At 57.6% G+C, this 254,857-nt stretch overlaps 18 protein-coding genes, 1 long non-coding RNA gene and 4 other non-coding genes across 64 annotated transcripts in view; 11 read left to right on the top strand and 12 right to left on the bottom strand.

Annotated features, from left to right (window-relative positions):
• Window positions 1–18,500: 18,500 nt before the first annotated feature.
• On the top strand, window positions 18,501–25,426 carry Slc2a6 (solute carrier family 2 member 6). 3 transcript variants are annotated; one of them, XM_047524895.1, is made up of 10 exons: window positions 18,506–19,361; window positions 19,837–19,999; window positions 20,882–21,088; window positions 21,652–21,751; window positions 22,392–22,444; window positions 22,645–22,797; window positions 23,359–23,467; window positions 23,782–23,967; window positions 24,125–24,270; window positions 24,811–25,426. In XM_047524895.1, the coding sequence occupies exons 1-10, from the start codon at window positions 19,270–19,272 to the stop codon at window positions 24,964–24,966; spliced, it is 1,365 nt and encodes a 454-aa protein (XP_047380851.1). In that variant the 5' UTR covers window positions 18,506–19,269; the 3' UTR covers window positions 24,967–25,426. The 3 variants fall into 3 exon arrangements, with proteins under 3 accessions (XP_047380852.1, XP_047380851.1, XP_047380850.1); XM_047524894.1 differs by having other exon boundaries at window positions 18,508–19,361; window positions 22,233–22,444; XM_047524896.1 differs by lacking the exon at window positions 23,782–23,967 and having other exon boundaries at window positions 18,501–19,361; window positions 22,233–22,444.
• Cacfd1 (calcium channel flower domain containing 1) lies at window positions 22,946–34,184 on the bottom strand. Of its 2 annotated transcripts, XM_047524898.1 has the most exons (6): window positions 34,004–34,184; window positions 31,063–31,135; window positions 29,585–29,710; window positions 27,982–28,089; window positions 27,420–27,546; window positions 22,946–26,709 (listed from the first exon to the last, which is right to left on the bottom strand). In XM_047524898.1, exons 1-5 carry the CDS (start codon window positions 34,119–34,121, stop codon window positions 27,456–27,458), a joined length of 516 nt encoding a protein of 171 aa, XP_047380854.1. In that variant the 5' UTR covers window positions 34,122–34,184; the 3' UTR covers window positions 22,946–26,709; window positions 27,420–27,455. The 2 variants fall into 2 exon arrangements, with proteins under 2 accessions (XP_047380854.1, XP_047380853.1); XM_047524897.1 differs by having other exon boundaries at window positions 22,946–27,546.
• A 761-nt stretch (window positions 34,185–34,945) lies between these two features.
• Window positions 34,946–64,314, bottom strand: Adamts13 (ADAM metallopeptidase with thrombospondin type 1 motif 13). Of its 25 annotated transcripts, none has more exons than XM_047524378.1 (31): window positions 64,213–64,314; window positions 61,334–61,465; window positions 58,568–58,703; window positions 57,710–57,852; window positions 57,207–57,290; window positions 56,808–56,914; window positions 56,559–56,705; window positions 55,299–55,439; window positions 54,588–54,753; window positions 53,762–53,866; window positions 53,013–53,164; window positions 52,853–52,916; window positions 50,466–50,592; window positions 49,818–49,966; window positions 49,380–49,500; window positions 48,735–48,831; window positions 47,984–48,165; window positions 46,834–46,907; window positions 46,629–46,764; window positions 46,421–46,550; window positions 45,684–45,869; window positions 44,549–44,738; window positions 43,904–44,024; window positions 42,123–42,252; window positions 41,864–42,043; window positions 39,093–39,297; window positions 38,118–38,391; window positions 37,540–37,686; window positions 37,070–37,243; window positions 35,982–36,166; window positions 34,946–35,405 (listed from the first exon to the last, which is right to left on the bottom strand). In XM_047524378.1, exons 2-31 carry the CDS (start codon window positions 61,448–61,450, stop codon window positions 35,202–35,204), a joined length of 4,374 nt encoding a protein of 1,457 aa, XP_047380334.1. In that variant the 5' UTR covers window positions 61,451–61,465; window positions 64,213–64,314; the 3' UTR covers window positions 34,946–35,201. The 25 variants fall into 25 exon arrangements, 22 of the variants coding, with proteins under 22 accessions (XP_047380334.1, XP_047380327.1, XP_047380328.1 ...); XM_047524377.1 differs by lacking the exon at window positions 64,213–64,314 and adding an exon at window positions 62,357–63,862 and having other exon boundaries at window positions 34,947–35,405; window positions 61,334–61,484; XM_047524376.1 differs by lacking the exon at window positions 64,213–64,314 and adding an exon at window positions 62,835–63,862 and having other exon boundaries at window positions 34,947–35,405; window positions 61,334–62,494.
• A 48-nt stretch (window positions 64,315–64,362) lies between these two features.
• Window positions 64,363–83,389, top strand: Rexo4 (REX4 homolog, 3'-5' exonuclease). The gene is given in 9 exon segments (XM_047524403.1): window positions 64,363–64,723; window positions 65,820–66,169; window positions 67,367–67,504; window positions 67,754–67,947; window positions 69,241–69,329; window positions 71,183–71,257; window positions 72,093–72,167; window positions 73,155–73,238; window positions 73,240–83,389. Coding segments are annotated over 9 exon segments (1,260 nt in total). The 5' UTR covers window positions 64,363–64,504; the 3' UTR covers window positions 73,276–83,389.
• Window positions 74,302–92,786, bottom strand: Stkld1 (serine/threonine kinase like domain containing 1). Of its 8 annotated transcripts, none has more exons than XM_047524401.1 (19): window positions 92,405–92,786; window positions 91,003–91,089; window positions 89,416–89,460; window positions 88,047–88,121; window positions 86,754–86,855; window positions 85,170–85,240; window positions 84,366–84,481; window positions 83,170–83,288; window positions 82,078–82,241; window positions 81,336–81,466; window positions 80,699–80,782; window positions 79,292–79,408; window positions 78,336–78,476; window positions 77,415–77,543; window positions 76,653–76,781; window positions 76,447–76,575; window positions 75,172–75,312; window positions 74,824–74,903; window positions 74,302–74,576 (listed from the first exon to the last, which is right to left on the bottom strand). In XM_047524401.1, exons 1-19 carry the CDS (start codon window positions 92,417–92,419, stop codon window positions 74,427–74,429), a joined length of 2,025 nt encoding a protein of 674 aa, XP_047380357.1. In that variant the 5' UTR covers window positions 92,420–92,786; the 3' UTR covers window positions 74,302–74,426. The 8 variants fall into 8 exon arrangements, with proteins under 8 accessions (XP_047380357.1, XP_047380351.1, XP_047380356.1 ...); XM_047524395.1 differs by adding an exon at window positions 88,830–88,865 and having other exon boundaries at window positions 74,355–74,576; window positions 74,824–75,312; window positions 92,405–92,785; XM_047524400.1 differs by lacking the exon at window positions 78,336–78,476 and adding an exon at window positions 88,830–88,865 and having other exon boundaries at window positions 74,355–74,576; window positions 74,824–75,312.
• A 497-nt stretch (window positions 92,787–93,283) lies between these two features.
• Surf4 (surfeit 4) lies at window positions 93,284–104,830 on the top strand. The gene is given in 7 exon segments (XM_047524716.1): window positions 93,284–93,467; window positions 99,553–99,691; window positions 99,694–99,738; window positions 100,603–100,679; window positions 101,408–101,451; window positions 101,908–102,094; window positions 102,708–104,830. Coding segments are annotated over 7 exon segments (807 nt in total). The 5' UTR covers window positions 93,284–93,419; the 3' UTR covers window positions 102,975–104,830.
• A 238-nt stretch (window positions 104,831–105,068) lies between these two features.
• Surf2 (surfeit 2) lies at window positions 105,069–108,019 on the bottom strand. 2 transcript variants are annotated; one of them, XM_047524718.1, is made up of 6 exons: window positions 107,878–108,019; window positions 107,640–107,794; window positions 107,206–107,309; window positions 105,889–106,071; window positions 105,548–105,714; window positions 105,069–105,187 (listed from the first exon to the last, which is right to left on the bottom strand). In XM_047524718.1, exons 1-6 carry the CDS (start codon window positions 107,953–107,955, stop codon window positions 105,104–105,106), a joined length of 771 nt encoding a protein of 256 aa, XP_047380674.1. In that variant the 5' UTR covers window positions 107,956–108,019; the 3' UTR covers window positions 105,069–105,103. The 2 variants fall into 2 exon arrangements, with proteins under 2 accessions (XP_047380674.1, XP_047380675.1); XM_047524719.1 differs by having other exon boundaries at window positions 105,548–105,645.
• Window positions 108,020–108,052: 33 nt separating this feature from the next.
• Window positions 108,053–112,114, top strand: LOC124964425 (surfeit locus protein 1). Of its 2 annotated transcripts, none has more exons than XM_047524714.1 (8): window positions 108,053–108,246; window positions 109,065–109,198; window positions 109,280–109,362; window positions 110,215–110,406; window positions 111,263–111,335; window positions 111,416–111,578; window positions 111,776–111,857; window positions 111,933–112,114. In XM_047524714.1, exons 1-8 carry the CDS (start codon window positions 108,078–108,080, stop codon window positions 112,000–112,002), a joined length of 966 nt encoding a protein of 321 aa, XP_047380670.1. In that variant the 5' UTR covers window positions 108,053–108,077; the 3' UTR covers window positions 112,003–112,114. The 2 variants fall into 2 exon arrangements, with proteins under 2 accessions (XP_047380670.1, XP_047380671.1); XM_047524715.1 differs by having other exon boundaries at window positions 111,754–111,857.
• A 177-nt stretch (window positions 112,115–112,291) lies between these two features.
• Rpl7a (ribosomal protein L7a) lies at window positions 112,292–114,867 on the bottom strand. The gene is made up of 8 exons (XM_047524717.1): window positions 114,834–114,867; window positions 114,402–114,522; window positions 113,925–114,074; window positions 113,615–113,755; window positions 113,351–113,430; window positions 112,924–113,054; window positions 112,630–112,699; window positions 112,292–112,449 (listed from the first exon to the last, which is right to left on the bottom strand). The coding sequence occupies exons 1-8, from the start codon at window positions 114,834–114,836 to the stop codon at window positions 112,345–112,347; spliced, it is 801 nt and encodes a 266-aa protein (XP_047380673.1). The 5' UTR covers window positions 114,837–114,867; the 3' UTR covers window positions 112,292–112,344.
• Window positions 112,782–112,848, bottom strand: LOC124965112 (small nucleolar RNA SNORD36). The gene has a single exon (XR_007105113.1). It is a non-coding gene; the product is annotated as a small nucleolar RNA SNORD36 (small nucleolar RNA).
• On the bottom strand, window positions 113,124–113,196 carry LOC124965110 (small nucleolar RNA SNORD36). Its single transcript, XR_007105111.1, has one exon. It is a non-coding gene; the product is annotated as a small nucleolar RNA SNORD36 (small nucleolar RNA).
• LOC124965111 (small nucleolar RNA SNORD36) lies at window positions 113,499–113,571 on the bottom strand. Its single transcript, XR_007105112.1, has one exon. It is a non-coding gene; the product is annotated as a small nucleolar RNA SNORD36 (small nucleolar RNA).
• LOC124965113 (small nucleolar RNA SNORD24) lies at window positions 114,152–114,226 on the bottom strand. The gene has a single exon (XR_007105114.1). It is a non-coding gene; the product is annotated as a small nucleolar RNA SNORD24 (small nucleolar RNA).
• Window positions 114,868–114,977: 110 nt separating the features above from the next.
• On the top strand, window positions 114,978–121,228 carry Med22 (mediator complex subunit 22). 2 transcript variants are annotated; one of them, XM_047524722.1, is made up of 5 exons: window positions 114,978–115,204; window positions 115,476–115,626; window positions 117,296–117,376; window positions 118,149–118,357; window positions 120,299–121,228. In XM_047524722.1, exons 2-5 carry the CDS (start codon window positions 115,504–115,506, stop codon window positions 120,486–120,488), a joined length of 603 nt encoding a protein of 200 aa, XP_047380678.1. In that variant the 5' UTR covers window positions 114,978–115,204; window positions 115,476–115,503; the 3' UTR covers window positions 120,489–121,228. The 2 variants fall into 2 exon arrangements, with proteins under 2 accessions (XP_047380678.1, XP_047380676.1); XM_047524720.1 differs by having other exon boundaries at window positions 114,980–115,193; window positions 120,299–121,224.
• Window positions 121,229–122,238: 1,010 nt separating this feature from the next.
• Window positions 122,239–129,663, top strand: Surf6 (surfeit 6). Its single transcript, XM_047524713.1, has 5 exons — window positions 122,239–122,394; window positions 123,219–123,422; window positions 123,912–124,000; window positions 124,882–125,085; window positions 125,256–129,663. The coding sequence occupies exons 1-5, from the start codon at window positions 122,301–122,303 to the stop codon at window positions 125,733–125,735; spliced, it is 1,071 nt and encodes a 356-aa protein (XP_047380669.1). The 5' UTR covers window positions 122,239–122,300; the 3' UTR covers window positions 125,736–129,663.
• Window positions 129,664–146,688: 17,025 nt separating this feature from the next.
• Window positions 146,689–150,122, top strand: LOC124964621 (von Ebner gland protein 1-like). Its single transcript, XM_047525144.1, has 6 exons — window positions 146,689–146,917; window positions 147,285–147,421; window positions 147,764–147,834; window positions 148,384–148,494; window positions 149,323–149,424; window positions 149,615–150,122. The coding sequence occupies exons 1-6, from the start codon at window positions 146,828–146,830 to the stop codon at window positions 149,638–149,640; spliced, it is 537 nt and encodes a 178-aa protein (XP_047381100.1). The 5' UTR covers window positions 146,689–146,827; the 3' UTR covers window positions 149,641–150,122.
• Window positions 150,123–163,066: 12,944 nt separating this feature from the next.
• LOC124964775 (odorant-binding protein 2b-like) lies at window positions 163,067–165,536 on the top strand. The gene is made up of 6 exons (XM_047525438.1): window positions 163,067–163,159; window positions 163,675–163,811; window positions 164,058–164,128; window positions 164,569–164,679; window positions 165,179–165,280; window positions 165,511–165,536. The coding sequence occupies exons 1-6, from the start codon at window positions 163,067–163,069 to the stop codon at window positions 165,534–165,536; spliced, it is 540 nt and encodes a 179-aa protein (XP_047381394.1).
• A 23,597-nt stretch (window positions 165,537–189,133) lies between these two features.
• On the bottom strand, window positions 189,134–194,459 carry LOC124963982 (uncharacterized). Its single transcript, XR_007104860.1, has 3 exons — window positions 193,713–194,459; window positions 193,481–193,611; window positions 189,134–189,709 (listed from the first exon to the last, which is right to left on the bottom strand). It is a non-coding gene; the product is annotated as an uncharacterized LOC124963982 (long non-coding RNA).
• Window positions 194,460–208,709: 14,250 nt separating this feature from the next.
• Window positions 208,710–212,488, top strand: LOC124963916 (lipocalin Can f 6.0101-like). Of its 3 annotated transcripts, none has more exons than XM_047523642.1 (7): window positions 208,710–208,831; window positions 209,569–209,705; window positions 210,133–210,206; window positions 210,863–210,970; window positions 211,185–211,286; window positions 211,429–211,454; window positions 212,383–212,488. In XM_047523642.1, exons 1-6 carry the CDS (start codon window positions 208,736–208,738, stop codon window positions 211,452–211,454), a joined length of 543 nt encoding a protein of 180 aa, XP_047379598.1. In that variant the 5' UTR covers window positions 208,710–208,735; the 3' UTR covers window positions 212,383–212,488. The 3 variants fall into 3 exon arrangements, with proteins under 3 accessions (XP_047379598.1, XP_047379599.1, XP_047379600.1); XM_047523643.1 differs by having other exon boundaries at window positions 210,863–210,974; window positions 211,189–211,286; XM_047523644.1 differs by having other exon boundaries at window positions 212,305–212,478.
• A 1,085-nt stretch (window positions 212,489–213,573) lies between these two features.
• Window positions 213,574–224,979, top strand: LOC124963914 (lipocalin). 2 transcript variants are annotated; one of them, XM_047523641.1, is made up of 7 exons: window positions 213,597–213,694; window positions 213,931–214,349; window positions 215,034–215,170; window positions 216,174–216,247; window positions 216,467–216,574; window positions 217,315–217,410; window positions 224,842–224,979. In XM_047523641.1, the coding sequence occupies exons 2-7, from the start codon at window positions 213,960–213,962 to the stop codon at window positions 224,910–224,912; spliced, it is 876 nt and encodes a 291-aa protein (XP_047379597.1). In that variant the 5' UTR covers window positions 213,597–213,694; window positions 213,931–213,959; the 3' UTR covers window positions 224,913–224,979. The 2 variants fall into 2 exon arrangements, with proteins under 2 accessions (XP_047379596.1, XP_047379597.1); XM_047523640.1 differs by having other exon boundaries at window positions 213,574–214,349; window positions 216,048–216,247.
• Glt6d1 (glycosyltransferase 6 domain containing 1) lies at window positions 220,451–229,245 on the bottom strand. Its single transcript, XM_047523645.1, has 3 exons — window positions 229,172–229,245; window positions 221,686–221,823; window positions 220,451–221,262 (listed from the first exon to the last, which is right to left on the bottom strand). The coding sequence occupies exons 1-3, from the start codon at window positions 229,243–229,245 to the stop codon at window positions 220,596–220,598; spliced, it is 879 nt and encodes a 292-aa protein (XP_047379601.1). The 3' UTR covers window positions 220,451–220,595.
• Window positions 229,246–234,126: 4,881 nt separating this feature from the next.
• On the top strand, window positions 234,127–236,676 carry Lcn9 (lipocalin 9). Its single transcript, XM_047523655.1, has 6 exons — window positions 234,127–234,222; window positions 235,278–235,414; window positions 235,647–235,720; window positions 236,110–236,220; window positions 236,415–236,516; window positions 236,654–236,676. The coding sequence occupies exons 1-6, from the start codon at window positions 234,127–234,129 to the stop codon at window positions 236,674–236,676; spliced, it is 543 nt and encodes a 180-aa protein (XP_047379611.1).
• Window positions 236,677–252,217: 15,541 nt separating this feature from the next.
• Sohlh1 (spermatogenesis and oogenesis specific basic helix-loop-helix 1) overlaps window positions 252,218–254,857 on the bottom strand; it is a 5,107-nt gene continuing 2,467 nt past the window's right edge. For both annotated transcript variants that reach the window (XM_047525732.1, XM_047525733.1), the window contains exons 6-8: window positions 253,868–254,048; window positions 253,285–253,355; window positions 252,218–252,577 (exon numbers count right to left, since the gene is read on the bottom strand). In XM_047525732.1, the coding sequence (XP_047381688.1) occupies window positions 252,360–252,577; window positions 253,285–253,355; window positions 253,868–254,048 (470 nt within the window). In that variant the 3' untranslated portion in view covers window positions 252,218–252,359. The remainder of the gene's footprint in view (window positions 252,578–253,284; window positions 253,356–253,867; window positions 254,049–254,857) is intronic.

Genomic DNA, 254,857 nt, shown 5'->3' with positions numbered 1-254,857 from the left:
GGGAGGTCCTGTCTGCAGCTGCTGGGGTTCCGGTGGTGGCAGCAGTGGCTCCCAGACATCACCTCACAAACCTGAGTCCCCCAGCACCCAGCCCGCCAGCTCCCCTGGTGACCTGAGGCCCATCCGTTGGCAGGAAGTTACCTACACCTGTCTGGGGCCTGTTTGTGTTTCCAGACAGGCCACTGAGAGGGGGCAGTCACCACACCCACTCCCGCCAGTGGGGCAGCCAGTCGTCTGTCCTAAAGTCACCTCTTACAAGCCCAGGCTGGGAGGAAGCTCCTCAGCACCTGGTGAGGATCAGTGGATCTCCAGCCCTCCCAGACTCCTCAGCCTGGCCTCCCCTTCTGCTGACCTCCAGACGTCTCAGGAGGGCCTGGCCTGCCCCTCCTGGCCCTGGTGGCAGGCAGAGGTTACCCGGGCCTCCGCTTTTCTCTGGCCCCAGAGCCTTCAAATGACAGAGCAGCCCACAGCGCTTGCAGCGCACTGCAGAATGTTCAGACCCGGCCTCGGGGCTCACCAGGCCCCGGGGCTAGGACGGCACCCATCAGATGAGGCGTTGAGGCCCACGGCCTGGGCTCCGAGGCCGCCCACCCAGAAGGGGAGCCCCAGGATGTCCTCTGTGTCCCCATCGTAGGACAGAGGACAAGGAGACACAGGGGCCACCCCACCAACCAGCTGGGCGCACACAGCTGTGCCACGACACATGATGCACACACGGCACAGGACACCCGCGTGCACGCCACCATGAGACAAGTGTCCAAGAACCCGGGTCCCCCCACCCACAGGCAGGCGGCTGACTGGGCTGGGCAGCAGGGGTGCAGCCCCACGGGCATCAGGACCTTCCCGAGGCAGGCGCCTGCAGGGCCGCCCACCGTGCCTCCCTGCCTTCCATGCACCAGCTCGCTGGGGCCTCCCACTCCCCCGCAGCACGTGGAAAGTTGGAGCAGCGGGTGCTCCTGAGCAGGGGGAGGCTGGGCTGCCAGGCCAGGAGGCCACCCGACAGGCTCTCCAGTGTGGCAGTGCTGATTTATGAAGGCCGTCCGGGAGGCCGGCCAAGTCTGTAAGTCACGGACAATTAGGAGGCGCGCGGCGGCCCTCAGCCACGCACAGACCTGTGCCTGGCCTCTCCAGCTCCTGCTCCACAGCTCCTGCTCCACCTGGGCCTCCGAGCAGGTTGGCCCCATGGCCACCCTCAGGGGGCCAGGGCAGGTCCCCAGCCCAGCTTGCAGATGAAACTCTGAAGGCCAGGGACATGGTCAGCTTTGCACACAGGCTGCTGAGCTGGTGACACTGCCCAAGATGGCTCCAGTCACTCCAGCCGTGTCCTCCTCCAGGGGCCTCAGGCACTAAGGCCTGCTTTGACATCTTGGGGCTCTAACAAGGGCTGGGGGCCAGGGAAGGGAGGGGACCATCTTCTCCCTTGCCACTGAGAATGGTCACTGGCCCTTCAAGACTACAGGAAGGAGCTGCTGTGGCCGCTAGAGGCCAAGACCACAGACCTGTCCAGCCTGGGGTCCGGTCTCCCTGAGAACTGTGACTCCCAGACCCACAGCCCGGTCGGGCTGCCTGCAGGACTCCCTCTCCCACCCAGCCCCTGCGGCACGTGCTCGGGTGCCCCTGGAGGACTGAGAGCAGCAGCACCTGAGAGAACTCACAGCACCGCCCACGGCAGCCCCTGGTGCCCCCGGCAAAGGAGCATTTAAAATGTGGCCAAGGCACTGCCTCTTTAGAGGTGGGCAGCTTTAACCAGTTAAGCTTAAAGAGCCTCTCGCAGGCAGGGCGGCAGGAGAAGGTCAGGCTTCCTGGCGTATCTCGAGGTCGGACGCACCGCAGCCGATCAGATAGCACAAGCGTGTCTCGGGCAGTCGCGGGGTCACACTTGCCTGGAACACGCCAGCAAGGAGCGGGTGCACATTTGAAGCTCAGGTCTAATCAGCTTCCCATATTTCACTGATAGCCCTGTCCCTGTGGCTCCTGGCTCCTGGACTGCACAGCTGGGAACACATGGATTTGAGAAGTCCTACGTTAAATCAAGGGACAGAGCAGAGGCTGCCACACCTGGCCCTCTGCATCCCTGCTGCCAGGACATGGGTGATGACGAGACAGTCCTCTCAGCCCACTGGATGGCCTCTACATCAGGGGACAGGTGGGCACAGACCCCCACAGGCCCCAGGCCTGGGCATGCTCCCAGGGAGCAGGACCCAGGATCAGCTCCTCCTGGCCCTGGCCCGGCCCTGGCCCGACCACACGTGTGCCCAGCCTTCCTGACACAGTTCCTCAGAGCCAGGCTCAGGGAAGAGGCAGCAGGAAGGCGACTCCCGGGACGGGGACACAGCAAGTCGCTGCCGGTGGGGCACCCGAGGGTGCTCGGCCACCAGAGCCCCTCCCCGAGCACCAGAGGTGTTCTTGTCCAAGGCAGTCCCGTGCCACAGCCTTTGTCGCGTCTGCTACTGAAATTTCCTGTCTGTTATTCTCTTCTCCAGGAAGAGATCTGAAACCCAAGACTTTTATTGCGCCTTTTAAAAGGCTTTACAGCTCCCCACCGACCTCATGGACTGTCCAGCTCTGCGGGGCTGGGATCTTAGTCAGGGGCAGTTGTGCTGGGTACCCGAGGGGAATTCACCCTGGTCCCACTCGGCCGGCCGCAGGGTCTTGGTTAGGGAAGACCTGGAGGGGGAGGAAGGCAGGAGCAGGAGGTGGGGTGCAGGCCCTGACGCGGGGCCCCCGGCGCCCATCTCCCTGGCCAGTAGCTGGTTAGAGGCATCAGAGTGGAGAGCCACCCGGGAGGTCAGGGGCCTCAGCCCCTCTCTCCCACCCCTGCACCCCCTGTTTCCTCTCCTTTGAGTGGGAACAGCAGCCTTGCCCAGCAGCCCCTGGGGCCCTTTAGGGAATTACCAAGGCGGACAGGATCGGGAAGTGTCAGGAAAGGTCACGTGCAGAGGCAGCAGGAGGCAAGGGCCATGAGCTGCAGCCAGGGAACAGGCGGGAGCCACAGGTTGGTTTGGCTGTCCTCCACCCCAGGCGAGCCCCGTGCCCCCAGCCTCGGCTTCCCCTTCTACAGTGTGCCCAGCTGCCGTGGGCATCGTCGAGATTCCTTGAGGCTGCTTCGTACAAAGTCCTTAAAGTGCAATTTTTTGAAAGACATTTTAAAAATAGTTATCACTACTATTTTCATGATCATTGGTCAAGGGCCAGAAAAGGGATTTCTAGAATTTAATGAAGGATCCTTACCACGGGGAGATATCACCCCAGTTAGGGCACCAGACATCCAAGTGCCAGGGGGAAAAAAAAGCTCCAAATCAAGTGCCCAAGAATTCTGGGTTAAGGAAGTAGGCCAGGAAGGCTGCCTGGAAGAGGCAGGCTTGAGGATGAAACTGGAGAAGCAAAGTAGACCAAGCTGTGCCAGCACTTGGGCCGTGTCTGTGATGGCTTCACAGTTCCGCAGTTCTGGCTCTGGCCAGGCCCCTGTGCCCTCAGCCACCTGACCTCCTCCTGCACCTTTCCCAGGGCAGCAAGAAAATCTCCACTGTCCCTGGGGGCAGAATGGCTCCAGCAGCAGCTCCCCTAGCTGCCATCACTGGCCTCACTGGACTGGCCCTGCTCGGATCCGTCCGTTGCTCGTGGTCACCAGTGGCCAAGGTGCAGGCTCAGGGCCGGGCTCCTCTCCTGCCCTCCCAGGGAGAGCACCTGAACGGGGCCAGGCGCAGGAGCAGGAGCTCGGGTCTCGGCCTGGCTCACTGAAGCACCAGCAGGTGACTTCCCTCCACGTCCCCGTCACATCTCCAGCTCTGCCGCAGGGCTTCCTGTCCCTCCGGAGGGCCTGACCTGCAACAGCAGGAAGCAAAGTTCTCTCCTGTCCAGGCCCAGAAACATCCCCTTTCCCACCCTCTGGGCTGGACAACCTTGGACAAGGCCATTTGGCTCCTGTAGCTCTGACACCTGCTGATGCCGCTGGGTGGTCCAAAGGGATGGAGACCCTACCCTGCTCACCAGGGGGCTCCTTTCACAGGGAGTCTGGGGTGGCCACAGCAGTCACCAACAGAGAGCCGTAAGCTCCCGCGTTTGGGGCCAGGCAGGGGGCTGCAGGGGAGGAGGCCGAGGCCAGCATGGGGCTGGCCTGGCCTGGCCACGGTCCTGCCAGCTCGCCCCCCTTCCCTCCCGGGAAGCTGGCCTCCCAGGCCCTCACTGGGCTCTGTTTACCCAACAGCCCTGCGGACGGGAGCCTGCTGGCCCAGAGCCCAGCCAAAGCCGCCACATCAAGTAGATGTCTGGGCAGAGACGGCCCCTGCACAGAAGCCATGGTCCCAGAGCCACAGCTGATGAGCCCCTGCTGGTACCCCGGGACGCGGGAAGCTGTGGCCTTCAGCCACCAGGCCACTGCAGAGCCCCCGGGCGGGGCAGGGCAGAGAGAGCTGGGGCCTCCTCTGGCCTCCAGGCAGCAGCCGCTCCCAGAGGGCAGAGGAGGGCAGGACGAAAGACCCAGCAAGACAGTCAGAGGACTGCAGGGTTGCTGCTCCATCCTGTGGGCACTTGCCCCTGCCGGCACAGTGACCGGCTCTGTGAGGGACGTGGAGACCACATCCTCGGGGTCACACACCTTAGCCATCTTGCTGTCCCAGTTTTGCAGGTTGAAAAGCTGAGGATTCGTGACGCGTCTGCCAGGGTCTCCCCCCAGCAGGGCCACGGCGTGCCTGGCGTGGGCCTCTAGGCCTGTGTCTGTGTTGCCCATCCAGGGCACGTGCCGGGTTGGCTGTGGGCCGGCTCATCGCCAACCTTCATTCCACCTTCCCTGCCTTCTTTTAGATGGTTGAGATTTGAATTCTGCTTTCCTCTGTTGAGCGAGAACACATGCACTGTTCCCATCCCCCTGTGACTGCAGATCACATCTTACCCCCGGAGCACTGTATGGACCCCAGGACCTTTGCATTCCTATGGCTCCTGCCCTGACTTCCAGACCACCACTAACCTGCATTCTTGCTCTGTCTTCATCCAAAGGCCCCGTGACACTTGACCGTGTGTTTGTGCCCATCCCTTCATACACCCCTCTTCCTAACTGAACTTTCCTTCCTTCTGCCTCAGGCATCCTCTAAGGCTTTGGCGGGGAGACTGTGGGAGACCCCCCTGGTTTCTAACTGCCTTGGATGGACATTACATTTCCGCTGGGCATTGAATCCAAAGCTGACATTCATTGGCCCTCAGTGTTTTGAAGATGCTGCTTCCGTGCTTCCTGGGTCCCATTGCTGTGACTGAGAAGTCAAGCTTCCCTGGTGGGGATGTGAGCCTGGCAGACAGGAGACCCTCTGTTCCATCCCAGCACCCAACAAAACAGAGGAAGGGCGGTAGGCAGGCAGGTGGGCTCTCCAGGTGAATTATTTTTCGGGTGATCTTCATTTTCCTCTGGCTCTTTTTTAAGACTTCTTTTGGTCTTCAGTGTTCTGCATTTTATCCTGATATGAACAGTGTGGAATCCTTCTCCGTCTTGCTTGGCTTCTTCGATGTGGGTTGCTGTCCTTCACTAGATCTAAAATGGTTTTGACTACGACCCTTTTCTCAGTTTCCCCTTCCCAGAACCCCAGAGGGCAGCAGTGCATTTCTGTGCATCCATTCTCCAGGCTTGTATTTTCCCCTTCTGTATCTTTTAGGAGAGTCCTTTCCCTGACTTTTTTTTTTCCAGGAGAAAATCACTGTATTCTAATAAACTCAAAGAACATCAGAACTGCTTGCTTACGGAGGGCACACAAACATTTGACCAGCCCCAAATTCTGACCCAACTCAGTGAACTTCCATACAGTTAGAACTCTCTTTTGCTGCCATTCAGAAACATGAAGCTATTAGGTGAGGCTTTACACTGCAGTTGTACATTGCATACTTTCACTGTCGATTATATTTTCATGCTAAAGTAACTTGGTCATCAAGTTTTCCACTTCTTCAGTTTGAGCCTCTCGATCAGACTAACCCGTTAGTAATTCTGCACTGCTTCAGCACCTCCTGGAAACCTCACAGAGCTTGACATCAGCCTGGTTCTGGGCACACTCCAAAGTGTTTTATTTCATAAAAGCAAGGGCCACCAAGCTGCTGCTGCTGTGCTGGCTGGGTTCCCCGAGGCTCCTGGTGGGTAATATTGGGCACTTCCTCCACTGAAGCCCCCCCACCATGGCATGGCCCGGCGTGTGCCCCACAGCAGAGCCCACAGCCACACCCACCGCAGTGGTCGCCACCTGGGCCACCAGACCTGACTGCCACGGAGCTGCAGCAGGTGAGCCCACTGCAGCTGGCGGGCTGCAGCTGGTGGCTGAGCTGCTGGTGTCGGCCCGGGCACAGCTCTCCTCTGAGGAGCCCGGCTGGCCGGGGCACCATGTACGAGGTGCGGCTCCGGCTTCCATGTAGCATGCTAACTGTGCGTCAGCCTGGCGTCCAGAAAGCGAAAGTGCGAGGTGCAGGCTAGCCCTTTTCCTAACTTTTTTTAATCTTATCCTTCAGTTCACTAATTCCCTCTGTAATTGTATCTAAACTTGTCAAACTGCCTTTGAGTTTTTCTAGGGTCGTGCTTTTTATTTCTAGGAGTATTTTGTTCCTTTCAAGCAGGTTCATTCTTTGTTTATGTACTCCAACCTCTTTTATTTTTTGTATGAAACATTCCTTTTACTCTCTGGTTCTGATAGTTCCAGTATCTGAATTTTTTGGCTGACCTGATTCTACCACCTCCCATTTCTGTTGGCTTCCACTCACAGTGCCTCGTTGCCTTGTGTTAGGAACAAAAATCTTTTGCTCTTATTTTACAGATGAGAAACGGAGAACAGGGACAATGCCTAACTCACTTATAACCAGTAAATCACAGATTCAAACCTTGGCAGTCAGGCAGCTGACTCTAAGGTCCATGATCTTAACCTCTATGATTCTCAACACCGGATGGTAATTAGTGAATTCCTTCATTCATTTTTCCTTCATCAGCTACTCACTGAGCTCCTTCTGTGTGTCAGACACTGTTCAAGACCTGGAGACGCAGCAGGGCAGGAGAAAGACATCCCCACCCTCAGAGCTGGCACGCCTGCAGGAGCGGGCCCAGGGTGAGTGGAGGGCCCTCGGGAGCCTGCCAGCGTGAGCAGAGTCCTTCCTGCAGAGGCGCCACAAGGAGGCAGCGGCAGGGCCCACCGCTGTGGTCAGAGGAACCCGTGCCCACACTGACCACTCAGGCTGAGTCTCATGGCGGCGGGTCCCTCTGCTGAGTCCCTGAGACAGAGCCCAGGCCTCTGCGGAGGTAGCAGCAGGAACAAGTCCCCTAAACCAGGGGAACACAGAGGCACAGAGAAGGCCTGCCGCTTTCTGGAGGTCTGTGAGCCAGCTGACATTTGAACACTGCTGTTTCCAGTCTTCTCCTTGAAGGCAAATGCTCCGACAGGGACTCAGCGCTGGATTCAGGGAGGGCAAAGGTCCCTGTGGCTTCTCCCTGCTGGTCACACTGGAGGGCATCAGGAGGAGATGGCAGGCACTGGCTGGAAGGCCGGTTCTGCCCTAACCTGGCAGGCCTCACCAGAGGCACCATGGAGCTAAGTACCTGAGAGGCTTTGGGAAATGAACACATTTCCCCAAATTCTGCAAGCCAAGAGGTCTTGACCTCTGTCCTGTCACCTGGAGGACCACAGGTCCCCTGAAGCACCCTGACACCTTTGAGAAGTGGACCTTGGTCAGCGGAGCTCCTGGGGAGGGGTGGACTTTCCTCAGCGTGTTGTCCAGGGAGCAGCTGGGCACAGCTGCATCTTGAGGACACCCCCCAGCCCCGCCTGGAACACAGGGTCAGACACCATTCCCAGCACGGGCCCCGCTCCAGCAGGCCAGGCACGGGGACGGCATGTCCTGGGGCTTAGCTGGCCCCGTCCCAGCGCAACAAAGCAGTCCCTCTGCAGCCTGCAGCCCTGCGGGTGAGGGGATGTCTCCAGCCCCGAGACAGAGGAACGTGCGAGCTTTGGCTGAGGCCTTCCCGAGCGGGTGCTGTCCACAGCAGGGACAGGGTTCCGGTGTCTCCCAGAGCGTGGCAGAGAGCTGGAGAGGGCTTGAAAATGTCAAGAATCTCGCCACAGCTCCCGTGACTGTTGAGGAGCCACTGTGGTTAAAGCTGTCCCCAGATCCTGCACACACACCAGGGTAGCCAAGACTCCCCTCCAGCGGACAAGCCTGGTGCGGGGAAGCTGCCCTCCTCCCACACCTCTCAGCACACGGTCACGTCCCCACTCACCTGGCTTGTGATTCTTGCTCAAAAAATTCCCACAGCATCAGCTGTCAGTGTGTCACACAGGTGGCCTCCCCTGCTGGTAGCCTGCCTCTGTTCTGCCTCAAGTTCCCTCCAGGCATGCAGTTCAGGCCTCTGTGTGTGTACGTGTGCACATGTGCATGGGTGTGCGTGTGTATGTGTGCGCGTATGCACCATTGACATCTTTTTTTTTTTTTTTTTTGGTACCAGATATTGAACCCAGAAATGCTTAACCACAGAGCCTCATCCCCAGCCCTATTTTATATTTTATTTAGAGGCAGGTCTCACTGAGTTTCTTGGGGACTCACTAAATTGCTGAGGCTGGCTTTGAACTCACATTCCTCCTGCCTCGGCCTCCCAAGCTCTGGGATCACAGGCATGTGCCACCATGCCCAGCCACCATTGAGATCTTTTGGGCTTCAACTCAGCCTCTCCCACAGCCCCCTTGCCAGCCCTCCCTGCACGGACCCCCTCTGCAAATCACTCATTGTGGGGGTGTCTGCCTACCTGGCAGATGCCCAGGGAGCTAGGACCCAGCACACTCCTCACCCCTGCCGTCAGCCATGGTCAGGGGCTTGTAGGGCCTCCTTCATTTTAGACTTTTACTGCACCAGCAACACATAAGTCAGCAACGATTCCAAGTTGGGTTGGTTCAAAGCAGCCATCCGACTTTTTCACAAATGTCCCCAGTCACTCACACGTGTACAGATAAACAAAAAGACCACCAGAATCACCTGGGCCACAGATGTTGGTCTCTGGGTCATTCCTGTGGGGCTACCATTCCCAATTCACTCCTCGTAGCAAGTGGTCCAACCCTTGCCCACTCCAGTGCAGAGGAGTCAGGCAGCACGCCCAAAGCCAGGAGCGGCTGGAGAGAAGGGAGCCCGGCTGGGCGGGGCGCCATGGACGCCCTTCCCCGCGCACACAGACACCGGCATTGCAGGGTCGGGATCCGTGGGGTCTTCAGAGCCTGCCTGTCAGCCTCCCAGTCCTTGTCACTCCACATCTTCCTGGCAGGCGCTCCCGGGAGGGGAGCTGGGAGGGCTGCCTACCCGCCTCAGCCAGCCAGGCCCCAGGAGCTTCCCAGGGCCTGGCTGCTGCCCCTCCCCGACTGGCCTGGCAGGAGCCAGGCAGCTCAGCTCCGGGTGCGGGGAGTCCAAGTCGGCTGCGGTCTCCCTCCCAGAGGCCAGGGCCCGTCCAGGTTGTAGTCTGCACTTCAGGCCAGCCATCTCGGGGAAGCGAGGGGCCCGTGGCAGTGAGAACACAGTCCTGGACCTTCTGACACACGAGGTTCCTAACCACGGGAGCCCCGAGGGCCAGGGCCCCGAGCGCCTGGCAGAGAAAGCACTATGTCCTTGAGCAGGGGACCTGGCGTCAGAGACAGTGCCGCCAGACTGCACGTGGCCACGGGGGTGGGGATGGCCCAAGGTATCAGTGCCAGGGAAGAGTGCGGTGTCCCCGCCCAGAAGGAGGGAAGCCTGGACAGCAGCACAGGGACCCTGGACACTCACCTTTTATTCTGACAAATGCGATTCCTGTGGGAAAAGGCGAGGGAGCTGAGGACTGAGGCCTGAGGCCTCGGCCCTCCTGCCCTGGGTGCTCGGAAGCACAGTTCTGTGCTCTGGGGAAACAGTGGGGTCTAGCATCAAGCCCACGAGCTGCCAGACCTCTGAGCTCCAAACCCCACAACCGCAGGGGCTCAGGGGGCTGGGCTGTGCGGCCCGCGTGGGGCTCCAGGGCTGCAGAGCCCCTGTGAGCACGCATGCTCGCCAGCCTGGTACTCTGGGAGCCCCTCACTTGGCAAGGCCTGTCCAACAAACCAGGTGGCAGTCAAAGGCCTTCCCTGGACTCAGGAGAGTCCCTCAGCTCGGAGGGGCCTCTGGGCCATCACCTGTGAAGTGCACAAGGCCACCCCTAACAGGACCCAAGAGCCTGTGGCCAGGGGCTAGGAGGAGAAGACACCATGTGTGGAGGTGCTAGCCTGGTGATTCACGGCTGAGCGGTGTCCAGCTTGGGGACAGAGCCCACATCACGCCAGCCAGCCCCCTGACCCCACCCACAGCAAGGCCTCTGCCTGGACAGAGGAGGCCTCCTTGGCCCCATCCCCACACTGCTCCCCGGAATGTCCACGTCCTCCCTGCGTCCAGACCTGCCAGCCAGTCCCTCTACAGACATCGGGAACCTGGAATCCATCCTACAGGCTGAGAAAGCAAACGCTGCTCCTTATCAGCGCATTTCCTGACAGTGGGTCCCCCAGCCGCAGAGGCCTCTGCACAGGAGCGTGCTGGACAACAAGGACAGGGTGGGACTCAGTGGCTCAAGCTCAGGGCCCCAGGGTGGGTGTGGGCCAAGCACCTCAGACAGACGCTCCGCTTCTTCCAGGATAAAGCCTTCAAATGTGGGGGACAGGTAGGCGCACCATCCACTTCTTCACCTGGGATTGTGATATAATTACAAACACATGGCCATCCAGGTAGCGGAATCAACTAGAAGCCAGACCCTGGCCCTGAGGCACACAGCTGAACGCCCACAGGGCACCTCCACGTGGTGCCCACGCCCAGGCGGACACTGAGTGTCCAAGGCTGGGCTGCCTGCCATCTCCATGCTCCCCCAGGCTCACCTGCCACCTGCAGTCCTTTCTCCACAACCAGCACCAAGCTGCCACCCAGGCGGGGGTCAGGGACAGCCATACCTCGGTCACCCAGTGGGCCCACCTAGCCTTTGCTCTGGGCTCAGGTGTGGCCCCCTCCTCTGGCAGCCTGTCCCCACTCCCGGCTGACTTCAGCTCCCCTGGAGCCTCGGCCATCTGCACTGGTCTTCTGTGCTCTGCCTGCTGCCCGTGGCTCTGGGGTTCTCCTCTCCCCACCACGGCTGGAGTTCCTCAGGGCAGTGTCCACCAAAAGCACTTGACTGATGAGTGGACGTTCCAAGAGGGCAGCGGGAACAAGGAGGCCTCTGCCAGGCAGGAAGGGGAAAGCTCACCGCGCCGCACTCCCATCCCAGGGGCCCGGGGGCCCAAGGGCCAGGGTGCAAACCCCAGGGCTGCCCCTTCGTCCCCATCCACAGAGCTGCAGGAAGTTCCCAGCCTCGTGCCCAGGGTTCAGCCTCCCTGCCTCAAGGGTGGGGTCTGCTCCAGGAGGCCGGGTGGGTGGGATCTAGGCACATCCTACCAGGTGCTCAGGATGGGAGCCCCCAGGGCAGCTCCCACGGCCACCAGCTAGCCAGGACCTGCCACCCTCCACAACCTGGAGCCCACCTGGCCAGCACCTGGGCAGTTTTCAGTGAGGTGAGTGGAGCCCATAAAGCCAGCAGCAGAGTGGACATGTGAAAGGAAACCATTAGACCCACTGCCTCCTGGTTCTGCTGGGAAGGCCCAGAGGTGGGGAGGAGAGCCGTGTGGGCAGATCCATGGGTCGCCCCAGCCCCCAGCGAATCCTCCTCGGAGAGGAGCCTGGGCAGCCCACTGGGCCTCTCCCCAGGACTGGGACAGACATCTCTGGGCCTCAGTTTCCTCTCCTGTAAAATGGGAGGCCACGCTCCTTTGCTATTACCGATGAAGTGGGAGAAGGGTCACTGTGTTCAGCCGCGGCTATTGTCAGACCCCCTCCGTCTCCCAGCAACCCCAGAGGCTCACCCCCAGGGCGCCGGCCACAGCTGGGCTCCCCAGCTCCCACTTCCCTGGTCCTGAAGTGCCCCCAGGCCTCCCAGCAGAACATTTTTGACATACTCTAAATCCTCAGCAAAACAAGATGAGAATTCAGTGATTGCTTTTGGCGAGGAGTCCACGGGCCAGCTCAAGGGCCAAAAATAACCCAGGGGAAGTGTCCCAGGCCACCTGCGGTTTGAGGGGCTCCATCTGGGCTCTGTCTGAACACAGGGCCAAAGTGGTCCTGGCCTGACCTTGCCGCCAGCCAGCCAGAACAAGCTGGGAGACAGCCGGGGCCGTGGGCAAGGGAGGACGGCGGGACAGAGCAAGCCCGTCACTCAGCACACTTCAAGCCAGGAAGTGTCCAGCCATCCGGAAAAGTGTAATGTCATACTTTAGCAAGAAAAGCAGCTGTTATGCTACTTACCGGCCACAGATAGTTGGCAGTGTCCCGGGAGAGAGTGTTGGCGGGCCGTGAGGAGGCAGGGATGCCAGGCTGGCAGGCAGGCATCCATCCGGCCCCTTGCCCCTCAGCTCCCCAAGGCCTGGCCAGCCCTGCACTGAGGCAAGGAACAGAGGCTCCCGGGCCGAAGTCACACAGCGAGGACTCGAGCTCAGACCACCCGGCAAACACCCCAGGCAGAGTGGGCAGGGACCCTAAGCAGGACACACCTGAAGCACAAGGAGCCTCGGGCTGGGGAGGAAGCAGGGGTCCCCCAGGGCCCAGCTCCCACCCGCAGACATCTCCCCACAGAGCTCCTGTGGCCACCCCTCACCACCTGCCCACCTGCCCATCTGCTGTCCCTGTGTGGAGAAGAGGGTCTCCTGCCTGCCACCCAGTCCCACCTCCCCGAGGCCTGGGAGCTGCGTACTCCGGGCCGTTTTCCATTCCCGCCTGCAGAGGAGGTGGGGCCGTGCCAGGCACAGCCCTGGCTCCAGGCTGCACTTGTTCTCGGACCGGTGCCTGACTCAGGCTGCCCGGGTCAAGGAGCCCGGCGTCCTCCCACCCGGCTGCCCTCCTCCTCCCGTTGTGCTTCTCTGAGCTGACCACTGGCCCCAAGAGAGTCAGCCAGGCAGCAGCAGCCAGACCACTGGCCTCCAAGGGTGATTCCGTGGAGGGGCCCAGTTCCGGAGCACTGTGCTCCACAGCCCAGGAAGCAGCCCGCACAGCCCTACCGGAGGGGGCAGAGGACCCCACTCCTGCGCTGCAACTAGAGAGGGACAGGAGGCTGCCCAGCCCCTCTCCTAACCACATGGAGCAGCCTCTTCCCTGAGGGGAGGCCTGCCTTACCCTCTGGGTCGCTGGCAGAGAGGGGGCCAGCTTCACTGCGTGCCAGCTCCCAGAGTTAAACACGCACACACACAGGCACAGACACAGGGTCACACACTCGCACACACACCCTGGAGGCGGCCGATCCCAGTGCCTCCTTGCCAACAGCTCAAGGAGTGCCCTGCCAGCCCCGCCGGGACTCCGACGTGCCCAGACCATCACCAGGCCCATCCGGCGACCTCCAACCCCACAAAAGCACACGTTTTCCTAACCTCACAGGCAGCCCCCGGAGAAGCGGCAATGGAGGCAGGAGACAGGCAGCGAGAGCCCAGGCACACCCTCAGTGTTTATTAAACGGGTCACTGAATCCTACAGGACAACATCTTCCTTGCAGATGCGATTCCTCCTGGCCAGGCTGTGCACAGAATGCTGAGCTTGCCCCTGGGACTGGTGGACAGGGCCTGGCACGTGAGCCCCCAGGAGCCGAGCAGAGGGAACGCTGGCCACAGGAAACATGTCGGAAGCCACGGGCATTTTCACAGGCCCCGGTCAGAATGCTCGCACATGGGCCTGGGCACACACCGCCTTGTCTGCCTGGTCCTCTCGTGAGCGCTGGCCCGCAGGCAGGGCCCAGACCCGAGGTGGCCAGGTTGAGAGAGGCTTCCCCCACCTGCCTATCTCCGAGGGTGCTGCTCCTTGGCTTCCTTCATTCCCCAGGTCTTGACAGCCCTGGCCAAGGCCAAGGCCACCACAGCAGGGCAGACTCCTACAGTCCTCTCTCCTGGCCCTAGAGCAGGAGGGGCAGGGGCCAGAGGCTTGGCTCTGCCTCTGGCTGCCTCTAAGACAGGGCAAAGAGGGACCGCGGGCTGGGGTCCCCACGGGCCCAGCCCACCGACAGACTCTAACAGATCTTGCTGTGAGTCACCAAGGCCACCCCAACCCCAGAAGCTCGGCCACAGCTGACAAGGCTCAGCAAGCAAGGCAAGAGTGGAAAGCCACAGCGAGCAGGAGCTCAGGCCTATCCCCACATCCCTTCCTGCTGAACCGTGCAGAAGCTGTGGTAGCCCTGGGCCTTCACCCCTGCAGTGCTCCCACTTGAAGGGCCCATTCCCAAATCTCAGGGCTCCACCTGCGTCCCCTTCCCCCAGCAAGCCTCTGAGACCTCCCGCAGCCCTGCCCACTTGCCAGTGTCCTGCCCCAGGGCAGGCAGGGCCAGGTGCTTGACTAGAGACTGTCTGTAGGCAGGACAGAGGGCCCTACCCCAGCCCAGACACACAGGCATGTGCTTTGGCTTCCAAAACTGGAGGAGGAGGAAGCAGCACCCTCCACCAGGACCCTGGGATAGGCAAAGGGCCTCACTGTGGCCCTCCCCTCCCCATCTGTTCCTGGGGGACCCCAGAGACCCTCAGCTCCCCCAAAGGAAAGCCAGCAGCCGAGGAAGGACAGGCTTCCAGTCTCTGACCTCCCATGGTCTGATCCTCTGCCTGGGACAGCACCCTGGGACTCCTGGGTACCCACACCCTCACCCCAGCCCACCCGCCCCTCCCTGACCACAGGCCACTGCAGCCTGGCTTACCTGGCAGCCTCCACACCCTGTGGCCAGCCTGGGCCTTGCTTTCTGGATAGGCCCGTGCACCTGCGGCTTCTGGCTCCCTGTTTCCACAGAGTCTGCACATAGTACGCTCTGGAGAGCGGTTTGCTCCTGAGAGACAGTCTTGGAGCCTTGGGGTCCAGTGCACAGGTCCCCCACATCTGGGAGTGCAGTCAGAGACGGGGCTGTTGAGGGGCAGGGGTCTCAGTGCCCAGGCGAGGACCCTGGCAGCTCCCGCTGCCCTCCAGCTGCTGCCCGTCCCTTCTTTCCCATGAGTCTGGTAGGGAAGCTAAGGTGCACAGATGGGGCAAGACGGTAATCAGTAAATGATAAGAACAGTTCTTGCTACGACAGGGGCTTGTGCTTCTCTACAGTCTCAATTTCTTCCACCTTAAAAAATGAAAACGACTTTGGATGCACCCTGACCTAGGCCACCTCAAGGGGCCATGAAACAGATGGTGCAGTTCTACCCTCAGCCACCAGGTGGCGGCCAAGACCAGCACACCCTCCCTCTGCCCTCCTCCAGCTCCCTCCAGGGGCTCCCCGGGTCTCTGTGGTAGCGGGAGCCCACCATGCCCAGATGGCCAAGGAAGGCCTGCTCACTGCGGGGCCCTCCCACTAGTGCCCAGAAGTGGATATTGCCATCTCACCTGAGGACTGGGAAAACCAGCCCCCAGAGGGAGAAGGGACCTGTGAACCAGCGTGTCCCCAGTCACTGACTGACTTCACAAACGGCTGCAGTCACTCAGCTTTATCTGCAGTACCCAGAACGGCCTTGCAAAGATGAGGACCCAGCCAAGACCCCAGAGCAACCTGGGGAAGGAGGCCAGTTGAGCCTGGCCTGGCTGAGGGCCTTCGGGGGCCTGGGCCCTCAGACCAGCCCCAGATGACTGCGGAGCCACAGGGGACTCCCGGGGGCAGAGGCTGAGTGGGCTGGGTGCTGGTGGGGACCGGAAGGCCAGCCGTGCCGCCAACCCCACCTGGGAAGCCACGATAGCAGGCGGCTTGGCAGGGCTGCTCCACACCAGCCAGGAGGACAGCAGGAGGAACAGCAGGACCAGGGCCACCGCCAGGGCCACTGAGGGCAGCAGGTCAGAGTCCTCAGGACCAGGCGCGGCATCGCCGGGGGCGTCCCTCAGGGCCTCGGGGGCCCCGGACAGCTGGGTGTCAGAGACCTTCTCCCCTGGGGGCCCTGGGCGGCCCATCTGTGGAAAGGAGGGTGGAGAGGCAGGTCCCTCTAGATGACCCCGCCCGCCTCTGCCGGCCCTACTCAGGGAGCCCTGTAAGGTGGGATGGCGGCCACAGGGAGATGGCAAGGACCAGCTGAGGCCCACTGGCTTCACTCCCACCGCCCCACTGTCCCCTGAGATGACGGAGCTGGAAGGTTAGACGCGGCCCGCGGCCGCCTGCGGAGCCTGGCCCCCTGCCAGGGGTCGTGGAATGCAGCTGGGCAGTCAGACTGGTCTGAAGAGACCTTTGTAGAGCCTGAGAGCCGCCTGCAACCAGTGCCCTCTGCCCAGACAGCACCGCCGGCCGCCAGGCCACAGCCCAGCAGGAAGGAGGTGCCTCAGAAGCCCTGGAGTTGGGCAGGGGCATAGTGACAGCCCAAGACCACCAAAGTGGCAGGACCCTCCTCTGGACAGGGACAGAGTTCAAACTGGGTCATCTGTTAAGAACCAGCAATCAGGGTGGCCTCTGTGCAGGACTGGACCCTCAGGTTGGACCCCAGGCCTCTCCAGCCACCCTGGGTATGCTGTTCGTTCACAAGCCTGGAAGTTCTGCAGGGAGTTACCTTCCAGCCCCAGGGGTCCCACATCCTGGAGGCCCCTCCCCAGGGACACCGTGGCAGGCAGCATCCTTCTTTCCTCTGTGGAACCCACCTCCTGGGGCCTCCCTCCGGGGGGCTGGAGCCAAGCTGCAGGGAAGGAGGGACCCAGCCAGGAGTTGTTCCTCCACCTCACTGTGGGTGTGTCCAGGGGAGTGGGGCAGCAGACGTCCCAGGTCACAAAGAAGAGCAAGGGCCCCCTCCTAGGCCAGCCTCTAAATTGAGGCTTCCCACAAGGGGGAGCAGTCGCTCAGGGAGGGGAGAGGCTCAACTTCAAGTCAGCAAGGGCTTCCAGGTGTCCCGCTGCCCGGCCCCGAGCTGAAGCAGAGGAGGAGAGACACCTTCCCAGAGGCCAGGTCCCCAAGCACCCTCCGAGGACAGTCCCAGAAGAAAACAGGTGCCATGCCCAGCAGGGGAGGGCAAGGCCCACAAATGTCCTTGTAGAAGGAAACTATCCTTGGAGGACAAGGCGTCCATCTCAGGGTTCATCTCAAAAGCAGAGATGCTAGCAACAGCCTTAATCCTGCAACAGGTTCACCAGTGTCAAGGGCCATCTGCCCGCAGCCTCACAGTTGTCCATCAAAGGGTGGAAGGACAAACTGCTGCTCCCCCATCTGTGTGGCACTGTGCGGCAAGGACAGGCACCAGCCTGGGACCACCACCGGGAGGAGCCTGTGGGAAAGGAGCTCTGCCTGCCACTCCCTCCCAGGCCCCGACCCAGGGACCTGCCCCAGGGGCAGGTGGACTCCGAGGGCCCAGAGGACGCTCCAGGGTGGCCGCCACTTAGCCGTCAAACCCATCAGCAGGTACACAAGATGAGCTCATTTTCTCATCGGTAAAGCCCACCTTAAGAAAGTTGATTTCCTTCATTTTTTAGACAAATAGAGTTGATTTTAAAAAATACATTCAAAAGAACCGGAAACAAGAGAACCGTTCCATTTCTACGAGGTGCAAGAGCAGGACTCTGGCCCACGGTGCGGAAGCCGGGGAAGGGTGCCTGGAGGGGAACAAGGGCTCTTCCTAGAGCGTTGGAACCGCTCCTGACGGACGGGCACTTGGACCACTCACTGAGCCGCATCTGGGGGTCGAGATCTCCCTTTTGAGAGGTGGGAGTGAGCCCCAGGGAAGGCCATCAGGAAGTCATCCTGCGCCAGGGCTCCCGGGCCAGAGAGCACGTTCTTGGAGAAAACGCACATTTCTGTGAAGTGGAGACTTCTGTGCAGGGCCACTTGGGAGACAGGGGAAGGAGGGACCGGCGTGCCCGGGGACCCGTGTGCGAGAGGGCTGTGGCTGCCCTTCGCTACTTTCCCTACTCTCCTGCTACAGTTCTGACGCTACTTTAAGAAAAGGGAATTGAGACTTTTTTTTTTTTTTTCCTTTTTCTGGTACCTTAACCACTGAGGTATCCCCCGGCCCCCTGCTTTTTAAAAATTATCATTTTGAGACAAGTTTGGTTTCTTTACTAGTTTTTTTTTAGTTGCTGATGGATCTTTATTTTACTCATTTATTTATACGTGGTGCTGAGGGTCAAATCCAGTGCCTCACACATGCCAGGCAAGCGCTCCCCCACGGAGCCACAGCCGGCCCACTGCCCGCTTCTTGACAAGTTCTTGCTAAGTCCTTAGTGACTCAGGACATGCTGAGACTGGCTTTGAACTTGTGGCAGGGATTACAGGTGTGTGCTGTTGGCAGGAATTGAAATAAACAAACAAACAAAAAAGCTCTACCATTTTGATAGCTGAAATTTGGAAATAACCCAACTGTTTAAGAACAAAGGATCATTTTTAAAACATGTGTGGTCATTCACCCAGCAGGCCAGGAAGTGATTTGCCCTTCCGCAGAAAAAGTCCAAGGGGAACTGGACGCATCGTTGCAACTTACTCACTTTCGTTTTTACTTTTTGAGAACAGCCTCCCATGAAGTTTCCGATTCCGTTTTTATTTTTACATTTTATATGATCACTAGGATGATTTGGGACACGCCCAGATTATGTTCGGCTCCCTTTCTTCCTCGACATAAAGACACTTGCATTTTCCTTCTGTTTCTTCCATGGCTTTTCTTGCCTCTGGGTCCTTCTTGGGCCTGGGCTGCGCGCCCCCCGCCCCGGGCTGGCGCCTGTCCCTGCGCTCCCGAGAGCCATACTGCCTCTGCCCAGTCCTCTTCCCTGCCTTCACCCCACGCACCCGCTGGCTGTCCTGGAAGCTCCGCCTGATCCACTTGGTCACCCAAGCGGGGAGGAAGCCGGGGACGGAGGCGACGACGGGACGCGTACGGCCGGTGGGAGCGGAGAGCAGTCGGAGCGAGAGCGGCGTTCGCTGTGTGACCTCGGCGAGCGTCTTCGCCTCTCTGGGCTTCGGTCTCCTCCTCTGCAGGACTCGGCACACCTCGGGGCGGGTCCCGGACGGCTCCGCCAGGCGCCCCACCTCCCACTCCACCCGCGCCGCCGCGGGCGCGCGTTTCCGCCGCAGAGCGGCGACCCGGGGGCGCGGGCGGCGGCCGCGCCCGGCGGGGACCGGCATCCCAGCCTCCGCGGCGCGCGGCTCTCCATTGGCCGGCGAGGCTCTGCAGGGCCGCCCCGCAGCCAGGCGAGGCTGAGGGGCGGGGCCTGGCGCGCCGGCCGCGAGCTGCGGGCCCCGCGGATGCTCAGCGCTGGCCGCGTCCCGCTGGCCGGAGCGTGCTCGCGCCGGCCATGCAGGAGCCCCTGCTGGGCGCTGAGGGCCTGGACTATGACACCTTCCCCGAGAAGCCGCCCCCGTCGCCGGGAGAGAGGGCGCGGGTCGGGTGAGTGTCGCTGGGCGTGGGGGGCCGGCGGGGGCTGGGCCAGCCCGCTCCGGCGGGCGCTGGCTCCGCCCTGGGCCTCTCTACCTTTCCTGAGGAGCCACCTGGGACCATCTTGCTCCCTTCTGCCACCTGTACCTAACCCTGCTTAAGAAGCTGGTCCGCCTTAGGGAAGGGACCACCCCAGAGTGACAGGCTCAGCTGTCATAGATAGGGGACTGAGGCCCAGAGAGGGTGAGGGACTTGCCTAAGGTCACACAGAAAGCTATCAGCAGCAGAGCTGGAAGCAGAACCCAAGCCTCTTCAGGGGAAAAGGGCCACAGCCATGGGCTAACGCCCTGGGAATTTCCCAGGATGGCAGCATTCAGGCCCTGGGGAGGTGCCGATCTGACTAGCCCGGCACCACTGGACTCAGGAGAGTCAGCAGCTCAGGGAATAGAGACTCAGAGCTGACTCTTTTGTCTACTCCCACCACCAGGGCCCTGCAGAACAAAAGGGTGTTCCTGGCCACCTTCGCAGCCGTGCTGGGCAACTTCAGTTTTGGGTACGCCCTGGTCTACACGTCCCCTGTCATCCCGGCCCTTGAGCAGTCCACAGACCCAGATCTGCATCTGACCAAAACTCAGGCATCCTGGTTTGGGGTAAGGGCCATGCTTGGAGCTGGAAGGGGTGGGGCAGGGGAGCACAGACCCTCTGAGCTTTGCCCGCCCCTAGGGGCCCCAAGGGCTCAACCTTGGGGCCCCCTCCAGGGCCCCAGTGCACCCCCTCCCTCAGCCACTCCTGGCTGGAGGCTGGTGGGGGAGGCCAGATGGTTGCAATGAAGGAGGAAGTGAAAGCCAGTGCAGAATCTGGGGACGGAGCAGGTAGAGGGCCGCAAGGTCTCCACCTGGGGAGAGTTGCCATGTCCACAGCCAGGCTGCCACAGCAGACAGCCCCTGGAGGGAGGGCAGGGGTAGCAGGGGCCCTGGATGAGGCACAGCAGGGAAGGAGGAAGGGCCAATGGAGAGGAAGAGTCCCTGGATTCTAGAATTAAAATCTGAGTGGCCTCCGATTCCACATCACAGCTTGGTGGCTAAGAAAAGAGCCAGTGCCAGCTGTGTGCAGACCCTCGCCCTACCTGTGAGGGGGGTTCTGTGCCCTCCCACAACATAGCTGAAGAAACTGAGGCAGGCACCAGCTAAGCCTCGGGCCCACAGCCCACTGCAAATGAGGAGTAGCATTGAGACTGGGCCCCAGCCCATCCACAGGGCATCCAGGGCCCTCCCAGGGCCTTGGGTCACAGGCCCGTGTGTCACGACATCAGATGCAGAACCATTGCAGATGGGTGGCCCCACCTCCCCCCTAGAGCAAGACTCCCCTGGAAAGTGGCTACGCACAGGCTACCGCACGCCTCTGGAGACTGGAGGCCACCATAGTGGGTCTGGGTCCTGGGCTCACTCCTGGGGTTCGCTGGGGAAGAAGCCGCCTGGGGCTCTGACGGGTAAGGTGCTGGGCCCCGACGTGCCTGTGCCCTGCCTCTGCAGTCCGTGTTCACCTTGGGAGCTGCTGCCGGGGGCCTCAGTGCCATGGTCCTCAGTGACCTCCTGGGCCGGAAGCTCAGCATCATGTTCTCGGCCATCCCCTCGGCGGCGGGGTATGCGCTCATGGCAGGCGCCCACGGCCTCTGGATGCTGCTGCTGGGGAGGACGCTCACAGGCTTCGCCGGAGGGCTCACAGCTGCCTGCATCCCGGTAAGGCCAGGCCCTGCCCCACCGCCTCCGCAGGGCACCATTTGTCAGGTCTCCTGGTGCCTCTGGTCAGTGACAGTGTACTTGCTGTCCCCTGCAGCCACCCAGGGAGCCTCTGCTCACCCCACACCCAGGTCCCTGATTTCCGGGAAACTGTCCCCATGACATGGGTGTCAGCGTCCCCACCCTGGACTCCCATACTTCCTACCCTGTTTCTTGACCGCATTCAGATGCTTTCTCAACTGGAGAGGACCCCATTGAGCAATGGGTGAGAGAGGGAAGTTCCTGCCCCACGCCCGCCTGGCATCTGCTCATCTCATCCACACACACCCAGTCAGCTGGGCTGTGGGGCCAGGGAGGGGACGACGGTCACACCTGCTCAGCCCCCAAGTCTGGGCACCCCCCAGGCCTCATTAGTGCCCAGCTGCAGACCCCATTTCAGAGCTGAGGCCGGAGGGTGTGCTGCAAGTCGTGATAGGACCAGACCACCCCAGCTGCCCATCTCCCAGGGCCCACAGGGGCACCTGCAAGCTGGCCAGAGCTGGAGCGGGCGGGGTGTCTTGCAGGTGTACGTGTCCGAGATCGCACCCCCTGGAGTTCGTGGGGCCCTGGGGGCCACACCGCAGCTCATGGCAGTGTTTGGATCACTGTCCCTCTACGCTCTCGGCAAGTGTCCTTCATCTTGTAGGCTGGGGAGCACAGCAGGTGGGCGGAAAGGGAATGGAAATGCCCAGAAGGAACCCAGGCTGGGAGGCAAGAGACCTGGTTCCCAGCGCCACTGGGCCACCACCCACCCCATCCCCGCTATTCGAGACCCAGTTCCTGGCTGGGCAGTGAGGGCATCCGGACCAGCAGTCTGGGTCGCCTTCCAACAGGGGGAGGCCTCAGTCACAAAGAGCTGAGCTGGGACGCAGTGCAGGGGAGAGCCAGTGCAGCGGGCTGGGCAGGCGGGGTGGGTACTTGGGGCAGCGGCCTGGGCCTGCCCTCCCTGCCCCTCCCCCCCCCGGCCCTTCAGACCTTCCCTCTCGCTATGTGCCAGGGGCCAGACCATCCCACAGCCCCCACCTCCATCTCAGGCCAGGGCCATCAGATGAGGCAGCCCGCAGCGGTGGTGCAGGGGCCATGTCTGTGGGCTCCTCTCCTCCAGGCCTCCTGCTGCCCTGGCGCTGGCTGGCTGTGGCCGGGGAGGGGCCGGTGCTGGTCATGGTCCTGCTGCTCAGCTTCATGCCCAACTCGCCGCGGTTCCTGCTGTCCCGCGGCAGGGACGAGGAGGCGCTGCAGGCACTGACCTGGTTGCGCCCAGCAGATGCTGACGTCCACTGGGAGTTCGAGCAGATCCAGGACAATGTCCGGAGACAGGTGCGTTTAGGGGTGGGGCTCTGGCGGACCCACCCCAGGCACCTGTGGTTCCGCGTGGCCTTAGCCAGTCCCTGGGCCTCTCGAGCCCAGGTTCTTTTCCTGGAATAAGGTGGCTACTGCTGGTCCTGGAGCCGGGGCCGTCTCCATCGGCAGGCGTCGCTGGCCTGCGCAGCCCGCTCAGCAGCGGCCTTGTGTTCCAGAGCAGCCGAGTGTCGTGGGCGGAGGCCCGGGACCCCCACACGCACCGGCCAGTCCTCATCGCCCTGCTGATGCGCTTCCTGCAGCAGCTGACGGGCATCACACCCATCCTGGTCTACCTGCAGCCCATCTTCGACAGCACAGCCGTGCTGCTGGTGAGCACCTGCCCAAGTCCACACGGGCTAGTGAACCCACAGCACCCACCCTCGGCCAGAGGCCCAGCATGCAGACCCCGGTGTGTGGAGACTAAGGGTTCTTCCCCGGCTCTGGGACACGCACCTGCTCTCAGAATTTAAGTGAAGTTTAAACAACTTTATAAGTAAATTATACAGGATGACAGAGGAAACATTTAATGGAAGTACAGCCCCCTTGGAACCGGACTCTGTTCAGCCCAACTGGCTCCTTAGCAAGTGGTGCCACTTCCCCTGGGACACCAGCCACGCCCCGTGGGAGGGAGATGGCAGCAAGGCTGCCAAGGCCCCTGTCCAGATGCAGCAGAGGACTTGAGAACAGCAGGTTCCACAGGGCAGCCGGCTCAGTGGTGGGCACGGCAGATGTGTCCTGCTGGGCCCCAGGGTGGTGTGCAGAGAAGTGCTTGGCACACAGCTCCAGTGCAGCTGTGACTAGCTTTGGGTCTGAGCACCCTGCAGGGCCTTAGGAGACAGGGACAGAAGCAGCAGGCCAGGCCTCTCAGCCCCAGGGTCCCCTCCCCACAGCCCCCCAAGGATGATGCCGCCATCGTGGGAGCTGTGAGGCTCCTGTCCGTGCTGATCGCTGCCTTCGCCATGGACCTGGCTGGCCGCAAAGTTTTGCTCTTCGTGTCAGGTAAGGCTCCCCTGAGTTCACTGCCCACTGGTGTCTCCAGCCACTGCTGCCTGTGCCTAGGCTAGGGTGCAGCCACCAGGCCTCCCCAGCACCTGGCACGGGCCCACTGCTCCAGAACACCTGCTGCAGCTGGTGTGAGCGGACGCACCAACTGCAACACACCATGGGTGTGGGGAGCCCAGACCAGGGCTGGCGGGAGCACGCTGCCCTGCGGGAGATCTGTCCCAGGCCAGCCGTGCTGCCCGGCTTAGGGTGCCTCCGGGAGAGCCGTGGCTCAGAGGGTCCTGGCCCCCGAGGGCCACCTGTGTCCACAGCAACCATCATGTTTGCTGCCAACCTGACGCTGGGGCTGTATGTCCACTTTGGTCCAAGGCCTCTGACCCCCAACAGCACTGTGGGCCTCGAGACCCTGTCCTTGGCAGGCACAGAGCAGCCCCCAGCCACACCCACCAGCTACCTCACTCTGGTGCCCCTCCTGGCCACCATGTTCTTCATCATGGGTAGGTCTGGGGTGCCCTGGGGTGGGGCCATGGCCTGAGTGAGGGGCTCTCGGGTGTGAGGTAGGGGCCCTACCGCTACCCTGGTGTGTCTGCAGAGGGGGGAGGCTGGAAAGACGGAGACAGACGGGTCCCCACCCCGCTCCCCCTCTCCTGGTAGGCTACGCCATGGGCTGGGGGCCCATCACCTGGCTCCTCATGTCTGAGATCCTGCCCCTGCGTGCCCGTGGCGTGGCCTCAGGGCTCTGTGTGCTGGTCAGCTGGCTCACCGCCTTCGTCCTCACCAAGTCCTTCCTACTCGTGGTGGTAAGTGCTTGTCCCAGGGCCCTGAGGCCCTCTCCTGCTAAGCAGGGGCCCTGCATGGTGCCCTGCACTGTGAAGTGACCCGACCCTCATTGTGATCCTGGGAGACAAGCTGGTGCCCCCCTTACCGGTTGGGGTGCAGCACAGCCAAGGCCCCTTTGTCATAAGACACAGGAATGAGTTGGGGAACTGTCCTGAGAAGTCAGATCACCTCCAGGCTAGGACACAGTCTGGAGTTCTGCCAGCAGCCCAGAGAGCCACATCCACACTCCACCTTGCCCTCCAGGGAGCTGCACCTGCCCACGGCGGCACCAGAATCAGCCCCGTTCCAAAGTCCCATGAGGAGAGCTGAGTGGGGCAGCCTGGGTCAGGTCCCCACCTGGTCCACTGATGCAGGGCGGGGCACACACTGCTGCCACACAGTGCAGAGCAGAGCCTTCAAGGACACCTGGAGCCAGCCCCAGGGAGAGTCCAGGGCAGACTGGAAGCAGCAGGGAGCCCCCGGTGCCTCCTGTGTGACCCGCCTTCTTCTCCACCCCACAGAGAGCCTTTGGCCTCCAGGTGCCCTTCTTCTTCTTCGCCGCCATCTGTCTGGTGAGCCTGGTGTTCACTGGCTGCTGTGTGCCTGAGACCAAGGGCCGCTCGCTGGAGCAGATCGAGTCCTTCTTCGGCAGCAGGAGGAGGGCCTTCCTGCACTAGGCCAGGGATCTACCCACCAGGGGCCGAACCACCGTGGCCAGGCCTCCACGGTGGTCACAAACTCATGCCCTGTGGCCAGGAGGCGGGGGCCATCCCTCACATGGGCTGGAGCACAGGGTCAACCAGGACCTGCTTCTGATGGGACAGACGGCGTGCTCCAGCTCAGGCAGCCACGGGGAGGCGGTGCAGGCCTGCGGGCCCTCAGGCTGGTCGCTGGCTCGTGCAAGGCCGTGTGGAAGACAGAACAGTACTGGAGGTGGCAGTGGCTCAGCACAGGGACATCATTGCTCAGCCTCCATCAGGCGTCTTGGAGTGGACAGGAGGGTCTTGTGGACTTCACGGGGAACATGTCCTACTTCCAGAGGCCAGGGCACAGGACCCATACAGCTCAACCTCGGGGACAGGGGCAACTGTCTGCAAAGTGTGTTTACTATTTACAAAAATAAATGAGTCAGATCTGCAGCCCTCTGGAGGAAGGAGTGGGCCTTTAGCCAGACCAGATTCCCGGCCAGGGCCCCAGCGCCTCCTGCCCTGGTGGGGCCCTAAATCTACGGCGACTCTGGACGTGAGCACAGTGCAGCAGAGGAGCAGGAGGGGCAGCATGGTGGGTCCACCCTGGGGCCTGGCTCTTCCTGGTGGGTGACTTGCAGCCCCTTTCCCCCTCTGAGCAGGCTCAGGCTGTCATGGCCCAGGGTGTCCCTACCACTGGCAGGCGCCAGAGACAGAAGGTGACAGCAGAGAGCGAGTGGGAACTGCAGCCCTGCTTTACTGTTCAAAATGCAGCCACATGGGAGAGCACACCAGGGGTGGGCACAGAGGAGCCGCGGGGCTGGAGCCCAGGGCCTGAGGGTACCCCACCCCCAAGGGACGCCTCCAAAATGACTGCAGGCCAGCGGGGGATCTCCTGCAAGTCACACCCCACTCTGGCCTGTGACCAAGGCCCTCCTGCCTCTGACCCACCCTGTGCCCTGCCCAGCAATGGATTTCCCTCAGGGTGGGTGCCACCTTCCTAGACAGCACAGCCAGCCCCTCCGAGCCCCAGCTCCGAGTGAGAGGAGGAGGCAGGCTGCTCCTCCTGGAGGTAGACAGGTGTCATTCACTGCACACACAAGCACAGCCCTTTGAGCCCAGCACTGGCCTGAGGACAGTGGCTCTAGAGGAATCCTGAAGGCTCATGTCCCACCAAGCGAGCCACACTGCAATGACCTGCCAACCTGGGACTGAACCTGGCCAGGATCCCTGGAGGGCCGCTGCCGACTCCAGAGCCCACTGACCTGTCCTGGTCGCATTGCTGGGCAGAGGCCCTGCTCCTAGCCCCACATGCTGCAGGCCTGCAGGCTCGGCCCTGGGGCTACTTAACTGGTAACAAGAGCCAGTCCCTGAGTTCTGGGGGCCCACCACAGGTCCACCTGGGTGTCTGCGGAGGGAGGGGGACAGGGAGCTGGGCACAGAAGCAGCGTGTTCCACAGCAGCCTACTGCCCAGGCCTGCCTGGGCATGGCCAGGCCTCATCAGACACATGCCTAGCGGCCAAGAACCAAACTGATGATGGACGAGGCCCAGGGCCTCGGGCAGGAGGAAGAGACGGCAGTGCCGGAAGGAGGAGCCACCGCTTCCCCTGCTCTTCATGCAGGCTTGCTCCGGGTGGCCTGGCCTGGGCAGGGCACAGCTGTCAGGAGATGGCTCTGGCTCCTGCCTGGCTCTCCAAAGGCAGGAAGTCCCATAGGCAGGCTGGCAGGCATACCTGAGATGGAGCAAGCTCAGTCCCTGCTGCCAGCACCAGCAGGACCACAGCAGAGGAGTGGGTGGGACGGGGCCTCACCCAACTCCCTTAGCACCAAGGCCTGAGGTGGGGGTGAAAGGCAGAGCAGCTAGGTGTCCTGGAGTGGTCTGTCCAACATGCCAGGGAAAGGGGAGGGAGTCCACCTGAGCAGCCAGCCACTGCCAGGCCTGCTGTGTGGGCAGGGTATGTCTTGGGGGCACTTTCCAGAAGAATGGCCATGTCCCTGGGCAGTAGCAGTTGGCCTACGGACACAGTTCTGCCCAACCTCTGCCCTGAGAACAGGGAGATGGAGCAGGTTTGAACTCCACCTGTCAGGAAAGTTGGGGGACACTGCCTATGCTTCAAGGCTTGGGCCTGAGGGACCTGGCTGGGGAGTCAAGAGCCCAGGTGACGTACCCCCCACTCCCAGCCAGGCCAGCGTATCCAGGGGAAGCTGCTCCTAGGCCTGGGGTGGACCCTATTATGTGGGGCCTGCAGATCCACCAGCGACTCACTCCACTAAGCCAGCCTGGCAGGAGTGGACCGGTGGCCACCCACACTGCACTGTGATGGGCCCTGAGCACCAGTGAGTTGGGGGTTCCAGGCTCAGAGAACAGGGGGCACATGTGGGGTCCTCTCCCAGGCCGTCCCACAGGGCTGGTGCTCTGCCTCCTGCAGAGAGGCTCACGGACCTGCTGCGGGCAGGGAGGGAGGCTCCCCTGGACTCGTCACAGCTCCCCCTCCAGGGTCTCTGCCAGCTTCTCCTCATCTGCCTGCTGCCTCTGCTGCTGGATCCGGGCATAGGAGATGGCATCGCCCCTGGGGAGAGAGCAGTGGAGTCCACCAGGGCTCAGCCTCCTGGCCTCCCCGATCCAGGCACGACTGCAGGCAGAGCCTCCTGGGCCTCTGGCTCCCCAGAGGCTACTGCTAGGGGGACACTTCTGAAAGTGGCACAGGCTGCCTGGAGGCTGGACTGAGGAGGAGTTGCTCAGTCTGGGCGCCACAGGCAACAGGCTGTGAGGAGTCTGCACACCTGGATAGGCAGCGGCCAAGCAGGGCAATGTGCCACCCAAGGAGCCTGGACCACCAAAAGGCCACCCAGTGGTTGCGCCTGCATTCCCTAGAGGACCGATGAGCCACTGGCAACCACTGTGCCCCAGCATCCACAGCTGGACAAAAGGGGCCACTCTCGGTCCTTCCCCCTGTGACGCCAGGAAGCAGGAGAGCCCCCAGGGGCCAGACCTACAGACTCACTTTTTGCCCAAGGCAGAGAGTCCATACAGCACCCCGGTGGCAAAGGCGATGGCGTTGCCCAGCAGTGTGGTCAGGCTCAGGCTCATGATGATGGGGACGACGGCCATCCTAGGGGTGAGACAGAGATCAAGGGGCACTGCCACCCATGCCACCACCTCCTTCCAGGCTTCTCAGATTTGCCCTTCTCAGAAAACAGGGGGCAAGAAGGATCCTCAGAAATCAACAGGGACACAGGTTCACGCGGGTCTCAGAAGCCCTGAACGAGCTGCCACCCTGCCTGGTCTAGGGCAAGGATGGCAAGCTTTTCTCAGATTCCTGACAGGTCTGACCCACAGAGGGCCAGATGGCACCAGGGTAGGCACACCTCCTGCCATGCTGATGGGGCCTGAGTCACGCGGCACTGCACAAGCGCTCTTTCTGGGACAGCAAAACCAGCTAGAGCTCAACAGGCAGGATCCCCACATCAGACCCCCGGACACAGGCAGGGCACCTGTCACCACGCCCGGGTGGGCAGCCGCAGGGCTCTGAGCTGAGCAGTGGCATCTGGTGTGGTGTAGCAAGTACACGCCTGACTTGCAGGGGGTTTGTGGGGACAAGACCCTGTCATAAGTCAAGGCGCCTCTGCAGCAAAGTAGTAACAGAGGACACCAGGAAGGAGGCAGTCAGGGGAGACCTTTGAAATAAAATTAAAGGCAAACAACAGGCCAGAGAACATGTGAAGGAACTGTAACAAGAGGTATGGGGTCTTGAATAAAGGAACACACAAAACCTGCTAAGGGAGACACTAACACTAACCACAAAGTCCTCAAATAAGAAAATGCAGCTGGGCACGCTGGTGCACGCCTGTAACTCCAGCAGCTCAGGAGGCTGAGGCAGGAGGATGGCAGGTTCGAGGCCAGCCCCAGCAACTTAGCAAGGCTATAAGCAACTTAGTGAGACCCTGACTCAAAATAAAACACAAAAAGGGCTGAGGCTACAGCTCAGTGGTTAAGTACCCCTGAGTTCAATTCCTAGTATCAAACAAAAAAAGTGCTCTGTGACCCGCCATCCTTCACTGCTCAGACACAGGAGGCCTGCAGAACCCAGGCACGCTGTGCTCTTCTGCGGCAGGCGGTCAGGCGGCGCTGGTCTCAGAGCTCCTGTCCTCTCTGGTGGCTCTGGGGTGAAGAGCCACACACTGAACTTGTCAGACATGGGAAATAAGCAAAGTGCATTTAGAGGGCCATGACATTTTCCGCTCCCCGTCCTGCGTTTCCCGTTCTCGCTGGGACACTAGGCCGACCCTGCTGCTTTGAGAGGCCACACAGCCAGGCCCCTGCAGATCCATGTCTGCTAACTCCCCACCGAGGGCCCCACCCTCCAGAGCCTCCCACCTTCTCCACTGCACACAGAGCCACAGGAACTTCAGTCCCAGCCACCTCTGAATTCTCGCAGACTAAGCGCCTGGATGTGGCATCGCTGGCCACACTCCTCAGCAGCCATCGTGCAGTCACTCAGCTGAGGTCACCAACTCCCAACCCAGAGAGGAAGTCCATGCGTCCACGCCTGCCCCATCCACCCTCACCAGCACCTGCCCTTCGGGTTGGGGGAAGCAGTCCCTCACCCGCAGTAGAAGAGAGCCTTCTGCCAGGAGCGCAGCCGGTCCACCTTCTCAGCCACTGTGTTTGCAAACTCCACGAACTGGCAGCAGAAGGGTGCCTCGCACAGCAACAGCACAAAGGCGTTCATGCTAGGGCAGGAGAGAGGGACAGCTGGTGACAACCCAGGGGCGGGGCGGCCCAGTACCATGAGGAAGACCACCCTCCTCCTGATCCAGGCAGTGCCCAGCGGCTCCGGGGCACCTGTTTCTTCCCAGCACCTCACCCCCCGCTGTGCCTGCACACCGGGGACCCTGTCTGAACTGAGCATGAAGGAGGAGGATGGGCATTCAGCTCCTTCCTCCTTCTTGGCTGTGACAGAGAAAGGAGACCCTCTCATGTGGCACTGCTGAGCCCGCAGCAAGTTCAGCCACGCAGAGCACCTGGCGGCTCTACCAGCTGGCAGCACTATCACCACCATTACCTACATCATCGTCCCAAGGAGAGCGACAGTACAGTCAGCAGGCCACCCACAGTCAGGGAGGCCTGACAGGTGCCCGTCCACCACAGGGCCCTGGGCCTGGGGACAGGGAGGCCAGACAGACGCTGGGGAGGAAGGTGCTCAGAAGGTCTTCCACCCCAGCCCATTTGCTCAAAGCAGCTAAGCCCTAGTGGGTAACGGTCGCTACCAGGCACTGGGCCCTGATATGCCAGGCTGTCTGCCCAAGCCTGAAAAGAAAGTGACATCAACACCCTCTGACAAAGACGTAGCCTCAGCCCCGAGCCCTGGTGGGAATCGTCTTTTAACTCTTAGCCACTGCCCTGGCCTCTGAGACAGCTCCATACCCACCCAGGCCTGTGCCCAGCCCACCCTCCCACCCCCGTCACCAGCCTCTACTCCCTCCATCAAGGCCCACCCCTGCTGTTTCAGGCCAGCACAGGACTCTGTGCCCCCCACACCAGTTCTGAGTCTCCCTGGGGCCAGAGGTCTGCCTCTCATGCCCGGTGCACCCCTCATGGCCCCTGGTGGACACCAGCAAGCAGGCAGTGCACTGCCACTTCCTGTGTGCCATGGCAGCCCTGCTCCCTTGCCGCCTGCGCCTTCCCCTGGGAGGGGCTGCCCTGTCAGGAGCACCGCCGGCTCCTGCATCACACAGGGTTCCTTCTCTCAGCCCGTCCATCTCTGGTACTGCTCACCCACCTCGCAGCCCAGGCCATCTCCTCCCCGGCCACCCTGACCATGGCCCTTCCTTACTACAGCCTGGGAACTCCCAGAGGACAGGATCGTCACGCTGGAAGAGGGGTGTGCAGAGTCCAACTCAGTGGACGCTCAGGGACTGTTTGCAGCCTCAATTCTGCACCCAGGAAAGGCACAGGTGGGCATCGCCCAACCGCTCACTAAGAAACCTGAACAAGAGTGGGTGGGAAGGAGGACAGGACCCGCATAGGACCTGAAGTCCACGGACCCCAAACCCGCCAGGCACAACAGCCACACACTACTCACATCATCCACACGCCAGCCGCAATTTTCAGAGGGTAGATGGTGATGCAGCTGAAGAGTCCAGAGATGGCGCAAGCTTGAAAGAAGCAGCACAAGCAGGAGTCAGCAGGGAGGGTGGCAGAGCTGCGGGGAGGGCTACCTGGTGCTAGAGCAGCCAGGAGAACTCTGCCCGTGCCCGTGCTCCATAAGCCAGCGGGTGGAGGTGCAGCAGCCACCCAGGACCTGCCGTGAGGCAGCAGCAAGGCTGCCCCAGACCCCAGCGCTGGCCAGCACCTGGCACTCTGGGACCTGGAGGGGCCTGTCCTCTGACCCCAGCCACCTTGCAGTGGTTAGGATTAAAGAATAATGTCTCTCAAAGGCTCAGGCAGAGCCTGAGTAAGGGCCGCCTGTCCCCACTTACAGGGCTGGCCATTCAGGGAGTCCTCGGCTTGGACTTTGGGACAAGGGGCTCCTCCTGTGTAACAGACTTCAGGACCAGGAAAGACACAAGTCAGTTCCAGCCCTAATCACCAGCTGAGTGGCAGGTCTGTTTCCTTCCCCGTATGCAGCCCACCTACCCAATGCTAGAACACTATGGGGCCAGGAGGGGATGGCATATCCTCCCCTACCCCAGAATGTGGTTCACTGACACCCCACCCCTCCCATCTGCTCCTCAGGACATGGGCTGTCACACCTGCTCACTCCTCCACCTGCAGCCCAGCAGTCTTTACCAGGAGCTTCAGGAGCCTGCCAGGCCATTCCAGGGAGCTGGGAGCTGGGCAGGAAGCAAGCCCAAGCTGTGGCCAGGACAGGATAGGAAGGGACGCTGGCCCTCTGAGGCAGCAGTCAGCAACCAGCTCATTAAACTTGCAGCAGTTCCTCTGCACCTGATCCCTCCACTTGGCCCTGGAATTCTGCCGTTTTCCATTTTCCCATGTAACCCTATGCAGACGGTAGGCGATGCAGGAGGAAACAAGATAAGCGACCAGAACTGAGTGGGACTGCCTCACATGGCCCAAGGTCTCCTCCCACAGAGAGAACTCAAAGGTGGCCCTCATCCTCGGCATTCTTAGCAACACGCCTCAGGAAGCAAGGCTCCCCTAGGTCACAGATGCAGGGGAATGTCTGCCCCTTCAGAAAGCCCAAAAGATGGCATGGCTTCTGCCCAGGAGGGCTGGGCCTGGCCTCACCTGAGTTGCTTGCACTTCCTGCTACAGTCAGCATCCCTGCCTGCAGCCCTGATGCTGCCCCAACTGCCCTTCCAGGCTTTGAGGAGGACCAGGTCCAAGACAGACAAACAGTTCCAGTCAGGAGTCCTTCAACAATGCAGAACTTGAGGGCGTCCACTCAGAATCAGGAATGCCGGTGTCTTCCCATGAAGGGGATATCAGCATGCAACCCTCTCTCCTCCCGGGTAGTCCCAGGATGGGCTTCAGACCTGGGGTCAAGGCCCCTCAACTCAGGGAGAGCAATTCTACCCCAAAGTGACCAGCCAGGTGCACAGCCCATGTAGGAACCTGTTACATCTCTAAAGCAATACCTGTCGTGCCTCTCTCCTCTCTCCCTCCTCCCTCATCTCTCTCTCTATGTGCTCTCTCTCCTGGGGAGTTACTGGGACATTGAACACAGGGGTGCTCTATTACTGAGCCACGTCCCTATTCCTTTCTTAATTTTTTGAGATAGGGTCTCCTAAGTTGCAGAGGTTGGCCCAAACTTGTGATCCTCCTGCCTCAGTGCCCTGAGCAGCAGGCAGCACAGGCATGCAACCCTGCTCCACCACAACGTCTGCGCATGTGCATTCTGCCCCTGCTCTACCACTTGCCCCCTCGAAGTGCAGCAGACTCTTCAGGGTGGTCCCAGTGCAGCACCTGCACTCCTGGGGCAGCTCCACTTTGAGAAGCACAGGCCTGGATGGGACGCCAGGGTCAACCTGGGAGTCAGCGAGGCCACACTGACCAAGTTGGAAGGAGGCCATAGTCAGAACCTTTCCTCTCTCCACCACTGACCACTGCCATCCTCAACAACGCCCACCTGATCTGCCAGGAAACAGTTAACTGCCCTTGAGAGAATCTGACCTCCACTCCACCAGCTTCTTCCTAACAGATAGGAGTTACGCCTTTGGATAGGAGCTACCTTGCCAGCAACAGGCTCCTAACCCTGCCTCATCCTGCCTGAACTTCCACCTCACTCACCTGGTAAGGCTGGGACTTGAAGGTGCCCAGGTGCTCCTTCTGGCAGGAGAGCAGAAGAGTCTGCCCTGCAAGCCCCAAGTCTTCTGTGTCAGGCAGACACTGGAATCCCTGCAAACTCCTAAGACTTGCCTGGCCCTGAGGCTCCAAGAAGTGACAGTTTTGACAGTAGACATGCCAATGGACTCCTATTTGCTTTGGAAGGCTGGCAACATGATCTGCACCTGTGTGGCCCATCTATGTCCCCTTTTTGTCCTCACTGGGCCTGTGTTAAGACAGCCTGTTCCCCTGGTTACCTGAGGTTGGGGTGTGTGCCTGCACAGTCTGGGGGGTAGGAGGGCCAGTGAGAGGCAGAGAGGACAGCACGAGCAAAGAGGACCACAGACAGGTGGACAGTGGGGCTCTAAAGGAGAGGCTGCCTCCCTCTGCCCACTGTCCAGCCGCCCTCAGGGGCTACCTGTTCCCTGGTACGACCTGACCCTCAGCAAACTTCCTGCCTCAAGTCTGACCAGATCTGCTCCCGCCCCACTTATGAACGAGCTTTGCTCAAAGGCTGGGAATCGTGGTCCCACCTCGCCCAGGTGGGAAGGGGCAGGTAGCCCTCAGGGAGTCTCTGCTTGCCTTTCTATGGCCCAGAACCGCCAACTCGGCCCCACGGGGCGAGCCCAGGTCAGAGGCCGGGAAGCACCGCAAGCCGGAGGGCGCCGGCCCCCAGCGGCTCCGGCGAGTCCCTCGGAAACCAGACCCGCGCGGGCTCCTCCCCGGCCGGTACTCACAGATAGCCCCCAGCACGCCCGACAGGCGACACAGCCAACGGTACCACCACGTCATGCCCTCCTCCTGCGCGGGCGGCGCGGGGCTGCCCGACGCCCCCGCAGCGCCTGAGCCGCTCATGCTGCCGCGGCTCCTCGGTGGAGCCCCGCGCCGGCACAAAGGCCGCGTCGGTCCGCGCGCTGCCTTGTGGGGAGAGGCGAAATTAGCATACAAGGCGGGCCTGCCCACTAAGTAGAGGGTTGGTGGATATTAGCATAGGGGGCGGGCCCGCCAGCGAAGTAGTGGGATGGTGAATATTAGCATAGGGGGCGAGCCATCAGAGGTAGGGTTGTTGATATTTGCATAGGGGGCGGAGCCCGCCGGGAGGTAGGAGGTTGATGAACACCGGCATAGAGGGCGGGCCTCGCGGGCCGCGAAGAGGGATGGGTGCTCATTAGAATAGGGGGCGGAGCCCTCCGGCGAGACGGGGGAGTGGAGATTGATGAATATTAGCATAAGGGGTGGGCCCGCAGGTGAGGTAGGCAGTTGATGAATATTAGCATAGAGGGCGGGGCTCGCAGGTACGCCGGAGGGTCGGGGCGTTCATTACATGGGGGCGGAGCTTGGCAGCGGTGGCACCTAAACCACCAAATCCGCCCACCTGAACTGGCCTGGTGGGTCTTTGCAGAGAGTTGGCGGGTGAACCAGCCTCAGGGCACAGTCCAGACTCCATGCTCCCTGGCCTCTCGTGTTCCCTGGGTAGGAGGAAAACAACTACAGGTGACGAATGCTTTGCTCTGGCCAGATAAGTCGACAGCGGCCAGGGAATTCCCACCTTGCCATACAGTGGGATTTTCAAACCAGGTTTAGACATGAAGAAAATGCAGGGCTGGGGAGATAGCTCAGCTGGTAGAGTGCTTGCCTCACAAGCACAAGGTCCTGAGTTCGATTCCCCAGTACCAAAAAAAGAAAATGCAGGTCAGACCTTCCATTTCCTTTATTGGAATCTGAGGGGCTGGGAGCTGCCTTCCCAGAGAGTCTCCACCTCCCACACCTAAACCTTGCGTACATTGGCGAAGACCCTAAAGGAGAATCCCCAAGATTGACGGAAGTCCTAGGGAAGGCACTCTGAGACCAGAATTAAACCCTACAGGGAGACATCTAACAGTGTTCAATAGGTGTCAGGTTCCTTCTCCTCCCTTCCAATGCTTGGAGAGAAATCTAGGGCAGGGCCTGGCTGTGCTCCAGCTCTTGGTCCTCTTCTGGCATTCTGGAACGAAGGGTCCAGTACTGGCCCTGCAGGCTGGCATGTGCCTCCAGGAAACCCTGGCTAAACTCCACCTCAGCCTCGCTGCCCTCTGACTCCCAGTAGAGTTCCTGCTGCCCGTGGAATGTTGTGGTCCTCAGGTTGTGGGTGTCCCGAATCTGGAGGAAAGGGGGCAAGCAGAAGGACCAGTCAGGAGGGATAAGCCAGTATGCATAAAGGCCTGCATATGCAAGGTACCACACAAACAGGAGCACGTTCAGTCCTCACAAGAGCCCCGTCAGAGGAATGCTCCTGTTCTATCCAGGAGAATGAGGCTGAGAGAAGTTATGCCACTTCCCAAGGACACACAGCCAGGGCACCAAAGCTGGGATAGGGGCCAGGCCTGTCTGATTCAGAAGCAAGGCTGCCTCCTCTAGTGGAGCTGATGCCTTCCAGAGAACAGTTCTCCCCCAAATGCCAAAAGCCTCCACCCTAACCCATCCAGGGTTGACTAGCAGTCTACACCAGAAGAGGTCCTTTCTACTTCCTTCTTGTAGGTAGTGCAATCAGCACTTGTTGGTAAATAAATGGAGGAGATTCTTTTTACCATTCTTTCACTAATGATTGAGGTTTTAGATCTGAAGTAAATGGAAGAGGTCCCCTAAGCTCAGCAACCCCATCCTCAACCCAAAGGATTGCTGTCCAGAATCATAGCAAATGTTCACCCACTTCTGTTTCCATCCAAGTGGTCTCACCAAGACATAGCTGGCACTGGTTCCCTTGGTTCCAGGGCCCATGCGGGTGACTAGAGCATGGATGGCAATGCGGGCCTGTGGAGCCACACTGATGAAGACCCGGCAGCCTCCTACACCCATCCCCTCTGAACTCAGTGGGGGGCTCACGATTTCTCCCTGGGCTCCAAAGAGCTGCCTGTCGCATTCTGCAGGGGAGAGCAGGTGGGTAGACTGGGTGTGACTTTCAGGGACTCAGGAACCAGACAGACTGCTGATGTCAGGCAGCTTGCAGCTGGGAAGCAGTGAAGGGAGGGGCAGCACTGTGGCTACGATCAGGCAAGGTGAGTGCTTTCCATCCCCAGCTCCCACCCCTCCTCTCCAGTGCAGACAGCGGCTCACCCTGCATGGGGCACTCGTCAGGAGGGCTTGATGCAGTCACGCTAAACAAGTGCTCACCATTGAAACTGGCACAAGAGGGCCTGATATGGCAGCCACTCATGCCCCACCTGCTGCCCCTCCCGAGCCTCCCTGAGACTCAGGTGCTGGTGTAGGGAAGGCCAAGAAGTGAGCAGTGACCGTGACACCAGCAAGCTCACTGCTGAGGGCAGGGAGGGACCTGAAGCTCTTCACAACACTTTCACATGTGGTAGGGGGACCAGCAATCTCTGGAGCCAGCTGGGAACCAGCTTCAGCAACCTTGGGCTGCTGGAAGACAGCAAGCCTCTGAGGCAACCAAGGGCATTAGCAGAGGGTCCCACTGGGGCCACAGGCAAGGCAGGGGTTCCTGAGATGCCATCCTGTCTGAGAGGTGTGTGGTGATGTGCATTTATGCACAAGAAGACAGGTGCATGGGAAGAGGACCAGGGGCAAGTGGCTCACAGGACCTTGAAGAAGTTGAGTGTCCAGTGAAAGGCATGGGGCAACAGCCTGAGGAATTGGGCAAGGATGTGGACCAAGTCCCGTGTCTCCCATCTGGCTGCATGGCCCAGAGAGGAAGGGCCTGTTCATGCAGACCGACACTGGCTGCCCTGGGTTCCTTCCTGGTGGGCTCCCCCTGTGTCTTGCCCCTGGGCCCAGTCGCCTTATGAGGAGACGGCACCTTGCTGTACCTCTGTAGGTCCCATGGGCAGGCTGGCTCCCGTACCGCAGCAGCACTCCACCTCCTGGCCACACAAGGTGCAGCCTCACCACCAGAGTGTTGGTCCTGGAGGTGAAAGTCATGCCAGAGAGCTTCCCACACAGCTTCCTCCATGTGAACTGGCCCCAGAGCAGCAACATCTCCCCTGGAAAGTGGCAGGCAGTGAGGGCCCAGCACCCCTACTCCAGGTTGGCAGCTGTGGTTCCTGGTGGGCGGAGCTGAGTTCAAGCCCCGGCTCTTACTGACTGTGTGACTCTAAGTGGACATGTTACTCCATCTCTCCTAGCCTCAGGCTCCTCCTCCTCCAACTCATGAGATGAACCCCGAGAATGAAAAGCAGACATGCAGATGGAGCACCCCACCAGCACAAGAGCGCTTGAATCATGCCTGCCCCTGGCAGGCCCGTAACTGGCAGCAACTGTCCACATGGCCCAGAGGTACCTGCACTGCAGTTGAGGGTGCTCTCGAGGACTTGGAGTGTTACCACTTCACCCAGGGGCCGCCCGATGGCCACCACACAGTCCACCTGACCTGGGTCTCGCATGTCAATGGTTCCTGTGGGCTCCAGGTGCTGCCTGCCACAGGCACCTGTAGAGGGAGAAGCATGGTGCACAGCCACCGGGGGCCCCAGCAGCACAGGGCCTGGCTCTCCCTACTGTGCAAGGAGCCAGGACAGGGTGGCCCAGCAAGGAGTCTCCTCAGGTCAGGGAAAGGGCTGCATGGGTCAGAGGCTCTAAGGGGCTCTAAGGCCTGAGTTGCTTCCAGCTATTCTGAGAGGGAGGCAATGCAGGGAACTGGCTTTGTGTCATAGGGACCTGGGCTCCGGACTGCACCCAGCAAGTTATGAGACAGGGAGTTGTAAAAGTGAGGTTTCCCTTTGCCAACCAGGAAGAGAATCTGTCCTGGGCCCAGTGGCATGTGGCCCAGAGGACTGTGCTTGTCCCAGCTTTCCCGGATGGAGATGGCTTTACCCACCCCTGCAGCCAGCCTCCCACAGAGAAAGCAGGAAGGAACCTAACTGGACTCCACCAGGCTTTCCTTGGGCCACAGAGGCTGGAGCTGGGGCCACTCCAGAGAAGCACCACCAGCTGTGGTCTGGTCGGGGTCAGTGGCTTCTTTGTGGGGTGCTGGGTGGAGGGTCCCCTGCCCCACACAGGGCCCAGCCTGGCAGCTGCGTACAGTTGATGGCTTGGGTAAGTGCCGGCAGAGGCTGGCTGGCACAGGCGCCTGGGCCTGGGGTCCATGGCAGGTGCCACGCCGGCGCTGGATGCCATCCCCACAGGAGACGGAGCACTGCCAGGAGAGGGGGCAGGAGTCACAGCTGGCCATGAGGACAGCAGTGCCACCGCCAGATGTGATCTGATATGGTCCGCACACAACCTGGGAGTGGCAAGTGTCCGCACGCTACGTTAGGAGACCAAGGCCCAGCAAAGGCGCTGGAGTGGCGGGTGTATGTGGCAAGAACTAGCATTCAAGCCTGGTCTCCACCCATCCCTCTCATGGCCTCTGCCCCTCAAAGTCGAGAGCAGGGACTAGGCACTCCTGGGGCGACCTCCTCCAAATTCCATCAGACCCTGCAGCCCCCACCTCTGCCCAGCCCAGATGCCCAGGGTCCTTCCGGCCAAGATGGGAAGTGGCCGTGGAGCAGCCCCAAAGGGCTGCGGATCGTCTCATCTGTTCTAGCCCTGGGCCCCCACGGAACCAGATTCTGAGTTCTCTTTGCCTTTGTTTCTGGGGCTTGGCACAAGGTGGTACTGGCTATCTGTGAGACTGAGCTGTCTGCCCTTGGCCCAGTGTCTCCATCCTTGGCCTCCTAGGGCCCAGCTGCCCCCAGATCAGGCCTGCTGTGCCTTCTATCTCTAGGACCCCTTCCCCAGGAGATCTCCCCTCATTTCAAGGACCATAGTGAATCAGTGCCCACAAGGCTCCTCATGTGTGAGGATGCACAGCTGATGCCTCCCCAGTCCCAGTGGGAAGTTTCACTTCCCACTGACCTCTGTCCAGGTGCCAACATGCCACTGGTAGGTGCAGTCAGTGAGGAGGCAGGGGATGCTGGTCTGTGGCCGCACCAGAGCCGCACAGGATGCCTCATCCACCTCAGTGTCCTGGCCTCGGTCAAGCTGCATGCAGGCCACTGTACGGGTGGCAGTGCCAAGGCCACAACTGGTTGAGCATGGACCAAGGGACATCACCTTCCACCTGCAGGAAGAGAAAACCCAGAGAGAGCTGGCCCCTGCAAAGATGGTGCTGCCCATGCAGGCTCTGCTCCACCTGTGTCCTTGGGCAGTCTCCTGGACAGGTTCCAGGGCTGGTGGGGGGGATGCAGCTGCTAAGTCTCCAGCCTAGTCACAGGACTCCCTAGAACAGAAAGGTTCTGAAAGGCTCTGCAGAAAGAACCCTCTTGTGCCCTTTATCACATAACCCCCCAAACCCACAGAACTGCCGACTGCCCAAGTGTCAGGCACAAGAAGTGATGCCAGAATAACAGAAGACAGATCTCCATGTGCCACCTCCTGCAAGGAGAGATGGGTGTCGGAGGGCCCACACTCAACCCTGCCCATGTTAATTTGGAATCATTCAACAAATAAGAACAGCCGCGTTTTTTAGAACTGGGACGAGAACCCAGGCGGCCTGTGTGGGAACGTGGGGTCCTAACCACCCTGCCCACTGGCCTTACAACCTGTCACTCTGCCTTCAGACACCTGCTTCTGTGGGATGAGACGTGGCAGTGAAGACACAAGCCAGACTGGGGTGGACAGTCTCCACCTCAGCACCACTGGCACTGGAGCTGCATGACCCTTTGTCCTGGAGACTGTCCTGTGCGTGGCAGGATGAGTAACTTCACCCCCACTCTGCCCACAGGGCCAGTGGAAGATCCCCCTCCCCAGCTGTGACCTATTGAGAAGCCCCAGCCCTAGGAGGGAGGGAGCCCATGAGCAGAACCATGAGCAGAGGCACAAAAGCTCAGTGGTGGGGACGCTGACAAGTCCTCGCAGCAGCAGGGGTGGCTGGGTGAGCCACCTGGACAGTGCCTGGGAGAATGCCCTGCTGTTGGCAGAGTCTGGGTCCCCAGGCCCCCAGGGATCCAGATAAGAGCTGGGGCAGCAGGGAGCTAGGTGCAGAAGCAGACAGTGAGGAGGCCCGACTGGCTGCAGCAACACCCCACGGGCAGCCCGAGCTTGCATGTACACACAACTCCCATGGAAACCCCACCCACTCCTAGACGCCACCTGGAACAATAAAATGGGACTTCAGCTGGGAAGGAAGCGAGGCACCAGAACTGTGGGGCTTGGTAGACGGGAACTTCAGGCTGGGGAAGGAAGCGAGGCACCAGAACTCTGGGGCTTGGTAGACGGAGTTTTTGTTTTTGTTTTGGCAGGTAGGGGATTGAAGCTAGGCAAGCACTCGACCACTGAGTTACACCCTCGCTCTTTTTTATTTTGTGACAGGGTCTTGTTAAGTTGCGGAGGCTGGCCTTGAACTTGCAATTCTCCTGCCTCAGCCTCCTGAGTCACTGAGATTATAGGCGTGCGCCACTGTACCCTGCTTCTAAAGGGATTTTAAAGCTATAAACATAACAATGGGATATGGGTTAGGGAAGGGCTAGGAAAAATCAAACCAAACCTGGTAGAAAGCCCAGACACAGACTCCAGCACACAAGAATTTAGGATAAGGGGAAGTGCCGTTTGGGAAAACATGCCACTCAGTGGCTCTGTGGTCCCTGCTGGGCCTCCCCATCTGTGGATGGTGTCACACCCTCAGGTTCCTACAAACACCACCCCTGGGACCTTCCCACAGCTGACATAGGATGATTGCCTGCCTCCCTGCACTTGAATCTCACCTCCACCTTCAGCATAGCTGGCCTCGCAGCCCTGTTTCCTCAGGACTGTCTATGTGCCACTGCACTGGCCTGTAATCCCCAGGGTGCCTGTCTGGGGTCTGCCAACAGACATGTCCCAGCCTGTCCCGTCCTCTCACCTGGATGGACAGGGCTCACGACTCTGGGTGAGGTAGCCCCTGGCACGGGATGCTGGGCAGGATCTCGTTGTCATCATCCTCCCGTCAACCCGGGCACAATACAGGACCCTCTGCACAACCCCCTCCCCCGACACACAGCTCACACTGCAAGCCACCAGCTGGTGCCACCACCTGTGACACTGAATCAGGGGGCCAAAGCTCCCCATGGCCAGGAACCCAAGAAGTCCCCCTCATCCCTCCAGACTGGGTAGAAAGAGGAGGCTGGGAGGGACCTGGGGAGGTTCTCTCCCTGGGCGTCCCCTGAGGTCCCCACCAAGAAGCTCAGTACCAAGGACAGAGCATTCAAACCAACTGTCTTCACAAGAGGAAGCTGAGGATGAACAACAGATGTGTCCATGAGGACATGGGGGGTCCTCACAGGTAAAGGTATCCACTCTAACACAAGGCCCAGCACCAGCCCACCCTGAGCCTGCCCACCAGCCCACCGTGTTGCCCTGTCACACCCAACACTGCCCATCAGACTGCAGGTCCCACTGTCCATCATCCATTGTCCCCAGTGTCAGCTCCAGAAGGGCAGGGACACTCATCTGCCTTGTTCACTACCATGTCCCTGGCTCCAGAGCAGCAGCAAGCAGAGCAGGTACTCAGTAAAGAGCATGTGCTAGCTAGAAGGACTGTCCACATGTGCTCCTGCCTGCATCCAGACCCAGGCAACACACAGAAGGGCCTCAGACGCCCCAGCCTGGGAGGACACCAACAGCTGCCAGTCTCTGGGGAAAGGGCTCACCTGGCTGGACAGGCTTCTGGGCTGCAGTCCTCAAAGGGGCCAGGCTGGGGCACTGGCCAGCACTTGGAGTGGGGCAGAGGGACAGGGCGGCCGTGCTCCAACCTTACGCAGCGCACAGCCAGGGGCACTCGACCCCCTCCACAGGTCACTGGGCATGGTGCCAAGGCTCGGGTCTCCCACCTGCAGGAGGAAAGCCAGCACTCCACAGGAGACCACCTCCAAGTCGACTCCTTCCCTGCAGCTTCCCTCCCCCACTCACCGAGCAGGGCACGAGCCAGCCTGGCAGACCTCCTGCCGGCTCCCAGGCTTGCCCGCCACTCCACAGAGCTCTTCCTGGACAGGTGTCCCCAGGGCAGAGTCCATGCACAGGAAACGCAGCTCCATCAGACCTGCAGCAGGAAGCAGGGTCCCCCTCACCTGAGAGGCAGGCTCAGCAAGGACCTGGGTCATAAGGAAGCTCTAGCAGATAAGGCCCACAGGTTTTGGGTCCTGGCTCTGCCCCTTACCAGCTGTGTAACTTGGACAAATGACTTAACCTCTCTAAGCCTCACGTTTTTCATATAATGCATCTACCTTGCAGAGACATTTATAAAGACGTGAAAGGGGAGCTGCCAAGTGCCTGGTGCCCAGTAAGTACAAGTGGCTACTGTTCACCCAAAGACGTGGTCAGCACCGGGCAGCGCGTCTCCCATGGTGCTCATTGTCAGTCAGCTATTAAGGTGATCACTTCCTTGGGATCCTCAAAAGCAACTGCTGGCTGGCCTTAGTGCTTAGCACACTGGTACTGGACTGTGGTTAGGAGTGGTGTATGGGAACACTGCTTATAAACTCACACCCTCTATTTACTTATTGGTACCAGGCATTGAACCGAGGGCACTTAACCACTGCATCACATCTCTACCCTTTTTACTTTTTATTTTGAGACAGGGTCTTGCTAAGTTGCCAAGGCTGGCCTCGATCCTCCTGCCTTAGCCTCCTGAGTCATCAGGATTATAGGAGTGCACCACTCCACTGGCTTCCTTCCCACACCCTTTAGGGAAGAAATAAAATTCTTTTAATACCAGGAAATAAGGTTGATGAGCATGTGGAGAAACTGGACCCCTTGTGAATGGTCAGTGGGAATGCAGACTTCCACCATGGAGAACAGTACAGTGCTTCCTCAAAAAAAAAAAAAAAAAAAAAAAAAAAAAAAAAAAAAAGCCTAGGACGTGACCCTGTGACCCAGCACTTCCACTGTAGGGGCACAATGCAAATAGCTGAGAGCAAGTCTCAGCACCCCACGCACAGCACAGCAGCCCTCACTGCGGCCAGGCAGAGGTAAGTCACATGGCCGTCCACGGGGACCGCATGAACATTGTCCTCTAGTCCTGCTACAGAACAGTGTTTAGCCTTAAGAAGAAAAGTGTGACAACTGCTACCACATGGAGGGACACTGGGGATGTTACGCCAAGTCAAAGAAACCAGTTATAAAAGGATGAACCTGTGAGACACACAGATCTGGGATCCCAGAGGAGCAAACCATAGGGACCAGAGGGAGACTGCAGGCAGCAGGGCCTGGAGGTGGAGAACTGGTGTTGGGCAGGGCAGGTGGGAGAGATGGAGAGCCCTGGAGAGGCCCCAGTGGTAGGGCAATGTGGACGCACTTAATGTCCTGAACTGGACACCAAAGAGTGGTCACCATGCTGAGTTTTATGACAGGGTACGTTTCACACACACACAAAAAAAAATCGGAAAAACAAAGCACCACTATTTTTTAGGAGTAACTTTGCGTCTCTGCTTTGGCCACTTTGGGCCTGCCTCTTGCAGCTCTGCAGGACTGTGACAGGCAGGCTCTCTGTGCCAACCCTGTTGGGAGCTATCATCCTCCCTGTTTTCAGCCACTCAGTGAACATGGGTGGAGCAGGCACCAGGCACTCCACTCTGCTCTCCCGGCTGTGTCCTGCTCCATGCGGGTCAGGTCCTCTCTAAGCCACCTCAATTTGCTCCTTGGCATCACAACACAAGGAAGGAAGAGAGCTCGGGCATGTCCTGGGGCCTCACCTCGCCCACAGGAGACGGAGCATGGCCCTGCTAGAGAAGTCCACACGTGTGCAGCCTGAGCCTCCAGCCTGACACTGCCCAGTGGCAATGGGGCCTCCTTCCCAGGAGATGTGGTGTCCAGCTGTACGACAAGAGTACCAAGCAGGTGCGTCTGGCATTCCCACCTCCACCCTGGGTGCCCAGCACCCGGCCCATCCTGACCTCTTGAGGAGAGAGCAAGGAGAGCAGGAAGCAGCAAGCTCCTGCTGCCCCCCCTGCTGCCTCTCAGCCCCTCATGGTGCCCTGCGTACCCCACTTTGGTCTTTGTGTCTCATGGTGGGAGTGTTCACTGGGGTGGGCTAAGAGCGGGCCTGCAACCCCCAGCTGCAAGGGCCCAGTTTGGTTGGTTCCTGAGAGCAAGGCCACTCAGCCCAGAACCTCTGGATGCCAGGTGGGAGCAGCAGCCAAGCTCAGCCCTCCTTGGATGCCCACAACAGGTCTCTACCATCAGAGCCTGGCTTGCCCCTTCCCAGGGGCCCTCCCGGTCCATCCTCTGGCCATGGTAGCCCTCACCCTGCCAGGTGCTGGTGACCAGTACCCGTTACTCTTTCTCCTAGCCAGGTAAGAACCAGGAGCTTCAGCCACCCTCCTGCCCTGGTCACCCACCTGACTCCAGCCTGGAGGACAGGCCCTCTGGAAACATGGCTCGAGAGTAGGCAACTTCCCGTCCGTGCAGCAGGGCCCTGCAATCCCTGGGGCTTCCAGGCCACCCGATCCCAGCATACGTGTTACATTCCGTGAGGCCACGTGTGTTCCACAGGCCGCTGTGCAGGGGCCAGGGTCCGACACCTCCCACCTGAGGACCACCCGGGGCCCTCATCAGGCCCTGCTCTGCCACCTCACTGCTGGCATGGCCCAACTTGGGGGCAGGCAAGCAGCAAATCTGACTCCCACAACATTCGGAGCCCAGAATCTTTGCCCCACAAAGAAGCAAAGCTCAGGAGTCATTCCGTGAGGCTCTGAACCAAGAGACCTTCAAGGCACTTTCAGGTTCTCCCTCACAAGACCTCCTGCCTGGTGGCCAGGCACCCCACCTGGCACCATGTGGGGGAAGGCAGAGCCACCCCTCCTGCCCTCCAGGGGCCAGGGCAGATCCCCAACCTGACAATGACATGCTCCATGCACCACTGCAGGGGCCAAGAACAGGTGCCAAATGGGATTCCAGCACCAGGTTCGGGGGGGTGGGGGTCAGGCGAGTGGGTTTCAGCTGCACGCCTGGCCGTAGCTGCTCAGTGCTGTGTGAGAAGGATGCTGAGGTTGGATCAGAGTTGGCTGTGTAAGAGCAGTGGCTGGCTGCAGTCTGACGTGCATGAGGGGAAGAGCCAGAACCACAGGCAGGCCGGCCCTGGACAGACAGGACTGGGGCCCAGAGAGGGAGGGGACTCGCCCCAGCCGCCCAGCCAGCCACTGGCAAGGCAGAGTAAGGAGCCACGGTCAACCTGGACGTTGAGGGATAACAGGCAGTGTGGGGGCTGCGTGGGGAAGATGACAGCGAGGGTTCCACCACCCTCAGCCCCTCCATGAGCAGGGCCTAATCCTCACACTACAGCAGGGGCTGGAAGTTCAGCCAGGGAAGTCAGCGGCCAGGGCACCAGAACTGTGGGGAACTCTGAGGGGGCATGCTTAGGCACCAGGTGTCTCCAGGATGGGGACCAGCCAGAAGTCTTGGGAAGAGGGGACGTGGGAGGGTGGGCTCCACATAGGGATGAGCTACCAAGGACCCACCCCCTTCCGTGCTTGCCTGGCTGGGCAGGGCTGGGAGTTGCAGGTTTCCACCTCCACCGCCGGCTGTGGGGCCACGGCTCTGCACCGGGCAGGGGACAACATCCTCAGGAGGCCTCCCTGAGCCTCAACGCAGCGCACCAGTCGCTCCCGGAGGCCTCCCCCACAGGAAGCACTGCACGGGCTGAAGTCGCTAGCCACCCAGCTGAGGAACAGAAGGAGGTATCCAGGCTGGCTCAGGGGGCAGGGGATGAGGCAGCAGCTCCACAGGGCATGCTCTGGCCAACATGCTTCCCCTGTTCCTGGCCAGGCCCTCCAACTCCAGAAGTCCTAAACTGCCCTTCCAAGAGGACCAGCCCTGCAGAGCTGCCTTGCATTCCCAAGCCAGAGGACAGGTGTACAATGGTGTAGGCAGGCAGCAAGGGTGGCCTCATTCCTAACAGTACACTGCTGCCCAACTCTCCTGCCGGGAACAGTGAGGAGCATGGCTTCCACCTGCCCTCCCTGCACCGCCCACCCTTCTCTCAGGTTTCCTTTGTCTTGCAATGAGCACCTGAGCTCACAGCAGCCTCAGGCAAGGCTGACGCCACCACCCTACCTGTCCCAAGTTTCAGTGTCCCCATCTGCACAATGGGGTCACTGACAGTCTGCCCCACAGGACTGACATTAGTACTACACAAGAACATGCACAGAAGCTGCCCAGCCCAGGCCACCTGGGCCCCAGCAGCCAGGGTGATGGCCCAGTGCAGCACTTACTATGGGGGGCATGGTGCAAGGTTGCAGGACTCTGTCCACGAGGGTGGCTGGGGGCTCTCTTGGCACTGGGCCATTTCCACCCACTCCTCCCTAGCCTGGTCCAGGCAGCTGTAGGACACCAAGCGCAGTCCTAGGAGAGCAGAGCAAGGGTTCGACCACCTCCACACAGGGACAGCAGGGCAGAGGCCAGCCCCAGTCTGGGCCTCACCTGCCCCACAGCTCACCGAGCAGGGCCCGCGCACAGCGGCCCACGCCCAGGCTGCGGGTCGCCTAGGCTGGAAGTAGGTGAAGGTGATGTCGGGGTGGGCAAGGTGGCCGTGCTCCTCACTGTGCCGCCTGTACACCTGTGTTAGCAGAGGGGAGCTCAGGGACTGTCCAATGGGCTCCTAGGGTCACCATCATGGCCAACTGACCTGGAAAGTCTCTCCACACTTCAGTCCCTGAGCCCCAGGCAGGACAGTGCAGCAGATGGGAGCTCCAGTTAGCTCTGGGGGTGGGAGTTATTTATCAAGGATCGGGAGGATTTGGACAGGGAACTGCGGGAACATGGAGCAGGGTCCCCCAGGTTGATGTGGGGCAGACTGCGGTGGAGTTCAGGAGCAGCAGCAGAGCAAGGGGCACTTTAGCAGGGGACCCAGACAAGGATCACAGGAGACCAGTCCAGCATGTGCCTCCAGAGCGGGAGCCAAGGCCCATGGCCAGCTGGAAGGACCCAGTCCCAGGGCCTTATGGCTGCCCAGTGGCCTAGCTTGACCCTTAAAAAGAGTTGGGAAAGGCTTTAGGAGGTTGGTTCCTGGGCCTGTTTGTACTTTAGGAAGGGGCTGGGCCCAAGAAAGGGGCCAGGCAGGAGGCCAGGGCCCAGAGGAGGTGACATGCTGCACCTGCCGTGTCTGGCTGCCTATCACAGCAGCCCCACCCAGTACGTCCTGACCCGCTGCACCTGGAGAGGGGCCCATGCTGCAGAGGATGTGGGCGGAGCTGCCTGGCGGCCAGTGCTGGGGTCAGTGCTCCAAGGCAGGGGAAGGTGGGCAAGCTGAGCCACGTGGGGAGGCAGGAAAGGGACAAACAGTTCATGAGGACCTGCTCTGGCCTGGGCCCTGTGGGAGCCCTGATGACTCTCCAGCAAGAGTTGCTGCAACTGGGCCCCTCTTCAAATGCCCTCCAGGGCACGTTGCACTGCACTGATTTCAGTCAACCCCCAAACAGCAGCAGGATCCAATGGCCGTGAGCTCCCTCCACACCAGGGGCACTCCCTGCTGCACACCCCAGGAGTGGGACGCCAGCCCTTCACTCCCCTGCAGAGCCCTAACCTGTCCGGGCCCCCTCTCACCCACTACCAGAGCTCCAGGGGTCCCTCTCCTGGGCGCCAGGCACAGGCACCGTATTGTGTTCGTGAGATGTTAAGCCTGGAGCTGTTTTGTGCTTACATTTGGCCAAGCACAGGGCCTACTACCAGTAGGCCCCCAAGTGGCCACTCAGTGAGTGAGCAAGCAGGTGGACAAATGAACCCGGCTGGAGCCACTGAAAGAAACCCCACTGGCTTCCCTCAGCCCTCCTGGGGACCTGAATCTCCATGTCTTCCTGGGTGGGTCCCCAGATGCGGATTTCCTCCAGGTAGGGCAGCCGGTCCTCGGTGAGGGCCACTCTGTACTCCACACGGCTGTCCTCCAGGAGGGAGGGGTAGGTGGTGCTGGGGGAGATGCTGCCCTTCCCAGCCACGATGTAGTGCTCGCCGATCCTCACCGCTGTGAAAATGAGGCCACTGGCATTGAGGAACAGGCGCTGCCCCATGCAAGTAGAGCTGCTCTCCAGGCAGATGCCTGAACAGTGGCAGCTCTGGGCTAGGGACAGGGTGGAGGTGACAGCAGGGCAAGGGGGCAGGTGGGGCCTTCTGCTAACAGGGCACAATCCCCATGGCCCTCTCTCTCTCTCCCCAGAGTTGCTGCCCTTGCCTAAGGAGCTGTCCCCGTGGTGTCTCAGTCTGTGTGCCTCTCTGCCACGGGCACTTGCAAGCTGCTGAAGGCTTCCCCACAGCAGTGACCATGCCTGGTTCCAGAACCTGGCTAGGGCCATGGCCTCTGCCCACCAGGTGCACTTGTGTACAGAACACACGTGGTTTGGCACTCAAGGACTCCAGGACAAGCACCTAGTGGCAAGGGCTCAAAGGTCAGGAGGAGGCATGCTCAGGAAACAAAGCCCATTTTGGCACTGAAGAGTTCACGAGTTGGCCTTGCCCAGAGCCTGGCCTTTGCCAGGGAGGCCCTGGAACAGAGACATCTAGCCAAGCACAGTGGGCCTCCTCTGCTCGACTCACCCAGGTGTGTGAAGAGCGGCCTGCGGTTGACTACGTGCACATGGGTCATGTTGGGTGTGACGGTCAGGAACGTGACGTACTCTAGGGAGAAGCAGAGCTGGGGTCCATGTGGCCTCACGTCACCTATGTTACTGCAGGAGCCACCAGGGCCAGACTGAGAAATCTAACAGTGCCCCAGGCTGCTTCCAGAGGCAGCGAGGCCTCCTCGTGTCCTGGGGGCCATCAACACCATGCTGGAGGGCCCCCTGGCTAGGAAGGATGGCAGGCTCCTAGGTCCTCCAGCCCAGGGGGCACAGCAGTGGGGCAGGGCCCAAGCCCTCCACTGGCCACCCAACGCTGATGTTAGCAAATTATTTTTGACTTCTTTAATAAACAGATCAAAGTTGAAGATCACCCAGCTCAGCTTGACACCCCGTCTGTCCCCTCACACTCCTGATGGGACTTCCAAAGTGGTGGAAGAGGCTGGCCTGCTACAGGCTACACAATGATCTATTTCTCCACATCACAGCCAGTGAGTGACTGTTACTGAGATGCCACAACCCTGGTGGCCACATCGTCACCAAGGGAGGGTGGCAAAATGGGGGAAGGCAGGCCTGGGACCTGGGAAGGTCTGGGGCTGAGGAGCCCTCCCCAGGGCGACCCTACCTTGGGCTCTACCAGCCGTGAAGGAGCCTTTCTGGGGGCTGCACGTGCTGTTGTCTCCTCCACACACGTGGCACACGTCCCACGCCAGCTGGGAGTCCATCCTGCCATCACAGCCAAATGTCTGCACAAAGGGACCAGCAGAAGGTCAGTGTGGTGGGAGATTCTACTCTCCTGGACTCAGCCCTGCGGCTCCAGCATGGGGGTCCATACAACCCTCAATCGACACAGGAAGCGAGCTTAGAGGGCTCAAGCAAACGGCCCGAGGCCCTGTGCCCAGACTGACCCCAAGTTCCTGGTGCCCCACGCCCTCCCCTGCAGACTGTAGGGCAGCTCCACCGCTGCTAGCACCCTCAGGCTGCCCATGGAGTCCTCCCCAGGCACAGGCAGGCCTCAGGCCACAGGGGACACAGGGCACCTGAGCTGCCCACACACACTCACCCGACAGCTGCCAGACACACACAGGCCCAGGGCCCCGTCCTCCCGAGGTCCACTCGGCACACACCGGGTCCCATCCAGGAAACTCTCTCCACGCCTCATGATGAAGCTCTTGCCAATGGCCTGGCACATGTGTCTGCATAGAGCATCCCCTGGGAGGACAGAGGGACAAGGAGCCTGATGAAGGAGGAGCGAGGGAGGGCAGTGAGCTGGGCTGGGAAGCCTGGCAGGGACGGGTGCTGCTGGCTCCCACACCAGCCCTGTCTAGCTACATCCTTTGCATCTGGGCCAAGGGTGTCTGTCCCATCCCTGTCCTGTCTCCTAGGGCAACAAGATCATTCTCTGGTAACTGCTGCTCCTGAATTATGAACCCAGGGGCACACTTGGCATTTCTCCTACATGATTTCCCTCAATCCTTCCACAGAGGAAGACACTGCTATGTCTCCATTTCACAGACAGGAAAACTGAGACTCAGATGAAACCTCACTGTTCACCAGCTGGGGAGGGAAGCCCAGGCCAGGGTGGGGTACCAGGTCTGCAGGACACCATAGGCTCAGCATAGGTCCTGCTCCAAACAGCAGAGTGATGGTGGTCCACCCTACTACCTGGCCCAGGGTCTGCAGGCCCAGCACTCTGCGCTTCACAGCCCACCTTGACTGTACTGAGCTGCAGCACCCCAGTGGTAGAAGGAGGGACTGCCTGGGGAGAGGTGCAGAGGCCGGCTGTCAGTCTGGGCACATTGCTCGGACATGAACTGCAGCTGAGTCTTCTCGCAGGCCTGGTCAGAGGAAGGAGAGGACAGGCACTGGTCACAGGAGGCAGCAGGCACCTTCATGGGGGAAACGTGGGGAAGCCCAGCCCAGTTGTGTTTCAACTCCTTCTCTGAAGAGTGGGGCGACAAGAGCACGTCCTCTCTGCTGATGAGAAAATTCCAGAGAAACTGTAAGAGACACGGAAGCAATGAGAAAAGAACAGGGGACAGCACTGCTCTTGGGACCGCTCTCAAAGCCTGAGCCTGAGAAAAGAGGGCTGGTGGTGTTCATTCCCTACCACATCCACATGCATCAGGAGCAGGTACCAGAAAAACAAGTAGTCAGGAGCAGAGGCCTCACCACCGAGTCCCAGTGCCCAGCAGGCACTAGAGAGAAAAGAACTGTTATGGACCCTCTGGGCAGAGGCACTGAGGTGCTGCCTGGCCAGCAGGGCTGCTGCCTGAGCTCTGCAAAGACCCTCCTCCCCAGACCTGGGGAGGCCTGGGGCGTCTGCCTGAGCAGGCCGGAGGGAGCTGCCATCACATGCAGAGCTGTCAGGCAGCCAGGGCCAAACCCAACGCCAGCCATCCAAAGCGGCAGGCAGCTTTCAACCAATGTGAAAAGAATCATGCTACCATTCCCACCACCAGGATGGTGAGGATAAAAAGCCAATGGACCAACAGAACAGAGTAGGTGCTGGAGGGAATGTGGGGCATCTGGAGCCCTCACTGAGACATTGCTGGGGGGGTGCCAAAGGGACAGGGTGCTGTGGCACTCCTAGAAGGTCACACCCAGACACACAGGACCCAGTGATTCACTCTAAGGTATTTGCTACAGTCTGGATGTTGAGTGTCCCCTAGACCTTGGTCCCCAGATGGTGCTAGGAGAGGTGGTGGAGCCTTTAGGAGCTGGGGCCTGGTGAGGGGGGTCCTCAGGTCATTGGGGCATGGCCTAGAAGATGTGGGACCTTGGTCCCTTCCTCTCTCTATCATTACTTCCTGAAGCCAGGAGGCCAGCAGCTCTGCTCTGCCACATGTTCCCCGTGGTGTTCTGCCTTGCCACTGGTTTAGAGCCAGAGGGTCAAGCAAATATGGATTGCAACCTCTGAGCCACAATAAATCCTACCTCCTTATGATTTATCTCAAGTATTTTTGTACAGTAATGGAAGGTTAAACAACAGTATTGCTATAGTTTGGTGATGGTGTCGCTTCCAAAATTCATCTTGAAACTGAATTGCCAAAGCACCAGTATTAAAGAGGTGATGGGATCATAATGGCTTGACCTTCGAGAATAAAGTGGCACCCTTGTGCAAGGGCCCAGTGAACCCTTTGGACCCTCTTCCCCTTCCTTTACTTCTGCCATGTGAAGGCCCAGTGACTCGCCCTGGAGGCCGCAGCAACTAAGTGCCATCAAGTAAGCAGAGGGCAGTCCTCACCAGACACCAAATAGCTGGGCCTTGATCTTGGACTTCCTAGCCTCCAGGAGCATGGAGTCTGTGCTATTTTGTTATAGTAGCACATATTGACCAGGACAGGTAAGTAGAGTCAAAAGAATGGACAGTAGAGACTCCAATAAGCATGTGTGCAAGCTCACTCATAGCAGCACGATCCACAGCAACCAAAAGGGAGAACGAACCCCAGTGTCCATCAACAGACAGCAGATGAACAAAAGGTTCTATCTAGGCAACGCTACCCAGCCTCAGAAGGGAAAGAAGTACTGACACAATATATGAGGTAGGCGAGCCCTGAAAACACACTAAGAGGAGAAAGGCAGGCACAAAAGACCCCGTCACATACAGAGGCACTCGCACGGGATGTCAAGAACAGCTAGATCCACAGAGGCAGAAAGTAGATCTGAGGTTGCCAGGGAGGCAGAGAGGAGGAGAGAGACTGCTCACTGGAGCAGAGTGAGCTCTAGAGTGATGGAAATGCTTGGAACTTGACAGAGGTGGTGGCCCCTCACACCGAGGGTGCCAGATGCCGTATTGTGCGCCTTAGCACCGCTGACTGTGCAGTGCGATTTGCCCCCATGCAGACACAGAAGAGTCCTGTGATTGAGGCGGAAGGCCATGTTCCCTGGGCAGCTCTCCTGCTCCGGAGGGCAAACACCCTGGAGCAGGAGGGCAAAGTTCTGGGTCCCTGCTGGACACTGTAGGCCTGTCCTGTGTCTCACACTGTGCTCCCAGTGTTCCTCTCCAGAGTGCGGTGTGGACCCGAGGTCAGTCACGGCAGCACACACCCAGGCCTGTGCCCCACCCTGCCCCCTGGTCCCAGCAGGCAGGCCTACCTGGGTGTTGCATATCTCGGCCTGGAGGTCAGCACCGACACATGCATGCCCTCCAAAGGCAGGTCTGAAAGTGCCCAGGAGACACGGAGGGTGAGAGGTGACCACTGCCCCAAGCAGGGAACACGATGCAGGAAAGAGAGCCAGCCCCTTCCCACAGTACCTGGGGTTATTGCACTGCCGCCTCCTGGTGACCACACCTCCTCCACAGGAGCGGGAGCAAGGGCTGCGGGGACCCCAGCTGGACCACTGCCCGTGCACCACTGCCACGGGGGTCAGCTCTGCCAGTGAGCGGCAGTGACCCTTGGAACACCACTGAAAGACAGGGCAGCTCCATCTCCCACCCCTCACATGGGGACCCCAGTCCCACAGGCACCCCACCCACACCTCACTCTGCTTGGGACTAAATGCAGGCCAGGAGCCCGAGGAGAGGATGGGTCTGTCCATCCAGTGAGAAGGCTAGGGAGCCCTGGGGGAGATAGTGTGACAAAAAATGGGCATCAGGGCAGGAAACTCAGGCTGCACTGTCCCTGGGCAGATCTCCTCTGACACTGAAGACACCGGGCTTCCCTGTCCAGAACTGCAAAGAGGTGGGCTGTGGCATGGTGCCTGGGAGCAGGGGTCCAGTAAGCGCCACATTTGGACAAATGCGGCCAGGGCAAGGCTCTAGATTCAACAGACCCCACCCCTCAGCAGACACAGAGCAACCTCCCACCAGGTATTGACCCCACAAATCTGGAAACCCACCCACCTTTCAGGCCCCCGGCAGGCTGGGCTGGGCCACAGCCAGGCGACAGTCCCAGCACTCATGAGGCACTAAGCTCCTACCTCCTGCCCCAGGAGGCGCCCTGTGAGAACACACTCACACACGCACGCTCGCGTACAGCTTGGCCTTTCACTCCTTGCTCTGACCTTCTCCACGCCACATTCTGTCCCATCGAGCAGGGGAACAAGGAGGCGGCTGCAGCTGCCTTGGTCCAGAGGGTCTGTGTGGCAGGAGAGAGCCTGGCACATGTCCTAAGTGGGAGTCAAGGCAGCCAGCTCAGGGATGGCCTGGTCATCATCCCTCCCAGATCACAAGGTACACTGACACAACCAGCATTACTCCATGGCTACTTGTGGGTGGTCTGGGAGGACAAGGGAACCTGGCCAGGGCCAACCATGCCTCTTGGGGCCCACAAACAAGTTTTAATTTATTTTAAAATTAGATTAGAAATAAATGGTCTAAAAGTTGTATTAATACACTTGTACTTAAAATAACAAAAGTTTATATATTTTATAAAAATACTAGAACATAAGTTTTAACAATTTTATGAAGAAAGGGACCCACCAGGGCAAAAGGGCCTGGGGTCCCTGAATGTCCTAGGCAGCCCTGGGAGGATGTCCATCTTTGGGGGTGTTTGTCCCCTTTGTCTCTCTACCCCATGCCCGGGACATCTGGCATGGATTCTGTTAGGAGGCCACTCCCTCCAGGAAGACCTCTGTGCTCAGCAGCAGGTTGAAAGCCCTTGGTGGTCATCTGGGGCCATGATAGGACCAGCTACATAATTGTGGGGGCCCAGCCAAACACAAGGGTGGGGACTTTTGTTCACAAAATTTTAAGGATTTCAAGAGGCATCTGACAGCATTAAACCAAAGGGACCAGGGAACTGCCCCTCTGTGGTGCCACCATGCAAGGACACAGTGCACCTGGCAGAGGTGAGCTGGGTGGGGCTGGGCCCTGGACAGGTGGACTCACCAGGCCCTCCCTGGTGAAGGTACAGGCAAAAGCCCCTGGGCCGAAGGCCACCCGGCACTGCTCGTCCACGCCATAGTAGAGGCCTGGCTGTGCGTCCGGTAAGTGGCCCTTGGATCCAGACGGTGACTGTGGTGGGTCCCACATGCAGGGCACCCGTCCCAAGCTGCTGCAACAGGCTCTGCTTAGGCCCTGGCTTAGTGCCAGGGTGGACACTAGCTGGGGCTGGGATGGAGAAGGTGGGAATGGGGCTTTGGCTGGGGTGTGGCCTGGCAAGCAACGGGTGGAGGTGGGTGCAAAGTAGATGGGGGTGCCAGGGAGGAAGGAGGAGGGGCAATGTGACAGACTGACCAGCACAGGGACCGAGGGGAGCTGCAGGCTGTGGGGGAGGCTGGAGGGATGGGAGGGTGGGAGGAGATGGGGGCAGAGGAAGGTGTGCACAAGGGGTGGGTGCAGGAATTGGGTGGGATGGAGAAGTAGGACAAGTAGGGAAGTGGGAGTAAATGAGGGAGTGGGGCCTGCTTGGGAGTGAAAGGGGGGTGGGTGCAGGGGGGATGGATGTGGGGGCAGGAAGGACGGAGCAGGTCCCAGGACAGGCAGTAAGGGTGCTCACAGTGTGCTGATGGGGTGAGCCTGATGGGCGTGGCAGCCCAACCCTGATTGGTGGAGGGCGGAGCCCCAACTTGGTGGTGTGGGGTGATAAGGAGGCCGTACCTGAGCAGGTGCCGCAGCTGCCGGCGGCTGCAGGCTGACCACTCCAGGCCCCCGTGTGCTGGCACTGCACTGTCGGATGCCATCACGTGGCCACTGGACTCGCAGTCGCTGCCTGGTGCACCATCGTGGTCAAGGCCAAAGCTGGGGGATGAGTCAGGGAGGGGGATTGCTGTACTGGGGGCAGCAGGCAAGGTCCGGGCCTTGGGGCTGAAAGCCACCGGTTGCGAACCACCTCTCTCCCTCTGGTCCAGGGAGTTTTTGAACCTGGGTTGACCCTGGGTCCTGCCACCTGATAACTGGGCATGACTGAATGAGTCTTGCCCTGCCTCAGTTGCCCTCCTAGGCAGTGAGGAAGTGCTGGCCCAGCAAGGTGTCTTGCACCTCTTTTGGCTAACAAATACCAAAAGTAACCACGTGTGGGGGGGCTGATCCACATGTTACAGATCTGCAGAGAGCAGATGGGAACTTGGGCGGGTCTTGGGGGTGTGTGGGTGCCAGGGGCTTCCTTCCTTGGGACTGGCTGCAGAGTGTGTTCAGCCTGTGGAAATGCACAGCATGAAGTAGAGCTAAGAGTTCAAGAAGACATAACTGTCCCTTCCCTTCCTGGGCAGGGGGCTTCCAAGTACAGCACTTTAGAAGTCTCTGTACTATTCCATATAATTTTTTTTTAAACCCAAAAGAAAGAAACCCACTATCCTAGGTAAACACTAATAGGAATAAGATTTGCCCACAAGAATGTATAATGTGCCTAACAAGAAAAATTCCAAAACACCCTAGATATCCAACAAGAGGGGATTATTTAAATAACTTGTGGTACATACAAAAAATATGTAAGAAACCTAGAAGAAACATTTAGGCTGTATTCCACATTGAAAAGCAGAGTAACAAAGCAATGTATAGCATGATCCCAATGCAGCCAACACAGATCATGTGTGCCTGCCTGTGTGAGGGCCTGGGTTTGATCTGTAAGTAAGGGACTTGTAATAATTTTTACAGCCTGTTTTTTTTTTTTAAAACTGAATTTCCGAGAAAACTTATTTTCTAATTGCTAAGTTTGTTTTGCTTTTGGGGAGGGGGTTCTTTTAATCATTCAGTAATCAAGAAGTAACATATGTTCCCGTCTCACCTCTACCCTTTCTACTCCAGTGGGTCAGCAGAGTTGGCGCCTGCTGGCAGGCTCTGCCCCGCCCAGTGCCCTCATGACCACACCCTCCATGTGGGGGGGCAAACCAGCTCCCTGGCCAGCCAGTGGGCACATACCTGTGCCCAATCTCATGGGCAATGGTAACACCCAGGTCAAAGCCAGTGTCCTCTGTGATGAGGCAGCTCCAGGAGGGGGAACAGGCACCCCCCAGCTGGGTGACCCCCCGAACTTGCCGATTGCCATTAGGCAACTCCAAGTCAAACCTGGGCAAGAAAAGAGAGTCCAGGTGGGCTATGGTGCTCACTGCAGCCAGGCCATCTGCGAAGAGGGCAGGCAGAAGGCACGGCTCCGAGGAACCCAGCTACCTGGTGACGTAGAGGACCAGGTCGGCATGCCCAGGGTTGATGGTCTGGCTCCACTCACAGACATTCAGCAGCGATGAGGTGATGTTGGCTGTGATGTTGGGAGCGTCCTGGGGTCAACAACACAACCAGCTTTTTAAAGGATGGAGCAGGCTGTGGATACCCCTCCCAGCTGGTCTTCCCAAAGGCCCATTGCTGTCCCACATTACAGGTGAGAAGGTGAGGCTCCAGGAAGCACAGGTGCACACCACAGCTGAGTGCTGGGACAGCCAGAGAGGGACCAGGTCTGTCTGGCTGACAGTCCTGCACCACAGTCCAGGGCATCCACAGGAAGACAGAAGACAGGGCCATGCTACTGCACTTCAGGCTCAGCCTGGGGCAGAAAGCCACTTTGGTGCCTACCTTGGCCTCTGTGAGAACAATCAGCTTCACCAGGTGCACACGGAACTGAGCCCCCAGGGATGGGTCCCTTAGCAATTCCGACCCCTGTTGGAGGACAAACAAGAGAGGTGGGAAGAGCAGGCTCCAGGGGCCCTGTAGAGAGGGCAGGTGAGGGTGATCTATCGGCACAAGCCAGTCCAGTGAGTCGGTCAGATGCTCTTACGGGAAGGCCAGTTAACACAAAGAAAACCACATGTTGGGAGGAAATAAATGCTGAGAGGGGTTCTCAGACCTCCCACTTCTGCTGCTGGGGAGGGGGAGAGAGGAGGAGGAAGGCAGCAGCATGCCTCTCCCTGCCCCAGGCCCCCAGCTGACCCAGCCTCAGGTCTAAGCCTGCATTGAACCCACTGAGTTCAGCATTGGGGCACTGTGCAGAGGCTCATAGTCCGGGACATCCCAGAGCCCCACCAGAGGGCTTGAGCCCATATCCCACCAGGCCAGTGCCACCTCCACTGAGGACTCACAATGTTGAGGTTGGTGAGCACGTAGCGCTCCGTATCCTCCTGGTGAGCCTGGTGGACGTCAGGGCCCACAGCCACCAGCAGCTCCAGGTGCAGCGGGCCCACTGCAGCCCGTTTATGTCTCTGGAGGTGAGGGGAAGGACGGCCTAGAGTGGAGGGAAGGCCGAAGGTGAAGCTTTGGAGAGCAGGTGCTGAGGAGCAGACAGGAGAGGGGCTGGCAGCTTGGAGAGCATGGCTCTCAGGAGCTGGAGGCCACTTTTCAGACCACCACCCTGTGACCGGGCCTTCTGGGGCACACAGGGGGGGTGAGGCCCCAGGAGGAAATGTCCATGGTCATCTTGTCTACTGAGTCACCCATCCAGGTACCCTCCCCCCACTCAGGTTCCATCCAAAGCCCAAAGCCCTACTCTGCCTCTTGGACCCCACTTTGGGCACAGATTGGAGAATAGGGTCACCCCAAGAGGGTGAAAGCCCAACTCCATCCTACTTGAACCCAGATACAAATGGTACCCCCATCCTGGTCTGGTGGGTACCAGACCCTGGCTCTCCTGGGGCCATCATGTGGCCACACCACATTCCACCTCTGAACCACCAGGTGGGAAATCTCAGTCCGACATTCCCAGGGGGTGGGCATGTACTTTGTAATTGGGAGGAGTGACTCAAGGCGGGCAGTCTGCCAAACAGACAGCTGGTGGCCACATGCTCTCAGCACCGTCTCCCACACTGGGTGCTCCCCTGAATCCTAAAGATGCCTCTGTGATAGATGGACATTTTTCTTCAGAGCCTCCATGGTGTTGGGAGAGCCAGTCCCTCCCCTAAGCGATCTTTGGTGATGTCCAAACCTCACTTTCCCAGCTGTACCTTGTACAGACTCTGAGACTGCAGGCCTATGGATCGGGTGGGGCTGGGCACTGCTCCAGCGGGGCACTAGCCCCCATTGCTGCCGCTTCACTGGCTGGACATACAGTCTGCCTGCAGCCACCAAGTTGTCAACCTCCTGCAGAAGAGAAAGCAACCTCCAGCACAGAGCACCCCTTGTCCTGGGAGGATCACCATGTCCCCTGCAGGAGAAGGCTTCTGGGCATGCATTGGTTAAGTCCTCTCCAAGTCCAGATCCACAAGCCCATACATGGAAGGTAGGAAGCCATGCTCTCCCAGACCAGGTTTGTCCACCACATGCTGCCACTGCCCCCCTGCCCACACTTGAACCTCTGCTCATGCACATGACCCATAAAAGACCCAGATGAGGTCCCAGACATGAGGAGGGAAGCATCTCAAGGGACCAGGAGAGTCTGTCAACAGGCTGACCCTGAGTGGCATCTGTCCTGGCTCTGGCTGGGGCTCCCAACTCAGGGACTAGGGTACATAATGTATAAACGGTGCTGGTATATGGACAGATTACGATTCTGACACGTGGGACACAGCCCTCATAACAAACCAGGCAGGTGCCAAGGCACCATGCTCAGGTGGAGTGGCTGAGGCCCAACTGCAGGAGTAAGGAGTGGTGGGGCTTTTAGCTGCACTCAGAGCCCAGGTTCTTGTCTTTCTCAGTAACCTGGGCATTGACAAAGCAGGGTTTGCATCTGACTGACACTGGCTAAATGGGTGGCCCATTTTCTGAGCCTGTCTCCCTCCCTGGGGTTTGACATTAGCCAAAGATGGGATGCAGTGTCCTATCAGGACATTCAGCCTCACGGCAGGGAATTTAGGGATGGCCCTTTGCACGCTGGGGTCCACCAGCCACACCCTGAGCACACCCTGTCCCCAATGCTCTCCCAAGCTCCTACTCACCAAGTGGGCCCAGCAGTATGTGACCCTGGCCACTGTGTCCTGGGGCAGAAGGGCATGGCCTCCCATGAAGCAGTGGCTGGGGGTCTCCTCAGTAGCCACAGGGAGGCATTCACCACATACTCACTGATGAAGGAGGGGGCCAGGAGGCCCCGCTCAGGCCAGAAGGAGAAGGTGAAGAACTCTCCAGGGCCTCAGAGAGCAGAGCATGGCCCTGCAGGGCAGCCCCCTGAGCCTATCCCCACAGCCACAGGTGAGTGAGGCTACTGTGAACAGGGGCACTGTGGAGACAGGAGCTGCTTCACCAATTCCTGCTCACCCATCCAGGTCCTCCAGCTTTGGTGAGGGTGAGTCAGAAGGCACACAGGCCTGAAGGCCGGGCCTGGGTGTGAGTCCTGCCCTCCCCATTTAAAGGACCGGTGGACAAGTTGCTTCCCCTCACAGGGCTCCCCTGGGGCTGAACCAGTACCCAGCAAACTGGTCTTGGCCTTGAAACAGATGTTTCATGAGCAATGTCGTGAGCCTTACCAAGAGGACCACCCTTAGAGTCTGGGGGAACAAACGTGTCTGTCACCTTCACTGGGAGAGACCAATTCCCTCTTCAGTGAGCCCCTTTCACCCGTCAAACACCAAGCTCGGGTTCCTCCACCCAGTGCACCCCTGAAGCGGACACCAAGAGGAAGGAGATGCCATGTGGAGCCTCCAGCCTCCCTGAAAAGCAGGAGGTCAGACCAGCCTCACTGTCCCCCACCAAGACAGACCAGACCCAAGGCAATAGTATTCTGGCCCAGAAGGGGCAGATCTGGGGCAGACCCTCTGCCCCAGTAATCCTCCAGCTGGACCCAAGGCAAACCACAGGGAAGCCAGGGCACAATTAGGCTGTCCTAATTGCTCCACCCTGACCACTAGCCCACCCACATCTGGCCCACACCAGCCTTTAGATTGAAGTCATCAATGGTCCTACCGGGAAAGAGGACAGAGGACTGGTACCCTGAGACATGAGGCTGCTAGACAGGGGAAAGACCTCAGCATGAGGAGGTGGCAGGCGGGCTCTGGAGGAAGTTGGTCCAGTGCCTGCCTTGTTTCCCACAAACGGAATAAATATTTACATCCATGGCCAGAAACCAAAGTTCCCGAAAATGAGCCAGCCCATCAGGGGCAACTGGGTGGAAGGGACTGGCCCGCTAATGACCATTTCCTTGGGATGTTTAACAGAAGCCTGGGGTCAGAACCCCAACTCATCCAGAACACCCAGAGCAGTTTTTATCAAGTTGGCAGGAAGTAACAGTTAATGAACAGGGGAGATGCAGCTTCTCTGCCTGCCTCCCTCCTGCACCATCAAAAGCCCTGGAAAAACTGACTTAGTGGGGAGGTACCCCACCCAGGTCCTGAGAAACTCCTCTGGCTAAGAGGACACCAGGGCAGGAAACTTCAAAGGTAGCACTGGGGCCAAAGTAGGAAGCCAGGTCCTCCGGCTCCAGAGCCTGAAGAAAATTCTGCAAGACAGAAAGAGGAAGAAGGGGCAAGGAGGACCGACCGAGAAGAGGACAAATCAGAGGCAAGGTGAGGGAAAGCAGGGGCTGGCTGGGTGGAGAGAGGCAGAGAAGGGCCACCCTTAGAGTCTGGGGGAACAAACGTGTCTGTCACCTTCACTGGGAGAGACCAATTCCCTCTTCAGTGAGCCCCTTTCACCCGTCAAACACCAAGCTCGGGTTCCTCCACCCAGTGCACCCCTGAAGCGGACACAGTCAGCTGAAAGACCATGTCTACACAGTCTCAGAGTTGTTTGGCAGTCCCCTCCCCTAGGTGACTGAACACCCAGCTCCTGCCATGACCCACCTGCTGGAAATCGGAGAGTCCCCAGCAGCCCAGGACGAAGAAGACGCCAGCAAGGACTCCCCTGGTGCTGGCTGTGTACAGAGGCTGGCATCTCACCCGGGGATGGAGCTGGCTCATCCTCAGGAAAGTCTCCTGTGGCAGGAGAGGGCCCCTGGTGACGGAATCTGGTCAGTATGGACTTGTCAGGCTCCTCTGGCTGGCTGGCTGGCTGGGCGGGACTCTAGGGAGCTTCCTCCCAGGCAGGGCAGTGGGATGGGCAACCTGCAGCTCCTCCTGCTGCAACCTGGCCTTGCTCTGGGACAGACCCCAACCTGGTTCTGCACCAGAACCACCCAGATATGCCCATCTGGCCACCTGGGAGGGGGCTGGCTCCATGGTCCAGTCTGGAGAGGGAGCTCTGGTCCAGGGCACTGGAAACGGGGGCTCATGCAGAATGCCGGGCCTTGGATGGTTCCCTGGAGGTCACCTCCCAGCTGACCAGAGGCTGCACCAAAGGCATCTCAGCTCTGGCCCTGGTAGCTGGTCTCTCCCACCCACACCTGTTTCCCACACTCCCTCCCAAGTGCCTGTCCTCTTTACCCAGGAAAGACTGTGGCCTTCCCTGCACTGCTCCTTTATGGATATCTACACCCTTGTGCCCCAACTCCCTGCCTAGTCTGCACTTGTGCCCCATGGGGAGAGTCACAGAGCAGGTTCTTGGCCAGGTACATGGCCCCATGTCTCTGCAGTCACCCTTGCAAACCAACCTAGCAGCCCCACTGCACCTCCTGGGAAGGTCTTGTAACATGCTCAGAAACATTCTTCATGCCCCTCACCCCTCCAGCCCTCCATTATGGTCTGGATCTTGAATGTCCCCTAAGGTCAAGGTAAGGCACGGTCCCCAGCCCATGGCACTACGGGGAGGTGGTGAAGCCTTTGGGAGGTGGAGTCTAGTGGGGAGAATTAGATCATTGGACGTGTGTCCAGGAAGGCGGTATTGAGATCCTGGGGTCCCTTTCCCACCAAGTGAGCAGCCTCCTCTACCATGTGTTCCTGCTGTTCGCCCATGGTTTAAAAGTTCAGACTTAAATGCTTCTTCCATGTACTTTGATCACAAATAATACTATTAAGTGGTCAGCCCTTATCCACAGATCCATTAGTAACCTCTCTCCTGACTTGGACCTAAAGAAAAAACAGATCCTACGTTATATACAAGTATGTCACAATGAATCCATTATTATGTATGTTTATCATGCACCCTTAATACAGGGAGAAAGAAAAACAGGTCCCGAATACTTCTACTCAGCAAGTAGATATTTCTGTGATTTATACTACTAGAATCTGATGTCTTCATTCACATGTTATGCTCTCAATTAGCTCTGAATGTTACACCAACGCAGTGCTGTTTAAATTCACAAGATAGAACGATGAATGCCCTCTAGGAAAATGAGCACAGATTTTTCATCAAAAACAGAAGAAAACGATCCCTAGTAGGTAATGAAACTGAATTTAGGACTCCCACCTGAAATTGAGAATGGCTTCCTCGTGCTGAGAGTGGAGGGTGCACCCCTCCACCCAGTCCAGAGAGGTGGGAGTGGGGATGGCCACCAGGCCTAAGGTTGGCTGACTGACCTACATATATGTCCTGCCTTTTAGCACTTCCCTGCCTCTTTTCCCTTAAAAGTTCTAATTTTCAGGGACTTCGAAGATAGAACCTTTGAAACTAATTTTTTCTTCTTTCTTCAAAGATGGTTTTGAATAAAACCTATTTTCCTATCAATTTGACTCTGAATATTTCTGGAGCAGAAAGCATTATGGCTTCTCCTCTTCCCTCTTGGGTGGTATTAGCACCCAATTAACAGCAATAATTAATATGCAGCTACCAAACACAAAGGAGGACTGCAGATACCTTCTTAGGTTGTCTGCATAGATGTCACATGTATAACACGCCCCGCTCAGATGAGGCTAGCTAGCCCTGCTTCTCTCCAAAACTGGTACTCTTACCATCTGGGTGTGTACTTCTTGCTGTCTCACAATAAAATCACTGTATGCCTCACTTTGACCTGTCCTTAAATCCTTTTCTGGAACAGTGTCAAGGACTCACATGGCCTGAATCAGGGTCCACCTCCCTCTGGGGACACCACAGCTGGGTTGGGGCCTGCCTCCCTCTGGGGTTCCCCCAAAAACAGCAGTGGTCCTTTTTATGCTTTGAATAAAGCCCTTGCTGCTCCGCCACTGAGACTTATCCTTAAATGAACGTTTCTGTCCCTTCCCGAAACTCGGGGTGGGGGGCAGGGCCACCCTTTTCGCGCTTTCTAGGCAGTTATCTGTTCCTGGTACAGCCCCACCACGGGAACGGGGCCACTCCGACTCGGGGATGGCATCTCAGAGACGGCTGCCTCCCAAGTCGACGCGAGGAGTACAGGGGCAGCCGGGACACGGAGTGTGCGCGCGGAACCGCGGCCTCCGGGGCGGCAGTCCCGCTCCTCCTTGCTAGCACAGGAACACAACACTGACCGGCCGGCCGGCCGCAGCACCCGCCCCTCCCGACCTCTCCCCGGCCGCGGCGGCAGCTCCGCGGGGCCCGTCCCCCGGAGCCCCGGAGTCGAGCTGCGCAGGCACCGCCAGGGCCGAGCCGGCGTGCTGGCGACGTCGTGCTCGCCACCGTAGTCCTCTCGCGCTGTTAAGATGACCGGGCCCGCGGGCCGCGCCCGCAGCCCCAGGTCTGGGGTACGCGTGAGCTCGGACCCGCGCGCCTCAGTCTCCCCACGCCCGTGCGGCACTCGCTCGCCCGCTTCCGGCCGCTCCGAGGCGGTGTTACGCCAAAGGCGGTCCCCCATCCCTTCCCGCGCCCGCGTTTCTCATCCCCGCCCAGGACCTCAGAGGAACCCCAGGCTCACCCTAACCCGATCCTAGGTCCCCGACCCGGGGCGCCGCTTGCCAGGGCGCCGGCCCTGTTTCCGGGCAAGAGAATGGTCCCGCCCGCTGCCGGCCGTGCGGAACCAAAGGCGCACACCCGGTTTCGAGCGAGTCGCTAAGGGAAGAGCACTTCCGGGCGCTAGAGCGCGCTGTGGAGGCCTGCGGGCCGTGCGGCGTCGCTTCCGGGGTCGCTCGCGGGGCCTTTTCCCCGCGGGTCCCGCGCTCGTCAGCCTGTAGGTCGCTGCGCCGCTGCAGCGCGCTGGTCGCTCCGGGATGAAGGCGAAGGCGACCGCCTCCAAGCGCGCGGCGAGCGTCCTCGCCGCTCAGCCGGGACCTGGCGAGAAGCCCGCGCGGAAGAGAAGCAAGAAGAGGTTTTGGAAGAGCAAGGCGCGAGAAGGGAGCAGCGCGCCGGGAGGCGCCCGCAGAGTGGCCGCGGGGCGGCCGCCCACGGCCCCCGAAGACTACTCTCAAAACTGGAAGGCGCTGAGGGAGGTGAGGCGGGCCGGGGCGGCGGGAGCTGGGCGCTGGGCCTCACCCGGGCAGGCCGACCGACGGACTGTGAGGGTTGCCCTTGCTCCACTTAAAGTCCCGTACCCCACTTAGAGTTAGCCGCTGCCCAGTGCCTTCTCCCAGGCGGGGAAGTGGAGGCACACAGAGCTGAAGGAACTTGGCCTGAGGTCACACGGCTAGTAAATGGCAGGGCTGGGAGGCAGTCACCCATTCTTACCTGAGTTTGAGCTCTTCGCTGCAGCCAACCTTCAGTTTTCTGGCTTATATGTCATGGAGGCTCAGTGAACAAGAGGGAAAGGACAAAGAACTTCTTGAACCCCCAAACTCTGCCTGGTATCTTAACATGAGTGTCCCGAATCGTTTTTCTCTTGCCACTAAGGACCAGTCAGTTACAGGCTGGTGGGCAACCCCAGGGTTCTGTATAGTTTCCTGAGCACAGGTTTCTGAAGAGAACAGCCCAGCAGGGATTTGAGTACAAGAGGAAATTAGGCTCCAAGTCCTCAGAGCACCTCCACCAAAATAAGATCAGAGGTGTGGATCTCAGCAATCATCAGCTGTCCTCTGTCTGACAGGACCTTTTCTTTTCATTGAATGTGGCCTCTGTTTTCCTGAGGCCCTGAGCGGTAGCAAACCCAGAGATGGTGTAAGGGAAGTGTTGACCAGAGCCACACAGGAAGTAACCCTAAAATCAACTCCAAATTAATTCAAGTGAAAAAAACTGCCTGTCTCCTCTCCCTAGACTCAGTGAAACGTTCCGTAGTGGTTAGTTGCTCAGCAGGTTCTTAAAATATAGACTGTTAGCTTGAAGTTTTGTAGGACTGAAGGAGGAGGTATAAAATTATGCATTATCATAAGAGAAGCAAAGAAAGAGGCAGTCCTCCCCTAGTGACTTAGGCAAGGATGGAAAAAGGCTTTTCCAAACCATTCAAAGAGCCAGATCAGTGATGCTGACTACAGCATGTATAGATATAATGGACATGCGTTTATATGTGCATGTACACATGAACACATTTTTCAATATGGTGTATGTAATTTCCAAATTCAAATGTGGCTTCTATTTTATTTTGGGTCCTATTAGCTACTGAAGCAAACATCACAAGCTCCAGGAAAGCCTGTTGTGTCTCAGACGGATCCCAAAAAGCAGCCCCACATTAACCAACAGAACAGAAAAGAGACCTCATCGAAAATAAAGGGAGATGAGATGCCAACAAAAAAAGACCAGGAGTCCCCATGGGCCTCTGTTCCCTCTGGATCTAGGAGGGACAGGATGATGCCAGTACCTCCCACCAAGGCCTACAGAGCAGAGCATAAGAAAGGAGCCAAGAAAAGGACAAATGGTGACATTTCTTTGAAACAAGAGGACATCAAGCATAAGAAGTGGAAAACTAAGGAAGCAGCTCTGGCCTTGGCTCCAGCCCTGCCCACTGAGTAAGGACTGGCGTGCTGTGTGCTATTGTGGTGCAGGCCCTCTGCCCTCATGCTGCAAGCATGCCTGGCTCTGTCTACTGAGGACAGGGGTGCTGAGGCCCCTCTCCTTAGGGACAGAGGCCACGGGCCAGGTGCCCCCACCGCCCCCACCACCTTAATCTGATGCCTGCATTGTTTCCTGTTTACCTGCTTCTTACCTCTTCCCCAGAGTAGGTGTTAGGAAGGCAGAACTTGTTTCAGGGTCACCTCCATGTCTCTAGGGTCTAGGATGGAGCTCTGTGCTTAGTAAACACCAGCAAAGACCTGTAGTGGGAGGGAGTATGGAGCCAGGCAGACCTGCCTACAAAGCCCATTCCTACTTCTCGCCTGTAGGATGGCATGGGCGGACTCCTGGCCTCCCCTTGCCTCTGTGTGGCCATCTGTGGAGTCCAAGGAGACTAAGGTGCAGCATGTTTGGCTCATTGCCTGGTGACCACTCAGTAAGCACTGTGGTGGTCAATGGAGGGGTCATGTTTGTGAGTCAGAGGCTGGCTTGGTGTTTTCTGAGTGCTGAGCGTCAAAGGAAGGCAGGGTGGGGTGCTTCTGTGTTGCCCTACAGTGGAGGCTGCCTTCAGTGGAGGGTCAGCAAGGCCCTTCCCCCTGGAGGTGGATAGTAAGCAGAGGACACAGGCCCTTTAGTAACTAGAGTATGCTCAGGGTGGACCAAGTAAGGGAGAAGGGGACGGGCACACAGGAAGAGGAGCAGGTGTCCAGTGGAGTCAGTAGGAGCCTTTCTAAGGGATGGTGTTGAAGCAGAGCCCGTGGACTGGAGTGCAGCAGGCAGACACATGGGGAGACCTCGGTGGTGGTCTAAGTGCACTCTGTCCTGGTGCCCATCTGTGTGTCCTGGTCATTTGATGGTGAGCCTCTTGTGTAATTAGAAAGAAAACAGCAGCCATCATCCTGCTACTGGGGCACTGCATGTTTCTGTGTGATGTTTCTTGGGTTATCCGCTTCCTGAATCCTGGGTAGTGAGCATATTTGCTCATTAAAAGAAAAGTACTGGAAGGAAAGTGTCAAGATGATTTAAACAGCAGTCATAGCCAGGAGCTCGTGGGAGGAACAGTCCCCATGGTGCTTCAGCCCGCCTGCGCCCTGAGTCTTGCCCTGACAGCCAGACCCTTCTGGTGGTCAGCTGCTCTTGTCTTTGCCTTTTAGGGAAGACATCTGGTTTGATGATGTTGACCCAGCAGATATCGAAGCTGCCATAGGTCCAGAGGCAGCCAGAATAGCAAGGAGACAGCTGGGCCAGAGCGAGAGTGGCACTACCCTGGTGAAGGAGCAGGCCTTCAATGGGTATGCGGGGCTCCGGGCCGGGCAGTTGGGGATTTCCAGCCTTCTGGGGCACAGGCTCTTCAGGGAAGAGGGTCCCCTCCTCTGGTTGAATGGGGCAGGCGCCACCCAGGACCCTGCTGAGAACCGGCAGGGCACGGCATGTCCCGTAGGTGCGCAGCAGCAACACAGGGCCTAACCAGGCTCCCTCGGGGTCTGACCTGCATTGTGGGCCTGCAGGGCCTATTACACTTGAGCCTCTGGTTCCCTCAGCCTGACGAGAGCCTTGGCCCTGGATTGTGAGATGGTGGGCGTGGGCCCCAAGGGGGAGGAGAGCATCGTGGCCCGCGTGTCCCTCGTGAACCAGTATGGGAAGTGCGTTTATGACAAGTACGTGAAGCCCACCGAGCCCGTGACAGACTACAGGACAGCGGTCAGTGGGATTCGGCCTGAGAAGCTCAAGCAGGGTATGGCATCCGCAGTGCAGGAGCATTGGGGAATAGCACCTGCATTGTCCTCTTTGCCTCTGCCCTTCTCTGTCCAGGAATGCTCAGCACCCTGTGTCCTGTGCTTCTGGGCAGTTGCGTTTCCACTAGAAGCAGTGTGTTCCTGCCGCTTCCCTGACCTTTATTCCTTGTGCTTTCGGTGTCTCCACCCTTGGGTTGAAGAACAGGACGGCTCTTGAATCGCTTTGTGCTATGTGCAGTGGGGACTGAGATGAAGTGTTGGGGACCAGGAAGGAGGCCATTGGGAGCTTTGGGGATAGGCTCAGGGGGCCAGATCAGAGGGACCCTTTGGGAAACCCTGGGAAGGTTATGAGCAGTGAGAGGCCTGGTCTGTCATGTATTCTAGTAGGTTCCCTATAACTGTTCCCTGTTGAGAATGGGGTAGAAATAGGAAGGTTTGTTAGGGGTCATGAGCTGGTGGTGAGCAGGGAGCAGGAAGGCTGGAAGGCAACCAGAAGCACTCCAACCCCGAATATAGCTGCGGACAGTCTGCATGTGATGTGGTAGAAGGCATTACCTGGGAGGCTGAGGCTTGCCACCTGGAGGGACCCTGACGGTCATCATTGACCTGGGCTGTGTGGCCTTTCTGCACACTACCTGTCTGCTTCTCCTGGTGCACATGGCCAACAAGATGGCCCTACCACTGCTCAGAACCCTAGACTGACCAGCATCTCTTGGTTTCAGTTCCTGGTCTGGTCAGCTCCAACCAGGGTTGGGCAGTCAGATGATGCATGGTTCCATGACACTTCTGGTGGGACTGGAGGTGAGGGTGGGAGAGGGCTCTGGTGAGTGGAGTGGGAGTAGGGTGGTCCCCAAAGGGGTGTCTGCAAAGAGAGAGCTGGTGGAGCTGCCTCCTGAGCCCAGGGTCTAGGGCAGCAAACCTTCTGCTGACCATGGTACAGACTTGCTTTTTTTCACCTGGAAAATCACAGCACTGGAGCCCTGACACCTGGTTACCAGATCAAGCTGAAACGGTGCTGTGAGGTGTCTCTTAGAGCATCTTGGTGCCTATGCACTTCTGTGGACTGAGACAGGAGCCTGCAGACTGTGGGGAGGGCAGCAGGTAGAGGGAGCCCAAGGTGATTGCTCACATCAGTCCCTCATGGCCTCCTCAGGCCCACCAGTACTTCTGGGACCCCCAGTTGCATGGCATTGGTGACCTGGCCTGTTGACTTCATCTGGTCAGGGGTGGCAGGGGGCACCCCTGGCGATGGTTTGTATTGCCAAAACTCACTTGTCTGTTTTGATTTTCAGGAGAAGAGCTTGAGGTTGTGCAGAGGGAAGTAGCAGAAATGCTCAAGGGCAGAATCCTGGTGGGGCACGCACTTCACAATGATTTAAAGGTGCTGGGCTCAGACCTCCTAGGGACATTGGGCCCACTCTCTCGTGTATGCAGCACTTATATTTTCATGTCTGTCTCCAGAAGCATTGTTACGGGACTTGTTTTGAAATTTGTTTCATGACCCCATGTTGGGAATACTCGTGGCACATGCTACTTGTGTAGTTCTTACAGTGTCAGGAGCTGTTGGGCACTTGTTTTGATAACCCCCAGCTACAGTGGGGCTCTAGTGCCTGAGGGACTGGCAGCCCTGCCCTAAGGGAAAGAAGGGGCTCTGGCCACAGGCCACACAGGGTACCTTTCGAGAGAAACCTGACTTACCTGGAGGAAGGCCTGATGACTGCTTGTGTACCTGTGACCAGGGTCTCTTGCACAGGAAACTTGTTTATACAGCAGGCACCCTTGGCTGTCTTCTGACGTGTCCGTTTATACCCACCAAGCATCTCTGACACTAGAAGTCTAGCCTTGAGTTTTCCCCAGAATCCTGGGCGTAGGGCATGCATTGGTGGGCAAACGCCCCAATGGTCCATTCAAAGGAAGCAGAGGGAGTTAGGTGTAGTGGCACATGCCTGTATTCTCAGCAGCTTGAGAGGCTGAGGCAGGAGGGTTGCAAGTTCAAAGCCAGACTCAGCAACTTAGCAAGACCCTCTCTCAAAAAATAGAGAGTTGGGGATGTGGCTCAGTGGTTAAGTGCTCCTGGATTCAATCCCCTGTGCTAAAAAACTGGAAGCAAAGGGAAAACAAGAGCACGGGCTGCCTAGCAGGAGAGATGCCTCTGAGCACAGGCATCCAGTGTGGTGTTCCGAGGTCCAGGCAGCAGCTTCCTGGTGTCATCTCTACACTCTTTGTGAGGGGGTTTAATTTAACCCTTTACAGAACAGCTGAGGCTTGTGCTGCTGAGCCTCAGTAAGCCCAAGTACTTTCCCAGGTGTGACACCTGTTGCAGACCCAGATGCCCTGTCCCTTTCCTGCTGTGTCTTCAGCTGCCCCAGGAAAGGAAGGGATGGGGGCTTCCTCCAGCAGTCATTCCAGCTGGATTCACCTCCTTCCCAGGTGGCCAGCATTGGGCCAACTCAGTGGAAATGGGTGGTACCTTAAGGCATGTGGCCTCAGCCTCCGTTCCTTAGGGTCCTGCAGTTTAGAACTCTGGGCAGAGAGAATGGACGTTGTCCTTCCTGGGTGCAGTGCTGCAGCTGATCAGTGTCCCATGGATATCTAGCAGCCTCAGGCTTTATAGGAATCTTAGTAGTGGTTTAAATTTTCTCTTGAATTTTTGGGGCTCGGGGAGAGGTCAGTGGTAGAGCACATGCTTAGGAATACAAGGGCTGGGTTCAATCCCCAGCACCAAAACACTAAAAAAATAAATGTTTTTAACTGTTGAAAGCTAAGAAAAGAGCTGGGTGCAATGGAGCATCCCATAATGCCAGTGACTTGGGAGGCTGAGGCAGAAGGATTGCAAGTTGGAGGCCAGTTCCGGTAACTTAGTGAGACTTTATCTTAAATAAAGAGTAAATAAAAGGACTGGGGATGTGGCTCAGTGGTTGAGTGCTTGAACATCCCCAGCATCAAAAAAAAAAAAAAAAGATCATTTTCCCACTTGTGTGTGGAATCAACTTCAGAGACTACCACAGGTGATGTGAGGGTCACTAGTGGGGAACACTGGGCCGAGGTCATGAGATGAGCTGTTGAAATCTCATTTCTAGTTTCCTGGTGTGTAGAACCAACTCAAATGTAGGAATTGGTTCCTGGTTTCCTCTCTTTCTCCTGCTTCCTTCATTCTTGGATTTTTGTTAAGGTGGTGGGAAAAAGGGGTTCCATCACTGCATCTTGAAACTGCTCATCACTGTTTTCTTCTAGGTGCTGTTTCTTGATCATCCAAAAAAAAAGATCCGGGACACCCAGAAATACAGACCTTTCAAGAGTCAAGTAAAGGTACTTAAAATGAGTGTGGCTTCTGTCAGATGCTTTCACTCTGCTCCCTGGTAGCTGACTTACTGGTTAAAATTGTTTTTGTTTTTTAATTTTAACCTTTGAAAAGAATCTTAAAAGAATAAGCAGGACTAGGTGAGGTGGCAGGAGAATTGCAAGTTCACAAGTTCAAGGCCAGCTTCAGGAACTTAGTGAGGCCCTGTCTCTAAATAAAAAAGGGCTGTGGTGTGTTTCAGTGATTAAGTGCCTCTGGGTTCAATCCCCCTTACCCCCCAAAAAAGAACAAGTGGGGCTGGGGCATGGCTCGGTAGCAGAGCTTGTCCAGCCTGTGCATGACCCTTGCTCTGTCCCCAGCACTAAAAGAAAAGGTATAGTGTTCATTGCTAGCCTTGAAAACAAGTGAGAGAGAGTTTGGGTCCTCTGCACGATGATCTCCATGGCAGGCCCCTGGGTAGGAGCACATGGCCCCACAGGGTGTCAGGGGAGACTTGGCGTCCCCCAGGAAAGCAGCAGGGGCTTAGGATGGAAATGAACATGTTGACTCCTTTCTTCCCCCAGTGCCGGGGATGGAACCCCAGGCCTTACACATGCTAGGAAAGTGCTCTGCCACTGAGCCATACCCCAGGTTGGCACCTCCTTTATTGCCTTGTGGGGGTGGCAGGTCACCAGCCTGTCCTGGCTGGTGACTGCAGCCCTTGATGCCTGTGGCACTCCCAGTGAAGGGCAGGCTATAGGCTGCTTGGGTGAGCTCAGCAGCCACCTCCTTCCTAGTGGTGACACGCCCTCCTGGGCAGAGGCACCCACCCTGCCCACTGTGCCCTCTCCTTTTCCTTTGCAGAGTGGAAGACCATCTCTGAAATTACTTTCTGAGAAAATCCTGGGCATCAGGGTCCAGCAGGCAGAGCACTGTTCGGTAAGTGTGTTCCTAGGTGACAGTCCTTGGGTTTAGGGGCTATCCCTGACTTTGAAACTCAAGCATGCATCACCTGACAGCAGACATAGGAGAGGCAGGGCTAATTAACACTTAAAGATGCTTTAGGTAGAACAAATTTTTAAAAAATTAATTTTAAAAAGATGCTATATGTAATTATTTGGAAAAAAAAATTCACCAGTCTCTTGAAGGTGGTGTTAATGCATTTTCTGTTAGTGTAATGGAATTCCCAAGGCTGGGTATTTTATGAAGAAAAGGAATAGCTCATGGGTCTATAGCTCAAGGGCAATGGTGCTGGCATCAGCTCTGGCAAAGGCCTCACGGCAGATGATACCTCAGTGGCAGGAGCCTGTAGCAGAGGTCACATCCAGTACAGGAAACTGAAGGGGGTCTCTTGCTAGCAACACTCTGGCAACAGTTAACTGAGACCCAAGAACTGCTTCATGCCTTCCAAGGGCTCTCCCCAGTGACCCCACTGGTTCATTCTCAACCAGCCTGCTACCTGCACACTGCCACATTGAGGACCTTGGGGACAAGGTACTTCCCAACTGTAGTCGGTGGCCCAGGCCCCCAGCCCTCCGACCAGCCTTGCTGACCCAGCGACTCTAACTACGCAGGACAGGTCTTCACCTTCAGTGTGACCTGCAGCTCTCTAGGCTCTTGGGCCCCAGGGACAAGCCACCGGCCCACTGTTATTCTACATCCCTGGTGTCCACTGAACCTGAAGGGCAGCGTGCTTAGCCCCGTCCCTCTGGGGCTCCTTTCTTCTGTAGATGGGTCACAGAACTGCAGGGTGGGTGGGTGACCACTCCATGTTTTCTCCTTCCCCGTCCTGCAGAGGTTTCCTGTGAGGTGTGTGCTTTGCTGGGCTGCACATCCCCAGCACAGTGACTGACCTGCAAGGCTCACTGATGGTGGGTGGCCCTGTGTGTCACACCGTCACCACTGGGCATGTCGTGTTCCTTCCAGATCCAGGACGCCCAGGCAGCAATGAGGCTGTACGTCATGGTGAGGAGGGAGTGGGAGCACACTGCAGGAGACGGGCGCCCCCCTGGCCGCTGCCCCTCACGGTTGCAATGAGAACTCCTAGGCCACCGCCGCCCCACCTCCATCCTGTAAGGCACCTCCATCCAGTGGCAATGGGGACCAGATCACAGGACCAGTGGAGTCACTCCAAAGTGGGACTGGGGCGGACTGTTTTCAAAGCCAAGGCCGCAAGCTTCCTTCTCCCCCTGTCCTCTGCTCTTCTGCTGCAGCTGGGTCTTTGGCCAGGATGAGCTGGAGTGTGCCAGGGCAGGAAGTCAATTATGTGTCCTAGGCATAGCCAGGAGGTGGCGGCAACTTGGGCATGCCTGGTGGCTCCACTGTCTGCTGACCACCAGAGGAGGGCTGGGACATCTGGGCTGCCCCTGCAGATCCGACTGGCCTGCGTGCTCAGCTTCTTCCTCTGAGGAGGCCACTATTCCTCTGTTATTGTGGGTAACGTAATACACTCTACTGGACCCAGGTCAAACCCTGTCTGTAGGTAGCTGCTGACAGCAGCTGCCCCACCGGGACTTGCTCATGGTCGTTGGACACAGAGAGGGGCTTCCTGAGGGTGGGACCCATTTCTCACATGCTTACCTCAGTTGGCCAGTACCCAGCAGAGGCTTCTCCCCACAGCCAGTCACGTGAGACCCAGGACCACACTCTTCCTGAAGCTCCCTGCCTCTGGTCTAACACCCCTGCTAACCTGGGGCAGCCTAAGCTGGAATGTCTGGGAGTACCCACAGGCCAGCCCGCAGCCTTCTGGCCAGGCTCACATCTAAGGATCTCTGGGACCTGGTCAGGAGTCAGCCAAACCCAGGGCTTTATCAGGCCACCTGACAGCTGTGCAGACAGCAGGTACCACAGAGGATGTTGCTGGGTGCAAAGGCAGATGCTGGCCTCACGTGGTGCTTGTGGGGCTGGGTTGGGGGCATTCGCCTTCCCTGCACGGGGCCAGGCTCCCCACAGCACCACGTGACAATAAACAAGTGAAGCTTATGGAGGGCAGTTCCTTCCTCAGCTAGAAATCTCAAGCCCTGCAGGACTGTGCCACCAAGCACTACCATGAACAGCCACACCTGCACCAGCACTGACTTGGGTATGCCAGGAACCAGCCTTGGGCCTCTTTATTAGCTACTGAGCATAGAGGGAGATGCATATATGGTCCCTGTGGCCCTCCTCCCCCCCCGCACCCAGGACAGGAAGACGGGCGCTTCAGGGTAGATGTGGTTGGCCTTCCAGGAGGATGGGGACCTCGGGGGCAGCTGCCTCCCCTTCAGCAGCTCCAAGCAACTCCCTCTCCTGCGGGCTGGGCAGTGCGGCCTCCAGGCTCAGGAACACTTTCTCTGCGTAAGAGACCAGCTCCTGGAAGGGATAGGCAGGTTCCTGTTACCAGGATTTGGGGGCTAGAGCCATTAACTGTGAAACCAAACCCTCTTTGAAAGTTTCCGGCCACTTTTCCCCCGCAGGATTGACTGACCCAGACCCAGAGATGGAGTAATAGGCGGGGAAATGTTGCTGAAGACTGCCTGCAGCATTCAAGGCCTGGGCCCACTGTGTCCCCAGATGTGGGGGCTTGCCCTGGCTATCTGGAGGCCCTCCCGTCACTCACCAGGCTGGAGGTGAAACGCCCCTGGATCTCCTGGACCAGAGCCCTGATGCCGTTGGACTCCAGCTCTGGCAGGATTTCCTCTGTGATGGAGCAGAAAAATGGTACTGAGGGCCAGAGCCCAGCCAGCCAGAGGACAAAGCAGGTCCCAGTGCCACTTAGTCTGGCATGGGCAGAGTGCGGCCCTGGGTTCTGAGGTCCTTGTGTCATCCTGGGCTGCAGCAGTGCTTGGTGCAGGGGTGCCAGGGGAAGTTTGGCGCCATCTCTGTTGGGCTCCTTCCCTCCCCTTCAGCCACGGCTGGGAGTAGGGCCCCCAATCATCGCTTCCAGGTAAGGCAAGGGGGTCCTCACTGTAGAAGGTAAGGTGGGCCAGCAACATGCAGAGGTTCTCCACCACCTCAGGGTCATCCTTGTGCAGCTGGTAGGTCTCCTGCAGGAGATTGAGGCCACTGCCGCCCTCCTGTGGCACCACCATGTGGAAGGCTGCCAGCTCTGGGGAAGAGGAGGTGATGGGGTTCCCACCCTGGTGCTGACACTGCGCATCTGGTCTTAGGCCAGTTCCTCAGCCCCCAGGTCCCCTGAGAGGTGGGCAGTGATACTGGTTTCATAGGGTTGCTGGGAGAACTCAGAGCATTGGTCCTGAGCCCCTACCTCAAGCTCTGGGCTCTGCTGGCTCCATTTCCCCACCATGTGGCTTTGCCCCTGCAGCAGAGGCCCTGCTCCTGCCAGCACATCTACTCCATTCCCAGGGGAGGCAGTCCCAGAGGCATGTGGTGGCGTGAGTTTCACTCACCCAGCCTAGCTCAGGTCCTGCTCCCTTGGTGGACACCCTGCCCCTCCTGAGACCTGTTCCCTTTTGCCTTCAGGGCCTCAGCCTCCCCTGCTGTCTCTAGAGGAAGTTGACTACTAACCTCTGATAGGCCTGCTGGTGGAACCAAAAGCCCCTACATTGCTGTGACCGGGAGGAACCTGCCCAGGAGGAAAGGCTGCTCCACCTCTAGACCCAAGGCTGAGAGGCAAACTGGAGCCTGGCCAGCTCTGCTCCCTGTCCAGGTGGCCCACCCATACTTGACATGGGACCTCAGAGGGGCTGAACCTTTCCCACATAGTTGCTGAGCATGGGGTGTCAGGGACAGGACAGGAGACAGCCCCAGCTGCCCCTAGGAGGCCCCAACATCTTGGGTAGGTCAGGAGCCAGAGGCCTTCCACAAGTCATGGTTACTGCTCTGAGGAAGGCCCTGCAGTGCAGAGGTTGAGACCAAGAGCAGGGGCTTCACCTTGCCATGCACCTCTGGGGACTGGTCAGTTCCCAGACCCCAAGATCCCTCTGCAGGTAATAACCACTGGGCTCATCATGGGGCCTGGCACAAGGCACTGAGGAGCCAGGGTTTGTGCTCAGGATTTATAGATAAGACTTGTGTGCTGAGAGCCTGCACTGATCAGTGGTATGTGGACAGGGAAGGGAGCTGACCAGGGAGCACTGAGCAAAAGGCAGGCTGTACCATGTATGCAGCCTGGGTGACACCTCAGTGACGTGACTGAGTCATTTTGTTCTTCCTGTTTTGGTTTGTGAGCTTCTGTGGATATTACTGATGGGGCTGATTTTTGCCCTAACCCTGGGCTTACCTGACACCTTGGCGAGGCTGGCCAGTCCCCGGTAGGCATTGTTCACCAGCAGGACTCTCTCCTGGCTCAGCCGGATGCTTTGCAGGAACAACATCACCGCCTTCTCAAACTGCCACTCACTCATGCAGCCTGCAGAGGGCAGGGGCTTGGTTACCTGTGTTCAGGGCTGTCCTCCCTGCTCACTCCCAAGGCCCTGAGCTCCTCACCCAGCAAGGACAGCAGCCAGAGCACCGCACAGCCTGCCTCTGCCATTTCTGCATCTGCGGGGTGGGTGTCTAGCACCTGCATGACTAGGGCCGTGATCTTCACCACAGGGGCTTTGTTCACAATGGCAACTGGACCCAAGACAAGGGTGGGGGACACCTTGTCTCCTGGGCATGTGCAGGAGGTCCCACTGTATATACACCCCCACCTACTGCTCCCTCCTGCCAAGCACGACAGAGCAGAAACCTGAGGACAGATGGAAACCTTGCCCATGAGGCTGGAGGGGACTCTGGCACCTTGGGGGTGATGGGATCTCAGCTTGCCACAGCTTGCCACAGCTTGGAGCTCTGTTCTGTGGGCAAGACAGATCCCTGGCACTGAAGTATCAAGGTAGGGCCTAAGAGAGGATCAGCACAGGCCCAGGGGCCCCTATTCTGCATTGAAAATCAGGATAAGGCATCCAACTTTTTTGTTTTGTTTTTTTGTGTGTGGTGGGGTGTGCTGGGGATTGAGCCCAGGGCCTTGTGCTTGCAAGGCAGGCACTCTACCAACTGAGTGATATCCCCAGCCCCAGGTATCCCACTCTTGATGGATCCCTGGTGCCAGGGACTGCCCACTGGACAGGACAGACTGCTCCTTCCTCCCCCCTCCCCCCCAATTCCTGCATGTGTCTTGCTTCAGTGGCCATGGTCATGCTCACATGCTCAAGAGACAGAAGGCAGAGTGGGACTCAGGCACTGGGAGCCACAGAGGGAGGGCCTTACCATCCACCAGGAGGGACCAGAGCAGGCCCAAGGCACTGAGGCAGATGTCCCTGTCCTTGGAGAATCTGTCCAGGTGCTCCAGGATGAGCTCAAACAGCCCAGGCTTCTGTAGCTCCTCTGAAGCCATCTCTGTGGGAGCAGAAGGAGGGGCCCTTCTAGGAAGCCTTCCAGCAGCACCCGTCCCTCTGTTGGCTTTTGAAACTACTAACACTTCTGACCTGTGTTGCTGGGTGCCTGGCCCTGTAGAGGCTGTCCATCTCCTGGGCCACCACTTGGCACCTCCCACCCATTACTAAGCAAGAGTCCAGTCACTATAGCTTCTTAGCCAAGGGCCCAGCCTGCTTTCCTAGAACAACTGTGGCCTTTCCCAACCCCCAGCTCGCCTGGCCATTGTGTGAAGGATGGTAGGTCATCAGGTGTGGAGTACAGGGCACATGCTGGGTCTCAGCCCTGCCCCACAAGCAACCATGGGACTTGACGGGTATCCTTGAGCACTTGGGAACCCTGGCTTCCTCTTGGGGGTGGGGGGGACAGTGTGCACTGTGAGTGGACTAGGAGGAGGAAAGGGTGTTACCCAATCCCAGGTGAGCTTGATGAGGACCTCTCATCCACCGGGGTCCCCAGCCTGGTTGCCTGCTGCCCACCTGGCCATGGGCAGAGAGCATGTGAATGTGAAACGCATCCATGTAAGGCCTGGGGCATGTGGTCGGTGCCCTGAAAGTGGGGTCCTGGCCCTGAGAGCACAGAAAAGCTACCCATGTGGGAGCAGAGCCTCTGGGTCATGCAGCTGTGCCATCTCAGCAACAGGCCCTGCACCACCCTGTCCAAGCAGCCTGTGCCCCAAACCGGCCCTCTACAGCTGCTCTGCAGCCCAGCTTCCTAGATTGTGGGGAGGCAGGGCAGGAAGGGCCACACACCCACCCTGGCTGGAGATGATGGTGAGCAGGCTGTAGCCTTGGATGATGAGCTGATCCGAGTCAGAGTGACTCCGCATGATGCTTAGCAGGGTGGAGATCATGGAGCTGTCCCATGGCACCTGGGCTTCTGCATCCTGCACCAGCACTGCTTAGGCCACAGAAAGAATCTGCGTTAACCCCCACAGCAAAGGTGCAGGGGACAGCAAGGCACACAGGTATCCTCCCTGCCTGGTGCGGACAGCACTTCCACTTTGTATTCAGGAAATTGAGGTCTGCCTTATTCTCCAAGCATGGTGCAGGTCTCTGTAAATAGAAGGACCTTGCACTGCCAGATTGTGGCACCTTAGGCTGGTGGTGGTCCACAAGAGCCTGCTGAGCCTGCGATGACAGGCCAAAGTAAACCAATGACAGTTCAGGGCTGGGTCTGCAGCTCAGGTAGAGTGCTTGCCACCGCAACAGGCAGGCAAAAGGAGGCACAGTCTGAGTGGTGCCTGGAGTGAGACCCTCAATATTAAGACCAGAGGGATAGCTAGGCAGGCATAGCAACTGAAGGTAGTTGAACCTGTTCATGACCCAGAGGGCTGGCAGGCAGAGGCAGGCAGCTCCCCACTTCTACTTGGGCAGTGCTGTCCCCTGCTGACTGTGCCACCACCTCAGCTGCCCTCCTACAAGCCTCTCCTGGGACATGACCCACCCTCCTGGGGTCAGCCCAGAGGACCCCATCCTGTCCAGCACCTCATGCTTAACTGGGAAACCAGTAAGAGGGTCAGCTGCTTGTCCAGGACTGCGACAGCCTGAGTGTAGCCCACATCTCCAAATTTCTGACCTGGGGCCTACTGTCCACCAGGAGGGGGTCAGATGGGCAAGTAGGGCTTGAACTGTTGAGAGAGCCCCACACCCAGGGGTAACTGGTGTGGGCTAGAAGCACAAGGAGGTTCCCCCAGCTGGGCCTGCACCCACCTTGGCCCAGGACGCGCAGTAGCAGGGAGCAGGCGCACAGCTGCAGATCCAGGATCCTCTCGTGCTGCTTCATGATGTTGACCACCAACTCCACCAGCTCCATGGGCCATGGCAGCCCTGGTGGGGTGAGAGGCACAGGTGAGGCATGTGGGAGCAGACCTTCCATCCAGAGGTTACTGGGAGTCTGCAGGGCATGAGAGAGGCCCCAGGTGGGTGTAGAAAAGGGCAAAGATGACCTGTTGGCATGTCATGAGTCCTTCCAGGGACTCCTGCCAGAGACTGAACCCAGGGCCTGCGTGCTGCATCCTGTGTTTGTTGTTTTGTTGAGGTGGGGTCTCACTATGATGCCCAGGCTGATGTCAAACTGAGTTCAAGCGATCCTCCTGCCTCAGCCTCTGAGCACCAGTACCCAGGTGTGTACCACCTTGTACTTCCGGCACCCCAGGCCCTCCCAGCGCTTTCCTTGTTAGAAGACTGTAGGTGACTTTGGTGAGGATGCAAGGACAGACGTGGGGCACCCAGGACACAAAGCCATGGTAGACCCTTCAGAAGCTCGCTGAGGTAGGTGTGGCTTGGTGGTGGGAAGGGCCCAACTGCCTCCATTTCACAGGAAGGCAAAATCTCCCCCTGTACTTTATCCCGGTCACCACTTAGCAGCAGAAGGGATCCGGATGTGGGGGCAATGGCCAATAAGAACTGCCTGCTGTCTCGCCAGGCAACCACCGCTTGCCTCCATGATCCCCAGAGCTTTAGCCACTGGGACAGTCCTCAGAGGGCTCTTAGTGCATGTTTTGTGGATACATGATGGATGGAGAGCTGAGTGTGTGAGTGGATGCAGGAAAGGACAGAAGGAGAATAGATGGACAATGAACAGATGGGTGGGTTGGGGGGAAGGAGGGATGATAGCCAAATAGCTGGAGGGAAGTGGGATGCGTGGGCATATGAGTGTTGTATTCAAGCAGGAGAGACGGGTCAGGTGGGTTTTATGAAAGCTTGTTTTGGCAAAACAACAAAGTCACAGAGAAAGAGGTGTCCTTGGGCATGCAGGCAGGTGGAATGTGGTGTGCCCGAGGTGGGTGTCAGCAGCACGCACTCCCTGACACCCAGAGTTCACGTGCACACAGGTGGTGGCCCATCAGGTGCCACTCATGGGAGTGGGATCTAAGAAAACTCCAATGCCCCTCAGAGGGTGGCTGGAGAGATGGGTGTCTTATTGTGGACCCCTTAAAATAGGTGAGAAGCCACCCATCCCCCACCCTCCTCTGCATGGCAGGAGAGACACGGACTCCAGGCTGCCTGCTGTCCAAGCGGATAGTGAGGCAGTGGACCCTTTGGGGAATGAGAACAGGATTCCCAGGTGTAAGAAGCACCTGCTGGCAGCCGGGGAGGGGAGGGGCAGGGCTCTACCTAGCTGATTCTCAGGTATCTGCAAAAGCCTCTTTATGGCCTTGAGCTGAACTTCAGGACGGCTGGGGAATTTCTCCATGGCCTCTGCAGGGGACAGGAAGAACATGGGGACCCTGCTGAGGGCCAGGCCAGGAGGTGGTGTTCTTATTCGTTTCCCAGATGAGGCCGCTGGGGCCAGGTGATTGGTTCAGAATCAAGCCCAAGTCTCTGGGAACCAGCCTCTGAGCCTCAGTGTGTGCTGCCCTCACCCTGGCACACAGGAGGCACATTGGCTGAGTGAGGAGGACACCCAGGGACCACCGTGTGCCAGGGTGTGGACCCACAAAGGCAGGGACTCTAGGGAGTGGGTAGCGAGGAGCCCTCATAGAGGATTTGTGTAGGAGAAACAAAGGGGACTACATGGGGCCAGGCTGTGGAGGTGGACTTTGTGCCCTAGGGACTGGGAGCTTTGGAGGGCATCTGAGCGGCGCAGTCTTGGGGTGGGGTGGGGTGGAGGTGGAGAGCCTGGAACTGTTCCTGTCCCCTGGCCATGCATGAGGAGCAGGTCCACTGGACTGGGTTGGGGGAAGGCACCAGCCCAACAATGGTCTGCGAAGGCTGATGGCAGCTCCCACCACACCTCGTGTCCCACCATCACCTAAGATGCTAGCGACGTTGCCTTCTAACAGCATGCTGGTGATGAGCTCAGGCACCACCTGCTGGTGCAGGGTCATGGCCACGCATGAGGACTTGAAGGAGCCGCTCACGAAGGTCATATGAACCACAGCCCTAGCAGAGGGGGAGAGCCAGCTGTACCCAGCTGCTTTGCCTGCAGCACCCGTGCAGCACCCCTCTGCCTTGGTCAGTGGCTGAGCACTGGACACTGGCCTTCCTGTTCAGAGTCAGCTTGGCCAAATCTCTCACCATGTGCTGTGTCCAGCCAGTTCCCAGCAATCCCACTTCCAAGCACCCTCCCTGCAAAGGCTCAGGCCTGGAGGACCGTCTTGAGCCCAGGTGCCTTCTGGGTCCCTTCCCTCATAAAGACAGAGCATCAGATCTGATGACTGCTGGTGTGGAGATCAACACAACCCACGCAGGCTTCACTCTTTTCTTCTGATTTTGAATTAGAATGAACCTTTTCTCCTGGACCCTGGAAAGTGCCAGAGGTCCTGGGGCTGAGCCTCTATGCCTGCTGGAGCCAGGCCTACTGTGCCAGGGTACAGAGATGTGTGTGTTAAGGGGTTGGCTGCCAAGCAGTTTGGGACAGCCGTGCCATGGGAAAAGCCCAATTATGCAGGGATTAATAGGGTGGAGCCAGCACCGTTTGTGTTGGGGTGGAGGGATGCTGAAATAGACTGCTAGGTTGAAATAAAGCCCCAAAGCCCCAACCCTGAGCTCACCTGATTGTTATTCTATCTGAGGGACTGATCTGCAGCATCAAGGGTAGAAGGGAAGAGAAGGTTTCCACATCTGGGATCTGTTTCTCCTCCATGGTCTTCAGGACAGCCTTCAGGCCACTAGAGCTCTGGCGGAGGGACTTCCGCAGGTGCATGGCTTCTGTTGCCTACCAGAAGACAGAACACAGTTTCTGTGACTAAGTGAAAGCCAGAGCTGTGCTGTAGGCAGAGGAGACACTATGACCAAGGAGAGCCAGAGGTCTGGAGCTCCTCCATGAGGAAACAGGTTCAAAGGGCAGGAGGGCCATCTCGTTGGGTGGGGAGGCAGGTAGGGGACCACACGCCTTGTCCAGTTCTTCCCAGAAGGCCCTGATCTGGACCCACTGACAAAAGGCTCCTCGCATCCATTAACGGAAGGTGAGTGCCCAAGATCCCCCAGTGCCAGGAGGGCCCTGAAGCCCAGACCCTCCAGTAGGTCATGGCCTGGAGCAGGAGGGCCCTCATTCCCCTGGGCCTGTGGGAAGGAGCAGCAGGGTGCTTTCAGGCTGCTGGACTACCTGGGGCACAGCCAGCCACCTGCGCTCTCAGTTCCTTGTGCTTGGTGGTGGGGCTGGGAGGCCAGGGGTGTGCCCTTGCTCTCAGGGTACAGCAAGCACTGGGCCTGGCACATCATCCCCACTTTCTCTTGTGTGTAGGTATGATGTGGCAAGGCTCAGCTCCCCAGCCTCCCTGGGTCAGGGTGCCCTGGCCCTTTGCCTTTCCCCTCCTTTCTGCCCACAGGCTGTGTCCCTGCGGCAAGGCCTAGCTTGGGTGAGAGCAGGAGCCACATGCTAGGACATGCGGAACAGAGAAGTGCCATGCAACCCGGCTCGTGTGATAGACAGCCCTGTGTGTCCACTCCCGGTCTCCTGAGCTGTGACCACAGGCATCCCTGACTCCACCAAGGGTGCCTGGACTGGGGTTTCCTTGCTGCCAGGGGCAGGGCTGAGGGCCCACGGCCACCAAGGGAGCATGAGCCCTGCCGCCTCAAGGGCTCCCCATGCACTGCGTGACGGAGGCAGGGCGAGGGCCAGCCTCTCCCTGGAAGCAGCTCACATCCAGGAAGGAGCAGCTGGCCATGTCGAGCATGATGCAGCCCAGGGACCAGACGTCAGACATCTGGCTGAAGGTGAAGTCAAGGGCTTCAGGCGCCATCCAGGACTTCTGAAAGGGGTCTGTTGACAGAACAAGGCGGGGATCCATTGAGTCCTATGTCCCCTGAGAGGGCAGAAGGGTAGAGCCACCCTGCCTAACACTGTCTCCTTTTTGGTGTCCACTTGCAAGCAGCTGTAAACATGAGCCCTTTGGTGGCCCTTCTTGGGTAAAGTTAGAAGTGCAGCCATGGGCAGTGAGGAGTCCCTGCTCAGTAGACCTTTGCCTTGACCTTGAGCCAGGGAAGCAGTCCATCCTGACGGGTGTCTCTGCCAGGCTGGCCAGGTTAGCCCACCTGCATGTGTGTCTGTGCCCACAACCATCACAGCAGGAGCTGGAAGAGGCACAGGCCAAGCGGCTAGATGTATCCCTCTTCCAACGCCTTTCCCTCTGGAGGTCAGGACCCTGGGGCACAGTCCCAGTCGCCTTGCCCAGGTTCTCAGCCTAGACCCCAGAGAAGGAGCCCAGAGAGCAGGGTCCGCAGGCCAGTCTCTCAGTCCTTTTAGCTTCAGGCAGCCCTTCCCTCTCTGCAGCCCGATGTCCCAGCCAAACAGCAAAGGTCTGGACTCTAAAGACCTGCACCATGGACACCTCCAACCAGTCCACCCTCCACATAGTCACCTCCACCGTCCATGCACCATCCATCCACCAATCCATCCCCTGTATACCAAGGACAGAGTCACCAACCACAGCCACCCAGCACTTGGATTCTGCACCAGGCTGTTACAGGCTTGAGGCCCGCTCCCTTCACAGTTGTCTTTCTAAAGGAAGAGAATTTGCCCCCTGCAGCTGCCCCCCAATCTCCTGGGCTGTTTTAGGACCACACACACAGCCAGCACCTGGGTCCACAGGCCTTCCTCCCTCCACAGTCCAGTCTCCTTCCTTCTGTGGCTTACTCCCCAGTGAGGTAACCCTTTCAGGCACCAACGCAACTGCTCTTTCCTGTGGTGTCTCCCCATGTGGGACTCTTGCTCAGGCACAACCAGCCAAAGGGGGACCTGTGGGGACCTTCTAAGCAGCAGGTTCGGTGCCCAGGGGCCAATGCCTTCCTCGCTGCCCATCCCCAGCACCCCCCAGTCTCCCAGGAGGACCCCAGCCACCTTCCTCTGCACGGACACTCCACTTGGCTCTGTGGGTCATAAGCGAGTTGGCGCTCAGGTCCTGAAGTCTGCAGTGGTTCTTACTGACCAGGCTGATGTTAGAAGGCTTGAGATTCCTGCAACCAAGAGACGGGGGCCTGGTGCCCATGGGCTGCTGGGCAACCCCTCCCTGGGGTGGGCAGCACCTGCCCTGAGCCCGACTCCCCATCCCCGCCTCCAGAAAACGCCCCTCCCTCTACCTGCTTAGCAAATAATTATTTCCCATTTGCATAAAATCTCCTGAGTTGTTTTAAACTGAGGGAAAACCCCAAGCACAATGGGCACACCCGCTATGGAGGCCCCAGTTAACCTGGTGTCCCTCCTCACAGGTCCTGGCACCCACAAGTCTGAGAACTGATTGTCCACCATTCCCTCGGGCCCCGCGAGGTGGCCGAGGGCACACGTGCATTCCCTTTGTACGCACAGCCCACCTGGTTCTCTCTCCAGGGCCTTTCCACAGTGGCCTTGGAGCCTGAAGCTGCACCGCTGGCAGCTTGAAGGCTGGACCCGAGGTGTGGCAGCCCTTGCTGGCTGTCCAGAGGCAGTGCCATGGCAGGCAGCCTCGCCTGTCCTCCTGCTGTCTTATCTGCTTCTTCCCTTGCACTTTAGAGCCACCCTGCCTAGGTCACGGCACCTTGTGCAGCTGTGTGCCGTGGGTGAGTCACTCGGGGCTGCAGGGAGGGGCCCTGCTCCCCACCCTCAGCTGGGGAGGTGCGGTCCTACAGGCCCAGATCCTGCCCAAGGGGTCCCCAGGAGGACTGTCACCTGTGGATGATGTTCAGCCCGTGCAGGTACTCCAGAGCATCCAACACCTGGCCCAGTATCTCCTGCACCCACTGGAGAAGTGGAGACACCAGCAAGGGGAAGGCCGTGGACTGCCTGAGTGGGGGTCCACACAGGTGCTGCTCCACAGGCGCCAGCTCAAAGCAGCCAGCAGGGTCGGGCACCCTGGAGGCCCCGAGTGGCCAGGGGCTGTGGCGCATGCCCTGCTTCCAGCAGCCACTCTGGCCCACGTTGCCTAACACCTGCTCCAGCTCCTGGCACACGGCCCTTGTGGGTATCAGACATGTTAAAGCCTACAGTTCCTACTTGGGGCTTGCCCCTTCATGTTCCATTAGAGTGAAGAGCCGTGAGAACATTCTGGAAGCATGCTGTGTGAGAAACAAGATCCATCTAGTGTCCAGGGCAGTGACTTTCAAATTGTGTTCCCAGGACCCTTGGCTTCCACACCCATGCTTCAGAGTCACCCCAGGGTGTCAAGTGCCTGGGCTGCACGGCCCTGGGTTTCCTCCCAGCCCTGGCAGAGTGGGGCCATCTGTGTTTCAAGGGGCCCCGCTGCCCACATGGACAAAACCCATTGCAGTCTGCCTCTGAGGCCAGGTCACAGAGCAGCTTGAGCCTGAGCCCGGGGAGACGGCACCAGGCAGGGGAGCACTTAGAGAAAAGCAGGGTGTGCTCAGCTAGTCCTAGACCCGGGCCAGCGGGAAGAGCCACCAGGCTTCTGGAAGGAAGCAGATCTTCATGATCGTGGGGTAGGAAGGCTGCCTCAGTCAGGCTCAAGAGACACTGGCCATAAGGGACGACGCTGACCCACTAGACTTCATTACGGTGAAGACCTGCTGGCCACAGGGCGCTGCTAAAAAGGGGGTTGGCAAGCCATGGCCTGGGAGGAGACCTCTGGATACCCTGTCCAGACTGAAGAACATCTGCAGGTCATTAGGAAAGACCCAGTGTGTGCTGAACTGGGCAAAGCACCTGAATAGATACAGAAGAGGTTCCATGCCCAGACTGTCCTCACAAGGACCCTGCAGGCCAGGCCAGGCCAGCCATAATACAGCCTCTCTCCCAGCCTCCACAGCAACAGAGACGCCTGGGAAGCCTCACAGCTGTGGCCGTGGCAGAGCCTCCCCTGGGAACCACCTGCACCACCTCCTGGCGGCACACACCTGCTCTCCAGCCCAATCCCACTCCTCCCGTGGCTGCCTGATTTAAAATAGCCCAAGCCAGGAACCACCAAAGGCCATCACCACCCCGAAGGTGACTGGAGGAGCACTGGAGGTGCGGGCAGACCCGGAGGCTGAGGAGGGATGAGCAAGACTGGCCAAGCCCTTTGGGGTGATCTTGAGGAACCGCACGACAGTCCCTGGAGGCAGGTGGTAGCTGTGGACACTGGTTTTGGGAATGGCTCAGGCCTCCTCTGGAGGCTGGAGGTAGGCGTGTATGAAGTGTGTCAAGATGTGGACTTGAGGTTTGCCTACGCTGGGCACCCACCCTGCCTCTGAGCACCTGCTCTCCCCTCTGCCCCGGCCGCCCCTTGGGGTCCCAGGCCTCTGGCCGGGTCTGTCTTACCTCTGGATCCATGACTGCCTGTTTCTCCCTCTTACTCTGAATGACCTTCTGGAGGCTGCCCTGGCTGTACTCCATCACCAGACAGAGGGACAGAGAGGAGACCTGCCCGGACACAAGGCCCCTCACCAGCTGCCCCCGCTCAGGCTGGGTGCTCTGTGGTATCACCACTGCAGGAGCTTTGGTCGCACTGCCTCTCATCTCCCCGTTCCCAGGCCCCACCACCCCAGGTTCCATCTGCTTCAAGTTGCTTGGACTTTCCTGAAAGCTGCAGCCATGGCAGGTATGGACTCCTCTGCTGGGACCACCTCACCCCTTCACAGGTGGCTGCCTCCTGGGGGCTCAGCAGAGACACATTGCTCTGAGGACCCTGGCTTGCTCAGGGATGGCTCTGTGCTCCCTCCACAGTGACCTGTATTCTTGGTTTTTCTGCCCCTTCCCTGATGGTGCCAGAGGGTACTCGGGAAATACATGTGGGAGCATGCAGGGGGCTCCCCTGCTTCCCCAGGGATCAGCTGCCGGGGCGGGACCCACTGGCCCTGTTCAGTCCCTGGGCTGTTACTCCCAGGTGGGAACACTGACATGGAGATGTAAGGAGGGCAGCAGAGACCTGCCAGCCGCACTTGTCCTTGCTCAATGTCCCTCCCTCCCCCTAGTCCCATCTGGAGTGCTGGAAAGCTCCAGTTCCCTCCAGTCATATTACTGAAGGAACCTGGGGCATGGGCAAGAGACCTGGACTTGAACCCCACTCAGTTCTTTATTAGCTGTGTGGCTTTGGGGAGCCCAGCCCATTAGGAAAGTGAGGACAGTGCACCCAGCCCTTCAGATCCCCTAGGATGTGAGCACGGACACAGAGCCAGCTGGTCAACTGTGCTGGAACACAGCTGGGGTGAGGGCCGGGGGGCCGGGGTCACTGGGTGGCAGATGGCAGCGGGAGGCTGGAACCAGCTTCCTCTCCAGGAACACGGGCTCCACAACAGCCATGCAGACCCACGCGGCTGGGGCTGCAGATGGGGAGCTGTGTCAGGGGCGCACGGGGTGCTGGAGTGGGGCCACCAGGCAGGGCCCCTGCTTGCCAGGAAGCCTGGAGGGACGTTACCCTCCACTAGCACTTCTCCTAGGAGGAGGCCCTTGAGGTTCACCTGGAATCGCGCACAGGAAGCCCCTGGCGTGGTTCCCACCCCTACCAGTGCGGAGTGGAAGCAGCTACGCTCAGTCACCAGCAGTGCCTGGCGGGTGCTGTGTGCTTGGTGGACTTGGTGCTGCGGCCCAGCTGCAGGTGCCAGCCAGACCCACCTCACTGTTCCACGTGATGAACAGCTCCCGGTACAGTGAGATGTGGGTGTGCTGAAGCTTCAGCAGAGGCATGAGCTGTAGGGACCAGAGCGGAGGACAGAGTGGTCAGAGAAGCACAGTGCTCAGTTGGTGCTCTTCTGTCACATAACCCAACAAAAGTGCAAGCTGCTGGCTCTGGCAGCACTGGGAGGCTGTGCAGCCTTGTGGCCAGCAGCCAGAAGGTCTGATGTGAGGCCAGTCCCAGCACGCACTGCTGTGCTGTGTGACTGACAGGCCCTCAGCACCTCTGGGCTCATGTGCTCATCTGAAGTGGCAGTGGGCTGGGGTGGCTTGCTTAGCATGCATGCAGCCCTGCATTCTATCCCCAGCTCTGCAAAAACAAAACTGAAATTGAAAATGACGGTTGCCGTGGAACCTGCCTCACAGGGAGGCGCCGCAGGTAAGGGCATGGTATGCAGGAGATGACGCAGCTGGGGCTGGCTGCAGAGGAGGTGGCCCAGCAGTGGGCCACTTGGAACTCCCTGACCAGCAGAGAGCTTTGAAAACAAACCACGCTGGGCAACAGGACACTCAACCTGGAGAACATGGCTGGCGGTGACTGCTCAGATGCAGGCGGGGCGTGAGCAGCTTGCCTACTGGCACGGCAGGGACGGCAACGTGACAGAGTTCCTGTGTCAGAACACACCCAGGCCCACCCTGCGCTTCAGCCACACTGTGGACCCAAGAGGTGCTGCCGACAGGGCAGGAGGGTTGGCAATTCCACGAAGAAGATCAGACACTGACCGTGAGGGAGGAAACACGTTTCACCCCATGTGAATTCTAGAAAGGCAAAGAAAAGTTACTCAGAGCCTGTGTTCGCCGATTTGGTAACTGCCATTATTGTAAATCAGGCTGCTGCTACTGGTTCATTCTGGATGGTAGGATCAAGGGTAATTTCCATTTTAATTATTAAATAATTCTGTATTTCCAAAAATTTCTACTGTAACTAATACTTTAATAGTTGAAGAAAAAAATTTTTTTCTTTTGCAGTGCTGGGGATGAACCCAGGGCCAAGCACTCTACCACTGAGCTTCACCCTAGCCCCAAAGAAAATCATCTTTTTGAAAGACAGTTATTGGTGGATTAGCCTAGGGACTGAATCAACAGTGAAACTTCATCCCCTCTGGGAATGTGTGTTCTCAGTGGCCAGCACCTGCCTTTAGAAGTGGGTGTTTGGGGTAAGGACTCCCTTTAGGACCTGGGCAAGAATTAGTCATGACCCTCCATCCAGGCTTCCCTTCACCATGTCACTCAACAAGAGGGTGCAGAACAGTCTCTATGGGTATGCTGCATCCTGCGCCTCTAGAGAGGACACTGTCCAGGGAGTTACCTCCTCCAGGGCCTCGTTGGCCTGATGCTCATCGAGGCACTCCACCTGGAGGGACACAGGAGCACCAGGTCAGTGAACCTCTTGAAGCACCACCCGGTCACTAGCCCCCATCATCCCACCCCCACCTCTGCATTACCTACCTCACCGTGACCACCCCTATCATCCTACGCCCACCCCTACTATCTATCACTAAAACCACCACTGCTGCCACCCCACTGCCACCCCCATCATCCCACCACATCCCTCACAAACATCACGGCCACCAGTACCATCACAAGTAGGGGTAGTCAGCCAAGTTACTCTGATAGCCTTAAAAAGGCCCCAAAATTCCACTCCTGAGATCTTCCCTAAGGAAATCATGGATGCTCAAAAATATTCTCGAGGATGTCTATCAGACTTATTTATACTACAGAAAAACTAAGAATGGCCTGAACGCTCATCCCACATGAGGGGACAGTAGGTCAACTACAGCACATTGAGCAGGAAAGGAGGCTCCCTGGCCACTAGGTCAGGAGAGGAGGAAGCTGTGGTGCTGCAATGAGACAGTATCTGCAATTTATTAGGTGGACAAAGGCTGTTGCCAGCTTCAACAAGGCCACTCTTGTAAAAACAGAGTTTATAAATGCTTAGAAAAATGACTGGAAGAACACACACTCCTATGTACGTTCCCTCGTATATACTCTTATTCAGAAAGAACTGGCCTTATTTGCTGATTATTTATTTATTTATTTGCAGTGCTGGGGATGGAACCCAGGGCTTGGTGCATGTTGGCAAGTGCTCTACTGCTGAGCCACATCCCCAGACCACTGGCTGGGTTTTTAGAAAGGACTTCTGGCTCACTGATCTATGAGGTGAGGGGGCTGACCACACAGCCAGCCAGCAAAAGAGCAGAAGGTGGATAAGGACTCCAGGGCCAGCTACCTGGGGATGAGGCTGCTGGGCTGCATAGACACAGGCCTGACAGACCTGTGGTTGCTAATGGGGTTCCTCTATCTGCAAGGTCAGTTCCTGCTCCTGTATCCCTGCCACAGCTCCAGAGAAGGGTGTGCCTGTGACTCTTATAGCAGCTCTCTTCCCCTGGATGCTCTTTTGAGTCCAAGAAGGGGTGTACCTCTACCCTGCTGCATTAGCCTGGTGAAGAAGTCCCATGTCCTGTCCTTACCCTCGTGTGACCCTGAGCCAGTCCCTGCCCTCTCTGGTCTGGTTCCCTTTTGGTAAGACTGGCAAATTGTACTGAGTAGCCCTGTGCCCACAGAAGTCAAATCCTCCTGGAAACTGTGTGACCTGGTCAGTGTGGGACTGCCCCAGGTCAGTCTCTGACTGCAAAATGGGGTCACCATTCCCGTTTAGCAGGGTTGCAGGGAGATTCAGTGGGTTGATGCCTGGCGCACAGTGTGGACGAGTGAACGGTGGACGTGGGTGGTGGAACAGAAATGAGCATTTCTTTCCCATCAAGGTGAGGGGAGCTCCACACCACCCATGTCTACCGCAGCCAGGTCTGTCTCCTGCCTGCTGTTGACAGGGGTCCTGGAAACCTCCTCTGAGGGGTGATGTGCCCCACTTGGTTCTTAGGCCTCTGCCTCTTACCTGCTTTATCACGAGCTTGGCTTCAGTGGCCAGTTCTTCCACCACCAGGTTTACTCCTAAGGTCCCCGGAGACAGCTCGTACAAAATCTAGCAGCAAGGGAAAGAAACTTTGAGGAATATATCACTTTGTGCTTTTTAGTACATGCCCAACTCCCACACCCTGGCTGGTGCTCCCCACTGCCCCTGTGGGGTTGGCACTGTCTCCTCTCATTCTGCAGTAGAGGACAAGGCCCAAGGAATCTGAGAAGCCCTCTGATGTGTAGTCTGATCCTCTCTCTCCAAGGCCAATTCTGAAGCTTTCTATGACTTCATGCTCCTTCTCCAACCTATAGAGAGGATTGCTGGGAGTCCAGGAGCAAGGCCTGACCTGGGGCAGGGGGCTTATTCACTCTTTTAGACCCTTATGACCCCAACTTCCAACATCCACCTTCAAATTGAGTGTCTGAAGAAGGCAATTTATCCTGTGACTGGAGCTGTCAGTCACAGCCTTCCCGGGGCCATTTCGGGCACTTCTTAGCTACTGTATTGGGAGCAGAAAGCAGAACTCAGAGGAGGTGATATGGGATGGAACACAGAACCAGGGAAATTTTGGGGTGCAAAGTCAGGATTCTGTAATCCAGCCTCTGTGGGTGGCCTGGACTCTGCTCAGGGAATTGCATCCAGATCAGCATAAGCCAACAGGGCCAGAGGGCAGATGCAAAGAATGCTCAGGTGCAAGAACGCTCATCTTAGTGCATCAGACAGTAAAATACACCCACAGCTCAAATCAAGACTTTTTTTTTCCCCCTGAAAAGTAACCTTAAAAATTCTCTGACCACTAGAAATCCACATGCTTTACTACTGGCCAAGCCCTAGGTACTTCTCTCCCATAAAGAGAATCTCCCAACCTGAAAAAAAAATCTAATCTTTAAGTGGTTTCCAAATTAGTGAGATTTTTACAAATACTGAATCTAACATTTAATGAAAATTATATATTAAGTACAGAAGCATTTGATTAAACAACCATTAATTTTTATTTAGCAGTTTTCCTCTGTGTTTTAAAATTGCTCAGGTCTGTGTATTTTCGCAGACACAGGCTGAGGGGTGTTTGGAGACTGGAGCTCCCGCCATGTGCTCTGGGCGTTCCAAGGTTACTTTTGCCGCTAAAGCCCCCTATGGCCAGGAGGACGGAGGAGCTACCCCACCCTCAAATGGTCAGTGATGGAAGTCCTTACTGTTCATCATTTTGGAGGGGGAAGGAGGCCCAGAGAGGTGGCCTTCTAGCTGGAGGGTGACTCTACTGGGACACGGGCCCCGCCTCCCTAGTTGGACCTGCCGCTGGCCGGGTTGTGACCGTTGCCCCGCGGCGCGCAGACCTTGGGCCCCGGGCAGCCTTCCTCCCCGTAAGGGGACATCTCGGCACCTGGTATTTTTCCATGGTAGCTCGAACGGAACTCCAGCTCACTCTCTCCGTTGGCCGCCGATGTCCTCGCCTGGAGTCAGCGCGGGCAGCCGGACCCTCGAAGGAAGGTGCTCCGCTGTGTCGGCTCCAGTGCCCATCCCCCCGCACCTCGCCCCCACCCCCGAGGCGACCCTCAACCTGGGTGTGTCTTCCTGACCCTGGGCACCCAAACGTCCCCTGGCGGCGCGCCCTGGGCTACCGGCCTCTTAAAGGAGCGGAGGACTAGAGCGAGGAGGCGGGGCCTCGAGCACGAGGGGAGGGCCCAAAGAGCGGTGGGCGAAGGTTGTGGACAGTGGGCGTGATCGGAGCAAGGGGCGGAGCCACGAGAGTAGAGGGCGAGGAGGCAGAGGTAGGCGGGAGAGGTCTGAGCGAGGGGGCGGGCCTGGAGCGTGAAGAGCAGTGGGCGGTGCACTAAAATGCTTCGCGCACGGCGGGCGGGACCTCAAGCGCGGTGGGCGGGGAGATGTGGGAGGGCGGGACCCGGAGAGTGATGAGAGGCTGACTGCGAGTGATGAGCGGAGTCTCCAAGATGTAGAACCGCAAGCGGAGGGCGGGACCTCGAAGTGTGGGGCGGGGCGGCAGGCCATGGTGGGCGGGGCCTCGATTGTGAAGGATGGGAGGGCGGCGCGCGGCGGGTGTGGTCTCTAGAGCGCCAGGCGGGGCATGGCGTGAGAAGGGCGGAGCCAGAGCGTGAGGGAGCACGGAGGGTGGGGCGGAGCGCGAGGGCGCGCGGAGGGCAGGGCGGAGCTCCAGGGCGCGCGGCGGGCGGGGCGGAGCGTGGTTGCGCGGCCAGAGGCGGGCGGGCGGGACGCGGAGGCGTGGCGGCGGCGCGCACGCGGCCCCTTTAAGGCTTGGCCTACGTGGCAGCCGCTGGAGCCGCGCCGCGGAGCGAGGCCGGCCGCCGGGCACTTCCTGTGGAGGCCGCAGCGGGCCGAGCGCGAGCGCCGAGCAGCAGCCAGCCGAGCCTCCTGCCGCCATGGGCCAGAACGACCTGATGGGCACGGCCGAGGACTTCGCCGACCAGGTGCGGCCCGCCGCCCCGCCGCCGCCCTACCCGCCGGCGTGGCCCGGCCTCCCCGCCGCCCCGGGCCCAACCCAAGGGGGCGCGGGCGGCGGCCCGCACGGCCCCTCGGCGGGGGACCCGGGAAAGCGGCGCGTTGCCCTCGGGCCGCTGCCCGCGCTCTCCCTGCCGCGGACTCTGCCCCGGCCGCGGGCGGGCGGGCCGGCGGCGAGCGCGGCGGCTCTGAGGCCCGCGGCCTGCGCGCGCGGGCGCCGGTCCCGGAGGAGCGGCCCGTTAGGCGCAGCCCGCGGCGCGGGCAGCCGGCCGAGCGGGCTCGGAGCCGGGCTGCGGGTCGGGCGAGGGTGGCGCCTGCCGGGGCGGCTGCGGGTGCCCGGCGCCGGCGAGCGAGCCCGCCGGCCCAGCGCGGCCCCTTCCCCGGCCCTCGCCGTCGGTGCGGTGGTGCTGCTCTCCTGGGAGCCGGTTTTGAAAACCAGCTGGGTGGGGGCGAGTGTATCAGCTTGAAATCTCTTTTCCTAAGGTCATGATTTTGTGCCTAATGACCAATTTAAAAATGGTACCCGTTAAAAACAATTCGTAACAAACTTGTCAAGAATGAAGTAGGCATTTCCTCTTGTCACTTTTCATTGACATGCTTTTTAGTGACCCAGTTTTGCTTCACTAAGTAACAACTCTTTAAGAAGATGGCTCCTGTAGCTCGGGAGGTAGGACAGCTCCGTACACTCGCTCTTCAGGCTGGAAAACCCTGGGTTTTGCAAGTGAATTTCATAACCAAACCCAGATAAAATGTCTCCAGCCGAGCTGCTGCCAACTACCAAATGATAAATTTGCTACTAAAAAAAAAGAGCTTAAATTTCTTTTGTAATTCTTTCTCTTATTCCTCCATTTTATTTTTCTTTAAGTTAAAGAAGCTGAATCTTGGGACTGGAAAGGCCCTGGCAGGAGACACAGGGTCCATCTCCTCCAAGTTGCAGAGGGGAAGGCCAGGCCCACTCAGGCTCCAGGACTTGTAGTAGCCACAGCCAGGAATAAAACCCAGGTTTCCAACCCCTAGGCAGTGTGCTTACAGGCCCTGGAGTTATCTTCTGGCACACATTGGGGGAAGGCATAGCCAATAAAAAGACCTGCTGCTTAAAAAAAGAATCCCAAGTGCAGAAAGCCTCCCACAGTCAGCCATTGGCACTGGAGTCTTCTGGGTGGTGGTGGGAGATGTTGAAGGAGCTTCAGTGCTCCTGTGTGGCCACTGGGGAGGTGTGGGACTCTCCTGTCCTGAACCAGGGTCAGGACCCTCTGTGCTGCAGGCAAGGAATAGGGTACAAAGCCACAAAGATGGCTTCCTCTGGCCAAAATTTGACCTGCCTGAGGGGAAGAGAGCTATTTTTTGAGTATTCATTTGTAATGGTTAAAACAAAGCCGACCATGAGGAAGGAGTCCAGGCTTCTAAGTGAGAAGGATCTAATTGTAGATGGCGCAGAAGTCTCACTGAGGTCACTGTTAGGTGTGATAGGTGCCCTTCTGTTCTAACCTCGTCTTCAGAAAACAAAAGCAAAACTTAAGAGATGGGATTTGCCCAGGAAGTCTGGGGCTGCTGAGACAGGCCTTGCCAATGATAGCAATGCCAAGCCTTTAACTGGCCTCCATCCTCACAGGGAGTTTTCCTGGGTCTGCCCTGTTGTGCTTTTACTCCAGGGCCAGCGACCTTCTGGCTTGGTGGAACTGCCTCTTTTCTTTTGGTCTGTGGAGGCCTGTCTGGGGGAAATGTGCTGCTTGGCCTGTGCTGGCAAGCTCCTGCAAGCTGCATCATCAGGCTCCTTGCCCTTGGCAGCTGGGACAGTGTCCCCTTGCTCCCAGGAAGCCAGGCTCTGGAGAAAGTGCTGAGACGGACTCTGCAAGGGAGCTGGGCGATCGAAAGCCACTGGAGCCCAGGTGGGAAGGGACCAGAAATTCATGAACTCAGCAACCTGAAGTAATGTCCATGCACTGAGGCCACTCCTTACTGCCTGGACAGGTGACAGTGTTGCTTCTGAGCACGGATTCTGCCTGATGGCTGTTACCAGGGTGACAGGAGAGCTACAGGGGTGCCTACACTCCAGTGTAGCCTTTGGTGCCCCTTATGGGTGACAGAGCCAGTCCTGGGGGCTAGGAGATGGCCTGGGCCTTTGTTGAATGATGGGTCCCTGGACCCCACATGTAGCATTAGTTGGCCTGCAATAATGTCATGACTGTGGCAGTGTGGTGTGGGTAGGTCCTGATGGTAGTGGTGGCTCTCCAAGCATTGTCCTTGTGCTCTGTCACACCCTCTATACCATAACTGGGAAACTGACTTTCCTGCTAGCTGGTTGTAACAGGAGGTTAAAACAGTTCCCCCCTCTGGAGAGGGGCAGAGTCAGGGAAGACAGGTACTTTTTACTACACAGGTTAAGCACAGATTTTGAATGAAGCAAGCAGGTGGGCCTTTGGCACTAAGTCCTGCACCTTGAGTTACAGTGGGACGCTTCAGAGCGACTCAGGGACACGTCCTGGGCAGACCTGCTTGCTGCCAGACCTGGCCTGATGCAGGGACAGTCATTTATTTGAAATGGGTTTGCTGAGTTGCTGAGGCTGCCATCAAACTTGCCATCCTCCTGCCTCAGTCTACTGCTTGGGGAGCACTGTGTCACTGCCCAACTAAGCTAATTGCTTAAGTCACTCACATGCGGCTGCTGCCTGACAGCCCCGACTGCTTGACTGAGAGGCTGTCACGGGAAGCCTGCCATCATGGTGGCTGACCATCCTTGGCTCTTCCTGCAAGCTGTCCTGCTTAGTGTCCCCTGTTGGCTCTCCTGCCCAGTTCTGTGCTGAGGCTCCAGCCGTGGGCTTTGTGGGCTAGCAGTGCTCTCATCAGATGGGGCCATGACAGGTGGGTGGGATGCTGGTGGTAACACGGCAGCTCTTGTCCTGCCATGCAGTCCTGCCTGAGTCAGAGCTACTCTCTGCTGTGCTGAGGTTGTGGTGGACTCTGGATGCTTTCTAGAGCAGCAGGAGAGGGCCCATGGGTCAGTCTGAATGGTTGGGGTCCACAGATGTGTAAGATAGGGTCTGCCCCAGCATTAAACCTGGCCTTTCTTCTGTACTCAGATGCACCCACCTGCCTGGCCACAAAAGTCAGACCAGCCTGCCTTGAGCCTGCCAGCAGCCAGGCACAGCTCACTTTCTCCCCAAAGCAAAGCCCCGCAGGGAGGCACAGCCTCCCCTCACCCCCTCACCATCTTCACTCTTCTGCTCTTTAATCCTCTTGATCCAGACACTCCAATTAAGATCAGCAGACACATCAGGAGGTTTTAAGCACGGCCTCAGTCTCAGGCACTGTGCTGGTGGCAAATGAGCAGCTCCATAGGATTCTCTAGCCCAGGGAGTGTCTGACCGCAGCCTCGGGCAGGCAGGTCTGCTCATCTCTGGAGGGTGTAGGCCCAGGTAATCATGCCAGGGATGGCTGACCACTCATTTGGAAGCAAGTCCAGACACCTCCATGGTCTGCCTCCCAGGCCTGGGGTATCCACACCCCCTGGATCCCACTGGAATCTGCCCAGCCTCTTCAAGTGCTTCTTCCTGGCAGTTGCTTTTCCCAAGGTATAGACAAGCTGAAGACCCCTGTCATTGCCGGGGCCTTTCAGCAGGGTCATGATGCAGTCACTCCTCAGCAGTGCTTAATTGGGAGCTACAGTGATGTACTCTACCTCTTCCACAGAGTGTGGGCAGTCACACTTGCTGGGTGTTTCGTGAGCATTAGGGCCATGAGGCAGAAGTCGGGAGGATGTTCATGGCATCTGCTATCCGGCACTCCTGGTGGGACATAGTATGTTGTTATTCTGCTAGGCATATTTGGGACCTCATTTTCCTTTTTATTTATTTTTGAGATAGGGTCTTGCTGTGTTCTTCAGGCTGATCTCAAAACTCAGGTTCAAATGATCCTCTTGCCTCAGCCTCCCCAGTAGCTGGGACTCCAAGCCTGGCTGTTTTTTAAATAAGTCCTTCTTCCTTCTTCCATATAGATTTTTAGTCTAAGTTGGAAGAATCTTAGCAGCCACACTTTGTACAAGGGGAGCAGAGACCGCCCCCCCAACACCCCAGGAAGTAATTAAGCCTGCCCATGGTCATTGAGCATGCCTGGTCATCTGTCAGGACAGGATTAGAGCATGGGGTCTACTGGGGCTGCATCTCCTAAAGCTACTGGGCTGCTGTCTCTGGATATCTGTCCATCACTGAGATTTCTGCTCTCTCTTCACGGGGGTTAAGGGCTGAGCAAGCCAGCTCAGATCCACATCAGGGGCTCAGGCTCAGTTTATCTGGAGGGAACCGCCACCTGTGCCAACCATCCCCTGTATCCCTGCCCCAATCAAGGGCATCCCCTCCTGGGCTGAAGGTTGATCCAAGCACCAGTGCTCCACAGTTTAGATGGCAGCTTTAGCGGCATCTTAGGCTTTGAAGCAACTTCAAAAATGCCAAGAATTGGGCTGGGGTTGTGGCTCAGTGGTGGAGCGCTTACCTAGCACGTGTGAGGCAGGAGGTTCGATCCTCAGTACCACATAAAAATAAATAAAGGCATTGTGTCCATCTACAACTAAAAAGAAATATTTTTTAAAATGCAGAGAATTCAGGAACACTCTTACGTGCATCTTCATTATTCTAGCAATAGGCATAGTCAGCCCTAAGAGGGCCGGTGCAGCCAGCACTCCCTCAGCTGCCCCTGGAGGGGTCAGACTCTGCCCTTTAGACTCTTAAGGACACGTCACTCCTGTGGGTGAGTCCCCTGATCTTTCTCCCGAGGGCCTGCTGTGTTATCATTGGATTTCTTGTCACCTATGGCTTAGCTTTGAAGGGCAGTAAGAGAAAAGTGCGTGGCGTACAGCTGCATGACATTTTCACCCAGCTTGCACGGGACATACTGGCCTCTGGCTCCAGCCATCACAAGTGGCTTTGCTCACAAAGGACAGAAGGAAGCATGTTTCCTCTGATATTTGCCAGCAATCTTACACACTTGTATTCATTTTTGTCCATGCAGTTGTCGATCTCATTTGTTAGGCTGGGTTGAGTTTGCTTTGGGTTACACAGGCTTTAAAAAAATCTCTCAGTGCGTCCCCCACCAGCCACAGTTCGTCCTGCTCACAGTTTTGCACTATGCCCCTGGTCCTGAGCTCTAGAAGGAGCTTGCTGGGTGAGGAAGGCCAGCCTTCCCCTGTGACCACACAGTACCACCCAGGCATGGCCTTCCTCTTGCTGCTCTAGCTGTAGACATTGGAGCTTATGGTCTGGTTGACCATGTGGCCTCCAGATCTGGGACCCTGGCCATCTCCTCGGTGGACCCTTGTCCTGTCTAGAGGGACCCCGAGCATCAAAAGGAAGGCTGGCAAGCCCAGGCCTCAGCACTTGGCTGAGTATCACGAGTCCCAGCATCGCACTGAGTCCATACAGCCCTAGGAAACCCCTTGTCCCCTCTGGGCTTCAGTGTGCTCATCTGTAATATGAGGGGCTGGATGTGTGGCAGGCAGTGAAGGGGGCATTTTAGTGCCCCAGTTAGGGGTGCTGCTAATGGCATCTAGTGGGTGAAGGTCAGGGATCCTGTGCTGCTCATCATGTAGTGCCCTGGACAGCCTGAGGGTGCAGGAAGCCCTCAGGGCCTTTCCAGATGTTCTGTGACTCCCTTTTTAACGCCCTTGACTGAGCAAGGAAGCGATGCATCTCATGGCCATCCCTCTGTTGATGAGAGCTGCCACCTGGATGTGGCTGTGGAGGTGACAGGGAGAGTCATAGTGAAGGGTGCTGGGGACCTTGTCTGATGGGGTCCGTGTCCACTTGCCTGGCATGGAGCCTTTTCTTTCTGGGGTTGATGCTTGTGGTCATATGTGTGCAGACTTGCAAGCAGTGCCTGGAGCACAGGTTGAGTCCCCCAGGGTGCCCTGAGAGGTGCCAGGGCTCAGAGCTGTGCCTCGCGCCATGTTGGCTGCTGTCCCTGCCCTTTTACTCATGAGCCCTGCCTCAGGAAGTGCCTGGCTCTGGCCTGGTGCTCCAGGTTAGCTACAGCCACCTCACCTGCAGGCCTCTGTGCCCACAGTTTCTGCGAGTCACCAAGCAGTACCTCCCCCACGTGGCCCGCCTCTGCCTGATTAGCACCTTCTTGGAGGACGGCATCCGCATGTGGTTCCAGTGGAGCGAGCAGCGTGACTACATCGACACCACCTGGAGCTGTGGCTACTGCTGGCCTCGTCCTTCGTGTTCCTCAACTTGCTCGGACAGTTGAGTGAGTGGCTCTGGAGCCTGTTCCCTCACTGATACCACACCCAAAACTTGTCATGGCTCTTGGGAGACTGTGAACCCAGGGGCTCCAGCACGAGCCTACCAGCCTGGGTTTGGTTCTGTGAGTGTTGGGGTGGGTGCTCTGTACCCAGTCTTGGACCCACCCCTTTGTGGCTTGCTAAAAGCATTGGACTCAGTCCCCATTTGTTTTTAAATGCCTGAGGCAGGAGGCACTAGAGACTAGGTGGCTGAGGCTGGGGCTGTAGGTCTTCCTCGCACTCCTGATGGACTGTCTTCTTGGTGGCAGCCCTCCCTCCTTGGCACGTTATGGGCTCATCAAATGGCTTTTTGGCCCATTTGAAGCTCTCCACAGTAGAGAAGTCAAAGACCTGTCTCTGCAGGGTGGTGGCCATGCCTATGCTCTCAGCTACTCAGGAGGCTGAGGCAGGAGGATTGCAAGTTCCAGGCCAGCCTGGGCAGCATACCAAGGCCCTGCTCAAAATAAAGGAGAAAGGTCTGGGAGTATAACTCAGTGGTAGAGTGCTTGCCTAGCATGTGTAGCACCTCAGATTCAATCCCAGTACTGGTGGGAAAAAGAAAGATGTGTCTTTAATGGGCCTTTCACACTGGAAAATGTTCTCTGGTACAGCAGGGGATCCATATTCCAGATGAGTGCTGTCCATGAGTCCAGGTAGCTTGTGTGTGGGCCTGCCTGTCATCATTAACTCTCCCAGGAGTTAGTTGCTTTTGGCTTAGGGAGGTAATTCAGCTGCAGTTGGACCAAAGTCTGGTAGGTGCGGTGTACCATGACAGTGTCTCCTCACCAGGACCCACTTGTGGTCCCCCTAAATCTGACTTGTCTTTCCAGCTGGCTGTGTCCTGGTGTTGAGCAGGAACTTCGTGCAGTATGCCTGCTTTGGGCTCTTCGGAATCATAGCACTGCAGGTACATGAAGCATGTGGTGGGGTCTCACTTGGGAATCAGTGCTGCAGGTACATGGCAGGGTCTCACTTCTTTACACTGGTGGAACTGCATGTCGGGTGCAGCATCCCTCCCCTTAGCCCTTATGTCTGGCTGCCCAGACCTGCTTTTCTCTTCTAGAAGTGGCTGGCATTTCCTCCTAAGGACAGGCTTAGGAGCACCTGGTCTAAGCATGCTGCAGAGGCTGGTCCCTAGATCAGGTGTCAGCTCTGGGCACGGGGCCATCTTTTGCCACTTTTCTGAGGGTGGTGTGATGGGGATAGTGTACACAGTTGCCTGCAGCCAGATGCTGACTGGTTCTGATGACTCCTAAGCAGAACCTGGTGTCCAGGATGCAGTGCATCAAGTGGGGTGTTTCAGTCTAGGCCAGTGGTTTCAGGAAGTCATGGGCACAGCCCTGAGATTGAACAGGCTCAAGGGCCATACCACGGTTGTTTTTTTTTGTGTGTGTGTGTGGTGCTGGGGATCGAACCCAGGGCCTTGTGCTTGCAAGGCAAGCACTCTGCCAACTGAGCTATCTCCCCAGCCCCCATACCACGGTTTTTAAGAAACACCAAACCCAACTGTTGAAGTTGACTGTGCCTTTGGTGTCCTAACGCAGTCTCCTGTCTTTTTGTAATCTCACTCTGCTGCATAAATCGCCTGGTGCTGTTACTGAATCTATAGATTGCATTTCTGTCTGTCCCCCACAGACGATCGCCTACAGCATTTTGTGGGACTTGAAGTTCTTGATGAGGTAGGTGCATGCTGGGCTCTAAGCTGGGTGTTCTCTGTTCATTTCTCCCACCTGCGTGCTGTGGGTGGGGGTGAGCTCGTCTGGGTCTGCACTGTGCTCCAAGAAGCAGATCTTGTGGGGGCTGTTGAGAGCCTCCACAAGCATGGCAGAGAGAACCAGGTCCTCTGGCTTATCAACCATAGGCACAGGCCTGGGGACTGGAGGTATGAAGGACACCTTGCAGGATGGAGACCAGGGTTCCCAGGCCCAGCATGTCCAGGGATCCTTGATGTCACTTCTGCTCTAGAGGCCAGTCCCATGCATTCAGGCCTGCCTGGCCCTGCTGCTCAGTCTCTCTGCCTGGAGGACAGGAAGGAAAGCTTTGCTATGCTCACACCAAGTTCTCCCTTGCTCTGGTTTGGGGACAGACCAGATGGTGATGAGTGTCAGCTTCCAGCCAACATTTCTGTTCCTCAGGAACCTGGCCCTTGGAGGAGGCTTGTTGCTGCTCTTAGCAGAGTCCCGTTCGGAAGGGAAGAGCATGTTTGCAGGCGTCCCCACCATGCGTGAGAGCTCTCCCAAACAGTACATGCAACTCGGAGGCAGGGTTTTGCTGGTCTTGATGTTCATGACCCTCCTTCACTTTGATGCCAGCTTCTTTTCTGTGAGTATCCAGCCTGCTTAGAAGGCCTGCTCGGGTTATCTGAGTGCAGCATGGGAAGACAAGCAGATGATCTTTTGGTCCTATTCTGATAAATGAACCCATCTATCTCCTATGTGCCAGGGAACTGCCCCCTGGCAAGATCCAGTCCAGGTCTCCTGACCTTGCTGGAGAGGCCCAGTGCTTTCTCTGCAGACTCCTCTGAGTTCTCTTTCTCATAGTTCACACCTTTGCCAAGTATGTTTTGCATGTAGTGTTGGGGCACAGCTGACTGGGAGGTACAAGAACCAGGAAAGGCGCTGGCACTGTGGGGATGGAGTTCCCAGCCTGATGGAGTTCCCAGCCTGGTGAGCTGGGGTACCCTGGGGATAAAGATCCACCTGGCTAGCACTGGAGTTCATGGTACATCAGCCTGCTATCATCCAGAGGCTTTCTTTAAATCCCCGAGCCTTTATCTACTCTCCCTGGTGGTGATTTCTAACTTCCTGCTGTCTTAGTAGCTGTATCCACCTGGCACAGGTACTTGGATGACATGGGCAGCTTGGTTTGTTTGTAGTGCACAGAACAGCTGTTCCTGGCATTTGACTTTGAACGTCATCCCTCTTATCCTGTGCAGATCATCCAGAACATCGTGGGCACAGCTCTGATGATCTTAGTGGCCATTGGCTTTAAAACCAAACTGGCGGCTTTGACTCTTGTCGTTTGGCTGTTTGCTATCAACGTGTATTTCAACGCCTTCTGGACCATTCCAGTCTATAAGCCCATGCATGACTTCCTGAAGTACGACTTCTTCCAGACCATGTCGGTGATTGGAGGCTTGCTCCTGGTGGTGGCCCTGGGCCCTGGGGGTGTCTCCATGGATGAAAAGAAGAAAGAGTGGTAATGAGCAGATCCCTACCCTATCTGGCCAAGACCTGTGCCCTTGTGGACTGGTTCAGGGTGGAGTCAACAAACTGCCAGCATTTCCATGTCCTCTTCCCTCCCCTCCCTTGGTAAAGGCACCCATGTTTGAGAACTTTACTTGCAGACACCTGAAAATTGGGGGCAAAACCTGCTCTGGAACCACAGGCTGATATCTGACCATTGAGTGCTGATCTGTGTGGCCAGTCCCCTGGCCATCCCCTGGTGTAATCAGCTCAGTGGCTTATGGCCTCAGTCCTGTTTTTGAGTCCTTTTAGGGGTGAGGGACTTCACACTGTACCGTGAGCAGACACCTGTATCATTCAGAGCAGCCCCCCTGTTGTTTTTTAAGTTTACATTCTTAGCTCAAACTACTAAATGGTTTTGGATGATGCAGCCAGACTTCACATGCAAAGCTCCCTGGTTGAAACGGCATCAGTGGCTTGGACGTTGTTTCTGCCCCTGCATTGTAATACCTTAGAGTCAGGCTATTTAGAGGCACCCCAGCCCCACATGCTGCGGTACTGGCGGGGAGACCAGGGCTGCTGCTGGAGCTAGAAGTCATTAACACCATCAGCTCAGATGGGCACCATTCACTGGGATAGACACCCTCCCAGAGCTTTCCTGGCTCAAGGCAGGGACTGAGGGGTAGACAGCCTTGGGAAGCTGCACACAGGGTGGCCAGCCTCTCCACCGAATGGCTTGGGGAGGAGCAGTAGCAGGGGACCCAGCAGTGACAGGAGCTCCCAGATTGGAGACCCACAGGCTCAACCCAGTTACCTCAACTTGCCCTTCACAGAGCAAGGCCCGGCTGCCCTAGGCTGCGCTGTTCCCAGCGTGGCAGCATGGTTCCAGACTGTACCTGCCCTGTGGGTGGCCCCGAGTCACCTGTTCCCAAGGTTTCGCTTGCTCAGTTTGTCCATTTGCTATGCCAATGCAGCCAAGATTACTTTCTACAATTGTGATGCCTTACCAATTTGATCTTGATCCTGTATTTAAAGTTTTCTAACATTGCCTTATACCGTGTTCCTCTTTTTGGTGGGGTGGGGGTATGCTGCTGTGGTGCCCTGCTCATCTGCATGGTAGTGCCAGAAGGGTAGTTGGAAAACACCCCCTCCCACCAGATAGATCCTAGGGTGGACTGAGGCGTCTGATGGGAGGGAAGATGGCCACTTATCCCATGCTGGGTATAGCTCCTGGAGCCCTTCCTAGGCACGTGGGGCTGAGGTGTGCCCTGGGGCTGCTGCAGGCTAGCCAAGCCTGCACTTCAAGCCTGCCTCCTCTCCCCTGGCCCTACCTACCACAAGGGCATGATGGCACACCTTTTCCACACTACCTTGTGTTCTACCTGCCACTGGGGCTCTGCCTGAGGCCTGCTCCCTCAGCGTGTGAAGATCCCAGCAGTGGCTTCAGACCACGGGGTTATTCCTGCTTATGGTGTCCTGCTTACAACACGCAGGACCCGTTAGCTGCAGCTACCTTGGCACGCATCCCTCCTGATTATACAGTGTGATGGCCCCATCAGGTGACCCTGGGCCACACCAGTGCCTGTGGTGCCACTATTGGCTGGTTTGTGGTGTAGGGCTGACCCAGGAAGGGTACAAGGGTCAGCAGGGGTGGCCTCCACCCTGGGTGCCCAGTCTGCTGCCTGAGTGAGCTGGACCAGAAGAGGAAGACACAATCTACCCGTGGATTTCAGCAAAACAGTCTCTGAAAATGCTTTTGCTTTATGTGGGAATAGGTATAAATCTGATTTTTATGCTGTATTTTATATCTTAGTTGTGTTTGAAAACGTTTTGATTTTGGAAACACATCAAATAAACAATGGCATTTGTGGTATGCAGTGTGATCCTGTGGCGGTGGCAGCAGGGCTGGCCAGGGCCCTCAGGATGCTGCAGTGGTCTGGGCTTTGCTGAGGACCACTGAAAGGCCATGCTGGGGAGCAGTCTTGGAGTCCCTGCTGCCTCTTGGGTGTGGGACCCCACCAAGTGCTGAGCAGGTTCCTCAGCCCTCTTTTAGGGGTGGCGAAGCCAGGAGACCAGGATGAATGGACAGAAGATGCTGGAGATGCCCAGAGTTCCAAGGACACCGAAAGCTTTCCCCACAGCTTTATTAACCCAACTGCTTGACAGAGCCAAAGCTCTTGGGCTTGTGGTGATGGTTCTTGAGCTTCTTGGTCAGTGAGTGCAGCTGCTTCTGTGGTACAGCAGAGCATTTGGTTATGGAAGCTTTCTGATCCCACAGGGAGGGCTCCACACCCCAGCCAGCCTGAGCCACCAGCCTTCCTGCGTGCCTTACAGCACTGCACGGAACCACGGAAAGGGCAGCACACGCAGTCCACTCTCATGGCTTCTCCCATAACAGGAGAGGGTGTGTGGCAGCTAGGCCCCATCCCCCAGGTTCCTGTGCCACAACACACGGGCAAAACCGCTAGGGCTCCAGTGGCTCCGGCCCCCGCCTTACTTACATGTCATTAGCTTGAGATTTCAAACAAACCAAAAACACAACTGGAGGAAGCTGCTTCTGGTGCAAACTGGCAGCCAGAATAACACTCACCTTTCTGTGCTTACAGACACACTTGAAATCCACTGTAGCTTCTTTCTTATCCCCATTGCCCTTTGCTCCTTGGGGCTTCTGCTCCTCATCCTCTTGGTCTGTCAGAAAGGAATCAGTACCGCCCAGGTCCTCGGGCCCTGCTGGGTCCTTTCTGGTGAAGAGCTCCGCTGGGATGAACAGGCATTTGGCTGAGCCCACTGCAGGTGGAGCTCCCCCTTCCACAGGGGACGAGGGTGGGCGCCGCAGCCAGGATCATGGGGGATGTCTGCTTAGGGTAGGGGGGTCAGGCCAGGCAGCCATGGAGCTACAAGGCCAGAGTAAGGGACAGCAGTGCCACTTACTTGGATATAGGTCTGTCATGCTGTCATCACTCAGTGCTCCACCTTCATCACTGGACAAAGGCTCCCAGAAGGCTTCTCTCAGGCCCGGTGGCTGGTTCCCATCCACCTGGCTTTCCACCATCCTCTTCTTGTGCAGCAGGCAGGCAGGAACATATTCCACACCTTGCTTCTGACAGTCCTCATCTGGGACACAAGCCAGCTTACCCAAGTACCCTCCCCAGTCCCAGTCCTCTGGGCACAGGACTACTGTGTGTGCCCCAGCTCAGGCCCAACCAGCTGTGGAGGGGAAGTGGCCCAAAGACTACGGCATTGTGCAGGTCTACCAGACCTTGGTCACTTACCCTGCAGGCCCCAGGCGAGCCCCAGTGAGGACAGCACAGCAGCAACCTGGTCTGTTACCAGCACTAAAGTCCTCCCTCTTGGCAACACACGGGCCCCACCCTGGCAGGACTTAAAGGACCTGGCCCTTGCTGCCCTGGGCCTGGAGCTGAGGTGCTGGGATGAGGTCCTATGGATGAACCCTGTGCTGGGGTTGCCACTACTGACCCCTTGTGTATGGAGAGGACCAAGGACCCACTGTCCCCTGCTACAATGTCACTGCTCGCTTCTGCCATCTCCAGAGTCTTCATCTACTTCTTCTCTGCCACCAGTTCCAGTGGCCACAGCGGCATGGCCTCATCACCTCAGGCCAGGTCCTGGTTCCAAGATGACTGCCTTGAAGTGGCCACATTGCATCCTGATCCTGACTCAGCTCCATCATCCATCCCCTCAACAACTTACTCACAGGAACCCCATGTCCCAGTAGCTGGCACAGCTGACTAGACAAAGTCCAGGACCTGGCTGGCGACCCTCTCTGAACCTGGCTTCTACAATGCGCCTGCTCCAAGAAAACTGTGGACTCTTCTTCCTCACCTTCCCTTTCCATCCCAGACAGGACAAGGGTAGCAGAGCCCCCTGAAGTCCCCTCCCTGTCTCTGCTCCACAGCTGTGCTCCAGAGACCCACCTGCATCCGTCACAGTACTGCCTGCAGTACTGCTCCTGCTTCAGCAGGAGGGCCTCCTGGGCCTCAGCAGTTTGCTCCACATTATCTGATTTCTTTCCAGCCTCCTCCTGGCTTTGCATCAGTCTACCCGGGGGGTGGGGGCCTGCGAGATCAGGGGCTGTCCCTCTCCTGTGCCAGGACCACGCAGGTGCATCATCTAAGGATCACCAAAGGGTGACTGACACACTGCTTCCACCCAGAAGGTGCACTCTGTTGCAGGGGAGGCGGGCAGCACCAAAGGCTGAACCTGTGATGCAGACCCCTGGTGACTTACATCTCTTCAGGGCTCTCTGGTACCTCCGTCCTTGGGTATGCCTCAGCACGTGTGCAGGGGACTTGTTGATGTGACGCAGGGTGAGTTTGCAGAACAACTGGTGCCTATGGGCAAGAAGACTCGTTTGCGGGGACAGTTCACAGCATGGACTGAAACCAACGCAGTTCCACTGTGGTCGCATACTAGAATTGCCGCTGACCCACTGACTGACCTATTCCTCTCACCAAAGGGAGGCACAACAACCTCACTCTGCTCCAGCGCGGGTGCAGCCGGAGACTGCCTGGCAGGGTGCTCCTGGAGCGGGACCCTCCCGTGACGACTGTCTCGGTCACACAGTGCAGCAGCATCTAGCAACCCCCACCCCGCGGCAAGAGCAGGGCTGCCGAGTCAGACCCCTCGGGGCCCGCGCTCGAGAGCTCTGGGCGGCCACCTACGGGTGCTTGCTGCTGGGCACGACGTGCGGCTCGAACTCGGCGTAGTCGAAGGCCGCGGGGGCACTTGCCAGCCGCTGGTACTTCTTGCCGCGGGTGTAGACCTGCAGCTCCGGCAGGCGGCAGGGCAGCTCGTGGCCCGTTAGGGCGCAGCGCACCTGGGGCGGGCGGAGGAGTCAGCAAGGCGGGCTCCCCTCGCGCCGTCCCTCCCTCCTTCCCCGGTCCTTGCCTCCCCGCGGACCCTGTCGGCGCCGGGCAGCAGCCGCAGACTCGGGTGCTGAAGCAGGAACGCCTGCACCTCCGCGGACGGCTCGCCCATGGCCGGAACTGCTGCGGACGCCGCGGCACCACGTGGGCGAGAACGGGCGACGCCCCGGAAGCGGACGCTGCGCCCGGGAAGCCGACGCTCCCGACCCGGAAGCGCTCGCGGCGGCCGGAGCGATGGCGGCGGCGGCGCGGCGGCTTGGGCTGCGCGCGGTGTGCGTGGGGCCCGGCCCCGCGGGGTCGGAGAGTCGGGGGTGGGCGCGGAGCGCCGCCGTCCGGTGCGCGCCGTCCCCGCCGGCCCTGGCCCGCGCCGCCTGGACGCGCGTCGCGGTCGCCCCGCGCCCGGGTGAGCAGGGACGCGGTGGGCCGCACCGGGCCTGCGGGGCTTCCGGGAGCTGGACGGTGCTCCAGGCAGCGCGGCCGGGCGGGCCGGGCGGGCCGGGCGGGCAGGGCGGGGGCGGCCGGACAGCGCCTCGGGCCTCCGCGGTCGCCCGCTTGAAGGCTGACGGTCCCTTCCGTGCGCGTTGCGTCTTTACACTTACAGGCAGTGCAGGCGAAAAGCTGCTAGGACGACACTGTTGCACAGCTGTCCGGCTCCTGCCGTTTCTCTGTGTGGCACGAAGCCAGTAGCGCCTGGCTAAGCGTTTTGAATCAGTGTGTACCAGTGCAAGTTAGTGCGACAGGATACGTCTTAAACGTGGCTGAATACAGAGGTACGAGGTGAGCCGGGTGCAGCGGCGCACACCTGTGCCCGGCCAGGATCGTAAAGTCCAGGCCAGCCTCAGCGACTTAGGGAAACTCTGCCTCAAAATAAAAAATAAAAGGATTAGAGATGTAGCTCAGCGGTACAGCGCCCCAGGTTCAGTCCTTAGTATCGTAAAACCTGAGGTGGTTACATGGTCACAGTTGGTGGCGGAACCAGCATGGAGCCCTAGACCACGTTTATTCTGCCAACAGACATCCTCTGAGTGTGTGCAATGTGCAGGCACTGGGTTAGGAGTTGGACTGGACAAGGGGCCACTACTTGGCTCCTTATAGCAGTTTGTTCACTCCTGTGCTGCATCTCCTGGCGGTACTGGGGGGTCTTCTTGAGGAATTGGCTGCTCCAGTTCTGTTTGTTTTAGGGCTTCTGACCCCATGCCAGTGTTGTAAAACTCCCTCCAGGGGTGGCCTGGGGGCCCAGCAGGTGTGGCAGTTCTGTGGCAGAAGCACCTGCCACAAAAGCAGAAGACGACTCCTTTCTCCAGTGGTTTCTGCTTCTCATTCCTGCGACTGCTTTTGGCCTGGGCACTTGGCAGGTAAAGACTGGCATGCAGTTAGGATGGCCCTGAGCCCTTGACCCTGCTGCCTTCTGCTTGGCTTATGCTCTCTTTCTGTAGGTCCAGCGTCGGAAATGGAAGCTGAAACTGATTGCAGAATTAGAGTCTAGAGTTACGGCTGAGCCTGTCCCGCTGCCAGCAGAGTGAGTGTGGCAGCCCATCCAGTGATCTCACTGAGGTCAGCGTCAGTCACTCCCAGACCTCAGACAGGAGCCCTCAAGATCAGGTGTCCTGGGGCTGGGCTGGGGCTCAGTGGTAGAGCACTTGCCTGGCATGTGTGAGGCACTGGGTTCGATTCTGAGTATCACATGGAAATAAATAAATAATATAAAGGTCTATCAACAACTAAAAGAAAGAAAAAACAGATCAGTTGTCCTACTGTGCTTGCTGTTGACAAGACGACTATCCCTGTGAAGCTGTCTGAGGCCACCAGACATAGAAAAGTCTTACTTTTGGTGCTGCATTTCATCTTTTTAGGTCCTTAGGGATTCCCCACAGTGCTGACAGCCCCCTTTAGCAATGATTCTTAGCTGGTGAGTGAAGGCAGATAATGTAGGCCTCAACATGAGGATGATATTTTGAAACGTACCTAAATAATTCTACTGCCCTTTACCCATCATTTGAAAACACTAACCTGGAGGGATGGATACATTCAGTAAAGTTGAAATCGAGGTAGATCCAGTATGCTGTATTTCACTTGCAGATGGCATTGAACCTGCATGTAAAATATTCCTACAGGAGTTCACACTTTCAGCTTCTCTTGAAAACTCTTACTCTGGTGGCACAGATTCACATTCCCACATAGCACCAAAGAGCTGGCTGGAGCTGAGGACCAGACCCCACAGAGGGCATGGACCTAGCAGTCCCCACTGACTGTGCCCTGTACCTTTCTGTCGTCTGGCCCTGATGGGCTTGGTAGTTTGCAACCCACTTCAGAGGATTTATTTTTCTGTCAAAACTTGGGTGGCCATAGCTCTTCTCCCCTCTTCCTGTAGCCCAATGGAACTGAAAAATATGGAGTATAGGCCGGTGAAGGTCAGGGGGCACTTTGACCACTCCAGGGAGCTGTACATGATGCCCCGGACCATGGTGGATCCTGCCCGGGAGGCCCGGGAAGCTGGTCGGATCTCCTCCTCAACCGAGAGTGGGGCCTATGTAGTCACCCCCTTCCACTGCACTGACCTGGGGTGAGTAGGCCATGTGGGGTGCTGACTGGCCTGGTGGGTGCAGTCCAAGCATACCAGTTTTCATCACCATCCCCTTCCCAGCTTCCACCCTAGATATAACCCTGTGAAATCCAAGATACTCTGAGTGTCAATTCCCTGCTATGTTTGAAATCCCTGACATGACCTTAGCCAATTCATTTTGTTACTGAGTAAGTTCTGTAAGTTAAGCTTTGAAGGGGAAGGAGAGGTTGCCGAGGTGGGCTCCGAGAATGGAGCAGCAGCCAACGCTGGTGTGGCATGAGGACAGCACAACAGGAGGGGCAGGCAGAGATTTGGTTGAAATCCCCCAAATGCTCAGAGGGAGCTGAGGGAAGGTTCCTCAGGGGCTGTTTGGTCCAACACTTAACAAATGGGAAAAACTTCCAGGAGAAGTGCACTTGAAGTTACCTGGGGCTTATTTAGTTTCATGTTCCTGGTCTGGGGTGGCACCCAAAAGCTGCATGACCAGCATGCCAGGGCTGCTCCTGTGGCCACTCTGGTTAGGAGGGGACTATAGGGGGAGAGGTGGGTCACTGACGACACTGCTGGGGTGGAGCACAAGGAAGGTAAGCAGCAGAGAGCCAGCAGTGCACCAGGAACCTGGCAATCAGGCTGGTGGGAGACCTGTCCATCAAGAAAGGCACAGGGGATCCTGGAGTGCAACTGTGGTAGGGCACACTGGCCTAGCTGCAGTCCTCAACTGGAGCCCCAGTGCTACAGAAAGAACCTCCAAAGACACACAAGATCCTTTCCAGAGCTGTGCTGTAGAGCCTGTGTGACCAAGTGATGATCCTATGCAAAAACCTTTCTGTGCCTTAAAGTCTTTTTATTACCCTAGAGTCACTATTCTTGTAAACAGAGGGTTTGTCCCCAAGAAGAAAGTGAATCCGGAAACTCGGCAGAAAGGACAGGTAAGGGGTGTGGGTCTGCCAAGTCATCATTTCCCTGTTGCAGGGTCCTGTGAGGACCAATCTCACGTCTTCCCTTTTAGGTTGAGGGAGAAGTTGACCTAGTTGGGATGGTGAGGCTTACAGAAACCAGGAAGCCCTTTGTTCCTGAGAATAATCCAGAAAGGAACCACTGGCATTACCGGGACCTGGAGGCCATGGCTAGGATCACAGGCGCAGACCCCGTTTTCATTGATGCCGACTTCCGTATGTTGAGAACCCTCTCCTGAACAAGCAGTTCTACCTTCTCTTGGCTCAGTTCTAGGGTGTGTGTTGGGGGTGGGGGGTGAGCCACCAAGAAACACCTTGAAGAAAGGAGGCACTTGAGGGGTAGTGGTGTTACGGGTAAAGAACCAACTTGAAGCTGGCTGTGCCAAGACAGCTAGACAACCCACTGTCTGCAGAGAGCACAGTCCCCGGAGGACCCATCGGAGGGCAGACCAGAGTCACTTTGCGGAATGAACACATGCAGTACATCGTTACCTGGTCAGTTGCACTATCCCTGGCCCCTGCTTTTGGTGTACTTCACAGCCTGACAGCTTCATTTTCTTTCAAACTAAGGTATGGCCTGTGCGCAGCTACATCGTACCTGTGGTTTAAGAAATTCTTGCGCCGGACACCTGGCATGTGAAGTCAGTGGTCCCTGAATAATCAGAAGGTCCCTGCATAGATGCCATTTCAAGAGGCTGACTTTACTGGATCATGTATTATCAGTATAAATAAAAGCTTTGCAGACACACTTATCACTACCTTAAATAAGGCAACGTGACTGGTCAATCACAAAATCCTGACCCAGTTTCCGAGATTTTACTGATATATATAGCTTTTTCATGCAAGTTACACAATGTTCCTAAAGCTCCCACACTGTGGGGCATGTACTTGGTACTGCCCCAGACAAGTTTACTGCCTTTAGTCAGACACTGGATGAAGGACAATTTATTATTTTTATGTACAGAAACCCAAGCATGTACGTTCATCCCAGTTTCGTGGCGAGTTCTTTAGCCTTTGCCTTTTCTAGCTTGGCGATTCGAGCCACAGATTTTGGACCCAGGACGTTGCCTCCCCAGTGGCGACGGATCTGAAATGACAGTAGAGGCGGTCAGCTCAGCCTGCCATCTCCCAGGTCCCAAGGGTCAACAAGTGGGGCAGGGGCAGTTTGCTTTGGTTGTTCCAAATAGACAATGGCTTGAGTGCTGAGAGTTAGCCAGTCCCTTAAAAGCTTCGTTCACCCCAGACTAGTATTTGTGTAGTTTCTTACCTCATCATATCTGTCATTGTAGTTGGTTCTGATAGCTTCCACCAGCTTAGCCAGAGCTCCTTTGTCTTCCCTGGAGAAGGCAAAGGAAGAAGAAGTGGGCTTTCTGCCTGTGACCTTTTAGAAAACTTCATTTTTAGTTCCAAATAAGCCTTTTTGCCTCAGATGTAATATAACCACATGATTCATTCAGGTGAAGAAATTCTTAACCATCATAGGCAAAAGATTAACTGTGTTAGTCTTAAAATATCTTAAGGGAGCAAATGGACTGGGTGGTGGCTGGGGTTACACACTTACGAGTTAACCTGTGTGAAGGCAACCGTGGTGCACGTCTTCCTGTGAACCAGACGTCCCAACCTGGCCTTCCCCTTGATGATGCAGTAAGGGACTCCCATCTTGCGACACAGGGCAGGCAGGAAGACAACCAGCTGGAAAAGAGCGCTGGCTGGAAGGTGTGTTCTGACCAAGGCAGTTCCTTAAGAGCTAGGTTAGCAACCATTGCTCAGAGTTAAAAAGCTCATGTGTATGCACTTCAAGATCTAATTCAGCAAGATGCTTGCATTATTGCAAAAGCCACGCATGAGCAGGACCACTTGTCAGGGCTGTCTTCAAGTTAGGGTGGCTACCCTTGCCACCTACTTTGGTCTTACCATGGTCTTACTCATCATTAAGCCCGTTCTACCCTGGGTTCTGTGATCAATGCTTAAAAACACGCCAAACCTACCTCGATGGGATCCACGTCATGTGCAATCACCACCAGCTGAGCCTTCTTGTTCTCTACCAAGGTGGTGACAGTATTGACTCCTAGGAAACAAAACCACTATGTGAGCAGCTGGTTGCTGCTCTGGTCACAGAAAGCAGCCGTGACTAGCTGTGACTCAGTGTTAAAAAGCTCGGATTCCAACCCTCACAGTGATTTCGGGTAAAACTCATGCATCATTGCACAGCCCACTCCACTTTTTCCCCCTCTACAGAAAGGCCCATTCACCTGCTCGAAGGACTGGTGGTCTCTTTGTGGGGACATCCCCTTTGCCAGCAGCCTTCTTCTCAGCCCGGGCCAACAGCCTCTGCTTCTTCTCCTGCTTCGTCTCTGGTCTGTACTTGTGGGCCAGCTTGAGCAGCTGGGTGGCTGGGAAAGCATTCTTCGGTTAGGATCAGCTAAAATAAATGCCGTTTTAACTTAACGGCGGTGCCACAACAACTGAGCACAAAAACTCTGAAGCCATGCATGCCACCTTTTCGGTTTGACCAACAACTCCGTGTTCTGATGTGACCACTGGTGCGTCCCAGAGCCCCACCTGTTTGGCGGTCCAAGGCCTGGGTGAACTGGTTAATCGCAGGAGGCACTTTGAGCCGCTTATAGAGAATGGCCCTCTGCCGCTGCAGCCGGATGTAGCGGGGCCACTTTACAAAGCGAGTAAGGTCCCTTTTGGGCTGGATGTCCTGTCCTGGAAAGTAAAGGGTCACACTGTCAGTAAGGCTCCAAGTCGGTGTCAGGTTTTCGTTTGGAGTCAAAGGGTGGCGGTGCATCAGCGATCTTGGTGGTTTAAAATGTCGTCACCATCTCTCAGATAGCAAATATTCTTTCACATCACCTGCACGCAAACCCCTCAGACCAGGGACAAACGACCCTTCCCGCCCCTAACGAGATGCCAGCGCCCGCCTTGGGGGGAGCCGCCCCGGCCCTGCGCCGGTGCGCGCGGCGGATCGGCCCGCTTGCTGGGGGCGGCGGGCCGAACCCACCCCGGGGCCGCCTGCGCGCCCGGCCTGCTCACCGATGCCGAAGTTTTTCGGCCTCTTCTCGAACAGCGGGTTCACCACCTTCTTGGCTTCCTGCTTCTTGACCACGGCGGGGGCCGGGGCCACCTTCTTCCCCTTGGCCTTCTTTCCTTTCGGCTGCGCAGAGAAAGAATCAGTTAGCCGGCGCCGATCTGGCGGCCCCGGGCAACCGCACGGTCGGGCTGCTCCGCAGTGCGGCTGAAAGGCGGAGTCGGAGACAGCAACCGTGGCTGGCCCAAGCCTCGGCCCACCCGAGCCCCGCACTGCGGGGCGGCGCTCCCCGCTGGCTCAACTTCTCCGTGTCGGGCCCAGCAGGGCTCCGCTAGCGCAGGGCGGAGCCGGGGACGCGCGCAGCCGTATCCGGAGGCGGATGACGGCGGATAAAACTTGGGCCGGGATGCGGTGCCACAAGACGCACTAGGACTCACCATCTTGGGCGGCTGGAGGAGAAAGAAAGGATGAGGAATTGTGGGTAATAAGTAAGCGGCCTCGGTTATCGCGAGAGCCGGCGCCTGCGCGGGATTTCGAATTTAAAGCGACAGGACTCCTTAGGGCCTACCGTCGGGGGCGGAGCCTAGAGTTGCGCTTGCGCGGCTGGTGGTCCTCAGGTCCTGGAGGTTGGGCTGCTGCGCCTGTGATCGCGGGCGGGCTTTCCTGCGGGTTTCACAGTGGCTGCGCTCCTTCGCGGCCCGCGGGCCAGGCCCGAGTCCGCGGGGTGCGCACGAGCTGGGCTGCGTGCCCGGAGCTTCGAGCCAGGCCTCGCAGGCCTTTTTCGGCGGACGCCCGTGGTGAGGGCGGGGTGAGGCGGCCGGAAGAGGGGCGCAGGGTCAGAGGGACCCGGGCGGGGGCCTGTCCGGGCAGGGGCGCAGAAGTCGAGCCCCGGACGGCGTGGTCTGCGCGGCCCGGAGCCAGGCGGTGGGCTCCTCGGGAGCCGGGCCCGCTCGTGCGTGGAGAGGGGTGCGCGCGCCTTGGGAGGGGTGCGTTACGGCCGGACTCAGCAGCCTGTTCTGCTGGGCGAGGGTGGCAAAGCTTGGCTCGCCCATACCCAGTTCTGTATTCTCTGGTGCCAGGCTCCCCCTGCGCTGCCCGAGGCCCGCCATGGCCCAGCAGAGAGCCCTGCCCCAGAGCAAGGAGACGCTGCTGCAGTCTTACAACAAGCGGCTCAAGGATGACGTCAAGTCCATCATGGACAACTTCACCGAGATCATCAAGACCGCCAAGGTGGGGATGCTGTCCTGGCCTCCAGAGAGCGAGGGAGAGCCGTGACTGAGCCGCCCTGCTTAATGGTCTTTGACCAGCATCCGTGTCTGTGGGGCCTGCACTCTGTGACGGGGTGGGGATGCAGCGGGAACAGGTTCTCGTCCCTGTGAGGAAAAGGTTTTGGGCGTGGGGGGGGTGCCATGCTGTAGTAGCAAACATGTCAACAGATAAATAAATAAGCCAAATACTCACAAGCCTTGGTAGAGTAGGAGGGAATTTTTGGCCTAGTTGCTGTGGTTCTAAGGCCAGCGCTTTCTAGTCACGTGGGTTCGATGGCGACTCTGCCTCTGTGGTGTGGGTCCTTAAGATGAATTTATCTGTGTAAAGCAGTTACCACAAGGCCTGGCACAGAGCAAGTGATCCAAACCCTGTAGCTGTTGCTAGTGAGTGTGAACAGGAGAGAGACAGATAGGCAAGGAGCTGGAGGACCTCTCCAGGCAGGCAAAGCAGTCAGTGTCTTGGTCAGGGTCAGGCAAAGGCAAGTCCACTGACCACCACAGTAACACCATATGGAGTCGGATCTTTCCAGACCTCTGCAAACTTGGCTGGCTAGGCCAGTAATAGTAATGATGAGAGCTGGTGTTTATTTAGCACTGTGTCAGGCCATGCTGAGGGCTTTTTATGCTGTCCTGTTCAATCTTTGTAAGAACTCTGTGAGGCAGAGGCCATGTCCTTTCCGCGTTCAGAGGAGGAAGCTGACATCCGGAGGTCTCAGCAGTTTGTCCAGAGTCACCTGGCCAATAACAGCAGAGCCAGGATTGTGTCTCAGGAGGTCTGGCTCTTACTGTTGAGGGCCCCTGACACCCAAGCCCCGCCCTGCCCCGCCCCTCACAAGGCCTGTCTGAAGCCCTGCCCAGGTTGACAGCCAGGACCTTAGAGCCAGAAATGCTGGGCTGGTCTTCTGGCTCCTTTATTTCTGAGACAGCTGGAGCTCGGTGAGGTCTATCCCAGCCTCAAGATGTCCTGTCTATAAGCCAGGAACAGCAGCGTGGCTCCTGTGAGGTTTCGTCAGCCAGTGGTGCTTACTGTGATGCCAGGCACCCAGAAGATGGTCACTTAAAAACATTCTTCATCCTTTATTCTGTAGTTCAATAGTTTACTTAGTGCCATCAAATGACATCCAATTTCTGCCAAACGTGGTTCTACATCCCAAAAAAGTTCTGGCCAAGGCTGGGCATAGTGGCGCTTGCCTGTAATCCCAGATATTCAGGAGGCTGAGGCAGGAGGATTGAAAGTTTGAGGCCAGCCTGGACAACTTAGTGGGACTCTGTCTCAAAACAAAAAGTAAAAGGGGTGGGGACATAGCTCAGTGATAGTTCGATCCCCATTACAGCGGTGAGGGGGAGAAAGACTTGGCCAAGTTAGTTAAGATGCATCCCTGCACCTGGCAGTCAGTGGGATTAAGTGTCCTTTTGTCCTGGTGCCTTTTGTCTTCCATAGAAAAGAACAAGGGGGTTCAGCTGAATCTGGGGAGCAGAGCACCAGTACCAAGTTGGTAGAAGGCAGGATATACTGTAGCAATGTGGGTGTGCGGGGCATCTGGCTGGTTCCTGTGGCTGAGCCCGGTCAGGCCAGCAGTGGGGACTCCATGACTGGCCAGCTGAGCTGATTCTTTTTTGTTTGCCCCCAGATCGAGGATGAGACACAGGTGTCTCGGGCTACTCAGGGTGAACAGGACAATTACGAGATGCACGTCCGGGCTGCTAACATTGTGAGTTATGTGGAGGGCGTGACTGGGACTCCAGAGGGTCACGGGTTTGTGGTTGGAGTACAGGTCTTCTGCCCCTCTTCCTACCAGCAACAGAAGAAAAAGCAGGGGGTGCTCAGTTTCATCTGTTGGCAGCTTTTGAGAATGGGGTTGGGGGTAAATTACTTCTCAGGAGATTGTCCCCAAGAGAGGCACTGGGAAGAGGCCAGGTGGGTAGCCTACTTAGTCCATCCTGTGACTGTCGTGGCCAGGAACAGGGAGACACTGCTGATGTGAAAGTTGTTGGAGAGCCAGAGTGAAAAGGCAGATTGCTGAATGAACCCACTCTCTGTGCAGTGTGGTCCCTCCTGAAGTTGCAGGAAAACCCAGCAAGCCAGAATTTCTGCAGGTGTGCCCATGGATGAAAGTGTGGGAGAAGGACCCCTGGAATCCTGCCCAACCAGCGCTGTGGAAGCGTGGGCAGGAGGCAGACAGGGTGTAGTCTTCCCTGTGGGGTTTGAGTTGGGTAAGCAGATGTGCTTGTGCCTACCTGGTCAGATTGGAGATGGGTCCTGTAGGGGTGAAAACCAGAGGCTGCGGGGAGGGCTTGGGGAACAAGCTTATCTCCTGCTGGTCGAGGCGGGTGCTGGGGTCCTAGCGTACTCACTTCAGCCCCACAGGTAGCCCTGCGCAGTTGGGTCTGTCCTCCCTGTCTTGCAAATAAGGAAGCTGAGTCTCCCGGGGAGGCATTATTGGTCCAGAGTCAACCACAAGATCCTGTTCCCTCATCCTGCAGGTACGGGCTGGAGAGTCCCTGATGAAGCTGGTGTCTGACCTCAAGCAGTTCCTGATCCTCAACGACTTCCCGTCAGTGAATGAGGCCATTGACCAGCGCACCCAGCAGCTGCGTGCCCTGCAGGAAGAGTGTGACCGCAAGCTGGTCACCTTGAGGGACGAGGTCTCCATCGACCTGTACGAGCTGGAGGAGGAATACTATTCGTCCAGGTACAAATAGGGCTGGACTCCGTGCAGGACAGAGCCTGCCTACTTGGGCCTGGCCCAGCCTGGAAGGTCTTTGTTTTTTGACAAACCCTGCCTGGTCCTGGCCCTGCTGCCTATGCTCCAGAGCAGAGTCTGTGGCCAGCATGTTTGATCAACAGGCAGTTCACAGCCACCTGCCAGGGCCCTGGTCTCCCTCAGTGAGTGCAGTGCGGTGAGAACCACAGGACATCTGGTGCTGGGGAGGCTGAGTCTGGAGAACAGTGTCCCAGGGGCTGGAGCAGAGCCCTTCTGGGTAGTGTTGTCTGAGCCTAGCAGCTTTTGGTTCTTGAATCCATCTGTAGACACATCAGCCAAACCTGGGCTGGCCCCTCAGTGTCCCCCAGGCCCATACCCATGTCCAGGATGCCATTACTCACCCCACGATGTCGCTGCAGATGAATGTTGCTGAACCCCATGGTGTGGAAGTGGGGCAGCCCGGCAGGAAGGAGCCCAGCAGAATGCCTTGGCAGCCAGGCCAGTGCTTGGGTGCCTGGTATCTGGTCTGCTCAGTCTTAATTCATGGAGCTGGAGACTCCTTCATGGCAGGTCTCAGCATAGGGCCACTAGAATCCTGACACCTGAGACTGTATGAGCCTGAGGGGCCCCACAGAAATCAAGAGTTCAGTGTGAACTGGGGGGAAGCTGAGGCTGGACATGGGGGAGCCTTGCACCTCTACCCCGTTAGCTTGGAAAGTCAAGATTCAGTCCAGCAGTCACAAAGTCCTTGCTACCTTGTGCCCTCTTCCTAGACAAATCCCCTCTTTGCCTGCATATGGATTTAAAATGTTCTGGCATAGTGGCGCACTCCTGTAATTCCATAACTTGGGAGGCGGAGGCAGGAGGATCGAAAGTTTGAGGTCAGTGCTGGCAATTTAGTGAGACTGTCTCAAAAAGGGCTGGGGATATTGCTCAGTGGTAGAGCACCCCTGCGTTCCACCCCCAGTACCATGAAAAAAAAATAATAAATAAAAAATAAAATGCTCCTTTCTGCCCCATGGAGGCCATGCTAGGGAGCCACATGGTCTGGGGGGCCAGTCTGTGTCCTTTCCACAGGCACCCTGTCCTCTCCAGCCAGCCCTCCCATCCCACGTCCCTTGTGGTGAAGCTGTGGCCTTTGCCTGGGGGTTCACTTCAGCTACTAGGGCTCTACCACGCCAGGGCCATTGGGTTTCGTCCTCACCTCCTTTGTCTGTGCCTGGTGACCCTCTGGCCGCTCTGCCCTCCCACTGCGTGGGTTGCTCTTGCCTACACTCTTGTCTGCTCATTGCTTGCTCTTTCTGGCTCTACTTCCTTCTCCACTCCTGGGGATGCCACTCTGTGCCCTGGGTGGTTCTGAGCCTGAGTGCTGAGGGCAGATGCGGGAGGCTGGAGCCACTGTGTGCATGTTAGACAGCTGTGGGAACAGCCTTGCTCTGAGTGGCCCCTGCCAGGACTGACAGTCACACTCCTTGCCTCCAGTGTTCCCTGTAAGGTGGGAAACTAGAGTCCAGTGAGTCGAGGCTGGAACAGTGGTGTCTTCCTGCTTATCACCCTGCTTAGGTAAACTCTAGGCAGGGACCCCCAAAATAAGGCAGGGTCTCTGCTGTCAGGAGCTCCTTGCAGTCTGATGCCCGCCCTGATGGGCGGCCAGACTGGGAGCAAGACTGCAGGGCTACAAGGGGCCCGCGTGGAGTGCACAGGAAGTTGGAAGTTGGGGGGCCTGCCGAGCCTCTCAGGATGCAAGGGTGGTCCCCGTGGCCCCTCTCAGCCAAGCCTGCTTACAGAGGGGCAGCCACAGATAGAAGGGAAGGCAAGTCAGGGTGGTGGTCATGTTTTCTTAACTCTGCTTCTATCTTGCTTTCCCCCTCCCCTGGCTTTCCTCTTGCCTGCTCCTGTCCCTCCCTGGGGTTTCTGGTGGTGGAAAAGCTCAAGTCTTTGCGAAGCTAATGACCTGCCTCTATGCGAAGCTTACTGGAGGCTGGACCTCGACACAGACTCCGCTGATGGCCTCTCAGCCCCTCTGCTGGCGTCCCCGGAGCCCAGTGCTGGCCCTCTGCAGGCTGCAGCCCCTGCTCACTCGCACACTGGTGGCTCTGGCCCCACAGAGCATGCCTGAGTCTCCCAGGGTCATTCTTCCCAGGCCCCTGATTTATCAGGAACAAAGCCAAGGGTTTGCTTCTCTCAGCCCCTGCTCCCCATTGAGTACTCTAGGACCCACTGTGGCCTTCTTGAGAGCCTAGCCAGGCCTAGGTCAGTGCCCGGGACAGTTGGGAAAGGTTGTTCAGGGTGGTCCATCATGTGTAGCCACGACCTTCCTGACTGACCAGGTCGGAGAAAGTGTGTCCTGTTGAAGACCTGGACTTTGGGGGTAGCGATGATGGCTGATATCAGGAAGACAACCTGAGAATATTATTTAAAATTGGGAGGGGCGCTGTAATTTCAGCAACTCAGGAGCCTGAAGCAGGAGGATTACAAGTTCAAAGCCAGCCTGGGCAAAAAAAAAGACCAGGGATGTAGCTCAGCTTAGTGGTAAAGCACCCCTGGGTCCAATCCCCAGTACCAAACAAAACAAGTAAACAAAAAGGGAGGGGGTCAGTGGATAGCCTTAGCCAAGCCCTTAAGCCTTGGCTCCTGTGCAGAGGAGACCTGCTTCGTGCATCTTGCCCTGTGTGCCTGCCGCAGACTGACTGCCTTAGGGAGGCTGTGTGACAGGGTGGCCCACTCCCAAGGCAGCCTGTGGTACTTCTTCCTGAATTCTGCTGTCATGTCCGTTTTGGTACTTTTGTAATGAAACAAATTAAAATACTACCCTTGTGTGTTGGCTCCTCTCTTTCTCACTTCTGGTCAGTTCAGGACTGCCCTTGGATTCCAGCAGCTTCTGCACAACAACTCCTTGCTCTGCTCTGATGGCTTTGGGCTCCAGCCTCCAGGGTGCTCCCAGTAGGTCCTCCACGTTTGGTGAATGAATAAGAAAAGTGCTATTGCACATCACATGGCTCTGGCATCAGTACTCGGGTGTCACTGCCACTGAGGCAGTGCTGTTAACGTGCACTTCGGAGGGAATGAAGACAGGCTTGGAGGGGGCCTACAGCCAGAGCTGGGAAGTGAAGAGGCAGAAACAGTTTGAACCCTGGAGGAGCCAGACCCAGTACTCTCCGTACCAGGCTTACCTTTGATATGCAGGAGCCACAATGCTAAAGTGGCAAAGGCAGCCATGGTGGTGGTAAACCAAAGACAGGACTATGCCCAGTGGCTCTCCACCTGCCTTAACTCCTTCCCATAAGGAAGATGGCAGCCCAGGATCCAGCCTTGGGGAACTGCAAAATGCCAGCTGACCTGTCACCAGGGAGCCCCCAGACCTCAGGAGCAGGCAGGTGGGAGGAGGCGGGCAGAACTGGCTCTGGCCCTGGCTTCTTGGGTGGTCAGAACTGCCCCCCCCAGGGTGCTTTCCATTGATAAGATGTGGGATGGTCTCCTGCAGTATTGTGTGGGAAAAGCTTGTCACGGCCACTAAGGAGAAAGTTCACAAGACGGGGAAGCATGAGTGTTGGGAGGAAGTCTGGAAGGTCTTGGAAACCTAAAAAAGTCCTTCGAATCATGGATTTAATTTTCTTCTTCGATTCTATCTTTCCCATTAAAAAGTGAAGATTTCTTCTGTCCTTGGGCCCCTTGGCGGGGCTCGTCCCTCGCGTGGTCTCCACGATCTCCGCAAAGCTACGCGTGTTAGGGTCGCCCGGCCGCCACGTGGCTCAACCCCCTAGACGCGGGGTCCCAGCGCGACCGAGGCGGCCGCCCGCCCCTTCCGGCGCGGCCAGGCCTGGCAGGTCGAGCGCGCGGGCTCGGGGCTCGGCGCTCCGCTGGCGGTGCCTGGCGCGCGGCTGGACTGAGGTCGCCTCAGTAGCCGCCCTCGGCCCACGCGGGCGCCGCCATGGCCTCCCTGCGCGCCAAGGACGCCTACCTGCAGGACCTGGCCCGGAAGATCTGCGCCCCGCACGGCCCCGAGCCTCCGCGGCGCGGGCGAGGTAGGCGGGCGGGCGGCGGAGCTCGGAGGACCGGGGCAGGGCGCGGGTGTCGGCCCAGGAGAAGGGGCAGGTTGCAGACCGGGCGCGCCGCGCTCGGCGGGACCGGGGCGGGCCTGTCCCCCCGGCCCGTCTGGGGAAGGTCGGGAACTCTTTCCAGGGTCCCCCTGGGGGCCGTCCAGTCCAGGGGAGGGTGCGCTGGGATCAGGGCCGCGGCGCGCAGGGAGCCCGCACGTGGACCAGAGGCCGAAGGGCCAGGCGAAGTGTAAGCTGCCTTACCTCTGAGCACCGGCCTGAAGCCTGGCCCTGGCGTGGAGGGTGCACTCCTTGCCCTCAGCAAGCCCCCCGTCCTGGCCCAGGAGGACCCCCGCCAGCTGCTGGGGCCGGCCGGCATCTCCAGCTACCCACCTGGGGTCGAAGGAAGGAGGAAGCGGCTCCTTTCCTGAGACAGGAGTGCAGTCTCCCTGGCCAGAGACTCCCCAGGCTGGAAATGGGCCCGACCCCACGCTCAGTCACAGGATTTTGTTGGGAGCGGGGCCAGCCTTGCTGCTGGACGTGTATGTGTAGGTCTCCCTAGCTCAGGTGAGGAGGTGGTGCACATCCTAGTCCTCAGAACAGAATTGCTGGGTCCGGCGTGTGACTGTGTGCTAGATTTTGGGGTGTGGCTGGTCTGTTTTCAGAGTTTGTGGTTCTGTGGATGAGTGTTGTTGACTCCTCTGCCCTGATTTCCTTTGTGCATCCTTGTGGGATCAAAACCTTTGTGAGACCTTGTTGCTTCATGGGACACAGAGATTGGAACAGCAGCTCTTTGTCATTTTGTATCTCAGCTAGCAAAATTCAAGGTTCAGAAACTTCTGGACCCCCCAAAAAGAAAAGAAAGAAAACACAAAAGAAATTCCGAGAACAGGAACAGAAAGCTTCTGAACACAAGGCCAAGACCCTTGGAGAGAAGTTTCCAGTGGCTCCTGGAACCAAGAAGCGAGCAGTGGCCAAAGGGGAGGAGGCTTCCATCTCCACAGGGGCCCCTGCAGGTAAGGGGCTCCAGGGCACTGGGGTGGGGCTTAGATGCAAATGTGGTCCCCTCTGCTTTTAAGAAAAGGCACCTTTAGGTACTGTGTATGTCAGAGCTTTCCAGAGAGTGAAGGTCACAGGAGTGCAGCAGGTGGGTGGCCTGTGGGAGGAGTATGGTGATCTAGGCCATGTGTGCCAAGACCACGAAGGACAAAGCCAGGACTCCCTCAGCACCTGGAGCAGTGAGATTAACGGGAAGCATTTTCCTCATAGCACAGTGACTTATGAGACAGTCGGTGACTGTCAGTTTCAGGAGGCTGTAGGAACCAATCCACATTGAAGAGGCGGGTGGAGTGGAATTTAGTGGATTGGCCTGCAGATCTGTAAGTGGCAATGAGAGAGAGGTAGGGAGGGCAGTGAGTACTGGCTGAGGCTTAGGTCCTGTACCCTGGGGAAGGAGAGGAGATGCTAAAGGGGGCCTCCTTTCAGCCCTCTCTCTCTCCCTGCAGATGGCCAGGCTGCAGCACCTGACTCTGTCTTTGCTCTGGATGTCCTGCGCCAGCGGCTGCATGAGAAGATCCAGCAGGCCCGTGGCCAGGTAGGTGGGAAGACCTCTGGAGCACCCATCAGCATGTTTGTGGAGTGGTTTCCCCACCCAGCTCTGTGCTTCCAGGTGGGGGAATGGCTGTTAGCAGGGAGTGGTGGGTATGCCCTGGGAAGCAGGTGTGCTTCCCTGTTTCCTGGGGAACCTCAGTCCCAGGGCCTCTGGCCTTTTGCTCATTCCCCTCTCCTGTGGGTCTCGGAACCCCAGCCACCTCCTCTGGGAAGCTGCCTTTACTGACACCACAATGGCTGGTGTGGCTTAGCTGTCCCTCTAAAGGTCACGCTGAGATGAGGCGACTGACTGCCTAGCATACAGACTGGCCAGCCTCCATCTTTGTGCTGAATGGTGCCATTTATCCTCTGACCTGGCCACACATCGTTCTCCTCCGCGGGCCTCTGCTGTGTAGGGGGCAGTGCTCTAGCTTCTCTCACCCTCCTTGTTCAAGACCTCTGGCCCTTCCCTGGTTCTAAGGGCCCTGGGCCCTCGTTCCTGCAGTGCAGGTCTGGGTACTCTGGTGCAGAGCTCTCTTGTCGGCTGTGGAGCAGAAAGGCCATGGGGAGAGAGCTGAGTGCAGAGCTGCAGTGCCCAGGACAGGCCTAGCCTCGCAGAACCTGGCCGAGTTTGCAGTTGTGGAGTGCCGGGTCCCAGAGTGTGAGACTGTACAGTGGGCCTGGGAGCTGGAAGCCACTGCTCTGTCCCTCCCTCTGGAGCCACTGGCATTTTGGGCAGTGGTCCTGCTGTGGAGCACTTGACACTGAGGCTGTGTCTTGCACGAGGATCTCCTTGTGTACCTTCTAGCCCTAATTCCATCAGCCATGTGCCAGGCGGGGACCCTGAGGCTGGGAGGACTCTGAGCAAACCCTATTTTCGCCAAGGGTGGCACCAAGGAGCTTTCTGCTGCCACTCTGGAGAAGAGGCAACGGAGAAAGCAGGAGCGGGAGCGGAAGAAGAGGAAGCGGAGGGAGCTGCGTGCAAAGGAGAAGGCAGCAGCACAGGCCGTGGAGTCGGAGGAGGCAGCTGTGGCGCCCCCAGAGGCGGCCCACGCCCAGCTGCAGGAGCCAGCCCTGATCTTCAGTAAGGTGGGCGGAGCAGGCTGGGTGAGCACTGGCAGCGGGCGCTGGGCCCTGGCCTGTCCCCTGGCTGGCTCTGTGACTGCAGCTCCCTCTCTGGTGAGGGCAGTATGGTCTCCCTGCTCCTGAGGCTGGGGTGCCCATTCACCCTCGCTCACTGACCTGCTCCTTCTCCTAAGGTGGAGGTCAGTGAGGAGGAGCCGACCAGCAAGGCCCAGCGGCGGAAGGAGAAGCGGCAGAAGGTGAAGGGGAACCTGACCCCACTGACGGGCAAGAACTACCGGCAGCTGCTGGAGCGCCTGCAGGCGCGGCAGGGCCGACTGGAGGAGCTGCGGGAGCAGGACGCGGGGAAGGCCCGAGAGCTGGAGGCCAAGATGAGGTGGACCAACCTGCTGTACAAGGCGGAGGGCGTCAGGATCCGCGACGACGAGCGGCTGCTGCAGGAGGCCCTGAAGCGCAAGGAGAAGCGCCGGGCGCAGCGGCAGCGCCAGTGGGAGAAGCGCTCTGCCCAGGTGGTGGAGAAAATGCAGCAGCGGCAGGACAGGCGGCGGCAGAACCTGCGCAGGAAGAAGGTGGCCAGGGCCGAGCGGCGCCTGCAGAAGGCCCGAAGGAAGGGCCGCGTGATGCCCCAGGACCTGGAGCGGGCTGGCCTCGCCTGAGCAGCCATCGCACACCTCCGGCCACGTGCCTGCTGCTCTTCTGTCCCTGGCCCGCCTCCGCAGTGCACCTTCCCCACCCTGGCGGCCATCTCTGTGAGGCTCAGGGTTCCCAGGTGGTGCGTGGGCAGCAGACACCGCCCTAGCCTCCCAGAGCTTGGATCTCTGAGGAATGTGGCTTCCTGTTGTCCCTGAGCAGGGCCACAGCCTTTAGACCTGGGGAGGGGTGAGTCCGACTTCGTCCCTGTGTCCTCCCGTAGGGTGGGAGAGGCTGTCTGAATCCTGCAAGTCAAGGAGGAGTCCTGGGGTGCCTGGAGGTGAGGTTGGTGGGGAGGTCCTCCTGCAGCCCCTCCTGCCTCTCCTGGGTTCCCAGGGGTCCTGGACAGGAAAAAGAGGGCCTTGGCCAACTGCCTGATTAGTTCAGAACTCCTCAGGAAGGGATGCAAGCCCAAGGGGTGACTGGCTCCCATAACTGGGGGAAGTGGGGCCAGCCAGGCACAGCTCTTGCGGGCAGGAAGGCCGGGCCTCTTGGCACTGCCTGGCTCTTTCCTGTGCTCATCTCCCTCCCCGCCTCCTCAGTAATCCTAGGATAATGTTTTCCCAGCTCAATCCCAAAGAGGGGAAGGGGCCTGCTCCTTCCCAGGCCCATGGGGTGTGACTCAGGCTGAGTAGTCACCTCTGGGCGCTTGTTGACTCGAGGGCCATGCAGTGGCCGTTGTGCCTCCACACCTGAAGTCAGGGCAGAGGGTTCACTGGGTGACGGGGTGGGGAGTGGGGATAGGGACTGCAGATGAGAGTCTGGATGCAGATGGGTGAGCACAGCTGGCGTTTCCTTGAGTGTCTTGGGGGAGGATCCCCCACTGCCTGAACAGCTTTTCAGAAGTGAGCTGCTGGTGCTGGGGCATGGTGACCCACACTGGTCATCTCGGTACCAGGAGATGGGCAGGAGCCGGAGGATCAAAGCTTGGAGGCCAGCCTAGCAACTCAGCAAGACCTGCCTCTGAACAAATGAAACAGTGAGAAGAGAAGCCGGGCAGCAGTCCAATCCCCTGCACTAGACAGTGGGGTGGGGCTCAAAGGCTCTTCTTCAGTAGGATAGGCAGAGCGCCACGCACAGTGAGAAGGCCAGGAGTGGGGTCTGTGGGCCTAGAGCCCACCTAGAGTGGGTTGGCGTCCTTGTGAAGGAGTGGGCTGGGTGCAACAGTTGGTAACCCCCATCACTCCTGGCATCTGCTCGGCCGCTGCACTCGGGCCCTGCTCTTCTGGCTGGATGGCTCTATCCAGAGACCGCTCAGTGAGAGGCACTGGGTCCTGGGGCTCTGCCTCCAGCAGTGTGTACTGATCTGGCACTCTGCCCCATCCTGCTTGCTGCTCGTGGTCATCACAGGTGGTACCCCAGTAAACCTCTTGCATCCCTAACTTGGCCTCTGTGTCTGTTTTTTAGTGGGACACAGCTTCCAGCAAATGCCACGTGAGGTTTTGTTTTTCAGCACCAGGGATTGAACCCAGAGGTGCTTACCCACTAAGCCACATTCCTAGCCCTTTTTGTTTTTATTTTGAGACGGTCTCACTAAGTTTCTTAGGGCTTCACTAAATTGCAGAGGCTGGATTAAATTCGTAATCTTCCTGCCTCAGCCTCCCAAGTCACTGGGATTACAGGTGCACGTCACTGAGCCCAGCCCAAGTGAGATTTAAACACCCCACACTGCTGGGTACAGAGGTGGCACCCCAGAACTTAAGAATGGGTCTTTGTAGCTTTTCGTCCTTGGCCAGGGAAGGAAGACATTCCTGTGGGGCAAGACGAGGTGACTGCTGGTTTTTCAACAGCAGCACATGGCCAAACCATTTACCCATATTTTGCCATCAGTCTGTCCCAGCTAAGGACTCACGAGGGTGGAGGTGAAACTCCCTCCGACAGTTCCAGTGGGTTTCTTCTGGGACCTGGCCTGTGCCCCCCTTGCCTCTCCAGGCTTGCCTGCGCCCTCCCTGCCACACCTTGCTGCCCTCTGCTGACCCAGCCCAGGCCCCCAGCCACCCCGCCTTGCTTCCATAATATTTCCTGTGCTGCAGGCATCTTGCTGCTCTGCGTGGTTTCTTTATCTCTTCCAGTGCCTAGCGGGGAGAGGGTAGTGGGCCAAGGTTGGGGTGTCTCCTAGTTCTGCAGGAGACGGTCAGGAGCATGGCCACCTGTTCTGAGCATCCCAGGCCTTCACTCACCACACCATCCCTTTTCCCTGGCAGTGCCAGCTCCACCCCTTCCTCCCCACTGCCTTTCCCTAGCTCCCACGCTGCATTGAGGTCCACGCCCTTGGTGGTTGCTGTGGGCTCCCCAGGCCTCTGTGACACCTGCCCAACCCTGGGGCATCCTGCACAGTTGGCTTGTGTCTTAGAATATGGAGTGTTACTGGAACATTCAAGGATCAGTGAAACCAACAGATGAGGGATGACTGTCACAGAAAATGGTTTGCTGCTCAGCCCCAAAGAAGAGTGGCAGGAGGCAGAGAGAAAGGGGCACCGTGGGCACTGGTCTCTTGGGTCAACAGGAAGAAGTGAGCAGGCTTAGGACTGGCTAACCTGAAATATTTCAGTGTGCTCTGGGGCACTGGGGCTGTCCCCAGGTGTCTGGTACAGGGCCAGTGGCAGATACTGGAGACAAGTTTCCTTCTGCCTGAGGGCATATTTCAGGGGTCTGTTGATAAGTCATTTTCCAGGTGTACACACGGAAAGATTTGAAACTGACCTGACACGCTCCTATCAGCACATGGAAGTTGAGCCTTTAAAATTTTAGGTTTGAATGTTTCTTTCACTCAAGTACATTGGGTGTAGGCTGAAAGCTAAGGATCCCATCTCTTCTTTCACAAACAATGGCGAGTCGCGGGAGCCTCATCCACTCCATCCCTCGCCTCCTGATTGAGCATTCCCTGCTGGTCATCCTTTCTGTGCATTCGCCCTAATGTTACCCTACAATCCCACTGGTCTGACTTGCTGGCAGTAGCCAGCCAAGCCCACACTGAGTGAGATGCAGCTTTGTGAGGAATTGATCCCACCTAATTCCTTTCTCCTTCAATGTGTTTTTGGTAGCCAGGCATGGTGGCATATCCCAGTGGCTCTGGAGGCTGAGGCAGGAAGATTGCAAGTTTGAGACCAACCTCAGCAATTTAACAAGACTTTAAGCAACTTAGCTAAACGCTGTCTCAAAATAAAACATAAAAAGGACTGGGGAAGGAGATCCAAGATGGCAGTTGAGTTCCTGGCGGCTCTGTGGTGTAAAACCAAGCAGCAGATAGGCAGGTTCTTTGCAAGGTGGGTGAACAAAAGAAGGGCAGGGGGACTTTACTGGAACCTAAAACGACATTCAAGCAGACCAGGGACACAGGAGGTTGGATATAATCAAAAAGGAAAAAATCCCCAGCAGCACAGCCACGGCCACGGTGGGGTCGGAAGCTCCAGGCGGAGGGGTTCCTCCACGAGCAGAGTAGAGGGACAGTGCAGTGGTGCCTCCCGCTCCTCCAAAGATCTTAAGTGAGCTTCTCCAGGACCCCCACCATAATTGTTCTTCAACCATCAGCAAGAATTTCTGTAAAAGGGTTCAAATGTGGTTAGACTTCCTAGTTCCTGTTGTTCTGTCTTGCAGTAACTAAATTTGGCCACAGGCTTCAAGATGTTATTTCTGCTTTTGTGGTAAAGTGTGTAAAAATCTCTGAATAATCAAAAAAATTAGGAGGCACTCTGTGAACTCAAAGAAAAAAACCCTACTTATATGCAGACTTCTACAAATTGTGAACCTCTGAGTCCTCCTCACCTTGCACAATGGGTATAAAGTCCTAAAATTTTCTGGACTCAGGGTTCAGAGTGAAGAATTGATTTAGGAGAAAACCTCTCTCTGGACCAACTGTAGCCAATAAACCTGCTTTCTGCTAATTGCTCGGTGTCAGCCTCCTCTGTCCTATCATTTGGCACCCCAGATGGGAGGAGGAGGTGAAGACAGTTTCCTGCCTCTCTTGTCTAGGGGTCTGGCTTCCCTGGACAGCAGAGGACAGTGTTTCCCTTAGCATGCAACACAGGTGACCGTGCCTGAAGGAGGAACAACTCACCCTGCAGCACAACGGTGCCCCCAGGGAGCAGGAACCAGGACTTGAGAACTTGGAGCACCGCTGGACTGAACAGGTAGGACCAGGTCCATTGGTGGCAGCCCACCTGACTTCCCCATAGACGCCTAAGTGGAAGAGAGGTTGAACCGACCTCTGAGGGTCCTGAGTAACCCACGAAGGAGTTAGAGGAGAACAGGACCCAGGGGGTGGCCTGAGTAGTCTGAGTAGTCTCTGTCTGGGGTCAGTGAGCAGAGGTGAAATCCTGACTCCCTTTTTGGTTTGGAATTTGTGGAATTTTTGGAGTTTGGGTGGTATATAGAAATTTTGCTCTGACCATGTCTGTGTGAATGAGACGGACAAGGGAGGGCTCCGACCCCACCCAAGGGCTGAAGTGAGCTTGGAGTCCCAATGTGCAGTTCCACGGCGCCTCATCCAGTCTATGACGGAAGTCCACCAGAAACATCCAGGTGGACACTCCAGTCAGGGGTTGATACCAACCCACAAGGTTGCTAGGACCCTAAGTCCTTGCAAGGGGAATGGCCAAAGACAGAGGAAGCGAGTGTTGTCCTAAGTGTGGGACACCAAAGCAGAGAGGAACATGGGAGGCACGCAAAGCAAACTGCATCCTTGGGACCCCTTGGAATGTACACTGAGAAACTTTAGAAAGGGTTTTAAGGAGACTCTGGAGTGAAACTCACTCTGCAAAGGTTGCGTACTCTCTGTGAATCAGAATGGCCAACCTTAGGTGTGGGCCGGCCACCAGAAGGGTCTTTAGATGAGAGGTCACTGCTGAGGTCTTTTTAATAGTTGTTGAAACTCCTGAACACCCAGACCAGTTCCCTTGTGTCAATTGCTGGCAAGAGATAGCCCAGAAAGCTCCCCCTTGGTTGAGAGCCTGTCTAGATGGACAGTGCAAGCCGATGTTAGCTTGGACCATAGCAGCCATTAAGACCCAACCAGAGGCAGCCAAGCAGAGAAAACCTGACAAAGAGAAGACAGAAAAGGAGCCAGTTTTGCCCAGTGAGACAGAAGAGAATCCACCACCTCACGTGCACTCTACCTGAATTTGCCGAAACCACTGAGACAACAGGCTACTCCCTCAGCCCCTCAGCCCCAGAAACAGTACATGATGGCCCTTCAACACCAGCTACTCCCTCCTCCATAATGTCCTCAGGACCAGAGTTTCCCCAGGATAAAAGATTCCTCCAAGACCAAGATGGGAACCCATCCTAAGACCAGAGCTACGATATCGGATGGGAACTCTCCAGATACCCCTACAAGAGACTAGAGGACCTGCCTATGTTGACCAGGGGGAAAACATTTGAGGGGGACAATGCATTTTGTGTATTAGTCTTTTACCTCCTCTAATCTTTTATATTGGAAAAATCATACTCCCTCCTACAGGGACAAGCCCCGGGCCGTGACTGATTTGATGCGATCCATTATCCAGACGCTCCGCCTACCTGGTTGGACTGCTGCCGCTCCCTCTGACTCCATCCAATACAGAGGAGCGCAGACAGGTGGCCTGAGCAGCTTTAAAGTGGCCAGCGGAACATGCTCCAGATGCACAAGGCAGCACCCAAGCCCGTGCCCTGGCCCAGCCCTGACACAGACCCAGGGTGGGACCCCAACCAAGAGGGAGACCTCCAAAAGGTAAGGAGAGATCCAGAAGCCCTCATAGGAGGCCTGAAGGAAGGGGAAGGAGAGCCCTGAACACGAACGGGACGGCAGAAGTACTCCAAAGGCCGCAGGAGAGCCCCGTTCCGGAACGACTGTGCCAGGCCTTCCAGCTATCACTCCCTTTGATCCAGAGGCACCAGACCACCAGCCAGTGGTCAAGGCGGGCTGTGTGGGACAGTCCAGGATGGCACTCCTGAGAAATACGAAAATTAGAGGGTTTGCTAGGAAGAATTCCAGTGAGCCAATGGAAGTGGCCACCACAGTGTTCACTCGAGACCCAGAGGCTCAATGAGAAGCAGACCGAAAGATGAAGAAGATGGGTCTCCTTGCAGCTGTCCTTACTGCAGACCCCCAGTCACCAAAGGAGGGTTCCACCAGGGCAAAACCAAAACAAATACCAAAATCCGGGCCAAACGCAGGGCCAGAGCAAGGTTTGGATGAAGTGACCACCTCACCCAGGGCCTAGGCCAAGACCAAACCAATGCGTCTACTGCCATCTAGAGGGCCACTGGAAAATGAATGTCCCCAAATGAAGGAAGACTACTGGGCCACTGCTCCCCCTTACCAGGATAAAGAGGGGCCAAGTCATTCAAGGGCGATGCCAGCCCTACACATGGGTCCCCCATGATGCTCAATGCTGCAGACACCCCAGTGATACCCCTGAAAAAGATTCTGTGGGACTGGCAGCCATGGAAAATTCTGACGAGGACTAGGACCAGCAGGGCTCCATCCCTTGGCCCCCAGGAGCCTATGGTCCAAATGCTTATAGGGGGCCTACCTGTGGATTTATGGTGGACACTGGAGCCCACCATTCAGTGGTGACCCAACCTGTGGGCCCACTTTCAAAGAAACAGACCACAATTGTGGGGGCTCGGCATCCCTTCCTGTGGCCCGGTGTTTCGCGTCAGCGGGCCAAGCAGTGGTCCACAAGCTCCTTACGTGCCAGATGGCCACCAGTGCCACCAATGGGTCGAGACCTGCTGGAAAGCTCCGGGCCCAGGTCAGCCCTATGCAAGAGGCCAGGCAGTCCTGTCGCTGGGAAAACCCGAAGCAAGAGTCTAACGCCCAGGGTTCCCTGGAGGAGGTATGGTGCTTTGTGGGGGGTTCTCCTGCCACATCCAGCATGGACGAGGGAAAGGGTTTCTGTCAGAGGATGGTGCCAGCTATTGATTAATTACTGAGAAACTTATCTAAGCAAATAAACACAAGAGCCAATAATCTTTTCAAATGGAAGGGGTGGCACAGATCGGGCCATGCTAGATCTGGCCTCCAACAAGATGGAGAAGCCCACCTTCCCTTTATTTATGGTCACACAGGTAAAGGGGCCAGGAGGGGCTTCTTCTGTGAGGAACAGGATGGGGTGGAGTTAAGGGAGCCATTTGCTTAGAGAATTAGCATTTCCTCAGACAGTGCGCCAACTCTGTACAGGGTCACCTACCCCAGGCGGTCTGAAACAGTCTCCCATGAGCGCCAGTTCCTGGGAGTCAGACCTCTGTATCCCAAGGCTCAGCCACGCCTGGTTCTGCTGAACATGATGGCTCCCCACAGTGCTTCTTTAGTCTTGTAGAGACACTACACTAGGACCAGAGCTCCCTTTCTGAGTACAGTATGGGCAGAAGATGTTCCACTTGGACTAGCCCACAAATTCCCCCAGGGGTGGTAGGATTAAAACTGGAAGCCATACCAGTACACCTGAGACAATACCATATTCCTCATGAGGCACGACTTGGAATTCAAAAACATTTGGGCAGATTTTACAATATGGAATTCTCAGGTCTTGCCAATCGCCATGAAACACACTTCTTTTGCCTATCTAGAAACAGGCAAAAAATTGCTTATCAGCAAGTCCAAGATTTACATGCAGTAAATCAAGCTGCAATCACCCTACATCCTATGGTCCCTAATCCTAAGTCTGCATCCAGCTGAGGCAGCCTATGTCACATGCCTGGACCTCAGAGATGCCTTCTTCTGCATTTGACTGGCACCACAGAATCAGCCACCCTTTACCTTCCAACAGGAAGACTCCAATGGGAACAAAGACCAGTTGACCTGGACTAGAACTCACCAACCATCTTCAGGACAACAATGACCTCTGATTTAAAAGCTTCTCCTACAAAACAATGTGGGTGCACATTGCTCCAATAAAAGGGACACAGCTGTTTACAAAGTTTCAAAGAAGAAAGTCCAGATCTGTCAAAAAAGAGGTTAAGTACCTTGGTTTCTATCTGACTCAGGGACAGTGGCAACTGGGCCCCGAGAGAAAACAGGCCATCTGCTCAATTCTGGTCCCGTCAACCCGCTGTTATGTTAGAGAATTTTTGTGGGCTGCTGAATTCTGCCACATATGGATCCCCAGCTTTTCAGTTATGGTGAAACCCCTCTATGAAGCCACAAAAGGGGGAGAATGGAACCGTCTGATGTGGAGGCCAGCACAGCAAAAGACCTTGAACATTGAACGAGACCTCACCAGTGCACCTGGACTAGGACTCCCTGGCCTCACAAATCCTTTCTTTCTATCTGTCCATGAACAGTCTGGAAAAACCATAGGTGAGCTGACTCAAATGCTGGGAACATAGTACCATCCAGTGGCCTGTCTGTCTATACAGCTGGACTCTGGAGCTCAAGGCTGGCCTCCATGTTTACGAGCCCTTGTAGCCACGGCCCTTCCGGTGTTGGAAGCTGATAACCGGCTATGGGACAAGAATTGGTTGTCAGAGGACCTCATTCAATTTTGACATGGTTAGAGTTCAAAGGACAACATTGGCTGACTAGTGAGAGGTTGGTCAGACACCAGGGCATGTTATTCGAAAATCCACGAACCCACGTCGAAGTCATCCAAACTCTGAACCCAGCAACTCTGCTGCCCATCAGACCTGGACACCTGGTCACAACTGCATTGAGGCCACGGGCAAAGTGTTCTCCAGCAGACCAGACCTGACAGACCAACCCTCCAGGACCCTGAGTGCTTCCCAGATGGAAGCAGGCTCATAAAGGATGGGATGCATCTTGCTGGATGGGCAGTGGTCATTCCAGACTCCACTGTTGAGGCAGAGCCTCTGCCTCAGGGAACCTCAGCACAAAAGGCAGAACTTATTACTCCAACCTGAGCACTTGAATTGGCAGCAGGAATCTGTGTAAATATCTACACAGACTCCAGATATGCTTTCACCACCCTTCATGTTCAGGGGACCTTATCTAAAGAAAAGGGGCTAATTAACTCAGGAGGAAAAGGCGTAAAGTACATTTTAATCTTCTGGATGCAGTGTGGGCTCCCAGAAAAGTTGTGGTTATGCATTGCTGGGGCCACCAAACAGGAATCACTGTGGTTGCTCAGGGCAACCAAAGAGCAGATAGAGAAGCAAGGTTAGCTGCCTGCAAGAACTAGGAAGGAAATCCAGCCCAGGCTTGAATGCCATCCTTTGCCTGACCCTCTAACAGAATGGGAGTCAAAATATTCCCAACATGAAAGTAATTGGTGTAAGACTGAAAAAGGAGGCTACCTCCCGGGTGGGTGGATGGTGGAGATTTCCGATGGCCACACAGCCTTCTCTGAACCCTAGCCCCTGCCTCTATCAGACAGTGCACAGGGGAAAACACTGGCTGAATGGCACTTGAGACTCTTCTGAGTCAGCGTTTTATGTCCCCTGGCTCACAAGCATCTCCCAGGTGATCTGTAAACAATGTGAGGTTTGTGCCCACAACAGACTTCACCAGGAATCCAAACTGTAAGAGCAGCACCTTTTGAGGACTGGAAGTAGATGTCACTGAACCACCATGCTCACAGGGCCGTGGACATCTTTTGATTCTTGTGTGTTCTTACTCTGGCTGGGTGGAGCCTTTCCAACCTGCACTAAGAGGGGGAGGGAGGTAGCCAGGAAGCTCCTCTGAGACATCATTCCCAGATTTGGCATCCCAGTAACCATTTGGCCCAGACAGTGGTGGCAGAAGTGATATAATTATAGTTTAATTATCAGATGGAAATTACACACTGCCTATAGGCCACAGAGTCCTGGAAAAAGATAAATAGGACTTTAAAGACTCAGTTGGGGGGCTGGGGAGATAGCTCAGATGGTAGAGTGCTTGCCTTGTAAGCACAAGGCCCTGGGTTCGATTCCCCAGCACCCCCCCAAAAAACAAAACAAAACAAAACAAAGACTCAGTTGGGTAAGGTGTCAGGAGACGCACCTACATTTGGATGAACTCCTCCCTATTGTACTGTTAAGAATTAGATCAGCTCCTACTAGGAGCACTTATGAGATAATATATGGGAGGCCTCCCCCACTTACCAGGGGATTACAGGGAGACTTAAGAGAAATAGAAGAATTAACACTGAGACAACAATTTCAAGCTTTAGGAAAAACTTCACGGGTTCTCAACCAATGGGTTAGAGAAAGGTTTCTAGTAAGTCTGATCACAGATGCCCACTCCTTCAAGCCAGGAGATTCAGTCTGTTTCTAAGAATGGAACATTCAGCCCCCGAAACCTCTTTGGAAGGTTTCGCTTATTTTCTCCACCCCAACTACAGGAAAGATGCAGAGACAGGTCCCTGGATTCCTTATACCAGGTTCAAGGCCGCGACCATGGACTGCGTTTGCACTCCAGACCCTGCTGCACCCTGAAACTGACCATCCGGGGAGAGGACACACCGGAGAAGCTTGAGGATCAGGAGGACAACAGCCCTGCTCTGGTCACTCCGAGGGCTGACTAGCCTGAGCACTGCCGAAGCATGAGGAACCACAACCGTGCTTCAGCCCCTGGGGGCTGGCTGATCAGCGCCCGGTGGAAGACATGCTCACCACCAGGACAAGCAGCCTGTCGTCCTCTGAGTTCTCGTGCTGTGGTGCACGGCCACCCCTTCCTCCTAGCCGTGTATGTAGGTCTCTGCTTGGTTTTGCTGTAGGTTTGATAACAGTAACTCCTACTCACTCTTGGTAACAAAATTTCATTTATATTTTTTTATCTTGTTTATGTAGATTTTCTAGGGTTTGGTGTTATTAGTCTGGCTTTGTTAACTTACACTGTTTAACCTGTGCTAGCCAAAATGATGGTCTATCACGTAGTTTGATTCCTTTAATAATCTTAGGGGGCTCTGCAGTACTCCTGCACAACAGTGGAAGTCATGTGAACGATGTGTCAGTCAATCTGTTATAACCAAGAGGCCACAGAAAACATATTTAGGGCCTGTCCCACCAGAGGGATGCTATAGGTGTATGACTGTCTCTGGAAAGGAAGGAGAGGCCACTTGACTTGGATTAATCCTAATATAAGGGGATATAACTTGCCCAGGGAATTTCCCCTCACCAGTGGAATTGGTCATTGCTGGCCACTAGAACCTCAGCCTCTGACTTGGGAAAATTTTATAAAAAGTGATTCAAGATCTATTGCCCAAGACCCCCCATAAGACCTAGCCCTGCTGCTAAACTATATGAGGGGTTAAGCCCAAATATCAACCTTCCTTCTTTAGGAAAAAAATCTCCTTCTGGACCTAGCAGAAAGAGTAGCTAACAACCTTGGGGTTAAAACTGCTGGGTGTGGGGGGGCCTCATGAGTGAAGAATGGCCCTGGGCTGGAGTAAGTCTAGGTGCTTATTCCCCACCACCGTGGAATGAGATCCTGTGGAACTAGAGTGAAAGGCCCCAGGGCTGCAGCCTCACTTCAGAAGTGTTTGTTAAGGAATGAATTGGCAAATCTGGACCCTGACACACCCAATGGGTGGGTGAAACCCCATGTAATAGGATATTGTTTTGGAATGCCACCCGATGGCCAAAGAGACCTACTTGGTTTGGGGCAGATAACCCAGGTGGCTGGGGATTTATGGTCTAATATGCAGAAAGCCCTATAAGAAAAGAGTTTTTTTTTTTTTTTTTTTTCCCTTGGGTGCTGGGGATCGTACCCAGGGCCTTAGTGCTTACAAGGCAAGCACTCTACCGAGAGAGCTATCTCCCCAGCCCCAGAAAAAAAGTTCTTTTTAACTATACTAGTCCAGACACAAGCCAAATCAGTTCTTTTTGAGGCATGCCTGAGATCCAAAAATTCTGGAGCAATATAGTCCCTTCTAACTGGAAAGTACCTGAGGAACTATTTTGGTTTTGTGGGAATAAGGCATAGACCTACGGCCCAACAATTTGGAGAGGAACCTGTACTAACAAAACTGAATTTTTCCTACTGCCCAATACAACTGGAAAAGATCTAGGTATCCCCTTATATGAGGATCTAGGACCAAGAAAAAATGTCCACTGGAAAAGGACTTGATCTAGGAGGTCAACAATCTTGGGGTAAGAGAACCGGCCACCCCAGAGGATTATTGCCACTTATGGTCCTGCTACCTGGGCATGGGATGGCAGTGGGGGCTATGGAACTCCTGTTTTGGTGCTAAACAGGATCATTTGCTTACAAGCTGTACTAGAAATTATTGCTAATCGGACTGCCACAGCCTTTGACCTCCAGCCACACAGCAGAGCCAAAACCGCTTGGTGTTAGGTTACTACACCTAACAGGCTGAGGAAGGGGGCGTGTGTGGACAGTTCAACAGCTTCAACTGTGGCATCCAAATAGATGACACAGACAGGCGGTTAAAGACATAGCCAGCAGTATCAGAAAACTAGCACACATGCCTGTCAAACCTGGAAGGGCACTAAAGCTTGGCATCCAAGCTACTTGGAGGATGATTTTCAACTCTTGGTAGATTTAAGAGCTTAATTGGTGTAGTGAGTATTCTGCTGTTAACCTGTTTATTGCTCTCATGTCTGGCTCCCCTGTGCATTAAAACTATTAGGTCTACTATGGAACAGCTGTCGAAAGAAGGACAAGGACTAAGATTCTGGTATTATACCAGGCTTTAAACCCAGACAATGATAATGGTGCTCTTTAATTTAGAAGATTAAATCCTGGGGAGCATCATTAAAGGGTGGAATGGTAGTGGCACCACCTTCTCTACCAAAAATCTTAATTAAGCTTCTCCAGACACCCCACCATAATTGTTCTTAGGCCATCAGCAAGAATTTCTGCAAAAGGGTTCTAATGTGGTCAGACTTCCTATGTTGTTCTGTCTTGCAATAACTAAATTTGGCTGCGGGTTTCATGATATTACTTCTGCTTTTGTGGTAAAGTGTGTAAAAATCTCTGAATAATCAAAAAGATTAAACAGGAGGCACTCTCTGTGAACTCAAAGGAAAAAACCCTACTTATATGTAGACTTGTGCAAATTGTGAGCCTGTGACACCCTTTCACACTGGGTATAAAGTCCTAAAATTTTCTGGACTCAGGGTTCAGAGGGAAGAATTGATTTAGGAGAAAGCGCCTCTCTGGACCAGCTGCAGCCAATAAACCTGCTTCCTGCTAATTGCTCGGTGTCCAGCCTCCTCTGTCCTACATCAATAAGGGAATTAAAGGAACACACATTTTTCTTGCCTTCACGAGACAAGCACTTTACCAACTGAGCTATCTCTCCAGCCCAGGAATACACGTTTTTGAGAGGTCTGAGGTGTGTCTGGGTACCCAGTGTTTAGAGACCAAGGACATTGCCCAACACACCTGAAAGACATGCTGCACAATATCCGTGTGTGGGAAAGAAGGAACCATCTCTCCAGGTGGCGTGCAGAGGATAGAGGAAGGAACCAGTTTGCAGCTGCAGCATGGGGGCTGGCCACTGAGGAAGCTGATTCCTGGAAAACCTGAGTTTGGTCCAAGATACAGTCCCAGTAAACCCATGCTGCATGGCACAGAGTGTGAAAATCAAACATGGAGAGAGGTTTACACAGGGGACAACTGGTCATGGAAACCACCTGGCTCCGTCCCTCCCCCTCCAATCTGCCTGCCTGCAGAACCAGCTGGGAGAGATGAGTCTGGGCCAGAACTCGGAAGGACTCGAGTGTGAGAGATTGTTTGGAGACTGAACCTGAGACCAGGAAACATAGGGTCTGCAGGTGACATTGGGGATTAAGAATTGGCTCCCACATCACATGAGTGGAACTCAGGGGAGATCCCTGGGGTAAAGACTCCAGTGTGGACTAGCAATTACCGGACCCTGGAGGTGTGCTGATTCAAAATCTCCAGACTAACTGGTATTCAGTGAAGAGCCTGGAGCCCACCGGAGCCTCAGCCCTGCCTCCAGGAATCCAAGGGTGGAGCCTCAGGCTGCAGAAGACCCCACATAAAACTTGCTGAGAAGAGAAGCTGAGAATCTTTTGAACTCCAATGGAAAGCATTCTTTAACTTTTCATCAAGATTTTTTTCTATCCTTTCCTTTTCTTTTTTAAAAATTCTTTTTCACTCTTTAATTGTGACCTTAGTGATACATAGGCATTTATACAGTTTCCTATTTTTTTTCTTTCTCATCTCTAGCATTTCTGAAGTCAGTTATTTTACATGGATTTTTTTTTTTTTTTTTTTTTGTGAACTGGGATGTTTGATTAGTATATTTTAGTTCTGTTTTTTATTATTTTATTTTTATTTTTAAATTTTTTACATTTTTGCCTTATATATATTTTCTCCCACCTATCCGTTTCCCTTGATTCTATCTTTTCTTCTGCTAACAACCAATCTCTATTGTTCTCTTTTTCACTCTTCTTTAATTTTTTACTTCTCTCTTCTCTTCTCCTCCCTGATAACCATCATATCATGTATCACTGCTGTTCTCTGTTTCAAGGTTGATGTTGAGTGGAAGTGGTGAAAGAGGGCATTACTGTCTTGTTCCAGTTTTTAGGGGGAATGCTTTCAATTTTTCTCCACTTAGAATGATGTTGGCCATGGACTCAACATAGGTAACTTTTATGATGTTGAGATATGTTCCTACTGTCCCTAGTTTTTCTAGTGTTTTGAACATGAAGAGGTGCTGTATTTTGTCAAATGCTTTCTCTGCATCTGTTGAGATAATCATATGATTCTTGTCTTTAAGTCTATTGATGTGATGTATTATATTTATTGATTTCCAGATATCGAACCAACCTTGAATCCCACTTGATTATGGTGCACTATCTTTTTAATATATTTTTGTATGAGATTTGCCAGAATTTTATTGAGGATGTTTGCATCTATATTCATGAGGGATATTGGTCTGAAGTTTTCTTTCCTTGATGTGTCTTTGTCTGGTTTTGGTATAAGGGTGATATTAGCCTCATAGAATGAGTTTGGAAGCGTTGCCTCTTTTTCTATTTCATGGAATAATTTGAGGAGTATTTGTTTTAATTCTTCTTTGAAGGTCTTGTAGAACTTGACTGAGAATCCATCTGGTCCCAGGGTTTTCTTGGTTGGTAGGCTTTTGATGGCATCTTCTATTTCATTGCTTGAAATTGATCTGTTTAAATTGTATATGTCCTCCTACATCAGTTTGGGTAGATCATATGTCTGTAGAAATTTGTTGATGTCTTCAAGTTTTTCTATTTTATTTTAGTATAAATTTTCAAAACAGTTTCTAATTATCTTCTGTATTTCAGTCATATCCATCGTGATATTTTCTTTTTCATCACGAATTTTAGTAATTTGAGTTTTCTCTCTCTCTTTCTCTTTGTTAGTGTGGCTAGGGGCTTGTCAATTTTATTTACTTCTTTCAAAGAACCAACTCTTTGTCAACTTTTTCAATTGTTTCGTTTGTTTCAATTTCATTGATTTCAACTCTGATTTTAATTATTTTCTGTCTTCTGCTGCTTTTGGTGTTGATTTGTTCTTTTTCTAGGGTTTTGAGATGTAATGTTAGGTCATTTATTTGTTGACTTTTTATTCTTTTAATGTATGGACTCAATGCAGTGAACTTTCCTCTTAGTACTACCTTAATAGCATCCCAGAGATTTTGATATGTTGTATCCGTAGTCTCATTTATCTCTAAGTATTTTTTTTTATTTTCTCCCTGATTTCTTCTTTTATCAATTCATCATTCAATAGCATGTTATTTAGTCTCCAGGTGTTGGAGTAGCTTCTATTTTTAATTTTATCATTGATTTCTTGTTTCATTCTGTTATGATCTGATAGAATGCAGGGTAGTATTTCTTTTTTTTTTTTTGTATTTGCTGAGAGTTACTTTGTGGCATACCATATGGTCTATTTTTGAGAAGGATCCATGTGCTGCTGAGAAGAAAGTGTATTCACTTGAGATGGATGATATACTCTATATATGTCCATTAAGTCCAAATCATTGATTGTTTATTTAATTCTATAGTTTCTGTGTTTAGTTTTTGATGGAAGATCTATCCAGTGGTGAGAGAGGTGTGTTAAAGTCACCCAGTATTATTGTGTTGTAGTCTATTTGATTCTTGAAATTGAGAAGGGTTTGTTTGATGTATGTAGATGCTCCATTGTTTGGAACGTATATAGTTATGATTTTTATGTCTTGTTGGTGTATGATTCCCTTAAGCAGTATGAAATGTCCCTCTTTATCCCTTCTGACTCACTTTGGCTTGAAGTCCACTTTGTCTGAGGATGGAAACCCCTGCTTGTTTACGCAGTCCATGTGGGTGATGTGTTTTTTCCCAACCTTTCACCTTCAGTCTGTGGATGTCTTTTCCTAGGAGGTGAGTCTCTTGAAGACAGGATATTGTTGGTTTTTTTTTTTTTTTTTTTTTTTTTTGTGCTGGGGACTGAACCCAGGGCCTTGTGCATGTGAGGCAAGCACTCTACCAACTGAGCTATATCCCCAGTCCTTTTTTTTTTTTTTTTTTTAATCTGCCATCTCCCCCCACTCACTGAGGCAGGTGTTCACAGGGACCCTGACTTGTGACTTCTCTGAGTTTTCTCCTCCCCAGAGCAGTCCAGTGGCTAGCAATAGGACCCCTCTCAAGATGGCTCCTGGGGCTGGGGTGTAGCTCAGTGGTGGAGTGCTTGCCTAGCACGTGTCAGGCCTGGGTCTGATCCTCAGCACCACATAAAAAAATGAAATAAAGATATTATGTCCACCTACAACTAAAAAAACCCAAAATATTAAAAAGAGAGAGAGAGAGAGACAGAGAGAGACAGACAGAGAGATGACTCCTGGCCACAGCACTCAGAGTTTGCGGAGCTGGGCATTGACTTTCTTCCCTAAAGTCAGCTTGGGGGGAGACGCTCTCAGACAAATTCCTGACCTGGACTTGCATGAACCTTGGATTCTTCCTGCAATAGGGACGGACAGTCTGCAGCCATCACCAGGGCTGGTTGCGAATCTCTGGGTACTACCCTTCTGATTCCCATGCCGCTTAGACTTACTGTCACTTCTCTACTGGTTCTGAGTGCTTCCTCCCTCCCTCTCACCAGAATGTGGTTTCCCTGACTCTATTTACTTGAAAAGTCCCACAAAAGACAATTCTATTCTGCCATCTTGCTTCTCTCTGACCATTGAGCAGTATTCCAGGAGGAGTGAAGGAGAGCACAGGGTTTGAGAAGGAGTGAGAGACAACAGCCTTACAGGTGAATAGTCAGGGTAGGAACACACGGATCGTAAAATCCACATTGGTCAAAACAGTGGGCAAGAGCAGTGTTGCCAAGGACCTGGAAACCGAGGCCCTCAGGCTGTGTGGGGTGGAGTGGAGGGGAAGCCACTCTGGCAGTTCCCTCAGAGGCTTCTACACAGAAGCCAGACCTCTCGCCACGTGGCTCCTGGCCTGGGGTCCCAGCGGCCCGTCCAGCCCCCTGGAGCAGCTGCCCCTGGGTGGAGGGTAGGGACTGGAGGCCAGGAGAGGGTGCTCACCCCGTCCCGCTCAGTGGCTCTCCAGGGGGCTCCCTCCCTGCTCCCCTCTCTCCCGGCTCCTGGGTCTTGCAGGAACGGTTCTGTTTCAGACGATCGCTGGACTGCAGCTCCCGCCCCCACTCACCCATCCCAGCTGCAGGGTGAGGGTGCTGGGTCCTCCAGAAGGAGGCCTGGACGGACGAGGCCTCCAGCCCAGGCCTGGATGGACGAGGAGCCCGGGAGGTGGGGACCCCAGACCTGAGCAGCCCCTGGCTGTCACTCCTCAGGAGAGGCGCCAGGACCAGTGAGGGAGACATGCACAGACAGTGTGACAGGTCCTGGTCCAAGAGGCCCCTGTGGCCTGGACAGTGAGGCCCTTCCTGGTCCTGGCAAGTGACTGTGCTGGGCTTTGGAGGGTGGCAAAGGTGGGGGAGAGACCTGCAGGGCCAGGCAGGCCTAACTGCACAAACTCAAGCAGCTCCTGGAGCCTGCTGGGGTCACTCAGGAAAAAGGACGCTCAGTGGGGACAAGGATGCTGACTGGACGGAGGAGCTGGGAACCACGATGGACCTCGGGAAAGGAGCCCCAAGTTGGCAGAGGGGCTGCTGCTGCTCAACCCAGCTCCACGTGGCCCCTGGCTTGGCTCACCTGGGAGGTGGCGGGACGGACGTGGCAAGGCCCTGGAGTCACCCAAGGTCCCTGGTCGCACTCGGAGCAGGCACGTCTACTGTCACCGCACCCAGGCAAGACCCTGCTGGAGGGAGGGAAGGAAACGTCCAGACTGTGGAGAGTTCGCGGGGGAGGCCTGTGCGTGGTGGTCTCCTGCTGCAGTGTCTGAACTGCCAGCATGCGTGCCTGGCGCCCAAACGTCACGCCAAGAAGCCCCGGACCAGGGCTTGGGTGGCACCGAGAAGAAAGTGCTGATTCCAAGTCCACAGCAGGCTGGGCTTTCTCCGCCCGCAAGCCCACGGGGCAGCCAAGTTTCCTGGAGCTTGAGGAGCTGCTGAGGGCTCGAGTGAGCCTTCACCCAGTGGCCCTGGTGGCCTGCTCGTGGGCCCTGGGAGGCCCTGGCCTTCCTGGAGCTGCAGGGAGCAGAGGCCCCGACGGTCCCCAGGGAGGGGTCCCACATGCAGGGGTGAGGAGCAGCCACTGTGGGAGGGGACGCTCTCTGCCCACAGCCCCAACCCAGAGGTCTGCCCTGCCTCCCCCCACCATCCCCTGTCACCCTCCGCTGCTTTGGGTCCTCAGCTTTTAAACATCATTTAAAAATCACGAAAGTCACATTGGAGCGGGAACAACTCCCACACTAGAACACACAGCTCGCAGGTCTGTCCTGAGTGTCGCACACGCCCGCATGTCCAGCCCCCGGCCTAACACTGAATGCCAGGGAAGTTCTCTTCTCGGCCTTTCCTGCGCCCCTTCCTTCCTCTTCCTGGGGAGCTGATGACACCGTTTCCCGGAGGCAGAGTAGAAAGAGGGTTCCGACTCTCTCCTTCCCTGACACAAAGCTCATCTCTCACCCTGGTCTGGGGACCGCGGAACACGGGCTTCCCATGCAGGCCCTTGCTTGGATCCTTCGGGGTTTCGCCCCATGGGTAAGAACTGTGATCACTTCTCTGCGGTCACCATCCAGCAAGCCCGCAGCTGTGCGGTGCGTTCAGAGGTGCGAGATCACTGCAGGACTTCCCTTTTGACTGACCAGCGTGAGGCCTGCGTTTGGCTCGCAATCCTCCATCGGGGCTTGAAGAGCGAACCCCACGCTGGGCCGGCTCCATGCTGGTGAGGTGGCCTCTCCTTCCTGCCCAGCTGCTCACCTCGAGGCCTGCTGCGGTCTGCGGTCCCGCACCCTTGGGTCGAGACCAGGTGAACCGGCAACAGCACCGCAGGGATGAGCCCCAGGGCCCAGGAGACACTTGCGTGTCCCCTTCCACCTCCACCCCCACGGCCCCGCCCACTCTGCGGGAAGAGACCGCGGTGGCCGGGCTGCAAAACCGCGTGACCGCAAAGCCCGCCCGGGGAGAGCGGGACGATGTTAGGTCGGCAGGCTGGGCGGCCTGCGGGCCCAGGGGCGTCCTGCCGGTCCTCTAGTGAGCTGGGCGGCGACGAGGACCCTGGGCGCCTGGGCCCATCAACACTGCCCAGACTGTGGGGGTCCCTCGGGGGGACCTGGAGCGCCTTCTGTGATCCGAGAAGAGGGAACTTCGGCGACCTGGGGACCGACCCTGGTGTCACGGAGAATCTCTTCCATCTTCCGTTTTACAGGCGGTAACATGTGCTTTTCACATTCTGAGCCTTTAATCTGCCTGGAGTTGCCGTGCGGTGGGGCAGGGAGCCAGGCTTACCCTTCCGCGGGCACGAGGTTCCCTTTTCCCATGTTTTCCCACGTGTTTCCGGCAGGAGCGCGGCCCTCCTCGACCCGGTTCTCTCTGCCTCTCTTCCTGGGCTCTCCTGTGCACGGACCTGCGGGTTCAGCTCCAGGACAGACCAACCCTCTGGATGACAGTGGCTGGCCACGCCCCTCGGCCTTCTCTGAGCTCTGCTCGGATCCGCAGCTCCTCTTTAAACCCTGAGTGCTCTTGGGTCGCCCTGCGGGTGGGAGTCGGTGCTTCCTTCACTGAGACGGAATCCATTGCTGGTTTGTGGGTGTGAGTGTGTATGAGTGTGTGTGTGCATGAGTGTGTGTGTATGAGTGTGTGTGAGTGTGCATGCATAAGAGTGTATGAGTGTGTGTGCATGTGTGTATGAGCATGTGTATGAGCATGCGTGTGTATGAGTGTGTGTATGAGTACGTGTGTATGAGTGTGTGTGCCAGTATGTGTATGAGCATGTGTGTGTGCATGTGTGTGTATGAGTGTGTGTGTGTGTGTACGCACACCCTGCTTGTTTCAGTCTGACCCATGGATGCTGAGCCGGGAGCAGTCCTTGTGCACACTGCGCTCAGCTTCTCTAAACACACATGATTCGTGTCCACACGGCAGGGCCCCTGTTTTATTTTTCTTCGGTGTTGTGGATTGAACCCAGGGGTGCTCTACCACTGAGCGACATCACCAGCCCTTTTGCAGTTTTTATTTTGAGACAGGGTCTGGCTAAGTTGCCCAGGCTGGTCTTGAACTTGAGATGCTCCTGCCTCAGCCTCCCTAGTAGCTGGGATTACAAGCCTGTGCCACTGTGCCCGGCTAGGGTTCCTCCTTTTGCAAGATGAATCTGAGGTGAAGTGACCTGTCCCGGGACGCAGGAAGGTCACTAAGACCAGAGCCCAGGGCTCTCTGAGTCCCACCCGTGTCCTCTGTGGCAACGGGCAGGTCAGCCAGGCCAATGCCCAAGAGGGGGTGTCCCGAGGGTCTGCTGCCACCACACACACGCTCGGGCTCTGCACACGGGGCTGCACCCCTCACTCAGACCCAGTTCCTGCAGGGTGAAACCTGCCAGGGCTCCCTGCAGGGGCCGTCCTGATGGTGCTCTGGGGAATTGACACACTGCTACTCAGCGGCTTCCAACCATAATGACATTATCTGCTCCACTGCAGAACCCGCCACGCTCAATGGCCAGGAAAGGACTGGAGGGTCCTCTGTGCCAAGTTCCCCAGGGGCCCTGCCCCGAGCAGTATAAAGGGTGGCGAGTGAGGAAGCAGCACAGCCTCTCCAGCCCAGAGAGCGACCTGCCAGCAGCCTCGAGCACAGACCCCAGCCATGAAGACCCTGCTCCTGACCCTGGGCCTCGGCCTCATGGCTGCCCTGCGGGCCCAGACGCTCCCTGTCTGGGATGAGGAGACTCAGGATGTGAGGCTCAGACGGGCAGGGGTGCTGCGGGGCAGGGAGGGCCCAGACGGCCGGTTGCAGACCCCATCCCTCCCCCTGTAAGGAGACCCTCATTTAGGGTCAGGCCTTGAGCCCCGGCCCCAGAGGGGTCTGGGCCAGGTGGGCTGGGGCCGCAGAGGGCTGGGTGGAAGCAGGTGCGCACACTTCACTTTCCCTGGGACTGAGCGCCTGTGGTCCTGGCCGGGCCGGGGTGCTGGGGTCCCACTCTCCAGTGGGCCTGGTGAGTTTGGGTGGGGGGTCCTTGGAGCAGTAGAGTCTGGGGGCAGCAGAGGAGGGGGAGGGAGGCCTGGGGTGGGCCTGAGCCTTGATGGACAGGTGCCCTCTCCAGGCATCAGGCACATGGTACATAAAGGCTGCGGCAGCCGACGAGGAGATTCCCTGGAAGGAGCTGGAGTCTGTGTCAGTGACCCCCATGACCATCAAGACCCTGGCAGGGGGTCACCTGGAAGTCAGCTTCACTGTCCAGTGAGTGTCTGCTGGCTGCAAGGCCTTCCCTGTTCCCACAGAGGACAGCTGAGGGCCCTTCTCACCCTGTGACCCTCAGCACCTGGAGCCTGGTGGGCAAGTGTGGCTGGGAGGCTCCTCCCAGGCAGCCTGGGATCCCTCTGGCAGCCAGTGAGGGGATTGGAGGACAGAGTTCTGGTCACTCTGGGGCTAAAGGGCCCTTCGTGGGACACAGGGCCCAGCTGCTGCCTGGACCCGAGACGTGGAGAGGCCTGCAGCTCTGGGTCCATCTGGGACCCCCTGCCAGGCCATGCCCCGGCGCTCTGAGCAGGGCAGCCGTGCCACGGAGCTTCTGTCTTCCAGGATGGGAGGTCAGTGTCGGGAGATAAGCACCGTGCTGGAGAAGACAGACGAGCCGGGCAAATACACAGCCCGTGAGTCCTGGGCCCGTTCAGGGCAGCTCCGGGCACCCGTGGGCACAGGGGCCAGCGGGCACCTCCTCGGGGTGGCCTGAGGCTCTCCTTCCTGGCCCTGCTACATACCCACGCTCCACGCCCACCAGGCACTTTGCCTTAGAGACTCAGACACCTGACGCCAAGTGCCCCTGAGGTTGGGGATCAAGTCCGGGGGCTCTGCCCAGGGCTCCCGCTTCAGCACAGCTGAGCCGAGGCTTCGATCAGAAGCAGGGTTGTGCTTGGCTGGGGTGGGGTGGGACTGAGCTGCCCCAGCTCCAGCCTCTGCACATCTCAGGCCCAAACTTCCCTGTGACTCTCTGACTTGGAAGTGCCCATGTCTCAGATGTGTGGGTTCCTGGGAAGTGGCCCCAAGGCCCTGGGCCAGGCCTGGAGGGGAACCCGGGTCAGGGAGCCTGGGCAGCTGGAGGGGAGCAACCTGAGGGGTCTTCTTGGCTGGCAGCCTGCCCGTCCTGGGTCTTCACCGGAGGGTCAGGGCGTATCCCCACCTGGTCCACTGTCCCTCTGCAGACGGGGGCAAGCGTGTGGTGCACATCCTGAAGTCCCAGGTGGACGGCCACTACATCCTGTACATTGAGGGGGAGATGCACGGGCAGCAGATCCGAATGGCAAAGCTCGTGGGTGAGTCTCGGTGTCTGGTGGCTCCAGCTTGGTGGCTCCAGCTTGGCCCCCTCCCCCTTTCTCCCTTTGCCTCCCGCCCCTCCCCTAGGAGAAGCCACCAGGATCAAGGGTACCGGGTCCTTATGGTGGGTTTTCCTGGAGGAAGCCCTCTTCCCACCTCAGAGCTCAGGATTGGGATGGTCCCAGGTCCCTGCATGAAAGGCAGGAAGGAGGAAGTGCTGAGGCCCAGGGCCACCGATGTCATGAATGTCACAGGATGAGTCGAGGACTCCCTGGGGCAAACCTGGCAGCGTCATCCATGGGCACCTGCGGGTGTCCAGCAGGGGTCAGGGAGGGTATGTGGAAGGGGAGCCTGTGTGGGAAGTCCAGCTCGGAGCAGACCCTGGTGTCAGGACACAGAGCAGTGGAGGCTGGTGTGCCTGAGCCTGGGCAGGCAAGGCCTGGAGGCCCCGGGCTGTCCCACCCAGGAGCAGGAGGGCACAGAGCAGTGGAGGCTGGCGTGCCTGAGCCTGGGCTGGCTCGCTCCTCCAGGGCAGGGCTGGTCCTGCTGCTCCCCGTCCTGTCCTGTCCAGGGGAGGCTGGGTGGGCTTCAGGGAGAGGGCTCTGGGCCTCCCTGGTCGGCCGTGCTGGGGGCCCTGTGGCTGCTCACGCCCCCTGGTCCTCCTCTCCTAGCTGGGCTCTGCCCCAGCCCCAGGCCTCCAGGTCCAGCCTCCATGGAAAGGTCTCCCTCCCCAGCACTGTGCTGGCCAGTCTTCCAGGCTGGGTGGAGATGCCAGCCACTCCCAGTTCTGCCCCCCACACTCCTGTCTCCCCTCGGCCTCACTACAGGCAGAGACCCCGAAGTCAACCCAGAGGCCCTGCAGGACTTTGAGAAGGTCGCAGCAGCCAGAGGCCTCAACACGCAGAGCATCTTCATCCCCAAGCAAAGGGGTAGGAAGCAGGCGGCTGCTGAGCTCTCCCGGCCCCCCGGGGAGAGCCAGCGAGGTCGCTTTACAGGAGCAAGCTGCCTGGAGTCCTGGCTTCGTCCTCTGTGGGGTGTGGGAAGTGCTGACCGAGGGCCTGCCCGGGGTCCTGAGGGATTCCCAGGCTCTTCTGACTGGCCTTTCTCTTTCTTCCACAGAAGCCTGCTCTGCAGGGAGCGACTAGGGTGAGTGATCAGTTTCAGGGGTCGACGGGTGGCACGTCCAGGGACACCCACCCCTGCTCCTAGGTGGCAGAGAGCCCCTGGCCCGGCAGGTGGGCTCTGCACCTGGAGCGGCCCGCCCTGGACATTGTCTTCGGGCTCCTCTGGGATGTCATTCCCGGAGTGAGGCTCTGCCGCGGTGAAGGCTCCTGGGGTCGGGTTGCTGGTGGAGACCGTGCCCCTCTCCCGAATCCCCCAGCATGCCTGCCAGAAGGTGGGAAGTCCCTCAGCCCCTCTCTGGCCCCTCAGGGGTCATGGCGATGACGACTCATGTGCCCCATGAGTTGTTTGAAGACGTGGCAGCCGTGCCTGGGGGGCTCAGAATGCCTGGGTCCCTCCTGCTGTGTGATGTAGGGGAGCTGACAGGTCAGAGACTTGCCAAGCTCACCTGCCCGGGTGTGGGCGGAGCCAGAGTCCACACAGCGTCCCTGTCCTTCCCTTGCCCTCCACTGCCCTTTGCGTCCCCCACCCTCCCGTCCTTCCTGAATCTCCATAAAGAGCCTCAGCAGTCCCTGGCGACTCTGCCTGTCTGTGTGGTTCCTGTGTTGTGGGTGTCCCTGGGCTCCTTCGAGGATCTGCTGGGAGTGGGGAGTGGGGAGCAGGAGGGAGGGGCGGGAGGGCCCCGCCTCGTCCTGGTTCTGTGGTTGGTACACAAGGGCCAGGTGCAGGGTGGCCACCAAGTGTGACCAGGGGTCCTGCGGTGCTTTCTGCAGGTCTGCTGCCCACCCTTCCCAGGTCTGGAGGTGGGGTTGGGGACCAGGGGTCCTGGCACATGCAGAAAGCAGTGCCACAGACGAGGCGGACAGCGCCTCGAAGCTCTAGTCCTTCAGCAGAGAAGCAGGTTTGCAGCTTTAAATGGTTCTCCTGGAAAAATCAAATGCTTAAACCAATGCTTCAAGCTTCCCCTGTAAGAGAAAAGAGCAAACTGCCCAATTGGCACCACCAACGGGACAAGACGGAGGCGTTGACCATGGGTGGGCAGTGCCGGTCACACCTGTGATGTTCACCCCAACATTCTGCCTCTGAGCCTTTTGGATTCTGTGCAGCTACGGATTTATTGCCCCTCGGTTCCAGATGCACCACCCTTTATTGCCCGACATTCCACGCTGGAGCTGGGCCCTGCCAGCTTCTCTCTGCAGCTGGTGTGGTCAGGCCTTGTCAGCAGAGGGCGCTGGGGGGTCTCTGGGAGAAGGCTTCCCTGTGGAGTCCAGTGTCTTCCTCCTCCTCCTTTGTGCTGCAGGCCTCCAGGGCTTGACTGGCGGTCAAGATGCCCAGTGGAGCTCATCCCCTGTGCTGGCCGCACCCTGAAGTGGCTTTCCAGAGAGTTCCTCGGGTACCCTGCCCTCTAGCCCTAACCTCAGTGAACCTTTCTGCCATGCCTCACCCTCCCCAGGGCAATGGACACCTTATTTCTAAAGTCCTCGGGGATCTTCTAGGCTTCAGTAGCCAGTTACAGTTAGAAGTTCTCCATGTTGAACTTCACCTGTTCAAATGCAGCCCATCTCCTGACCCCACCGTATTCTCCAAGCCTTTTGCTTTCTGGGTTCTGGTGCTGGACACAGGGGCCTTGCTCACCCCGGGGACTGCCCCTTCCAGTGTCAGCCAGTTCCTAGGGTCAGCCAGCGCGTGCCTGAGAGCCTTTTCTGAGCAGACCTCAGGCCACACCCCACCCACCTCCTGGTGGAGCTCCTGCACCCCAGGCCACATGGCCCGGCCCCACTCACCCCAGCCAGGGCCCAGACCACAGGGCCAGCCCGTGCAGCGAGCCACGAGGTCACCCAAACCCACCAGCCCTCGGCCCGCTGGCCCTGCCCATCCACCCTCTGCGTGGAAGATGGCGACGCTCTCGCCCACATTTCCGGCTGCTCTTCTGCCTCCTGACGGGCCCTGCTGCTTCCCGAGGGGCGGTGGGCGTGGGGCCTGCATCCTGCTTCCAGGGCCTGTGAGCACAGGAAACGTCCAGGGGACAGCCGTTCTCTCTGTCTGACGTGAAGAGCAGCCCCCCAGCTTGCTTTCTCTCCGCCAGGCTGGACACAGTCTGCGTGGGAACCTGTGGACGAGCTGCCGGCTGCTCCAGGCTGGGCCTGTGCTCTCCGAAGCTCCCCGGGCTCAAGCCGCCTTGGGGAACGCAGGCTTTCTGTGTGCGCGGTCACAGCTGGACGCTGCTGGAAACTAGCACGGTGCGTCCAGTAACTCCCGACAGCAGAGCCCCGATTCCATTGGCACAGAGGTGACCAGGTAATTAAAGGGCCAGTGAAGGAGGAGGACAGAGGGCAGGTCGGTGTGGACACCATCAGGGGCCGGGCTGCGCCTGCTGGTGAATGTCCACCTCAGGACTCTGTCCTCCTGTGGAGACAGGGAGACGGAGTCCCTGGCCTCCTGGTGGTCACAGTTCAAAGGAGAGGCCTGGAGAGACCCTTCTGAGCTGGAGGCTGGTCACCGTTCTAGGCCCTTTGCAGTACCTGCTCTAAGAAAGGAGGCCGGGGTCGGCCAGAGAAGACGTGACCTCTCTGTGGGCTGAGGCTCTCAGGAGGCTCTGAAGGGCTGGGGTTCCCCGGCTGCGGCCTCACGCCTCACGGCTGCGCCTCTGTTGGTCAGGCAGGAGCCCTCCGAGGCTCCTAGCACACAGGAGGCCGGGCAGGGCGGGCATCTCCCCGCCCCACGCCCACCAGAGGTCACCTTTCCCCATGGCCCTGTCCCCCCACTCAGGCTGCAGAGCAGTTGGGTCCTTTGTCTTCTAGCTCCTCAGTACGTGAGCGTGGAAAGGCTGTCCCCTCTCTTGCCAGCCACAGTGCCCGGGTGACGTTGCCTGAACTTGCAGAGGGCAGGGGCATCTCGCCAAAGGAAAACGGGAGGTGGGAGGCACAGGGCACCAAGTAGCCCCACAGGGCCTCCAGGGGTTAGCTGAGCTTGCTCACGGGGACAGAGCCCTGTGGGAAGCCAGGCTTTGGGACAGCAACCAACATGTGGCCGCAGCAGAGAAAATGACCGTGAGGACCGGGTGGAGACACTGCCTCTGACTGTCCTGGGGATTTCAGGAAAGAAGTGTCCAGCTGTGCCCTCCAGCGAACACCCAGAGCCAGAGGCTGTACCTTGTCCCTAAAGTAGTGGGTGGTCCTGTAGCCACGGGGCAGCAGAGGCTGGAAACCAGACCCCTGATTTAGTGGCGTGGGCTGCAGAGTTGCTCGGTGAGTTGCGTTCAGTCCTGGCCCAGGCTCTTGTGACAGCCGGGTCAATGCGGACTTAGGCAAGGTCAGGTGACAGTGAAGGCCACGTACACACCCTTGCCTAGAAGTTTAGCTTTGGCTCAGACAGGCCATGCACAGTGTCCCTGCAGCCCCTGGAGAGGCCCTTCACCCAAGCTCGGCCTCCCTGCTCGGTGGGCTCCGCGCCTGTCGTGTGGCGGGTGTTTCCCTGGCTGCTCGTGGGCCGCTGCGTGTCTCAGGGCCCCTCCTCCTCATGTGCCCTCCTAGAGGGCATTGTCCTGAGGTTCTGGTCATCGCTGCTGCCCCACGTCCCATCTTGTCTCCTCCACTCGGCTAGGCGGCCTCACCGCAGGTCCCCTCTGCGTGGTGTTGGAAATCCCCCCAGGCTCGGAGCTGCGGTGACAACTCCCGAGCCCCCTCTCCCTCCCTCGGGGACCTCAGCCTGCACCATCTGTGCCCAACGCACCACCTGTGCTCAGCGCGATCCTTCCACAGGTCCGGCCTGGCTCCTGTGCGCGCGGCAGACGCGCACGTCCACGCCTGTGGCTCCTGGACACCCAGGTAGACGTCATCGCACTGTCATTCTGGCAGTCTCTTTCCAGCGGGTCTCTTTGCTCTTATAGTCCCCATGTCCCCTAAATCTGCCCTCACTGCAGCCACTGGAGGGACCAATTAAGAGTCAAGCCACATCCCGACTCTGCCAAGGCCCCCCGGGGTCTCCGTGTCCCTCAGTGAGAGCTAAGTCCTTGTGAGGGTCCATGCTCAGCCCGTCAGTCCTGCCTCTCCCTCACCTGCTCTCTGGCCAGTCTACCCCGCGTCCTCGGCTCCAGCTGCTCTGCCCTCCAGGCTGCTCCTGGCACATGCCCGGCACCCCCTCCCCTGGCCTGCACTGGACGCTCCCCCCTCCTGGAGTCACCTGACTCCTTCCTGGCTCATTCCTGCACTGGCCTCAGTTCTGTGTGCAAATGTCACCTGGTGAGGCCAGCACGTACCCTTCCATTTAGAACACAGACGCCCCTTGTCCACATCGCCTGTCCGGCTCGTCCATGTGCTTCTCCCCATAGCACTCCCCTCCGATAAAGTGACATATAATTACAGGAGCCACGATCAACCAGGAGCCAGGTCTGGCAGTAGGCAGAACAGGGTGGTTTGCACAATGGACAATTAACGAGGAGGAGTCCAGTGAAGTGTGAAGGACAGCGCTGGCTGCAGGACGGTGGAGGAAGAAATCAGCAGGTGGGGTCCCTCCACGCGGCTGCTCAGACCTGTGGAGACGGGGCGTCTGCAGCCCAGGGGTGGGGGACCTCTGCCGGGTGGCCTGGGGTCAGTGTGGTCATGGTCAGTGCAGAGGTGAGCAGGTAGGCCGAGGCAGGATGGCCAGGCAGGCAGGAAGCCGCCCCCCTCCCAGGGGCAGGCGCTCTGGCTGCGAGGCCTCCAGCATGGGCTGCACTCCACTCGGGGGTCCCACCGAACCTCAGTAGGAACCTCAGTAGGAAGCTGTCCACAGGGCCCACTGAGGCCAGTGGGAGGGAGGGCCCCGCGAGGCCCCTGCTTGGGCCACTGCCGGTCGCACAGCAGGAGGGAGAAATGAGAGAAATGGAAGCATCTGGAAGCAGAAGGAGGCCCATCCTCCCAGCCTGCAGTCAGAGGACCCAGCGTGGTGCCGGGTGCACAAGAGAAGGCCAGCTGGGTCCAGCTCCGCCATGCCTTGCAGGCCATGCAGGGTGTGCCTGCAGCGGGAGGCGAGGCATTGGAGGCTGGCACCTCCTTCCCTCCTCTGCTCTGTGTTTCTGTCCCAGGACCTGGACTTGGGCTGCAGAGCTGCCTTGGCTCCTTTTCTTCACTGAATCATGGCCTGTGCCCAGAGGAATGCTTAGCTTATAGAAAGCATGGAGAAAAACATTGAGCACTGTGAGTCAGTGTTCCATTGCTGTGACAAAATACCTGAGAAAAACAACCTAACGGAGCAAAGATTTATTTGCGCTCAGTTTCAGAGGTGTCTGTCCATGGTGGGTTGGCTGCATTGCTTTAGGCCCGAGGTGAGGAGAGCATCAAGGCAGAAGGGAAGCGCACAGGAAGGAAAGCTGCTTACCTCATGGCAGACGGAAGGAGAGGGGAAATGGTTTGGCAGGTACTTTTGAAAAACTGAACAGGTAGCAGTTATACGACCCTGAAATTGCACTTCCCATATTTATCCCTAGAATTGAAAAATGCACGTTTGTGCCCAAACCTGCACGCACATGTTGGTGGCAGCTTTTTTTTGCAATAGCCCCAAAGCAGAACATCAGCCACACGCGAGGCGCCTGGTTCCCCAACCCCACCGGACCTGGAGACACCCTGCTTCGGGTTCAGGTGTCTGGACAGGCGGACAGTGACACAGCCTGGGGCAGTCTGTGCACTCTGCTGGGGGCCTTCCTCCCTCCGTGGCATTGTCCATTTTCTGTCTTTTAAATACTCTGACAGTTCTTCGTGAAATCTAAACACTAGTCTTCTGTCTGATGTGTGGCTTGTGAGTATTTTCTTCTAGCCCATGGCTTGTCCTTCCATCCTCTTCAGAGGGTGTCTAAGTTTGCTGAAGACCATTTTATTGATTTTCCTTTTATTCTTCCATGTCTTCATTGGTGCATTATTGTCGTGCACAGTGGTGGGATTCATTGTTACGTATGTGCACATGCACACAATGCCCAACATCCCAGTGCAATTGGCCAGCATCCCTCCCCCAACCCCGTCTCCCACCTTGTGGTCCCTTCCTCTACTGATTTCCTTTGATTTTCATGAGATCCACCCCATCTTCCTCTTCCTGTCTAGCTTCCAGATATGAGTGAAAACATACGACCCTTGACCTTCCGGTTTGACCTATGTCCCTTAACACGATGGCCTCTAGTTCCACCCATTTCCTGCACATGACATGATTTCTTTCTCTTCTTGGCTGAGTGAAGCTCCAGTGGGCACATGCACCCCATTTTCTTTGTCCCTTCATCCACTGATGGACACCGAGGCAGGGTCCATGGTTTGGCCACTATGAATGGTGCTGCTGTAACACGGGGGAGCATGTGTCACTGTAGCGTGATGACTTTGCTTCCTCAGGACAAATGCCGAGGAGAGGTGCGGCTGGGTCGTGTGGTGGGTCCACGCCGCGTCTTTTGAGAGCCTGCGTCCTGAGTTCCATGTGGTTGAACTAATCTACAGCCCCACCACCAGGGTAAAGGGTCCCTTTTCCTCCGCTCCTCTCCAGCGTTCACCCCTGCTTGCGTCCTGACGACGGCCCTTCTGATGGAGTGAAGTCGCAGCGTAGTTTTGATTTGCGTTCCCTAATTGCTAATGAACTTCTTTTTGAAGGGTCCATTTTGTTCATTTACCCATTTAATTGTGTTATTTGGTTTTTTGGTGCAGAGTTTTTTTAGTTCTTTGTATAATCTGGATATTAGTCCTCTGTCAGAAGAGCAGTTAGCAGTTTTTTTCTCCCATTCTGCAGGTTCTCGCTTCTCATTCCTAATGGTTTCCTTTGCTGTGCAGAAATTTTTTTTAATGTGATGCCATTCCGTTTACTAACTCTGGCATTATTTCCTGAGCCTTACCCGTCCTATTGAGAAAGTCTTTGCCTGCGCCTACAAGCTGGAGTGTCGACCCTACATTTTCTTCTAGGAATGGCACAGTCTCTGGTCTGATTCCAATTCCATTGCGCGTTGACCTGTGCAGGGTGAGAGATGAGGGTCTGTCTCATTATTCTGCATGCAGACGACCAGTTTTCCCAGCACATGAGTTAAGCAGGCCGTCTCTTCTCCAGCATGTTTGCGGCACCCTTGTCAAGGATCAGGTGACTGTATCTGTGTGGGTTTGTCTCTGTGTCTTCTGCTACGTGCCCTTGGTCCTATGTCTGTTTTATGCTGGTTCCAGGGAGTCAGTTACTGTAACGCCTCCAGCAGTGCTTTTTTTGGTTTAGGTTTGCTTTGGCTGTTCTGGATCTTTTATTCTTCCAAATGAATTTTAGGACTGTACTTTTCTAGTTCTCTGAAGAATGTCCTTGGAGTTGGGATGGGGATTTCATTGAATCCGTGTATTGCTTTTGGCAATATGAGCATTTTAACATTGATTCTGCCTATGCATGAACATGGGAGGTCTTTCTGTCTTCTTGTGTTTTCTTCAATTTCTTTCTTTAGCATTCTATGACTTTTAATGTAGAAGTCTTTCACCTTCTTGATTGGATTTATTTCTTGGGTTATTTTATTTTATTTTTTTAGGTCATAGCCAATGGGATTGTTATCCTGATTTCTTTCTCAGCTGGTTCATTATCAGTATATGGAAAAGTCTTTGATGGAGTATGTTGATTTTGTGACCTGCTGCTTTGCTGAGTTTGTCTGTCAGCTGAAGCCGTCTCCTGGTGGAGCTTTTGGATCTCCTAGGTATAGGATTATGTCATCGACAAATGGTAAGGATTTGACGTTTTCCTTTCCCGTTTTTATTCCTTTCATCTCCTACTCTTGCCTAATTTCTCTGGCTAGAATTTCTAGTACTATATTGAATAGGAGTGGTGAGAGTGGACATCCTTGTCTCGTTCCAGATTTTAAAGGAAATGCTTTCAGTTTTTCTCCATTCATTATGATGTTGACTTTGGGTTTTTCATAGATAGGTTTTTTTCATGTTGATAGGGTTCTTCTATCCCAAATATCTTCATGTCTTTATCATGAATGACTGCTGAATTTTTTCAAATACTTTCTCTATCCATTGAGATGTTTATGTGATTTTTGTCCTTAATTCTATTTATGTGGTAAGTTACATTCATTGATTTACATATGTTCAGCCAGCTTGCATCCCTGGGATACAGTCTTCTTAGTATGTTGTTGAATATGATTTGATAATATTTTATGAAGGATTTTTGCCTCTAAGTTTCATCAGGGATGTTGATCTGCACTTTTCTTAGACGTGTCTTTATTTGATTTTGGTATCAGGGTGATACTGGCTTCATGGAATGAATTTGAAAGTGTCCCATTCATTTCTATTTCATGGAATGAATTGAAGAGTATTGGCATTAATTCTTCTTTAAGACTGGGTAGAATTCAGCTGAAAATTCATCTGGTCCTGGGTTTTTCTTTGTTGGATGACTTTTTATTACTGCTTCTATCTCCTTGCTGATTATGGGCCTGTTTAGATTTTCTAAGTTCTTTTGATTCTATTTTGGCAGATTCCATGTGTCTGGAAATGTGTCCATTTCTTTTAGTTTTTCCAGTTTATTGGAGGATAAATTTTCAAAATAGCCCCTACTGATCCTCTAGGTCTCTGTGATGTCTGTGATGGTTTCTCCTTTTTTATATCCGATTTTACTAATTTGGGTTTTCTGTCTTTTTCTTTTGGTTAGTTTGGTTAAGGGTTTATCAATCTTGTGTATCTTTGAAAAGAATAAACTTTGTTTCATTGGATTTTTTTTGTATTTTTTTTTTTCTCTATTTCATTGATCTTAGCTCTGATCCTAATTATTTCATTCCTTATACTGGTTTTGGAATTGGTTTGTTCTTGATTTCAAGGGCCTTGAGTTTGCCACTTGGTCATTTGTTTGGGATCTTTGTGATTTTCTTATGTAGGTACTCCTACCTACAAATTTTCCTCTTGGAACTGCCTTTAATGTGTCCCAGAGGTTCTTGTATGTTGCATCATTATTCTTATTTGATTCTAGGAATTTTTAAATTACCCCCTGATTTTTTCTATCCCCCATTCATCATTCAAAAGTGTATTGTTCAATCTCTGGTTGTTTTTATATTGATGTCTAATTTCATTCCACATGGTCAGATAAGATGCAAGAAATGACATCAAATTTTTTCTAAGATTTGTGTTTTAGCCTAAAATAGGGTCTATTTTGAAGAATATTCCATGAGCAGCTGAGGAGAAAGTGAATTCTATAAGTGTCTATTAAGTCTATTTGATTTTTAACATTTTGGAGGTCTGAAGAGTCTTTATTGAGTTTAAGTCTGGATGACCTATCACCAGTGTGAGAAAGGTGTATTGAAGTCATCCAGTATTATTGTACTGAGGTCTATCTGAGTCTTTAAGTCAAGTAGTATCTGTTTGTTTTGTAATTAGGTGCACCACTGTGAGGAGCATAAGTATTTACTATTATTATATCTTCTCGGATTATTCCATTTATCACTATGATGTGAACTTCTTTGTCTCTTCTGATTAATTTGGCTTAGAGTCTGCTTCGGTAGATATGAGGGTAGTCACCCCTGCTTTTGCTCAGTTCCCATTTGCGTGGTATGTGAATTTTCATCCTTTCATTTTCAGCCTGTGATTGTCTTTTTCTGTGTGGCAAGTCTCTTGCAAACAGCTTGTAGTTGGGTCTTATTCTTTTTGGTGTTCTTTTGGATTGCTGGGTTTTTTTGTGTGGGACTATGTATGATTACATGGTCTCTCTCTGGCTCTGTTAGTTTACATTATTCTAAAGTCTATTTTATCTACTATTAAACCAATACTTCTCCTTCTTTGATTAATGTTCACATGTTAAGTCTCTTTACACAATTCTATTTCCAACCTGCTCTGTGATTAAACTTGAAGCAAGTTTCTGGCAAACGGCATATATTTTATTACAGTTTTAATCCATGCTGCCAGTCACTGTTTTCTAATTAGTCGATCGGAATGCTTAGGCCCTTCACATTTCATGTGATTATTAATGTGTGAGGGCTCGTCTTGTGATTCTAGGGCTGCTTTAACAAGGACCACAACCTAGGTGGTTTAAAACACAGACACTGTTCTCTCACGGTTCTAGAGGCCAGAGGCCTGAGATCGAGAGAGAGATGGAAGGTGGGAAATGCAGGGAAAGGTGTGTTGCCGAGGAAGGTTCCACTGTGGTGAATTGTGACTCCGTGCTCCTGAGGGTCCTCCGAGAATCAGTGGAACCAGATCACCGTGTCCCACTGGCAGGGCAGAGAACGTGCCGTCCAGTCACTGAGTAACGACGCCTTTGCTGAGCGTGCTACCTCCCTGCACATCTGGGTTTCACCGTGTGTCAGGGGAACACAGAAGATGAGATGCAGACAATCGAGGTGGACACTGTGAGGCTGTCAGGGTGTCCAGGACTGTCCACAGCGTTCGGGCTGAGAGGGCTGGTTGTAGGAACCGTAGCCAAGCCCACCCCTGGCCCTGCGCTGACCACTCATGCTATACCTCAAGCCCGACTGTAACCGGAGGCTTCAGGCTGGTGGCGGCACCGGTTCTAAACTAATTAAGATAGTGGAACAAACTCCAGTCCCCGTGGCCGGACTGATCTCCAGGCTTACTGGACATTCACCTCAACGCCCTCCTGTCCCTCTAGATGCATCTCGATCCCAGCTGACCAGCCCCCTGGTCTGATGCTCTTGATCCATGAGCCTTGTGTTGGACTCCCTGTTGTTCTGCGGCTCATCCTTTCCTCAGTAGAAGGAGGTGAGATGGTCGGTTCCCCAGAGGACTTGGCCCTAGGTCTACTGTGGGTGACTGGAGGGAGGAGGGAGCATGGCCATCAAAATCTTATCCCCAAAGGTTGAGTGAAGTCCAGACACTGGCCACTTCAGTGAGGCACCTAGGAATCGGCAGCCCTGGGAAGCTGTGACCACCCTGGGGTTCAAAGGCCAGGCTAGTGAGGGATGTCACAGACGTGGTGGGAGCTGGGAGTGGCAGGGCGACAGCATGTGACACCCGAGGGCAGGCAGGCAGCAGAGAAATGCCTCAGCCACGGAGCACGGGGACAGCCCTCCCCCTGCCCTGCTGACTCCTGTGGTGACTCCGTGGGTGACCCCACCCCCTGCCCTACTCTCCTGGCAGCACCTACCCTGAGCTGACCTCCACCTCCTGCCCCACCTGCTGTCCATGACCGTTGAACTCAGCCAGCAGCTCAGAAGATGGGGTTGGAGAACTCAGTAGAGTTCAGCTTGCTGGGACATGGGGCACGGTGGGTGACTGGCGGGAGGCCCATGGAGGGCTCCAATGGCATGAAGCTCAGGATGGGAGGTGATGACCCTGTGCTGCCAGTCATCTGTGCATGGTGATGACCCTGTGCTGTCAATCATCTGTGCCTGGTGATGACCCTGTGCTGTCAATCATCTGTGCCTGGTGATGACCCTGTGCTGTCAATCATCTGTGCATGGTGATGACCCTGTGCTGTCAGTCATCTGTGCATGGCAATGACCCTGTGCTGTCAATCATCTGCACATTTTGTCCTCTGGATGGTGTCCACCATGAGTTGACCCTAACCTCCTGCCATCCCATCTCATGACAGCATTTATTATCAATAAACCTTGACCTCCTGCCTTTTGTCGTGTCTGGCATGGGTTGACCCCAACCCTCTGTCGTACCTTCTGTCCACAATAGGATGACCCCAACTTCCTGCCCGCCACTGTCCACAACCACTTGAATGTAACCCTGTGTAAGAAGAACCCTCTGGAAGAGAACTCAGTGGAATCCAGCCCCCGGGACACGGCAGGCGACTGCAGGAGGCCCCTGGGATTTGTAGTGGCAGCCCTGTGCTGTCAATCATCCGAGCATGTCCTTCCCTGACTTTTCAAGACTGAAAATACATGTCCATGTCACACGTAGATCCAAGGATCACACACAAGGTGTCGAGGGTGTGGTCGAAAGAACAAGGGACAGAGAACCTCCCCCCTCCCCGTCTGGGGTGGCCAGCTGCTCACTGGTCTCTGGTCCTAAAGGGCATGGGCCCCGCCCTCCCCAGCCCTGGGAGGACAGGCTTCCTGCTCAGCAGCACCTTCTGAGCTGGGGTCAATCCTGGCTCATGCCAGCACTCAGGACACCCCAGGGGTTATTAGAGAGTGCTTATTAGTATTGTTTAGCCAGCACCCGGGCCAGAGGGGCACAAAGATGCCATTGTGGGTCCAGCACCTGATTCCAGGCTGAGGCCAGCAGGGACCTGGACAGGTACCCAGGCCTAGGAACGGTGGGGTCTGGAGGGGAGGGTGAAGCTCTAGCTCCGGGGTGGGGGACAGCTGGGCAAGGGAGCAGAGCAGCATCCAGGGGGGCTCAGGACAAACTCTGAGCAAGGTGGGCACCTGGCCTCCTTGTGCCTCTCCCACGATTAATCCAGAGGGAACCAGGCTGTCCTGGGGGCCTGGGGGTGGTCGAAGGTGACAGGGAGGGGAGAGCCTTCGGGAGCCGGGGGCTCTGAGGACTGAGGTGAAGGGGACGCTGCAGGGTGGGCTCCCCCAGACTGTGAGGGCAGCTGGCCTTGAAGCCCACTCCAGGGGAGGCAGCGAGGATCCAACCTCCAGGGAGCCTCGCTGTGCCAGGGAGCAGGGTGCCCATGTCCTCTCAGGGGTCCTCAGACGACCAGAGCAATAGTGGCGAGCGCCCCTTGTTGGAGAAGAGCCCATGAGCCTCGCAGAGGGCGAACCACCCGGGAGACGCGTCTTCATGACCCTGACACGGGCCGGAGCTCCTCCTGCGCCCTGAGAAAGCAGTGACCCACGGAGCCAAGCCCCTGTCCTGGGGACTCCGCTGCCACACAGGAGGTGGGCGAGGGACAGAGAGGGGGGACGAACCAGAGGGTAAGAAGTGCCTGGAGACAGCAGAGCTGGCCTCCTGGCAGAGAATGAGTGGGGTCAGGAGGCCAGGTCACTCCCTAGGGTGGCCTGGGGCCCTTCCGAGGAGGTGAGGGCTAAGCTGACCCTGGTCATGTAATGGTGTCCACGCTCCGGGGCAGCTGCAGGGTGGGGCATCTCTGCAGGAAGGGCAAGGAGCAGGGCTCCCGGGTGGGGAGAGCTGGGGCTCTGGGGTGGCGGGCCAGCCTCGGCTCTGGAGCCCAGCCCTGTCAGCAGCAGGTGGGACGCCAGTCCCTGGGGAAGCCAGGCCCTCCCTCCCTGGTCCCTGGCTGACCCGGGCTCCCAGCCCCACACCCCACGCTCCGTCCCCTCCATGCTGGCTGGGCTGGGAGCAGCACCCTGGGTGGGGCAGGCATTGAATGGCCTGTGTGTCTTTCCTCTCCAGGTGGCACCAAATTGTTAGTCATGGGATCCCAACAACTCCGACCTTGCCCTCGCTGACGGGTGAGGATTTGGCCCTGACAGACAGGCGGAGGCGTGTGGTCTGTGCCACGTACACACAGGACACGGGCCATGGGTACATATAGGGCGTCCTGTGAGGAGCCCCGCAGCCGCGTCCTGACGCCCAGGTGACCTGCCTTGGCCCTGAGCAAAACCTGGAGATGGAGACGCTGTTCCTGAGCATCGTGCTGCTGGGCCTGGTGGCTGCCCTGCAGGCCCAGGACCCCCTGTCCTTCCCCTCAGAGGAGCTAAACGTGAGGCTGGGTGGGCCGGTGGGCAGGGATGGGAAATGCCCTGACCCCTGTCAGTGGGCAGCGGCTGGAGCCTGTGGCAGTGGTCACTGAAGGCCAGCTGACCCTGGGCTCCTGCCCTGGGGCTGTCAGAGGTGCGATTCCCTGTGCTGGCAGGAGACAGGGCCCTTCCTGGGGACAGGGTGGCTCAGGGAGAAGGGTCGGGTCAGGGTCCTGCTGAAGTGACCCTGGACCTGAGTTCCTCTAGGGACAGGGCCCTCGGGAGTGAGGCTCATCCGTTGCCAGGTCCTGGTCCCTGAATAGAACGGCTCCTGGGGGGCAGACCCCTCCACCTCTGGGGGTCCAGGAGCCCCGAGTGCATGTCTTGCCTACTGAGCGCAGGGAGCAGACCGGCGGAGGCCAGCCTGTCTCGGGGGCTCAGCTGGGCTCTGGGTGTCCCCTGGGTGCCAGGTGCCTGTGCGGGAGGTGACGGGGAGAATCTGGGGGGCCGTGGTGTGCTCATGGCTTGACCTCCCCAGATCACAGGGACCTGGTACACAAAAGCCGTGGTGGTCAACACGACCCGGGGACCAGGGTGGAAGAGGCCCAGGAAGGTGCTCCCCATGACGGTGACAGCCCTGGAAGATGGGACCTGGGAGGCCAAGACCACCCTCCTGTGAGTGCAGCCCACTGCAGGGCCCTCGAGCCCCTTGTCCTCCCCTCCCCCTTCCACATTTTGGGGGTCGTCAACAGTAAGTCCCCTGACTTTGATGGGACCGAGTCCAGGCAGCATCCTAAGGCTTAGGCAGGGCTGGGGTGGGATGCTCAGTGTCACCTGGTCGGGGCTGGCCCAGCAGGGGAGCTGAGCTTGGCTCAGGAGCCGGTCCTGAGAGCAGCTGCCCATGAACCTCCTGTTTTCCAGGATTAATGGTCGGTGCCTAGAAAAGAAAATTACACTGCAGAAAACAGAGGAGCCGGGCAGATACAGAGCCTGTGAGTCCTCCTGCCCGGGAAGCTTCCAGGTGGCGGGGTCCCTGTCCCCTCCCAGGAGGGGCTGCCTCTCCTTCCCAGGGGCCTTGTGCCTCTGACCCCAGACACCAGGTGTCACACGCTGTCCCCAGCAGGGACTGACTGGGCAGTAGTTCCCTCTGGGTGGCCCTAGCTCTTGACCTTTGGTAAACTGAGGCCTGGAGATCCTGGACATGGGGCAGGGCAGCTGCCCAGGGCAGCTGCCCAGGCCAGGGCCAAGCCCACCCTCCAGGTCCTCCAGCCTCCAGCATCTGGACTCCACAGCTGGCTGGTACCTTCCCTGGCTGGGGCAGCAGGGCTCCCGGGTGACAGGTGACAGTTGAGGCTCTTCCTCAACGTGGTCTCCAGGGTATTTTAAACAGGTGTGAGGACACTAAAGAGCTGCTTCCTCTGTCCAGCCTCAGTCCACCGCAAGGGGTTCGTATTCGTAGAGGAGCTGCCTGAGCAGGAGCACTACATCTTCTACTGCCAAGACCAGGGCCCGGGGGAAACGCCCCGCGTGGCCAAGCTCATGGGTGAGCGTCCCCGGGAGAGCCCCGTCTCCTGCCCACGGTCCCCCTCCCAAAGCTGGAGGAACACAGCCACACCCTGGAACCAGGCACTACAGCCCCTGGGCTGGGCTGACCTGGCGTGCCGGGCACTGTGTGCTGCCCGTGCAGACTGAGCTCTGAAGTGGGAAGGGGTGGGCTGGTGGGACCATCAGGACAGGGGCAGGCGAGGCCCTCAGCTTCCTGACCACTCACAGGGGCTCCAGCCGCTACGGCTGCCACGTGCCCCGGCCCAGTGTTTAGGCCTCAGGAGAGTCAGTTTGAGGGGGAGTGTCCTGCAGAGAGCTTCATGGGCCCCTCCAGGGTCAGGGGACAGCCCTGTGGCTCTAGGACGTGGGGTGCTTCCAGGTCAGGGGCCTGCCTCTGAGGCCTGTCCACTCCAGGGCAAAGCCCTGGATGCCATCAGTGGCCCTGTCCTCACAGCCTGCGTGCCCAGCACCCTCAGCTCACCTGGTCCCTCCCCCAGGGAGGACCCCCGAGGAAAACCTGGAGGCCCTGGAAGAATTTAGGAAATTCACACAGCGCAAGGGACTGTTGGCCAAGGACATCTTCACACCTGAGCTGACAGGTGAGGACTGGGCTCTGCCGTGTCCCTGCAGTGCATCCTCTGTGACCCCCACGTCCCTGCACCTCCAATTCATCTCCAAGTCCCTACATCCCTCTCTGTATCCCCATGAGCCCAGCCCCTCACAGGGACACGGGCCTGCTGGTCTTGGTCATGGGAGGTTGGAGCTGAGGGCGGGACGGTTCTGCACCCTGTCCTGGCGCCTTCTCACCCTGGTTTCCTGTTTTTTGCAGAAACCTGTGTTCCCGAGCAGGAGTAGGGTAAGTGAGCTCTGGGAGGATGCTGGGAAAGCCAGAGTCCTGGGCTCCATCTTCTCTGCCTCCTCCCATCCACCCAAGCAGGGGAGACCCGCCTGGCCAGGCAGGGTGATCCCTCAGGTATTGGACTGAGCACAGTCCCAGGGCGCTTGGCAAGTCCTTTCTTCCACCAGCAAGGGTCAGTCCCATCGTCTCCCACACCCTGGTCCCTGATCCACTCTCCACTCGGCCGTCCACCAAAGACCTGGACGGTCATGGAAGCCTGGGCTGGCTCTTGGCCCAGGGCTGCCCATCAGGTGTCCCCACAGCCTGGGGAAGGAAGGACTTGGACCTGGAGTCTGCCCAGCCTGCAGCCCTGCCCCTGCTCCTCCCCGGAGGGGCCCCTCCTCAGCTCCTCCTCTTGTCCAGGAGCCACCTGGGTCTGCACCCCCTGAGCCCACCCTGTCACTGACAGAGCCTGCACCTGCCCGGAATGCCCTTCCTGCTGGACCACCTCCTCCTGGACCACCCTCCTCCCGACCACCCTCCTCCCGGACCACCCTCCTCCTGACCACCCTCCTCCTGGACCACCCTCCTCCTGACCACCCTCCTCCTGGACCACCCTCCCATGCAGCCACGGTCCCCACCCCCATCCCTCCTGACTCCAAATAAAGACCTTCAGCACCACTCTGGGCTTGGCGTGTCTGAAGGGGCCTGGCGGTGGCTCCCTCTGGCTCTGCTAGGAGGGAGCCATGGGGAACTGGGGAGAGGTGGGGCCCGGCAGGGGTCAGACCCCAAGGCATCTGATGGGCCTGTAGGGCCAGTGCTGTCCTGAGGTCCCCCTCATGGGCCAGTGCCCCGAGTGTCCTGGGAAGATGCTGGGCCCTGTGCAGGAGCATCTGGGAAGTCCCTGGGGTGGGCAGGACTGGGGAGACATCGTGTCAGGACTGCAGATGGAGCACAGGTCCCTGGCAGGGCTCCTGCATCAACATGGGCCTCAAGGGATCCTGAAGGGCGGGACGTGAGCAGCCTCAGCTCAGGGGCAGGTGAGGAGGGATGGTGTCAGCACCTCCCTGGTCACCCCTCAGGCAGACAGAGCCAGGCACAGCCTCCCCTGGTCTGCTCCCTCACCCTGCCCTCCCGTGGATGTCCAGGGCCTGCTCTGTGTGAACACTGGGAACACAGACCACAGGGGGCCATAGTGAGCCAGGAGATGATTCACACAGCCCCAGAAATCACACCACAAGGGACCCGGCTTCCCAGAAGGAGCCTGCAGCACACATGTCTTTCTCTGAGGGGCCTGTGATGGTCAGCCACCTGACCATCACCTCGGTGACCCCTTAGCCCCACTCCCAGGCAGTCCTGTCCTCCTCTTCCCCCCACTTCCTGCCTCTGCCTGGCTCCTGGTGGGGACTGCTGGGTGGCCCTGCAATGCAGCTCCTGCAGGTGCCAGGTGAGCCCGAGCCAGCCTGGACGTGCAGAGGGCAATCAGGCCTGACCCTGCATGAAGCCTCCCACAGCCCAGCCCTGCAGTCAGTTACAGAAGGGTCAGGACCCACGTGAGCAGACAAGAAAACAGAAACGCTTCACCGATCACAGTTGGAAAGGACTTAGGACGCACCTAAGCGAAGGGGCTACTCAGTGGAGAAGGAAGAGACTTGACTGGAAGAAGTGGAAATGCAGGTGTAGAAGTCACCCATGGGACTAAGCCCAGGAGGCGGCATGGGGCCTGTCTCAGGCCTGTCTGTCCAGCCTCCCCGTCCCATCCGCCATGTTGTCCCTTTTCCTGTGACTACAGTGCCTCCCTCCCAACACCCCAACCTGGCCTACAGGTCACCCAGTGCCCCTAGCTGCCTGAGGTGGATGTCCAAGGACAGAAGCCAGGCCAGTCTCCCCTGGGCCCTGGAATTCCACCGAGTAGGGAGCCGCTCGTGCTGCCCAGGAGGACACGGACCCCCCTGACCCATCTCTAGTCTCTGCTCTGGAGCCCCCTACAGCCTTCCCAGGGCGACCTGTCCAGCTCAGCCTCCTCCTCCACCCCTTCCCACACCCCCAGGGTCCCTCTCTGCTCATGTCAGCCAGAACCTGTGCCTGTTCCTCTTGACCTCGGGACCCTCAGAGCCGCCCGACACCCACAGTGTTACAGGGAGCTGTTCCGAACACGGCAGGAAACACCCCCCAAGCCAAAGCGCAAGCAAGTGACCTGCTCTGTGGCTGAGAGCGAGAAGCCCCGGGTGGGAGTGGGAGGCAGGAGCCTGTCCCCCTCCTTTCCAGGTGGCCTCTTAACACGGACACCCAGGGCCTGGAGATGCTGGGGCACATGGGTCCCCTGATGCCGCTGGTCCACCAGCGCCGGGGCAGAGGGCCTGGGCAGAGTCCCTGGGCTCAAGCATCACCACCCCTGGGGCACATTGTTTTACCTCTGTTGCCTCGTCCGTGAAATGAGGCCACAAGTGGCCTCAAGGGCAGTGTGGCTGACACAGCAGCTCCTGCAGCAAAGGCTTCAGGGCCCCCAAGTGGGCAGTACCCAACTCCCGGCAAATCCCATGACAGCAGACATCCCTCTCCTTCCCAGGAGTGACGGGGTCCCTGGGGTCTGAAGAGCCAAGCAAGAACGCTCACCTTAGAGAGGTCCAGAAGGCCTCCAAAGAATGGATTCTAGAGCTCTGGCATGACCCCTCGAGCTCCGGGGGCGGACGCACCCCAAGCAGAGGAGCAGCACGGCAGGGTGCGGGGGTGAGGGAGGGCTCTGGGGTTGGTGCATGTAGCTGCCCACCCTTTGAAGTCAAGAAGTACATGGCGGGGGCTGTTCTGGAGGCTTGGCCACCACGTGGCCCACGACACATACCACACATATGCTCACACACACAAACACTTCATACGCACATAGGTACACATGCACATTGACACGGTGAGGAGCAGAAGGTCTGGGGGTCCTTTTCCAGAAGAGGGCATTCAGTGTTAAATGTAAAACCCTTGGGGACACAGGAAAGGCAGCTGGCAGGGAGGGCGGGATGCACATGACCTGCAGGTAACGGGAGGGTAAAGATGCACGGCCCCTTGACAGACAGGAGGGGCCCCCGACCAGCAGAGACAACTGCCTACGTGCCAAAGGCACTCCCTCCAAGGGGACTGTCCCGCCACAGAGAACAGAGGGAGGTGGGGACAACTGAAGTACAGCCCAGTAGGAGACATTAAGACCTAGGTGACGACGGGGTCCCACAGTACTCAGCCTATGAGGAACCAGGGGACCTTGTGCTCTCGGGGATAAAATGCAGGTTCTAAGGGCCCTGGCAGTGCTGGCTCTCCAGACACCTGATCTCGCGAGACCGTCAGTAAAGCCTGGATTTTGCCCTCTCAAGCACAGGGTTTGGACAGATGAGTGTGTTTCTCACACACGTACACACACACACACACACACACACACACACGCACGCACAGACACACACAGAGAAACACATGCACAGACACAAGCCTTAGACATGTACACCCATGCAGAGATGGAGATACACACATGGGAACAGCCGTACACAAGCATGTGCACGTTCACAGACACACCCACGCGCAGTCACACCCATTCAGACACACAAGCACGCCCATACGCAGGCACGGGAGCAAGACCTTGCGGGAGCTCTTTGGTGCTGGGCAAAAGAGAACAGGGCAAAGGAGAGGCGCGGAGCAGAGAGCAGGCAGGACGTGGCAGTGGCCTGTCCCCTGAGCCTGGCGCAGGGAACCTCTGTCTGGGAGGAGGTGGGCTTGGGGGCTTCCAGAGGCCGAGCTGGCAGCTGATGGGGCAGGAGCAGGGGGAGAGAGCCAGCAAGGTCTCCAGGGCGCTGGGGTGCAGGTGGAAGACAGGGCGTTGTGGGGAAAGAGCAGCTCGGCTCCCAGGGGCCGGGGCTGCGGGGTGTCATCGCCCAGCCAGGGGAGGCGTGTGGGGAGGGGCTGGATGCCGAGCTGGAGCTCAGGGTTGGGGACAGATGGGGAGGTACAGAACCTGCTGTTGGTGGGAACTGGGCCTGGCCTGGGCCAGAGACCCCGCGGAGTGCATGGGGACCGGGGTGGGCAGGCGCCCAGGGAGGGAGGCACAGGGGCCTTGCTGCTGTCCTCCGGGCTCCAATTCCCAGCGGTCACTTCCCCTCTGACAACAGTCTCCCTCTGGATGGCTTCCTCAGAATGGCTCAAGTGACGTCAGTCACGCTGGCTAATTACACAAATTAGCTCCGTACTGTCCTTTCACCTCTGTCCAAACAAAACAGCGCCATCAGCCCTGTGGCTCTGGAGCCTCAGAGCAGGTGAGGCGGGCGGGTCCTGCCTCCTGGGCAGCCCAGCCCGGGATAAACGGTGGCTGGCAGCAGGAGCGCAGAGGAGACCTGGAGACCATGCGGCTGCTCCTGCTGACCGTGGGGCTGAGCCTGCTCTCTGCGGTGCGAGCCCAGGAGGAGAGCCATGACGTGGTCACTCCTGCCCACCCTCAGAAGGTGAGAGCTCGGGGAGGCTGGTTGAGGGACCTGGAGGTCTGAGGTCAGGTACCCAGACCCGTCTTAGTCCTGTTGATCAGAGCCATGGGCAAGGTCACCTGGTGCCCTCACTGGTGAGGCCCAGCCATGGGGTGCCCAGCTGTGCCCATGTCCACTCCCTGCAGGCTGGTGCAGTGTCTTCCTGCCCAGGGTCCCCTGACCTTGGGGTCTCCCAGCCTGCTCCCGAGGCCCCCTGGGCTGGCTGTGTGTCTGTCTGACTTCATTTCTGCTCGTCCATCACTGCTTGGAAGGCACTTGGCCTATTTCGGGCCTTGATGTAAACGTGAGGCCCCTATTAAAATGTCACATTTCACCACCAAACACGTTACAGACTTCAGAAATCCACAGCACTGTGGGGCGACAGCGTCCACCAAAGTCCTGGTGAGGCCCTGCCTTGATCCCAACCCTCAGGGTTCTTCACAGCCTCCCTCCTGAGACCCCTGTTCCTCTCGTTGGCTCATATAACCCGGTCACATGGACACCCAGGCCATGAAGCAGGGCCCTGGGTTCCCACACTTCCTCACCCACTGCACCTCCTACCCCACCACGCACCGGGAGCTGGTCAGCTGCCAGTCACAGTCTTGTCCACCCCGTCTGGGGACCTGAGTGCCTTCTCTTTGCCTCTCCCTGGTGAACACTGGTGTCTGGGTCCTCCCTTTCCTCCGCCAGGGAGCAGGGCTCCTTCGATCCTGTAGTCCTCAGGCTCTGGGCCCATGGATGCCTCACCTCTGGCCTAGGAGATTCCTGAAGCAAGTATAGTGAGCCCAGGAGTCCCAGAGAGGAGGCAGAAGCTGGGGCTGGGAAAACAGGTCCTGGTGGTTGGTCCACTGAGCCCCAGGGACACTTCCCTGCCATGTGTGCGTGTCATCAGTACGAAAGTGCCTTGGGCAAAGGGCTTGGCGACAGCGAGGGTCAGAGGATGTGGGGCGCTCTGTGGTGCCTGGAAAAACGCAGGTCTCGCCACACGATCAGGATTCCACCCCAGGATTGGGGACATAGCTCAGTTGGTAGAGTGTTTGCCTTGCAAGCAGAAGGCCCTGGGTTTAAATCCCCAGCACCACAAAAAAAAAAAAAGATTCCACTCCATGTTGCTTGATCATTTAGTAAAAGGATGGATGGATGGATGGATGGTTGGATAGGTGTGTGGGTAGATGTGTGGACTTAGGGATAACGGGTGAACAGGTGATGGCCAGGTGGAGGATGGATAGACGAATAATGGATGGGTGGATGGATAATGGGTGGATAATGGATGGAAAGATGGATGGATGGCTGAGTGGAGGAGTAAATAGATGAGTGCTGTGGTGGATAATGGATATATGTGTGGAAGAAAAGGCGAATGAATGGAAGTGTGACATATGGATGGCGGGTGGTTTGAAGGGTGAATGGAAGAGGTAGATGGGTGGATGGTGAATGAGTGCAGGGGTGGGTGGAGGTGGAAGGTGAATGGATGACTGGCTGGATGGATGGAGGGATGGGTGATGACGAACAGCTGGATAACAAATAGCGGGTGGGTGGGTGTGCTGGTGGGTGGAGGGATGGAGGGATGGAGGGACATGTCAGGCCAGGATCAACAAGAGACACATGTGGATGCCTCTAAGCCTTCAGAGTCGAGCCCTCCTCACCATCACCAGGAGCTCCGTGCCCATATGCTCCTTCCTCCCTTTCAGCTGCGGCTCAGTGAGGGCCCAGTTCTGACCAGTCTGGAGCCTCTCGTGTTCTCCTCCTGGTTGCCCACAAGCCCACTTCCTTTGGGCAGCAGGGTAGTGGCAGCTCCTGTGGGAATTTCACAGCAATGTTCCCACTGGTGTCAACTTCCTCTGCTGGCCACCTGGGAAGGCTGGGGACAGCTTGCCGAAGCTTCCCTGCACTGAGAGAGGAGAACTTCCTTTCCAGACCCTTCTGTTTGCCTCCGGGGTCTTCTCTCGCCTGTCAGATCTCTTCCCCTAACTCCTGCCAAATGTCCCCGCTCTTTCCTTGTGCTGTGCTCCTCTGCTCAGGCACTGGCCAGTGCGGACACTTCTCTGCTCAGCTCCTCCTTCCTTGCCTCTCCTTCATTCCCCCGACCCCAGCACTAATTGCAGACATCTCCCCCACCCCCGCCAGCTTTTAGGAAAGTGGTATATAATCCGCTGGGCTGGGACCATCCCCATCCCCAGGGAAAAGCGGCTGGAGCCCCTGCCTCCCTTCAACTTTGTGCTGAACCACAACGGGAAGCTGGAGTTCAGAATGCACATCCGGTGAGTGGCCTTTCCCCTCCTCAAGCCACGGCTCTCTAACTGGCCTCTAGACTCAGGCTTCACCCCGCCTGCAATCTAGAAGTGGGCGACAGCCCTGTGAGGTTGGTTTCAACTTCCGTCCTTTGTGTGGTGGTCACGAGGACGGGGGTGACCGGAGGGAAGGGTGTCCTGGCTGCTGCTCTGGGAGGGTTGAGGTGCGGGCACTGCAGAGGCCCAGCCCTGCGGGTGGGGCTTAATGCTTCTCCAAAGAGTTAGGAAGGGCCAGCTGGAATCCACTTCACGCTGGCTGCCGCAGAGGCAGACAGGGACCTCGGAGGCGTCTTCTCCGTAGGACGCGCGGCCAGTGCCACCCTCTCACCCACCTGCAGGCCCAGTGGTGCGAAGAGCGGGAGAGGCTGTCCCACGCCTCCCGTGGCGGCTCACAGCCCACCCAGGGTCCTGCCCGACCTCGTCCACAAGCCAAGCTGCGCTCCTGTCTAGCAATTCTGAAAGTCCTCACTGAGGGCTCCAGGGCGGGCGAGCCGGCCATTGACCGTGTGCAGTGTTGGTGTAGGTGGTCCAGAGTTCAGGAGGCACAAGGCTCAGGGAAGGGGCCCTGAACATTCTGCAGCCCGAGCCGCACTCCAGGGCTGAGTCCTGCGGGAGAGCTTGCACGCTGGCTGCAGGCCCCGACCCAGTGTCCGTGTCGGGGTGTGCACGGGGCATGTGGGGAGGCTGTGGGATCACGAGCCCTCAGAGGTGGTGGTGGCAGGGTGGGAGGTGGCAGCAGAAGCGAGGCGGGCTAGAGTGGCACGGAACCACACTCTGGTTTTAGCACATACAGGTCAGAACCCAGGCCAGGTCCTTGGTGCCTCGGAGGGACTGAGGGGGCAGTTGGAGCCACTTCCTGGGCTCCTGGGGGCAGGGCAGACATCTGGAGGAGCAGCAGGGAGCCTTAGGGAGAAGCCCAGGCTGGCTCAGCGCCCTGGCTCTCCCATCACCAGACGGGGCCCACAGCTGCCTCTGTCTTCCAGCAAGCCGAGCGGGTGCCAACTGCTCAAGCTGCCCTTTGCCACATCATACGCCCCGGGGAACTACACCACCTGTAAGTGTCCCTTGTGGCCTTGCAGGCTGGGGCAGGCTGGGTTTCCCATGCGATCCACTCAGCTCTCACTGTCCCTGGGAACCTGACTCCTGCTCCGGGAGGAGCTTCCACTTTCAGTGCCAAGTCCCCAGCCATCCCAGCGGGTCCCAAATGCTGGTGAGATGCTCTTACCTTCTCCAAGTCCCAGGGCTAACTTTCCCCGAATCTCCCAGATCCCAGATCCCTCCTGACATCTGAGTCCCCTCCCCGCCTCTTCCAGGCACCGAGACACCTCCCTTGAGGCCCTAGACCCCAGAAATCCAAACCCTCCCTGACCCGTGTCCTTCCAGGGTGGAAACACCTGATCTTCATCTGGCTGCTCACGCCCAGGAGCTACGGGGTCGCCTACTTCGAAGACAAGATGAATAACCAGGAAGTAAACATGATGATGCTCTTCAGTACGCGCCCGTTCATGCACCCGGTGTGCCTGCGGCGCGCGCCTATGGGCCGTGTGCCTGTAGGCACGTTGAGGTCATGTGTGCGTGCATGTGTGGGTGCCTGCCGTGTTCGTCCACGCTACCCACTGCTCATGGTCACTTCCAACTGGCCCAGGCCATCGGTCCAACGTTCCGTCCTCCTCCTTCAGCCTGCCCCCTCCACCCCGGCCTCAGCTTACACAAGTGGCAATCCCATGTCTCTGCCCCCTGCGCTCTGCTCCTTCCAGGGCCCTGGCCAGGGGAAGATCCCAGTGTGGGAAGACAGGTCCTGGTCTGAGACAGGGAGAAACCCGAGTGGGCGAGGGCGCTTCCCGTTCAGAGGGTGACCGAAGGAGGAGCGAGGCCTCTCTGCCCTCCAGGCCCCTGGGAGTTGTCAGTGCCCAGTGTGCCAGAAAGTGCCCCAGCCCCTGTCCCCACCCCCACGTGGAGGGGCCCCACCTTCCAGGCCCACCCTCACCCCCTCCCTGCAGGCCGCACCCTGGATGAAGACCCGGAGGCTCTGAGTCTGTTCGAGGAGTTTGTGAAGAGGAAAGGTCTGAAAGAAGACATCGTCACCCCTCCGCAGGCTGGTAACCAGGGCTCTCCTCTCTCCTTCCTTCACCGCCATCTCCGCTCACCTGGGGATGGGCCTTTGGGTCTCCTTCCTGCTGTGAGGTGGTGACCACCCGTCCCCACCCCTTGTCTCTTTCTGGGTCTGCAGAAGCCTGTGTGTTGCCCAGAGAGTCCTAGACAGGGAGGGGATGCAGACCACCCAGCAGGGCGAGCTGGGGACCCTGGGCAGAACTCTGAAGGCGGAGGACCTGCTCAGCCAGGGCCCTGCCCCTGCTCTGAGCTCACCCCTCCCAGTCTTGATTAATAAAGGCGATTATTCCCGTGCAAGTGGTGGTCTGGCTGATGCAGCTTCGTCTCCCAACTGAGCCCCCAGCCTCACTGCCAAGCGAGACTCCCTCCAGCCCTTCTCTGTTGCCTCTCTGAGTGCAGTGTGGGTCTGCCCGTGCAGAGCTGGCCCGCAGGTAGGGAGCCCCACGCTGGCTCTGACCTGTCCCTTCCCCTCTGGGACCGATTGCCTCCCTCTGGCTGATCGTTCCTCCGCCGTCTCACATGCTCACCACATAGGACTCTGCCCCAAACAGTATTGCAATAGTTTTGCCTTCTCTTGACTTATGCATGTGGCGTGAGGTTTCTGGATTTTCTTCTTATTTGTAGTAGCTCTTAGTTGAATTTGCCTTTCCAGTTACAGACTCACGTTAGTTATGAATTACACATCGATCTGTTTTTTGTTAGCACAATGAAATACCTGAGGCTCTGTGCTTGATAAAGGAAAAAGGTTTGCCCGTCTCACAGTTAGCTCAGGGGCCCTGTGTCCACCTCAGCACAGCTCTCGGAAGGCCTCCAGGTGTGTGGGAGGTCCCATCGCCTCACAGGAAGCCAGGAGCAGTTAGGAACACAGGTGCACTTTTTGTTTCCATACTGGGAATTGAACCCAGGCCCTCTTTTGAGCTAAGCACCAGCTGTCCCTGTAACAACCTGCTCGCAAGAGCGCTCAGGGGCCACGAGTACTACTTTCACCCTTCCTGCCAAAGATTCCACCTCTCCCTGGCTGCACCCGAGGACCAAATTCCCCCACCTGGACTGAGGGCCAAGCCACGCCCACACTCCCGGCCACAGGGAGCGCTCCACCCCTTCCTGCTTGCCTTCTGAGAGCCGGGGACTGCTCCCTGCTCCCACGTGGCCTCAGGCCATGGGTCAGGAGGGGAAGCAGTCTGTGGGAGCCGCCCCAGCTGCTCAGGTGGGGGAGGCAGGTGGACTTGCAGGAAGGGCGGGGATCCTGGGGTCGGTCTTGCTGTCCTGAAGGTCAGGCTGGCCATGGTCACATCCCAGGGACCAGCACGTGTCCCACTGCCCTGCAGGGCTCAGGGTCTGGGTGGAGGTGAGTGAAAGGAGCAGACTTGGATGTCTGATGAATAAATGGCCAGCCCCTACAGGACGGCAAACCAAAAAGACATAAGTGTCACAAGAGCACTGCACCAGGAAGACGAGACACCATCTGGACCAGAATTGGAAGCAAGCCATTTTGCCGTCCTATAGAGCATTCTTAATTTTACAATTTGCGTGTTCCACCTTATGTGGGAATAATTATCAATATTGCAAGCCAATTTGTTCAGCTCTCTATCATACCAATCAATCATATAACTTAGGGTCCAGGTTCGCACCGACGTTGTCCCTTGACTTAAGTCCTCGTTCCACCGTGCAGCCCATGCACCAGCTGGAGTTCCACCACCACTGCAGCTGGACTCGACGTCCACTACACATGCAGCTCCACCTTTTCCGCTGCCACTGCTTCGGCCGACCTAGTCGCACCTTAGCCTGACCGCTCTTAAACCAGGTTCCCCGGGCCGTGGCTTTCGGAGTTTCCCTCGCAGATAATGGGCCAGAGTACTTGAGGCTTATTCTTAGTAGGTTATCGGTTGGGTTTGGACCTATTACCAATTTGGATCCTGCTGACTACGCCAACTGTCATGTGACAGAGAGGCGAGTGACTAGAATTTGGTTCCAAACAAGGTGGCTTTATTTGATACACTCCGGATAACACAAACCTTAATATTCCTAATATCACACATCAATCAAATCGAATGACAAATAAACACACCTCAATCAAATAGTCCAAAGTCCTCTCTGCCTTGTTGGTTCCGACGACCCTGAATGCGACGTTATCTTAGTCGGAGAGAAGACGACGGCTGGTCTCGGAACTCCCTCCAGCCGATGGTCCGAGGATGGAGGACAGGCAGGCTCCGCGGGTCGTGAAGCCGTCAGAGCAGCGGAGTCTCAGCAGTCTCGACGGATGGATGATCGGTGGGGCTCGCAAACCTGGCTGACGTGGAGATCTGGGCTGAGCCGAGGAGCTGTCTGAGAGGGGAGTTTATACACCCTTCTCCTTGGCTTGTTTCCAATTCCTGTCCAGATGGTGTCTCGCCTCCCTGGTGCAGCGCTCTCGTGACACTTAGTCTTTTTGGCTTGCCGTCCACTAGGGGCTTGCCATTTATTTTCAGGTGTCCAAGTCTGCTCCTTTAAATGAGAGGCTGCAGGGGGGGGGGGCTCCTGTTTACAGGGATGGAACAGGAAGCCAGGATGGTGACTGTCACACCCACAGCACTAAGGGGGTGTCCGCACACCCATGCCCCCGGCATGCAGTTCTTCCTTTACCTACTTAGGTGATCTGTGAACCAAAATCCTTGGCCTCCTCCACGGGTCAAAGCAGACCCCTGCCCTGCTGTGCCTCCTGAGATGGGGCTGTCCCCTGTGCTTCCCAGCAGTGAGGACTGAGCAGAGGAGGCCGCCTGCTGCCCCCAGCCCTCTGCTGCGTGTGCTTCGTGCCCTCTGGGGACCTGCTCTCTGACCGGCTGTGGCTGGAGGGTGCGGGTGCCGGCGTCACCACCAGGACGTGTGGCAGCCCATGGCTGCTACTGCTGGGGAAGGGCCACCAGTTCATCAGCTACAAAACGGGGAGTTGAGGCCCACAGACCCTGTGGAAAACCTAGAAGAGCGAATACAAACCCCGCCTCAGAATGGAGGCGCTGGAGGGAGCACGGGCCCTCGGTTCTGAAGCAGGCTTTCCAGGGAGAGCAGAGAGGTGCATCTTCCCGAGAGGCTGGGAAGAAGCATCCAAGTGAGGGGAAGAGAAAGAAAAATAGCAACAATTGGGAAATGTACAATCCAGGGGTGCCCGTTAATCCCTGCCTGTACCTCTGGCCCCAGACGGGAACGAGCAGGGGCATGGAGGGGTTCAACTTACCTGTCGGAAGCTACTGGAAAAGACTCCCAAAACCAAATTCCAGAAGTCACCAATGACCACAGATTGGGAGAACATTAATGAAAAGGAATTATACTTTTACAATATATCCTGACCTTTTTTGCATGGGGTGGGTACTCCCCCACCCAGGGATGCTTTACTGCTGAGCCACATCCCCAGCCCTTTTTATTTTTTATTTTGAGACAGGGTCTCCACAGGTTGCCTTGGGCCTTGCTAAGTTGCTGAGGCTGGCCTCCAACTCGTGATCCTCTTGCTTCAGCCTCCTGAATTGCTGGGATATCCTAACATTTAATAACTCTGGATAAATAGATTTGAAGTCAAATGTAATTGCCCATAAAGATCAGGACAGACTGGAAAAATGCAAGCAGAGCCCTGAGGGGCAGATGTCAGCCATGTGCACAGAGCCTGTGCCCGTGTCCAGGTGCCAGGCTGGTGGCTGGTCTCCTGCTCCTTTAGGGAATCTGGGGCACCTGCACAGTTCCAGGCAGGGCAAGCAGGCAAGGCCTCCCAGCTCTTCAGCAACTGGGAAAATACCTCCGTCCCAACCTGGCAGAGGTCGCGCAGCGTGATGCCTCCTCACTGCCACCCACAGGACAGAGGTCATCACTGTCCTCACTGCCCAGGTGGCGGCCCGTCCCTGGACCAGCACTTGGGCCCAAGGACCACACGTGAGCATGGTGCCTCCTGCCTCCACCCAAGCCTCCCTACACCCCACAGCACAGTCCCCAGAGCCCAGCAGATGGGGACAGAAGAGTAGTGGCTCAGAGTCAAGTCACACCGAGGCCTCTCTGAGCAGCCTGGCCTCGGCAAGGGATCCATAGAGCAGATTTCTCTGCAGACAAGGGGACAAGGAGAGCAGCAGGCTCTCCTGGAAGCTGCCATCTAGGTGTGGCCGCAAGGGCACTGCAGCATGCTGCCAGGTGGGAACCAGTGGGCAGAGGCGCCCTTGGGCCGTGTGGAGGCAAGAAGTCACAGAGCTGGAGGAACAAACCGGAGGGACAGAAGTGAGCGCAAAACATCCACCGACCTCTACCCGTCTTAAGTTTGAACTGGTTGACATCCTGTAGATTTCAAGTAAAAAGTTAAAATTAAAAAGCAGGGGCTGGGCTGGGGCTCAGTGGTGGAGCGCTCGCCTGGCACCTGCGAGGCCCTGGGTTCGAGCCTCAGCACCACACACAACAAGTAAATGAATAAAGGTGTCCTGTCCATCTACAACTAAACATGATTTTAAAGAATTAAAAAGGAGGTGGCAGATCCTACAATTCAGAACCAACAGAAGCAGATGAATCTGAACTCTGTTAATTGACAATTTCAGAAGGAGAAATGTTCCAACCCCCCCACCCTCCGTGACATGCTCGGTGGCTGCGAGGCACCGTTACTTCCAGGACTGGGTGATAAACAACCAGAGACAGACATCCTCCTGACGCAGCACTTGGCAGAGGCCCAGGTCAGCCCTCCGTGTGAACTACCAGGTGCCACCAAGCTCCCCCGCCCCCGAGCCACAGTCCCTCAGCAGTCACCCAGCTGATTCGCCCTCGACCCTTTGCAGACAGGGGTCTGGGGCAAGAAGAGCCAAAGAGCAGTCTTCCGTCACCCCGGCCGCCAGGCCCCTTCGTGATGACCCTGGCGTTCCTAGAGTCCAGCAGGAAGCAGGTGCTCTGGAGGAGGGGAGGAAGGGCTCACTCCCAGGTGACCACTGGCCTAGCAGAAGCCAACCTTTCACTTACAGTCGGAGGAGGAGATAAAGGATGCACATTGTCACCGGGGAACAGAACAAGGAGGCCAGCAGAGTGCAAAGATTTGAGGCGTGGTGAGGATGGCGTGCCCTAGTGGACTGTGGCATGTTCAAAGAGGTCACAGCAGCAGCAGGGTGCCAAGGACAAGCCCGGGGAGGGTCACGCAGACGTGTGAATCAGCCACCTTCAGGCACGGCGTTGGATGTCGGGAGCCTCAGTCTGAGGCCGAGCTCACAGCTGCCCAGGCTGTGGGACCTCCAGCCAGCCTCTCGGCCTGGCTCCCTGGCCAGCGGGCGTTTGGCGGCCCACCCCTCCTCTGCGAGGTGCTTTGTGTCTCCCCAGAAAGGTTTTCATTTTGGTCAAAAGCAATTCCACGACCTTATTCAAAATTACCCAGACCCCTGGGATGTCCCCTCTTCTCCCTGATGGTGGACATTTGTGTCAGCCATCTGGTTTTCCGGTTAGTCTTGTTGAGGGAAACAGACTGGTCAAGAAGCAGCCAGCCACACTTGGACAGGAGGAGAACTTTATTTTACACCAGCGGGTCCAGAGGAAAACAAAAACTGCAGATTCTAAGCCCTGACCCACAGTTTCTCACAAGGTTTGCAGGTTATCTGGCGCCATCTTTAAACCCATCCTATCACAGGGACTTTTTCCTCCTTTCAAAAATATTCCTGATCTCTGCGGCTAACAGCCTGTGCGGGGTCTCTAGCACAGAGCTGCTCTCAGGACAGAGGAGAAAGGCTTGTCCACAGACATGGCTCACATTCCAGGAGGGGTAGGCAGATCCTGGGGTAGCTGTTGGCAATGCAGAACCAGGGGCCCAAGGTTAATGAGGCTCCCTGGAGAAAGGCTGAGAGAGGGGCGGAACTGACCCTCCCCAGGCCCCGGACTCTCCCATAATGTTTTGTAATTTCATTTCACAACCGGGTCTGGTTTTGCCATCACAGTCTGGCTAGAGAGCCATCCACCCTGTTAATCTCTGACTTGAAACCAGCCCCTGGCTTCCTCGCCTCCCGCGTTGTTTCCTGGCTCTGCTCGGTGGATTCCGGTAGTCCTGTTAGCTGTTTTCGCCTCCTGCTCGCTTATGTTGGAGCTGCTCTGACGCAGGCAGCTGGCTGGCTGCTGAAGCGAGGCCATCTGCTGCCTGATGCCCGAACCCTGCGCTCTGGTTTCCTCGGGTGCAGCTTAGCTTCATTCTGCATATTTCACTGTATTTTTGTTTTCATTTTTATTCATTTTGAAATGTTTTCTGATTTCCCTTGTGAGGTTCACGCGAGGGTTCTTCAGGTGCGGTTTGTGTAATCTCCAAATCTTCCCTGTAGCCCTTTGTACAAGAGGGTGGAGCTCAGCGGTAGATCACTTGCCTAGAGTGGCTGAATACCTTGATCCAATCCCTAGCACCTCAAAGAAAATTCTTTTTTTCTTCATCCCAAGAGTAAGGAAGATATTCTGGCAATGAAGTCAAAATTTAAACAACAGTATTAGTAGCATTAATCTCGGCATTTATCTTAAAACCACTCACTCATCTTTGTAATTAAAGTTTTAGGATATTAGTGTGCCCTTCTCAATAGCTTATTTACTGTCCCCGAAATACAGGAGTTGATCACTGTGTTTACTTGCTATTCTACCTACTCTGTTGTACCATTCTATAAGAATGTTTTCTGATTTCCCTTGAGAGGTTCACGCGAGGGTTCTTCAGGTGTGGTCTATAAGATGTTAAAGGATTTTATTGAATGTGTTTGAAGTATTACAAAAGGCAGTTTACTTTTTAATCTACGCATCTTTGGGAGTTTTGAGGAAAAAATTTTATTCCTTGTTGTAAAAGAGAACTGTTTTAAGAGATGGAAACTCTGCACTTGTGGATATGTATATTTTTAGCAATAAAACAGCGTGGGCTGAGAATGCAAAAAATAAATAAATAAATAAAAAGAACTCAAGCAGGGGTAAACGCTGGAGAGGAGCAGAGGAAAAGGGACCCTTTACCCTGGTGGTGGGGCTGTAGATTAGTTCAACCACATGGAACTCAGGACGCAGGCTCTCAAAAGACGCGGCGTGGACCCACCACACGACCCAGCCGCACCTCTCCTCGGCATTTATCCTGAGGAAGCAAAGTCATCACGCTACAGTGACACATGCTCCCCCGTGTTACAGCAGCACCATTCACAGTGGCCAAACCATGGACCCTGCCTCGGTGTCCATCAGTGGATGAAGGGACGAAGAAAATGGGGTGTATGTGCCCACTGGAGCTTCACTCAGCCATGAAGAGAAAGAAATCATGTCGTGTGCAGGAAATGGGTGGAACTAGAGGCCATCGTGTTAAGGGACATAGGTCAAACCGGAAGGTCAAGGGTCGTATGTTTTCACTCACATGTGGAAGCTAGACAGGAAGAGGAAGATGGGGTGGATCTCATGAAAATCTACGGGAGATGGGCAGGGAAATAACTCTTGTTATTTCCTGAGTTTTAGGGTCCTATGGAGAAAGTCCTTGCCTGTGCCGTGTGCTGGAGTTTGGCCCTGAGTCTTCTTCTAGGAGTTGCAGTTTCTGGTCTAATTCCCAGGTCTTTGGTCCATTGTGAGCTGACTTTTGTGCAGGATGAGAGACAGGGCCTGGTCTCCTCTTGTACACATGGATGACCCGCTGTCCCAGCTCCGTCTGCTGGAATGCTGTTGTGCGAGCATCTCATTGACTAGTTGGCAAGCTGAACTCATTTTATTATGCGCCATGCAAGGCACCACACGCCACTTCAGCCTACTCCAAGTCTAACCCGTTTCTCCTAGTGCAGAAGCCAGCGCACGCTCACCGCAATGTGCCTTAGTCGAGGCGCTCTGGTCGGGTTCCTCCGGGGCTGTGGCAGCGTTTCGGGGGAGCGCAGCGTCCAGTTCTGCTGCTCCAAAAGGCTTGGGGCTTTTAGTGCAGCTTGTAAGTCCTGTCTGTGGGTGTCCACTGTGGTTGCACCTGTCTGGTGTCCTTGGTGTATAGCGATAGGCTGGGCTTAGCCTTGGCTTGCCCACTCAGCCACGCCCTCGGCGTCCGTGGTGTCTGACGTTGGAGCAGATAGATGGGCATGCCCTGGTCAAGCACAGCTGTCCTGACGGCTGTCTTTTCTCCAATGTATATTTGTGGTACCTTTGTCAAATTTATCCTTTTCAGGTGTATTTTGCTCTTACCAAGTAGAACGTTCATTTGCATTTTGTTTTCTGTAAAGAACTAAATAATTTCCTTTGTCTGTTGGGTTCCCGTGTGTGCATGTGTGTGTGTGTGTGTATATATGCATGCATGTGCATCCATGTATGTGTACGTGTGTATGTGTACATACACGCACATGTATGTGTGTATGCACGTGTGCATGCATGTACGAATGTGTATGTGTGCATGTGTGTGCGCACTTATGTACACACATGTATGTGTGTACATGAATATGTGTACATGTATGTGGGTATGTGTGCATGCATGTGTATGTGTGTATGTCTGTGTGTGCATGCACCCATATGTATGTGTACATGCATGTGTGTGTACATGTATGTGTGTGTACATGTGTGTGTGTGTGTGTGTGTGTGAGCTCAGCATTTGCTGAGGAGTCAGCTGCCCTGTGCTCAGTTAGGGCAGTTTCCTCAGCCTCTCCTTTCCCTTCCCCTCCAGGCGTCATCTCAAGACATGTACGAGGAGGTCACATCTTCCTGTTTTCTTCCTCAGCTTCTGAATGTTGTAGCTTTCTGGTCAATTTTAGAAAGGCCTGTCATGTTCTGGAGTTGATTTCTCCCCGATCTCTTTATCACTTCACCTTTGGCTCCCTCAGGAATCCCTTGGGGGTCAGTTGGGGCAAGATTCAGACCTCACATGCCTGCGCCCCCCTCAGCACGCCAGGCGTGGCTGCAGAGCCGTCTCAGGCTCCCGACTGGCTTGAGTAGGACTGTTTCTCTTCTTTCACCAGAATTCTGCCAGCTATTCCTACCTCCACCCTCGGATGTATTTAAGAGTCAACCATCTGGGTAGAAAATGTGGTTGGTGTTTTTGTGGTGTTGCTTTATGTTTTTCGCTTGACTCGGGAGAAGGGACACCTTTATAGAATGTCCCGTGCGATATATTAATCGATTAATTAATAATACAATATAATACATATGCATATCTCCTTGGTTGCCTGACTTTCACCGAGGGCTGCCATCCTTCTGTGTTCTGTTTGTGTGGTTATCATTGTCACCATTAGGAAGAAGTCTGGATGTCATCTCAGGCCCTCACAGTGTCTTGGAGTCGCCCTGCCACCTGGCTTGGGAGGAGCTTCACCACAGATGTCCCAGCATGCACTGGCCGTCCAGTCCTGGACCCGTTCTTTCAGGTATTGCCTGTTCAAAGTGTTCTGGGTATTTGATGATATTCTAGTCAGCACTGAAGCTTAAAGTCAAATAGATTTGGAGACTTCTTTAAAGCTGTCGTTTTAACTTTTATGTATTTTTCTCTCTCCATCTCTTTTTAATTAAGTCGCCTAATGGTTTTTACCATTCTTATTTTCAAAAAATCACCACTTTGCCAGGTGCAGTGGTGCACACCTGTGATCCCAGGGGCCTGGGAGGCAAAGGCAGGAGGATTGTGAGTTCAAAGCCAGTCTCAGCAACTTAGAGAGGCACTACAACTTTTTATCTCAAAATAAAAAAACAAAAAATAAATTCAATCTCTGGTACCAAAAAAAAAAAAAAAAAGACCACTTTTGTATTATCCTTTTTCTATTTCCGAGAGGTATTATTGATAAATCATCTCCATTCTTTTTGTCTGCCAGAATTAGCTTAGGGGGTGTGCTTTCCTCCGAATGCTGCTTTAGCTGGGTCCCTCAGGTTCTGGTGTGCTCTGTTTTCACATCTATTTTTGGAACTTTCTCCAGCTTTCTCCCTAGAGAGCAGCCCTGTAATTTCCCTCACCTTGCAGTGAAAGGAGCCCTGGAGGATCTGGCTCATCACGGGGCATCCAGTTCTGGTGGTGCTGACACTCAGCTCAAGCCTCAAGAGTGTCCCTCTGCCTGGCGTGTCCCCTGGGTCGGTCCCTGTGGGTGGGAGATGGGGCAGGGGTGACAGGGACAGTGCTCGGGAGGCTGAGTCACACACTGGACTCTGTGAACATCCCCCAGAATCCCTGCGCCCTCACGTGCCCCTGTCCGGAGGTGGAACCCTTGCTCTTCCCTGCTCGCTTCTGATGACCGGCTCCAGCTGCAGCTCTCTGCCTTCACTCCGGGGGCAAAGACTGGGCCAGAGATGCCTTGTGGGGCCGCCCGAGGGGCTGCAGAACCTGGCAGGGGTAGGTGCAGCCCTGGGCCCCAGAGCAGGACCAGGAGGTCCCGGGAGGAGGAGGCCTTGCAAGCTGTCTTGAAGAGGACATCTGCAGTTCCGGGGGCTCAGTGGGCATCAAGGTGAGTCAAGGACTGCAGTGTGGCACCGTGACAAAATCCACATGTGGGGGATGGGAGCTTGAGCCTCAGGCGAGGCTGAGCCAGCACCTGTAAGTCCTGGGAGGGCCAGAGGCCCAAGGGTCATGGCTCTGCTGGGGACACCCCAGCGATATGCTGAAGTCCACAGATGGGAAGGAGCAGCCAGCAGACAGACCTCCATCCCCAAACGCAGGGGGTGACTGAGTCCTCAAGGAGTCCAGGGGTGCTTGGACATGGTGGACGAGGCCCACTCTGGTGGATATCCAGGTTTTTCAACATTCGAGGGACATGACCCCAAAGCCTGCCAGTCCTTCCCTCTAGTATGAGCAGAGGATTATGGGAGGCAGATGGAGCAGAGTGGGAGAGGCCATCTAGGGGAGGTCAAAGGACGGCCACAGGAGGCTGAAGCAGGGTGGCAGGGAGGACGGAGGGCAGAGACGGACCTGAGACGATGCATGCACGAGTCCCAGTAAGATGAGGCTGGATTGGAGGAAGACAAGATGGAAAGGCCATCGCGACTCCAGGGCCATTCTCTGAGGCGGGGAGAGTCGAGCTGGAAGGTTCAGAGGCGTCCGCAGGGGCTGCTGCAGGGAGCACCTGGAGCTCAGGAGGCACACGACAGGCAGCCCAGACTCCCGCAGGGACGAGAGCCTCCAGGACAAGGGCACGGAGGAGCACGGGCTGGACAAGACGGGAACCGAGAGCAGGGACGCCCGGGGGGAGGGCCCTGCTGGGGACTGACCGGGGAAGTGACCGTGGCAGAGGTCTTGGTGTCTGTCAGGACCAGGTTGGAGTGGCCCTGCAGGTGGCCCTGATCAGCTGGCCGCTGGGCTGCAGGGGCCCACCCGGGGTGGGTCACCCACAGACACTGGACCCTGAGGTGGAGAAAGGAGGCCACAGGCCAGCAAGGCCCAGCGGAAGGCGCTGGGCCAGGAGGAGGACGGCCATGCACCCTTGTTGCTGGGACGTTCTCAGCCCCTCCTGGACGACACCCTCCCTGTGAGGTGCAGCTTTCTGGAAACAGGCTCCAGGGTGAGCAAACAGGACGTGTTGTGGGGTAGTCACCGGGTTCCGGCAGTGACGGGCAGCCCCACCTCACCGAGACATTCCGTGCCATTGTGAAAAGCAGGTGAGATGGAAAGGACCGTTTCCAGGCAGCCCGGGGTGGGGGATAAATGGGTGGCCGAGCCGCCGTGGCAGCAGCAGGAGAGCCCAGAGCAGAGGACACCACGCCACCATGCAGCTGCTCCTGCTGACCGCCGGCCTGGGCCTGGTCTCTGTCCTGCATGCCATGGAGCTGCTTCCTGCCCAGCCCAAGGAGGTGAGCGCCCTGGGAGGCTGGCGGGAGTGCGACCCGGGTGACTCCACCTGCCTTCCCAGGGTCAGTCTTTAAGGCTGGACTGGACCCAGCCAGGCCAGGTGATGTCAGTTGAGGGGCCCCTCTGTGCCCTAAAGTGGGGGACCCCAGGTGGAGGCTGGGCAAGCAGGGTCCTGTGGGCCGTAGGCAGCGTGTGGAGGCCCAGGCCCACAGAGCCTGGCCAGTCCCTGTGAAGGTCAGGCCTTGTCACGTCCCTGTGAGCCACGTCCCTCCTCTCACAGGGCCACCCTCGTCCCCTGCGAAGGCCAGGCTTTGAAGCAGCCTGTTGGAAACACCATGTTTCTGGGTTTTCATTTTCCCAGGGCAACACAGGGGGGTAATATAAATCCACATTCTTGTCAAGATTTTGACTTTCCAAAACTCACAGAATTGGTAGAGCAGGACACGGGTCTGCCAATGTCCACCCGTCTCCAGTCTCTTCCCGCCTGGGGCAGTAACAGCCTTACCTCCTGGGATTCCCACGCCTCCCGTTAGGCTGAAGTGACCTGGTCACTAGGACATCCCAGATACTCAGGCCATGGACCAGGCATTCCCAGGCCCCCACTGCTGGGCCCTGGCTTCCTGCTCTTCCCCACCACTGTGCCCCCGACTTCCCCTGGCCTTCTCTGGGAGCTGGTCAGCAGCAGGCCACACTGCGTCCACCTGGGACCCAAGCTCCCCTCTTTGCCCACCTGCATTCCCCCTCGGCAGCCTCTGCTCCTCCCTGGTCCTCAGGGACTGGTCACTCTGTCCAAGGCTCATGGGTAGTCTCTGGCCCAGGTGGGTGGTCCCGTGCACCAGAGACCCCATGAAGTTCCACATCCTAAAGACTCCGCCTGGGCAGCATGGCTGGCTGCTCAAGGTGGGGAGCTGAGGGAAGGCGTGGCCTCCCCCGCCCGCTGGTCACTGCAGCATCCCCACAGCTGGTAGGAGAGTGGCACATCCTATGCTGGATGGGGAGCCCCATGATTCCTGCGCTTGCCGTGACTAGCCACCCGCCACCTCAAATGACCCATCCTGTGCTGCACTTCTGGATGGACCTCTCCAAAGACAGCATCATGATCAAGGCCAAAGTCAGGTAGGTGCCTGGGGGGCAGAGGGGCGGGTGCCTCGGCTCCCCCTGCCCCCGGGCTAGGCAGAGGGAGGGAAGTCCGCTGTCTGCCTTCACCAGGCTGCAGCCACGGGGAGCTGGCCTTTGCCGCTTCTAGCAGCCTGCAGACCGCGCTTCCCTTCCATCCGAGCCTGCAAAGACAAGGCCGGCCGGCCTCCCCACTCCTGGCCTTCCCCACAGGCCCTCCTGGGCAGTGACATATTCAGCGGCCTCAGTTTGCTGCACCTCAGTTTGCTAGGAAGTCCGTGGAGACTCTAGGACCTTTGGGGTTACAAACCATGGTCACTGGGGGCTGAAAGGTCGGCAAAACCTGGCCCCTGCCAGCTCCACCCTGCTATCCAGTCAGGGCAGATCTGTGCCCTGAGGAAACCCCAGGAGGCTGCTGGGAGTGCCGGCACAGGGCAGCCCCAGGGCTCCCTGAGGTGCTGAGAGCAGGACTGAGGAATGGTAGGAAGAGGTGGACAGGCCAGGCAGGAGGTGCTAGTGTGGGAGGGCCACAGGCCACCCCAGGTGTGGCCCAGAATGTGGGTGAGACACCTGTGTACGTCCTGTGCTGCTGTCACCCAGGCCAGGGCCGTGGGTGCTGTGGATGGGGCCAGCAAAGCACAGGGGCAGGGGGACCCCGTGCCCTCTTCCTTCATGGAGATCTCAGCTAAGAGACAGAACAGGAGAGGCACGGAGCTCACCCCTCAGGTTTTCTGCTCCAGGCAGCCCTCGGGCGACTGTGAGGAGATGCAGATACCACTGTGGAAAACAGACGACCCCACCACGTTCATGGCCGGTGAGTGGCACTCAGCTGCAGACCCTCCTGGGCTCCCGTCCTGCCTGTGGGCTGCGTTCATGCTTCCGGGAAACGGCCAGCCTCGTCCTTGGCTGATGAGATCGGGGTCAGCATTCCCCTGGCTGGAGGCTCTTCCCTGGTGTTTGCGGGTGTGCACACAAGGCACGTTCTCCGCCCTGTGCCCTGGTGGGGAGTCCAGGGCCCTACAGAGTCAAGGCAGCTGCCTTCTAACCAGCATCACAGGCAGGCAAGAGACCTGCAGTGGCCCCCGCGCAGCGTGGTAGTCAGCCAGAGGCTGGCCCTCCTGCCTCCCACGCTGCAGAGACAACCCTGCTCCTGCCGTCTCCACCTCTCAGGCTCGTAGTAAGATCGCCCAACGGCTACCCACCAAGACAGCACCCTTCTCCCCACAGGGAAGCAGCAGGAGGTCCACATTTGGGCCACGAAGATGAAAAGCTACTACGTCATGCACACCAAGAAAAAGATGAAGGACAAGACCATGCACATGATGATGCTGATAGGTACCGGGGCCTCGCTGAATGGGAGACCGGACACCCACCCACCCTGGCCCACCAGGTCACACCGGGTCTTGGGTGCACTGAGGAGGCAGCCCCCACTGCCCCGACTCTCACTGGTCCACAGCTGGTGGGCAGTAGGGCAGCACATCTCTGCTGGGCCACAGGGTGCACACTGGCCCCAGGTTGCTGGCACGAGGAGTGGACTCCCTGCAGAGAGGCCACTGAGGAGCTGCCAGGGGCTCCGGACAAGCCAACAGCCACGAGGGGGCCGTCATGCTCCAGGATTCCGGCTTTAGAGGGTCAGGCTGGAAGACGAGGTCCTGCTCAGGAGGGCTGGCTGATTCTTGGGAGAGGGTTGCCAAGAGCAGGGTCCTCCTCCTCCTACCTCAGGCTCCCAGGTGTGGAGTCCAGGGCTGCCCCTCATGGCCAGCCCCCCACAGGGTGTGCCTGTGCAGGGGATTCTGTCTTGTCCTCTGCCCTCCAGGTGGGGCGGTGGACTCCTTTCCTGTGCAGCCTTCACACCCAGAATCACTATGGGGCCTCAGCCTCCAAAAGACTCACCCTCTCAGGTCCGGGGCTGGTCAAGAGGTTCTCTGAAGCTCCTTCTAGCAGCGCACTGCTCCCCAGACCTGGGCCTGGGTCAGCAGACTCGAGTGCTCCGAGTGGCCAGAGGCCTCCGGGGGAGAGGTTCACCCAGCCTGGGGGGCCTGGTTCTGGCTCCTGGCCACACCTCATTGTGCCCGCAGGCCACACCATGGAAGAGAACCCCGAGGCGGTGAAGATGTTCCAGGAGCTCATGGAGACCAAGGGACTGGACAAGGCAGAGGTCATGGCCGTGCCTCACCCTGGTAACGACGGGCGTCCCCTGCTGTCCAATTCCCAGCGCGGGGCAGGAGTGGGGGCTCTTCTCACAGGAGGGGACCTCGGGGTCGGGTGGAAATGAACTGCGTGCGTCCCCACTTTCCCTCAGCTGCTTCGGATTTCTGCACATCCCACCATCCGTGAGGTGAGTGGCCCCTGAGGCCTCTGCACTGAGCACGTCCTTGCTGGGCTCCAGGCCAGCAGGTCACCCGGCATCTGGGCACGTAAAGCTGCGGGTCTGTGACCTTCGGGGTCTTGATTCCATTTCTATTGTGAGTTAAGGGCGGTCACTGTGGGGGCGGGAAGAGGATGGTGAGAGAGGAAGAAAGCCCCGCCTGCGCCCTCGTCCAGGTCTCTGTCCAGCAGGCAGCCTGGGGGGTGGGTGCACTCAGGAGAGGGGCCCTGGGGGGCAGCGCGTGCTCGCTGTCTCCTTCCCTGTCACGGGGAGGGCGGCTCCGGCTCTCGCAGGTGGAGAGCCCCCACTCCTCAGTTTACCTGCTGAGCCCCTCACACTGAGAAGACAGTGAGCGAGCAGAACTGCCTCCTGTCCCCTCAGACGCCTGCGCCAGGGCTCTGGGCCGCGTGCGGGCTCCAGTGTGTGCTGGCCTCATGGTCCCCTGGGGACTGCAAGGTTCCCGTGGGGTCTGCCTGGCCAAGGGCACATCCACTAATGTCACCTTGGCTTTTGTGCAAATCCTGGATTCCGACGTGGCTGCTGCCTCCTCCGCTGATGTGCTCCATGGGGAGAAGCAGGCAGGGAGGTCACAGTGCAGTGAGGAAGGGGCCCCTGGGCACAGGGTGTGTGGGGTGAGGGCGAGGGGCTGCAGAAGGCAGTGCGGGACCAGCCAGGAGGAGCCAGCCCTGCCACGCTGGACGCCACCCAGGAGGCCCATTCTGGACTCTGACCTCCAGAACTCAGGAGGATAAATGTGGCTTCAGCCACAGAGACAGAAGCTTGCTGGCTGTGCCGACGGACTTAGTGGCTTAAACAGCACATCTACCCTGAGTCCTGAGGCCAGACTGCCGGCAGGCACCTCCTCTGGAAGGAGGGGAGCTGCTTGCCTGCCTGGTCCAGTCTCGAGGCCATCTGCCCTGGGCTGGCAGCCCTGACGGCCCCTGCAGCTCCCGCCTCCGCCGCCTCCCTTGGTCTCTGGGCTCTTCCATACTCAGCCCTGAGCATGGAGCACGTGCGGCCCACAGAGTTGGGGTGGGGACCATGGTGGCTGGTGCTGGGTCCTGAGCAGCCACACGGAGCCCTCTGGCTGCTGTCCCAGGTTCCCAGGGCCTGGAAGGAGCTCTCTGTCATGCACTCTGTGGAGGCCTGCACTGGACCCTGGGTCCTCAGCGCTGCCCCTCACACCTCCCCAGGATGTTGCCAAAGCCGGTGTGTCTGGGACCTTAGCCATCATCTGCCAGATCCCAGTCGGCCACCTGCGGTGTCTGCATCCTGCCTGACAAAGCCGACGCCGCCCGGCTCCTGCTCCCTGGACTAGTCCCTGACTCCAAATAAACGTGGCCAGCATCCTCACGGCCTCGGTCTCCGTGTGTTGCTGGGGGCAGGGGATGAATCTCACGTAGGGAGAGGGATGGGCCTGGCTCCCACCTCATTTCCTGATGCCCAGTGCTTCCCCAGAGAGGGGGTCCGGAAGGCACCCGCGTGGGTCTGGGGTGGCGCAGCGGCCCACCACTCCTCCACCCACCTCGGGATGTGCTGAGGGAGCAGGAGAAGATGTGTCCCCTCGAACTGGCCTGGGCAGTTTGGGAAGGGGAGAGTGTGGGGGCAGGACCCCGGGCTGGCTGGGTGCCACCATTCAGAGCACAGGCTGATGACGCCCAGGGACCCTGTGGCATCAGGGCCACATGCTGGCTGTTGTCTGAAGCAGCGAGAGAGCCCCCTGAGCAAAGCCCCCTGGGGTGCCCCTGCCCCCTCCACGGCACCCCTGAAGGGGAGCCAGAAAGCAGGGAGGCCCCTCCCTGCACAGCTGAGGACACCTGACTGCGCTCAGCAGGGTGCACCCTTGGGGACGGCGGTGCCCGGGGTTGGGGCAGACAGTGAGGAGTGGGACGACGGCCACCTGACCCTAGGGCTGACGTGGGGTCCTCCTACCCTTGGCCTGACGTACAGGGCTGACCCCTCCTGGCACAGCTGTCCTCAGTGCTGGCCTCTGACGTGTCCAGGAGAGACCCCGGAAGTGCTGCTGACGCCGGCCACCAGCCTGGCCCAAGCCCCAGATTCCTCCCACCATGGCCCTACCAGGAACCGTCCAGCCCCAGGGGACACAGCAGGCTCCTGTTTGGACTTAGAGGGAAGTTAGTGATACTATCCAAGAAATGGCCAATTCGGGCAGGGGGATAATGTCCTTGTGCCTGAGGACAGTCAGGGGATTCCAGGCATCCCAAGGCCAGGCAGAGACTGGACTCTGTCCTCCTACAAAAGGGACGAACCCACAGCCTGGGCCTTCCTCACCCAGCTCGGACAAGGCCACAGCTGCAGCCACGGCGGACTCCTGCTCACCCTGGCCTGACCCTTGTCAGTGGCACGAAGGCCATGGAGGTCCTGATGTCCTGAAGTTTTGGGGACATGGCAGGGTGCTTGACCCTGGGTGGCTGGCATGGGTGGAGTTGCAGGGTGGCCTCCGACATCCACAGTGGGCATAGGGTGAGGTCATAGTGTTGGGGACCCCTCCGTTCCCCAAATGATGAAGGAACTGGTTCCCTCCAACCACCCAATCCCAAAGCAGAGTTTCTGTCTCACGGTTAGGGAAGGAGGGGCCTGGAAGGCTGGGGGGTCCCCTTAGAGGGCGGCCGCTCCAAAGACGCCTGGGTGTTGGCTCAGGGCAGGTCCCCAGCTCACATCGAATCCAAACCTCGAATCCAAATACATGGCACCTCTGTGCCATCAAGACCCCTGGGCCATGCAGGCTGAACCCGCTCCCACAGGGGCACGCAGAGCTCTCCTCTGGATGGGGACAGAGCAGCTCCGTGGGCAGGGACATCGCATCCCATGGCCACAGCAGCCAGCAGCCCTTCCGCTGAGGACGTCCTTCCGAGCATGTACATCAAGATGTGGAGGTGCAGCCCAAGGGCCACCTGGAGACCATCCTGAACAAACAGTGGCTTACCAGCAGGGCTGGTGACCCTGAGCCACTCGGCCTGGGGCCTGGTTCCGGGCCAGGGCAGAGTGAGCAGGGCTGGGAGCAGACCCATGTGCTTCCTAACGGGACGTCTCACCGCGGGGTGGGGGATGGGGTGAAGAGGTTCCCTGTCCCCTCAGAGCTCCAGGCCGACACGCTGACCAGGGCAGCCCCAGGTCAGTCAGCTGAGTAAGCCTATGGGGGCCGGCTGGTCTGCCGCAGGCTGGTGTCTCCTGGGACTGGGTGGCTCCATTGATCACCCTCCTGCTCCCAAGGGCAGCGGGCAGCTGGTGAAGGAATTGCTTAGGAAGGTATGACCAGATGAGAGTCCTCAGACACCACAGCCACGCCAGGATGGGCTTCCCACACTGCGCCCTGAGCCCCCGCGGCCAGCCCGCCCACCTGCCAGCCTCCTCACAGGCTCTGCCAGCCCTGTGTCCCCTGCCCCAGCTGCACAAGGGGGCTTACATTCAGGCCAGCCCCAAGACTGGGCACCTCCTGGGGCCGACCTCTGTCCCTGCACCAGGGGCAGGAAGGACCCCTTCCATCGGCTCCAGGTCCAGTGGGCCTCTGTAGAGGGGAGCACCCTCGCCCAGAATATGGAGGGTCAGCTCTGTTCATGCTGGACTCCCAGGTCTCCGTCCCCACCAGCCTCTCTCTGTGGCCCCGGGAGCTAAGCAGCTTTCTCTCCCGAGTCTGGGCCCCGTCCATGGTGGCACCTGCCTGCCCTGAGCCAGGTCGGTGGTCCAAAGGCTGACCAGGCTGAGGCTACAACAGCCCCTTCTGCTTGCTGGCCTGTGGGTGCCCCGATTAACTCCATCCCAGCAGACCCCCGAGGGGTGACGAGGCCTACGATGCCCCCTGGGCACAGGCAGAGAGCGGCTCGGCCTCTTGCTGTGTCTACTGGCTGTGCTTCATCTGTCACACCTGTGGGTGCCCCAGGGCTGGGTCCAGGTGGAGATGGCTGTTCTCCCAGTGGACAGGGACAACCTCATGGTCAGGGACCAGTGCCTCTGAACACTGTCCTGGATCCTTAAAAATATCCAAGTAAACCAGACCTGCAGGAAGATAGACCACATGCAGATTTACCTCTTGAACTCGCACCCGCTTCTGGAATGTTCTGGCCCTCACAGGACTTGCCCCTGGCCCCTCCCCTTACCTGGGACCCTGGGCCCGGCTCTGGGGTGATGCAGGGTTCAGTCTGATCTGCAGGGCTGGTGATGATGCTATGTATGAGCTGGGCAGTGGTGGGCAGCGCCCAACCCCAAGCCTGAGGCTCCCGAGAACGTGGCCGAGGCTCCCCGGGGCTGGTGCAGTCCCTGCTCCATTTCTTCCTCCCACTCTTGGATGTCCATGTACAATGACACTCTCTGGACTGAAGTGGACATCTGATCCTGAGCCTCACAGGCTGGACGAGCTACCCGGGAGAGTGCCTGTGCTGAGAACTGAAGGAATCGGTGCCCCATCCAGGATGCAGAGGAGGATTGGACCAAGCAAGGGGGAAACCTGGTGGACAGTCTGGCACTTGGGGTGGGAGAGCTGGTGCGTTCTCCTCTGGAACCCAGGATATGTGGCTGAGCTGTGGCCATGGGCCTCTGGCCACAGTCATGGAGATGGAGACAGCAAGGAAAGGACAGGGCCAGGGAGGGGGAAGGTGGCTCCCAGCTGACACCACAGCAATGGCGCTCGAGGTCACCCCCAGGTGGCCTGAGACTGGAGGAGGGACTCAGACCTGACTTCTGGTCTCAGTTCCAGTGTCTTCTGCAGACCAGGGGGAAGCAGGGAGATGCTGGTGCTGAACAGACCTGGGCTCCACATGTCCCACGCGGCCTCCATTTGTCGGGGTCTTAAGCCCCCTTGCTCTTCTCGACCAGCAACAAGGGAAGGGGACACTCCCCAACAAGGTCAGACCGGGATAGGTAGGGCCGACTGACCGCCCGTTTCCAGCCCTCCCGGCGGAGGACAATCAGATGCGTCAGGGAGACCCGTCACAGCAGGAACTCGTTTATTGAGGAAATCGCTCAGTTTTTATGTAGGGTGGGGGCTAGGCGGGAACCAATCAACTTAAAGGTCAGCAAGGCAGGGGGGTTCACGCAGGCGAGAGTCCCATAGGACTATATGGCAAGCGCGAGCTGATCATGTTTGCGGAACTGTTGTTAACCAATCCCTGACGGTGGTCCGGTTTATCGTCATGAACCTTTGAAACCGCCTTTGAGCCTTGATCTTGCTCACTCGCCAGGGAGTAAGGAGTCAGCCTGAGTTAGTTAACGTGTCATTAGTCCCAACACCCATTCACCCCCGCTCCCTTCGCAGCCGCCAACACCAAGCCAGACCCTGCTGAGCCCTGCTCTGTGCCAATGCCACAGGAACCCAGCTTGTCCTTGACCAAATATGGCCCTCAGTCTTCATCCAAAAGGGAGCATTCAGAAGACCCTCTCTCAGTGAGAAGAGAGCAGGGGTCACATTAGCTCATCAGGACATAGGAGCACCAGGTAGGAAGTTCCACTGGGGGTGAGTTTGTGATGGGGCAGGGACAGGCTGACGGGGCTCGCATGGAAGGAGGGCGCTGGTGGCTTAAGAGTGGCAGGATGCAGTAATGTAAATCCATCACCTCTGTGGAGGTGATGGACTGAAGGGCAGGCAGAAATGGACACCATCTTAGAAGGTGGTATTCCAGCAAGACAGCAGGGCAGGGCTACCACCGTCCGTAGCCATCACCACAGTCCCCAAATGGATCACTGGCTTTGGGGCTCAGGGTCACCAGAGTGTACAAGTCAGCATCCTGGCTGGTGGGAGGACAGGTAGGCATCGGGCAAGCAGGTGCCTGACTTCTCCTCCGGGACCTGCAGACACCATCCAGCCGTCTACCCACTGTTCAGGCAGGAGGTAGAGGGTGGGCTGAGGAGCGGGCAGGGCACCGGCATGGCAGGCAGCCGACCGTGGACCACCCATGAGCCTGTGCTGCACTGACCTGCTGCTCTCAAGGTGCCCAGCCTCTTCCCAAGAGTGCCACCCAGGCAAGGCCCTGAAGCCCCGAACCCCAGCACTCTCCCTACAGCCAAACCAGCAAGAAGAGTGGAAGACCAGCAACACCAGATAAACCACGCACCAAAGTGACCCCAGAGGCCTGAACATTAAACTATCTTAGAAGCACAGTCACAGAAGAAGCCCGAACCTGGCTGAGGAACCTCAACAGGGAGGCACTTGCTGAGATAAAAGGCTGAAGTAGGGCCCAGAGACTCCTAACCCAAACTATCAAAAGTGAGCAAAAAGCCACCCATCAAACCAAGAACTAGAAAAATCACAATCTGAGCAAGAAAAGACAACAGTAAGATGAATCATGTGCTGAGATCATCTGACAGGATTTTAAAGCAGACACAATAAACATGTTTCAACAGCAATTGCAAACACACTTGAAACAAAATCACACACTCAAAAGTCTCAGGTTGAAAGGCAAAAGAATGGGAAAAGATAAGCTCCACAAAAACTCATAAAAAGAAATTAGTATCTCCAATAAAGTAGGTTTCAAAGCAAAAAAAAACTACTACAAAGTGGCCTTACACAGAGGTGAAAGGGTCTACCCACCAGAAGACGTGACAATCCTAAATGGGTGCATACTAAGCACTGGAGCTTCAGAATACATGAAACAAAACTGACAAGAGGTGAAAAGGAAATAGAAAAACCCCAAGTACAGCTGGAACATTCACATTCTCTGCTCAGCACTTGATGGATGAGATAGAATGCCAGACCTAAAATCAACAAGGGCACTGAGATCTGAATGATGCAATTAAGCAAGGGGCTCTGACTGACATGCACAAAGTCCACCTGCCAATGTCAGGACACACACTTGTCTTCAACACCGATGGAGCAGTTGCCAAGAGAGCCTGTATCCCAGGTCATAAAAGAAACCACAGCAAAGTTCAAAGAAAAAGAAAGAAGAGGAGGAAGAGGGAGGAAGACAGGGAGGAGGAAGAGGAGGAAGGAGCAGAATGAGAAAAGGGAGGAGGAGGAAGGGGAGGAAGAGGGAGAAGGAGCAGGAGGAGGAGGAGAAGTGGGAGAGAGGAAGGCGGAGGGGGTGAGAAGGGAGAGGCAGCTACATTCAGGCTGCGGCCAGGAGCTGGGGAAGGTCGTGGCGCTGAGTGCCCTATAAGAAGGGAAGGTCTCCAGGCATCATCCAAGCCCCACCTCAAGAAGCTTGCGAAAGAAGATGGGTGGAAAGGCGACGGCGAGCAGGAAGGGGAAATCACAGATGATGTCTGAACAATGAAATGAAGAACTGAAACAGAAAGGCCAGCTGGGGAGAAAACCTGTAAACCGGTTCTTTGAAAAACCAGTAAAGGCAGGAGCTCTAGCAAGGTGGAGGTCAAGGGAGGAGGCGCGCACCGCCCGCGGGGAGTGGGCCTGCAGGCCGTCGTGGTGCAAGGACAGCGACACGGCCAACGCTGCGAACGCCACCAACCTGGTACAGGCAGGTCTGAGGACAGAGAAGGCAGACCCAGGCCCAGAGAGCCAGGCCGCGAGCGCCCCCAGGCCGGCCCCTCCGCCGCCCGCCCCTTCTGATTCGTCCTCCTTGTCCACCTCCCTTGTCCACCTTGATTCAGCCTCCCTTGTCCACCCTGAGCTTTGGGCACCATGAAGCTTGCTGCGCCCACAGTCGGGAAAGCAGTTCTCCCCCTGAGATCTGCCGGGATCGCTCCTCAAGGGCGACCCGGCCTCCACGCCCCTCCCGCCCAGGCACCGCCCGCCGCGCCAAGGCCCCGCGTTTCCCGGGAGGGGCGGGACTCCCTGGCTCCGCCCACCCGCGGAGCTCCGCCCACCTGCGCCGCCTGCACAGCGCCCCCTGCCGGCCGGTCTCCTGTCAGGGCCCACTAGGTGGGGACCACGTTGAGTCAGGTTTTCAGTCACTGTGACCAAAATACCCAACAAGAACAACTCGGAGGAGGGAAGGTTTACTGGGTGCTCATAATGTCAGAGCCTCAGTCCATGGACGGCCGACTCCGTTGCTCCGTGCCCACGGCAGGCAGCACAACCCGAGAGGGAGGGGGCCACAGGGAAGATGCCCCTCCCGGGTAGCCCCAGCGACTCGCCTGCAACCACACCCCACCTGCCCACACTAAGCAGTCAGTCCACCCAAACTGGGATGGGCAAGTAAGGTCAGTCCCTTGGTCCACCTCTGAGCATTCCTGCACTAACAGTGGCTTTTGGGAACACCTCACATTCAAACTCTAACAGGCCATAAGCAAACCTCTCCTCCTGCAAACATGCAGCACAGTGAGAAGCCCACTGGGTCTCAGGCCAAGCGTCCCCAAACCCCCTAGGGGCAACCTCACAGTATCACCTGCCACGATCTACCCCCAAGGGCAGTGGGTTGCAGCACCCAGGATCTGCCCCATGTGGGGTCCACATTGTTGAGTCTTGGGGTAGCCTCATCCCATATATGTCCAGGGCTCTCAGATCACCTGTTACTGACCTCCAGACACCTAGTCCCCTCTCCTCTGGGGCTGCAGCTTGTGCCGGCTCCATGACCATGTACCCATGCCTCCTTCTTCAGCCTCCAGAGCCGTTTCCCCCATTCCCTGAAGTCCCTGCCCCTGGTTGAGATTCTCAGGACAAAGACCCTGAGCCTGATGGAAGCAGCTCCCAAGCCAACCAGGGCTGTGCACAGGGGTTTCAGGAACCTGTGGACTGCGGCACTTTGCCCCAGGTAGTGACCACTGTGTCCGTGCTGTTCACAAAGGACCTGACATGGTAGTACTGTCTGCAGGGAGGCTGACCATATGGCCAGCTTGCTCTCTGAGGGTCAGAAGGAGCAAGTCAGGAGCTGGCTTTTTGTGCCAATTTCATAACTGACATCCAAACAGCCTGTGGCACCGAGTGTCAAGAGAAGGAGGCTTCACTTCCTGTGGGGTACACCCTTCTTCTGACTCATCAGCCGCCTCTACCTCGGTGTCCCTCCCTGCCCATGCAACAGGCACCCTGGATGTGTGGGGAACAGAGCCTGCCTGGTCTTGCAGGCAGGTCACGACCTGTGGAGAGGGAGCAGGACACACAAGATGCTGACATTCCGCGTGGACAGCCGGCCTTGAGTGGAGCGTGGGACAAGCCACTCATCACTGGAAGGATGCTCCAGACGGCATCACCGCGCACCGAGCTGGCGTTGCTGCAGAAGATGAGGAACTGCATCCCCTCAGGGCTCTAGAGCACGCCTCCCAGGACAGGCAGGCCAGAAGTGACCAGGAGGGGAGCAGGGGATGGCGGACGGAGAGCCTGCCGGAGTCTCCTGGGGAATTTGGAAAACGTAGAAAGAACGTGACCTGAAGAAAGCTGCTGCACACTGTGAGGGCCCCTGCTGAGAACAGGTGACCTCCACCAGGTGGTGCCTGGGTCGCGCAGCCCCTCCCAGGGCACAGAAAAGGCATGACACCACCCACCCGCCCTGAGGACACAGGGAGGGGCCCATGCCAGGAGAGGCATGGGTAGGCCCATCGCATCCGGAATAAAGACGCAGATATTGCAACTCATCCTCAGATTGAATCTAATGACATCATGACTTAAACCAGGAGATCAAGGATGTTTTAAAATGCATACTTAAGTCCCAAACAATGGTGCATCCCTGTACATCAAACAAATCCTTCTCAATTCCAGGAATCAAATAGACCACAACACAATAATTCTGGGTGACTTTAATGCACCACTTGTCACCACTAGATAGATCTTCCAAACAAAAACCAGCCAAAGAAACCATAGAACTCACTAACACAATCAATAACCTAGACTTAATAGACATATATAGAATATTCCATCCATCAACAAGCGGATTCACTTTCTTCTCAGCAGTACATGGAACCTTCTCAAAAATAGACCATATGTTATGCCACAAAGCAGCCCTTAGGAAGTGCAAAAAAATAGAGATACTGCCTTGTGTTCTATCAGATCATAATGGACTGAGAGTAGAAATCAATGACAAAATAAAAAACAGAAATTACTCCAACACTTGGAGACTAAATAATAAGCTATTGAATGAAACATGGATAATAGAAAACATAAGGGAAGAGATTAAAAAATTCTTAGAGGTCAATGAGAACGAAGATACAGCATATCAAAATCTCTGGAACACTATGAAAGCGGTACTAAGAGGAAAATTCATTGCATGGAGCGCATTCCAGAAAAGAATGAAAAGTCAACAACTAAATGACCTAACATTAAGCCCTAGAAAAAGAAGAACAGAATAACAGCAAAAGTGGTAGAAGACAGGAAATAATTAAAATCAGAGCTGAAATCAATGAAATTGAAACAAAAGAAACAATTCAAAAAATTGACAAAACAAAAAGTTGGTTCTTTGAAAAAGTAAACAAAATAGACAAACCCTTAGCCATACTAACAAAAAGAAGGAGAGAGAAAACTCAAATTACTAAAAATCGTGATGAAAAAGGAAATATCACTACAGACACCACTGAGATACAGAACATAATGAGAAGCTACTTTGAAAATCTGTATTCCAACAAAATAGAAACTACCGAAGACATTGACAAATTTCTAGAGACATATGCTCCTCCCAAACTGAATCAGGAGGACATACACGATTTAAACAGATCAATATCAAGCAATGAAATAGAAGAAGCCATTGAAAACCTACCATCCAAGAAAAGCCCAGGACCAGACGGATTCTCAGCTGAGTTCTACAAGACCTTCAAAGAAGAACTCATTCCAATACTTCTCAAAGTATTCCAGGAAATAGAAAAGGAGGGTACCCTACCAAACTCATTCTATGAAGCTAATATCACCCTCATACCCAAACCAGGAAAAGACACATCAAGGAAAGAAAATTTTAGACCAATATCCTTGATGAATATAGATGCAAAGATCCTTAACAAAATATTGGCAAACCATATCCAAAAACATATTAAGAAAATTGTGCACCACGATCAAGTGGGGTTCATCCCTAGAATGCAAGGATGGTTTAACATCCATAAATCAATAAACGTAATCCATCATGTCAGTAGACTTAAGGATAAGAATCATATGGTTATTTCCATTGACGCAGAAAAAGCGTTCAACAAAATACAACACCCCTTCATATTCAAAACACTAGAAAAAATAGGGATAGTAGGAACATACCTGAACATTGTAAAGGCTATTTATGCTAAGCCCATGGCCAACATCATTCTTAATGGAGAAAAACTGAAAGCATTCCCTTTAAAACAGGAACAAGACAGGGATGTCCTCTTTCACCACTTCTATTCAACATTGTCCTCGAAACTCTAGCCAGAACAATTAGGCAGACTAAATAAATTAAAGGGATACAAATAGGAAAAGAGGAACTTAAGTTGTCACTATTTGCTGATGACATGATTCTCTAGAGGATCCAAAAAACTCCTCCAGAAAACTTCTAGACCTCATCAATGAATTCAGCAAAATAGCAGGCTATAAAATCAACACGCATAAATCTAAAGTATTTTTATATGAAAGCGACGAAACATCTGAAAGGGAAATGAAGAAAACAACTCCATTTGCAATAGCCTCAAAAAAAAAAATAAAATAAAATACTTGGGAATCAATCTAACCAAAGAGGTAAAAGATCTCAACAATGAAAACTACAAAACATTGAAGAAAGAAATTGAGGAAGACCTTAGAAGATGGAAAGATCTCCCATGTTCTTGGATAGGCAGAATTAATATTGTCAAAGTGGCCATACTACCAAAAGTGCTATACAGATTCAATGCAATTCCAATTAAAATCCCAATGATGTATCTTACAGAAATAGAGCAAGCAATCATGAAATTCATCTGGAAGAATAAGAAACCCAGAATAGCTAAAGCAATCCTTAGCAGGAAGAATGAAACAGGGGGTATCACAATACCAGAACTTCAACTATACTACAAAGCCATAGTAATAAAAACGGCATGGTATTGGCACCAAAATAGACAGTAGATCAATGTTACAGAATAGAGGACATGGACACAAACCCAAATAAATACAATTTTCTCATACTAGACAAAGGTGCCAAAAATATGCAATGGAGAAAAGATAGCCTCTTCAACAAATGGTGCTGGGAAAACTGGAAATCCATATGCAACAAAATGAAACTAAACCCCTATCTCTCACCCTGCACAAAAATCAATTCACAATGGATCAAGGACCTTGAAATCAGACCAGAGACCCTGCATCTTATAGAAGAAAAAGTAGGTCCAAATCTTCAACTTGTTGGCTTAGGATCAGACTTCCTTAACAGGACTCCCATAGCACAAGAAATAAAATCAAGAATCAACAACTGGGATAGATTCAAACTAAATAGCTTTCTCTCAGCAAAGGAAACTATCAGCAATGTGAAGAGAGCGTGTACAGAGTGGGAGAATATTTTTGCCACTCATGCATCTCATTCTTGAGGCAAACATGCACACCAAAAGTGCCATCCAACCTAAGATAGCTTATACTATGTTAATGAAGTCCCTAAAGTCTAAGGGATTTAAACATCAAATGTTGATTTCTTGTTTATGCAAGATGCCCTTTGTGAGTTGGCAGGTGCATCCTTGTGCCTCAGGGGTCCAGGAGGTCAGACACTATCCACAGGGCTGCTGACCACCACACCAGAGGGAAAACAGCATCTGGAGGGTCTCAAACTGATCACTCAATGTTCCACCTAACAGATGCTCACATCACCTTCTGGGGCAGCGGGTTCAACATGTGAAAACCAACCAGTGTGACCCACATATCACCAAACAACAAAGAAGAGTCCCATGCTTATATAAAAGCATTTCACAAAATTAAATATTCATCCTTTTATAACCCAGAAAAATAGGAATAGATGGGAGCTTCTTTGACTTAATAAAGCACCACTACAAAAAACTTCATACTTCAAGGTGAACAACGGAGTATCTTTCCTGTTTTAGCTCAAGCTGCTCTAACAAACACCACAGACATTTATTTAACATTTATTCATCATAGTTCCAAAGACTGGAAGGCCGAGACTGAGGTGGAGCGGACTCAGCGCTTGTGAGGACATGCTTCCTGGCTTGTAGATGGCTTCCTTTTATTGCATTCGACATGGTGGAGAGAGCTCTCATCACTGCCTCTTTTTGTAAGAGCATTAGTCCCATCATGATAGCCCCATGTAGGACCTTACCCTAATGTCTCCCAAAGACCCCACCTCCAAATTCTCCAAGTCACATAACGTTCAACATATTAGTTCTAGGGAGACTCAGACATTCAGTCTATAGCCACTTCTAAGGGCAGGAACATCAAGAATATCCTCTCATTCATCATAGGGCAGGCAGTTCTAGCAGGACAAAGGCAGGGCAAGGAAATAAAAGGCATATGGATCTGAAAGGAAGAACAGAACTGTGTCTATTTGCAGATGACATGATTATCTATGCAGAAAGGGAATGAATGTGGTTTTTAGACTACCAGAACTAATAAATGAACTCACCAAGGTGGCAGGATATAAGATAAAGATACAAAAATCAATTGCTTTTCTACCACTAGCAATGGATGTGCACTGAAATATAAAACACAATACCACTTACATTCACTCAGAAAAAAAAAATGGAATAGTTAGATGTAAATTAGATTTTACAGGCTTTATCTGCTGCAAGCTACACAAACCTGACAAAAGAAATCAAGGGGGCTGGGGTTGTGGCTCAATGGTAGAGCCCTCACCTATCATGTGTGAGGCCCTGAGTTTAATCCTCAGCACCGCATATAAATAAATGAAAGTCCATTGACAACTAAAAAATATTTTTAAAAAATCAAGGAAGATCTAGCAAAGATGTCCATTCTCCCAAAATTGACATACAAGTTCAATGTAATTATTATCAAATTCCTAGCAAGATTTTTGGAGACATGGATAAGATTATTCTAAGACTCATGTGGAAAAGCAAAAAAAAAAAAACTAGACTTACTACAGTGATTTTGAACAAGAACAAAATGGGAGGAGTTAATCTATCAAATTTCAAATATGATTATAAAATTAGTTATTCAGATTGGGTGAGATTAGCAGAGACACAGGCACACAGATCCATGGAGTGGCGTAGAGAAACCAGAACCATGTCCAGCCAATTTTTGGCAAAGGTACAAAAGCAATTCAGTTCAGGAAAGATGGTCTTCTCAACAAATTGTGCAATTGCACGTCCACAGGTAAACAGCAAAAGGGAGAGAGGAAGGGAGGGAGGGGAGGAGAGGGAAGGACTTAGATCTAAGTCCCACACATTGTGAAGACTTTGACGCAGAGTGGATCACAGACTAAATGCAAAACGTGAAACGACACAATTCTAAGAAAAAGACAGGAAAACATCACCAGGATCTAGGGTTTGGCAAAGAGCTTTTATCCAGCACCAAGAGCACAGGTGCTGACAGCAGCTGCGTTCCTGTAGCTGACGCTGGAGGCCACACTGAGACCTCCAGCAGGGGGACGGTTGAACAGGGTGTGTGCACACCATCAGAGGCTACTCAGCAATGAGAGAAACTTCAGACCTGCACAAGCACCCTGGCTCTCTAGAGAATCGCACTGAGCGGGGGGACCATTCCCGGAGGGTCGGAGGTACTGTGTGATTCCATCTAGAAGCATTCTTCTTCTTCTTCTTTTGCAGTGCTGGGACTGAACCCAGGGCCTTGTGCTTGTGAGGCAAGCACTCTACCTTCTGAGCTATCTCCAAAGCCCTATCTAGGAGCCTTCTTGACCGCAGTACAGATGTGGGCATCGGAGCCCCAATAGCAAGGGAGGGACCAGGAGGGAGCGGGTGCGGCCACCGAAGGGCAGCAGGGGCACTTGCATGTTAGTGCTCCTCTGAGTGTCCATCCATGACTGGGTGATGCTGCTGCTGCGGGAGGTTGGCAGGACAGCTCTCTACTGCTCCTTACACGTGCATGTGAGTCTGCGACTTCTTTAGCGTAAAACTCGAATTTTATAAAAGCCTAAGTGTCCCGGAAGGTTGATCCTGTTACAGATTGGAGGAGATGATTGAATGCGATGTAGACTCCTCTATCAGACCATGCAGGGAGGAGAGAGCCTGTTCCCACTGAGTCCTGCGTAATTCCCATTACTGCTGCTTCTCTGGTCCTCCCCTGGTGTGGGACATTAATCTGGGGGCCACCAGGATAGAGGGTACATAGGAGTTCTGTTCTGCTTGCAATTCTTCTCTGAGTTTTCAAATTATCTCAAAATAAAATTTTTGTTGTTGCTTAACCCGAGCAAGATATTTGAACAGGAACTTCACCAGGTAAGAAATATGAATGACAAAACATTAGGGAATGCGCATCAAAGCCACCATGAGAGGCCACCAGAAGCCTGTTAGAATAGCTGGAAGTTCACAACTTCGTCACCCTGGGTGAGTAGCGGACTCCTAGCTCTCTTGATAATGCTCATCAGAGGGACCAGTGTGGCTTCTAACAAGCTCTCCAGCCTCCACAGGGGTGAAGGGCCTCCAGGGCTCACAGTCCCGGGTGGAGAAGACCAGCCAGCAGCTCTCCCGGGCTTCTGGTGCTCTACATCCAGAGGACTGAACCAAATGCAGAAGCTTGCCCCTAGCAGGGTATGTGCTGGCTTCTCTGGGAGACAGACAGAGCGTTTCATGTCCCCAGGATGGCCACGTGGTGGAGCCCAAGGCCTCTCACTACATCGGCCTGAATTTCACAGAAATACTGTTGGGGTTTCGGCGGCTGATTTTATCTGTCGTGGTGGCCAGGGGAGCTGTGGCTGCAGGCCTGGGGCCCACCTGCACAGGAATCTTTCACAGCCCTGGCCTGCAGCACACGTGGCTACCGCTCTCCTCCTGAGTTCTAGTTTACCGAACCAGACGCTTCAGTTCCGCTTGGACACCACAGAGAGCCTGGTGCTGCTTGTCCATGAGGCCACCCAGTCAGGCAAGCACAGTGACCATCGTCTGCCATGACGCACAGGGAGCCCGGCTCAGGCAGGTTGAGGGGCTGAGAGAAGCTCCCCAGAGCCCCTGCCCATCTGCCCGTCACGCCTGCCCTGGTCACCATGGCAGAGGAAGGGCCCAAGGCATGACAACGAGGACTCCACCTGAGGCCAGAGCCCACCCCTGGCCAAGGCAGAGGACTCCCAGTGATACCTAGGCCAGGCCTGAGCTGCAGACATCCCCACGGAGCTAGGCTCCTTGTGTCCTTGATGGCAGGACCCAGGAAAGGGGCCTTGCCCTCGGGCACAGATGGCATAGTGACTTGACAACCAGCAAGCCTTTCCTGGTGGCCGACAGACTAGCCCGCTCATTCCCAGGTTGGCTGGAGGACAAAGCGGCTCAGGCTGGAGTCCGAGTGGGCCCATCACGTGGGCTGAGCAACTCTTGACCCCAACTCCCCTGGTTTGTATGCTAAGGACCAGGGGAGGAGGGAGAGAGGAGCCGCTGAGCACCCGGCCACCTGGAGGAGGTCTCTGTCCCTCCCGTCCTGGACCTGGCCTCGGGGCTGACCCCGCTTCACCCCCTCTTCTCCATCTGCACTGTTCTGCTCCGATGCCCGGGGACTGGCCTTCCTCCCTTGAGGCCTCTGTCTCCTCCCCAGGGTGCACCAGGGTCCCCAGGCATGTGGCGGAGGCTCACTTAGGATCTAGGAGCTGTTGCGGGGGCTCCACATGGGCTTCCCTGGTGGCCCTGGGCTGCTGTTGCAGTTTGGATGTGAGGTCCCCCAGGAGCTCATGTGGGAGACAATGCAAGAACGTTCAGAGGTGAGACGCCTGGGCCGACCTAATCAGCGCATTGATGCCCTGGTGGGGAGTGACTGGCTGGGACTGTGGGCAGGGGGGGTGTCGCTGGAGGGGGTCCTGGGCCGTGACTTTGGTGAGCTGAACTTGGTCTCTCTCTGCTTCCTGGTGTGATGTTGAGCTGCCTTCCTCCACCACACCCTTCCACCATGATGTCCTGCCTCACCTCAAGCCCCGAGGAATGGAGCCAGCTGTCTATGGACTGAGACCTCTGAAACTGTGAGCCCCATATAAACTTGTCAGGCCTTTGGTCACAGCAGTGACGAAGCTGCCTAGAACAGCTGCCCTCCCCTTCTCCTCCAGGTCACCCCACCAGCCTTCCACTCAGCCTTCCACTCCTGCCTGCTGGGGTCTGGGGAGTGATGTTGGTCCACGCTGGGTCCTTGCTGATGTGGCCGGCCTTTTGGGGCCTCACTCTGCCAGCTCGTGCTTCCTCTGCTAGCCTCGGGCCAATGCTGTCCCCAGGGTGCCCGGTGGCCACTCCCCAGCCTTGCTCACACTTGGTTGGATGCTACTGAGGACGTTTCTGGACTTCCGGGAGCCCACGGGCATTTCCACACTCTCCAAGGGGCTTTGGTTCCACCTTGTGCACAGAGGCAAACAAGTGCCCACGTGATGCGTGTCCTTAAGGGGTACAGTGAAGCCCTGTCCCTGAGTGCCCCTTTATGTTCTTAACCCTTGCCACGTTAAAGGAACCACAAGAGGGCCTGGGGCCAGGAAGTCCAGGTCCCTACTATCTGGACAGACCAGGCTTAGCTCCATGTGCCTTGGGGACCTGGGCAAGCTGTGTCATCTGTAGAGTCTCCTCCCACGTAGCCAGGACCCTGTCCCTGGGTGCTGGTCACACAGACAAGTGAAGTAAGCTCACGCCTCTGGTGTCATTGCTTCTACAGCCTGACACTCAGTGGCGATTGGGTTGGGATGGAAGGCACCGTGGAGAGGTCACTTGTCACTCTTCCAGCCGCCACCACTTGACAGAAGGCTGGGAGGAAGAGGAGCAGCCGCTTGGCCAACAGAGAGGGACAGAGGTGCTGGCCGCCTGTCAGCTGGGCCTTCCCTGGAAGAACTGTGCAGCAATCCTAGCCCCTGTGTTCCGGCCCTGGCACCTGTTCCTCTCCTGGCAACCCATCCCACAGCCCTGGCACAACCCGGCTGCGGAAGCGATGGTACACACTCACCCAAACAGAGATGTGTCCACGCAGGGGCACATGCCACTTGCTCTCACACCTGTGCACACGCAGGCTCAGGCACACGCAGGTGTGCTCACACACACACACACACACCTTGTGACCCAAGCAGCTGCTGCAGCTGGCCTCCCCACCCCCCAGGCCGGGAGCCCCAGAGCGAGCAGAGAGCCCAGCGGGAGTCTCGGGGGCCTCATGGCACAGCAAGCCTTTCCTCCTGGTCCCCTGGCTGCCCCCGGCTCCCCTGGCCTTTACCCTCTGGGAGAACGACCCCATGACCTGCAGACCCTCCTCCAGCGCCTGACGAGTGGATGTGGGGCTTCACCAGCCGGCCGGCCCGTGCCTTTGATGACTCTGAGCCCTCGGCCAGCATGATCCTTCTAGTCTCACCAGCTGAGCAGCTTGGCCTCCTACTAACACTGGGCTGGACCGAATCAGATATGTGGCCTCTGCTGCACGGGGACTTTCATAGGCTCTCATGGTCACAGAGGGAAGGGCTCAGTGGACTGACCCCTGAAGCGTGTCCTCTCCTGTGGCTCAGCACCACTGGGTCAGGTCCCTGGCCTCTCCCAGACCCTCTCAGGTCTCATGGAGCCTGGAGTCCCTGGCACTGGGAGGTAGGTACCAGCATGAGACTGGCAACAGGGCGAGCCACAGACTAGCCAGCCCGAAGCAGAAGGCAAGGCCAGCCTCAGCTGCTCCGTGTCCATGCCCCGGGGCCAGCCCTGCCAGGAGCCCACCTCCACACACAGACCCGTAAAGCAATGCAGCCACTCAGGGTTGGGGCCGGGAACCGAGGGCCCAAGGCCCCACAGACAGAAGCTCTGCAGCCCTCCAACTTGTGGGTCCTAGGTTCCCTGAGAGCACAGGGTCAGCAGGGCCTCTCCAGAAGCGGGGGCACCCCCTCCCCTACCAACGTCCTGTACAGCTAAGGCTGCAGGGTCCCTAGCCCTGTGAACCCACTGGAGCCCTGGATGGGCCCAGGCTGTCTACAAAGGCCTCTCAGTCCAGGTGCCAAGTGGCACAGGGGCCTGGCCCAGAGCCCCCAACGTGACCTTTTCAGAGGAAGCAGCTCGAGGCCCCAGGGCTGGCAGCAGCCCTCTCCAAACACGCTGATATCCTAACACCCTGGTTCCGGGGATGGTGCAGGACAGAGGACGGGCAGCAGGGGTTGTTTTCTTTGGCTGCCCTGGTTCTGGAGCAGTATATATGCAGCCGAGCGGGGCCGTCCATACCACATCCAGCGCGCTGCGTCCAGAACAGAGGAGCCACGCAGCGGAGATGAAGCTGCTTCTGCTGGGCGTCTGGCTGGGCCTGGCCTGGGCCCAGCAGGACCAAAGCCCGGTGCCCGTGCAACCTGGCTTCCATCCTGAACAGGTGCCCCTGGGGGCCGGAGGGAGGGTATGGAGGGTACCCCCTGTCCCTGAGGCCTCTCCTGGGCCCCTTGCACCCCAATATCCCCTCAACGCCCTGTGCACTCCAATGACCCACAGCCCCCCGCACACCCTGACCCTCTCAGCACAGCACAGTCCACAATTAGCTGTGTTGCACAGGAAGACTCTGAGTTTCCTGCCCCTCCCAGCTGGGAGGGCGCAGCCCAGTGGGGTCTGAGCCAGGTTCTGCACTGAGAACCCACCAGGACAGTGATGCCCCTTCAGAGGCCAGGAGCTCTGGGCACTGAGCCCTCACTCCTCTGGGTCCCCTCCGGATGTAGGCCTCAGGAGACCATAACACCTGTCCAGGCCCCAGGAGGACTCCAAGCCCATGGCCTGAACAAGAGGGACAGGACCCTGAGGCCAGATGTCTCCACCAAGCGTCACATTGCACACAGATCCCAAGGCCTCTGGCCTCTGAGTGGGAAAGGACAAGGGGGCTGGGGAGCAGGTGACCACTCCTATCCCTTCAGCATCACCCTAGCTTGGCTAGGGACAGGGTCAGTAGCCCTCGACGCCCCCACTAGCATGAAGTCTGAGATAAGGGGGGTCTGCACCATACACCCCACCAGGGCACACCTGCACCCCCAGCTGCAGCCCAGCTCCAGGGAGGATGGCTCCCAGGGACACCAAGATAAGGACAGGGACACCAAGATGAGGACAGGGTCTTGCTGCCTGCAGGTGGAGGGACCCTGGCACACCATCAAACTCGGTGCCACTAACCGGTCTGTTATTGAGGAAGGGGGCTCCTACCTGTGTTTCATGTCTGACATCAAACTCCTGGAGGACGGAAACTTGAACATCACCTACTTCCACAAGTGAGGGGGCTGGGACTGTCCTTGGCATGACCTCTGAACTTCCATCCTGGCTCCGTCTGGCCACATCCCAACCCCTTTCCCTAGGGCTTCCAGCTGCTCACAGCTCAGCCCCCCACCTCCCTCCCCAAAGGGCCCCGAGTGGTCCTCTGGGCCACTCTCCTGGAGGGTGTGCAGCATCCAAGCTCCATCTGGGCAGACCCAGGCCAGCAGCTGGCTCATGCTCAGGCGCCCTGGTGGGACCCAGACCAGGGGGTGTGTCTCAGAAGAGCTGCCGTGTACACTGGGATGTGGCTCAGTGGGAGAGCTTGCCCAGTGTGCCAGGCCCTGGGCTCCATCCCCAGCACAAGGAAGGAAGGAAGGAAGTGAGAGAGAGAGAGAGAGAGAGAGAGAGAGAGAGAGAGAGAGAGGGGATGTTGCTTTCTTTTAGGGAAGACGGAGTGTGTGTGCAGGAATTCTACATTGGGGAGAAGACCAGCACGCCTGGCCGCTTTACCTTTGAGTGTAAGTACAAAGGCGACAGACCAGGAAGGTTCTGGAAGAAGAGGGGAGTGGGTAAAGGGGGAGGTGACCCCACAGATCTGGCAACCACCCCCTCTGAATCTCAAAATCCCAGAGCATCATTCCCCAGACCATTCCCTGGAATCCCAGGGCTCCCCACAGACTGAGGACCCGTGACGTGGGGAGCCGTGGAGGGAAGCGGGCTCCGGCACTTCCTCGCCAGGGCTCTAGGGTGTGGCCTAAGATTCCCCTGTGAACAACAGTTCCCAAAGTACAAAGGAACACTTGTGCTAGGGACAGAGGATGCACCTGGAGAGGAGGGCGGAGCTGGGCCGTGCTGCATTGACAGGGTGCTAAGCCAGAGCTGGGCAGGAGCAAAGACGACTTTGTCAAGAGGGGCCTCCTTGGCCCTTCCTTCTCCCTGCACTGCCCTCCCTGGAGAGAGACTGAGACAATGAGACAGAGAGAGGCGGAGCCAGGGACACAGAGAGAAAGAGCTTGGTGGAGCCACTGGTCTGGATGTGGCAGGGTCCTAGGCTCGGCCAACCTGTTAATGCTGAGCGATAGGCAGGGCTGAGCCCTTGGGGGAGGCACAGGTGCTGGTGGGGAGGGGGCAAAGCCCCAGCAGGCATTGTGGCCATTCCTGATTTCTGTCACAGATGAAGGTAAAAACTTCCTCACCTTCGTGGCCACGGGCCATGACTTCCTCATCATGGACCTGGAGAACCACAACGAGGCGGGGATTCTGATTGTGGTGGAGCTCCATGGTAGGTCCCCACCCACCCAGAGAGCGGAAGCAGCTCAGTCTCAGGATGAGGCAGAGGGAGCTGGGGCCCCAGTTGGAGGGCCAGCGGGGTGGGCCTTGGGGCTCAGGGGCTAGAGCCTCCCCAGGGGCTGCCCCAGGGCCCTCCTCGCCGGCCCCCAGTGGGCTCCAAGGGGCTGCAGTCCCCTGTGACTGGCCGTTCAACTCTGGGGCTGCAGGCAGGACCTTCCTGGTGGACAAGGAGGGGCAGGAGGTGTACAGGAAGCACACACTCAGGAGAGGTATCGGGCAGGACCACATCGTCGACCTGTCTGCACACGGTGAGCCGCGCCTGCTAGTCCCGCTTCTCACACTCCACCTTAGAAATCCTCCCTGGGGGGCAGAGGTGCAGAGTGGGGTCCGTGTGGGCTAGGGCAGGCTCACCTGGGGCTCAGTAATCTCTGCTTCCTCTTTGGTCTGCAGTAAGATGCACCTCCCTGGGGTCCTAGGTGAGTAGACACCTGCCTGTCTCTGTCTTTGCTGCTTTGGGCCTGTGGCTTTCTCCAGGGACCACCCTGCCAAGTGCAGCCCCCAGCCCACGGGGCTGTGCTTGCTAAGATGCCGTGTCCCAGGGCCCAGCCCCAATCAGAGCATTGGGTGGACCCAGGCAGGCCCCTGCTTTGCCCGGGGGCTGGGCAGCTCTTCCAGAATCCCAACTCAGATCTCAGGAGGGGCCACAGCTTTCAGCCACCCAGGAGAAGGGAGGTTGGCTCCTGGCCTCAGCCTCCCTCTGCCTCATCTGCAGTCACCCACTTCCTGCCCGCCCTGTACACACACACACCCCTGCACACATGTGCACACCCACACTGTTGGCCACTCCCTGGCTCACACTGCTTGGCTCAGTGCTCCCTGCAGTCTCATACCCTCTTACAGCTCTGCTGAGCACTGACAGCCCTCACTCCCCCCAGGGGCCCTCCTGGGTCCTCCCTGCACCCAGGGTAGGCTGCCTCCTCACACCCCTGCATTCTGGCTTGTTAGGCAGCCTCCCAGGCAGCAGGGTTGAGCCTGCCTCAGTGGCTCAAGAAGGTAGTGGGATACCTGGGAATTACCACCCAAGACCAGGGAGAGACCCAGGAATTGCCACCCAAGACCAGGAACAGAAGGAGCCCTGGTCCTGCCCCAGCTCCTCCTGGAAACCTGGGGCCTGGTGGTGTACGGGGCTCAGAGCAGAGGCCAGTGAGGCTCCAGGGGTCCAGGAGCTTGGCTTCCTGCTCAGCCATGGGGTGTGCAGGGACTGGGGGGTGAGGCTGCAGGGCCATGGGGAAGGGGACAGACACAGAATTCCTGATCTGGAACCAGGTGCTCCCTTAGCACTTGGGCAGTCGGGGAGGCATCCTGCTGGACTGGAGATAAGCAACGAAGCATCTGGATCCCCAGGTCTCTGTTGTGCACAACCTGGAGCCAGCATTTCCTGTGGCCCCCGCTTCTGGATGCCTCCTGACTCCCACGCCCTTCCCTCTGCAATAAACCAGTTCTGCATCTGCTCCAGGGGTTTCTTGTGCCCAGCGGCCAGCAGGCTCATTTCTGCTCAGAGGAGCGGCCTCCCCTGAAGAGGGGGTGGTGTGGTGGAGAGTGTGGAGCGTCTCCATCCCTGGATACAGCCACAGGCAGCCTCCCAACATCTGGGGGCACAGGCAGCGTTCCCAGAGACAGAAATCCCATACCAAGGGTAGTGGCTGGAATTTGGAGGGGTCACAGGGTGTGCTGGGTCCCCCAGACGCTGAGGGTCCCATTCAGACTCAGAGGAGTCCCCCAGCCCCTGCCCATGTTGGTCCTCCTGAGCAGGGAAGCTCAAGGTGGAGTGTCGCTGTGGCCAGAGGAGGGAGCGGGGGCAGGATACTCCACCCACCAGAGATCTGGATCCACCCAGCTCCTCCCAGAGCCATAGCAGGAGGCCCTCCCTGGGCCTGGGTGGGGGTGGTCAGGATGTGGAGTTCTGCGGGTCACTCACCCAGGGTCTCGAGCACGGGCCCACTCGGCCTCAGGCAGGTGGGAGTGGAGGCCTCCCAGGGTTGCTGTGGGAGGCGGGCCCTGAGGGTCCCCACCCAACTCCTAAGGCCTGAGTCGACCGTGTCTGTGGCCAGGAGTGGGCGGCCCACCTAACCTGCAAGCCCGGCCCCAAGCTGAGGCGGCTCTTAGGGGCCTGTCCCTGCCCCAGGGGACCCAAGCGCTGCCTGACCGAAAGCACAAGGACCACCCTACGGGTCAGACCAGATCTGCTCTGGCTGCAGCTGCTGGCCCTTCCCTGTGGGTGACCACTCCATGCCAAACCAAAGCAGTGGGAAGTCGACCTCTCCACGAACTCCCAGGACAGGTGCTGGACAAAGCCCCTGGCACGGGTCAGCCACCTGCACCCTCACACAGGGCCGGTCACTCCCAAGCCAACTGCAGCAGTGAGAGCCTGGGCTGCCGCTCACCCCAGACCTGCCACTGGAACTGGCTCCTGCTGGGGTGGCTCTAGGGTTGGGGTGGCGTGTGAGGTAGGGTAGGTTCTGAGCCTCGGCTCTTGGCCAGGCCAGGCCTGGAAGGGCAGGGCTGGAGATGAGATGAGAAGGGGCCAGCAGAAGGTGGGGTACAGAGGAAGGTGTCACTTTTGGGGACCAGCCGGCACCTCAGCAGCTGCAACAAGGTGGGGAGGGCTGGACCCAGGGGCAGGCGCCGATCCTCGAGGCAGAGGTGGACCTAGGAGGTGGGCAGCCCACAGTGTCCCGGACACAAGGGTCAGGGTGGCTGTGGGGATAGAGAGGGGGCTGATTTGAGGGACACTCATAACAGAACAAATCACCACCCGCAGGGCTTGGTGCCCATGCCCGGGCCATCCGAGGGCCTCTGTGCCGTCCCCTTCAGCCCCACCCACTCCAGGCAGGAGCTAAGTGGGTGCCAGGCGAGTGGGGACACCAGTGGTCCCCACATTCCTGCTTGCAGGCCTCGGCAGGAGGAACTGGTCCTCGTGGATGGAGCAGATGCGTCTGCATCCTCCTGTGTCCTCCTTGGTCCTCCTCAGTAGGCAGACCACCTCCAGGCTCCCAGGACAGGCTCACGATGTGACCAAGCTGGCCCGACAACCAGGCCACATCCTCCCGCCGCCCAGACACAGGCGGGTGCAGGGAGGCGGACCGTCCTGGGGAAGGACTGGGATGGGGAGGACGCACACTGTCCGGCGGCTGCTCAGGAGAGGCTGCTGGAGGACGTTCGCAGAGCAGAGAGGGAGGCCAGGAGCTGCTCCCCAGGGCCTGCGCACCAGGATGCTGCTGCTGCTGCTGCTGGCCCTCAGCCTGGGCCTGGCCAGCGCCCAGGAGACTCTAGAGGAGGTGCCCGTGCAGCCTGGCTTTGACGCACAGAAGGTGGGTATCGCGGGCCAGGCCCCAGACGGCACCAGGGCAGGACGGGCTGTGTCACCTTGAGGAAGTTCTCCAGCTAGGAGCAGGGGTTGGGGCTCAGGCCCAGCCCTGGCCGCAGGGGCTCTGGTGGACACAGGAGTATTAACTTCAAGGTCTCCCTGGCTTCTCCCAGAAGATGAAGCTGGGGCCAAGGGAAGCCCGAGGGCTGTGGAGCCTGCACTGCAGAGATGCAGCCATGGCTGGGCTGAGGGCCACACTGGGGTGAAACCAGGGGTAGGGGGGTCCTTGTCCGCCCATTCCGGGGTCTCAGCACCCATGGTCAGGTGTGGGGACTAAGGACCCAGGCTGGGGGCACCGTCAGCAGCTGCAGGACACAGCCCCTCTCCAGACTGCCCTCCCTGGATGCACAGGGGAGACAGTTTGAATCAGACTTGGGAGGGGCTGAAGGACGCAGGGGGTGAGCAGCGAGTGGGAGTAGGTCAGGGAGGCGGATAGCTGGAGCGAGCGGCATGTTTTCAAGAGGAAGAGAAGCCACCTTTGTCTCCAAGGAAGCCTACCAATGTGCCCCCAAGGGACCCTGACCAATTCCTGCCCTGGGAGTCCCTGCCCGCCTGCTGGTCAGGCTCCGCTGATCCTGGGGCAGGGGACTAGCCAGCCTTGCCTGTCCCTGTGCCCTCACACCTGCAGGTGGAGGGACGTTGGCTCACCATGCAGCTGGCCACCAGCCACAAAGATCTGGTCTTGCCAACTGACCCGCTGAGACTTGCTCTCCACTCCATCCAGACCAGAGAGGGTGGTGACATGGAGTTGGTGCTGTTCTGGATGTGAGTATGGTCCCTGCCACTCCTCCTTCTCTGACCCAGGGCCCCCAAGGGATGGCACCAGTGAACAAAACCAGAGGCCACGTGGCACTGAGCTGGGCTGGAGCCCTTTCCCTGAGAGGGGCAGGCCCTAACGCTCTAGGAGAAGGGCCAGCAGGAAAGGCCTGGACCAGGGCCAAGCCGCGCTGTGCCCAGGGGACAGCAGGCTGTGCCCTCCAGCTTCCAGCCTGGAGACAATCACAGTCCAGAATTCAGATGGGCCTCTCCAGTGTGTGCAGGCAGCCCGCTTGCCAGGCCTGGGGCACATGCCTGGGATCTCGGCTGCTCCAGAGGCCGAGGCAGGAGGATTGGGAGCCCAAGGCCAGCCTGAACCAGCTGAGCCCTTATCTCAAATAACAACAGATGAATAAAGAAGTGGTTAATTTAATCCCAAGAAGCTTCGTCCAAGGAACACACCACCCAGGCTGCTTCTGCCCAGCATAAACTGCTTTTTGCCTCATCAAGCGAGGGACCCCACAAGGACTGTGCCCAGTGTAGGAGAAAAAGACCCTCAGCCCAGCCAATACCCTGTCCTAGACACAGATGCATGGTGGCCCCAGGGACCTCCTTCAGCACATGCCCTCTTGACCCTGCCTTCAGATCTGGAGTCCCTGGGGCAAGGCCAAAGGGGTGGGGCTTGTCCACATAGGAACAGCCAGGACAGGGTCCCTGACCCCAAGACCCAAAGCTCAGCACCAAGGGCTAAAGGGCCCAACCCCTTCCAGGAAGCTTGGGTTAGCCCAGCTGTAGGAACCCCGCTTCTTTGCTCCTGCCCGACCCTGCCTCCACCCTGGGCACCATGGCCCCGCCCTCCTCCCCCAGATGCCTGACCCTGACACAGGTGCGAGTGCCAGGCTGCCCCAAGCCCAGGGAGCCGAGAGCCCTGGAGAGGACTCCCAGGGTGGGGCTCCCCATCTCCCCAAAGACAGGCCAACTGGGAGCCGCAAGAGGGTGACCTTTTTCCCAGAGGAGAAGGGGTATGTAGAGGAATGAACGTCACTATCCATCCAGCTGGGCGGCCAGGCCAGTACCAAGGCTCCTGTGAGTACCCAGTCTGGGGTCTGGCCTTGCACTGAGCGAGGAAGGGTTGGGCAGGGCCCCAGATGCTCTGCTCTGGAGAGGAGCTTCAGGCTTTGCAGGGAGGAGCATGTGCTGGAAGGAGGTGGGCTTCTCTCTAGACCGCTCTGTGCTGCCCACGGGAGGGGGCCTGGGCCTGGGACAGAGGAGAGGCGAGCACGTCAGCGGCCTGGGACCCCCCAGCTGTCGGGGGCAGTATGCACATCTGCTTTGTTAGCACCGACTACAGCAACCTCATTCTTTATGTGCGCTTGGAGGACGTCGAGGTCACCAGCCTGTGGGCACTTCTGGGTGAGTGGCCGGCTCTCACCAGTGCTGGCCAGCATGGCACCCAGATCACCAGAGGGGAAGGGGTACCTGCTGGACACTCCTGGGTCTGTCCCGAGACTTGCTGTCTGGGAAGGGAACTTTCTGTTCTCTGTCGCAGGGGTGGGGCAGCTGGGCAGCTGTCACTGGGGCAGCTGTAACTGGGCAGTGCCGTGGGCTGACCCATTCACCCACGCTCATGCAACTGATAGGTGTCGTAGGCCTGGACGTGCCAGGGCTGTCTGGGAGCTGGGGTGCCCGGGGCTGGGCCATGGGAGAAGAGACTGGGGATACGGGACGAGGATCCTACAGAGCCAGGGCCCTGGAGGGGCAGCACCAGCTGAGGCCCCCGGAGCAGGGCGGGGAAGAGGCCAAGCAGCCACACCGGGAGGGGTCTGAGGTCTGCATCGGCCCACTCCTTCAAGCACCGGGCCACTGAGCCTCGGCAGGCCCGCTTTCAGAGGGTCCAGGGCAGGGGCCACGGCAACAGTCCAGGGAGGAGGACAGACCCGGCCTGGGAGGCAGCGGGGCAGGGAAACTCCGTGCTGGGACCAGCCCCAGCCTGTGCCCTGCATCCCAGCAGCAGGCGGAAGGCAGTATCGGGGCCTGAGGTCCGGCTTCCCCAGCTGCCCCAGGCTCTGGCTCCCTGTTGCCCACCCCAGAGGAGGGAACAGAGGAGATGGAGACCTAGGCCTCGGCCCCTCACCACAGCACTCTGATTTCAGCGAGGACAATGCTCGAGGACCCCATGTGGCTGGGGAGGTACCTGGAGTATGTGGAGAAGTTCCACCTGCAGAAGGTCCTGGTCTTCAATGTGGCTGGTAAGCTGCACTCCGTCCTCCCCGACAGCCAGCCTGACCCAGAGCTCCACACACCAGGCCGGCCTCCACGGCACCCTCACAGTCAGACCCGGGCGGACTTCGCCTGTGGGGTCTTGCTCAGTCCGCAGGCTACCCGGGAGGTCAGGCGTGTGAGGGTGGGGCCGGCAGGCCATCCTGCGACGACTGGTCCATTAACTGAGTGATTTCAGAGTGATGGAATGATGGCCTTCTCTGTCCCTCCACAGGACAGTGCCCCAGCCCAGGCCCAGGGAAGGACACTCCCTGAGCCTTCCTACTGGGCCTCCATTTCTCTACACTGGCCTCAGCTTCCTGGCCTCCCCCTTCACCCTGGCCTGCAGCCAGGGACATGCCAAGGTGCCTGAAGCCCCTGAAGCCTGTCCCTTCTCCACCCTCCCTCCCTGTGGGTCACCAGGTCACCTGCCAACTAACCCCGAAGGGACCTGCAGCGTCTCCCAGCCTGGCCTAGTGCTGGAAAGAGACTGGGGAGGGGCATGTGGCCCCATGTCCCTGCCTCCTCAGAAACACCTGCAGGGAGCAGACAGATCTCCACAGTTCCTGCGCCCGCCTGGGGCCAATGGCATCGTCCCGTGGTGTCCTTCATAAGGCGACCCCAGGGCGCCCGTCTCAGCTGCTCCTGCCCCTGACCTGGCCCTGGGTCTGCTCTGAGCCGCTCTGGAGAACCCCAGCAGCACTATGGCCATGGCTCGGACCCTCTCCTCACAAGAGCCAGGCAGGCTGGCCAGGGACTCGAGGACTCAGAGTCAAGGGCCCTGTAAGCGCACGCCCACCTCTGCTCCAGCTGGCTGTGGGCCACCTGCTTGCCAGGCAGGCTCTGGGGAAACCAGGTCAGCGTCCTTGACACCCACCCAGACAGGTCTGAGCCGGCACCTGGCCCCCAACACCCGTCTGCAAAGCCTACCAGGAGTGGCCCCACCTGGCCAGGCTCTTGCCCACGCCCCTCCAGAGGGAGATAAACAGGACCTAAGACACTGACCGGCTACAGGTGGGATATCACCAGGGGTGACTCAGAAGCTGGTGATGTGGTGACAAAACAGACCCACAGAGCAGAGTCGCTTCCCCTCAGCCAGCAGCTGTAAGCACACAATGGCATAACAGCCCAAGAAGGTGCAGGCTTCATGTGGAAATGAAAATATCCTGATCCTGTCACTGAGAGGCGCCACAGGGCGGGGTGGGCGGGGTGGGCAGCGCACGCCCAGGTCCAGCCGCAGCACCGCCCACCACGGCTCAAGTACACAGAGTAAACACGCTGTTTCCGTACCTCCTTCAACACAGTTCCTTAAAATTAACTCCTGATCCACTCTTTAAAAAAGAAAACTTGAAATTTCTCTACTCTCTATACTTGGGGGCTGAGCTCCCAACAGTACAGAAACTCCAAGGGGAAAGAGGGACCCACAGAGCCTTTAAACTCCGCTCGTCAGGGTTACATCTGCAGAACCGAAGTACAAAAACCCATCGCTGATATTTGCAATGAACTTGACAGCGAATTCCCATCACACATATAAATATACATCAGACTTCTTCTTATTTAAAAAGGAACAGTTAGAAAAATGAGCAGAAGACCCCAAACGGGGCCCTGTGCACACCCCGAACCCCAAAGCCTGGGAAGCAGGATGGCAAGGAGGGTGGGGCTTCCCGAGTCTTCCGAGAAGAGGCCCTGCTGTTGTCTATCAGCTCAGAAAGGCGACTGTTCAGAAAAGTTCAGTGACCCCTGCCACGGGGGAGGGCAGCTGGCAGGCCTCTCGGACTCCTCCGCGGGTCCGAGCTTGGCCCTGGGGGCCCACAGGCTGGCGAGCCGTCCCCATCCCCAGGGGAGCCAAGGGCTTGCTCTGCTTTGAGAACGACTCCTTCACTTGCCAGCTACCTCTGTAGAGCTCCTCTCTGAAAACCTCCCAGCCTTCTCCCCCACAGCCCCTGCTTGGTGCCCTCCCCCTCCCTGCCGGGTTGGACCTGGGGCAGTGATGGACAGCCCTGGACGGGGCTGGGCTCCCTTCCTTCTCCCTCCTCGCTCTTGGCATCTGTGCAGACTGTGAATGCAAGGGAAGGTCACTTAGAGCAGACAGCAGAGCCAAGAGCTGAGCCTGGCACCAGAGTGCCAGAGGGCTGTGCAGGGGAGCCGCAGGAGTGACCACGGGTGGACCCTGAAAGCAGCAGCCCCTCCCTGGCTCTGGGCCTTGTCTGCCCGTGGTGTCAGTGTTAGGGTGAACACTCCAGAGCACTCACGCCCCCCACTCGCTGGGGCTGCCAGGCAGGGGGGCCGGCGGGAAAGGTGGACACCCCTTCCCAGCACTGGAGGCTCAGGTGCCGGGCCTGGTGCTGCAGGTGGATCTTCTGAGGCCTCTTCTCAGTTTGTAGGCACCTGTGTCCTCTGTGGTCATCCCTCTACACGGGTCCCAGTCCTGATTTCCTCTTCTGATAGGACACTCCTGTCACACCCAGGTCAGGTCCACCCTGAGGGTTTCATCTTAACCTAATGACCTCTGTAAATACCTGTCACATTCTCAGAAACCAAGGGTCAGGATTCCAAAATGCAAGCGGCGGGTGGGGGACGGTGCACCCGTGTGATGGCCCAGCTGCAGCGGACATCGCTGGCCCTGGCTGCCTCTGTCCAAGACGCTTTCCCAGGAAGCACAGCAAACACCTCCTTAGAAAAGAGGGCAAAACAGCAAGCTCTAAACACACGGACTTACCACCTCTCTCTGTGACACCAGAGAGCCTGCTGCAGTCACCTAGGCTCCGTCACCGGCAGGAGAGACGGACCCGCCACTTTCCTGCGTCGACACCAAGGTGAGCCGCGTGTTGGGACAGTGAGCCGACGGACGTTTATTTCTTTTCTTTTACATTTAATAACACTTCTCTGCTTTGCAAATAGACTTTTTTCTGAACTGGAGTGTTTCTCCATTTTAAAAAAATGTGTCCTGTTCATGTCGTCTACAACACAAGACGGCAGCCTCCACGAGCGGACGTCACGTGGCCGCCTCTCACTCTATCCCCATCAACCCAGTCAGAGGAGTCCACACTGCGGGCAGGAAGGTTTCTTCTGGAAGGGTGTGCCGTTTAGAATCTCTGTGAGCAGGGAGGGTTCAGCGTCCTGTGTGTGTAAGGAACGGCGGGGACGTGCCCCAGTCCTGGGGGCATGCGTCCCCTCATCTCCTCTCAGCGTGCAGAGCCACCTTGACATAGTGCACCTGGGGGGGCACGTTGAACGTGGAGTCCCAGCCGTACTCAGGGGACAGCAGCTTGGCCGGCTTGTTGAGGAAGAAGAACTTGTTGAGGTACCTTTCGAAGGTGCTATTGAGCCCCTTTTCCAGGTCGTGGATGACCCCCCGCAGGTATTCCCTGATAAGGTCCAAGATCTTCTGGGGCGTGCCACCCACGATGGAGCCACCGTAAAAGAAGTCTCCCTGCCCGAACGGGATGTAGGCTGCTGACTGAGACTGCCTCTCGTAAGGGTAGTTCCTGGTGTTCCTAAAATACCACCAGCCGTGGAGCTGAGCCACAGACGTGCCCAGCGTCTCCACCCCAAAGTCGTCCTGGAAGACCAGGTTGGCGGCCATGCTGAAGAGGAAGTCGGCCTCCTGCAGGATGTGCGTCACGATGTGCTCCCCCAGCACCTTCATGCGCACCAGGTCGACGTCCGACCACCACGTCTCCTCCTCCATCAGAAGCATCTGGAAGGTGCAGAGAGGGCGGAGTGCCATGCTGGGCCGCCTGAGGTGGCTGTCCGTCATGATGTAGAAGACCACCCTGTGGCCGGGCATGAAGTACTTGTTGGCTGACTGCAAGAACAGCTCCAGGTACTTGTCTGCAAACCTGGAACACATGGGGCCAGAAGCTTGTGTCCTACACATTCTTTGAGGAATGGATGCCACCAAGGCACAGTCTAATGGAAGCCCCAATGCCAAAGAGCCCAAGAACCCTGGCTAGAGAAGTTGGGGCCACAGCTCCACGGGACTGGTCAGTGGACAAGGACCTACTGAGCCCGTGGGCCTGGCATGCCTTGGAGCTTTGGAAGCACAAGCCAGAGCTAAGCGGATGCTAGCCAAAGGCCTCCCAAGTGGACCCATGGACACGGCCACAGCCGACAAGTAACCACAGCGAGGTTCTTGTTGAGTTTGGCTGGAAGTAGCAGCCACAGCAAGGGACAAGCTGCCCTCTAGGGCAGAATGTCCAGGGATTCCTGTCTTCATTTTTCCCAAGTAAAAAGGGCAAAGGGCAAAGGTTGACGGTCCCTACCTGCCACTAGCAAAGACCGCCAGGCCCACGGTGATGTTCCGCCTCTGGTAGTACTTGTCCAGGGCCTGTGTGCTGAAAGTGCCTTCCCACAAGATGGGCGCCAGCCAGTCCGTGGTGGTGGTGACGTCCAGGCGTTTCCTGGGCAGCATGCAGGACAGTTAGGCAGGGCCACCATGTTGGGTGGTGGCCAGGGGTGCCAGTGCAGAGCAGTGCTGATGCAGCACCTGCTGGGTGCCAGACAGGTGTGGTGTGCACAGGTCACACGCCTGACCCTGGCAGGGCCCTCCAAGGTATCTGGTGTCTTGCCTGCCCAGCATGTGCAGAGCCCACAGAGGCCGAGCACGTCACCCCAGGGTCACGGTCAACATGAGACACACGCTGGGCGGGTGTTCGTTCCCTGCTCTCCTCAGCCCCACCTGCCTCCCGTCGACCACTTTTCTCCAGCTCTGATGGTACGTGGGCATTTGGAGGGGAGAAGCTTCAGATCAAGAACACTCCTGGTTATGGACCGAAGCCAGCACGCAGGCAGGTCCACGGCCTCCCGCACGGTACCTTCTGTTCCCCGACCCCGCTCCCCACGCCGATGTGACATGCTCATGCCTGCTCCAAACCAGCCATGTGGTCTAGCAGAGTTAAAAAGACAAGCCCGGAAGGGGAGAGAGACATCAGATTTCCAATAATACAGAAATAACAGTGGGATTTAAGATACACTGGGCTGGCTCCACACTTGAAAATCAATGTAAATTTCACATCAAAAGGCCAAGACTGACTGCGGGCCCATAGCAATCAGTATAGAAAAGGCATGACACACATTCAGGATTTAAAGGGGAACAAATAAAAAGTTCCAGAAAATAGGAACAGGGGACTCTCCTGTCAAGGTCGTCCACCAGCTCCAGCTGGCACACGGAGGGGCAGAGGACTGGGGCTCCTGCTAAGGTCAGAGGCAGGCCACAGCACCCCCTCCCTTACACGCAGCACAGTGCCGGGCACCAAGGTCACCGCAGCATTGGAAAGGGCAAGACGGCCCTGTCCACTCCACATCGGCCTGCTTGGTTCTCATGGGAAACCCGAAGGCACCCAGGAAGAAAGCCCCCGGGACTGATGAATGAGTTCAGGGGTGGCCAGGTACAAGATCAGCTGGCAGAAAGTCAACTCAAGTCCACCCACCAACAACGCCGGTGCAGAAACTGAACTGGAGCCCGGACTGCCACAAGCCTTTGGCTAGTTCTCATGGTTCTCAGAAAAAATCGAGACTTTCCTTGTTGGTTTTATGGAAGTTCTTGCCGATGTCACTCGAGACTTTTTTATGCCCATTCTATTGGCAGTGCCAAGGAGCAGGGAGATCTCTGTGAATAGACACAAGGACACTGCTCTGCAAAATTATGTCCTACTGTTATGGGATGAAAATTTGCAAACCCCCAAATTCTCATGCTGAAAACCTGATCCCAAGGTGATGGAGGCAGGCCTTTGGAACTAGTCATGAGGGTGTGGCCCTCCTGATGGGATTATTGCCCTCAGGAGAAGAGACAGCAGAGAGCGTCTCTGCTCTCTCCCCCTCTCTCTGCCATGTCAGGACAGAGTGTGACCATCTGAAGGCCAGGAAGAGGGCCCTCACCAGAATCTGACCATGCTGGCTCCCTGGGCTCAGCCTCCAGAACTGTAAGAAGTCCCTATTTGATAAGTTTTTTTTTTTTTTTTTTTTTTTTTTTTTTTTGTGGCACTGGGGATCGAACCCAGGGCCTTGTGCATGCAAGGCAAGCACTCTACCAACTGAGCTATCTCCCCAGCCCAGAAGTCCCTATTGTTAAAGTCGCCCAGTCAGTGTCGCTCCTTCAAAGTAGCCAGAATACTGTAAGTTCCGCACCCTAGGTGGGACATTCATATCTGTCACCACAGTGGTCCCAATGTACCCAGCTCCTGACCCAGCAGCACCGCATGCCAACGCTCACAGCAGCACAGGTCCTGAGAGCACAATACTTCGAGCACCCATGAGCAGGACCGGGTGGATCTGCTGGGGCATTTCCACGCGGGAGTGCTACACGGACGTCAAAATGGACTGCAGCAATGTGCAGAGTTTGGGTGAATCTTAGCCCCAGCACCAAGAAGGAGGTAGGCCCAGAAGATTACAGACATGCACGGTCCCCTTTGAAAAGCTACAAACTACTAAAATTCAAAAGTGGACCCTTCAGAATACATACAGCCGAGATGGAATGGTAGAGGAAGGAGAGAGAGTGCAAACCACCAGGACCACGCAGTCCCTGAGCGGAGCGGGAACAGGGGGCATCGCAGAGGTGGCACAGACAGAGCCAGGCCGAGCGTGGAGGCTGCAGTCCTGTCTCCTTAAAAACCAGCCAGCAGAACCTGACTCCTGGATCGTGATGCATCTACTCCCTGCATCCTAGATCCCCTTCAAAGACCCACGAAAGACAGGAATTCACGAGAGACAAAAGCTAACTGTGGAAAGGCGTTCACACCCCAGGACAGTGAGTGCAGGCTGAGTTGAGGTGGTTTAATAAGCAGTTCAGTCACAAATAAGAGCTGATAATACTTTAGTTTATCCACTATGAACAAGAAATTAAAAGGGAACAATGATTAAAGGAAATTTAGCAATTTTATCTTTACATCAAATGTGTAGATGTCTATAATCCTTGATCTAACGACCCCATTTCAGAAATTTATCCCACGAATAACACACACCAGTGTTAACAAAAAAAGAAATACAAGGTCAGCCACTGAGACACTATGAGGACATCCCCCAACTATGAGCCACTGGAGCCCCCGGAGGCAGCTGAATCAGCTGTCCCCAGAGGAAGCACCAGTGGCCATCGTGGGACAAAGCGCCCCAGGTGAGGTGCCAAAAGAAAACACCACTAGTGACCTTCTCACACTGCCTCTGAGGCAAGCAGGGGAACCCAGACAGACCCTCGGGACACAGCCAGCCCCCCACTCCTTAGTTGCTCCGTCACCGCCAGACACACCGAAGTGTGTCTGTGTTGAAGGAGCGGACACACTTCTGCCCTGGGGCATGATGGGACAACTGAAGTCAGCTACTTCCTGACCTCCAGGTGCCAAACCCTGTGCTGGGGCAGTGGACCGGGGCCAGCTGTCCCGTCCGCATACATGGCCGCATTGTGAGTGAATTCTTCTCTTTTGCAGTTTCCATGAGTGGCATCCCCATGAGCAGAAGGGGTCTGGATTGGCTGCACACACAGCTTGGCCATCCCTGAATAACCTGAGACCTCTGAGCCCGGTGGGCGGAGCACATCCACTCCCTCCTTGCCTGCAATACCTGGGGCTTGGCAAGCAGACCCTGGGCACCCACTGGAGCCTTGAAGACCAGCGCTCCGCTCTGGACCCCAGGGAGCTATAATATGGGGATCAGGAGCAAGGAACCTGGTCCCTTCAAGTGGGACATGCTGTTTTCATAAAGGGACATTTTGTTCTTACTTGGGTCTAAACCAGGTTGACAGCTGAGGTTCTTCTGTGAGATGGTTCCTGGGGACAAAGGGGAAACCAGGTCATCACAGAATCAGTTTGCTCAACAAACACCTGCTGAGTACCCCCAGGAGACACTATTTGGAAGTAGCTCTACCCCCACCTATAGCCTCTGCGTCCTGTCCTTGGGAACACACCCAAAACAGATGGCAGTCCCCAGGGGATGCCACCTCAGCAGCGACTGAGCCCTGGACATACCCAGCATGCCAACTCACACCCAGGTCCAGAGGCAGCAGGAAGGAGGTCTCTATGGGGTCTGGAGGCACCAAGCTGGCCCAGGGAAGAGGTGTGGGAAGAGGAGGCCATGACCCGAGGCAGAGTGGCCAGGAGGCTCGTGGCTGGGGCACTGTGGAAGGTTCCACAGTCAGGGTAAGAGCATGTGCATGGAGACAGGCGTGGAGTTGGCTGATTTACTCCTGAGAACCAGTGGTCTGTGCTGTGTTAGCAAGGAGCAGCGGGAGGTGCAGACCTGACCCTGGATTCAATAAGCACTGATGCTTCTGGGCTCACCAGGGCCCATCCCCTTAAGCACATTGCAAGCTGAAGCGCTGTGAGTTGGAAATGTCAGCCCAGCCTGCCTGACCGTGCTCAGAACCCCTGCAGCAGCTTATAGGAAGAGTCGTCCCCACAAAGCCTGCTTTATGGGAAAGCAACGGTCACCTTGTGGAACTTCTGAAGGCCGTACTGAGTGGAAAACATGGTGCAGAGCCAGGGCAGGTCAGGGGCTGTGGCACCGACCGTCCAGAGTTCTCTGGACCTTGGAGCGCATCCCTCGCAGTGAAGTTCCTCCGCAATGGACCTCCCCAGCACACATTCTCAAAATCCACTCGTCCAGGCCAGAGTTCCTCAAAGACAGTGTGTGGTATGAGGGGAACTTGCTAGAAAGTCACCACTTTCACAGAGCTGGTCTTGCTGATCCAGGGTAGGAGACAGGGCTAGTGGAAGAGAGTCCCATCCTGAAGAAAGTTGCCATCCCTACAGGACACGGACACAGCAGCAAAGCCACCCTGTTCCTGGGACAGCAGGCGGTGCGGAGCCACCATGGTGAGGATGTCACCCTCTGGTGGAGGTGGCCCCTGCAGCCCAGGCTCACAGCAGAGTGGCAGCAAACTGGCCCTACACATCCTGCCACTTTAAACATGGCCAGCGAGCACCTGCTCGTCCTGCTGCACTTTCCCAAGGGCCCTGACCTGAAAGACCCCCACCACTGCAGCCTTGCAGAGCTCTCTGACCCTGGGCTCCTGCTGCCATGAGAGCCCTCTGCTGGACAGGCACACTGCCCCTTGCCTCGGCCCCCCAGGAGGCTGCCCAGGTCCACACAGGCAGCCTGGCCGCAGGAGCCCTCAGCAGTGCTGTCCACCCTGCGCTCACACTGCCATCTCACGTCCTGTCCTCTCTGTAACCGGCCCCAGGTCCTCTGACCCAACACACACCACACACCTGCGAACCCAGACACAGATGGACGCAGACGTGTCCTCCAGCTGGCAGAACGTGGCGGGACGTGGTGCTGCCGGCCGAGGCACCTTGCTGTGGAGGGGCTGATGGGAGAAACTCAGCCCCAGGCCGGAGATGACGACAGGTGAGTGGACCCCAGTGGACGGGGTCCAGCGTGGCAGGGGTGCTCCTGCTAACAGGCCCAGGTCTCTCAGCTTCACTCAGTGCCCTCTCTTCCTCATTCCTATATCCACCAACCCAGCAAAGGAGTCCCTCTTCTTCAGGGGTGGGGGACACGCAGAGTTTGAATTTGAACAAAGATGTTTTGCAATTTGAATTTTTAAATTTCTAGAATGAAGTTCCATGTATTTGTTCATTTCTTAACCACGTTACTGACTCAGTGTCTCACGTACGTGGGCGTAATGCCCATTCCCGGGCAGACGGCCGAGTCCCTGTCCGTTTCTTCCCTGTGACCCTCGACTGTGCAGCTGCCCAGTGCTGCAGAGCCTCCCAGGGCTGCCGTCCCTGCCAGCCGCTGCTGTGCAGACCCAGGTTTTAGAAATGAGCCCTGGATGCAGTGGAAGCTCATGGTTCTAATGACAAATGACACTGGCATCTTTGCACACCATATTCTACCTGCACATCCTTTCTGGTGCGTTCTGACGGCTCTCGTGCCATTTGTTAAATGCCTGGCTTCCTCCTTTACCTGCTTCAAAGGCAGCCCCTCACGCATGCTGTGCAAAGGCTTTCTCTCCTGACTGTCTCTCCCTCCCTCTCGGCCTCTCTCCACCTCTCTCTCTCTCTCTTGTCTCTCCCTCTCCCCCTCTGTCCCTTTCCATCTCTCTCTCTCTCTCTCTCTCGTCTCTCTCTCTCCCTCTCTCCACCTCTCTCTCTCTCTTGTCTCTCCCTCTCTCTGCCTCTTTCTCCCTCTCTGTCCCTCTTTCCGTCTCTCTCTCTCTCTCTTGTCTCTCCCTCTCTCCGCCTCTCTCTCTCTCTTGTCTCTCCCTCTCTCCGCCTCTCTCTCTCCCCCTCTGTCCCTCTTTCCGTCTCTCTCTCTCTCTCTTCCTCTCTGTCCTTCTTTCCATCTCTCTCTCTCTCTACACCTCTCCCCCCGCCTCTCTCTCACAGCCGCTTTTCCAGTGATGCTCAGAAACCCCGCGTTGCTCATGAGGACAGGTGGGAGCGGCATTGGGGAGACTGGAGTTTAGATTTCCAAGAGTGAACGTGGGCAGGTTGGCAGACGTGGCCCTGGTACACGCAGGTCTTATGCACATCAGACACGTGGTTGGAACTTTGAGAGGGTTTATAATTCATGTAGAACAGCTCTTTGGCCTCTCATGTGGCTTTGTTTATGGCGTCTGTTATATAAACACACTGTCCCCCGATGGATCTTGTTTCTGTTTGCCTGGCAAGCTCCTGCGGGCACATACCGTGGCTTCCTGCTTCCTGGGGCCCGAGCCCAGCATGTAAACTGGTGCCCACTCAAGAGTCAGCAGGTGTCCAAAGGGAGAGAAGCAAAATGCTTGCTTCTCCTGGCTGCTGTGGGCTCGGGAGGCCCTAGTGCTCTCTGGTGGAGGAACCAGCAGGGGCACAGTGCAGTGGGAACCCCGCTCTTTACTGGGGGCTTCTCCCCGGGCCACAAGGGAGACAGCTCTGACTGTCAGTCCAGCCAGGCACGGTGGTCACACCTGTAATCCCAGCAACTCAGGAGGCTGAGGCCGGAGGATGGTGAGTTCAAGGCCAGCCTCAGCAACTTAGCAAGATCCTCTCAAAAAATAAAAATGAAAAGGGCAGGGGTGTGGCTCAGTGGTAGGGCACCCTGGGATCAATCCCAGCACCGAAAGAAGAGGAGGAGGAAAAGGAGGAGGAATCCAAACACAGACGCGACTGTGGGGGCTCCTGCTCTGCCACAGGGAGTCAGCCCCGGCCGAGGCGTCAGGCCGGCTCAAAGGAGAGGGGTTTGTGCAGCTCTCCTGGCGCCTCGGCGGCAGGGACGGGTCTCTGGGTGCTCCTGCCTCCTCTTCATGAGCCTCCGGCCTTCTCACTTCCAGGCATCTCCGCCTCGGGTGTGGTTTACTATGCAACGAGGTGACGATCACCAGGGCACTTCAGTGACTCCCAGGCACGGGTGGCCCCTCACCCTGCAGCTGCTGCTCGTCGCCTGGGAAAGCCCTGAGTGCAGCCGGAACAGGCAGACCAGGGTCCTGCCTCGGCGCGTCTGACTCTGGGGACCTGTCTCCAGCCGTCTGCTTCTTGGTGTTTCTGCTGCCCCCGGGTCTCAGCCGAGCTGGCTTCCCAGCCTCCCAACCTCCAGGAGGTGGATCGAGCCCAGGGCCTCCAGGACCCCTGATCTGCTGTCTGCTAACCCCATAAGGCTGAGGGCAGCTTATTTCCCCAGAGAGGTTTTAATTCCTAGCCCTAAGGGACCCTGGTCCCCATGGGGACCCCAGCATAACTGGGTCAGCCCGAGCGCTGCCCGTGTTCTCCGATAAAGTGGGCGGTTTCCGTCGCCCCTGCCCGTCACTAAGCTTGTGGAGAGTCGGTGTTAGGTATTTACCTTAAGTAGTGCTTGGCCATCATCAGGGATAAAAGAACTGAAAGCAGTAGCAGCATTCTTCGTTTAGAATTCATTCTCTCCTAGGGAAAGGGAGGGAAAGCAGGTTTGAAGCCATAAGAAGCACATCCTGTCACCTCCGACAACGGATTGGTGCGCAGACGCTTGGACCTCGGGGCTCGCTTCCAGGCAGCGCAGCCTCGGGGAGACGGCCCTGAGCTGGGACACACAGTGCCTGCGGAGCCTCCAGGTGCAGGTGCCCCTGACGCCACCTCTCTGGAGTGAGGAAGGCAGACCTCTGTGCAGGCCAACAGGGACGGAGCCCGGGGCCTCCTCAGCCTCAGGGTGCCTTCTGCCTCGTCAGCCTGTGCTCCTCCGCCTCCCAGGGACAGTAAACGGGTGCTTCCAGGACCGCGGTATTCAGAGCTGGAATGGTCACCGGGACTGGTGTCGAACTCAAAGGTACCGGACTCCAAAATGGAAACCAGACTTGGGCGGGGGCCCAGCTTCTGTTGCAGATTCACATCTGTGGAAAAGCCCCGTGGGGGTGGTGCCCGGGTCAGAGTCAAGTGGAGGTCTCCCTGTTTCGTTGTTGAACAGTCATTTAATAAACTCCTGAGACGCGACCTCTCTGAGCTGAGCTCCGTGTGCACACAGCCTGAACGCAGGCTTCAAATAGCGGCCCACAGGCTGCGACCCTGATGGTGTTCCAGACTGGTGACACACTGGGGACCGCCCGCGAATCATCTGCAGACGCGAGGAAAGAAAGACAAGCACTGAAAATCACCTTGGTCACGTGGCTACTTGGAAACTGGACGTTACTAGTGCGGCTCCCGTTCTATTTCTGCCTGGCGACTCTGCAGGTCCACCTGGACACGGTTCTCCAGCCTCTCAATTTGAAATGACCACCTTGTAAATTCAAGGTTGCTGGAACCAGCACGTGGCGAGGCCGGCGTGGCCCCCAGCCGCAGCCTGCTCCCAATCCCGGCAGCAACCCGCCACTGCCAGCACTGCCAGGACCCGTGAGGTCAGGTCGGGAGGTGGCCACCACTGACACCAGCACCCCAACTTCCAAACACCCCGGGATGCCTTCACCTCAGGTCAGGTGGGTAAGGAGGCAGCCAAAGTTGTCCTCAGAGACGGCTCTGTCCTGCGGCCTCTGTCCAGTCAGGAGTCGGCCCTGCCGTGGTTCCCAAGGGCCTGCGTTTCCAAGGGTGGTGATGTCACCAGACTCCTTTGTGATGCAAGCACCGTGGGCGCACCAGCCAGCTCTGCTGTCCCCTGCGGCGGGGCTGGCTGCTGAGGAGTTTGGGATACCTTGACATAGTCTTGCCTTTGCCACGTCCCTATGCACGCGAGCGGCCGCCTCGCTCGTGGAGGGCACCTCCAGCAAGGGCGTGGGGCGTCCCCAGCAGGACAGAGGGGACGTGTCCTCCCGGTCTCCCTGTGCCCCAGGTTCCCCTCTCTTCCTCCATGCTCATTTTCCCACAACGCACACGCCTGCCGTGGGTCAGGAGCCACAGCACAGGACGGTGCGCGTGACCCCGCCTTCTCCAGATGACGTCCCCTTGTGTGCCTGCAACCCTAACCCACCGGAAAATAAAAGATTTTCTTCCTGAAAATATACGTATGCTAGTTTCTCGTGGCTGCTGGAGCAGCTGCCTCCAACAGGTGGCCTAAGCCAAGACGAGGCTCGGGCGTCCAGAGGTCTAAAGGAAGGATCCAGAGAGACGGGCTCTCGCAGATGCAGAAGCGGTGAGCCAGATGTTCCTATCGGGGCATTCCGAGTGCCGCTGAAGAAGCCCTGCCTTCCACGGTTGACAGCATGTCCCTGGGCAGGAGGACACGCCTGCTCGCTTGGTCTCTCATGCCCCCTCGTTGCCTCCGTCCCTCCCTGTGCCCTGCCTGGGCCTCTTCCTGCAGGTCTGAGGGCCGCTCCTCCCTATTCAGGCCACACACCAGGGGGACCCTGGGCTCCGCTGCCTGGCTTCCCGACGCTAAGTTCCTCCAGCCCTAGGGTATTGGCTTCCCAGCGGCAGCAGCGGCCAACACCCCTGCCCAGCAGGGCTCTCCCCAGCGCTGCTTACCCTTCATTTTCTGCTGTGGTTGGAAGATGCCCCACTCGGAGAGGAACGTATCCTGAGTCCTCCATTAATGGTATCACCAGGGTGGGAGGGTGAGCCCGCTGTGGTGGTCCTTAGGGTGGAACCCCAATGCTGAGTCCTGGTACCTTTTTTTTTTTTTTTAAACAGGGCCTCACTATGCTGCCCAAGCTGGCCTTGAACTTGAACTCCTGGGCTCAACAATTCTCCTGCCCCAGTTTCCTGAATGGCTTAGGGCACACCACCATGCCTGGCTCCTGGTGCCTTTATAAAAAAGGAAGAGACCACACACACAGACACACACACACACACACACACATGCACACACACACACGCACACACACATGCACACACACATGCACACACACACATATACACACACATATACACACACATACACACGCACACACATACACACACATATACACACAGGCACACACATACACACGCACACACATACACACGCACACACATACACACGCACACACACACACGCACACACACAAGCACTTACACATGCACACACACGTGCGCACACACACATACGCACACACACATACACACACATATACACACACATACACACGCACACACATACACACACATATACACACACGCACACACATACACACACATATACACACACGCACACACATACACACACACACACAAGCACTTACACATGCACGCACATGTGCGCACACACACATACACACACATACACACACACATACACACACACACATACACATGCACACACACACGCACACGGACACACACACAAGCACTTACACATGCACGCACACGTGCGCACACACACATACGCACACACATACACACACACATACACACACACACATACACATGCACACACACACGCACACACACACATACACACACAGGCTCCCTATTCCAAGTCTCACTGCCACTGGCAGCAAGACCAGGGCCGGCCTCTGACTTCGTGTTGGCGGTGTAGCCAGCGGCCTCGGCAGCCGACCCAGCCGTCACCCTTGCTGTGGTGACGTGCCCTCGCACAGCTGGCGTGCCTCCTCTTTGCAGTCCCCACCTTTCTCCCGTCTCTATTGCAGCGGCTCCCTAGAACACAGAGAAGGCACGCAGCTCTCCCTCCTGCCTCTCTCTGTCTCAGCAGGGCCCGTGTTGCCCACGTCTCCCGCTGGGACTGGCTTTCACTGGCTACTACCAAGCGAAGACGCGCATGAAGCTGGGCTAGCCCCAGCGTGGTGGGCGTGGCGTCTTGGAAACTGTCACCAAGGAATCACATGAAGATGCCTTCCAGGATGGTCCCCTTCACGCCTGGCGTGGCTCCCACTTGACGCTGGGAGGCGCCCCACACTGGTGCGGCTCCTGAGGGCTCTCAGGACAGGCCACCCCAGACCTGCCGGTCCTGGAGACTTCTCAAAGTCTGCTAACGAGAGGAGTCAGAACTGTGGCTGCCTGGAGGGCACCAGAGAGCTTTCTGGAAGGAGGGGAATGTCCCACGTCTTGCTGGGGCCTGGGTGCCACTTTGACCCCAACCCCAAGCTGTCCCAACCTCTGCTTCTGGCCTGAGGCAGACACAGGGATGCCTGTGTCTGGGGTCAGACAAACTGGCAGGTGGGTCTGGCAGAAGGCCCCAAGGGAACCAGCTGTGACCCACAAAGGGAAGGGCTCCTGGAAGCCACGTTCACGGCAAGGTCCCGTCACAGAGACCACGGATGTCAACCCAGCCACCCTGACCCTCTGCGCAGCCTCTCCAGCCTGTCTGGAGCTGTCTGACTGGAGAACCACACCTCCAGGACCCGAGGGGAAGCTGGGGCAGGAGGGGCCAGTGGCAGCCTGCTCCCAGGTGGGGAGCAGAGATTCTCTGCCCTTCTGGACGCTGTTTCTTAAATCTCTTCTTTTAAAAAAGGCTAGTAAGTTGTTGGGAAGCGTGTGGCTCCCCTGGCAGGGAAGGCTGGTACCCAGAAGCATCCCTGTCTCTGCAGCTCTTCCCTGGATAGGAACCGTGGCTCCCCTCCAGCCTCTGGGGCTCCCTGGGGAGGGGGCTCTGCAGGGGGCCTAGAGCCCTGGAAGCAGGACATGGGCCTTAGCACATCCACAGAGCCGCCACAACCTTGCAAAGCAGGACGGGGAGGGTGGGCACAGAGCACGTCCACACCGCTCGCCTGCCCTGCCTGGGGTGGCCAGGCAGGCACCTCACACAGACCCCGGGACCCACATGGGCCTGTGCTGCCTGGCTCAGCTTTGATCTTGCAGGGGAACTGGGACCTCCCCCGCTCCGGCCAGCATGCCTTGTGCCCGGATGCGTGTCTGTCACAGACGCTGCAGGTTCCAGGAGATGCTTATCTCCACCCCCCGCGGTCCCCTGCCAGGAAGGAGATGCAGACGGACACCAAGCCCCAGCCTGTGCTCTCGAGCTGACCCCACTCCAGAGCCCCGCCTCCGTCTGTCACCCTCCTGGCGACCTCCAGGACCCCCCCAACTTGGAATCTTCTCCAGGGGTTGTGGAGCTCTGCCAGGTACTGAGGCCCATCCTCCCTGCCTAGGAGAGGCTGAGGGCAGAGTCTCACAAGCACAGCAGGCTGGTTTGGGTCAAGGACTCGGGCCAAACGCCCTGCTCCTGACTTCCTCTGTCACTTTCCGACCCAGCCAGACATGAATCCAAGCATATCCCACGGTCAGCTCAGATCAGGTCATGAGCAGTCAAGGGCAGCAGCCACCGGGCCCTGGGTGGCATTCCCACGGGCACAGGATGTGTGTGGACAGGCAGAGACCAGGTCATCCCACAGGGTCTGGAAGCCACAGAGCAGGAGCAGGTATAAGGGCAGGCCACAGCCGAGGCACCCACCAGGAAAGATGGCCCTGCTCTTGCTGGTCCTGGGGCTGAGGCTTGCCGGGGCGCAGAGGTTCGACCCCCAAGCTGTCGTGCAGAGGAACTACAACATGGCCAGGGTGGGCCGGCCAGGCCTTCTGGGGCATCTCTTCCCCTCAAACTGGGGTCTCTGGCCTATGCCAGCCATGGTCCTGCCATGGGGAGTCCTTCTGATCCCCCAGTGGTGATGGCAGTCAGAGGGCCAGAGAGGACCTGGGAGGGCAGAGGCTACCCTGGGAGGGCGGAGGGGACCTGGGAGGGCCGAGGGGACCCTGGAAGGGCAGAGGGGACCCTGGGAGGGCAGAGGGAACCTGGGAGGACAGAGGGGACCTGGGAGGACAGAGGCTACCCTGGGAGGGCCGAGAGGACCCTGGAAGGGCCGAGAGGACCCTGGAAGGGCAGAGGGGACCTGGGAGGACAGAGGGGACCTGGGAGGACAGAGGGGACCTGGGAGGACAGAGGGGATCCTGGGAGGACAGAGGGGACCTGGGAGGACAGAGGGGATCCTGGGAGGGCCAAGGGGACCCTGGGAGGGCCGAGGGGACCTGGGAGGGTCAAGGGGACCCTGGGAGGGCAGAGGGGACCCTGGAAGGGCAGAGGGGACCTGGGAGGACAGAGGGGACCTGGGAGGACAGAGGGGACCTGGGAGGACAGAGGCTACCCTGGGAGGGCAGAGGGGACCCTGGGAGGACAGAGGGGACCTGGGAGGACAGAGGCTACCCTGGGAGGGCAGAGGGAACCCTGGGAGGACAGAGGGGACCTGGGAGGACAGAGGCTACCCTGGGAGGGCAGAGGGGACCCTGGGAGGACAGAGGGGACCCTGGGAGGGCAGAGGGGACCTGGGAGGGCCGAGAGGACCCTGGAAGGGCAGAGGGGACCCTGGGAGGGCAGAGGGGACCTGGGAGGGCCAAGGGGACCCTGGGAGGGCAGAGGGGACCTGGGAGGGTCAAGGGGACCCTGGGAGGACAGAGGGGACCTGGGAGGGTCAAGGGGACCCTGGGAGGACAGAGGGGATCCTGGGAGGGCAGAGGGGACCTGGTTGGAGCAGACACCTAGTAACTGGCCCCGGGAGCAGGGCCCTAAGCACCAGGAGCCCCATGGCACACGGGCTCCCCCCATCACACCTTCCCTCCAGATTTCAGGGGCCTGGTACTCTATTTCCATGGCCTCAGACAACCTGACGCGGATTGAAGAAGACGGGGACCTGAGGGTCTTCATTCGGAACATCGAACACTTAAAAAACGGCAGCCTGAAGTTCGACTTCCACTTCATGTGAGCGTTGCTGGACACGGGGACCCGCAACCCTCCCTGCTGCGCCAGGGGCCCACCCTCGGGGACAAGGGGAGAGGAGAGGTGCCTCAGGGAGGGCCGCAGCCAGCCTGGCTGGCCCTCCCGTGGACCCAGCTCAGAGCCCCAGGCAGGGCTGGGGGCGGAGGCCTGTGCCTCAGGGCAGAGCCCTGCACGGACACGCTGGGTCCCCTCAAGCACCAGCCGCTCTCTCCAGGGTGCAGGGCGAGTGTGTGGCTGTGGACGTGGTCTGCCAGAAGACGGACCAGAACGGGGAGTACTCCATCTCCTGTGAGTGCCAGCCCGTGCTTCCCACCCGCCAGGCCTTGCCCAGTTTCTGGTGACTGCTGACTCTAGGGACTTCATGGGACCCGTGACGCCCTGACCCCAAAGCAAGAGAACCCAGCCTGGCTCCAACCCAGGGGTGCCCAGACCGGCCCCTCTTGGGAAGCTGCTGGCTCAGGCCCACCGGGGGCTGGGGTGTAAAGAGGGTGCCGAGGCACCCCGCTACCACCGGGGCCCATGCGGCCATGCAGGGACCCCCCGGGGCCAGCACCCTGCGTCCCAACTCCCCTCCTCTGGTGGTCAAGGGCCACCACGTGCAGTCACCAGGCACAGGTCCCAGGACCTGGGGGCCGTGGCGCGGGGCATGGGCCGCACTGAGTGGCGTCTCCACACAGACCAGGGGGAGAACAAGGTGCTGGTGTCGGAGACCGACTACAAGACGTACGTCATCTTCTACATGCAGAACACCAACAACGGGACCCAGACCCGCGTGCTGGCGCTCTACGGTACCCCAGCAGGGCCTGCTCTGAGGACAGGCCCAACCCTGGGCAGGCGGGGTCTCCCGAGAATCCCAAGTCTGGGAGGTGGGAGTGGGGGCTTCAGTATCCTCACCCACCCAGCTGGCACAAGCCCCCTTTGCTGGTCAGCACTGCCCAAGCCCTCCAGGCCTCCCCAGACTTGGTCCCAAATCTGTCCTCAGGGCGGGTGTCGGAGCTGAGCCCCATCTTCCAGCACAGATTTGAAAAAATCTGCAAAAAGTATAAACTGAGTGCACAAAACATCATGGACCTGACCCAACAAGGTAGGGCTCCTGCTGCAGGCCAGGGAGAGCCTGGGCAGGGAGCATTCCAGTACAGCCCACCTGGCCCAGAGACCCCGAGGGCCTGGGGATCTGGGAAGAGGCCCAGCAAGCCAACTGAGAGTCTGTGGTCCCCCCAGATCACTGCTACTCCAAGAGGTAGAGCACCAGCCGGGCCTTCCAGTGCGTGAGCTTCAACCTGGGCACAGGATGGGCAGCAGGGGGCAGGGGCAGGAGGAAGCAGATGGGTTGCCTTGGGGCTATGTCAGAGGCCAGGGTCCCAGCCCAGAGCAGCCACAAGCACCACCCCTCAAACCCATCCCTCACCCGTCAGCTGGGGTTTCCTGCAGACGTAAGGGAACACGGAGCGCCTGGTGGGAGGTGAGATGCAGATCACGCCAGGAGACAGGGCCTTACAGGGCTCATGGGATGGTGGGGTCTGGACAGAGCAGGACATCTGACAGAGTGTCCTGGCTGCGGGGGCAGAACAGTGGGATTTGCTCTCTCACAGCTCTGCAGCCAGGAGCTCGGGGTCCAGGTGTCGCAGGGCCACGCTCCCCAGGGCACCGCGGGACCCTTCCACCTCCTCTGGCTGCAGATGGCTCCAGGTGTCCCTCGCTATGCAGCGTTGCTCCAGCCTCGCCTCCGGCCTGCTCTGCGTGTCTCTCCTCTGTCTCAGCACTTGCTAGGTTCAGGGCCCACCCAAGGCTCCAGGCTGGTCTCATCTCCAGACCCGACTCGACCACTCAGCCGGAGCCCCTTTCCAGATGAGTCCCAGCCTTGGGTCCCAGGCATTGGGACGGGGCATCTCTCTTAGAGGACACCATTCAGCAGCCCAGGTCCCTCCTCAGGAACAGGCCCTGGCCCCACAAGATCACCCTCCAAGTCCTCCTTCTCTTCCCAGAGGCTGCCCCTATTGTCTCTCCTGGGAAGCAGGGATCCCTACATCAGCATCTTGAGGTTCCCAGGACACGTGGGCCTGCAGGGCCTGGCGGTCAGAGGAGGAATGGGAGGGTGGCTGAGCCCTCGCACACCGCGCCAGCCCCGGGGGAGTGCCTTCAGAGTCCTCCCCACTGCGTGCGTGGTGCTGAATAAAGAGGCAGCCGCCCAGCAGCTGGTCCTGTGGATTAAAGGTGATGGTTGTCGGCCCTGGTGGGAGTGGACACCGTCCATTAGGAGCTTCCACCAGTGTCCCCAGCAGCTCCATTCAAGGGCACCAATCATGGGATGCAGCCCAATGCCCCTCTGCAGGTGCACAGCTGACGAACTTGGTCGCTCAGCACCGGGTGCTTGGTCGTGGGCAGCATTGGCGTGCCTGGTGCCAGGGTCATGTGGGGCAAACTGGGGCGAGTCTGACTTCCAACCCTCGATGGCAAAGTGCCACAGCAGGATACACGTGGCACCGTGGGGAAAGGGAGCGGGTGGGCTCCAGGGGGTGGGTGCTCTGCCCACGGGGCCGCACACTCTGCACGTGTGACGGGTGCAGAACTAGATGCACAGCACACGCTCGTGCCCGGGGCACCCGAGGCTGCTGCACTCCTGAGGCCATCCCTGTGTCTCCCCGCTGCTCTGCAGCGCCCGCTCCCCTCTGCCACACCACACAGCCCTTCCTCTGCGGGGGGTGGCATTTGGGATGCTCCAACTTTTCTGCAAGCAAACATCCCACCAGGGAATGTCAGGCCTGAGGGTGTCACCGGACGCTTCCAAGTGACTCCCCAGACCCTGCCCCAGGCCCTGCCTCCTGCTTCACCAGGCCTTGCTCCTACCTAACCTCGCGGCAAGAGGAGCCCACTGTCCCACGCCCCACCATCTTGCTCATCTTCCTCTTGCGGGTTGGAGCTCTCTGTTGGCCGTCCATCCCTTCTGCTCACCCAGCGCCCACGGCCGCCCCACCCCACCTTCCTCCGGGTTACCTGTCTGTCACATGGAAGCTTCTAATCTGTGACCCCACACGCCGGGTGGTTTGTGCTGATGGGGAGTCCTCACTCCAGGGCTGCCTGTAACTCCTAAGCCACCCTGACAGCAGCCGGGCACATTCTCCCTGGGACTCCCAGCCAAGCCTCTGCCACTCACCAGCTGTGTGATCTTGGAGAACTCTGCCTGTTTCCTCAGCCACAAAGCACAGGAGCTCAGAGTATCTGCTCACAAGGCTGATGCTGGGGAGCCCGGGCCACCGTACCGTGGGCAGGTGCTTGTGTCCAGGGAGCACTGGCTCAGGATTGGCCCTGCCATGCTGGTGGGTGAGGGGACAGTCACATCACTCCAGTGCACTTGGGTTCACAGGGTGGAGGTCTCCCTGGCCATCACTGTGCTCTTCACAGCCCCCGGAGTCTGCTGCACAAACGCTCCAGTTAAATAATCCAGGAGGAGGGTCTCCACTCTGAGCCAGGAGTGGGGACAAGGGATCGGGGCTCTGCTCTGAATCCGGATGCTGACCATCAAAGCACTCTGTGCTGTCCTTAAAGATTAACATCCCCAAACCAGGGCGCACCTGACAGAGCCGTGTTTGAACAAAGGATGGAGAGTTACCTTGCCATCGTCCTGGGTGAAGGACACTGGCTTAGGAGGGCAGGACGCCACACTGGGAGGGTCCCTGGTCAGCCGAGTTCACAGGAACCACAGGCCCTCCTCAGAAAGAGGAAGGGACAGAAGTGGGAGGAGAGGAGTCCATGCTGGGGCTGGGAGGAGCCCTGGGCTGGTCACCCGGCGCTGGAGCAGGCCTGCTGGTCCCACAGCGCAGGACCGGCTCTCTGAGGGATGGAAAGGCCAGCCACACCTCCGGCAGCTCTGCCCTCAGGACCAGGCCCCAGCACCCCTCACCTGCAAATCTGGAGGGGGTCCAATCCTGGGGCCAAGGAAGCCAAGGGTGAGGCTCCCAAATGACCTGTCTGCTGATCCCGGAAGGCCTGAGGGGCTCCCCTGGGCAGATGACCCCAGAAAGCCCCACAGCACCAGAGCAGGTCAGCAGCACACAGAGCCTGGTCTCCAGCCCGCCCTTCCTCCACTTGCGCCCTGCATCCAGCTGGGCAGGGGCAGCGTCCAGGGGAAGGCCACAGGGAGAGCTCCCAGGAGGTAACCCCAGGGCAGGCTGTGGAGGGCCAGGCTTGGGGAGACGGGGACTGGGCCCCGCCCTGCCCCTAGGACAGCACCACCGCCCCCCCAGCTCCTCCTCGAGCCCCAGCACGGTGGCCTCCCCTGAGGGCCACAGGGGGCAGTCCACCCAGTCCCAGGGAGGCTGCGGCACTGTCCCTGGAGGGTTTGGCAGAGGGCACAGGCCCCGAGGTCACAGGGGTGAGAGCCAGGTGCAAGGGGCAGAGCTGGGACTGCAGGAAGGGCAGGTCCACAGCTGGGGGTACCTCACACGGCAAGGCCCATGTCACACGCCCCGACCCGGGTGGGTGGAGGAGTGGACGGTCACGCGGTCAGGTCCCTGATTCCGCAGGCAGACGCAGGCTGCCGACTGTGAGAGCACGGCTCCCACCTCTGCTGCACCTCAATGACCCCCGTGTCCAAATGCCCCTTCTAACCAGGGCCACCTGCTCCTGTGGGACCCCATCCTGACTAACCACAGCCATGATGGCGCTGCCTCCACACAAGGCCCCGCCCGAGGTTCTGAGGCCTGGATGCCCTCCTTCTGCACCTTGGCTGCACGGGCGACCCGGCAGACTCCAGTTCTGCCAAGGCAGCTGGGGTGCGGCTTCCTGGGCACACAGGGCTCAGGACGCCTGGGGATGCCTTGGCCTTCCGAGTGACTGTCAGGACCAATCCCAGGGCCCTCCGTCCACAGCTTGTGTCCACCTAAGTATGTTCCAGGACTTGTGCAGATGCACAGGGTGCCCCAAGGTGACCCTGATACCTCACAGGCCCTGGGGTTGGCCGGGCCCACAACTGGCTGTTGACTTTGGAAATGGGCTCTGTTGGACTGGCCAGTTTGGGTGTCCAGAGCAACAAAGAAGAGAATAGACGATGGCTGGCTAGCATTCTGGAGGATTAGCACCCCCGAAGGGCTACTGGAGGAGCCCTTCCTTGTGACCTCACCAGGCACCTGACCACAGCTATATAGACAGAGTCCTGGGCTAAGTCCCCAGCTGTCACCAAGCCCGACGGATCACACTGTACGGATGCAGCCCCTCTTGCTGATGGTGGGCCTGGCACTGCTCTGTGGCCCCCAGGCACAGGACGAGCCCTCGGAGGAGCACGAGGTAAGGGCCCTGGAGCTCCCAGGAGGCAGAGCAGGTCGGGTTGAAGGACAGCGTCACCAGGGAGCATCTGCAGGGGAGGCGCTCTTCACGTCCCACCCCTTCCTGGACATTCTTCAGGCTGCAGAACCCCAAGAACTCTGCCTCAGGCCTGAGGACCCCCTGCTCCCTGCCCCGATCGTCCTGAAGCTCTGGGTCCTACCAGCCTGGTCAGCACCTCAGGGGGCATGGGCTGGCCCGGTGCTGACCGTGGGTGAGGGTGTAGTGGTGGGGAAGGAGGGCAGAGTCTGCCCCTGTCTGCACCCTGCTGCCCACAGATCTCGGGGTCCTGGCACAACACAGCCCTCATCCAGCCCAGGGGGCCCTTCAGGGTCTTTGTCAAGACCCTGGACATCAGAGCTGGCAACCTGCACGCCGATCTCCTCATGCCATGAGTCTCTTGTGAAGGGCAGGGCACCTTGGAAGGGGAGGGACTGACCTGCCCTCTCCTGGCCACAGTCCCCTGACACTTGCCATGGTCACTGTAGGCTGCCCACGGGCCCAGGTCACCTCAGGGCTTCCCGTAAGGCTGGGCCCCACGTGTGTGCAGGAGCAGGTTTATCTGTCACTGCCCCTCCCTGGGGTGACCACTTGGCTGCTGCTGACCACAGCAGCCAATTACCAGGGGAGGCAGGAGCTTGGAAGGGAGGCCAGAGCCCGTAGGGGAGGCCGGCATGGTCCCAGGGCCAGGGACTGAGGGGGCCACGCTGGCAGGGGCACCGTGGGTGGTGCAGTCCCGCCGTGGGAAGGCCAGGGTGGCGACTCCTTCCTGCAGGGAAGCGCAGCAGTGCAAGCTGGCCGCCCTCATGTCCCTCGAGACCACACCGAGAACCAGCTCAGCCAGAGTGTGAGTGTGCCCACGCCCACACAGCCCCAGAGACGTGGCCCGGGCTGGCAGACGGGGCCAGCACCCACCTGGGCACAGGCAGAGGACCCTGTGTCCCGCCCCACCACCGGGGGCTCGGCTGCAGGGGCGGCCAGTGTGCCCCGTGTGAGTCCTGCTCGCCACAGACTGGGACACAGCACTCCCTGGTGGAGGTGAAGCCCCAGGACTACCTGATCCTCCACCTGACCAATGAGCACCAAGGCCAGATCAGCCTGGTGGCCCACCTGAGGGGTGAGTGTCCCAGGGAAGGGCCTCCCCAGGGCGGGGACCAGGGGACCCGTCCCCTCCGGGCAAGCGGGTCCATGGGTTTCTGCCTCCAGCAGGCTGCTTTTTCTAGATCTGGAGTGGCAGCCTCCTTGAGGGGCCCTCAGGTCTTAGATTTCACAGTCATTTGTCTCCTCGCTCCTGGGCCTCCACTCCCCACAGGGGCGGACCGGCTCTCCCCTCTCCGCACTGCAGATGGAAGCTGCCCACCCGATGGGCACCTCCCCCGGTCCCAGCAGCAGCCCATGGCACCCCAGCCTCCCCCGCAGCTGAGGAGCCCGTCACGGGGCTGCTCCCTGGCTCCATGCCCTGCCCTGCCTCGGCCATCCCTGTAGCCGGGGAGGCCCAGCCCTCTCCTCCCGCCTACAGTGCGGGAGCTCCCTGGGAGCAGGAGTCCAGGACAAGTCTGCCAGCACCTGCCAGGACCTCGGCCTCCAGGGGAGCCTCTGGCAGCTGCACCTGGGCGCACGGCTGCTGCCTCCCCTCCCTGCTCAGCTCCCCGGTCCTCCGGTGGCCACCCAATAGCCAGGGGCAGCTGGGGCGGGCGGGCCTAGGCTGACCCAAACTGGTCTGTCCCCTCAGATCACTGCCAGGTGCTCAGACACTAGGGTGGCCACCCCAGCGCCAGGTGGGTGACACCATCCCCTCGAGAGGGCCCAGGCACTGTCCCCAGTCGGGGGGGCCCCCTCGACGCCCGCCCCTGCGGACAGGGAACTGAGGCCAGGCAGGGGCTCCCAGGGGACTCTAGCCCGCCCACCTCTTCACTCTCCAGGAAGCCCACCAAGAAGGCCTCTCTGCAGCCCTTCCCTCCTCAAGGGGCCCACGGCAGGCCAGGGGCCTCGGGTCCCACGGCAGCTGACAGGCCCTCCACGCCGGCCTATAAGGCTCTACCCCTCCCCGTCCCTGGACCCTTCCTTGTTCAATAAAGGATTTTCATCCAAGGTGACTCTGAGTTTGTCAGACTAGTGGGGACATTTCTTCTTGTCTGCATAAACAGCGCAGGGAAGAGGGAATGCCTTCCCCAATCTGAGCACCTCCCCAAGTTGTCAATCTTCACCAAGTGATGAAGACAGTCCCTAGTTTTTCACTTCAAATATGTGAACTCGTGCCCACGAGGATTCTTTCAGCTTGAAACACAGAAAGTCTTACACACACACACAAAGAGGAGCAAGTCATCGACTCACATCTGAAAGGTGCTGAGGTAAGTGGCCGGCAGGCGCAGCTGTATCAGGGCACAGTTGTCTTACTCAAGGGCTGTTTCTGGCTGTCTCCGCTCTCTTTTCTCCAGTGTGCAGCCATCACTCTTGGGCTCCACATATGGCCGTGATGCTGCAGCCCATGAGCTTGCTGGGTCGGGGCCCCCACACCAGCTCTAATCCAGGAGGTGAATCCATCTCACTGCCACTCAGTGGCCAGGCCTGTATCATGTCCTTCCTGGAACCAGAGGTGGGGCAGCTAAGAGGGACAAGGGTGGCTCCCAAGAGGAACTGGGGTCTGTGCACTGAGTGGATGCATGGGCATCAGGTTCCCCCAGACACCTCAGGTTCTGGACCCCTCCAGGCTGTACCCCCTTCACCAAGGCTTCTCCCCCAAACCTCAGCCCTCCCAGGGGGCCAAGCCAGAGCCCCAGGCACAGTGCCAGCTCAGGTCCAAGGGCTGGGCACTGGCGACCCTACTTCACAGGGTGAGCAAAGGCCTCGTGGGGGGAACTGGGGCATGGGTCAGAATGCTTCCCCCACCCCCAACACCCCTGGGGAGAGGGTACCGGGGGCGTGCCCGGGGCACCGAGGCACCACAGGGCACCGGGGGCAGCCTCAGGGCATCCCCTCCTAGTGGGACTGGACCCACACGGCACCTTGAGATGCTCCTGGAAGACCTACAGGAATGGCACCCCCATACCACATGCAGGGAGCAGGGCTTCGTCCAGCTCTGGGGACAGTCCTCCACACCACTGTCCTCAAGGCCACCTGGGAGGCTGGGGCAGCAGTGCCCAAAGTGAGCAGCTGGCCCAGCTACAAACGAGTGACTCGCCAGAGAAGAGCTTGAACAGCCAGCAAAGTACACAGCCGGCCCACAGGCCCCAGGGAGGAAAGCTGACCGAGGCGGACCCCACCTCGCCCTCCCGACCGGCAAGACAGGGACAGCCACGCACCTCCCAGGCCTCACACAGTGACGACAGGACAGACCCAGGCAGAACGGGTCACCTCCTGAAGTGCCACCCAGCAGGTGCAGAGGAGCCACCTTCCTCCCGAGGCCCACTGAGGCCAGCCCCGGCCTTGCCCCTCCCTGTCCGCGAAGCCCGTCCCGCACTCAGCTCAGGGGTCGCTCTTTCACAGCGAGGAGTGGCCTGGCTCCCCTGCAGAGGCAAGCTCGGTGGGGCCTCTGGACCACGCTGTGACCTCGTCTTTTGCCGACAGATGAACGTAAATGAAAACCCAAATGGGATGAGAAAGCAAAGCAAGCAAAGGCAGGTCCAGGGGTGGCACTGTCCCCACCCTGCCTGGCGGGGGCCACGCTCACGGGGCCAAACAGATTCCTGCACCAGGACGCTCACAGGAGACCCGCCGCAGGGGTGGGGGCCACGCCGACAGCACAGACAGGACACGGGGGGCTCTGGAGACGGGCGAGGTGGTGGCCAGGCGTGCCGTGAAGAGCCGTGCACCTAAAAAGGCCAGGGAAGCCGGCGAGGGCTCACTGCAGGCCAGCTGCTCAGGGGGCTGAGTCAGGAGGGTGGCCACACCCAGGAGTTCAGGGCCAGCCGGGGCCACAGCAACGCCATCTCAAAAAAGGGAAGCAAAGGTTGAGTGTGATTTTACTGCAACGTTTTAAAGCTGGAAGAAAACCAGGCAGATCACATCAGCAGGACGGAAGGCAGCAGTGCATGCCACGCTGAGACGGCCCAGGTCTCGGTCCTGCCCCAGACGAGGCCGGCCCAGCAGGCCGGGCAGCAGGGGCTGAGAAGCTGCCCTCAGTGTGGGGAGGAGCCGCTGCAGGTGAAGACTGGGGGACAAAACCAGAGACAGGTGGATTTGCATCCTAAGCTCTGGGAACATTGCCCAGAAAAGTACCAGGGACGTGGGGACGACGCCCAGCCAAGAGCACCGTTGACTCTCCTCCCCGCTACAAACGACAGATGGAACCAGAAGCGGGGACGGGAGGTTCATCTCGGCAGGAGCCTGGGCACCCCAGCAGGTCTGAGGGGCTGCCCTCAGGCACCAATGCAGCCTGGGCGATGGGGAAGAGAAGCCAGGACCCACTGCCTCCCTGCCTCATCCTGCGGGGGCGGGGCGGGGTGTCGGGACAGCGCCCACCTGTTCACTCAAGGCGCTCTCAGCAGAAGGGCCTCAATAGACAGAACCCAGCAGTGGGCCAAGGACTGCACTGCAACCCAGCTCAGACCAATTCACCCCAGCCAGCAGCTGAGGACAGGGTCCTGGGCTGGAAAGCGTTTCCTAGATGGGACGGGGTCCCATGGGCCTCTTGAGACACTTGGGAGTAGGGCAACCGTCAACCCAGGGTCCAGGTTGGACAAATGCTGGGTCATTCAGACACATCCCCAGGTCGAGCGCGTCAGCCTCAGGCACACCTGCCCAGGTGTGGTGGACTCTGCAGCATCTGGGGCCTTGTCCCCGCTTGGCTGACTGCACCTGAGGTCACCTGAGGCCCTTTCCACTCCTTACAGCCCCTCACACCCGAGTCCCCAGGAATGCAACGCGGGCCAGGTGAGTGGTGGGTGTTGGGCACCCCTGAGCCTGGGGAGCTGCCGTCATGCACTGCAGGAGGGAGACCCTGAACTCTGCCGAGGGCGTTTCCTGACCAAAGGCCCCTTGCTTCCTCCAGACCCTCAAAGGCTCCACAGCCCAACAGACAGGCTTCCCGTGAGGTGGGGCAGTGCTGCTGGGTACTGGTGCACACACCTGGGCCCCGGACTGGGTTGGAGCAGGGGAGCAGGCGCCAAGAGGCCAGTGAGGGCTATAGTGGGTGTAGGCAGGTGCTCAGGGAGGATGATGCTGGGAGGAAGGCCACCTGCGCCTCCTCTGGGTTCTCCTGGGCAGACATCAAGGTGAGTGCAGGGCCGCGCTGCCTGGAGGCGCCCAGGCTCCCTCCCAGTGTCCAGTCTCTCTGCCTCCCTGTCCTATGGATGCTGGGAGTGGTGGGCCCAGGGTGAGCCAGGATAACCTCCCCGTCGCAGGGTCCTGAGGTCGACCACATCTACAAACTCTTCCCCCACGTTGACACTTGCGGACCACATCACAGAGTGGTCACCTTGGGGATCATGCATCACTGAAGCTAGGCGGCTGCATTCCTGTGAGAGACAGCGGACTTTCTGCCAAGGAATGTCCCCGGGAGAAAGAACAGCCATGACCATGTAAGGGGGTTTGCCAAGCAGGTGGAAAAGTGGTGGACGGGTGTCAGGTGTGTGAAGCGTCAGGCGTGGGAAGAGGAGACCAAAGCTCAGCAGAGGGCCAGGCGCTGGTGCCTCTCCAGCTGGGGTGGCTTCCTGAGGCCCAGACTTGGAGGCTCAAACAACACAACTTTCTCTTGCATAGTCCTGGAGGCCAGAAGTCTGAGATTGGCATTGCTCCGGGGAAACCCAGGCCAGGACATGGCTGTGCTCTAGGCCAGGGAGGACCCACCGGCCTCCAGCTTCTGGTGGCCTCAGCAGTGAATACCCAGGAGTGCTCTGCCACAGAGCCACGTCCTCAGCCATTTTTATGTTTTATATTTTGAAACAGGGTCTTGCTAAGTTGCCCAGGCCGGCCTCAAACTTATGATGCTCTGACCTCAACCCCCCAAGTCGCCAGGATTATAGGCATGTGCCCCAGTCCAGCGTCCAAGGCCCCATCTTCCAGTCCCTCCCCGTCCGTGTCCACAGCACCTGCTCCTCTGGTGTCCCAACTCCCTCTGCCCCCAACTATGGACACAGTAAAAGACAGCAGTTGCCAGGGGCTGAGGAGGAGGAGGGAGGAACAGGTGGCACTCGGGCCTTCTGTGACAATGTCCTCAGAGGCACTGCCATGGCAGACAGGGACTGCATGTTTGTCAACACCACGGAAGGCGCGCCCAAGAGTGAAACCGCGTCAGGATTCCGGACTCCAGGTGACACTGTGTGGTCACTGTAACAGATGCACCGCCCTGCACTCAGTCTTGTGGTGAACCCAAAGCTGCCCTGACAAGATGTGCAAAAATATATGCACAGGCACACACGTGCACACGCGAAGCACACACAAAGCACACACAAAGCACATGACCTTCTTGCTTCCACCTGCTCCAGCAGCACACCCAGCTGCCCCGTGAGAAATCGTGGCTTGCCATATCCTCAGAGGGTCCCGGGCCTCCACGGGAGCTGAGCACACATGGGCATTACTTGTCATACTGACTCTTCCTGCTGAATGAATACACTGTGATTTAAGATCAAATATTCAAATCACCCCAGTCAGACAGGAAGCTCGGCATCCTTCGCCAGCAGAGATGCAAATCACGGCCAAGAGGCTGAATCATTCCTCACCACTGGAGCAGCTAACGGAAGGCAGAGTCACAGGGTTGCAAGGACACAGAACCAGAACACACGTGCGTTGTGGGACAGAATGCAGGACGGCGTGGCCCTCTCAGGGGGAAGAATAGAGACGTCCCCTGACTGAACAGTGCCGTCCTAAACACCAAGCTAAGAGGGGAGTTGTAAGTCACCAAAGGACACGCAAAGGCAGCAAAACTAGAAGGGACAGAGGCAAGCAGAGCAGAGGGACAGGCTGGAAGGTGGTCCCAGGACAGGCAAGAGGTGCCAGGGAGCCCCACGCCTGCACACAACCCACATGCTGCCACAGAAGCACCATGGACCAAAATCAGCAGGACCACAGGCATGTTCAGGACACAGAATCAACACTCCAAGGTCAGTTGTTCTCTGCACTAACAATGAAGGTCCACACAGAAGCCCAGAACCACCGTTCACCCCGCAATTCCCCTTCTGCACACCTGGACACAGAAGACTCAAAAGCCAGATCTCCACCGTGTCTGTACGCGCGCCCCAGTGCCCGGAGCAGCAGCATGCCAAGAGCCACGTCGTGAACAGAGGAGGGGTAACCAGCACTCACACATGCCCCGCAGCAACTGCAGCCTCCAGTGGAAGACAACTCTGACCTCTCTACTACACGGAGCAGCTTGGAGATGGCACAGCACGGACCCAGCAGAGTTGTCTTGGTGACTCCACGTGACAGTCACAGATGCTGCAACAGGCGTCTAGAAGAATGTGCTCCGTGCTGTGCCCTTCCATTAATCCCCAAGGCAGCCAGCGGCAGTCAGGGCTGGGAACGCCACCGGAAGTAAAAACAGCAATGAAGATGGAGGCCTGGCGGGGGGCTCAGGTCAGGTTCCACTGGCCACATTCTGCACCTGTGGTGGAGCCCCGGTAGAGCTGAAGTTCCTCTGCCCTGTATGTGGACACCCTGCAGGCTGAGGGCAGGCACAGAGCTCTCTCGCACACGGGGGCCTCCGCAGAGGCAGCCAGAGGGTTCTGGAAGGTGACATGACCCCTGAACTACTCCAACTGCAGCAGACACAGGTCACTGAGGTCCACCCCACAGGCAGCACAGGGAGCTGGACCTCCTGTCCTGTCCCTCCTGTCCCACAGGGCAGCAGGGTGGGACAAGGTCTAACCTGGAGGGAGGGAGGGCCCAGGGGACACAGCCTGGGGGCCCTGGGTGCAGTGGACTGCGGGCAGTCCTTCTCAGTCACCACTTGCCCAGTGTCCCACTCTACCCCGGCACACAGATCCCACGTGGCAGTGGGAGGTAAATGGGGATGCCCAGCAGGTGGCCAAGGGCACACCAAGCACCCCTAGTGGCCCAAGTACCTTGGGTTCCTGGGATGAGGATGAACACACCAATTTCCACAGCCCCAGGCACCCGCCAGTGGAGCCCAGGCCAGGGGCCTAATAAACTGTCTGCTTTGGTACATGGCTGCCACAGGCCACTTGGTTCTGGAACACTGGCATCTCGGGCGGTGCCAAGGTACCAGCTGCTGCCAACCTGGGTGAGTGATGGCCACTGAGCCTCAGGGCACAGCCTGCGATGGTGCCAAGGAGAGCTTGCTACTGTGTGAAGCACCTCCTCTCAGGCAGGCGGGTGTCGGGAGACACTCAGAAGAACAAGAGGGCAAGGACAGAGTGACCATTGAGCCCCAGGACCTCAGGGTAGCCACAGACCCTGCCCATCGGCAGAGACCATGCTCCCAGAGCAGCAGAGAGCTGAGCCAGGGACTGTGCGACAGGGGAGGGCCAGGCCTGTGGTAGCGCAGGACAGTGGGTTAGGACATGGGCCCCTGACTTGCCACCATTAAGGCTTTGAAAAAGGATGAACCTTTTACTGCCCATTGATCCTGGGGGACCTGCAGCACCTAGTTTCACACCTGTGGCAATAGGAAGGTCCAACCAACCAACACCGGAAAGTGACACTGGGCTGTGACTGTCCCCAGGTCTGCCATCACTGAATGCAGGTTGGCACCCTGCAGAACAGAAACCTGTCCCCTCCCCACTCCAGAGGTCAGAGTGAAGGTGTCCACAAGGCCTGGTCCTCTGGAGGGACCTCTCCCAGCTTCCCAGGCTCCTGCAGTCCCCGGGTTCTGGGGCCCAGGCAGCCTCGCTATGGCCTCTGCCTGTGGTCACAGGCCTCCCCCTGTGGCTCTTTCCAAATTCCCCTCTTCCTTTTCCCCCTCAGTGCTGGGGCTGGACCCAGCGTGTGCTCAGCACCTACCACTGGGCTACACCCCAGCCAGTCCCTCTCCTATGAGAAGACCCGTTGCTGGATCTGGGACCCACCCTTGATGCAGGAGGATCCCATCTCAAGATCCTCGACTGAAGATACCTGCAAAGACCCTGTTTCCAAATAAAGTCATAATCTAAGATTCCAGAAAGACGTGAATTCTGGGCGCCACTGCACTGGGGACAGGAAACACCCAGTGAGTCAACCAGGGTGGCAGGAAGGAGACAATCCTGGCATGGGCTCTGCCTGCAGGAACCTGGCCATTCTGGGGCAGGGTGGCTCCCGGCCTGGGAGACCTCTGAGGACTCTTCCTGCACCCAACATGCAGGACCCAAGGTCCTGGCACTGTTTGCACAGGATCCTGGGGCTGCCCGCGTGCAGGAATTCAACCTGTAGTGGGTGAGGAGGGTGCCAAAGAGAAAGCCACACTCCCACCACAACCTCTGTGGAGCAGGAGGGACAGGGACCCCTGAGCAGCCACATCAAACAGGAGGGTAATCAGGACCCCAAGAACCACCATGCATGCCATGGGTCCCTAAGAGGCTCTTCCAGAGACCCTAGGCCCCTGGCCTGGCTGGTGGGCATAGACGTGGCAGAGCTGGGCTGCCTCTGCCCACAGCGGTCCCCACCTCCAGCCCTCAAGTGCATGTCCGCCAAGACCCTGCAGAGGAGCAGGGTCCATTCCACCTGGGGTCTGCAGGACTCCCCTCCCACGCTGTCCAGCTCCTGCCCAGCTCTCCCACCTGACCACTGGCAGGCAAAATCTCCCCAAACAGCCTTTTGAGGCCTCACGGTGAAGGGTGTCCTCTCACTGGGCCTCTGAGCCTGCTGGGGACCGGTGGCCACTGAAGTGTCCCGAGGGAAGACAGTGGTGGTGGCCAGGCTGGAGCAGGACTGGCTGATTTCCTCCTGCAACCTGGAGGGGGGCAGGCCTCTCCTCTGTCCCCTGCAGGGTGGGTCCACTCCTGTTGGGGCCTGGGTGGGCACTCAGGGGGAGACGTCACCGTCCTTCCGTCAGAGTGAAGGCTATGGGGCAGTCACAGCCTGGAAGGCTGCTCCCGGCCTCCTAAACCACGCTGAGTGGGTGCTCTAGGCCAACGAGCCCTGTCCTTGGTTCAGGAGTCCTTGGGAGGGGAAGGGACAGGAGAGCCGCCGAAGGGCAGGCACACCGTGGCTCCGTGCAGGAGAAAAGAGCCCGCCAAGCTCCGAGAGGCCAGGTGGCCCTTCTTGGGCACTCCTGGCGGGAGGCAGCTTCAAGGCCCCAACCCCTTAACGTCCAGTTCCCCTGGGCTGCCAGCTGTCCCTGCTAGCAGGGGGGGTCCTGGCACAGCCAGCCTGGGGTGGGCCTTAAGTCCCAAGCCCTTGGGAACGAGGGAATCTAGGACTCTAAGGTCGGAGGCTCCTGCAGCTCCAAGCCCCCCTGGCCTCCCCGACCCCAGCAGGTGCTATCGTTACTGCTCTGACCCCATAAGCAAGGACAGACCCCAGGATCATTTTTTTTTCTTTAGAAATTGTTGGCGGACATGATACCTTTATTTTATTTATTTATATGTGGTGCTGAGGATCAAACCCAGTGCCTCACAAGTGCTAGGCGAGTATCTACTGCTGAGCCACAACCCCAGCCCCAGGATCACTCTTAACACTGGCTCAGAAAGCAGATGAAGCCTGCCTGCCTCCTGGAACAGGGCCTGTCCCTCACCATCCAGTGAAATCTGGGGGTAGGCCAGAGTCCTGCCTGTGCAAGCCCCAGGCATTGGTCAGGTCTGTGAATAAGCCCGAGTCCTCCATCCCTGGTCTCCCTCACAGGGGCTTGTCAGCTTGGCCAGAGCCAACAGCTTCCTGTGGCCCAGGGGAGGGTCTGACTTGGAAGCCCAGGGGTGCAGGGTGCACCCAGAGTGAGGCCTTGTCCTGGAGCTCTGGGGACTGGCCAGTTTCGAGGCTGAAGGGCTCATCCTCCCAAGCCCAGGGTTTGTGACGACCTTGTTCCATCAGCGAGCTGCTCCAGGCCTTGTCAGCAGTGACTCAGAGAATGAATGGAACCTTCCGCTGGCTGCGGGGGTGGGGACCCTGGGGGGCTGAGCCTACGCTCAGAACTCTACCTTCTTGGGGAGCTGAGACTGCTCTGGCCCCCACACTCAGTTGTCAGGAGTCGCAGGGATCTGGGGCCTGTGTCCAGCCTGCGGAACCACCTGGGTGAGGTAGGATCAGACCTGGGCTTGCTCCAGTGCTGGCAGTAACCCAGCCCCTCCAGATGTGGGAGGGGGCAGGAGCCTCTGCCCAGGGTCCCCAGCAACCCCATCATGGCAAGGGCAGCTGTGGTAGGGGTGAGGGTACAGCCAGCCCCTCCCTCAGGCACCCTGGGCTGGGAGATGGATGCTGAGGAGGGGCGTGGCCTCCCTGGGAGCAGGGCCCCCAGCTGCACCCACCCCACCCAGGCAGGGTTATTTAGGGACTTCCCTATGCAGGCAGCTGCCTGCGCTCTGAATGGAGGTGGCGCATCTGCCTGATGAATCGGATTAATTACACAAAAGCGGCAGGAATTTTGTTTCCTCCAGGAAAATCACTTTCCCTTTTTAATATTCAGCCTCCAGCTGCACAGCCCTGCAGCCTTGCTTAATGCAGAGCCCAGCTGCGACCCAGCCCAGAACGAAGCACCCAACCCAGGGCAGGCACGTGGGCCACCCTGCCCCACCGGCAGTGGCTAGCAGGCAAAGAAATCTGGGAAGATGCCGTCCACCTCCTCCCGCAGCTCCAGGCCCCAGCTGCCCAGGTCGGAGCCCCACAGTTCCAGGGGCCCATCCTGGAGCTCCTGGGAGCCAGGTTCAGGGTCGCCCAGGAAAGTTGGCTCTGCCTGCTCTGCCAAGCTGCTCCTGGCTGGGGCCCAGGGTACAGCGGTGCTTCCTCTTCCCTCCAGGGACCCTAGGAGCAAAAGGCACATCAGCAGGTGGGCTGGACACAGGGGGGCAGGCAGGCAGGTCAGGGCACACCTGGGGCTCCCTCCACCTCCGTCTGCTCCTCTGGGAGACAGGAGGGCAAGCCCTGCCTCCCCATGCTCCCAGTCACCAGGACAGAGGCCCTGCTCCCAGGCTTGGGGACTTGCCCAGCCAGGTTACAAGGGCATCCCAGCACTGGGACCTAAAGACTGACAGCCAACAGTGATGCATCCACACGCCTTCGTGGTCAGTGCAGCTGGCCCAGGACCTCAGTGACCGATGTGGGGCCCAGGAAAGGCACAGAACCCCACACAGCTCACTGCGCACGTCAGACATCCACACAGACTCCCGGCGTGCTCGCTCACACACGCCCCACTGGCTCCTGCTCACGTATGGTCACGTGGCCAACCACATATGCTCACAGGCATTCACACGCATGTTCACACCAGATCAGTCCTGTGTGCTCACACTCACATGTGGTCACACGTGCATGCACACACTTTACCTCTGACTCTCCCTCCCTGTCACCCTGATGACCGCCAGCCAGGAGAGGTGGAGGCCCAGAGACATTCTGGAAACTGCACGGTGCACGGCCAGGTGGACAGGCACCACTGCCCCAGCTCCACAGAAAGGGCTGAGACGCCACCTGGGCTGGCGTGGGCAAAGGCAGCTAGACCCGTGACCCCCACTCACCCAGCCACCAGTCAGGACTGGCTGTCAGCAGGAAGGAAGTCCCATCCTCAACACTGGATCCCGACACAGACCTGGAAGCAAGAAAAACCCCCAAGAGGCCACAGGTGGACCCAGACTCTGGGAGCTCAAGGGAAGACTTGGGCCCCAAGTCCCAAGAAGCCACTTGGGACCAAAAGGGGCTCCATCCCCTGAGGGAGCACATGCAGAAGCCACCTCCGCTGCTACCAAGAGTGCAGTGCAGGCCAGGCCCAGGCCCAGCCTGTCCCCAGCACCCCTGCTGGTTCCTCTCCAGTGGCAGCCTCGCTCCCTCCCACGCGCAGCTGGTACGCGCTCCCCAAACACAAACTCATTTGCCATTAGCCAAAACAAAAGACAATTAGGAAACAAAAGTGTTTTCAGAAACATTAGAAAGCCACATGGCCAGGCTGGCCGGCCCTGGCCTGCCTGCCCCAGCCCTCCTCGCAGACCTGCCGGGCACCAGAGCAGAAGTTTCTAGGTGTAGAGAAAGGCCCAGCGTGTGCTGGAGGAGGCCTGGATGGCATGGTAGGCATGCTCACACGCACACGCACCCACGGGCACCCACCTGGCATCTGCCACAGCTGTCAGGGCGGCCTCCTCAGCCAGCCCACCTGGAGACGTGGGGACTCTGGCTGGGGGCCCAGCCTGGCCCAGAGCACCAGGAGCCTCCTGGCTCGTCTCAGGGGAGCTCGGTAGCTGTGAGCAGGGAGGCCAGCGTGGGGGCTGGGGCACCAGGCTGAAGGACTCTGAGGAGGGCGGACATGGTCAACAGGTCACCTGCCTGCTGCCCCCCATGACCTCTTGATTCTGAGCAGAGTCCAGCCCCACAACAAGGACACATGGAAGAGAGCCCAGAAGTATGCTGCAGACAGGTGGCCAGGCAGGGGAATGCCCAGAGGCCAGGGCCCAGGAGGCCTCAGGTCTGGGATCCCCTCCCCTGATCTGCTGCCTACCACAGGACACTGCACCCAGTGCCCCCAGCTCTGTCCCCATGGCAGTGGGGACACTTGTGGGGTCACAAGGTACCACCCGCTGCAGAGCCATTTCCAGGCATGGCGATCACACACATCTGTGAAGCGATGAACAGCCAGGAGGGTCAGTGCCGTAGGGGCGGGGTCATCACAAGTGCCCCTCGGGGTGACCCCAAAGCCACCTGACAGAGCTTGGCCATGGTGGTGTCAGGGAACGAGGGTAGCACAGGGAAGGTGGCTGGAAGGCCGCAGGCCTGATGCTTGTCCCCACGACGGCTCCCTGCAGCACAGGCAGAGGGTGGGGCACAGAGGTGGCCAGACAACCAGGGGACACCAAGAACAGCCAATGGTGGCTGCTAGAGCTGGACATGGCAGGGGTCAGCTTGGTGGTCAAGATGGGCCAAGGGCTCTCATGCACCCCATGGTCCCTGACAGACCCAGAGAGGAGGTGGAGGAGGGCTGTCCTTGGGGAGCAGAGCGGTCAGGACCCAGGCAGGGAGCACACGGCTACTCGAGAAGACCAGCAGCACCGGTCCTCAGCACATGGGTTTTGCACAAAGGCAACATGAAACCCTGACCCCCAC

Source organism: Sciurus carolinensis, chromosome 14, assembly GCF_902686445.1.
Source record: "Sciurus carolinensis chromosome 14, mSciCar1.2, whole genome shotgun sequence".
Taxonomy (NCBI): Eukaryota; Metazoa; Chordata; class Mammalia; order Rodentia; family Sciuridae; genus Sciurus; species Sciurus carolinensis.
This window is presented reverse-complemented; position numbering and strand designations above follow the sequence as displayed.

Coding starts and splice junctions, on each gene's coding strand:
- Slc2a6 (XM_047524894.1), top strand. CDS start 19,270: ATGCAGGAGCCCCTGCTGGGCGCTGAGGGCCTGGACTATGACACCTTC. Junction 21,089..21,651: donor TCACAGCTGCCTGCATCCCG/GTAAGGCCAGGC, acceptor GGTGTCTTGCAG/GTGTACGTGTCCGAGATCGC. Junction 22,445..22,644: donor AGGACAATGTCCGGAGACAG/GTGCGTTTAGGG, acceptor CTTGTGTTCCAG/AGCAGCCGAGTGTCGTGGGC.
- Cacfd1 (XM_047524897.1), bottom strand. CDS start 34,121: ATGAGCGGCTCAGGCGCTGCGGGGGCGTCGGGCAGCCCCGCGCCGCCC. Junction 31,136..34,003: donor GGGCGTGCTGGGGGCTATCT/GTGAGTACCGGC, acceptor GCTTCTTTCAAG/CTTGCGCCATCTCTGGACTC. Junction 29,711..31,062: donor GCGGCTGGCGTGTGGATGAT/GTGAGTAGTGTG, acceptor CTCCTGCCCTAG/CATGAACGCCTTTGTGCTGT.
- Adamts13 (XM_047524371.1), bottom strand. CDS start 58,979: ATGCTTCCCTCCTCATGTCTGGGACCTCATCTGGGTCTTTTATGGGTC. Junction 54,754..55,298: donor CAGCTGCGGCACCTGCTCAG/GTACGGCCTCCT, acceptor AGCCTGTTGCAG/CAGCTTGGGACGGGTGCCCT. Junction 48,832..49,379: donor CACGGCTGGTAGAGCCCAAG/GTAGGGTCGCCC, acceptor CATGGACCCCAG/CTCTGCTTCTCCCTAGAGTA.
- Stkld1 (XM_047524395.1), bottom strand. Junction 85,241..86,753: donor AGGCAGTCATGGATCCAGAG/GTAAGACAGACC, acceptor CCACTTCTCCAG/TGGGTGCAGGAGATACTGGG. Junction 81,467..82,077: donor TCAGATAGAATAACAATCAG/GTGAGCTCAGGG, acceptor CCCCTCTGCTAG/GGCTGTGGTTCATATGACCT.
- Surf2 (XM_047524718.1), bottom strand. CDS start 107,955: ATGGGCGAGCCGTCCGCGGAGGTGCAGGCGTTCCTGCTTCAGCACCCG. Junction 107,795..107,877: donor TGCTGCCCGGCGCCGACAGG/GTCCGCGGGGAG, acceptor CGCCCGCCCCAG/GTGCGCTGCGCCCTAACGGG. Junction 106,072..107,205: donor CCAGAGAGCCCTGAAGAGAT/GTAAGTCACCAG, acceptor CTTGTGTCCCAG/ATGAGGACTGTCAGAAGCAA.
- LOC124964425 (XM_047524714.1), top strand. CDS start 108,078: ATGGCGGCGGCGGCGCGGCGGCTTGGGCTGCGCGCGGTGTGCGTGGGG. Junction 108,247..109,064: donor CGCGGTCGCCCCGCGCCCGG/GTGAGCAGGGAC, acceptor AACTCCCTCCAG/GGGTGGCCTGGGGGCCCAGC. Junction 111,579..111,775: donor TTTCATTGATGCCGACTTCC/GTATGTTGAGAA, acceptor CACTGTCTGCAG/AGAGCACAGTCCCCGGAGGA.
- Rpl7a (XM_047524717.1), bottom strand. Junction 113,756..113,924: donor GGCCTTGGACCGCCAAACAG/GTGGGGCTCTGG, acceptor ATGCTTTCCCAG/CCACCCAGCTGCTCAAGCTG. Junction 113,055..113,350: donor ATGACGTGGATCCCATCGAG/GTAGGTTTGGCG, acceptor GCTCTTTTCCAG/CTGGTTGTCTTCCTGCCTGC.
- Med22 (XM_047524722.1), top strand. CDS start 115,504: ATGGCCCAGCAGAGAGCCCTGCCCCAGAGCAAGGAGACGCTGCTGCAG. Junction 117,377..118,148: donor ACGTCCGGGCTGCTAACATT/GTGAGTTATGTG, acceptor CTCATCCTGCAG/GTACGGGCTGGAGAGTCCCT. Junction 118,358..120,298: donor GAGGAATACTATTCGTCCAG/GTACAAATAGGG, acceptor GTGGTGGAAAAG/CTCAAGTCTTTGCGAAGCTA.
- Surf6 (XM_047524713.1), top strand. CDS start 122,301: ATGGCCTCCCTGCGCGCCAAGGACGCCTACCTGCAGGACCTGGCCCGG. Junction 123,423..123,911: donor CTCCACAGGGGCCCCTGCAG/GTAAGGGGCTCC, acceptor CTCTCCCTGCAG/ATGGCCAGGCTGCAGCACCT. Junction 124,001..124,881: donor TCCAGCAGGCCCGTGGCCAG/GTAGGTGGGAAG, acceptor ATTTTCGCCAAG/GGTGGCACCAAGGAGCTTTC.
- LOC124964621 (XM_047525144.1), top strand. CDS start 146,828: ATGAAGACCCTGCTCCTGACCCTGGGCCTCGGCCTCATGGCTGCCCTG. Junction 146,918..147,284: donor GGGATGAGGAGACTCAGGAT/GTGAGGCTCAGA, acceptor TGCCCTCTCCAG/GCATCAGGCACATGGTACAT. Junction 147,835..148,383: donor GCCGGGCAAATACACAGCCC/GTGAGTCCTGGG, acceptor GTCCCTCTGCAG/ACGGGGGCAAGCGTGTGGTG.
- LOC124964775 (XM_047525438.1), top strand. CDS start 163,067: ATGGAGACGCTGTTCCTGAGCATCGTGCTGCTGGGCCTGGTGGCTGCC. Junction 163,160..163,674: donor TCCCCTCAGAGGAGCTAAAC/GTGAGGCTGGGT, acceptor TGACCTCCCCAG/ATCACAGGGACCTGGTACAC. Junction 164,680..165,178: donor CCGCGTGGCCAAGCTCATGG/GTGAGCGTCCCC, acceptor TCCCTCCCCCAG/GGAGGACCCCCGAGGAAAAC.
- LOC124963916 (XM_047523642.1), top strand. CDS start 208,736: ATGAAGCTGCTTCTGCTGGGCGTCTGGCTGGGCCTGGCCTGGGCCCAG. Junction 209,706..210,132: donor AACATCACCTACTTCCACAA/GTGAGGGGGCTG, acceptor GCTTTCTTTTAG/GGAAGACGGAGTGTGTGTGC. Junction 211,287..211,428: donor CGTCGACCTGTCTGCACACG/GTGAGCCGCGCC, acceptor TTTGGTCTGCAG/TAAGATGCACCTCCCTGGGG.
- LOC124963914 (XM_047523640.1), top strand. CDS start 213,960: ATGGAGCAGATGCGTCTGCATCCTCCTGTGTCCTCCTTGGTCCTCCTC. Junction 216,248..216,466: donor AGGCCAGTACCAAGGCTCCT/GTGAGTACCCAG, acceptor GGGACCCCCCAG/CTGTCGGGGGCAGTATGCAC. Junction 216,575..217,314: donor CAGCCTGTGGGCACTTCTGG/GTGAGTGGCCGG, acceptor CTCTGATTTCAG/CGAGGACAATGCTCGAGGAC.
- Glt6d1 (XM_047523645.1), bottom strand. CDS start 229,245: ATGAATTCTAAACGAAGAATGCTGCTACTGCTTTCAGTTCTTTTATCC. Junction 221,824..229,171: donor ATGGCCAAGCACTACTTAAG/GTAAATACCTAA, acceptor CATGCTGCCCAG/GAAACGCCTGGACGTCACCA. Junction 221,263..221,685: donor GCGGTCTTTGCTAGTGGCAG/GTAGGGACCGTC, acceptor CATGTGTTCCAG/GTTTGCAGACAAGTACCTGG.
- Lcn9 (XM_047523655.1), top strand. CDS start 234,127: ATGGCCCTGCTCTTGCTGGTCCTGGGGCTGAGGCTTGCCGGGGCGCAG. Junction 235,415..235,646: donor AAGTTCGACTTCCACTTCAT/GTGAGCGTTGCT, acceptor CGCTCTCTCCAG/GGTGCAGGGCGAGTGTGTGG. Junction 236,221..236,414: donor CCGCGTGCTGGCGCTCTACG/GTACCCCAGCAG, acceptor ATCTGTCCTCAG/GGCGGGTGTCGGAGCTGAGC.